We start from the raw sequence: 288,358 nt of genomic DNA on the forward strand, positions 1-288,358 counted from the left end.
AGACCTGGGTTCAGTCCCTGGAACAGGAAGATAACATGGAGAAAGAAATGGCAACACCCTCCAATATTCTTGCCTGGAGAATTCTATGGACAGAGGAGACTGGTGGGCTACAGTCCATGGGGTTGCAAAGAGTTGGACATGATTGAGCAACTAACAAACACACATACAACTGCTTTTCTATTTTTTGTTTTCTTTTCTTCCTTTTCTTTTTTTTTTTCCAGCATGTTTGTTTTGTTTTTTGCTTTATTCTCCAGTTGGCACTCTGGTTCAGTTTTGTTTTCCAGTTTGTGTTTAAATTAGTTTTGTTTTCATTTATTTATTTTAATTGTTTGTAATAACTTTATCTATTTTATTTTATTTTTTTTAATTTTCAAAAATTTTTATTAGAAAACTGAAATTTACAATGTGTTTATATCACTCACTGAGTACATGGCATTTAAAAACAACATCATTACAGAAAGATAACAAAAATACAAAGTCTTAAAACCTATGGGATGTGGAAAACATCCACAGAGGCCTTAAATATAGTAGACTTTACATAAAAAGGAAAAGCAATGAGTATAAAAGTATACAGCCAGTTTAAGTAGTTAGCAAAATAAACAGAATAAGCATAAAGAAAAGAAAGCAACTAATACATACCAGGTATTAATGCAATAAAGATAAAATTGAGAGGCTCAACAGAGTCAAAGCTGACTTTAAAAGCTTCTCTAAAAAGGGAAACATCAGGTAACAATAATCAACAAGAAAAATCTTGCAAATAGACAATACTCAAAATGGGAATTACTCATAGAAGCCTTAAGAATATAAATAATAGAAACAACTTTATGCCTATACATTCGAAGATTAGTTGTCTCGTATACAGGGTTATCGTTACCATCTTTCTAAATTCCATATATATGCGTTAGTATACTGTATTGGTGTTTTTCTTTCTGGCTTATTTCACTCTGTATAATAGGCTCCAGTTTCATCCACTTCATTAGAACTGATTCAAATGTATTCTTTTTAAATGCTGAGTAATACTCCATTGTGTATATGTACCACAGCTTTCTTATCCATTCGTCTGCAGATGGACATCTAGGTTGCTTCCATGTCCTGGCTATTACAAACAGTGCTACGATGAACATTGGAGTACATGCGTCTCTTTCAATTCTGGTTTCTAGTTTTGTTTTTAATTGGTCAGTATAACCTTTGGTTTACTTTGCTGGCCAGATGACTCTTTTGTACTTTCTTTGGCCTGCTGTGGTTCAGTTTGTGTGTATGTGTGTCTGTGTTTGTGTACCATTGTTTTTGTTATTAGTCTATTTGATTTTTTATTTGATTTTGTATTTACCGTTTGTCTGGGTTCACCTTTTGTTTCTTGTTATGTTTTGCTTTTTGTTTTGTGTGTTTATTTTAGCCCCCTTTAATGCCATAACAAATTACTTGTGGAATCTCTGTTCCCTGGCCAGAGATCAGACCTGAGACTTTAGAGTGGGAGCACTGAGTCCAGGACCCTAGATTGCCAGAGAACTCGTATCATCAGGGAGTATTAATTTGTGAGAACTCCTATGAATGCCTCCACCTGTGTATAGGATCTGGCATCACCCAACTGCTGGCAGCACCCAGTGTAGTATGCCTCACCAAAGCAAAGAGTAAGACCAAAACAAAACTCAGTCATCAGTAGAGAGGATTGTCACAAACACCCTAAAATATACCACCTCACATAATCCTGCCCATCAAGAAAGAAAAAAAGATTCACCTCCTCCCACCAGAATGCAGGAACAAGTTACTCCAATCACAAAGCCTACAGAAACCACTTGACCAAACTTATGAACACTGAGGGCATAAACCAAAAGGAAGAAGGAGCATTACCCTATAGTCTGGGAAAGGGAGGTGTCAAACACAGTAAGTTACAAAAAAAAAAATTGAAAAGGCAGAGCAATATTATGAAAATGAAGAACCAGGGTAGAAAATATCAAGACCAATAAACAAAGAGGATATAAGCAAACTACCTGAAAAATAATTCACAGTAATGATAGTAAAGATTATCTGAAAAGCTTGAAAACAGAAGGGAGAAAATGTGAGAATCACCACATTTAACAGTAGAAGTTACAAATAGATACAAGGGATTAGATCTGATAGAGTGCCTGAAGAACTGTGGTTGGAGGTTCGTGACATTGTACAGTGATCAAGAGCAGCCCCAAGAAAAAGAAATGCAAAAGGGCAAAATGGTTGTCTGAGGAGGCCTTACAAATAGCTGAGAAAAGAAGACAAGCGAAAAGCAAAGGAGAAAAAGAAAGATATACCCACCCGAATGCAAAATTCCAAAGAATAGCAAGGAGAGCTAAGAAAGCCTTCCTTAGTGATCACTGCAAAGGAATAGAGGAAAACAACAGAATGGGAAAGACTAGAGATCTCTTCAAGAAAATTATAGATACCAAGGGACCATGTCATGCAAAGATGGACTCGATAAAGGCCAGAAATGGTATGGACCTAACAGAAGCAGGCAATGGCAAGCCACTCCAGTACTCTTGCTTAGAAAATTCCATGGATGGAGAAGCCTGGTAGGCTGCAGTCTGTGGGGTCGCTACGAGTCAGACACAACTGAGCAACTTCACTTTCACTTTCACACATTGGAGAAGGAAATGGCAACCCACTCTAGTGTTCTTGCCTGGAGAATCCCAGGGATGGGGGTGTGATCACTCACCTGGAGCCAGACATCCTGGAATGTGAAGTCAAGTGGGCATCACTATGAACAAAGCTAGTGGAGGTGATGGAATTCCAGCTGAGCTATATCTTTTTAAAATTAATTAATTAATTTTAATTGGAGGCTAATTACAGTGTTGTGGTGGTTTTTGCCATACGTTGACATGAATCAGCCATAGGTGTACATGTGTCCTTCCGTCCTGAACCCCCCCTCCCATTCCAGGATGTCTGGCTCCAGGTGAGTGATCACACCATTGTGATTATCTGGGTTGTGAAGATCTTTTTTGTATAGTTCTTTTGTGTTTTCTTGCCACCTCTTCTTAATATCTTCTGCTTCTGTTGCTGCTGCTGCTGCTGCTGCTAAGTCACTTCAGTCGTGTCCGACTCTGTGTGACCCCATAGATGGCAGCCCACCAGGCTCCCCCACCCCATCTCTCTCGGTGATCCCAGTGCAGCAGCTTTGAGTGCTCTGTTTCATGGATCAAACTTGGACTGGTCATCTGTTTCACATATGGTAATATACACATTTCAGTGCTATTCTCTCAAATCATCACACCCTAGCCTTCTCCTACAGAGTCCAAAATTCTGTTCTTTATATCTATGTCTCCTTTGTTGTCTTGCAAACAGGGTCGTCATTATCAGCTTTCTAAATTCCATATGTATGCATTAATATACTGTACTGTTTTTTTCCTTTCTGACTTACTTCACTCTGTTTAATAGGCTCCAGTTTCATCCACCTCATTAGAACTGACTCAAATGTGTTCTTTTTAATAGCAGAATAATATTCCATTGTGTATACATACCACAACTTTCTTATCCATTTGTCTGCCAGTGGGCATCTAGGTTGCTTTCATGTCCTAGCTACTGTAAACAGTCCAACTGAGCTATTTCATATCCTAAAAGATGATACTGCTAAAGCACTGCACTCAATATGCCAGAAAATTTGGAAAACTCAGCAGTGGCCATAGGACTGGAAAAGGTCAGTTTTCATTCCAATCCCCAAAAAAGGCAACGCCAAAGAATGTTCAAACTACTGCACAATTGCACTCATCTTACAGGCTAGCAAAGTAATGCTCAAAATTCTCCAAGCTCAAGAATTCTCCAGATTCTTCAATAGTATGTGAACCAAGAAATCCCAGATGTTCAATCTGGATTCAGAAAAGGCAGAGAAACCAGAGATCAAATTGCCAACAAATGTTGGATCATAGAAAAAGCAAGAGAGTTCCTGAAAAACATCTACTTCTGCTTCATTGATTATGCCAAAGCCTTTGACTCTGTGGATCACAACAAACTGTGGAAAATTCTTAAAGAGATGGGAATACCAGACCACCTTACCTGCCTTCTGAGAAACCTGTATACAGGTCAGGAAGCAACAGTTAGAACTGGACATGGAATATTGGACTGGTTCCAAATTAGGAAAGGAGAACGACAAGGCTGTATATTGTCACCCTGCTTATTTAACATCTATGCAGAGTACATCATGTGAAATTCTGGGCTAGATGAAGGACAATCTGGAATCAAGATTGCTGGGAGAAATATCAATAACCTCAGATATGCAGATGACACCACCTTATAGCAGAAAGGAAAGAGGAACTAAAGAGCTTCTTGATGAAAGTGAAAGAAGAGAGTGAAAAAGCTGGCTTAAAACTGAACATTCAAAAAACGAAGATCATGGCATCTGGTTCCAGTACTTCATGGCAAATCGATGGGGAAACAGTGGAAACAGTGACAGACTTTATTTTCTGGGGCTGCAAAGTCACTGAAGATGGTGACTGCAGCCCTGAAACTAAAAGATGCTTGCTCCTTGGAAGAAAAGCTATGACCAACCTAGGCAGCATATTAAAAAGCAGAGACATTACTTTGCCAGCAAAGGTCCATATAGTCACACTATGGCTTTTCCAGTAGTCATGTATGGATGTGAGAGTTGGACCATAAAGAAAGCTGAACACCAAAGGATTGATGCTTTTGAACTGTGGTGTTGGAGAAGACTCTTGAGAGTCCTTTGGACTGCAAGCAGATCCAACGAGTCCATCCTAAAGGAAATCAGTCCTGAATATTCATTGGAAGGACTGATGCTGAAACAAGCTCCAATACTTTGGCTATCTGATGCAAAGAACGGACTCATTGGAAAAGACCCTGATGCTGGGAAATATTGAAGACAGGAGGATCAGAGGACAACAGAGGATGAGATGGTTTGATGGCATCACTGACTCAATGGACATGAGTTTGAGCAAGCTCCCGGAGTTGGTGATGGACAGGGAAGCCTGGCGTGTTGAAGTATGTGGGGTTGTAGAGTCGGACACGAGTGATCAACTAAACTAAACTGAACCAAACAAGGACCTAGAAGAAATAAAAATGAACAGAGATGAACAACACAAATGCTGAAATTAAAAATACTTTAGAAGGAAACAATAACAATAACTTAAGTGGGCTGGAAGATGCATGGTTGAAATAACCGCTGAAGATCAGAATAAAGGAAAAAGAATGGAAAGAATAGAGGATAGTCTCAGGTTCCTTTGAGACAATATTAAACGCAGTGAGATTCGAATTATAGGGGTCCCAAAGAGGAAGGGCTTCCAAGGTTCCTCTAGTGGTAAAGAACCCAGCTGTCAATGCTGGAGACATAAGGGACACTGGTTCAATCCCTGGGTCAGGAAGATCCCCTGGAGAAGGGAATGGCAACTCACTCCAATATTCTGGCCTGGAGAATCTCATGGACAGAGGAGCCTGGTAGGCTACAGTCCATGGGGTTGCACAGAGTTGGACCTGAGTGAAAGGACTTAGTACACAAAGAAGAGAAAAAGAAAGGGTCTGAGAAAATTTTTGAAGAGATTATAGTCGAATGTTTTCCCAACTTGGGAAAGGAAGTAGTCAATTTGGAGGAGAGCCAATGGTCTCATTCAAGATAAATCAAAAGAGAAATGCACAGAGACACATACTAATCAAACTAAACAAAGATTAAACACAAAGAAATAATCTTAAAAGCAGCAAGGGAAAAGCAACAAGTAACACACTAGTGAAAACCCATATCATTAACAGGTGATCTTTCAGCAGAAACTCTGCAGTCTAGGAAGGAATGGCAGGACATATTTAAAGTACTGAAAGGAAAATAATGTCCAACCAATATTAGTCTACCCAGCAAGGATGCTTATTCAAAATTGATGGAGAAATACAAAGCTTTACAGAAAAGCAGAAGTTAAGAGAATTTAGCACTACCAAACCAACTTTACAGCAAATGTTAAAGGGACTTCTATAGGCATGAAACAGAAGAAAAGGAGATCTGCAAAAACAAATGGAAAATAATTAAGAAAATGCCAATAGGAACATATATATCAATAATTATTTTAAATATAAATGGATTATGTGCTCCAACCAAAAGACAGAGACTGGCTGAGGAATACAGAAACAAGACCCATATATATGCTGTCTACGAGAGATGCACTTCAGACATAAAGACACATACAGACTGAAAGTGAAAGAGTAGAAAAAGATATTTCAATGCAAATATAAATCAAAAGAAAACTAGAGTGGCAATTCTCATATCAGACAGAATAGACCTTAAAATATAAAATATTACAAGAGATAAAGGATATTCCCTAATGATCAAGGCATCAAACTGAGAAGGTAACAGGCAGGAAGGCTAGGGGTCCCCAAGTGGAGGAAATAGACTGCAAATGTCAGACTTTTTTCTCTCTCTCTCTTAAGCACCCGGAGGAAACAAACTACAAATGTCAGACATTTCCCCCCTTCTCTATACAAAATTAAAAGGAGGTTTCTTTTAAAATTCTGTGTTGCTATGACAACACCTGGTTCCACCTAAACTTAACTTTTCTCAAATCTTGAGCTAACCAATGCATTTTTCTTATGAATATGTTTTCTGTAAGCTATGTTAATGAACTATATTTACCTTAGAATCTACCTTTCTTTAAGTCAGTTCCGCCTAAGACTCAGAACCAATAATGGCTCAACAAACCAGCATGTTTTACTCATGGAAATATTCTCTTAAGCTATGTTTCTAAAACTATGTATTTGCTTGGAAATCTGTCTTTCTTCAAGATTCATGTCAATTGTTTTATGACCCGGGATGACTCACCTTATGCCAAAGCGATCTCAAAATGCATATTGTGGCCGAGAGACCTGGAGCCACTCTCTCAATTTTGAGGCATTTATTTTCTCTAATTAGCAGCTTGCTAATAGGTATGTTCAGTTCAGTTCAGTTGTAACTCCTTGCTAAAAACGAGCAAGGGGATACTCTTTCTGCCCCCTTCTGATGTCTATGTCAAAAGCTTTCTCTATCTCTTTTATACTTAAAAAAAACTTTATTACACAAAAGCTCTGAGCAATCAAGCCTCCTCACTGGCCCCGGATTGAATCCCTCTCCTCAGGAGGCCAAGAATCCCAGCATTGTTCATGGCTCATATTAGCAGCAACCTTTCAAAACCATGAAGAAGACATAATAAATTATAAATATTTATGCACCCAATATAGGAGCTCCTCAATACATATGCAAACACTAACAGATATAAAAGGGGAAAGTGACAGTAACACAATAATAGTAGGGGATATTAACACTCCACTTACACAAATGGACAGATCATCAAAACAGAAAATTAATAAGGAAACACAAGCCTTCAGTGACACATTAGAGAAGATGGACCTAACTTTTATGTTCCAGGTATTCCATCAAAATGCAGAATACACTTTCTTCTCAAGTGCACATGGAACACTCTCCTGGTCTATCATTCTCCAGGATAGACCACATCTTGGGTCACAAATCAAGCCTTATAAAATTTAAGAAAATTGAAATTTTATCAAACATCTTTTCTGACTACAATGCTATGAGACTAGATATCAATCACAGGGAAACAAAACTGTAAGAAACACAAACATTAACATGTTTGCATATACTGTGTGGTCACTAGTCACTCAAATTCACAGAATATTCTTTACATGAACACATTCACAGATTCACTGAGATATAAGAAATGTTCACATACATGCACAACGGACCCAAATTCTTTAATATTGAAGCATATTCACAGACTTAAAAACATATTCACCAATTTTTTCGTTTGTATAGACACAGTCAGGCTTCTCTTGTGGCTCAGATGACAAAGAATCTTTCAGGAGAATCAAGTCAGGAGACCTGGCTTTGATCTCTGGCTTGGGAATATCCCCTGGAGAAGGGAATGACTACCCACTTCAGTATTCTAATCCAGAGAAATCCATGAACAGTGGAGCCTGGCAGGTTCGAGTCCATGGGGTCCAAAGTGTCTGAAATGACTGAGCAACTAACACTTTCATTTTCATAGACACTCATATACAATCGTACACATTCCCTCACACAAAATGCTCACATGCCACTAACACATGAACATGCTTACAAATTCAGATACTCATATATGCTGACAACAATATAGTCAGATGCCCTTATATGTGCATATTAATATGCTCACAAACAGGAACATTTTCACGTATATATGTGAACACAAATTTTCTCACAGGCATCACTAAGCTCATACTTTTACACACACAGGCACTCATATAAACTCACAAGCACATACTCATATCATCTTTACAAAAATGCAATCACACATTAACAAACTTATACTAATGAACAGTTACACACTCACTCATGAAAATATCCTTACATATACATTTCCTCAAACAAACTCACACATTCACTCACACACATTCCCATATAATCCCATCATATACAATTCCCCAGGTACAAGACACTCACAAACAACATCATAATCATATTCTCACAGATGAATATGCTCACATTTACCATGAAGTTCACACATTTATACACAAAGAGATGTCCTAGTACACACACACACACACACACACACACTTGGACAATAACTCATGGAAATATACATTAATTTCACATGCTCACAAACCTGCACATTCACTCTCACACACATGAATATGCTAACATTCATGACCATGGTCATACATTCACTCATCCATATGAAAACTTCCATTCATTTTAACACACAAACTCATATGTTTGAATAGGCTCCCATGATCACTCACACAAATAAATGTCCTTATATACATGTCCAAGGTCACATTCCCTTGCACAAACATGCTCCAACACTCATAATTACTGCTCACACATTCACCTGAATGTGACAACAAATTAAATCATACTAACATCCATACACTCATAGTCACTCACATACACATTAATATGCTCAGAGGTAGGAATGTGATCACACTCACTGAGACACTCTCACATTCACTCACACAAATTCATTCAAATGTACTAATATAGTTGACCCTTGAGTGATGCAGAGGTTAGGTGTGCTGTCCATTCATGTGCATTTGAATATGTTTAACATATAATCTGCTCTCACAATATGATGTTTCTGTCAATCTGGGTTTTGCATCCATTGATTCAAATAATCACATGTCATGTAGTATTGCAGTATTTGCTATTGAACAAATCTGCATATATGTAGACCTGTTTAAACTCCTGTTGTTTAAGAGTCAGATGTGCATTTAAAATATTAGAAGGGGAATTCCTGACAGTCCAGTTGTTAGGATTTTGCATTCTCCCTGCTGTGGCCCCATGTTCAGTACCTGGTCAGGGAACTAAGATCCTGAAACCTGTGCAACATGCCCTCCCCAAAATATCAGACAAATAATCAAGCTTGAATTTACACACACACACACACGCACACCCCAACATGGTAATATCCATTGATATGGTCACTTGTTCACTCATACATATGAACATGCACAAATATTTCCTTAGTCACCAATTTATATTCCTATTAACACACTCACACTTGAAGAGGCTCACCCATTCATTTTTCCACACAAACACTGCGATATAAAGTAACCATAGATTGCCTCACTTTACTTATTCACAGCAGGCTGTAACCCATTAGCTGAAAAGCCAGGCAGTACCGAACTCAGTTTTTACACACCAATTGGTTTAAATATTGGGTTGGTCAGAGTTCGTTCAGATTATTCTTACCATTTTACAGAAAAACCTGAAAAATCTTTTTGGCCAATCCAGTATATTCCAAACAAGCAGATTTTAATCCATTTAGAGTGCTGCTGCTGCTAAGTCACTTCAGTCATGTCCGACTCTGTGCGACCCCATAGACGGCAGCCCACCAGGCTCCGCCATCCCTGGGATTCTCCAGGCAAGAACACTGGAGTGGGTTGCCATTTCCTTCTCCAATGCATGAAAGTGAAAAGTGAAAGTGAAGTCGCTCAGTCGTATCTGACTCTTTGTGACCCCATGGACTACAGCCTACCAGGCTCCTCCATCCATGGGATTTTCCAGACAAGAGTACTGGAGTGGGGTGCCATTGCCTTCTCCCATTTAGAGTACTCCCATGGTAAAGAAATCATTTACTCCCGTGGTAAAGAATCCACCTGCCAGTGCAGGAAACATGAGAGACTCCAGTTTGATCCCAGAGTCAGAAAGATCCCCAGAAAAGGAAATGAGAAGACACTCCAGTAATCTGCTTGGGAAATCCCATTGACAGAGAAGCCAGGAAGATTACAGTCCATGGGATTGCAAAAGAGTGTGACACCACTTGGCGACTAAACAACAACAACAATAAAAATGTGAGGTATTTTTTTCTCTACATGTTGGGGCCAGAATGCTACAGCATTAGAATGGCCTGCTCTCCAGGAGTTAATTGCCCTGAAGATCTGATACACTGACCTTTACCTTCTTTTCCCCTTCTATGATGTCAGCCAAGAACCTTCACTTCATCTTTGTCTCCTTTTGCAATGGGAGTGGGGCACTACTGTAGCCCAATTTCTGTCCTGATGAGGCTCAAGAGCCCTATCACAAAAGGCCTTGGCTGAACCTCTTCCATCCCTTCCCAAGGAGAGGGGAGGCACTCCGGTTCACTGGAAGCCCAAGGGTCTGGAAGTGATCCCCAGTCATCTATCTCTCGATCCGTCAAAGGTGTCCAGATCTTTCAGAATTCAAGCTGGGCAGTCAAATTATCCTTTAACTACACAAAGCAAACTCTTGGGCACAAGCTCTTTCAAGAGAAAAGCAGATTTTGCGTTTTTACAGAGGGTAGGTGCAGGGAGGCGTGCCCCACATTACCAACCCATAGCCCAGTGCTCCAGTTCCTCTGGAGCTGACCCAGGAATGACTATAGGGGCCAGAATGAGCAGAGGGCTGGGTGGTGCCCAAGCCACAGGAGGAGGCAGGATTGGACATCATTTTGAATGGCTGCTGGCATCTGCGGGATTTGCTAAACTGGCAATGCCAGCAGGATGGACGGAACCAGTTGCATGCCAGGCTTCCTGCTCCCTCGCTAGCAGCCAGAAGCATGTCAGACCTAATGCTTTTAGAAGCCAAGGGACTGGTTCACAGTGTGCTTCTGGAGTCAACCTACTGGGCAGCTGCTCTTCACTGCTCTGAGGTTCAGGTTCCCTGATCAAGTTCCACCTTCCCCGTCTCCGTTGCCCACAATGGTCTCACGTGAGAGGCAGCTACTTGCGGAATAACAGGCCCCCAGCCCCATCTCATGGTTAGCCCACCCACCGCCTCCCCTGTCTTCCACCAGCTCTCCAGCGGTCTCCAGTGTTTTCCAATTCAGAGCTATGGTGTCCAGATGAGTGGCAAGTCCCTGTGCCCATATCGCTCACCAGCATCCAGCTCTTGAAGGGTGATGACCACAATCCCAACTGGACATTCAACTTTGACATCTAACCTCTCCTCCTCTGATATTCCTGAAGTCATTCTGGACTTCTTTAATTGAAAAGCAGGGGTTGCTGGGCTGCCAGGCGCTGGGAGGGCAGTGAACGAATATACAACATTTTAGAAGAAGACAGTTTGGGTAGACATTGGCCTGAGCTTTTAAACCTCTGCCCATGCACCCTGCCTACTGGCCAGTCCCTAGAGGAATTGGTGGTAGAGATGGGACGCCGGTTGAGATGGAGCCCCCTTGTTTCAGTGCCTATGTTACTGTGGTAGCTAATAGCGCCCAAATCACAGAGGGTGGGGAACTCAAGACCAAGGATCCACCCATCCATGTCCAAGGATTGAGTTCTCCTCAGCCATGTGTACCATTCGTGTGTGTGAGTGTGTGTGCGTGCGTGCATGCACACACACCCATGTGCTTGTGCAGGGAGTGGCCAGTTGTGGGGTTAGGGCTAAAATTAATAGCTTGTGCTGAGTTAACGTGGTAAAATTGAGAGGATCTTGAATGGCCTAATCCCAAGTTTCTTTCCTCACTCTGCTCCACCAGATAGGGTCCTCTCAGAAACCCTCCTTATTGAATGCACCTGATGCATTCCTGCATATTCTCCCTTAAAAGTGTTTCCTTTTCTGCCAGCAGAATCATTCAAAGAACCCAATCACATCTTGCTCAGGAGTCAGGGGCTACCTCACCCCCTTAATACTGCAAAACCCTCTTGCCACTGACCCTTCTGATTTAGTCTGTTCCAGAATGCTACCCTCATGTGTCCTACATAGCCCTGCAGCAATGTCCTCCTTTCCTGGGCTACCCAAGAGTTGAATCACTGGGCCTCTGAACCTTTCCCCATAACCACCCAGAAGGTCTGGACCACTCATGATTAAATGGAGACAAAATCCAAAGCTGAAAATTTGCATTGTTCAGAAAAAGATTCTGAACAATTTTGTACAGAGAGAAAAGACAAAATGAAAGATTTCCATGCAACCAATGTGGCAGCAACATAGCAGAATATGGTTTCAGTCCAGCCCCGTCTGGTTTGAGGGCCCAGCAATGTTCTGCTGTGCCACTCTGTTACCTTTGTCTCTTTTGCAGTAAAAATCCTGATCATCCTAGTTATAGGGCAAATGACCATGGCACTTTTGTGACACAGTGATGTGATGAAATCAAACCCAACTTAAGCCAGTGTCCTTAAAACTTATTAAGCAACCATTGTCATAGGGGAGGCCCCTAGCCCTAATGAACCTGAGTTGAGGCTCTCTGAAGAAGAAATGAATAAATATGAGCAGAGTAGAGAGGACACCTCCCCATTCACACACACGAAGTATATCCAGTGACAAAGAAGCAAAATGGATGAGAAAGAAATCAGAAAACTTGAATACAGAGGGAGGAAAGAATTTGAATGGCCTACACTTTAATCCAGTTGGAAATCTAGAATTTGCTAAAAGAATTTATACCTTTGTCCTTGACAGACGACTGTCTTCTTACTGTGTGCTCACATGGCGTTTTCTTTGTTTAGTGTGGGGAGGGAGCGAGAGTTCTGTGGTGTCTCCTCTTCTTATAAGGATACTCTCCTGTTGGGTTACAGCTCCATGCTTTTAATCTTAATTACTCATTTAATCTTGTTTAATCTTTATTAAAGATTTAATCTTTAATAAGACCTCATTTAATCTTAATTACTCTTTAAAGGCCATATCTCCAAATACATTGTGGGTTAAGGTTTCACGATACCCATTTTGAGAGAATAGGATTCAGTTCATAACATCTAGACATATTTTGGGTGTGTGTAAGGCAAGTGATTCCCAGAGTTCTTTACCTCAAAGGGGACACCTCTTAGGCAGTGGCCCAAGAGTTTATAAAAATGTACAGATGGGCCCATTTGTTATCCAAGGCATCCAGTAGTAAAATGAAGTTTGGCCAAATGTGCTGACCCATTGGTCCTGTCTTTTATCGTGGGTATTGTCACTGTCATCTGTATTATTGCTTCCCATCACTGCAGGGGATGATAGAGACAATATCATGTGTAATATACAAATACCCAATAGTATCCACTCAATTGATTCCAAGGGCCTCTTCACGTAGCCAAGAGACCTAGGAGAGGGATGGCTTCATCTACCACTGTCTCTTCTGGCAAGGGACTAAGGATAGATGAGACCAGGCATTTTGTGAGAAAGATATCCCAGAAAACTCTCTTGTATCAGGGAGGCCTCAGTAATTGTGCTGAGGTTTTGGAGTGTTGGTTCCATGATCCAAAACATGCTGGGCAATTGGGTACAGAGTGTCACAGGCTCAGGGTCTCTGAGAACCTCTATTTTGAGAGTGGCTCGGTATGTGGCCAATAGTTGCCACTCTAATGGTTTGTAGTACAAGGCCAAGAAGGGCAGTTTCTTGCATCAGTGGACTGTGGGCAACTCATAGCTGTCATGGGTGGTCCAGAGATGCCAGGGGGCATAGGCAGAGGTTACTAAAGCCTCAACAATGAAGGAACCTCTGGAGACACTAATGGGGAGTGTCCATTGATTCAGACTTGGGCAGATTCTAGAATCTTTTTGGAAGGTTTTATTGCTTTGCTAATGTAAGTTATTTTAGTAAGTTCTGGGATTCTAATTGGCTTAAGTTGTAACATTAGACAGAAACAGCAATAGAAGAAGTTTATATATTGACTGATTGATGAAAATGTTGTGACCAGAGGCTCACAGGAACCTAGTCCTTTCATAACCCTGGGAGCAATGTTCTAGTAGTCACTAATTCATTACTTGTTTTGACTTATTTATAGAATATAGATTGAACAGACACAAATAGATTGCAGCAACTGATACCCCTTGGTCATTATAGGATCACAGTGATGCTTAGGGCCTGTTCCCATTCCAATGCCCTTTGGGAGGATACATCTCTCCTGACGGTCCCAGATGTCTTGGGTGAGCACATCAGAAAGCTTTGGATAGACCAGTGCTCTGCAGAGATCAGGATGCGTACTTGCCTATACTCACCCAAGACACCTCTAGTCTGAAAGCACGTGATTAATGAGAGAAATGCCAGCTTCCAGAATGAATGTCATTGAGAAGACACCCTTGAGACCTAAAAAATCTGAAATGATTTTGTTGGGCAAGGACCAGAAGGTTCTCTCTCAGTGTCAAGCCATTTGCTAGCCCTAAAAATTGAGGTATACAAGATAAAGGTTGACATGGATACAACAGCAGAATGTCAGTCCCAGCTCAGATAATGTGACTTTGTGCTGGAGAATGTAGACTGGTTAGCTCAGCTCAGGAGGGCACTGAAGGTGGAAGATTACTTTTCCTGGTGCAATCAGCTGCCCCTGGATGGATGCCCACCAACATGGAGAGCTGTATCCATGCTGATTCCAAGATGGAGCTCTTTGGGGAGGGGGTGAAGTAATGCTTCTCTGAGCTGCCCTCTGTATGCTTCCTCTCCTCACCACTTGCCAAAATGCCTGCCCCCTCTACCCCAGTCCCTCATCCTTCCTGGTGACATGGATCCATGCTTTGTGTCCCATCTGGATAAAAGCTGGGGAGGAGGAGGAGGAGGAGGCTTCCTCACCACGTGCTTCTGGCTGTATCACCATAGGGAGAAAAGTGGGCTGGGTAAAGAATGTATACACTTATGACTATACACATCTACATGTGTGCCAGAGAAGGCATGGCCTTGGAAAGGTGTCAGCTAGGGTGTTCTCTGCTGTTCGTTCTCTGGAAAATGTGACATTTACTGATGACCAGTGACTTCTCTGTTTCAGCAAAAACTGTGCCAATGAAAATGGTTCTGAAGGTTTTAGACAGGGTGCAGAGAGTACATTGTGTCCTTCTGAGTCCATATATTGGAGATAAGCCACTTCTACACACTTGAGGGCTCTTTGGTTGAAGTATAGTGGATTTACAGGGATCATTAGTTGTGGTGTGTGGGATCTTTATTTGTGGTCCATGGGATCTTTTACTTGTGTCACGTGGTTTCTTTGTTGTGGCATGCAGGATCTTTTAATTGTGGCATGTGGGATGTTTGTTGCAGCATGTAGGTCTTTAGTTCTGGCATGGGGAATCCTTTAGTTCTGGCATGTGGGGTATTTGTAAAGGCATTCAGGATCTTTTAGTTGTAGCATGTAGGATCTTTAGTTGTGGCATGTGGGATCTTTGTTGTGGCATGCAGTTTCTTTGTTGTGGCACACAGGATCTTTCAGTTGCATCACGCGGGATCTTTTTTTGTGGAATGTGAGATCTTTAGTTGCAACATGTGGGATTTTTATCTGGGGCATGTGGGATCTTTTTAGTTGTGGCATGAGGGATCTTTTAGTTGAGGTATATGGCATCTTTGTTGCAAACGTGGGATCATTGTTTCAGCATGCAGAATCATTTGTGGTGGGATCCTTTTAGTTGTGGCATGTGGGATCTTTATTTGTGGCATGCGAACCCTGGCTTCTCACTCTGTTGAGTTTGTTAAAAACTGAACACATGATCTGTCTTATCTACCTCACCTACCCCAACCAATTTGCTCACCCCTCTGCCCTCAAGTCTTCAACTCCTACTGGGTTTTATTGGTTCTCCCTCCAGAAAACATCCCACCTCTGTACATATGTCTCCACTGATCATGAGCCACCCCCAGACCAGGTCATAGTCATCTTCCTCCTGGATTACTGCAACAACGTCCTAACTTCTCTCCTCCCTGATATTAGTGTTGGTCCCTCTAGTCCTTTCAGCACACTGCAATCAGCATGATCTTTGTAATTCAAGCCTGATTATGTCAAGAATTTGTGATGACTTTAGCTGTCAAATAAAATCTAGCCTAAATTGAGATTTCTAGAGCAGATATGAGAAATGTCAAAGAACCCAAAACTCAAACCACCACGAAGCCAATGAATCCGTTTCTTCGGGATCAGCAGTGGTTACCTCCATTGTTTTCTTGCTGCCTGAGCTCATCAGAGAAGTCAGTGATGGAATATAGAGCTGAAGTAATCACTGGAAAGATTCAAGCACCTTATCTGGAGGTTTCTTGTCTTTAGTTCTGGTTGTTGTTGTTTAGTCACTAAGTCGTATCCGACTCTTTTGCAACCTATGCACAGTAGCCCACCAGACTCCTCTGTCCATGGGATTTCCAAGGCAAGAATACTCGAGTGGATTGCCATTTCCTCCTCCAGGGAATCCTTCTGACCCAGGGATTGAACCCACATCTCTGGCATTTGCAGTTGGGTCCTTTATCACTGTGCCACCAGGGATGTCCTTAGTTCTGGCTCTCATTAACAAATATCGCATAGACTGAGTGGCAATGACAGATTCTTATTTCCTATACTTGTGGAGGCAGGGAAGTCTAAAACCAATGTGCTGCCCATTTTGGTTCCTGATGAAAGCTCTGTTCCTGGCTTATTGGTGACCGCCTTCTTCCTGTGTGCACTCGTGTCAGAGAGATGGAGAGTGTTCTAGTGTCCTTTCTTCTTCTTGTCAGGGCACTAATCCCTTACATATTCATAAATTTATCCATTTGCATACACACAGATATATAATCATACACATTCACTCACACAAAAGGCTCACATGTCTACTAACACGTGAACATGCTTGCAAATTGCTGCACAGACACTCATATATGCTGGCAACAGATTCCCTTTTAAGTGCATATTAATATGCTCATAAACAGCAATATTTCTGTGTATTCTTGAACACAGATTTTCTCCAAGGCATCACAAAGCTCATACTTTCACACACAGATGTACTCACATAAACTCAAAAGCACATTCTCCTACAGTCTTCACCAAAATACACTCACATATGAACAAACTTACACAAATGAACAGTTACACACTCACTCATGAAAATGTGCTTATACATGCATTCTGTCAAGCCTTCTCATGCATATTCACACACACACACACACACACACACACACACACACACACACTGCTCTGTGCTCCCAGTGACATACTCATACATTTACCCAGGTACAGTATACTCACAAAGAGCATCATACTCACATGTCTACAGATGAATATGCTCACACTTGCCATGAAGTTCACACATTAACACACATGTAGAGATGCTCTAATATACTGATATGCACATACTTGCACATTAAATCACATAAATATATTCTACTTTCACATACTCACACACACATGAATATGCTAACATTCATGCCCATGGGTAAAGATTCACTCATCCAGATGAAAAGTCCCATTCACTTTCAACCTTCAAATTCATATTTGAATAGGCACCCACAGTCACTCTCACATGGGCTTATATACATGTACAAGTTTACATTCACTTGCACAAACATGTTAACACACTCATTCGCTCACATTAATTGCTCAGACATTCACTTGAATGTGCTGGGAAATTCAATCATAGTCATGCTTACATACATACACTCATATTCATTCACATCCACATTAATGTGCTCAGAAGTAGGAATGGGTTCACATTCACCAAACAGCTCACACACTGACTCACATACATTCTCAAAAATTCATTCATTCAAATATTCTAATGTAGTTTACCCTTGAGTGATGCAGGGATTAGGGGTACTGAGCCTCCATGTACCATGTAGAGAGGCAATATCTGCAGGTACACTGAGCCCTTATTGAAACTCAGGTCTTCACTTGAGCAGAGCCAGTTACCCTATAGATTGAGATTCCTGTTGTGCCCTTGGTAATAGCAGAAGCGCCTCCTGTACCATCAGAGGTCTGTATTCAAATAGTACCATATCTACTGGATTGATCTAAACCTGGCCTACTACAGTGTTGCAACTCCATGAGGAATTAGCCACATTCCCTGCCACTGAAGTTAATCGCTATAACCTCCACACCTTTGTTTTATTAATGTTTAATTAATCATGTGTATAATTCTGAAGATTTTATACTTTTAATGTAGTTTTTATGTTATTTATACTTTTCTTGAAGTACCAATGTTGTGTTTGCTTCAGGTGCACAAAGAGATTCATATATATATATATATATATATACACACACACACACACACACACACACATATATATTTATAGATTCAGTTGCATATAAGTGTATATATGTTCTTTTTCAGATTCCTTTTCCTTATAGATTACTATAAAATGTTGAGTATAGTTCACTCTGCTATATAATAGGTCCTTGTTGGTTATCTATTTATATACAGTACTGGAAAATCCTATGGACAGAGGAGCCTGGTGGGCTGCAGTCCATGGGGTCACTAAGAGTCAGACTCGACTGAGCGACTTCACTTTCACTTTTCACTTTCCAATTTCATGCATTGGAGAAGGAAATGGCAACCTACTCCAGTGTTCTTGCCTGGAGAATCCCATGGACCGGGGAGCCTGGTGGGCTGCCGTCTGTGGGGTTGCACAGAGTCAGACATGACTGAAGCGACTTAGCAGCAGCAGCAGCGTGTATATGTTAATTCCAAACTATTTTATTTTTGAATTTTAGAATTCACTGTTTTATATTCCAGTTTTGAATCATTTTGTAAATATATTTTTAACTGGAGGATAATTACCTTACAATGTTGTGTTGGTTTCTGCCACACAACAACATGAATCAGGCATAAATATATATGTATTCTGTCTCTCTTGAGCCTTTCTCCTAACCTTCACCTATCCCACCACTTTAGGTTACCACAGGGCATCAATCTCAGATGGATGAACCTAGAACCTGTTCTACAGAGTGAAGTAAGTAATAAAGAGAAACATAAATACCATCTATTAACACATATATATGAAATCTAGAAAAATGGTAGTGATAAACCTGCTTGCAGGGCAGGAATAGAGATATTGACATAGAGAACAGACTTGTGGGGCAGGAAGGAGAGGGTGAGATGAATTGGGTGTGTAGGGTTGACATATATGTACTAATATGTGTAAAGTAGATAGCTAGTGCAGAGCTGCTGTATAGCACGTGGAGCTCAGCTTGGTGCTCCTGGCCTTCTATGCAAGTCTTCCAATAGTTTATCCATGCAAGGCACCAACTTCCCCTAATGTTATTGACAGGTTAAAAAAATAGCTTTTACAGCCCTTGGGACTACCATACAAGTGATATAGTAAACCCAAGTTCCCACATCACTCTAAAGCACAATAACTAGGGGCATTGCACGAAAACATTGCTTTGGATTTTTATCTGTCCTATCATCCTCCAGTAGCAGGTATCCTCGATAGACATAATGGGCTTTAAATAAAATTAAGGGCTAGTGAGAGAAATTGAAGAGCAGTGGTCTTTCAAGTGGTCAGAAATACAGCCCACGGTTTGCTGCTGCTGCTGCTGCGAATTCGCTTCAGTCGTGTCCAACTCTGTGCAACACCATAGACAGCAGCCCACCAGGCTCTCCCACCCCCAGGATTCTCCAGGCAAGAACACTGGAGTGGGTTGCCATTTCCTTCTCCAATGCATGAAAGTGAAAAGTGAAAGTGAAGGCACTCAGTTGTGTCCAACTCTTCGCGACCCCATGGACTGCAGCCTACCAGGCTCCTCCGTCCATGGGATTTTCCAGGCAAGAGTACTGGAGTGGGTTGCCAGTGCCTTCTCCGAGCCCATGGTTTCAGTTCAGTTCAGTTCAGTTCAGTCGCTCAGTCATGTCCGACTCTTTACGACCCCATGAATCACAGCACGCCAGGCCTCCCTGTCCATCACCAACTCCCGGAGTTCATTCAAACTCATGTCCATCGAGCTGGTGATGCCATCCAGCCATCTCATTCTCTGTCGTCCCCTTCTCCTCCCGCCCCCAATCCCTCCCAGCATCAGAGTCTTCCAGTGAGTCAACTCGTCGCATGAGGTGGCCAAAGTTTTAGATTACATTAAATTCATGTCCCTATGGCAAAACTACACCATACTTAAATTCACAACAAATGAGGAGCCCTCCTACAGAAATATTTCTATCTCTGCTGGTGTACACATCCACACCAGACACAATCCAATTATTGATTTCATAGACATGGAAACCCAGATACTGCTATGCATAGAAAAGAAACATTCACCTGGTACTTTCATCTTTCCTGTCTCCCTCATAGAAAACCCAGAGCTCAGACACCTACTTCTTGATACTGATGAGAGCCTGACATGGACTAATGACTGTGAAACCATCCTGAGCCTGTGTTCATCATCATCCAGTATAAGCCAAGCAAAGTAACTACCACTTTCTGGAGAAAGAGGTAACCTTATCTACCATCTATGTACTTTGGTCTGCTTAAGGCAACATGGATGCCAAGAGAGGGACCTAAATCTCTCCCTGACCAGGTAACACCATGTGAACATTACCTAGGAACAATCAGGTCCCCTACTGCAGGCTACAGGTGACTTTAAGCCATACCCTGTTATCATGCCCCTTGTCACTTGAGAAGTTCCTATCCTTGCCAGTGTTGACTCCATATCTGTTGATGGTTCTTCCAGGGCTAGAAGAACACACTGCTGTTGATAAGGTCTGTCTGGAGACTATACCACGTACACATAACAGAGAGTCTTATCACACAGGTCACATTGGGAACAATGGAAACCATGCTGTTCTTTATTCAGGTTGGTCAGTCCTACTGTCATGATCACAGATACCAACACAGGTTAGTAACCTTCTCCTGTCTCTTCTACTACTAGCAACACTCATTATGGCTAAGTCAAATGCTTTAGATACAGCTTGTGACTCACAGATGCCTTGTAAACCCTTAGGGCCAATTTTGACCTCAGATCAGATGAAACACACTGTTATTAAGTAGTGCTATTAACCACATAGAACTGCTGTCTCTTGAGTCTTATACCAGAGGTAGTATGCACCCAGTATTAAAGCCAGGAGGCTTGTGATCGGTGCAGTCATTTTAAAAGTGCTGTAATACAGAGCCATATTAACAAAGTCTATGGGATTACAGTTAGATAAAGTTGGCTCAGATGGTAAAGAACCTGCCTGCAATACAAGAGACCCAGGTTTAATCCCTGGGTCAGGAAGATCCCCTAGCAAAGGCAATGCAACCCACTCCAGTATTCTTGCCTGGAAACTACTATGGACAGAGGAGCCTGGTGGGCTACAGTCCATGGGGTCACAAAGAGTCAGAGACAACTGAGCGACCAACACTTTCACTTTTATATAGCTCTTACTAATCCCTGGCATAATGATGAATGTAAACCCTGCCAAAATGTATACCTTTACAAGTATTGGTTTTTTTTCTTATCAGTTATAATGATTTTTTTCCTCTCTAGTACAAGTCCCATTTATTGAAGCTTGCACTGGAAAAAATTGCAAGAAGTGAACAAAGACAACTTACCATGAATTCCCTCCCTGTTTCTGAACTTATATTTTAAATCTGTACACTCACAGTATATATACATGGAAAGGAATGTATGCAGCATAATCCCCAAGTCAAGGCATGTCTAAAGAGTCAGGAGCTTCACTGAGTTTGAGAGTTCTTTTCTAAACTGTATTCTATTACCAACTTCCAGGTTACATCACACTCAGTGGGAGTGGGCTTTTCAACAGCTGAAAGGCTTACTGCCTACAGGAAACAATCATAGCTTCGGGTGTGACAGCAAAGACAGTTCTCAGGAAAACATAATTAGTTCCATGGAGAAATCTAACCACTCTGTGTGGGAGTTTCTCCATCCAGATTGACAGCTGAATTGAAGTATCCATCACCCTGTTGTGTCTGACTCTTTGCAACCCTGTGAACTCATATTAACAAAATCACATATGAATTAGCATACACATTTATTCATAACCAGGAGATACTTACACATTCCCTGTCTCACACCAACATGCTCAAACTCATGGACATGTATTTTCACACGTTCAGAAATTCACGGACACACATAAATACAGATACTCAAACTTTCATGTTTACATATATGACAGTGATCACTCACTCATCTGCAAAATATGATCATATATACAGTCATTCACATATTCTCTCATACATTGAGACGCTCACATTCTCACACACACATACTTTAACATAGTCACACACATTGACACATTTGCTCACACACTAGTATACTTGATATTAATGTGCTCACACACTCAACAGTCTCACACACAAACATGCTACAGATTCATTCACATACATAGCTACTCTCATATAACATTATTTTTACACATGTCATTTTCAGTGTTCTATTAACATGCTTATGTATACAAATATGTGCACCATTCACTTACACAGTAAGATACTCAAGAATTCATACAAACAGACTCACATATATGTGCATGTTCACACATCATTCCAGTTGCATGAGTTTTCTCAGATCACTTACACCCTGGCAGATGTGTATTTTCATACATGTACATATCTACATATTCAGTTATTCACATGCACTAACCTACTCACAAACAAAATACATAGTTACATACAAACGTATTTTCATTTTATCAAGCTTCTCACACAATTAACTGTTAATATCTTTAGACATATAGTCACACATAAACACATTTTATCCCTCATACATATGAATATGATCACAGAGTCAGTCACATATTAATACTCTCAGATAAGGACATGCTTGTACAGTTATTCAGTTCTAATATCAAACAAATTTACTCTCACTCATAGACACATATAAACATATGCTGATGTTCCATAGTCACTCATATTAACTTGATCACATATATAGTCATAGTCAATATGTAAATATATTTATATTTTAACTCTCCAGATTACCTAGTCCCACATATAAAGGTATACATTCTCTCCAGAAATTATTATTCTCACATATTACATACTCATACATTCAGTTGCATACGCATTCACTCACATCATCAAATATACCCATACATTACAAAATTATCTCACAAATAATGTTAGTATATTCACTCACAGGCATGAACAAACTTATACGTATACTCTGTGACACTCTATAAAATATGTTCACACATTTATTCACTCTGACACACAAATTCACTTAGAAGAACATGGTTACAATACCACTCATACATAACCCATTCATATGTCATGTGTACACACGTATGCTCTCACATGTATGTAAACACAAACAACAACATTCTTACAGATTCACTTGCAAATCTACATGATTCCAAACACACACATATTCACTCACAGAAATATATTCTTTCATTAAGAATCTCACATGAATAAACACACTTGCAAGATTCACTTATAGACATAAAAATGCTGAAACATCTATTCACTCAGAAAAACATGATCATAAATTTATTCCAACATAAAGTCATACTAGTATATGCTTACTTGCATAGATTCTGCACATACGGATACTCTCAAATCCTTCACACATGCAAATGAACACAACAGGAATACACCCATTCAATTAGAAATAAACATTTTCACACTCATGAAGCTCATAGATATACACACACACGTACAAGTATTTGCTTGCATGTTCACTCGTAAGTTTATTCAAACATTAGCTACCTCATTCAAGCTAGTATACTGACACAGTTCATCCACAATGAACAAACTAACATCCATGTAGAAATTTACAAATTTATTCATAAGCATGAATATGTACAAATATGTATTAAGTGCTTGAATATACTAAAAACAACACACTTATGTATGAATAGGCTCCCATATCAGTTTCTTATATTTATACATATTTAGTCACTGGCATGGTCGTGCTCAGAGGTTTACTCACACTGGTGGATACACTTATGTACTCACATACACATGCTCATTCTCTCACTCAAACAAACAAATATACTTCAACCAACATGGCTACACAGATGGAATGCTCATACATTTATTCACCCAAATATGCTCATATTAACCAAATACTAATTGACTCATACCTATGCTCATATTAACCAAATACTCTTTGACTCATATCTATCAACACATATATTTACTCATGTGTGATATTTAATTTATGTTCACATTCTCATATTCAATTACAAACACAAACACCATTTAAAATTCACTTGAACACAGACATATAATCACTACAACTTATTCACATACCTTGTCACAGATGCATATCAACATATTAAATGTAAAACTTGATTACCATTCATTCATACATATATGTGTGTTCAAACATACAAGTGAACTTATGAATTTACTCAAACACAAAATTGTAATAAACATGCACATTGTCACTAATGATAGCATGCTCACAATTCACTCACTGAAAAGGGCATAGTTATAGATTAACTCATAGGCACACACACAATCTCATATAATTACTCACACAGTTCAGTTCAGTTCAGTCGCTCAGTTGTGTCCGACTTTCCGCGACCCCACGAATCACAGCACACCAGGCCTCCCTGTCCATCACCAACTCCCAGAGTTCACCCAAACTCATGTCCATCGAGTCAGTGATGCCATCCAGCCATCTCATTCTCTGTCGTCCCCTTCTCCTCCCGCCCCCAACCTTTCCCAGCATCAGAGTCTTTTCCAGTGAGTCAACTCGTCGCATGAGGTGGCCAAAGTATTGCAGTTTCAGCTTTAGCATCAGTCCTTCCAATGAACACCCAGGACTGATCTCCTTTAGAATGGACTGGTTGGATCTCCTTGCAGTCCAAGGGACTCTCAAGAGTCTTCTCCAGCACCACAGTTCAAAAGCATCAATTCTTCAGCTATCAGCTTTCTTCACAGTCAAACTCTCACATCCATACATGACCACAGGAAAAACCATAGCCTTGACTAGACAGACCTTTGTTGGCAAAGTAATGTCTCTGCTTTTTAATATACTATCAAGGTTGGTCATCACTTTCCTTCCAAGGAGTAAGCGTCTTTTAATTTCATGGCTGCAATCAGCATCTGCAGTGATTTTGGAGGCCCCCAAAAAATAAAGTCTGACACTGTTTCCACTGTTTCCCCATCTATTTCCCATGAAGTGATGGGACCAGATGCCATGATCTTTGTTTTCTGAATGTTGAGCTTCAAGCCAACCTTTTCACTCTCCTCTTTCACTTTCATCAAGAGGCTTTTGAGTTCCTCTTCACTTTCTCCCATAAGGGTAGTGTCATCAGCATATCTGAGATTATTGATATTTCTCCCGGCAATCTTGATTCCAGCTCGTGCTTCTTCCAGTCCAGTGTTCCTCATGATGTACTCTGCATATAAGTTAAATAAGCAGGGTGACGATATACAACCTTGACATACTCCTTTTCCTATTTGGAACCAGTCTGTTGTTCCATGTACAATTCTGACTGTTGCTTCCTGACCTGCATACAGGTTTCTCAAGAGGCAGGTCAGGTGGTCTGGTATTCCCATCTCTTTCAGAATGTTCCACAGTTTATTGTGATCCACACAGTCAAAGGCTTTGGAATAGTCAATGAAACAGAAATAGATGTTTTTCTGGAACTCTCTTGCTTTCTCCATGATCCAGCGGATGTTGGCAATTTGATCTCTGGTGCCTCTGCCTTTTCTAAAACCTGCCTGAACATCTGGGAGTTCACGGTTCACATATTGCTGAAGCCTGGCTTGGAGAATTTTGAGCACGACTTTACTAGTGTGTGAGATGAGTGCAATTGTGCGGTAGTTTGAGCATTCTTTGGCATTGCCTTTCTTTGGGATTGGAATGAAGACTGACCTTTTCCAGTCCTGTGGCCACTGCTGAGTTTTCCAAATCTGCTGGCATATTGAGTGCAGCACTTTCACAGCATCATCTTTCAAGACTTGAAATAGCTCAACTGGAATTCCATCACCTCCACTAGCTTTGTTTGTAGTGATGCTTTCTAAGGCCCACTTGACTTCACATTCCAAGATGTCTGGCTCTAGGTCAGTGATCACGTTATCGTGACTATCTTGGTCGTGAAGATCTTTTTTGTACAGTTCTTCTGTGTATTCTTGCCAACTCTTCTTAATATCTTCTGCTTCTGTGAGGTCCATACCATCTCTGTCCTTTATCGAGCCCATCTTTGCATGAAATGTTCCCTTGGAATCTCTAATTTTCTTGAAGAGGTCTCTCGTTTTTCCTATTCTGTTGTTTTCCTCTATTTCTTTGCATCACGTGGACCACAGCCGAATGTGGTCCACTGAAGAAGGGAATGGCAAACCATTTCAGTATACTTGCCTTGAGAACCCCATGAACAGTATCAAAGGGCAAAATGACAGGCTACTGAATGAGGAATTCCCCAGGTCGGTAGGTTCCCAGTATGCTACTGGAGCTCAGTGGAGAAATAACTCTAGAAGGAATAAAGGGATGGAGCAAAAGCAAAACCAATACCTAGTTGTGGATGTGACTGGTGATAGAAGCAAGGTCCAGTGCTGTAAAGAGCAATATTGCATAGGAATCTGGAATGTTAGGTCCATGAATCAAGGCAAATTGGAAGTGGTCAAACAGGAGATGGCAAGAGTGAACGTCGACATTCTAGGAATCAGTGAATTAAAATGGACTGGAATGGGTGAATTTAACTCAGATGACCATTATATCTACTACTGTGGGCAGGAATCCCTTAGAAGAAATGGAGTAGCCATCATGGTCAACAAAAGAGTCTGAAATGCAGTACTTGGATGCAATCTTAAAAACGACAGAATGATTTCTGTTCATTTCCAAGGCAAACCATTCAATATTACAGTAATCCAGGCCTATGCCCCAACCAGTAACACTGAAGAAGCCGAAATTGAACGGTTCTATGAAGACCTACAAGACCTTTTAGAACTAACACCCAAAAAATATGTCCTTTTCATTATAGGGCACTGGAATGCAAAAGTAGGAAGTCAAGAAACATCTGGAGTAACAGGCAAATTTGGCCTTGGAGCACGGAATGAAGCAGGGCAAAGGCTAATAGAGTTTTGTCAAGAGAACGCACTGGTCATAGCAAACACCCTCTTCCAACAACACAAGAGAAGACTCTACACATGGACATCACCAGATGGTCAACACCGAAATCAGATTGATTATATTCTTTGCAGCCAAAGATGGAGAAGCTGTATACAGTTAGCAAAAACAAGACCAGGAGCTGACTGTGGCTCAGATCATGAACTCCTTATTGTTAAATTCAGACTTAAATTGAAGGAAGTAGGGAAAACCACTAGACCATTCAGATATGACCTAAATCAAATCCCTTATGATTATACAGTGGAAGTGAGAAATAGATTTAAGGGACTAGATCTGATAGAGTGCCTGATGAACTCTGGTTGGAGGTTCATCACATTGCACAGGAGACAGGGACCAAGACCATCCCCATGGAAAAGAAATGCAAAAAAGCAAAATGGCTGTCTGAGGAGGCCTTACAAATAGTTGTGAAAAGAAGAGAAGCGAAAAGCAAAGGAGAAAAAGAAAGATATAAGCATCTGAATGCAGAGTTCCAAAGAATAGCAAGGAGAGAAAAGAAAGCCTTCCTCAGTGATCAATGCAAAGAAATCACTCACACAAGCATGCTCAAAAATTCACACACATGAGCACGATAATATGTTCATTTACTCACATGAACATACTCACAAAATCAGTAACACACTAGACAGAGTGGTTTGTACATGTACAGACTCAAGATATCAGCTTCCACAAAATAACAACACAAAAGGAGCATGCTCAGGTTTTCACTTGAACATGGACCTGTTCACACTTACAAATGCTTACACAATCACAATATAAATACACTCACATATGAACATGCTTATAAGATGAACCCCCATTCACTCACAACATGCTTACAAATTTGCTAACACAAATAGACACACTTACATCCACATGTTCATACATTCAGTCCCACAGATTGTTCACACATTTATTTGCTCACATGAACATACCCACAAATTCATTCACACACAGAGGACACATTCAAACATGCTCATGTTCGCACATTGACACTTTCTCTTATTAATGTATATAAGACATACAGAGACATTCATTCAGTCACACACATGGGCATCCCCATCTCAACATGATCACACACTCAAATGCTAATACATTCAATACCACACACATATTTATAAAGTCAGTCACATATATACTCTTATGTTTAATGATTTATACAAATCACATGTCTAGTCTTATTCCCATATTTACATACTCATGTACAAACATCTCTATGTTCTCTCACATACACATAGTAGCTGCCACTCATACCCATGCTTACAAATTCACTAAAACAAGTTTATGATCATATGAAGACACATTCACACATTTACTAACAGAAACATCTTCAATTCTCACATACATGTAGATACATATATGCTACCGCAAATGCATATATTCTCTCATTCACATGAATATGTTCACAAAGTTAGTCACATATAAGACACACTCATATGTCTCATATGAACACACACATTCTTGCACATTGACTCCTGAACAGACTAAGACATGCTTTTCATTTCCTTTTCAACATGCTCACACGTATGGACACACTTGCACATTTTTCAGACAAACATGCTGGTACATTCACACAAAGGGTCTAATATACTCACACTCAGTCACACACAAGTAAGCTCACACACTGACATACTTGTATATTCATTGAAACAAATATACTCATATATACACTTGCAAATCACTCAGACGTCAAGTTTACATATTCATATGAATGAACATGCACACATGTACATGTATATAAACTCAGTCACATACAAGAACATGCTTATACACTGGCAGACACAGTGACCTACTCTCACAGTCACTTGCATACTGACACACTCACATACATTCACACTCACACATGTATTCACATATATGAACACTATGATATTCTCTTACACACAAAGACACAGTAAATCATACATTCATTCCCACTTGCACATGAACGTACACCTACAGACGGATAATCACTCCCCAGGAATACACTCATGCATTCAATCACACATAGGAGCACATTCTTACATTCATTCACACAAATGAGCACGATCACATTAACGTGATTAGATGTTCAAGTATGCACACATATTCCTTCACACATATGTACATTCACAACCAATCACAGGATATTCACACAGTCATGTAAACTAAGATGTTAACATTAAACTGGCATGAACATCCTCACATAAAACTGCTTCTATATTCATTCACGCATGAGTGTTCATAATTTAATCCACACATGAATGCCATCACATTTATGTACATGCTCGCACACTAAGATATGAATGAACACACAAATTCATGTATTCACAAATACAAACTAAAACACTAGCAGATGAAAATGCTCAAAACACAAAACATCTCCACACTTTCATTTTCATAGGTTCATGCCCACACACACAAGCATACTCAGACATTCACTCACACATGAACCTACTTAAACATGAACATTCCCAGACACACAAATGTGCTCAGCCATTATGTCACTAACAGCTGTAGACCTCCACTTTCACTCACATTCCCACATAAACATGCACTTTCTCATGGACTTACAAAAATTATACACTCACCCATACTCAGTCCCTACATCCACTCACACACACTGACATAGACATGGTCTCACATTTATTTTTAAAACCACGTGCTAACATAAATAAGTCATGCATGGCAAGTTCACAAACACGAACACTCTGACATACTCACATAGTCTGCATGCTCATAAACACACACACATGTGCATTTACACATTCACGCACAGCCCAAAAACACTCATGCACATACATGGACATGATCACACATTCACATTTAGCCAGGATCATATTCATTCAATCTCTCACAAACAAACACACAAACACACATTCACTCACAGTTGCACATAGACACACTGAAATTATCACTTCCACATAAGGAGCACACATTAGGTCATTCACAAACATAATCACATTCACTCACAGAAAAGAACACATAGTTTACCATGCACCTACACACACAAGCATGCTCATATATTCACTAACACACTCACTGCGGATGCTGATTGCAGCCATGAAATTAAAAGACGCTTACTCCTTGGAAGGAAAGTTATGACCAGCCTAGACAGCATATTAAAGAGCAGAGACATTACTTTGCCAACCAAGGTCCGTCTAGTCAAGGCTATGGTTTTTCCAGTGGTCATGTATGGATGTGAGAGTTGGACTGTGAAGAAAGCTGATCGCCGAAGAATTGATGCTTTTGAACTGTGGTGTTGGAGAAGACTCTTGAGAGTCCCTTGGACTGCAAAGAGGTCCAACCAGTCCATTCTAGAGAATATCAATCCTGGCTGCTCATTGGAAGGACTGATGCTAAAGCTGAAACTGCAATACTTTGGCCACCTCATGCAACGAGTTGACTCACTGGAAAAGACTCTGATGCTGGGACGGATTGGGGGCAGGAGGAGAAGGGGATGACAGAGAATGAGATGGCTGGATGGCATCACCAACTCGATGGACATGAGTTTGAGGGAACTCTGGAAGTTGGTGATGGACAGGGAGGCCTGGCGTGCTGTGATTGATGGGGTCGCAAAGTGTTGGACACGACTGAGCGACTGAACTGAACTGAACACACACATGTGTTCCTAAAATCATTTAAACTTTCATTTCAATAATATACACACATAGTTATGTCTGTGTGTATATTGATAGTCTTGTTTGTACATTTGCTGCTGCTAAGTCGCTTCAGTCGTGTCCAACTCTGCGACCCCATAGACGGCAGCTGACCAGGCTCCGCTGTCCCTGGGATTCTCCAGGCAAGAACACTGGAGTGTGTTGCCATTTCCTTCTCCAATGTGTGAAAGTGGAAAGTGAAAGTGAAGTTGCTCAGTCATGTCTGACTCGTAGCGACCCCATGGACTGCAGCCCACCAGGCTCCTCTGTCCATGCGATTTTCTAGGCAAGAGTACTGGAGTGGCTTGCCATTGCCTTCTCCAAACATTCTACAAAAAATGTTTGTACATTTACTCAAACACAAATGTAGAAAATCACAAATACAAAGGAGACATTCATTCATAGTCATGAACATGCATGATATGCTTACATTTTCATTTGAACACAGGAACACCATCCGATGTATATACTCACATGGTCATTTGCAGACACACAGGAACATGTGCACATATACACACAGTGAACCTGATCACGGACTCACAAGTACACTCTGTAACAGTCATGTACATGTATATGATCACCATTCACACATACATGCATGCATCGATTCATAAATAGATGTACACATTAACAACTCACACAAATCAACATGGTTACACATTCACTCAGAGGTAAACATGCTACCATCATGCACATGCTTGCAAATTGACTCATACACATAAACACACATAAACACACAAAAGCACATTAACACTGACATATGAACAGGCTCAATTCACTCTTATACACAGACATGCTCACATATATCTACAAGTTACACATTCACTCAGATGAACATGCTTACAGATTTACTCCCATTCATAGACACACTGACACATGGACAAATTCATACAAATATTCTCAAATTAAAATAGTTATGAATTCATTCACACACTCGAATATGCCTCATGTACACTGTGTCATTCATAAATTTACTTATATACATAAGCATACTCCTCCTTAAGCTGTTTGCAAGCAAACATGTACATTCAATCACACATACAAATATGGTTACAAACTCCTTCACGCATGTAGACAACCTTACACATAATAAATTGCACACACACACATTATGCTGCCCTCATATCAGGACCCAGTGTTCTCAAAGCGGCCCTCTTTTAGCAGACTGTCACCCACTTACCACATGAACTGTTGTGTGGGCTCCAAAATATTAACAATCCTGACTGACTCTGATTGACACAGGTGCCCACACCTCCCTAATCCAAGGAAGGACTCATATTTTAAAGCAGGCATCCCCTTGTACTTTATGGAGGGAAATTGCCAGCCTCTCAGTGAGGTGTTTGCTCACAGTTGTGATGGTGTGTGACACAGAGTCACGGCCAGATCCAGTGATGAGGATGACATCAATATAGTGCCAAAGCCAAGTATCTATGGGAGTTGCTGGTACAGAGCAGGCACCTAGTTCCAGACAGCAAATCCTATGTACAATCACAGAGCTATTCATGTACCCCATAGGCAACTGAGAAAAGGTGTACTATTGATCCACAGTGGGGAAGGCAAATTGTAGTCGACCATCCTATGACATATTTAGCAAAGGGAACATGCTAGCCCATTCTAGGACTTCAAACCATTCACTAGTATTATTTGAATGTCCTTCACTAAGATATGACATTCATAATGTTAACACCCAGTAGAGGGGCTCTAATACAGGGAGCAGACTTGTTTACCTCTTTGTAGACTATAGACAACATCTGCCCATTAGTAGTGGCTTTAAGCACAGGCCATATCAGGGAACTGAAGATGGGAATTCATATCCTTTCATTAAGTCATCTATGACAGGCCGTAATCCTTCTGATTAGTCAGTACTTCTTACACAGGTAGAGGAAGGTTAACTTATTCCCACTGGCCAATGCTCACCAGCCCCATAAAACCCTTAGGCTTGTTTCATGAGGTTACCTGCTGCCTGAGGAAAATTCTAAAATGGGAAAAGAGATGGTCTTAGAGAGAACAATCAGGGCAGAAGCATCTTTTAGAAAAACTAAGTCAAAGTTTGAAATAAAGTTAAGTTCAGGTGGAACCAAGTGTTGCCATGCCATGGCAACACAGGATTAGAAGAGAAAAGATAAAAAGACATCTGCCAGTTGAACTTTATTTCCTCCCGCAGCTTGGGGACCTCTGGCCTCCTTATTGAGGCTATTAACACTCGTAAACTAGTCCCAGTTTGGTGAAAGGAAAGCGCCTAGTACCCCAACCTCCCACGTTGGTAAGGGAAATCCAACCTTCAATCCTGGCAGACTCTCAAAGGACATTAGCATCCCATCAACCGGGGTTGATGGAATGGGCTTCTCAGACCACAGATGTCATGCAGCGTAGTGATTAGCCAAGTCTTGAGGGGGCTGAATTCAGTCGTGAGATCACCAAGTTGTTTCTTGAGGTGGGGGTCAGCTTCTTTACAGGCAGTGACGTCTAATGCTCAGACAATCCAAAAGGACATAGCTGCCCTGGATTTAATAGAAGCTCATGAATGACAAACTCAGAGTCAAGTGATGCCTGTTAAGTGTACATTCAATACCCTACCTTGCCTAATTCAAAATCACTTTCTATAGAGTGATGGCCCCCTTCCTTGGCAAAATGAACCACTTAACACCAGGTCCCCTTTTAAACATGAACTCTGAAATGAAAAAGAGAAGTTGGTTGTATTGGACCCCAAGGGATAAGGAGCCATGAGATATTAGATGCTCTCTGATAAATCTGTATAGCAATTAATATAGTTACTAAAGTTACAGTCCAACCTGGCCAGGATTTTCCTTCAGTGATAGCCTTACCTTCCATGTCTGGCCTTGACCTCTGCCGGTACCAAGGACCAGACATCACATCAGGACCCAGTGTTCTCAAAGCAGGCCTCTTCTGGCAGGCAGCTGACCTCTTACCATATACACTCTAGTGTTGGCTCAAAAATATTAACAACATTGCTTGGCTCTGATTTACATAGGTGACACATCTTCCGAAACCCAGGGAGCACTCATATTTTAAAGCAGGGGTCCTCAACCTCCAGGTTCTAATGCCTGATGATCTGAGGTGAAGCTGATGTAATAAAAATAGGAATAAAGTACACAATCAATGTAATGCATTTGAATCATCCTAAAATGATCCCTCCTACCACCCCCGTCCGTGGAAAAATTATCTTCCACAAAACCCATCTACGGTGACAAAAAAGCGGGGGACTGGTGCATTAAAGGGATTCCCCCAGGAGACGACTAGCTTGGGAGGAGCATTAATTGAAGGGATAATTCTCTACTGAGCTTTTAAAATTGACTTTATTTTGCTAAACAATGCTTCTGCCCTGGTTGTTCTCTCTGAGTCTCCTTTTCCCATTTTTGAAATGGATTTCCTTAGTCAGCAGATAACCTCATAAAATAAGCCTAATGCGTTTATGCTACTGGTGGGCTCTGGCCAGTGGGAATGAATACTTCCTTTACCCCGTGGGAGAGGTACTGACTAAAAGTAAAGCACCCAAGGATTATGGCCTGTCATAGCCAAGTTAGTAAAAGGATGTGGATTCGCACCTTTCAGTTTCCTGCTATGGCATGTCCTCAAAGCCATTAGTAACAGGTAGGGGCTGTCTATGGACTGCTGCTGCTGCTAAGTCGCTTCAGTTGTGTCTGACTCTGTGCGACCCCATAGACAGCAGCCCACCAGGCTCCCCCTTCCCTGGGAATCTCAAGGCAAGAACACTGGAATAGGTTGCCATTTCCTTCTCCAAAGCATGAAAGTGAAAAGTGAGAGTGACGTCGCTCAGTCATGTCCAACTCTTTGCGACCCCATGGACTGCAGTCCACCAGGCTCCTCCGCCCATGGGATTTGAGCATTCTTTGGCACTGCCTTTCTTTGGGATTGGAATGAAAACTGACCTTTTCCAGTCCTGTGGCCACTGCTGAGTTTTCCATATTTGCTGGCATATTGAGTGCAGCACCTTCACAGCATCATCTTTCAGGATTTGAAATAGCTCAACTGGAATTCCATCACCTCCACTAGCTTTGTTCGTAGTGATGCTTTCTAAGGCCCTCTTGACTTCACATTCCAAGATGTCTGGCTCTAGGTCAGTGATCACGCCATCGTGATTATCTTGGTCGTGAAGATCTTTTATGTACAGTTCTTCTGTGTATTCTTGCCACCTCTTCTTAATATCTTCTGCTTCTGTTAGGTCCATACCATTTCTGTCCTTTATCGAGCCCATCTTTGCATGAAATGTTCCCTTGGAATCTCTAATTTTCTTGAAGAGATCTCTTGTTTTTCCTATTCTGTTGTTTTCCTCTATTTCTTTGCATTGATCATTGAGGAAGGCTTTCTTATCTCTCCTTGCTATTCTTTGGAACTCTGCATTCAGATGCTTATATCTTTCCTTTTCTCCTTTGCTTTTTGCTTCTTTTCTTTTCACAGCTATTTGTAAGGCCTCCTCAGACAGCCATTTTGCTTTTTTGCAATTCTTTTCCATGGGGATGGTCTTGATCCCTGTCTCCTGTACAATGTCACAAACCTCTGTGCATAGTTCATCAGGCACTCTATCTATCAGATCTAGTCCCTTAAATCTATTTCTCACTTCCACTGTATAATCATAAGGGATATGATTTAGGTCATATCTGAATGGTCTAGTGGTTTTCCCTACTTTCTTCAATTTAAGTCTGAATTTAGCAATAAGGAGTTCATGATCTGAGCCACAGTCAGCAAATTCCCACCAGACACAACCCAATTATTGGTTTTCACAGACATGGGAGCCCAGGCATTGCCATGTACAGAAAAGAAACATTCACCTGGTACTTTCATTTTTCCTTTCTCTATCATAGAAGACCCAGAGCTTAGCCACATCCTTCATGATCCTGATGAGAACCTGACATGGACTAATGGTTGTGAAACCATCCTGAACCCGTGTTCATCATCCAGTATAAGCCAAACAAACTATCCACCACTTTCTTGAGACAAAGTTGACCTTATCCACCATCCATGTACTTTGGTCCACTGAAGAGGTGGACCTAAACCTTTCCCAGACCAGGTAACACCATGTGAACAATACCCAGGGACAGTCAGATCCTCTGCTGCTGGCTACAGGTGACCTCACACTTTAAGCCCTATGCTGTTACCATGCCCTTTCTCACCTGAGAAATTTCTACCCTTGCCAGTGTTGACTCTATGTCTGTTGGTGGTCAACCCAGCCCTAGTAATCTACACACAACTTGACATGATCTGTCTGGAAAATATACCACATGGAATTAATAGGGAGTCTTACAACAGAGGTCTGATTGGGGACAATGGGAACCATGATGTTGGCTGTTCACATTTGTCAGTCCTGCTAAATGACCACAGATACCAACACTGAAGCTAGCAACCTTCTTCTGTTTCTTGTACTATTCAGTTCAGTTCAGTTCAGTCACGCAGTCATGTCAGACTCTTGGTGACCCCATGGACTGCAGCATGCCAGGCTTCCCTGTCCACCACCAACTCCCAGAGCTTGCTCAGACTCATGTCTATTGAGTCGGTGATGTTGTCTGTCTTCCCCTTCTCCTCCTGCCTTCAATCTTTCCCAGCATCAGGGTCTTTTCTAATGACTCAGTTCTTCGCTTAAGGTGGCCAAAGTACTAGAGCTTCAACTTTAGCATCAGATCTTCCAGTGAATATTCAGGAATGATTTCCTTTAGGATTGATGGTTAGATCTCCTTGCAGTCCAAGAGACTCTCAAGAGTCTTCTCCAACACCACAGTTCAAAAGCATCAATTCTTCAGCACTCAGCTTTCTTTGCAGAGCAGCTCTCACATCCATACATGACTACTGGAAAAACCAAAGCTCTTGATTTGGGAGAATGGCATTGAAACATGTATATTATCATATGTGAAACGAATCACATGATACAGGATGCTTGGGGCTGGTGCATGGGTATGACCCAGAGGGAGGATAAGGGGAGGAGGGAGGTGGGAGGGGGGTTCAAGAAGGGGAATGCATGTACACCCAGGGCGGATTCATGTCAATGTATGGCAAAACCAACCAATATAATATTGTAAAATAATTAGCCTCCAATAAAAACAAACAAACAAAAGAATAAAATGACCATTTCTAACATGAAAAAAAAAAAACCCCTAAGCTCTGACTAGATGGATCTTTGTTGGCAAAGTAATGTCTCTGCTTTTTAATATGCTGTCTAGGTTGGTCTTCTACTATTAGCAAAACCCATTTTCACTAAGCCAGACTCTTTAGCCTTCTAAAACCTCAGGGCCAACTTCGACCTCAAGTCACATGAGACCCACTGTTTTTAAGTAGTGCCATTAACCACATAGAGCCACTGTGTCTTGAGTCTTATGTAAGGAATGCCCAGAGATAATATGCACCTAATATTAAAATCAGGATACTTGTGATGGTGCGATCATATTAAAAATGCTATAATGCAGAGCCATACCAACAAACTCTATGCAATTACAATTAGAGGTCTTACTAATCCCTGGTATAATGTGGAATGTAAACCCTGCCAGAAATGTTTATCTTTACATCTATTGGTTACTTTTTGTATTAGTTATGTTTTTTTTCCTCTCTCTCTCTCTAGTACAAGTCCCATTTATTGAAGCTTGCTCTAAAAATAGTTCCACTAAGTGACCAAGGGCAACTCACCATGAGTTTCCTCCCTGATTAGGAATTTATATTTTATAGACATACACACACAGTATTTATACAGGGAAAGGAATGTATACAACAAAATACCACAGAAAAGTCATGACTGGAGATTCAGGAAATACATCCAGTTTGGGAATTCTTTCCTAATGTGTCTTCCAATACCAACTTCAAGGTTACATCACACTCAGTGGAAGTAGTCTCTTCAACAACTGTAACACTTACTGCCCACTGGAAACAATCCTAGCTTTTGAGTATTTCAGCAAAAAAAATTCTCATGAAAACATATTTGATCCCATTGAGAAATCTAACCACTCTCTATATGGGAGTTTTTCCATCCAAATTGACAGCTACTTTTTTACAACTATTACAAAATTCATCAGGCTTACCAAGCATCATTAACAAGGATTTGGGAAGAACTTCAGGGAAATTGAAGCCCAATGTTACTCTTCTGGGGGATATTAAATTATAACCATCATGTCTACAGAACAATGATGATAAACCCAGTAGCAAAGTTAACCTTGGAGGAAATCTTTTGGTATAGTCACATGATTACCTCCCAAGCAGCCACCTCTGAGGCTATTAAAGTTACACAAGCAGCTGCCAAAGGAAAATCCCCCCAGAATGGAAGCAATGGAACAGGTAGTCCCACACTGAAATAAAGGAACATTGTGATATACAGGGACATAAATGGGCCAAATATATAATATAGTTGATTTGTATTTTTGAAATAACTTGGCCCTCCTGTCTATTTTTTACTGGTAGTTGGCAGGAAACTGAAGCAGTAATCATACCAATCTGAACAAGAAGGCACATATAATTGCTTACTAAAACAAGCCTGCATCTGGCCTTAGTCACAGTAATAACATAAGATGGCAGATTTAACCACATTCTGGACTTTCTTCTGCCAACCCAATTTTAGAGCCCATAGCATATATCTCTCCCTTCACAAGCTCCCCCATAAATTTCATTTATTAAAATGAGTTTATTCCCCTCACCATCAATATCCAGATGCTAATCTATGTAAGTATGTGGGCACTGGTGGGCTGAGTCTGTAACCAGTTTATCTGACTCAGGTACCTAATGCAAGGTGAATAGCATGCAATCTTGTTTGACTGTAACACCATATGCTTCTGTTCACATCACCTCAAATTGTAGTAAACAGTAAATGCTCCAGCTTTTGTAAAAACAAAACTTTGTTTGCACCAGGACCCAGAGACCCCACGGAGACTGAGCCAGACTTGCCTTTGAGTGTTTGAGCATCTCCTGCAGAGGCATAGGTCAGCAGTGGCCGGCCTCAGGGGAGGGGCTCTGGGAGCAGCAGACCTGGGTCGCATGCCTGCGGCATAAGCCCTTTTGGAGGAGGTCACCATTAACCCCACCTTAGAGCTGCTGAGCAGATGACCTACAAACTGCAGAACAATTATACCAAACAAATTCTCACACTGTTAAGAAAGTTGTATCTCAGACAGTAAAGAATTTGCCTGCCAATGCAACAGACCCAGGTTCTATCCCTGGGTCAGTAATATTCCCTGGAGAAGGAAATGGCAACCCACTCCAGTATTCTTGCCTGGAAAATTCCATAGGCAGAGGACCCTAGTGGGCTATATTCCATGATGTCACAAAGAGTCGGACACGACAGAGCCTGAACAGATGATGATGATGAGGACCCACAACAGATTTCCCAACCTGGGGATCTGGCAAAGGGACTGAGAACCCCCAGAGAATTTGACTTTGGAGGCCGGTGGGATTTGATTACAGAACTTACACAGGACTGGGGAAACAGACTCTTGGAGGGAACACACACACACACACAAAACTTGTGTGCACCAGGACCCAGGAGAAAGGAGCAGTGACCCACAAGAGACTGACCCAGACTTGCTTGTGAGTGTCCAGGAGTCTCTGGCAGAGGCATGGGTCAGTAGTGGCCTGCTGCAAGGTCAGGGGCACTGAATACAACAGTGCGTGCACAAGACCTTTCAAAGGAGGTCGCCATTATCTTCATTACTCCCACCATAGTTTGGTCTTAGGTCAAACAACAGGGAGGGAACACAGCCCTGCCCATCAACAGAAAATTAGATTAAAGATTTACTGAGCATGGCCCTGCCCATCAGAACAAGACCAAGTTTCACCCACAATCAGTCTCTCCCATCAGGAAACTTCCATAAGCCTCTTATCCTTATCCAACAGAGGGCAGACAAAATGAAAATCACAGTCACAATTAGTCAAACTGATCACATGGACCACAGCTTTGTCAAACTCAATGCAACTAGGAGCCATGCAATGTAGGGTCATCCAAGACGGATGGGTCATGGTGGAGAATTCTGACAAAACATGGTCCACTGGAGAAGGGAATGGCAAACCACGTCAGTATTCTTGCCTTGAGAACCCCATGAACAGTATGAAAAGGCAAAAAGATATGATGCTGAAAGATGAACTCCCCAAGTTGGTAGGTGCCCAATATGCTACTGGAAGAGCTCAGAAATAACTCCAGAAAGAATGAAGAGTCAGAGTCAAAGTGAAAACAACGCCCAGTTGCGGAGGTGATTGGTGATGGAAGTAAGTTTGATGCTGTAAAGAACAATATTGCATAGGAATCTGGAATGTTAGGTCCATGAATCAAGGTAAATTGGAAGTGGTCAAACAGGAGATGGCAAGAGTGAACACTGACATTTTAGGAATCAGTGAACTAAAATGGACTGGAATGGGAGAATTCTACTACTGTGGGCAAGAATCCCTTAGAAGAAATGGAGTAGCCCTCATAGTCAATGAAAGAGTCCGAAATGTAGTTCTTGAGTGCAATCTCAAAAATGACAGAATGATCTCTGTTCATTTCCAAGGCAAACCATTCAATATCACAGGAATCCAAGTCTGTCTTTTAGTGTGGCATTCAGCATCTTTTAGTTGGAGCATGTGAGATACTTTTAGTTGCTGAATGTGGGATCTTTGTTGCAGCATATGGGATTTTCTTGTGGCATGTGGGATCTTTAGTTGTACCTTGTGGGATCGTTGTTGCAGCATGTGGGGTAGTTTTAATTGTGGCAGGCAGGCTTTTCATTTTGTCATGTGGGATCTTTTTTGTTGTGATATGTGGGATCTTTGTTGCAAAATGGGATCTTTTAGTTGCAGCATGCAGGATCTTTTAGTCGTAGCATGTGTGACTTTTCTTGTGGCATGTGGAATCTTTGTTGCAGCATGTGGCATCTTTAGTGGTGGCATGCTGATCATTTTAATTGTTGTGTGTAGGATCTTTGTTGTGGCATGTGAGATATCTTTTTATTTGTGGCATGTGGGGTCATTTTGTTGGGGCATGTGAAATCTTTTTAGCTGTAGCATGTGAGTCTTTTAGTTGTGGTGTGTAGGATGTTTGTTGCAGCATGAAGTATCTTTATTTGTGGTGTGTGGGATCCTTGTTGTGGCATGTCGGGTCTTTAGTTGTAGCATGTGAGATCTTTGTTGCATCTTTCAGGGTCTTTTTAATTGTGGCAGGTAGGATCTTCGTTGTGCCATGTGGGATCTTTTTAGTTGTGATATGTGAACTCTTTCTTGTGGTATGTGGGATCTTTGATGGCGACATGCAAAATCTTTTAAATTGTGGCATAGGATCTTTGTTGTGGCATGAAGGATCTTTTTACTTGTGGCATATGAGATCTTTTAGTTGTGCCATGCAAGATCTTCATTGTGACATGCATGATCTTTTAGTTCCAGCCTGCCAGATCTTTATAGTTTTGGCATGCAGGATCTTCAGATGTGGCATGTGGGATCTTTAGTTGCAGCGTCAAGATCTTTTAGTCATTGTATGTGGGATCTTTGTAGTGAGTGTGGATCTTTAGTTGGGGCATGTGGGGTATTTTTTAGTTGCGGCATGCAGGATCTTTAGTTGCAGCATATGGGATCTTGCACTGGGGTAAGTAGGAAATTTATTGCAGTATACGGGGTCTTTGTTGTGGCATGCAGGATCTTTTAGTTGCAGCATGTGAGGTATTTTTGGTTGTGGAATGTGGGATTTTAAACTGGGGCATGAAGGATATTTGTTGCAGCTGAAGGATCTTTTTAATTGTGGCATGTGAGATCGTTGTGGCAGGCAGGATCTTTATTTGCATTATGGGGAATCTTTTTATTTGTGGCACGCAGGATATTTTAGATTCAGAATGTGAGATCTTTTTAGTTGAGGCATGCAGGATCTTTATGCAGTATGCGAGAACTTTAGTTGTGGCATGTAGGATCTTTTGGTTGTGGTATTGGGATATTTGAGCAGTATGTGGGATCTTAGTTGCAGCATGCGGGATCTTTGTTGTGGCATGTGGGGTCTTCACTGTGTCATATGAGATCTTTATAACTGTGGTATATGGGATCTTTGTTGCTGCATGTCGAATCATCACTGCAGCATGTGGAATCTTTAGTCATGGCAAGCTTTTAATTGTCACAGGCAGGATCTTTATTGTGGCATGGAATCTTTTAAAATGGGAATCTTTTTTGCAGCATGAGAGATCTTTTTTTTTCAGCATGTGGGGTCTTTAGATGCGGCATGCAGATCTTATAAATTGTTGCATGTAGGATCTTTGTTGCAGCATGCAAGATCTTTTTATTTCTGGCATGTGGGATGTTTTAGTTGTGGCATGCAGAATCGTTTAGTTGCAGCATGTGGAATCTTTTTAGTTGTGATACATGTGATTTTTATTGTGGTGTGTGGGATATGTGTTGCAGCATAGGTGATCATTTGTTGCAGCAAACAAGATTTTTTTACTTGCAACATTTCAGATCTGTTTAGTTGTGGCATAGGGGATCTTTGTTGTTTCACATGGACTCTTATTTGGGGCTTGTGAAATCTATTTAGTTGTGGTATGTGGGATCTTTTCAATTGTGACATGCAGGATCCCTGTTGCACATGTAGGATCTTTTCTTTCTAGCATTTGGTATCTTTGCTGTGTCGTGTTGGATCTTTTAGTTGTGGCATGCAGGATCTTCAGTTGTGGTGTGTGGAATCTTTTTACTTGTGGCACGCAGAACTTTCACTGTGGCATGTGGGATTTTTACTTACAGCATGCAAGGTCTTTTTAGTTGCAGCACGCAAGATCTTCAGTTGTGGCATGCGGCATCTTTAGTTGTGGGATGTGGGATCTTTTTGGTTGTGGTGTGTAGGATCTTTAGTTGTGGCATGTGGGATCTTTATTTGCAGCATGTGGGACCTTTAGTTGTGGTATACTATTTAATTGTGTCATGTGGGATTTAGTTCCCTGACCAGGGATCGAACCTGGGCCCCCTGCATTGGGAGTGCAGTCTTAGCCAGTGCACCACCAGGGAAGTCATGACACTTAAGAATTTTGTATTAAGTTGCAAAGAGCTGAAATGCAGCAAGCTAGCTGCACCTTACCAGTACACTTACCAGTGGCACTCCCCCCAGGCTGTACATGTTTGCCTCTCGAGAGCCCACCTTTGTGACTTGAAGAGACCTACAGTGGAGTACACCCAGGCTCCCGACACCCAGACATTTTGCTCTCTGACCCTGGAATTTTTCCTACTTTTCTGGCTTCACATGCAAGAGGCCTCTGCTCTCTACAGCCCCTTGAGAAGAACCTATACCTGAAGCACACTCCCTGGTGTGACTGGAGGAGCACTACCCACAGAAGTGGATGTGCAGGCCAGAGGGCTCTATCCTGCTCAAGATAGAATTTTCTGCTCCATCTGCCAGGCTGTATGGGGAGGGCACTTGAGCACACATTCTCTGCATCCTGAGTACTCACCCTACCGAGTTTGTTAAACACTGAGCACACGATCTCTGTCTTGCGGACCTCACCTATCCAGGCTCCAGGTGCTTGCCTCTCTTTTCCCCTGGCCTTCAACTCCTGTTGAGTTTTATTGGTTCTATCTCCAGAAACATCCCAACTCTGTACTTATCTCTCCATCGATCATGAGCCACCCCCAGGTCAGGCCTTGGGCATCTTCCTCCCAAATTACTGCAACAACATTCCAAATTCTCAACTCACTGATATTAGTGTTGGTCCCTCTAGTCCATTCAGCACACTGCCATCAGCATGATCTTTATAAATCAAGCCTGATTATGTCAAGTATGTTTGATGACTTTAGCTGTCAAATAAAATTCAAACTCTTTAGCATAGAATTCAGATTTCTAGAGCAGACATGAGAAATGGCAAAGAAATAAAACCATAAACCACCATGAAGCCAAGGAGTCAGTCTTTCTTTATTACCTCATAGACTTTCCCTTGGAAAGGGAAGGTAGCCTGGGCTGCACTGCTTGAAGTGACAGGAAACCCACCCTGAGCCCACAGAAGAAGAGCGGAATGTGTGCTCAAGTGCCCTCCCCATACAGCCTGGCCCAAAGGCCACCTGAGAACCCTCAACCAATGACAACAAAAGAAAGGATACATTGAATAGAGGTGCTATAGGACGTTGAATTACATATGAACCCTAAATGGTTAATGAATGCTAATAGTTTACATCTGTGGAAGTGAATGGCCATCTTCTGAATTTCCAGAGTCTCTACCCTAGAGAGAACACAGCTATGAGGATTTGGTACATGCGGTAGACCAGTGAGCATGCAACGTTTGCCATGGGAGCTACCTTGAAAACCAAGGGCCCTGAGCTTTGGAGGTGAGTCACTTGACTGTTGCTTTCCTATTGCTATATTGTTCCCTCCAGAATGTGAGGGGATTAGGTGTGGCACACACGTTCCGAGGTGAGTGTGTACCTGTCTAGGGGCTGGGTGGCTGGGTTGGAGAAGGCAGAGGGCAAGCTCCTCCTGTAGCCTTACCACAAGGACAGTGCTTCTAGGTTGACCTCTTAGTGGGGAGACAGGGCGAGAGAGCTGGGTATAGGAGAATTCATGTGTTGGAGCACAGCCAACTCCCCCTTGCATGACAACGATTGGGTCAGTTGGGACAAATGCTGGTGGGTGTCAAGGGATTCGCTACCTCATGAGGGACACTGGTGATACTGGTGGGTGTCACAGGACACCATGACACCATTGGGTGTCATAGGAGTCCCTACCTCTTGAATGGCTACCTCATGTTCTCTTCTATCTCAGCAAAGGCTAACAGCAGCAACTTAAAAACACAGAGAACATTCTCCCATTGTTTTAAGCAATATAGCTTCTCCTCAGGCATCCACGGCCAGAAGGAAGGAAAGTGCCAGACTCATGTCTGGGGCTTGTCAGGTGTGGATGAGTCCACGTTAACGCTTAGGCACCTCACCTCTGTCTTTCAGACTCTGCTCTGTTTGCTGATGCCTAAGGTGAGACAGAGTGGAACATATTATCCTTTTTTGTCATGCAGAGCTGAGATGTGTGAGAAAAAGGAGGTCTGGGGGTTGGTTTGGCCAGTCATTCAATGAAGAGGGGAATGCCAGAACAACTTCAGCCTTTGTTTAGACCGAAAAGGCACAGCAGGTGCTAAATTCTGGGACTGCCACATGTGTGTGTGTGTGTGTGTTTCTGGCCAGGGGTGGGACAGTTGCACTCTGAATGGGGTGTGCGGAGGAGTTGGGAGAAGCAGAGAACAAAGCTGAACACTCTGGTACAGGTGTGTGTCCTGCTGCTGCTGCTGCTGCTAAGTCGCTTCAATCATGTCCGACTCTGCGCGACCCCATTGACTGCAGCACCCCAGGCTTCCCTGTCCATCACCAACTCCCAGAACTTGTTCAGACTCATGCCCATTGAGTCAGTGATGCCATCCAACGATCTCATCCTCTGTCGTCGTCCCTTTCTCCTCCCGCCCTCAATCATTCCCAGCGTCAGGGTCTTTTCAAATGAGTCAGTTCTTCGCATCAGGTGGCCAAGCCAAAGTACTGGAGTTTCAGCTTCAGCATCAGTCCTTCCAATGAATATTCAGGACTGATTTCTTTTAGGATGGACGGGTTTGATCTCCTTGCAGTCCAAGGGACTCTCGAGTCTTCTCCAACACCACAGTTCAAAAGCATCAATTCTTTGGCACTCAGTAGGGTGTTACTGTTGTAGCCACGCGTTCCGGGAAAGAAACTCACTCAGAAGGACAATGCAGATAGTGAAGTGCAGTTTATTACACCGGCGGGCCCAAGGCAGAGTCTCCTCTTAGCCAAGGACCCCGACCAACGTTTGTGAAAATCTTTTATACCCCATGTGTACGTGTCTGAACCCACCACTACAATTTCCTTGAGACTTACATAAACCAAGGAAAATACATCACGTGCTATGTGCTCAAACAGTCAAACAGTTAGCCAATAATCAATAAGCCCGAGGTTACACTCCGATAGATACAGAAAAATTTATGGCCTGTCTGGAGGAAGGGGTGATTAGTGTATGTTTTCTCTTAGGCGGTGAGTAACCTGGATATGATCTTCAAGGTTCCCCTGTCCAGAAGGGTCTTATCCTTCTGTTGTTGGTTTTATAGGCACTAAACACAAAGTTCAGAGTCCATAGGAAAGGTGGCCAAGCATGATCAGCATGAACAGGCCTAAGATGGAGTCCAGGCCCTATGAATTCCTTCTTCATTACCCATCCTCCTTCTTCCCCCACAAGTTCACAAGCAGAAGTCTTAACAACTTTGTAGTGTGCAGATTCAAATAGCAACTTTAATATTTTTTGAGAAGGAAGGGGCAGTGAGAAGAGGAGACAGGGTAAAGCTAGCAAAGCTGCTTCCCTCTGGGTAAGAGACCTGGAAGCTAGAGTGCTGTGAACAGCAGCTGCCTGAGTGCTTTGCCCTGCCCCGCACCTGGCATGACACATGCACCCCGCATATTGTGGAGTGAAGTTATGAATAAATGAGACATTTTTTATTATTCCTTCATCCATCTTTCCTTTGTACACTGAAACTTGATGGACACTATTTTATTTAGAAAACCGTGGCTGAGAAGCAGGAGAAGAGAAACCAGGATCGTCTGAGGAGGCGAGAGGAGAGAGAACGGGAGGAGCGGCTGAGCAGGAGGTGAGCCCGAGGACACCCCACCTATCCTGAGGACAGCCCCCATTCCGAGGACACTCCATGTACCTGGCAGCCTTGCTGTTGCTCGTGACACTTGAGGTCTGCCAGGTACCTGGTGGTCATGAAAAGAAGCAAAAAGATCGGCCCCCCAGAGCAGGATCCACCAGGGATTGGCTCGCGTGGGCCAAGGGCTGAGGGTGGTCGGGTGGGAGCAAGGAGAACGTGAGTGGCTGGGAGGGTCCAGGCCCAGGGAGGGGCAGGGACCAGCTGTGTGCTCTGGGGGCAGAGCTGATAGCATCTGCTAGTGGACGGTGTGAGCTGTGCAGAGCAGGAGTGGAGCTGGCCTGGAGTGGCCGCCGTCAGTGACAGAGGAGGGGAGCCTGGGAGCGGAGTTTTGGGAGAGGAGGTGGTTCTGGCCGTGTTAAGGCTGGGATGCCTGAGAGCAGCCAGGTGGGGCGGGGAAGGTCTGGTCAGAGTTCAGGGTGGTGTCTGAAGCCCAAAGTAGCCAGGCTCTGTACTGGGCATACAGATGCCTGGAGGGATTCCTTTGTGAATACCTTGCTGACTTTTTTGTTTTTCATTATTTTAATTATGTAACATGTTGATTATAAAGAGACTGGAACAGTATAAAGATATTAAGCACAGACATGAGGGTCTTTTCACACAGGTGACCGCCGTCGCAGGCTGGGCTCTGTGCACGGGTACTTGGGCCCTCCCGCAGCTGGTATGCTCTTGAGGCTGCACAGTGCCATTCTGTGATGTTGTCATCACCTGTCTTTCTGTTCTCCCGCCTTTGCCCACCCTCGTTTTCCTACCTCTAGCAACCACCAGTCTGTTCTCTGTAAGTTTGGTTCTTTTCTATTCCACAAATAACTGAACTCATAGAACATTTATCTTTTCCTGTTTGACTTATTTTACTTAATGAACTGCTCTCAGGGTCCATCTGTGTTGTTGCAAATGGCAGAATTCCTTCTTTTTTTGTGACTGAATAACATCCCACTGTATATAAACAACTACGTCATCTTTATCAGTCCATCTATCAATGGACACTTAGATTTTCCTGTGTCTGAGCTATTGTAAATAATGCTGCAGTGACCACGGAGTTGTATCTTCAAAATAGTGATTTAATTTCCATCAAGTGAATATCCAGAATTGGAATTGCTGGATCATACTATAGTTCTGTTTCAATTTTTGAGATGTCTCTACCCTGTGTTTCATAATGGCTGCAGCAGTTTGCGTTCCCACCCGCAGTGCTGTCTTTTCTCCACATCCTCACCAGCACCTGTGTTCCTTATCATTTGGTGACAGCACTCCAGCAGATGTGAGGTGACCACCCATCATGGTTTGATTTGTATTTCCCTGATGAATAATTTGGAGCAATTTTTCATGTGTCTGTTGGCCTTTGTATGTCGTCTTTGGCAAAATGTTTGTTCAGGTACTCTGCCCATTTTTTAATCATTTTTTTCTCCTTTCATTTAGAGTTGTTTGAGTTCTTTTCATATTTTGGATATTTGCCTCTTGTCAGTTACTTGATTTGTAGATATTTTCTCCCATTCAGTTGCTTTTTCATTTCGCTGATGGTTACCTTTATTGTGCAAAAGCTTTTTAGTCTGATGTAGTCCCACTTGTTGACTTTTGCTTTTGTTAACTTTGATGTTTAATTTTAACTTTTGGTGACTTACTATAAAGCTGTTTTTGAATGAGTGCTAGCGTGATCATCCTTGTATGTATTTGAGTATATATAATGTTCCTTAGAATTCCTGGGAGAGGGGAATTTAATATATAAATACTGGTAGGTGTTAAGGAAATTACTTTCCTGGAAGTTTTATCAATCAACCTTCAGCCACATGGTGTGTGAGCAGCATATTTTGTCACTTCCTCCTTCACAGGTTGAAAATTGCTGCTTATAACAGGGTGTGAGAAGTGCATTCTTGTTGTCAAGTGTATTTCTTTTTTTTTTTTTTAATATTTCTTTTGCTTCATCGGATCTTAATTGAGGCACGTAGTGAACAAGTCCGTGGGGTCGCTAAGGTCGGACACGACTGAGCAACTTCACTTTCACTTTCCACTTTCACACATTGGAGAAGGAAATGGCAACCCACTCCAGTGTTCTTGCCTGGAGAATCCCAGGGACGGGGGAGCCTGGCGGGCTTCCGTCTATGGGGTCACACAGAGTCGGACACGACTGAAGTGACTTAGCAGCAGCAGCAGCAGAGAGACAGAGAAAGAGAAGTTGAGCAGTGAAGTTCAAAGAGTAAGGGAAGTGGTTATCTCCACCACTTTTCTTGCTTCCTGAGCTCATCAGAGAGTGCAGTGATGGGACATGGAGCTGAATCATCACTTCAAAGATGGGATTTAGGTACCTTATCTGAAGGTTCCTTATCTTAATTCTGCTATTGCTTTTATTTAGTTGTTAAGTCATGTGACTCTTTGTGATCCCATGGACTATAGCCCTCCAGCCTCCTCTGTCCATGGGATTTCCCAGGCAAGAATACTGGAGTGGGTTACCATTTCCACTCCAGAGAATCTTTGCAAACTAGGAATTGAACCCACATTTCCTGCATTGGCAGTCAGGTTCTTTACCTCTGCACCACCAGGGATGCCCTTAGCTCTGGCTACTATAACAAATACCGCGCAGACTGAGTAGCAAAAACAGACATTTACTTCCTATACTTCAGGGGGCAGGAAGCCCAAAACAAGGTGCTGCCCATTTTGGTTTCCGGTGAGAGCTCTCTTCCTGGCTTGTTGATGACCGCCTTCTTGCTGTGTGCTCACGTGGCAGAGAGAGAGCGCGCTCTGGTGTCTCTTCCTGTTTTTAAAGGGCACTTATCCTATCACTGTATATTGTCACCTTGATTATTTAACTTATATGCAGAGTACATCATGAGGAACGCTGGACTGGAAGAAGCACAAGCTTGAATGAAGATTGCTGGGAAAAATATCAGTAACCTCAGATATGCAGATGACACCACCCTTATGGCAGAAAGTGAAGAACTATAGAGCCTCTTGATGAAAGTGAAAGAGGAGAGTAAAAAAGTTGGCTTGAAGCTCAACATTCAGAAAACAAAGATCATGGCATCTGGTCCCATCACTTCATGGGAAATAGATGGGGAAACAGTGGAAACAGTGTCAGACTTTATTTTTTGGGGCTCCAAAATCGCTGCAGATGCTGATTGAAGCCATGAAATTAAAGATGCTTACTCCTTGAAAGGAAAGTTATGACCAACCTAGATAGCATATTAAAAAGCAGAGACATTACTTTGCAAACCAAGGTCCATCTAGTCAAGGCTATGGTTTTTCCCGTGGTCATGTATGGATGTCTGAGTTGGACTGTGAAGAAAGCTGATCGCTGAAGAATTGATGCTTTTGAACTGTGGTGCTGGAGAAGACTCTTGAGAGTCCCTTGGACTGCAAGGAGATCCAACCAGTCCATTCTAAAGGAGATCAGTCATGGGTGTTCATTGGAAGGACTGATGCTAAAGCTGAAACTGCAATACTTTGGCCACCTCATGCGAAAAGTTGACTCACTGGAAAAGACTCTGATGCTGGGAAGGATTGGGGGCAGGAGGAGAAGGGGACGACAGAGAATGAGATGGCTGGATGGCATCACCGACTCGATGGACATGAGTTTGAGTGAACTCCGGGAGTTGGTGATGGACAGGGAGGCCTAGTGTGCTGTGATTCATGGGGTTGCAAAGAGTTGGACACGACTGAGTGACTGAACTGCCTGAACTGAACTGAATCATATCTGAATGGTCTAGTAGTTTTCCCACTTTCTTCAATTTAAGTCTGAATTTGGCAAAAAGCGGTTTATGATCTGAGCCACAGTCAGCTCCTGGTCTTGTTTTTGCTGACTATGTAGAGCTTCTCCTTCTTTGGCTTCAAAGAATGTAATCAATAGGATTTTGGTGTTGACCATCTGGTGATGTCCATATGTAGAGTCTTCTCTTGTGTTGTTGGAAGAGGGTGTTTGCTATGACCAGTGCCTTCTCTTGGCAAAACTCTATTAGCCCTTGTCCTGCTTCAATCTGTACTCCAAGCCCAAATTTGCCTGTTACTACAGGTATTTCTTGACTTCCTCCTTTTGCAATTCAATCCCCTGTAATGAAAAGTGCATCTCTTTTGTGTGTTCATTCTAAAAGTTCTTGTAGGTCTTCATAGAACCATTCAAGTTCAGTGTTACTGGTCGGGGCATCAGTTCAGTTCAGTTGCTCAGTCGTGTCCAACTATTTGCAACCCCATGAATCACAGCACACCAGGCCTCCCTGTCCATCACCAACTCCCGGAGTTCACTCAAACTCACCTCCCATCGAGTCGGTGATGCCATCCAGACATCTCATACTCTGTCGTCCCCTTCTCTTCCTACCCCCAATCCCTCCCAGCATCAGAGTCTTTTCCAGTGAGTCAACTTTTCGCATGAGGTGGCCAAACTATTGTAGTTTCAGCTTTAGCATCAGTCCTTCCACTGAACGCCCATGACTGATCTCCTTTAGAATGGACTGGTTGGATCTCCTTGCAGTCCAAGGGACTCTCAAGAGTCTTATCCAACACCACAGTTCAAAAGTGTCAATTCTCCGGCAATCAGCTTTCTTTACCGTCTAACTCTCACATCCATACATGACCACTGGAAAAACCATAGCCTTGACTAGACGGACATTTGTTAGCAAAGTAATGTCTCTGCTTTCTAATATGCTATCTAGGTTGGTCATAACTTTCCTTCCAAGGAGCAAGCGTCTTTTAATTTCATGGCTGCAACCACCATCTGCAGTGATTCTGGAGCCCCAAAAAATAAAGTCTGACACTGTTTCCACTATCTCTGCATCTATTTCCCATGAAGTGATGGGACCAGATGCCATGATCTTAGTTTCCTAAATGTTGAGCTTTAAGTAAACTTTTTCACTCTCCTCTTTCACTTTCATCAAGAGGCTTTTGAGTTCCTCTTCACTTTCTGCCATAAGGGTGGTGTCATCTGCATATCTGAGGTTATTGTTATTTCTCCCAGCAATCTTGATTCCAGCTTGTGCTTCTTCCAGCCCAGCGTTCCTCTTGATGTACTCTGCATATAAGTTAAATAAGCAAGGTGACAATATACAGCCTTGACGTACTCCTTTTCCTATTTGGAACCAGTCTGTTGTTCCATGTACAGTTCTGACTGTTGCTTCCTGTCCTGCATACAGGTTTCTCAAGAGGCAGGTCAGGTGGTCTGGTATTCCCATCTCTTTCAGAATTTTCCACAGTTTATTGTGATCCACACAGTCAAAGGCTTTGGCATAGTCAATAAAGCAGAAATAGATGTTTTTCTGGAACTCTCTTGCTTTTTCCATGATCCAGCGGATGTTGGCATTGTGATCTCTGGTTCCTCTGCCTTTTCTAAAACCAGCTTGAACATCTGGAATTTCATGGTTCACGTATTGCCGAAGCCTGGCTTGGAGAATTGTGAGCATGAGTGCAATTGTGCGGTAGTTTGAGCATTCTTTGGCACTGCCTTTCTTTGGGATTGGAATGAAAACTGACCTTTTTCAGTCCTGTGGCCACTGCTGAGTGTTCCAAATTTGCTGGTATATTGAGTGTAGCACTTTCACAGCATCATCTTTCAGGATTTGAAATAGCTCAACTGGAATTCCATCACCTCCACTAGCTTTGTTCGTAGTGATGCTCTCTAAGGCCCACTTGACTTCACATTCCAAGATGTCTGGCTCTAGGTCAGTGATCACACCATCGTGATTATCTGGGTCGTGAATATCTTTTTGTACAGTTCTGTGTATTCTTGCCACTTCTTCTTAATATCTTCTGCTTCTGTTAGGTCCATACCATTTCTGTCCTTTATCGAGTCCGTCTTTGCATGACATGTTCCCTTTGTATCTCTAATTTTCTTGAAGAGGTCTCTAGTCTTTCCTCTTCTGTTGTTTTCCTCTATTTCTTTGCATTGATCACTGAGGAAGGCTTTCTTGTCTCTCCTTGCTATTCTTTGGAACTCTGCATTCAGATGTTTATATCTTTCCTTTTCTCCTTTGCTTTTCGCTTCTCTTCTTTTCACAGCTATTTGTAAGGCCTCCCCACACAGCCATTTTGCTTTTTTGCATTTCTTTTCCATGGGGATGGTCTTGGTCCCTGTCTCCTGTACAATGTCACGAACCTCCATCCATAGTTCATCAGGCACTAAGTAGGGAAAACCACTAGACCATTCAGATATGTGCAAGCTTGCTTATCATGATATTGGAAATACCATCCTTGGTCGCTGTCCATTTGACTAGTGTATCTATACATAGTACTCTGCTCTACTTATTCCCTAATGATGACATTTTTTGGTGTGTGGTAACTGCAGAAAGTCTAAATTAGGCCAGACACAGTGTCCACCCAAACCAAGACATTTAGAACCCTCACTCGGAGGCAAGGGGCCAATACAATCATTTTGCTCTCAGTGACTCACCAGTGGGAAGCTCCAGTGAATGGACTCACGCTCCTTTGGCAGTTGCCTTGGGCCTTGCTTAGAACACACAGCAACTGCATTAACCAAGTCATTTTGTTTCAACGGCGTTCTAGCAACCTTGGCCATATACCATCCCTTTCAAACACTATAGTGGCCACTCTTTCTATGCTGTATCTACTGAAGGGCAGATTGCTAAGGCTTGTACCCGGACTAGGGCATCAGCTTCCTGCAGCCAGGGGAATCATTGCCTCATGATCTGGTACATGGAAATCAGTGACAACTGACTCAGGTTCTGACAAGCAATCCCAAATGTCTTTCTATATTTTCTCACCCCCAAAGGGCTTATTCATAATTATCCAACCATATGCTTCCCACTGTCCCAGCCATAGGGTTAATCCCTTTAGAACAGAAGAATTGTCAGTTAACAGTCAGGACTTATGAGTGATTACCAGTGAAATCACTCTGCATTCATCCCCATGGCTGCCGCAGTTCATTCCTTTTTCTATCCAGATGATGTCAGTGTTGGGCTGAATAGTGACTGCTGTCCCTAAGACCAAATTCCCAGACACCTGGATTAAACCAATCTGTACCCGATATCCTCAACAAATGTATATGTTAGCAAATTGCTCATACCTTAAGAGAAAAGAGAAAACGTTTTCTTAAATCTGGAAAACCAAAACACAAAATAACTAACAATGTTTCAAAGAGAAAGTCAAAATTATGATCATCCTCATCATTTCACTCAGTCCCATGAAATTTATGGAGAAGGACCAACACTAAGAGAACAAAACAAACAAAAAAAAAAACTGCCCTTTTTAACAGATGAAGGAAAATTAAGTTTTAGTTTTACATAAGTGCACTATAGTTACTAAAGCCTGTTTTTCTTTCATATAGAAGTCTTATTGAAGTTCAATCATGTATCCAATCTAGATCATATAAATAACACTACAGTCTCAAGGCATTTTTGACAAGGCTCCTAGTATGGGAACTGTGGGCCACTTGTACATACCAAGGACAGGGGAGATAGCGAGGAGCCTCTCATTGCCTGCGTCCAGCTCACCTGTCAACCAGTGGTCGCATCCCCTCAGTAACCTCTAACACAGATACACTCACCTGGACCCTGACACATTGACTCCTTTACACAAATATGCTCAAATGCTCATAAATTCACTCAGGGACAACAACTGTGTACACTCTGATATTCCCATATACCCCTTCACTTACACATGCACATTAACCTCAAAATAAGAAATCTGCTAACATACACACTCACACACAAGCAACCTCACATCTACCATGAAGCTCAACTATTCACTCATATGTAAATAAACTCACACTCCCATTCACGATCATGTTACACTCATACATTTCTTGCAAGTGAAGCTCACTTTAACTTGTGTGAATCTAGTACACATTCACTGCCTCACATGAACACACTGGTGTTCTCTCGTGTGTTCACAAATTTCAGTCATACCCCTTGAACATAAGCATGTACTGCAATATTCAAATATTATCACACTAACAGACTCTTATGGTGTATAGGATTATGAGGCATGGAGGGAGGATTGCACTTCTCCAGAGGTGGGACCAGCCCTGGAGCACCAGCACTTTTGGGCTGCATCCTTTCCTTGCTGCCAGCACTTCAGCTGCACACTTTCCCCCACCCTCAAGACTCAGTGAACAGACAGGTCCCACAAGATTGCGGAGTAGAAGGATGTACATTCATCTTCTCCCATGAGAACTCCAGAATTGCAAAGAACTGTTGAACAACCATCAACAGGAGAATGTTGGATCCCACTGAAAAAAGATACCTCATGTCCAAGGGCAAAGGAGAAGCCCCAATGAGACAGTAGGAGAGGCAAAATCATGTTTAGAATCAAACCTCATACCCACCAGAGATGCTCAGAGGGCTCAAACAAAACCTTGTGTGCACCAGGACCCAGGGACCCCACAAGAGACTGAGCCACACCTGCCTCTCAGTGTTTGAGTCTCCTCTATGGAGGTACAGGTCAGCAGTGTCCTGCCATGGGAACAGGGGCTCTGACTGCAGCAGACGTGGGAGCCGTGGTGTGTAAGCCCCACCATAGAGCCACCAAGCAGACAACTCACAAACTGGAGAACAATTCAACAATTATACCAAAGAAGTTCTCACACTGTTGTGAAAGTTCTGGGGCCCACAAGAGATTTCCCAACCTAGGGATCTGGCAAAGGGACTGAGAACCCCCAGGGAATTTTATTTTGAAGGCCAGTGGGCTTTGATTACAGAACTTACACAGGACTAGGGAAACAGACTCTTGGAGGGCACACACAAAACCTTGTGTGCACCAGGACTCAGGAGAAAGGAGCAGTGACCCCTCAAGAGACTGAGCCAGACTTGCCTGTGAGTGTACAGGAGATTCCAGTGGAGGCATGGGTTGACAGTGGCTTGCTGTGGGGTCAGTAGCACTGAATCTAACAGTCCTAACATACGTGCTTTTGAAGGACCTCCATTACGCCTATCATAGTTTAGCCTCAGGCCAGACTACAGGGAGGGAACACAGCCCCTCCAATCAACAGAAAATTGGATGAAAGATTTACTGAGCATGGCCCTGCCCATCAGAGCAAGACCCAGATTCCCCCACAGCCAGTCCTTCCCATCAGGAAGCTTCTACAAGCCTCTTATGCTTATCCATCAAAGAGCAGACAGAATGGAAACCACAATACAGAAAACTAACCAAACTAATCACTTGGATCACAGCCCTGTCTAACTCAATGAAACGATGAGCCATGCCATGTAGGGCCGCACAAGATGGATGGGTCATGGTGGAGAGTTCTGACAAAACATGGTTCACTGGAGAAAGAATGGCAAACCACTTCAGTATGCTTGCCTTAAGAACCCTATGAAGAGTATGAAAAGGCAAAAATATATGACACTGAAAGATGAACTCCCCAGGTCAGTAGATGCCCAATACGCTACTGGAGAACAGTTGGAGAAATAGCTCCATGAAGAATGAAGAGGCTGAGGCAAAGCATAAACAGTGCCCAGCTGTGGCTATGACTGGTGATGGAAGTAAAGTCTGATGCTGTAGAGAACAATATTGTATAGGAACCTGGAATGCTAGGTCCATGAATCAAGGTAAATTGGAAGTGGTCAAACAGGAGATTGCAAGAGTGCACATCGACATTTTAGGAATCAGTGAACTAAAATGGACCAGAATGGGAAAATTTAATTCAGTTGACCATTATATCTACTGCTGTGGGCAAGAATCCCTTAGAAGAAACGGACTAGCCCTCATAGTCGACAAAAGAGTCTGAAATGCAGTACTTGGGTGCAATCTGAAAAAAGACAGAATGGCCTCTGTTCATTTCCAAGGCAAAACATTCAATACCACAGTAATCCAAGTCTATGCCCCAACCACTAATGCCAAAGAAGCTGAATTGAATGGTTTTATGAAGACATACAAGACCTTCTAGAACTAACACCGAAAAAATATATCCTTTTCATCATAGGGGACTAGAAAGCAAAAGTAGGAAGTCAAGACACACCTGAAGTAACAGGCAAGTTTGGCCTTGGAGTACAGAATGAAGCAGGGCAAAGGCTGACAGAGTTTTGCCAAGAGAACGCACTAGTCATAGCAAACACCCTCTTCCAACAACACAAGAGGTGACTCTACACATGGACATACCAGATGGTCAACACCGAAATCATATTGATTATATTCTTTGCAGCCAAAGATGGAGAAGCTCTATACAGTCAGCAAAAACAAGACCAGGAGCTGACTGTGGCTCAGATCATGAACTCCTTATTGCCAAATTCAGACTTAAGATGAAGAAAGAAGGGAAAACCACTAGACCATTCAGGTGTGACCTAAATCAAATCCCTTACGATTATACAGTGGAAAATAGATTCAAGGGATTAGATCTTATAGAAAGAGTGCCTGAAGAACTGTGGATGGAGGTTCCTAACATTGTGCAGGAGGCGGTGATCAAAACCATCCCCAACTAGAAGAAACGCAAGCAAGCAAAATGGTTATCTGAGGAGGCCTTAAAAATAGCAGAGAAAAGAAGAGAAGCAAAAGGCAAAGGAGAAAAGGAAAGATATATCCATCTGAATCCAGAGTACCAAAGAATAGCAGGGAGAGATAAGAAAGCCTTCCTCAGTGATCAATGCAAAGAAATAGAGGAAAATAATAGAATGGGAAAGACTAGCGAACTCCTCAAGAAAATTAGAGATACCAAGGGAACATTTCATGCAAAGATGGGCTCAATAAAGGACAGAAACGGTATGGACCTAACAGAAGCAGAAGATATTAAGAAGAGGTGGCAAGAATACACAGAAGACCTATACAAAAAAGATCTTCATGACCCAGATAACCATGATGATGTGATCACTCACATACAGCCAGACATCTTGGAATGCAAAGTCCAGTGGGCCTGGACTTTATTCATCACTATGAATAAAGCTAGTGGAGGTGATGGCATTCCAGCTGAGCTATTTCAAATCCTAAAAGATAATGCTGTGAAAATGCTGCACTCAATATGCCAGCAAATTTGGAAAACTCAGCAGTGGCCACAGGACTGGAAAAGGTCAGTTTTCATTCCAATCCCAAAGAAAGGCAATGCCAAAGAATGTTCAAACTACTTCACAAATGCAGTCATCTCACAGGCTGGCAAAGTAATGCTCAAAATTCTCCAAGCTAGGCTTCAACAATAACATGCTCATACATTTACTTGCACACAAATATGGTCAGAGCAGGAATCTCACAAATTCACTCAGTCACATTACATAACAGTAGCTATGTTCACTCACATGCAAACAGATTTCGTTATTCAAATATTTTCACACATTTATAAGATCACTTGAACAACAAAATCACTGACTCAGTACTCAGAAATATACTAAAATGCATTCACGTGATTGAAAATTTATCTATCCAGATGAGCACACGTAAGTTTATAGTTTAGGTGTGCAAATTTACAGCCAGAAAATTCCTCTTACCCCTGCATAGTCTCACACATAGACTGTTGCACACAGATATCCTGACTTACATACAGATACACATTCACTCACAAAAAAGATCAAATATTCACAAACTCAAACATTCACTCACATTCAAAAAACACATATGCACGTACACATACACTCCTGACACCTTCACTCTTTCACAAAAACATGCTTAAACATGTATTCAACCAAATGACCATTCCAACGAATTCACTCAAACAAATACAAATCCATACAGCCAGATGCTCCCACTCACACCTTCACTTACACATATCATCCACTGTCTTAAAATCCAGAATGTGCTCACACGAGTGCATGAATACAAGCATGCTCACATCCATCTTGGAGCGGAAACACTTGCTCACAGAAGAAAATCCACTCATGCGTCCTTCCATGCACACCCATGGTTTATACTAACGTGCTCACACTACATTAACTAGTTCACAACAGAGAACCTGATACACATTCCCTTACACAAAGATGCTAACATCCAAGCACATGGTCCCATTCCAGACATGCACATTGTGTTTATATGTGCAAACGTGCACATTAATTTGCTCATGCAAACTTTTTGTCAAAAGCATTAACCTGGTCACAAATAGAGTTGCACACAAACATACTCACACTGACTTAGAAGCTCACAGTTTCACCCATCTCTATAAAACTGTTACATTTACTCACACATGGGTATGAAAGACCTTATTCCAATATAGAGTTGACCCTTGCGTGACACGAATTTCAACTGTGGGTCCACTTATATGCAAATTTTTTCAATAAATATACAGTTGGCCCTCTGTGTCTATGGGTCTTGAATTCACAGGTTTAAGCAACCGCATGTCACATTCTATATTGATGATCCACAGCTGGTTGAATCTGAGGATGCAGACTATAGGGACAGAGAGGGCTGACTATGGGACTTGGACACTCAGATTTCGGTATCCTCAGTGGGTCCTAGAATCAGTCTTCCGTGGATAGTGAGTGACCACTGTAATCACGTATTAACAAGGTCACGAGAAAATATACTTTCCCATCCATTATACATGAATATGCCAAGATGATTATCAGACTTGCAAATTCATTTATACAGATGAGCATCCATAAATGTTCACTTTAGGCAAACAGATAAATATATATCCTAGAGACCACTCTCACCCATGAACAGGCTCACGGAAACACTCTCAGACAGACGTGCTCACATACCTACACACGTACCCATTCACTCACTCACAAAACACTTTAACACTCAAACATTCTCAGACTTGCCCACCAGTACATTCCCATTCACACACACATGCATTTACATGTGCATACTGACATTCATTCCTTCACACAAACATGCTCAAACATTCACTCAGTCGCATGACCATGCCCACAGATTCATTCACACAGGGACACAAATGCTTGTATTCAAAAGTTCCCACTCACACATTCCACTTATACATGCACATTTTCACTCAAAATCTATGTTCACATAGATACTCACATACAAATATGTTCACATCCTCTGTGAAGCTCAGATATTCACTCAAGAAAATACACTCACATGCACTTCCACTCATGCTTATGTTTCACTCACACAAATATACTCACCTGTTAACTAGCTCACAATGGTGAACCTGATACACATTCACCTACTCACACAAACGTGCTAACACCCATGCATGTGGCTGCAAATTCAGGGTACACTTGAACACACAAACATTTACAGCAATACCCAAATATTGAAATATGAACACACTCTCAGATATACAAGGTCACATATTTACTCTCACAAATGGACAAACTCATATATATGCACATGCTCATTTGTTCAGGCTTCCCTGGTGGCTCAGATGGTAAAGAATCTGCCTGCAATGCAGGAGACCTGGGTTCGATCCTGGGTCAGGAAGATCCCCTGGAGAAGGGAATGGCAACCCACTCCAGCATTCTAGCTTGGAGAATCCCATGGATAGAGGAGCCTGGCGGGCCACAGACCATGGAATCACAGAGTCGGATACGACTGAGTGACTAGCTTACAAATTAACACATACCGACAAATGTACTCACACATGTACACATACTAACATGCATTCACAGTTAGTGGCTCACAATTCACACACCTGAAGTGGCCCTAGATAATTCATATTATCATAATCATGCACTTAAAAACATATACATGATGACAAATTCACTCCCATTCAAGACACACTCATTTCATTTATACATGCACACACCTATTCACTTACCCATATAAAATATCATTGTCACAAACATGCTTACATATTGAATTGCACAGGAACGTGCTCACAATCAGCAAGAAGCTCACAATTTCATTCATTTATTAAGAAAGAACCATTACATGGGACTTCCTAGTGGCTCCATGGTAAAGAATCCACCTGCCAATGTGAGAGACATGGGTTTGATCCCTGGTCCGAGAGGATCCTACATGCCATGAAGCAACTAAGCCCATGTGCCACAACTATTGAGCCTGTGCTCGAGACCCCTCGAGCCACAACTACGGAGCCCACACGCCACAACCACTGGAGCCTGTGTGCCCTAGAGCCCTTGCTCCGCAACAAGAAGTCTGTGCACCACACCCAAAGAGAAGCAACTAGAGAAACACCCGTGCAGCAGCAGACACAGCACAGTCAAAAATACATAAATTAATAAAATTATTCATGCATATATGTGGAATTTAGAAAGACGATATGGACAATCCTACATGCAGGGCAGCAAAGGAGACATGGACGTCAAGAACAGACTTTTGGACTCAGTGGGAGAAGGCGAGGCTGGGATGATTTGAGAGAATAGCATCAAAGCATATACATTACCACGTGTAAAATAGATGACCAGTGCGAGTTTGATGCAAGAAGCGCGGCACCCAAAGCCGGTTTTCTGGGACAACCTAAAGGGATAGGGTGGGGAGGGAGGTGGGAGGGAGATTCAGAATGAGGGGGGACACATATACGTATGGCCGATTCATGTTGATGTATGGCAAAAACCATCACGATATTGTCAATAATTATCCCCCAATTAACTAATTTAAAAAATAAAAAACCATTGAATGTACTTCCACATATATGCTCACAAATAACCTTACTCAAATGTATTCACACACAAACAAGATCACACAAAAAACACATTTACCCCAACTACTCAGTATTATGCTAATATACACTCACATGCCTACAAATTCATTTATACAGGTGAACACACTTAAATATTCATTTTAAGCACACACATTTACACCGAAGAAAACAGTCTCACCCATGAACATGCTCACACATACAGTGGCACCCAGAGATATGTTGGCATACATACACATTCTTGCACACTAACTAAACACACACTGATTCGCCCTCAAATTCAGAAACACATACATTCACATGTGTGCACCTACACATTTGTTGTTTCACAAAAACATGTTGATGTGTGTGTGTGTGTGTTAGTCGCTCAGTCGTGTCCGACTCTTTGTGACCCCATGGACTGTAACTGTAGCTGCTGGGCTCTTCTGTCCTGGGAATTCGCCAGGCCAGAATGCTGGAGTGGGTTGCTATGCCCCCTCCAGGGGATCTTCCTGACCCAGGTATCGAACCCAGATCTGCCACATTGCAGGTGGATTCTTTACCACCTGAGCCACCAGGGAAGCCCAAGAATCCTGGAGTGGGCAGCCTATCCCTTCTCCAGGGGATCTTCCCAACCCAGGAATCGAACCAGGATCTCCTGCATTGCAGGCGGATTCTTTACCAGCTGAGCTACCAGGGAAGCCTAAATATGCTGATACAGTCAGTCAATTTCATGACCTTGTGAAGTGAAGTCGCTCAGTCGTGTCTGACTCTTTGCGACCCCATGGACTGTAGCCTACCAGGCTTCTCTGTGGGTGGGATTTTCCAGGCAAGAATACTGGAGTGGGTTGCCATTTCCTTCTCCAGGAGATCGTCCTGACACAGGGATTGAACCCAGGTCTCCTGCATTGTAGGCAGATGCTTTACCGTCTGAGCCACCAGGGAAGTCTCAACTCATAAGTTTACTCACAAAGGGATTCCGATAGAAACAGTCAGATGCTTCCGGATGTTCCCACTCACACTTTCACTTACACATTCTTAAAATCCAGAGCATGCTTATATACATGTATCCACAAACATCTTTCCATCCACCATAAGGCTCAGACATTAGCTCACAGAAGGAATTTGCTCACATGTACTCACATTCTCATATTATCTCACATAAGTATGCACATACTAGCTCACAGCTGAGAACCTGACACACATTCTCTCATTCACATGAAAGTAACTCTAATATTGTCAATAGATAATTATGCCACATGGAGTTTAAGGCAAGGAAGGCTTTGTTTAAGGCTACTGTAAAAGGGGACAGAGACTGTTGCAACAGGGAAAATAAACTCGCCTCCATATACACGAGAGACAGGTGAAAACTGATCGCCAACAGGGTGGTTGGAGGAGGTAGTGACTGGGAAATTACTAACAGGAACTTAGGTATTGCGTTGGCTAATTTTAGATGTCAGCTTGCTTGTAAAGCATTTCCTGGTGTGCCTGTAAGCAGGATTCTGGAAGAGATTAGCATATGAATTGGTAGACTGAGTAAAGAAAATTGCCCTCATCAATGCAAGTGGGCATCATCCAATCCCTTGAGGGCCTGAATAGAACAGAAAGGCAGAGGAAGGATGAGTTTGCTCTTTGCCTGAACTGAGGCATCCATTTTACTCTGTTCTAAGCGCAGAGTCGGACACGACTGAAGTGACTTAGCAGCAGCAAGACATCTGTACTCCTCTTCTTAGGCCTTTGCACTTGGACCAGGATTTGCACCATCTGCCCTCTGATTCTCAGGCTTTTAGCCTCGAACTGGATTCAGGGTTTGTCAGGCCTTCTGACTTAGACTGAATTATACCACTGACTTTCTTGCTTTTCCAGCTTGCAGACAGCAGATTGCATGAGTTCTCATCCTCCATAACTGCATGAGCCAATTTCTATAATAAATCTCTTCATGTGTATGTGTGCTTGTGCTCATGCTCAGTTGCTAAGTTGTGTCTGACTCTGCAACCCTATGGACGTGTAACCCTTCAGAATCCTCTGTCCATGGGATTTCCCAGACAAGAATACTGGAGTGCGTTGCCATTACCTCCTCCAGGGGATCTTCCCAACCAAGGGATTGAACCCATGTCTCCTGCGACTCCTGCACTGGCAGGCAGATTCTTTACCACTGAGCCACCTGGGAAGCCATATCTATATCTATATTATATCTATAGGAACATCTATATATAGTAGAGAAATAGAATTTATATATATATATATATATATACACACACACACACACATATATATATATATATACATGTATAGATATTAGGTATCTGATCTAGATATCTATACCTATAACATAGGTGTAGATACTTGATATATAAGATATGTTATATCTATCTGTTTCTTGTTGATCCTGTTTCCGTGGAGAACCCTGACTAACACAGGTATCAAGGGAGGTTGGGAGTGGAACTTGACTAGATATCAAGAGGAGGGATGAAAAACTCAGATATGAAGTATGGGGGGATTCTGATTAAACTGATTCTGATTAGGGAGGTTCTTCGCTAAAATGGGCTCGGCAGCTTGGCAGGTAGGATCAAGCTTCAGGTAGAGTGAAGAAGAGGACTCAGAACGGCCTAAGGTTTGATTTAAGGAGGGAGTTATTTTCCGTTCCTCTCCTTCTTCAAGGGAAGAAGAGGCACTGTTTTTCCTGTGAACAATATAAGTCCATTTCTCACTCAGTCACCTTTTGTTCACTAAGCAACAGCTGAAGCGTCTGCTGATATTTGGCAGTAGAAGATATCTGCTGGATCCTGCAAGGAATCAATCATTTAATGAGGGCGGTTTCTAAGGAAACAAAAAAGAAAGATTAATATTTATAGTGGACTATTAATATTTAGACACAGTTTGAGTCCAGAAGGATAGCCAATTGAAAAGATTTCTAGATGATGGGCTTGAAGCATGTTTAGATGGTGGAGTGAGGAGATGGCAGTGGTAATCTGATAGATTTCCTGGTTGTCAGTGAATGTTTTCTATGAAGCGTAGACAGCAGATAGGTTTTAGTAAGATCATCCACAATCATGATTATTTCCTGGAGCAGAGCATGGGAGATAAAGTGAAGTTTCCTGAGTGGCCCACGTGGCAGCAGTTTCAGGCATGAAGATCATACATAATCTGCTGCAATGATGAGTCCTTTGAAATTCATATCAAGTTGTCTAGCTTCAGCTCATACGACTTCTTTTGATCCTATGAAGACAAAGCATAGACTTCCAATAAGAATCTGGGCAGTCAGCTTTGTGTTCTCAACGATGTCAGATCAAGAGGATTGGAAAAAAAATTGGAAACATTAGCTTGAGGAGTTGCAGCCAGATATGGAAGCAAACTGGAAGAGTTGAGAATTTGGTAAGGACTGACAAAATGTATGATATAGCAGCATCCAGTCCGATTTAGATGTAGGCAACATAACCACGTCCTACTCAGCTCTCATAACCCACTCCAGTACCCTCGCCTGGAAAATCCCATGGACGGAGGAGCCTGGTAGGCTGCAGTCCATGGGGTCGCTAAGAGTCGGACACCACTGAGCGACTTCACTTTCACTTTTCCTTTCATGCATTGGAGAAGGAAATGGCAACCCACTCCAGTGTTCTTGCCTGGAGAATCCCAGGGACGGTGGAGCCTAGTGGGCTGCCGTCTATGGGGTCGCACAGAGTCGGACACGACTGAAGCGACTTAGCAGCAGCAGCAACCTAACCACGTAGTTTAAAACGACGTGCAAAATAGGTCAAAGATAATGAATAGGATCAGAATCTCGTACCTTCCAACGGTGTGTTTTCTTTTGAAAAACAAAATTTCAACGGTCACTTCCTTTTTGGCCAAAGATACTCAGAGTAAGATGATTCTTGTTTATAAAATGTCTGATCTCACTAGATTTGGCTTGCTTATTTGCACAATGTCAGCAAGAATGATAATTGACCACAGAGGCCTTTTTCGTTTACTTTGCTGGGACTTTTCATAAGGAGGCTTAGATTGGACTTTGAAAATCCTCTCAAGGCTAGGAAGCCATGCCAAGAACTCACCACCAGAACTCACATGCAGATTTAGGTAAATTAATCTCTTCTTGAAGTCCTCACAGTATCCTCAGTTTGCTGGGCCTGCCAGGTGGTGACCTCTCCTACTCAGCTCTAAGACTGAGAAAGCTATAGTCCAGGTAGGAGGCCCATTTGCCCGAGAGGACTTTGTAAGCTTTGGCTTCATAAAATCACCTTTAATTTCTTAAAACTATCTGATCATATCTGATTATATGTATTGTTTTCAAATATGATAGTCCACTAAAAGCTAATATAATCCAATCAATACAGAGGAAAGATTCATATTGAACCTATACAATTCATTGTATTACTATGAAAATGAGAATACTTAATAAGAATACTCAAACTCTAGAGTGATCAGGCAGGGAAAAGAAGATAAATACTTCACTTCCATTTACGGAAGTATGATTTACTAAACTATTATGAATCTCAGATAGCTGAAGTTAGAAGAGAAAGTTGTTCTCCAGAGAACAGAACATTAAGGCGTCAGCAGTAGTCCAAACAAAAGCTGTAATCATGCTTAATGTGTTCACTCAGCCCCACGGAATTCTTGTTCTGTTTGATCTTGGGTTGGGCATCTCATGAACATATCAGCTTCTCCAGGAGAATTCAGGAAATCCTGACTCGGTCTAGTGGTGTGGTCTCCAAGTTGTTTAAGCAATGCCATTAGGAGTTCTGTGCCTCAAGAGTACCTGGCAGAGTCCTTTTGGGACTCCAAGATAGTCTCATTTTGTTGAAGATAGGTAGTCTGGCATGTAGCAGATTGCAAGGGTTTCCAGGGAAGCATCAAGGTAAAATAACTATGGATGACAAAAGATGAAAATCATTGGTCTGTATTTCTGCTTTTGTGCCAATACCACACTGTCTTGATGACTGCAGCCTTGTAGTGTGATCTGAAGTCAGGAAGGTGGATTCCTCCAGCTCTATTCTTTTTTTCAAGACTGCTTTGGATATTCGGGGTCTTTTGTGTTTCCATATGAATTGTGAACTTTTTTGTTTTAGTTCTGTGAAAAATGCCATTGGTAACTATTTACAATAGCTAGAACACGGAAGCAACCTAGAGGTCCATCGACAGATGAATGGATAAAGAGGTAGTGGTACATATACACAATGGAATATTACTCGGCCATAAAAAGGAACGCATTTGAGTCAGTTCTAACGAAGTGGATGAACCTGGAACCTATTATACAGAGTGAAGTAAGTCAGAAAGAGAAAGACAAATATCATATTCTAACGCATATATACAGAATCTAGAAAAATGGTACTGAAGAATTTATTTACAGGGCAACAGTGGAGAAACAGACATAGAGAATAGACTTATGGACATGGGGAGAGGGGAGGAGATGGTGAGATGTATGGAAAGAGTAACATGGAAACTTACATTACCAAGTGTAAAATAGATAGCCAATGGGGATTTGCTGTATGTCTCAGGAAACTCAAACAGGGGCTCTGTATCAACCTAGAGGGGTGGGATGGGGAGGGAGATGGGAGGGAGGTTCCAAAGGGAGGGGATGTATGTATACCTATGGCTGATTCATGTTGAGGTTTGACAGAAAAGAGCAAACTTCTGTAAAGCAATTATCCTTCAATAAAAATAAATTAATTTAAAAATAAGATGAAAATCACCATGGTAAAAATGGGATGGATGTTCATTATACAAAGTGATGCAGTTGACAAGGACATTGAGTTGTTTCTGTGGCGTACAGCATTCCAAAATAGTAACTGGAATTGCAACTGATAACATTGTGCCAGTGTTGTCTAATTATAAGGCAAAACAGCACCAAGATACATCATGAACAACAAAGGCATTGACATTTCTAGGAAGTTAATATAATTTCTAAAGTATTTGTATTAACATTGTACCCGTAGAAGTATAAACTAGAAAAGGTTAAGCATCTCTTAGTATTTGAGAATGCTTCCTGTGCAACTCAGCTTATCAAATAAACCTAATGATTGTAACATCTCTCATTTACAAGGTGAAGGAACAGGCTCTTCGTGATTTTCCAGAGGCCTTCTGGGAAATACCAAAGTCAGTTTGAGATCAAGCAGATTTCATTTAGAATTTGATTGTGGAAAGACAGAATTTCACAAGTTGTTAGAAATGTCAAAAGATTTGTACAATTTGCTAAATAGATTCATGGGTCATGGACTTCCCTGGCAGTCGAGTGGTTAAGACTCTGCCTTCTGATTCAGGAGACACGGATTTGAGCCCTGGTCAAAGAACTAGGATCCCACATGTGATGTGGAACAACAGATGATGCTGGAAGACTTGAATGTGTGTGTGTGTGTGTGTGTGTGTGTGTGCGCGCGCGCAGACACGCGCGCATGCATGCTCAGTTGTGTCTGACTCTTGGTGATCCCGTGGACTGTAGCCCGCCCGGCTCTTCTGTGCATGGAATTTTCCAAGTAAGAATACTGGAGTGTGTTGCCATTTCCTCCTCCAGAGGATCTTCCTGACCCAGGGATCAAACCCGCATCTCCTGCATTGGCAGGATTATTCTTTGCCACTTGAGTCTCCTGGGAAGCCCAGAAAACGTGAATACCTCTATGTAAATAAAACAGCAGCAACAACTGATCACACCTTACACCACATACAAAGATCAACTCAAAAAAATGAATCATAGACCTAAATGTAAAACCTGAAAAAAAAAACAGAATTAAAAAAAGAATCATAGGTAACTAAGAAACTGTTTGGCTATCCATTTATCCAGAGTATTGATAAGAAAATTTCAAAAGTAAATATTGAAGGTAATGTGATTGCAAATAGCCTTATCTCTTTTATTTATTTATCTATTAAACATGTAGTTTTAATTTTTATTAAAGAATCCTTGTATAATTTCACTGAAACTAGGGAAATGTGGCAACATAGAGGGGACAAGTTCTTGCTATTGCATCGAGGGCTTCCCTGGTTGCTCAGTGGTAAAGAATCTGCCTGCCAACGCAGGAGACACAGGTCCCATCCCTGATCCCGCATGCCGTGGAGTAACTAAGCCTGTTGCACAACTACTGAGCCTGTGCTCTAGAGCCTGGAAGCCACAACTGCTAGACCCACATGCTGCAACTGCTGAGACTCACAGGCTCTAGAACCCATGCTCTGCAATGAGAAAAGCCACCGCAGTGAGACACCCACGTACTGCAACTAGAGGGAGGCCCCACTCTCCACAACTAGAGAAATGCCTGCCCAGCAACAAAGAATTAGCAAGCCAAAAATAAATACATACATAAATAAAATTAAGTTGCATCTACATGGGCAAACTAAAAGTCATTCCTATGAATCAGTCCTATAAATTAAGGCCAAAACTACAACATTTTTTTCTTTACAACATTAGCTACATGTGTAAGTATGAAAACAATTATCTCTTTTAGAAGCAAGACTGCTCCGTTCTCTTACAAATAAAAGACGCGATGAATCAACAAAGAGCACAGGACATTATTCTGATAAGACAGAATCTGTGCCTTCTAAGGAAATTACTTAGAAGATAAGGAAAAACCTTTTACAATCTCTTATTAGGAGCAAACCTAGGAAAAAGTTTCCTTAGGAACTGTCAAATAAACAATACAGTATTATTAACTATATAGTCGCCATGCTGTACATTATATCCTTATGATGATTTATTTTATAACAGAGTGTGTACCTTTTCTGGCTTCATAACTGTTTCATTTTGTTGTTGTTGTCACTGTTCAGTCACTAAGTTGTGTCTGACTCTGCAACCCCGTGGACTGCAGCACGCCAGGCACCCCTGACCATCACTATCTCCTGGACAATGCTCAAATTCATGTCCGTTGAGTCGGTGTGTGTGCTAAGTCACTTCTGTCGTGTCCGACTCATTCTGACCTATGTACTGTAGCCTGCCAGGCTCCCCTGTCCATGGAATTCTCCAAGCAAGAATACTGGAGTGGGCTGCCATGCCCTCCTCCCGGGGATCTTCCCGACCAAGGGATCGAACCCCCGTCTCTTAGGTCTCCTGATTTGGCACTCGAGTTCTTTACCACTAGCACCACCTGAGAAGCCCTAAAGTAGATTAGGGCTTCCCTCATGACTCAGGGGTAAAGAATTTGCCTGCCAGTTCAGGAGACTTAGGTTCAGTCCCTGACCCCAGAAGATCCCACATGCCCCTGAGCAGCTAAGCCCATGTGCCACAACTTTTGAGCTTTCATTGAGTCCGTGATGCTATCTAACCATCTCATCCTCTGATGTCCCCTTCCCCTCTTGCCCTCAATTTTTCCCAGCATCAGGATCTTGTCCAGTGAGTCAGCTCTTCACGTCAGGTGTCCAAAGTATTGTAGCTTTAGCTTCAGCATTGGTCCTTTCAATGAATATTCAGGGTTGATTTCCTTTTGGATTGACTGGTTTGACCACCTTGCTGTCCACAGGACTGGAAACCATCACAATTTGAAACCATCAGTTCTTCAGTGCTCACCCTACTTTATGGTGCAACTCTCCCATCCGTATGAGACTACTGGAAAAACCATAGCTTTGACTAGACGGACCTTTGTTGGCAAAGTGATATGTCTGATTTTTAATATGCTGTCTAGGTTTCGCACAGCTTTTCTTCCAAGGAGCAAGCGTCTTTTCATTTCATGGCTGCCGTCACCGTCTGCAGTATTTTGGAGCCCAAGAAAATAAACTCTGTCATGGCTTCCACTTTTTTCCCCATCTATTAGCCGTGAGGGGATGGGACCAGATGCCATGATCTTAGTTTTTCTGGGTTTTAAGCCAGCCTTTTCACTCTGCTCTTTCACTTTCATCAAGAGGCTCTTTAGTTCCTCTTCACTTTCTGCCATTAAAGTGGTATCATCTGCATATCTGAGATTGTTGGTGTTCCTCCCGGTGTTCTTGATTCCAGCTTGTGTTATGTCCAGCCTAGCATTTCGCATGATGTACTCTGCATAGAAGTTATAGTAAACCAGGATGACAATATACAGCCTTGTTGTACACCTTTCACAATTTGAACCAGTCCGTTGTTCCTTGTCAGGTTCTAACTGCTGCTTCTTGACCCACATGCAGGTTTCACAGGAGACAGGTAAGGTGGTCTGGTATTCCCATCTCTTTGTAAAAACTTTCCATACCTTATTGTGATCCACACAGTCAAAGGCTTTCATTTTTCAACATATTTTTATTGAAGTGTAATTGATTTACAATGTTATGTTGGTTTTTGTAAATATATACTTTTTCATATTCTTTTCCATTATGGTTTATTACAGAATGTTGACTGTAGTTCCCTGTGCTATACAGTAGGACCTTGTTGGTTATATATTTCATAGTTAGTCGTTTATATCTGCTAATCCCAACCTCTCAATTTATCCCTTCTCTACCCCCTTACCCCTTTGGTAACCGTAAGTTTGTTTTTGATGTCTGTGAGTGTTTCTCTTTTGTAAATATGTTCACTTGTAGCATATTTTGATTCCACACATAAGTGAAATCGTAAGATGTTTGTCTTTGTCTGTCTGACTTACTTCACTTAGTATGATAATCTCTCGGTCCATCCATGTTGCTGATAAATGGCATCATTACACTTCATTCTTTTATGGCCGAGTAGTATTCTGGTGTATATGTGTACCGGATCTTCTTTATCCATTCATCTGTCGATGGACATTTAGGTTGCTTCCTTGTCTTGGCCCTTGTAAATAGTGCTGCTATGAACGTTGGGGGTGCATGTATCTTTTTGAATTAGAGTTTTCTCCAGATATATGCCCAGGAGTGGGATTGATGGGTCATATGGTGCGTTCCTGCTAAGTCACTTCACTTCAATCGTGTCCAATTCTGTGCAGACAACAGTGTTGTGTTGGTTTCTGCCATACGTCAACATGAATTAGCCATAGGGATACATGTGTCACCTCCCTCTTGAAACTCCCTCTCAACACCCACCCCATCTCACCCCTCTAGGTTGTCACAGAGCACAAAGTTGAGCTCCCTTTGTTATACAGCAACTTCACATTAGCTATTATTACATATAATAATGTATATATGTCAATGCTGCTCTTTCAATTCGTCCCACCCTCGCCTGCCCCCGCTGTGTTCATAAGTCTGCTCTCTATATCTGAATTCTATTCCTGCCCTGCAAAGAAGTTCATCAGTACCATTTTTCTAGATTCCATATATATGCGTTAATGAACGGTATTTGTTTTTCTCTTTCTGACTTCCTTCACTCTGTATGTATAAGAAGCTCTAGGTAGGAGGTCTGGTTTGAGAACTCGCACTCTTTAACTGCCACACCTGCCCAAAGACACCAGGTCCTGCCTCTGCAGGGCAGCTCATCCCATGAGTTTAAACACAGGGAATTGGAAAGTGCTTCTGTGTAGAGTGTATGTTTGCAGTTTGCTTAAAGTTCAACTTACACATACACTCACACACACCCACACAGCGCTCCAGATAAGTTTCTGAGTCATAGAAGGTTTGTGTCTCTCCACAGTTTTTATACAGGTTTTATCTTTAGATCTCCCAATTCTTACAAAAGTTTTCAAGGCTATTTTAAAATCTTTCAGGTAGAAAAACTGGCTGACGTAAGAGTGATGTTCCACCTGGTACTCGGGCAAAGGTGTTGAGTGTGCCTGAGGCTGGAATATGAAACAAGTATATGGAGAAGGATGCTTTTTACCTAAACTCTGAGTTTTCTAGGTGGCCATGTGAGAAAGAAGAGGTCGTTATGTGTATGAAATTCTCAATACCAAAATTAGTAAAATATGTAAACTTAATGAAAATATGTCAGCGGTTCCCTATTTACTATATAAACATCAGTAGAGCCCCTAACAAAGGTCTCAATTTTAGTTTTTGTGTTTTTGAAAGTGGTGTAACTGATGTTATTATAGTCATTTCTGTGTTTATTTTGTTACAAAAGGCACAGTGTTTGCATTCTCTCTCAGGGTATATGTGGTATAAGACATAGATGCTAGGTAAGTTAAAGTTGTCTAGATATAAGAGTTCTAAATTCTATATTGTGTTCTATGTTTCTGGTCACTGCCAACCCCATTTTGCCTTTTCAACTGTCTCCCTATTAAGCTCTGCCTGTAGAGATTTCCAGAGAAAGGCAAGAAGTCTGAAGGAAGGAGAATCCACTATGTATTATCACCGCTCCTGCTTCTCCTCTCAGTTTCACCCCCATAAAGGCAAAACTATTTTTTCAAATGAAGTTTTAAGAAGAATTCTACTTTATGCCACCTATGTATTTATGATATATAGTATATTATATTGAACATACACTGTATAAATAATATATTAAATATATATAGTATATTGTGTTATACATATATTTTTTATGTATTATATATATATATATATATATATCGCTGGAGTTGGTTGCCATTTCCTTCTCCAGGGGATAATCCTGACCCTGGGATCAAACCCAGGTCTCCTGCATTGCAGGCAGATTCTTTACCATCTGATCCACCAGGGAAGCCCCATATACATATGCATATATGTATATGAATATTATATACACATAAGCATATATATGCATATAATATTTTCTTTACCCTTTCATCTGCCACAAACACTTAGGTTGTCTTCATTCTTGACTATTGCAAATGATGCTGCAACGAGCATATAAGAGCAGAGCAGGAATCATGTCCTTTGGATCTATTTTCAGGAGTGAGACTGCTGGATGATCTGATAATTCTATTTTTAATTTTTTGAGGAATCTCCGCACTGTTTTTCATAGTGGCTGCACGATTTTCCATTCCCACGAACGGAGCAGAAGGGTTCCCTTTTTACCACAACCTTGCCAACACTTGCTATTTCTTGTCCTTTTGATAATAGCCATTGTAACAGATGTGATGTCTTTGTTCACATTTTATTTTATATTGGAGTATAGTTGATTAACAATGTCATGATAGTTTCAGGTGTACAGTAAAGTGATTCATTATACCTGTATTAATAGATGTAACTATTATTTTTCAAATTTCTTTCCCATTTAGGTTGTTCCATGATATGATCAGAAGATTTCTTTTGGGGGGGCCATGCCACGAGGCTTGTAGGATCTTAGTTCCCTGACCAGGGGTCAAACCCACGCACCCTGCAGCGGAAGTGTGGAGTCCTAACCACTGGACCACCAGGGAAGTCATCCATGTATCATTTTATTGATTGAGAATTTCTCTTTTGCTGTTGAGTTGATTGAGTTCCTTATATACTTTGCATATGAACCCCTTAACAGATCCATGCTTTGCAAATATTTTCCTCTGCTCCATAGGTAAGTTGCCTTTTCATTTTGTTGATTGTTTCCTTTGTTGTGTAGAATCTTTTTAGTTTGATGTAATTCACCTGTTTATTTTTGCTTTCATTGCCTTTGTTTTGGGGTCAATTTAAAAAATTCTTTGTCAAAACCTGTGTTACATTGCTTACCCCAACATTTTCTTCTAGGAGCTTTACAGTTTCAGGCCTTATGTTTAATCTTTATACATTTTGAATTGACTTGGGCATATGGTGTAATAGGCTATCCTTTCCTCGTGGTGTTTTCTTGATTGTTGTTTTCCTTGCTTGCAGGTGGTCTTCCCAACCCAGGGACCCAACACACACCTCCTGCAAGTCTCCTGCATTGCAGGGGAATTCTTTGCTGCTGAGCTACCAGGAAACACTCATTGCATGTTCTTGGAGCTCTTGTCAAATAGGTGAGCATATTTGTGTGGGTTTGGCCTTCCCAGGTGGCACTAGTGCTAAGACACAGGTTGAATCCCTGGGTTGGGAAGATCCCCTGGAGGAGGGCACGGCAGTGCACTCCAATATTCTTGCCTGGAAAATCCCATGGACAGAGGAGCCTGGTGGGCTACTGCCCATAGGGTTGCAAAGAGTTGGACATGACTGAAGTGACTTAGCATGCACGCACGCATGCATGCACATGTGGGTTTATTTCTGGGATCTATATGTTGTTTCAAAGGTCTGTGTATCTGTTCTTATGCCAGAATCATACTGTTTTGATTACTATATCTCTGTGATATAATGAAACCAGGAAGCACGATGCCTCCAGGACTGTAATTTGTGGAGTGGTTCATCACAGGGTAAAAACAATCGGTTATAAGCTAAATAAATTCTAGGGATCTAACATACAGCATGTTGAATATAAATTTAAGACATTGTATGGTATACTGGAGACTTGATGAGGGAGTAGATCTTAGTTTTATCCCATACCCCACCTCCTAAAATCCATTAGCTATGTGAGGTAATATGTGTATGAGTTAGCCTGCGGTAATCATTTAACAATGTATGCGTATATCACATCACATTGTTCAAGTTAAATATACAAATTTTATTTACAAATTATACTGCAATAAAGTAGGAGGGGATGGGAGGAATGCATATCCTGTTCACACTGAAAAATTGATACAGGGACTACCCTTGTGGCTCTGTGGTAAAGAATCTGCCTGCCAGTTCAGAGGACACGGGTTTGATCCCAGGTCCGGGAAGATCCCACATACTGTGGAGCAATTAAACCGGTGTGTCACAACTGCTGAGCCCGAGCCCTAGAGCCCATGTTCTGCAATGATTGAAGCCGTCGTAATGAGAAGCCCTTCCACTGCACCCAGCCCCTGTTCTTCACAACTACAGAAAAGCCTGCGCAGCAAAATAGACCCAGCATCGTTTAAAAAAACAAATGCTAAAAGTAGTCCTTCAGGCTGAAGTGAAACAACAGTGGGCACCTATTTGGAGGAATGTGAAGAAATAAACCACAAAGGCCAAGGTAACTGCACAGATAAATGCAAAAGCCCGTATTCCTGCACTTTGGGTTTGTAACTCCTCTTTTCAAAAAATACTCACTTCTTAATGGCTGCATTGGGTCTTCATTACAACACGATCTTCATTGCATCGTGAGGGCCTCTCTCCAGTTGTGGCACACGGGCTCCAGAGCATGCGGGCTCACGAGTTGTGGCCCCAAGGTTTAGTTGACCCACCACATGTGGCATCTTAGATACGCGTTCAGGGTTTGAACCCACATCCCCTGAATTGGAAGACGGATTCTAAACCACTGGACCACCAGGGAAATCCCTGTAACTTCTATTTATCTTCTCCTCTTTTTGTATTTTGATTTAAAATAAAAATGTATAAAGCAGTAACCATAAATCTATAAATAGGAACCATATGAAAACATGCCATTTATCACAATAAATAGAGGAATGTGGCAGAGCTGGGAGGGAACAGAGTTTAAAATACTATGAAAACTATCTCAGTATTAATACAAACCTGACTTTTTTAAAGGTAAGATAATAATTATAATTCACAGCATAACACCCCCCCAAAAAAAAACCCACAAATTTAAAAACTCCAGACTTAAAAAATATTTAAAAAGTAAAGAAAAAGAGTGATAGTCACTTTGTGCAAGAGAAAATTTCAATTAATCACAGAAAAAGACAGTAATTGAGGAGTGATGGAACAAAAATGGGCTGACATGTGGAAAGTTAGAAAATGTTAGGGAAAATCTTTCCTTGGAAATAATCTCTGCAATGCTGCTGCTGCTAAGTCACTTCAGTCGTGTCCGACTCTGTGCGACCCCATAGACGGCAGCCCACCAGGCTCCTCTGTCCCTGGGATTCTCCAGGCAAGAATACTGGAGTGGCTTGCCATTTCCTTCTCCAATGCATGCATGCATGCTAAGTCGCTTCAGCCGTGTCCGACTCTGTGTGACCCCATGGGCGGCAGCCCACCAGGCTCCTCTGTCCCTGGGATTCTCCAGGCAAGAATACTGGAGTGGGTTGCCATTTCCTTCCCCAAATCTCTGCAGTACCAACAGATAAAACTATTTAATGAAAAGGCAGATTGGCAAAGAGGATTAACAATAAATGTAACCCAGTATATGTTATCTATTAATATAAGAGTCTTGTCTTAGATTCAAAAAGAGTTTGAAAACAAAAGGGTAGAAATGGTATCCATGCAAATTGTCCCAAAGTGGGAGTTGCAGTGGCTATACTGGTATTAGATGAAACAGATTTTAACAGACCCTCTTTTTTTTTCAACAGAATATCAACAGATTTCTATATTAATAAAAAATCAGTACATAAAGGAGATGTATGAGCTATATATCCATAAGGTCCTGCTGGGTCCTCCCAAAATATATGAAACAAAAAGTGACAGAACTGAATGGAGTACATAGTTCTAAATAGTCCTTGGAGACTTCAACACTCCATTTTCAGTGAGGGACAGGCACATAGAAGACCAATAATGAGATCAAGGAACGGAACAGCTAGACCTGACTAACATCTGTAGAGCACACAGCCAAGAAAGCAAATGTGTTTGGAAAGCAACACAGGGAAGCCGCAAGGCTTCCCTTGTGGCTCAGCTGGTAAAGAATCTTCCTGCAGTGCGGGAGACCTGGGTTCGATCCCTGGGTTGGGACGATCCCCTGGAGAAGGGAAAGGCTACCCACTCCAGTATTCTGGCCTGGAGAATTTCAAGGACTGTATAGTCCATGGGGTCGCAAAGAGTTGGACATGACTGAGTGGCTTTCACTTGGAAAGCAACAGCAAAGGAGACGGGAAAGTTTGCTACCCTTGCTTGAAATGGGCACACTTGAGAAGCAACCAGGATGATTGCCCCATGATCCAGCCCCTACTGCACCCCATGATCCATCTTCAGTGACCACCCTACTATACTGGATTTCTTATCCCCAAAGACTCCAGGCCGGCTCCTGGAAAGTGGGAATCAAAAGCGCAACAGTTATGAAGCTGTGTCATCAGCACCCCCTGTCACTATCGGCTGAACACTCCCTAGACTTCCACTCTATGGATTCATTGATGATCCCCAGCCTCAGACTGCATCCTTGGAGGTGCCAGGCAAAGGGGGCAGAACAGCCCACCTCAGGCCAGGATACAGTCAATTCACCATAGTTCCCTCCTCAGGCGCTAGAACAACAAGCTAGGGTGGGAGGAGACGGCCGAGGTCGAGAGGCAACAGAACAGGTACAAGCCAAAGCACAATCCAGGCACGTTTGGCAGCTCCAGCCCAGGTCACCACCACCTTAAACTAACAAAACTTTTAGTTAGCAAAAGAGAAGCGAGTTAAAGCTGTTCAGGCTTCCCAGGTCGTGGCTGGGCCATCCTGTTGTGACACCAAAAGTTCTGTTTATCTCCCATCTACCCTACTCATGAAGGAGGGATCCCCTACCCTAAGAAGTCTGAGATGGCCAAGCACACGACACTGACAGACGGACAGCTGTGAGTCTCAGGTCCTCACAGCCTGGTGGACAACAGGGAATGCCATGCAGGACAATGGGGGAGTGAGGCTCTGGAGTAGAGTTAAGCGGCAGGGACCGTGGGAAATAGATAAAGAGGATGGGGCACACCAGGGTTCCCACACGAGGAGATCGTTGTCCTGTAGGAATCATTGCACTGCCTGGCAGGGAAGTAAAGCTTGGTGGCTGGAAGAATGGGCAGAGTGCAGCGAGTCTGGCTGATAGGAGAGAATCAGCTGGGTGGGGTAGTTTTCCCACAGGGAGGGGGACATTGCAGGTGAGAGCAGGAGAAAGCACAGTTGGGCCAGTGGGGTATTTGAGGCTCAAAGGCATCAAGGCAGCTTAGAAAATTTGAGGTCTTAATATACAGATGGGAAGCCTATGTAAAAAGGTCTACAGATGAAAAGCAATCCTTTTCAAAATGCCAGTGACCTATTTTGCAGAAAAAAAAAAGCTGGTCCTAGAATTTATGTGGAATTGCAAGAGACCAGGAATAGCTAAGACAATCTTGAAAGAGAAAGTTGGAGTAGTCCACTACCCTGTATCAGAACTTGCCATGGGAACAGTAATCAAGACAGTGTGGTACTGAGATAATGATAGACACACAGATCAATGGAATGGAACAGCGTGGCCAGAAATAAACCCAGATACCTCCCCTCAATTGATTTTCTGCAGGGATGTCAGATCATTAATTGGTGAGAAGTGCAAGTCTTGTCCCCAGAGTGGTACGAGGACAGCAGGGTATCCACATGCAATAGAATGAAGTTGGACTCCTACATTGCACCAAACACAGACATTAAAGTGACCCTCTGTACAGCACATAGCGTTCAGCCACAAAAAGGAATGAGGTCCCAAATGAAACTCAGAATCATCATGCCAAGTGAGAGAGGCCAGGCAAAAAAGGTCACATACTGTACAATTTCATTTGTAGCAACTATCCAGGAAAGGTAAGTCCGTAGAGACAGAGAGCAGATTATTGGTTTTCAGAGCTTGGTTGCAGTGAGGGGGAAATGGAGAAGGACTGATTACTTACTGGGCATGGGGTTTCCTTTTGGAGTGATAATTTATTTGGACACAACAGAGGGGATGGCTGAACTACATTGTGAATGGACTAAATGCCTGTGAAGTATACCCTTTAAAAAGGTGACATTTACCACAATAGCATACTAATGTTTTTTAAAGATAACAAGTGCTTATTGGCTTAGACTTCTACAAATAGATTGGGAATTGACTTCAACATCTGCTAAAATGCGTCCTTCAGGAAAGTTTTTTGACCTTAATACTGGGGCACGAAATAGAGGAAACTTGAGGATAACACTAAATTTTTAAAAGATGTCCCTACAGTGTTAAGGGAGCTACTGAAGTTAGCCAATAGGTATATTTTCCTTAACCATCTTATCACTGCGGTGTTTCAGTTCTCCAGACCATAGCAGCCATTGTCATTAAATATCCTACAGTGGGCATAGGCGCTCTGACATATAGCTCATAAAGTTAAATTGAGTCTTTGCCACTTATAAATGGGCTTGACAACATGGGACCAGATGGACTATCCTCACTGAAAACATTGTTTATGAGTGAAGGTAAAATAAAACAAGGCTGATATAAAGCAAGAAACCCATATTACATATGTTCTCTGTAGGGAAGGGGTAATTATCCCCACTGTTTTTCGATTCACTTCTCCAATATGCCCAGTTCTCGAGCCATGGAAAACGAATGGCACCTCTGGATGGATTATCCCAGCCCTTTTTTCTTAATATATATGTATTTCTTGAAGTCCAGTTGACTTACAGTGTTTTAGGTGCAGAGCAAGCTGATTCAGTTACACACATATATTATTTTTCAAATTATTTTCTTTTATAGGTTATACTAGACATTGACTATAGTTCCCTGTGCTTTATATAGTAAACCTTTGTTGCATATCTATTTTTTAAAATTAGAAATCTATCGTTGTATTCATGCTAAGTGAAACAAATGGAATCAAAATATAACAAATTTTTTAGTTAGGCAAACACTCGTAAGTTTTCTAAAATAGATATACATACTATGTATATGTGTATACACACACACAAAAGCTTTTCTACTATGCTTGCTAAAGGCTTGAGAAAGAGCATCAGAAAGAGAGATGGAAAAATTGGAAAACATAAACTAAATGAAATGGGGGCACTGAATACGAAATAGAAAAAGTGAAACAAACTAGATAAAAGTAAAAGATCATCCTATAGTCTAGTTGTTTTTAAACATGTAGCTCATTAGAAACATATCTGTAGCTTTGGATAAAAAAAGCTATTGCCTGGGCATTTGTATTTTTCAAAAAAAATCCCAGAAAATTCTGGATTTGAAACAGTGATTACAGGTTTTTCTATTAAATGGTAGTGTTTGTGATATCAGTTCAGTTCAGTTGAGTTCAGTCGCTCAGTCCTGTCCACCTCTTTGCCACCCCATGGACTGCAGCACCCCAGGCTTCCCTGTCCATCACCAACTCCCTGAGCCTGCTCAAACTCATGTCCATCGAGTCGGTGATGCCATCCAACCATCTCATCCTCTGTCGTCCCCTTCTCCCCCTGCCTTCAATTTTTCCCAGCATCAGGGTCTTTTCCAATTAGTCGACTCTTTGCATCAGGTAGCCAAAGTATTGGAGTTTCAGCTTCAGCATCAGTCCTTCCAGTGAATATTCAGGACTGATTCCCTTTAGGACTGACTGGTTGGATCTCCTTGCCGTCCAAGGGACTCTCAAGAGTCTTCTCCAACACCACAGTTCAAAAGCATCAGTTCTTTGGCGCTCAGCTTTCTTTATGGTCCAACTCTCACATCCGTATATGATTACTGGAAGGACCATAGCTTTGACTAGACGGACCTTTGTCGGCAAAGGCATGTCTGCTTTTTAATATGCTGTCTAGGTTGGGCACAGCGTTTCTTCCAAGGAGCAAGCGTCTTTTAATTTCATGGCTGCAGCCACCATCTGCAGTGATCTTGGAGCCCAAGAAAATAAAGTCTGTCACTGTTTCCATTGCTTCCCCATCTATTTGCCATGAAGTGATGGGACCGGATGCCATCATCTTTGTTTTCTGAATGTTGAGTTTCAAGCCAACTTTTTCACTCTCTTCTTTCACTTTCATCAAGCACCTCTTTTGTTCTTCTTCACTTTCTGACACAAGGGTGATGTCATCTGTGTATCTGAGGTTATTGATATTTCTCCCAGCAATCTTGCTTACAGCTTGTGCTTCATCCAGCCCGGCATTTCGCATGATGTACTCTGCTTCCCTCAGTGGCTCAGTGGTAAAGAATCCGCCTGCCAGTGCAGGAGATGCAAGAGACCTGGGTTCAGTCCCTGGGTCGGGAAGATCCCCTGGAGAAAGAAATGGCAACCCACTCCGATATTCTTGCCTGGGAAAATCCCATGGACAGAGGAGCCTGGCAGGCTACAGTCCACGGGGTCACAAATGAGTCGGGCACGACTTAGTGACTAAACAACAACAACAACTCTGCATATCAGTTAAATAAGCAGGGTGACAATATATAGCCTTGACGTACTCCTTTCCCAATGTGGAACCAGTCTGTTGTTCCACGTCCGGTTCTAACTGTTGCTTCTTGACCTGCACACAGATTTCTCAGGAGGCAGATAAGGTGGTCTGGTATTCCCATCTCTTGAAGAATTTTCCACAGATTGTTGGGATCCACACAGCCAAAGGCTTTGGCGTGGTCAATAAAGCAGATTTTTTTTAGGAACTCTCTTGCTTTTTCTCGGATCCCACGGATGTTGGCAATTTGATCTCTGGTTCCTCTTGCCTTTTTTTGGTGACACAGAATTCTATTATTTTTCTGTTGACCAATCATGACACAATGGTATTAAGTGAATAATAGTTACATACTCACAATAGTAAAAGATGTTTATCAGGTTTCACAATCAATAGCCAGACAAAAAATAAAAGGAAATTACAGTTGCAAGCCATAATGGGAGCACGATTAATCTAACAATATAAAATGATTACGTACAATTTGGGGGCTAAGCAGACTGATGGGGTAAGTGGAAGTGCATGCACGCATGTTTTCATCCACCCAGCCAGTCTATGTCTTTTGGTTGGTGCATTTTACCCGTTTACACTTAAGGTAATTATCGACATATGTGATCCTATTACTATTTTCTTAGTTGCTTTGGGTTTATTTTCTGTAGGTCTTTTCATTCTCTTAGCTTTTGCTTGTGCAGAAAGCTTTTGATTTCTCCATCAAATCTGAATGAGGATCTTGGCAGGGTAGAGTATTCTTGGTTGGAGTTTCTTCCTTTCCATCACTTTAAATATGTCATGCCAGTCCCTTCTGACTTGCAGAGTTTCTGTTGAGAAATCATCTAATAACCTGATGGGGGTTCCCTCGTGTGTTATTTGTCATTTTCCCCTTGTGCTTTTAATATTTTATCTTTGGTCTTTAATTTTTGTCAGTTTGATTACTAGGTGTATTGGTGGATACAGTCACCAATATACCTTCTTGGGTTTATCCTCCTTGAATAAACCTCCTTGGGTTTATCCTGCCTGGGGCTCTCTGCCCTTCCTGGACTCGGCTGACTCTTTCCTTTCCCATGTTAGGGAAGTTTTCAGCTATTATCTCCTCAAGTATTTTCTTGAGTCCTTTCTGTCTCTCTCTTCTCCTTCTGGGACCCCTTTGGTGCATTTAATATTGTCCCAGAAGTTTCTTACGCTGTCTTCATTTTTTTTTTTTGCATTATTTTTCTATATTCTGTTTCGCAGCCGTGATTTCCACCATTCTGTCCTCCAGGTCCCTTATCCATTCTTCTGCCTCAGTTATTCTGCTATTGATTTCTTCTAGTGTTTTGTTCATCTCAGTTTGTTCTTTACTTCTTCTAGGTCTCTGGTAAAGTATTCTTGCATCTTCTCCATTGTTTATCTTCTCGCTTCTTCTGCATGCCCTCTGGTGGATGAGGCTAAGAGGCTTCCGTAAGCTTTCTGATGGGAAGGACAGGGTGGGGAAAACTGGGTCTCGTTTTGGTGGGCAGGGCCTTGGTCAGTAAATCTTTAATTCAGTTGTCTGCAAATGGGTGGGGTTATACTCCCTTCTTGTTAGTGTCTTGGCCTGAGGCATCCCACCAGGGCTGGGATCTATGGGCTCTGTGGTACGGTTAATGGCAAGTCCAAGAGGACTTACTCAACGGGGACCTTCCAGGACTGCTGCTGCCAGTGTCCCCGTCCCTGCCATGAGCCCTTGCTGACCCAGGCCTCCACAGGTGACCCTCCAACAGTAGCACGTAGCTTTGCATCAGTCTCCTCTGGGGTCACTGCTCCTTTCCCTTGGGTCGTGGTGCGTGCAAGATTCCGTTTGTGCCCTCCACGAGTGGAGTCTCTGTTTCCTCTAGTCCTGTGCAAGTGCTATAATCAAAGCCCGCTGGCCTTCAAGGTCAGATTCCCTGGGGATTCCCAGCCCCTTTATCAAATTCCCAGGTTGGGAAGCCTGATGTGGGGCTCAGAACTTTCGCAACAGTGAGAGAACTTCTTGAGTATCATTGTTCTCCAGTTTGTGGGTTGCCCAGCCGGTGGGTACGGGATTTGATTTTATCGTGATTGCACCCTTCCTACCATCTCACTGGAGCTTCTCCTTTGTCTTTGGACGTGGGGTATCTCTTTTTGGAAGTTTCCAGCATCCTCCTGTCGATGGTTGTTCAGCAGGTAGTTGCAATTCTGGTGCTCTCACGGGAGGAGATGAGCACATATCCTTCTACTCGCCCATCATCTGGGGTGTGAGGTGGCTAAGCAGTTCAAAATATGAATTTGGGAGGGGTGTGTGTAACTGTTTAGTGCAGAGCAGGTGCTTAGTGCAGTCTTGAAATAAGTCACTCTCTCTTCATGTCATGGAGCCTTGAAGTGAATTGGGGGAGCCCTGATGAAACAGGGTTCAGTCCAATTTTTACTGCTTCTTCCACTCTCCATTCTCATCGGCATCCATGTCAACGTTGTATGCTCTTACTAAGTAGCTTTAGTAACATTAAAACTACCAAATTCTCTTTCTGTCTCTCACAGGAGGTTTTAAACAGTTGCTGATATTTGATCTATACACCTTCGCTTTTTCTCTCTTTTTTGAAAAACTGTATCTCTGCTGGTGTGAGTTGTCCCAGCGGGGCAACTGGGCACCACATCCAGGTTCCCATACACCAGGGCACGCCCGCTCCCCCATATGGACACTGTAATTTTGCTTTTGCAATGATGGAATGAAAAGGAAGGGACTCCTGTGGGCTTACAGTGTGACCTGGGCCTGTCAGGCCTCCAGGGAAGCTGAGGGCCTTGACCACTCACTGGATGGCGATCATGCCAATCCTTCAGTTCAGTTCAGTTCAGTCGCTCAGTCGTGTCCGACTCTCCGCGACCCCATGAATCACAGCACGCCAGGCCTCCCTGTCCATCACCTTGACCCCTGGCAAATGAGCTTAGAGCTGGCTCTGGAGGAAGTGGTCCCCGGTTGACCCTTCAAGCTCCACCTACCGTCGCCAGCCCTTCAGGGTCTTTCCCGCCTGTCCGCCACCATCTCAGCCTCGATCTTGGTGGGCGGGTCTGCGGGCCGCCCCCTTGCCATTCCTGTAGCGGGGTGTACACCAGCACCTTCACAGACTCCTGTTCCCTGTGCAGCTGACATCTCTGCCGCCCCCGCCCCGCCCAGCTCCTGCCCGCCCCACCCTCCCCGCCCCGCCCCACCCTCCCCGCCCCGCCCCGCCCTCCCCGCCCCGCCCCGCCCTCCCCGCCCCGCCCCGCCCCGCCCTCCCCGCCCCGCCCCGCCCCGCCCTCCCCGCCCCGCCCCGCCCCGCCCTCCCCTCCCCTCCCCGCCCCGCCCCACCCTCCCCGCCCCGCCCCGTCCCGCCCCACCCTCCCGCCCAACCCCGCCCCACCCTCCCGCCCCGCCCCGCCCAGCTCCTCCCCTCCCCACCCTCCCCTCCCCGCCCCCGCCGCTCCCCTCCCCACCCCGCCCCGCCCCCACCCTTTCCACCCCTCCCCCACCCTGAGGTCAGCGTTGCCAATGGCAACTCCTCGTGACTCTCATCCCGGCGGCCGCCATCTTCCCTGTGGACATCACTGCGGGCCCATCACGGTCTGGCACGTCTCTCTTGCCATGTCTGCCACAGAGGAGCACGACTGGATCCCGGGTGGCCTGGACAGGGCTGGTGGCAGGCCGGGCCGTGACCCCAGTCCCCTTGGGGTCCCGGCACCGTCTTGGGAGGGGACGGATGGGGTCGAGGAGGCCGCAGCCCTTCTGCCCTCCCCGGGGGTGTCAGGAGCCCTTCGCAGGGGGCACGGTGGGCCACAGGCCACAGTGGAAGAGGAGAGGGATATCGAGCCATTAGAGGAGGAGGAAGAGGAGGAGGAGGAGTCTGAGTTCGAGCTGGAGTACCTGGAGGAGGAGGAGCACCTGTTGGAAGAGGTCGAGGAGGAGAAGGATGCAGAAGAGGATGACGAGAGTGAGCAGGAAGTCGCAGCAATGCTTGAAGGCCACGGGGACCCCTTGGAGCAGTGTGGGCCTGTGTTCTGGGGTCTGGTCCAGTGCCTTCTACACAGTTTCTCCTACGATGACCATGCCCTGGTCTGGCCCCCTGGCGCCAGCCCGATGGTCAGGCACAGCTTCCAGCCTCCCTCAGGCCCTGGAGAGGGTCCCGCGCCTCCGCAGGAGCAGGAAGATCTGGGAGAGGGAGGCGCGGCCTCACAGGGTGAGTACCAAGCAGAGGGCGCCCCACCCTGGGAGCCTCAGGGTCCCAGGGTCCAGGGGGCTGCATCCCAGAAGTCAGAGGAATCCGCGATGCAGGCTGAGCTCTGGGAGGGTGGCGCCCTGGCTGTTGCCTCTGAGTCCTGGGAGGCTGAGGCCTGTGGTCCCGGCAGGGCCGAGGTGGGCAAGTGGCGGCCGGGCCCTCAGGCCCTTGTGGACCCTGTGGGGGCGTCAGGCTCAAAGGCAGGCCGCGCTCAGCACTGGCCTCTCATGGTTAAGCAGCGGGTCAAAGCTCTCAAAAACCTCCACGCATAATTTGCACAAGTGGAAGCCCAATTCTATAAAGACCTTTACGGTCTTGGCGAAAAGTATGCTGCCTTCTGCCAGCCTCTGTTTGATAAGAGAGCTGACATCATCAGTGCAATTCATGAGCCCACAGAAGGTGAATGTTAGTGGCCAGTACCTGTTCCAGAAGGAGCCTGGGAGGAGACGGAAAGAGAGCCTGAAGGGAAAGGGAAACAAAGGGCATCCCTCACTTTTGGTTGATGGCATTTAAAAACCTAAAGGTTCTCGGTAGCATGATCCGGGAAAATGATGAACTTGTACTGGAGCCCCTGAAAGATGTAAAAATAAAACTTCTCAGGGGTCCAGGAACCAATGAGCTTCGCAGGAGAATTTCTTTGTAAGGGAAAGGAGTACTTTTTCAACAAAGTTCTGACAAAAACATACAAATGCGGTCAGACCCAGATGATTCTGATCCCTTCTTCTCCAAAGGGCCAGAAATAATCAGCAGCACAGGGTGTGAGATCTACTGGAAAGGTGGTAAAGACCTCACCCTGAAAACCCTGAAGCTGCAGAAATGTGAGGGCCCTGAAGGTGTCGCACCAACCTCTAGGAAGGTGCCCAGCTATTCTTTCTTCACCTACTTCTCTCCTCCCTGGGGGTAGAGTACTGGATGTGGCTACTGATTATAAATTGGGTTATTTTTTTCCGTGAAGTTCCGGTCCCAAATTCTGTATTAGACTTTACAAAAGAAGCGAGTGATTATCAGTGTGAAGAGTCTGATGAGGTCCAAGAAGCTGAAGGTGAAGAGGAGGACAGCGATGAAAAACCAGAAGAAGGACCTGAAAAGGACCTGAACCCAGCAGAGGACAGCCGCGGAGAACCCAGGTATCTGTGTGCAGCTCTGAGTATCACCCAGCCACCATTCCTGAAATACATTTTAAAATTTTCTCCCCAAGATAATTAAAACTTGGTTAAAGTCTAGTTTCAAAACAGCTTAATGTTAGTAATACTTTGTGTGCTAGATAATATAGAACGCAGCATGTTCTGAAATGTACTTCATTCACAGCTACAGATCCTTTGAGCTGTAGCTGTAAGGCTTCCCCACGTGGGAAGTTTTTGAGACCTGGTAGCAGAGACCACCGGAGAAGGCAATGGCAAGCCACTCCAGTACTCTTGCCTAGAAAATCCCATGGATGGAGGAGCCTGGTAGGCTGCAGTCCATGGGGTCGCTAGGGGTCGGACAGACTGAGCGACTTCACTTTCTCTTTTCACTTTCACACATTGGAGAAGGAAATGGCAACCCACTCCAGTGTTCTTGCCTGGAGAATCCCAGGGACGGGGGAGCCTGGTGGGCTTCCGTCTATGGGGTCACACAGAGTCGGACACGACTGAAGTGACTTAGCAGCAGCAGCAGCAGCAGCAGCAGCAGAGACCACGGAGAAGGAAATGGCAGCCCACTCCAGTATTCTTGCCTGGAGAATCCCAGGGACAGAGGAGCCTGTTGGGCTGCCGTCTATGGGGTCGCACAGAGTCGGACATGACTGACGTGACTTAGCAGCAGCAGCAGCAGAGACCACTGTTTGTCTGGAACGCAGTTAATCGGATCAGGCGACTAAAGGTGACTGGAATGTGCACTAGCTGGGCCTTCGGCACTGAGCTGCAGAAATACGGTCTTTTGTCCTAACCGGGAGAAAGCAAAAAATGCCTTTGAGAATGTGACTATTGACAAAGGTGTAGTAAGTGAAAAATTTTCAAGGGGGAGCACATTTAATGACTGATACCTGTTTCTTCAGTTGTAAGTTTTTCTAGTTCATGGGACAGTCAAAAGAAAAGCAAATTAGTCATGGTGAGATTGTTGTTCATCGCTGAATTGGTCATTAAGGCAACTTATATCTTACCTATCCCTTCCTCTCTTTCTTGCTTTGCTTTTTCCTGTCTTTCATCTCTTCCTTTTATGGATATGGAAACTGAGAGTCTGGGAGTTTAAGAGTGTGATTGATGGAGAGAGCACAGGCTTGTAAGGTGGAAAGACTTATCAGATAAGTCTCTCTCGAGAAAAACCAACAACAACAAAGCAGGCATTTTGGTGTTTGGCGAGTGGGAGAGGACGTTGGTGTGAGGGGTGAGTGATTGACGACGTATCCAAAGCTCTGTGTTGCGAGAGGTAAATGTGGTAATTTCTCTTTTGACTTAGCAGGCATACGTTGGACTGACTGTTTTCTTAGATTTAGAAAGTCACTGTTGCATGTTACTGGTTTACAATTTTTCAAAATTAATTTATATATTTTAATTGGAGGCCAATTACTTTACAGTATCGTGGTGGTGTTTGCCATACATCAACATGAATCAGCCATGGGTGTACATGTGTCCCACCATCCTGAACCCCGCTCCCACCTCCCTCCGCACCCCATCCCTCTAAGTTGTCCCAGAGCACCAGCTTTGGGTGCCCTGCTTCATGCATCAAACTTGCCCTGGTCATCTGTTTTACATATAGTAATATACATGTTTCAATGCTATTCTCTCATATCGTCCCACCCGCGCCTTCTCCTACATAGTCCAAAAGTCTGTTCTTTACATCGGTGTCTCTTTGCTGTCTTGCATATAGGGTTGCCATTACCATCTTTCTAAATTCCATATATATGCGTTAATATACTGTATTGCTGTTTTCTCTTTCTGACCTAACTTCACTCTGTATAATAGGCTCCGGATTCACCCACCTCATTAGAACTGACTGAAATGCATTCTTTTTTTTTAATAGCTGAGTAATAGTCGGTTGTGTATATGTACCACAACTTTCTTATCCATTCATCTGCTGATGGACATCTAGGTTGCTTCCGTGTCCTGGCTATTGTAAACAGTGTTGCAATGAACATTGGGGTACATGTGTCTCTTTCAACTCTGGTTTCCTCAGTGTGTATGCCCAGCAGCGGGATTGCTGGGTCGTATGGCTGATCTATTTCTAGTTTCTTTAAGGAATCTCCACAGTGTTCTCCATAGTGGCTGTACTAGTTTGCATTCCCACCAACAGTGTAAGAGGGTTCCCTTCTTCTCCACACTCTCTCCAGCATTTATTGTTTGTAGACTTTTTGATGGCAGCCGTTCTGACTGGCATGAGATGGTACCTCATTGTGGCTTTGATTTGCATTTCTCTGATAATGAGTGATGTTGAGCATCTTTTCATGTGTTTGTTAGCCATCTGTATGTCTTCTTTGGAGAAATGACTGTTTAGTTCCTTGGGTCGTTTTTTGATTTTTTGATCGGGTCTTTTATTTTTCTGGAATTGAGCAGCATGAGCTGCTTGTATATTTTGGAGATTAATTCTTTGTCAGTGGCTTCGTTTGCTATTATTTTCTCCCATTCTGAGGGCTCCCTTTTCACCCTGCTTACAGTTTCCTTCGTTGTGCAAAAGCTTCTAAGTTTAATTAGGTCCCATTTGTTTATTTTTGCTTTTATTTCCATTACTCTGGGAGGAGGGTCATAGAGGATCTTGCTGTGATTTATGTCAGAGAGTGTTCTGCCTATGTTTTTCTCTAAGAGTTTTATAGTTTTTGGTCTTAGGTTTAGGTCTTTAATCCATTTTGAGTTTATTTTGGTGTGTGGTGTTAAAAAGTGTTCTAGTTTCATTCTTTTACAGGTGGTTGACCAGTTTTCCCACACCACTTTTTAAAGAGATTGTCTTTTCTCCATTGTATAGTTTTGCCTCCTTTCTCAATGATAAGGTGTCCGTAGGTGTGTGGGTTTGTCTCTGGGCTTTCTATTTTGTTCCATTGATCTATATTTCTGTCTCTGTGCCAGAACCATACTGTCTTTTTTTTAATTTATTTATTTTAGTTGGAGGCTAATTACATTATTTTTTTTAATTGGAGGCAAATTACATTCATATATTGGTTGGTTTTGCCATACATTGACATGAATCTGCCCCGGGTGTACATGTGTTCCCCCTCTTGAACCCCCCTCCCACCTCCCTCTTCCCCATATCCTCCCTCCAGGTCATCCCCGTGCACATTGGTTTGTCTTGATGACTGTAGCTTTGTAGTGTAGTCTGAAGTCAGGCAGGTTGATTCCTCCAGTTCCATTCTTCTCTCTCAAGATTGCTTTGGCTATTCGAGGTTTTTTGTGTTTCCATACAAATTGTGAAATTATTTGTTCTAGTTCTGTGAAAAATACCGTTGGTAGCTTGAGAGGGATTGCTTTGGGTAGTGTACTCCTTTTCGCTATAGTGACTCTTCCAATCCACGAACATGGTATATTTCTCCATCTATTTGTGTCATCTTTGATTTCTTTCATCAGTGTTTCATAAAGTCTTTTGTTTCTCTAGGTAAATTTATTCCTAAGTATTTTATTCTTTTTGTTGCAGTGGTGAATGGGATTGTTTCCTTAGTTTCTCTTTCTGTTTTCTTAGTGTATAGGAATGCAAGGGATTTCTCTCTGTTAATTTTATATCCTGCAACTTTACTATATTCATGGATTAGCTCTAGTAACTTTCTGGTGCTGTCTTTAGGGTTTTCTACGTAGAGGATCATGACATCTGCAAACAGGGAGGGTTTTGTTTCTTCTTTTCCAATCCGGATTCCTTTTATTTCTTTTTCTTCTCTGATTGCTGTGGCTAGGACTTCCAGAACTATGCTGAATAGTAGTGGTGAGAGTGGGCACCCTTGTCTTGTTCCTGATTTTGGAGGAAATGCTTTCAGTTTTTCCCCATTGAGGATGATGTTTGCTGTGGGCTTGTCGTATATGGCTTTTATTATGTTGAGGTATGTTCCTTCTATGCCTGCTTTCTGGAGAGTTTTTATCATAAATGGGTGCTGAATTTTGTCAAAGGCTTTCTCTGCATCTGTTGAGATAACCATATGTTTTTTATCGTTCAATTTGTTCATATGGTGTATCACATTGATTGATTTGTGAATATTGAAGAATCCTTGCATCCCTGGGATAAAGCCCACTTGGTCATGATGTGTGATCTTTTTAATATGTTGTTGGATTTGGTTTGCTAGAATTTTGTTGAGGATTTTTGCATCTCTGTTCATCAGTGATAAATTGTCCTGTAGTTTTCTTTCTTTGTGGCATCTTTGTCTGGTTTTGGTATTAGGGTGATGGTGGCCTCATAGAATGAGTTTGGCAGTTTACCTTCCTCTGCAATTTTCTGGAAGAGTTTGAGTAGGATAGGTGTTAGCTCTTCTCTATGTTTTTGATAGAATTCACCTGTGGAGCCACCTGGTCCTGGGCTTTTGTTTGTTGAAAGGTTTTTTTTTTTTTTTATTTTTATTACAGCTTCAATTTCCGTGCTTGTGATGGGCCTCTTAAGATTTTCTATTTCTTCCTGGTTCAGTTTTGGAAAGTTATACTTTTCTAAGAATTTGTCCATTCCTTCCAAGTTGTCCATTTTGTTGGCATGTAACTACTCATAGTAGTCTCTCATGACCTTTTGTATTTCTGGGTTGTCTGTTGTGATTCTCCATTTTCGTTTCTAATTTTATTGATTTGATTCTTCTCCCGTTTTTTCCTGATGAGTCTGGCTAATGGCTTGTCTATTTTATTTATCTTCTCCAAGAACCAGCTTTTAGTTTTGTTGATTTTTGCTACAGTCTCCTTTGTTTCTTTTTCAGTTATTTCTGCTTTCAGTTTTATGATTTCTTTCCTTCTACTAACTTTGGGGTGGTTCTTTTCTTCTTTTTCTACTTGCTTTAAAGTTGGGTTGTTTATTTGATGTCTCTCTTGGTTCTTGAGGTAGGCTTGTATTGCTATGAATCTCCCTCTTAGTACTGCTTTTACTGAATCCCATAGGTTTTGGGTTGTCGTGTTTTCATTTTCAATTGTTTCTTTGTATATTTTTATTTCCCTTTTGATTTCTTCCATGATCTGTTTGGTTATTCAGAATTGTGTTGGCTAGCCTCCATATGTTTGTATTTTTAACAGTTTTTTTTTTCCCCCTGTACTTGACACCTAATCTTACCGCCTTGTGATCGGAAAAGATGCTTGAAATGATTTCAATTTTATTTTAAAATTTTACCAAGGCTTATATTTATGACCCCGGATGTGATCTATCCTGGAGAATGTTCTGTGTACACTTGAGAAAAAGGTGAATTCCATTGTTTTGGGGTGAAATGCCCTATAGATATCAATTAGGTGTAACTGGTCCATTGTATCATTTAGCGCTTGTGTTTCCTTGCTAATTTTCTGTTTGGTTGATCTATCCATAAGTGTGTGGGGGGTATTAAAGTCCCCCACTATTGTTGTGTTACTCTTAATTTCCCCTTTCATACTCGTTAGCATTTGCCTTCTGTATTGAGGTGCTCCTATGTTGGGTGCATATGTATTTATAATTGTTATATCTTCTTGTTGGATTGATCCTTTGATTGTTATGTAGTGTCCTTCTTTGTCTCTTATCATGGTCTTTATTTCAAAGTCTATTTTATTTGATATGAGTATTGCTACTCCTGCTTTCTTTTGGCCCCCATTTGCATGAAATATATTTTTCCAGCAGCCTTTCACTTTCAGTCTGTATGTGTCCCTAGGTTTGAGGTGAGTCTCTTGTAGACAGTTTATATAGGGGTCATGTTTTTTTATCCAGTTGGCCAGTCTTTTTGGTTGGAGCATTTAACCCGTTTACATTTAAGGTAATTATTGATAAGTACATGGCAACCCACTCCAGTGTTCTTGCCTGGAGAATCCCAGGGACGGGGGAGCCTGGTGGGCTTCCGTCTATGGGGTCACACGGAGTCGGACACGACTGAAGTGACTTAGCAGACGATCCTGTTGCCATTTACATTTGCGGGGGCTGGTTCGATTTTATAAACATTTACTGTGTTTCCTGGCTAGAGAAGATCCTTTAGCATTTGTTGAAGAGCTGGTTTGGTGGTGCTGATGGTGCTGAATTCTCTCAGCTTTTGCTTGTCTATAAAGCTTTTGATTTCTCCTGAATATCTGAATGAGATCCTTCCTGGGTAGAGTAATTTTGGTTGTAGGTTTTTCTCTTTCATCACTTTAAGTATGTCCTGCCATTCCTTTCTGGCCTGGAGAGTTTCTATGGAAAGATCAGCTGTTATCCTTATGGGGATCCCCTTGTGTGCTTTTTGTTGCTTTTCTCTTGCTGCTTTAAATGCTTGATCTTTGTTAGTCTGATTAATTTGTGTCTTGGGGTGTTTTGCCTTGAGTTTATCCCGCTTGGGACTCTCTGGGTTTCTTGGACGTGGGTGGCTGTTTCCTCCCCCATATTAGGGAAGTTTTCGACTGTTATCTCCTGAAGTATTTTCTCATGCACTTTCGTTTTGTCTTCTTCTTCTGGGACACCTATGATTCGAATGTTGGGGCTTTTTAACTTTGTCCCAGAGGTCTCTGAGGTTGTTCTCATTTGTTTTAATTCTTTTTTTTCCCTTGTGCCTCATTTACTTCCACCATTCTGTCTTCCACCTCACCTATCCTCTACTCTGCCTCACTTATTCTACTGCTGGTTCCCTCCAGAGGGCTTTTGATCTCAGTTACTGCATTATTCATTATTGGTTGATTCTTCTTTATTTCTTCTAGGTCCTTAATTAAACATTTCTTGCATTTTCTCGATCCTTGCCTCTAGTCTATTTATCTGTAGCTCCATTTTGTTTTCAAGATTTTGGGTCATCTTTACTGTCATTATTCTGAATACTTTTTCAAGTATCTCCTCCTCTTTGGTTTGGTTTGGTGGGTTTTTAGCATGTTCCTTCACCTGCTGAATATTTCTCTGCCTTTTCATTTTGTTTAGATTGCTGTTTGGGGTGCCCTTTCTGCAGGCTGGAAGTTCGTGGTTCCTCTTAATTGTGGAGTCTTCTCCCTGTGGGTGGGGTTGGACTAATGGCTTGTCAAGGTATCCTGGTTGGGGGAGCTTGTGTCTGTGTTCTGGTGGGTGGAACTGGATGTCTTCTCTCTGGAGTGTAATAAAGTGTCCAGTAGTGAGTTTTGGGGTGTCTGTGGGTTTAGTGTGGCTTTGGGCAGCCCGTCTTTTAAAGTTCAAGGTTGGGTTCCTGTTTTGCTGGAGAATTATTGTGGTGTCTCTTGCACTGGATCTTGGTAGCTCTTGGGTGGAGCTTGGTTTCAGTGTAGGTGTGGAGACTTTTGGGTGAGCTCTTGCCTATTAATGTTCTCTGGAGTCAGGAGTTCTCTGATGTTCTAAAGTTTTGGAGTTAAGCCTCCTGCCTCTGGCTTTCGGTCCCTGTCTCACAGTAGCCTCAAGACTTCTCCATCCACACAGCATAGAAGATAAAACCCCTAGGTTTATTGGTGAAACAGTTCTCCACAGCCAGAAACACCCACAGAGATTCACAGAGTTATATAGAGAAGAGAAGAGGGAGGAGGGAGATAGAGGTGACCAGGAGGAGAAAAGGGAGAGTCAAAAGGGGAGAGAACAGTCTAGCCATTAATCTAATCCCTAAGTGCTCTCCACAGCCTGGAACACCCAGAGAGATTCACAGAGTTATCTACAGAAGAGAAGAGGGAGGGAGGAAGGCGATAGAGGTGACCTGGAGGAGAAAAGGGAGAGAGCAGTCAAGCCAGTAATCAAATCCTTAAGTGAAAATGGATACTGAAGATTAGACTCTTAGAGGTACAAAATTGATAACAAATATCAAAAAGCAAAGGTTAGAAACCTGGCAGAGAGGTTAGACTCTCAAAAGTAAAATATAAAAAATACAAAACATAATCAATCACAGTAATCAAAAACTATGGAATTTGTTTTCTAAAAAATAGGGGTTTGGGGGGAAACGTAATAGGAGGCTATAAAAACGCAAGTTAAAGGAGTAATAAAGAACTAAATTAACAAAAAATTAAAAAGTGATAACAGTAAACATATATCTAGGAATTTCTCTGGGCATTGTGGGGACTGTTCAGTGTCAGATCATCCCTTGTTCTGGCTTGTACTTGTTCTCAAGGTCCATAGGTGCCCCTCAAATGTCTCCAGTATTAAATGCAGGGTTTCAATCTGCTGTACCTGTTACTTCCAAAGCGGTCCCCCTTCTTTGTTTATTTTGGCTTCCTCTGCAAGTCTCTTCAGTGTTTAATTTCCACCGTGACGCAAGGGGGCGAAGGTGGCCGCTTATTTAGGCTCACTTGTTCAGTTGTGTTGTGGAGAGGGAGGGACACTGCAGACAAATACCGCTGGCGGGTGTGGGGAGTGCTCGCAGTGGATGGACCACACTGGGTTTGCCACAGTCCGAGGCAGCATGTGCTTCCCGGGTCTAGACTGATCAGTCTCCAGGGTGCTCTGCAAGGGCACTGTCCCAAGTGCCAAGTGGGCCCTGCGTTTCGTGCACTTCCCAGGTCTAAGCCGCTCAGGTTCTCAGGTGCTCCACAAGGGCACAGACCCGGATAGGCTGTGCGTTTTGTGCCCTTCCCAGGTCCAAGCAGCTCAGGCGACTGGGTGCTTGGTGAGCGCACTGTCCCAGGTGGGCCCTGCGTCTTACTCACCTGCCTGGTCCCCGCCACTCAGTTTCCTGGGTGTGCCACGAGAGCACAGTTCCAGGTGTGCCGTGTGTCCCCTCTGGGGAGCTGATCTCAGGCTGTGACACTCCTGGCAGATGTCAGCCATCTAGGATCCCAAGAAGACGAGGTCAGCAACTGGGAGCCTGCGCACAGTTTGGTGGAAGATGTGATCTCCGGGGCCAAGATTGCAGCAGCCCCTTGCCTTCCGGCTCTGGCTATCTCTCGCCTGCCTCCCTGCCTCCAGGGAGGGAGGGCCCTATATGGCAGCTGGCTTGCTCTCCTTTGGTATTTGCTCAATCCTTTGTTCTGTGAGCGTGCCAGGGGTGACGATAGAGCCTTTTGTGAGAAAGGTCTTTTTGTGTGTCTCTCTGGCGATCCCACGGTTTGGGTTGCTGTCTCACGTTAGCTCCCTCAGATTGTCCTCAGGGCATTCAGGCCCGGTGCTTACCATAAGGACCAGTTATGCAGCCTGCGCCTCCCTGCCCAGCCCCCACTCACTGGTGGTGGACCCCAGTGTCTGGGCCACTTCTCCACTGGCAGTTGTGGTTAGGCGCGTATTCTGTGGGTTTTTTTTTTTTTTCCTCCTGGTTATGTTGCCCTCCGTGTGGAGACTTCTCCTCTTTCCTGACTCCCTAGCCAGGATGGGTCTCCGCCCCTAACTCTTTTGTCTCAGTTTTTGCCTTTTATATTTTGTCCTACCTCATTTTGAAGAGATCGGGCTGCCTTTCTGGGTGCCTGGTGTCCTCCGCCAGCATTCAGAAGTTGTTTTGTGGAAGTTGCTCAGCATTCAAATGATCTTTTGATGAATTTGTGGGGGGAGAAAATGGTCTCCCCGTCCTATTCCTCTGCCATCTTGGGACTGCCGCCTGGTTTTCAATTGTTAATTGACTCTTAGTTCATCCCACAGCTGTCAAGCATAGAAAGACATGATGGAGGAAGAAACAATGAACTTGCCCCTCACGAATTTGAGATTTTCGGCTTCTTGGTAGCCAGTGGGAATTCTATCAACACTGGTTTTGTTCCAGATTTCATCATGTGAAATGTCTCATCCACTGACATCTGACTTTTTTCCTTACATTTGTCAGATACATTTGACTGTGTTTGCTCATGTTAAAAATAAAAATTTGCTAGCCGTGAATAAGCCGCAGATTTTTTAGATGTGTAACACTGATGCGAATCTTGTATCTTTTTGTTTTGGTCCCCTTTACTGTCATTGAAACCATTTTCTTTAGTTTTCTTGCATTGCAGGTGGATTCTTTACCAACCAAGTTATCAGGAAGCCCTTTATTGCAGCCACAGGTTAGTTAATATATCAATTGACAAACAATTTATGTAAAGAGAGAGATGGAGGTCTAGCCCCTACTTCATTTTAGTGAGAGGAACCAGTGGGTGACCACGCTGATCTGGAGACCAGATAGAGCTACTGAGCTGCCACAGACCAGCGGCACCAGCATCACCTGGGAATTTGTTAGAAGTGCAGCTTCTCAGGCCCCACTCCAGATTTACTGGATCATTATTCTGAAGGTGGCCCAGCTGTCAGAGCTTTACATGTCCTCCAGGTGGCTCTGAAGAATCTCAAAGGTTCAGCATCACATCGTAGAGCAATGATGGGCATGGGGCGGTGGACGGATGTTGTGAGGGACTGAGTTTCTCCTGTGGTGAGACCATCGTTTGTTCAGTGACTTGGTACAATTTTGGGTAAGCTGAATGGGACAGTAAAGGCCGGAATGGGCACGAGACTAGAATTCTCAAGGCCCTGAGATACAGAAAACCTCCTGGCAGGGCAGGGATTGGATGGTGGCAGTGAAGAAAACATGGATGAGGGAACAAACTAGGTTCAGAAGGATAGAACCATTATGATATCATGAATATGAGGTTTAAAAACATGCAAAACAATCACTGATTATAGATACATATATGTAGTGAAAGGTACGCGTGGAAGGAATGCATGCATATGTAACGTGTAGAAAGGCATGTATGAGGATGATAAACACCTGCTTAGGACAGTGGAGAGGGAGAGAGGAGAATTCAACTGGGAAGGGTTACTCTTACCTTCCTAGGGCTGCCGTAACAAATTACCACAACGGAGGTGGCTTAAAACAACATAAAATTTATTTTGTCACCAGTTCTAGAGGTCAGAAGTCTGAAAGCGAGCGGCTCTGGGGGAGAATCCTCCTTGCCACCTCCAGTTTCTGGTGGCTTCTGGCACTTCTTGGCTTGTGACAAAATAACTCCAGTCTTCACATGACCTTCTTCCCTGTGTCTGTGTATCTCTAATCTCACTCTTTCTGTTATAAGGATACCACCCAGTCCATTTAGGGCCCATCCCAAATCCAGGGTGACTTCACTAAATTAGATCCTAATGTAATTACAACTGCAAAGACCCTGTTTCCAAATAAGGTCACATTCACAGGTACCAGGGACCTGGACTTGGGCATGTCTTTCTGGAGGACACAGGTATGTACCGGGCTTCAACTGTACCTGTAGGGTAACATTTCTGAAGTTGGGTGATGGGTCCATGGATGTAGTATTCTTTATACCATTATGTAGGTCTGAAACATTTCCTGACCTTCCCCCCACCAAAAAGATGGAAAGAAGAAAATGGGCCTAAGAAATGGAAGCTATTTAAGGGGGGTGGGGTGGGGGAATGAAGTTGTAATTGACCAGAATACAGGATCAGAGAAGGAGAAAGGCCAGGGGGTTGACGGTAGAGGATTTCCTTTAGGCATTTTTTGGTAAGGCAGTGTAGGTGCCTTCTAGGTCTCATTGGTGACCGCCCCCCCCCTCCTTCTTTCATATTCTATGGTAGCATGTCTCATATCCTAATATATTTTCACATTTTTACATATTTGTGTCTACTTCCATCTCCCAACCCCTAGGATATGAGCCTCTGAATGATTGGGATCTTAAAGGGATTTATTTCTCTCTGTCCCTCCCAGAGCACCTATCAATAGTACTGTGTTTTCTTCTTAGTAGGTGCTCCATAAATGAGCACTAAAATAAAGGTAATGCAACACCATCCTCTTTTCTGTCATCGCTGTTAACATTTTGAAAGTGCATTACCACACAGTAACATGCAGTTTTCCTTATGGAGTGGCACAGGGCTTTGTCTCCCCCCACTCAGTATTTAATTTCATTAAATGAGTTAATACATATAAAGCACTCAGAAGAGCACGTGGCACTTAAGTGTCATGTAAGTGCTTGCTCTTAGCCTTACCATTTTAATCTAATTTTCATAGTGTTACTATTATCACTGAGAAGTTGAAACGCACAAGAGTCCCATAGCAAGTGCAGGTACCACTTTATAAATAAATAAAGCCAAGAGAATGTAACCAATTTAATAATAATAATACCTCTGAGACTAGAAATCTTGTGTCCTCACTCCCAGACTTTAGCAGTAAAAGTCTGACTACATTAGATAGCTGACAAACTACATTAAAACATTTATTTTCATCGATTTATAATTTATCCCTTATGTACATTCAGAGAGAAATTGAGACACCTTACAGTAAAAATACATAAACAATAGCCACACTGTTCACAGTAGCCAAGACATGGAAAAAACCTGAATGTCCATCAACAGATGAGTGGATAAAGAAGATGTGGTACCTTACTCAGAATGAAATAATGCCATTTGCAGCAACATGGAGTAACATCGATGGACCTAGAGATGACCATACTAAGTAAAGTGAGTCAGAAAGAGAAAGGCAAGTACCATATGGTAGCACTGACACGTGGAATCTAAAACATGACACGAGTAAACTTATCTGTGAAACAGGAACAGACTCTCAGACATAGAGAACAGACATGTGATTGCCAAGCGGGAGGAGTGTGGGGGGAGGGAGGGATTGGGAGTTTGGGGTTAGCAGATGCAAACTACTGTATATACAATGGATAAATAACGAAGTCCTACTGTATAGGACAGGGAACTGTATTCGATATCCTATAATAAGCCACACTGGAAAAAGGATATGAAAAAGTATATATATGCATGTATAACTGAATCACTCTGCTGTACAGCAGCAATTAGCACAACATTGTAAATCAACTATACTTCAATAAAATAAACTTTAAAAAATACAAAAGGGCAGTCCAAGTAGGAATTTATCCACGTGATGTCATTTGAAGGGCCTCATGTTGTTTCTGATTGGTTTGTGCTGTGCTTTCTCCTATCTTTCTGCTAAAATATAAAAAGGGATCCTTTCCTCCAGTTTCCAAAGCACTTTCCCTATTTCCCTTTCACTGGCAGCCTCCACAATTGCCCTCAACCGGGCTTCTGATAAGGTGCTCTTCAAAGCATCTTTGACTACCACTATACACTCTCAAAGTCCTTTCTTTGTTTCGTTCCTGTTGTTTACCATGAAACCCTACTCTCAATGCCAGCACGTATTTTACTTTTCTATTGCTGTGCAACAAATGGCTGGTCACATTGTTGTTCAGTTGCTAAATCGTGTCTGACTCTGTGTCCCCATGGACTGCAGCACATCAGGCTTCCCTGTCCTTCACGATCTCCTGGAGTTTGTTCACACGCATATCCACTGAGTCGGTCATGCCGTCCAACCATCTCATCCTCTGTCGCCCTCTTCTCCTCCTGCCCTCAATCTTTCCCAGCATCAGGGTCTTTTGGTCATCTTTATTAAATGAGATAAGGCTCTACACTAGAGCATGAACACCAGGAGGCAAGGATCTTTGGGGGCATTCTTAGAGGCTGGCTGTCACAGTGCCTGTGCTGAACCGGTTGTTGATCATAGTACTGCTATGAGATCCGGGTTAGAGGGGCTTGTAATAGGCCCCATGCTTTAGAGGTTCCACTCCTACCCTCTTCCAGCCTCATCTCTCTGCAAATAGCCAAGGGCAATCGAGGGGATGTGCACACTGAGAACCCACCTGCCTGCCTCCAAACTTGTTTCATGTATCAGTTCAGTCACTCAGTCACGGCCGACTCTTTGCGACCCCATGAACCGCAGCATGCCAGGCCTCCCTGTCCATCACCAACTCCCAGAGTCCACCCAAACCCATGTCCATCGAGTCGGTGATGCCACCCAACCATCTCATCCTCTGTCGTCCCCTTCTCCTCCTGCCCTCAATCTTTCCCAGCATCAGGGACTTTTCAAATGACTCAGGGCTTCGCATCACGTGGCCAAAGTATTGGAGTTTCAGCTTCAACATCAGTCCTTCCAGTGAACACCCAGGAGTGATCTCCTTTAGGATGGACTGGTTGGATCTCCTTGCAGTCCAAGGGACTCTCAAGAGTCTTCTCCAACACCACAGTTCAAAAGCATCGATTCTTTGGCGCTCAGCTTTCTTTATAGTCCAACTCTCACATCCATACATGACCACTGGGAAAACCATAGCCTTGACTAGACAGACATTTGTTGGCAAAGTAATGTCTCTGCTTTTTAATATGCTATCTAGGTTGGTCATAACTTTCCTTCCAAGGAGTAAGCGCTTTTAATTTCATGGCTGCAGTGATTTTGGAGCCCAGAAAAATAAAGTCAGCCACTGTTTCCACTGTTTCCCCATCTATTTCCCATGAAGTGATGGGACCGGATGCCATGATCTTAGTTTTCTGAATGTTGAGCTTTAAGACCAACTTTCTCACTCTCCTCTTTCACTTTCATCAAGAGGCTCTTTAGTTCTTCTTCACTTTCTGCCATCAGGGTGGTGTCATCTGCATATCTGAGGATATTGATATTTCTCCCAGCAATCTTGTATCAGAGGCCCTGAATTTGGTGCCCAAGGGACCCCAAGCTCCGAGAAGCCTGCGTGCTCCTCATCACTGAATTTGTGCTTCTGAGGGCTGGATGGCACTTCCAGTGTTATAGTCCCAGGACTGGGAGGTAACAGAGAGGTGGTGGCTGTATTTGGGGAACAGGAGACAACTGTGCTTCAGTATCCATATATGGCATGTGAAGCCTCTGGAGGTGAGGAATGAAGCTCAGAGTGAGTAGAGAGGGGAAGAGGTTGTGTCCAGGGCCCGGGATGTGGACCAAGTGGCCTGTGTTGGGGGCCGAGCTCTCCCCACTTTGCTGGAACAGAACTTTGAGGAGTCCAGGTACTGTGCACAGACCCTAAGTGACCCTCAACCTCTGTGTTATTCACACTCTCATATGTCTCCTTCCCTTAAGTTGGGCTGAAGCTGTGACTTCCTCCTAACCATCAGAATATGGAAAAGTCAATGGGATGGTACTCTCTTGACTATATTAGTATGTTACTGAAGTTTGATCTTTGTACTATTTACGTGGTAATTTGATTTTCCTATTTCACAACGGAAAACTAATGCACCTGGCCTAGGAGAGGACAGCCCTGGAAACTCCAGTTCTCCTAGTATGTTTTCAGTTTCACCAAACTATCCCTAACATATTCCAGTTATAGATAGCTTTGTGTTTTTAAATTAACTAGATAAAAGAAAAAGAGACTGAAACATGCCAAGTAACTGAAATTTGAACTTCACTGAAGGAGGGATTTCTTTTAAACAAATAGGAGACAGAACCTGCTACTTTGAAAATCCCCAGCCTCTCCTGGATAGCAAATGATGTGAAAGTTAAGAGAAAGCTTCTGGGCAAAGGTCAAATCCAGAAGTCTTCTGGGAAAATATGGTGTAGAGATGAAGTCAAGGGTGTGACTATATTCTGTTTAGGCCTCAGGAAGATCTGGGCCAATAACCCAGAGATCCTTAAAGTTTAAAAAAAAAAAAGCCCTTGTAAGAAGTTGAAGGGTGTTATCCAAGAAGTCTCAGCAGAAACCCAAGGCCCAAATGGATTACCTGAAAGTGAGTCATGTATGTGCCTTCTGCCTACTGGAGTGAACCCCAGTAAGATTACCTAGAAGGCCACGTAGGGCCTTTAAAAGACAAAATTTTAGCAGAAAGATAGACAGCACAGCACAAACTGATCAGAAATAATATGATGCCCTTCAAATGACATTCAGTTCAGTTCAGTTCAGTCGCTCAGTCGTGTCCGACTCTCCGCGACCCCATGAATCACAGCACGCCAGGCCTCCCTGTCCATCACCAACTCCCGGAGTTCACTCAAACTCATGTCCACAGAGTCCGTGATGCCATCCAGCCATCTCATTCTCCGTCGTCCCCTTCTCCTCCCGCCCCCAACCTTTCCCAGCATCAGAGTCTTTTCCAGTGAGTCAACTCGTCGCATGAGGTGGCCAAAGTATTGCAGTTTCAGCTTTAGCATCAGTCCCTCCAATGAACATCCAGGATTGATCTCCTCCAGAATGGACTGGTTGGATCTCCTTGCAGTATAAGGGACTCTCAAGAGTCTTCTCCAACACCACAGTTCAAAAGCATCGATTCTTCGGCGGTCAGCCTTCTTCACAGTCCAACTCTCACATCCATACATGACCACGGGAAAAACCATTGCCTTGACTAGACGGACCTTGGTTGGCAAAGTAATGTCTCTGCTTTTTAATATACTATCAAGGTTGGTCATAACTTTCCTTCCAAGGAGCAAGCGTCCTACTTGGACTGCCCTTTTGTTTTACATAACGGTGACAAAGCCCTGTGCCACTCCATAAGGTATACTGCATGTTACTCTGTGGTAATACACTTTTAAAATGCTAACACCAATGACAAAACAGAGGATAGCATTGCATTTACTTTAGTGCTCATTTATGGACATGGTGAAGGACAGGGAAGCCTGGCGTGCTGCAGTCCGTGGGGTCGCAGAGTCGGACACAACTGAGCGACTGAAGGACAACAAGTTGCTGTAGAAGACAGTCTGGCAGCTCCTGAAAAAAGTTAAAAAGCCTATGGTTGTCTCATCAACTCAACTATTAGCTATACATGCCCAAGAGTTGAAAGTATTTATTCAAACAAAAAGTTCTATCCCCATGTTTGTAGCGGCCTTATTAACCATAACCCAATGGGAGACATCCCAAGTATCCATCAGCCTGTCCTCACCTTGTTTCATATTCATAAACAAAAGTGACCCTCTGTACAAAGGCATAGCGTTCAGCCGTAAAAAGGAATGAGAGAGGCCAGACACAAAAGGTCACATGTTGTAGGATTTCATTTCTGTCAACTCTCTAGAAAGGGTAAGTCCACAGAGGTAAAGAGCAGATTAGTGGTTATCAGAGCCTGGTTGCAGTGAGGGGGAAATGGAGAAGGATTGATTACTGGCATGGGGTTTCCTTTACGAGTGATAATTTACTTGGGGACAACAGAGAGAATGGCTGAACAGCATTGTGAATGTACTAAATGCCTGTGAAGTATACCCTTTAAAAAGGTGACATTTACCACAATGGCGCAGTAATACTTTTTAAAGATAAAAAGTGATTATTGGCTTAAGACTTCTACAAATAGATTTGGAATTGATTTCAACATCTGCTAAACTGCATCACGTAGGAAAACATTTTTGAACAATACTGGGGCACAAAATAGAGGAATTCTTGAAGATACCACTAAGTTTTTAAAAGATGCCCCTATAGTGTTAAGGGAGCTACTGAAGAGAGCCAATAGATTTATTTGCCTTAAGCATTTTATTATTGCGGTGTTTCAGTGCTCCAGATCACAGCAGCCACTGTCCTAAAATATCCTGTAGCGGGCATAGGCACTCTGACATATGGCTCATAAAGTTAAATTGAGTCTTTGTCACTTAGAAATGGGCTTGATAACATGGGACCCAATGGACTATCCCCACTGAAAATATCGATTATGAGTTAGGTAAAACAAAGCAAGGCCGATATAAGGGGTGAAACCCATAATGCATAAGTTCTACGTAGGGAAGAGGTGATTATCCTCACTGTGTCTCCTATCAAAGGCACTAACTCCCAAATACCACTACCTGGGGGTGGGGTGGAGTGGGTAAGGGTTTCAACATACGAATTTGGGAGGAGTGGAGTGTCCCACTTTAGTGCAGAGCAAGTGCTTAGCCCAGTCATGAAGTCTCTCTTCATTTCTTGGAATTTTGAACTAATTGGGGAGCCCTGATGAATCCCTTTTCAGCTCCTAGGTTTATTCCTTCCACTCTCCATTCTCACTGCATCCATGTCAACGTGTATGTTCTTTTCTAAGTACCTTTAATAACATTAAAACCTCCAAATTCTCTTTCTGTCTCTCACAGGAGGTTTCAGCAGTTGCTCCTATGTGATCTAAACACGTTCTCGGGTTTTTTTTTTTCTTCTTCTTTATATATTCTTTTTACTGAAGGATAGTTGACTTACAATGTTCCAGGTGCACAGCAAGGTGATTCAGTTATACATATAGTCATATATTATTTTTCAGATTATTTTCCATTATAGGTATTTCAAGAGACTGACAAAGGAACTACAGTTCCCTGTGCTATACAGTAAACCTTTGTTGCTTGTTGCACACCTTTTTTAAAAATTAGAAATCTATCATTCTATTCATACTAAGTCAAACAAGAGGCATCAAAATGTCATAAATTTTTTAGTTAGGCAAACAATACGTTTTCTAAAGTATATATATTATACATACTGGTGAGTATGCAACTATGACTCACTTAATACCATTGTAACATGATTGGTCAACAGAAAAGTAATAGAATTCTATATCACCAAAATTACCATTTAATGGAAAAATCTGTAATCACTTTTTGAAATCCTGACACATATCAGGATTATCTTGGAATTTTTTTTATTTTTTATTTATTTATTTTTTTTGAACAGAGGAAAATTTATGCGTCGAACCTGGACTGGTCACTTATGATAATATACATGCTACAATTCCATTCTCTCCAATCATTCCACCTTCACCCTCTCCCACAGAGTCCCAAAGACTGTTCTAAATGCCTATGTCTCTTTTGCAGTCTCTTATACAGGTTCAGAATTTTTTGAAACATGCCACGGTATTGCTTTTATTCTCCAAACCTACGGACGTGTTTCTAATGAGCAGCCATGCTTAAAAACAACCGGACTATATGATGATCTTTAACTTTTTATCTAGCTTGTTTCACTTTTTCTATTTCATATTCAGTGCTCCCGTTTAATTCAGGTTATGTTTTCCAATTTCTCCATCTCTTTCTTGTGATGTTCTTTCTCAAGGCTTTAGCGAGCCTTTATTAGCTTTTAAAAATGAGCGTATCCCTGATGGCCTGAGCTGTCACAGGGTGGCAACTGGGCACCACACCCAGCTTCCCATACCCCAGAGTGCCGCCCTGTAGGGACATTGCCATTTTGTTTTTGCAATGGTGCAATGTAAAGGAAGGGACTCTTGTGGGCTCAAAGTATGACCTGGGGCTGGAAGGCTTCCATGCAGTCTGAAAGCCTTGATCACTCATTGGACGGCGGTCATGCCAATCCTTGCCTCCCGGCAATGAGCTTAGAGCTGGCGCTGGAGGAAGTGGTCCCCGGTTGACCCTTCCAGCCCCACCTACCGTCGCCAGCCCATCAGGGTCTTTCCCGCCTGCCCGCCGCCATCTCAGCCTCGCTAACCCTTGCCGCTCCTGTCGCGGGGGCGCCCACACCAGCACCTTCGCAGACTCCTGTTCCGTGCGCAGCCGTCGTCTCTGCTGCCCCCACCCCCACCCTAAGGTCCAACTGCCAACAGCGTCTCCTCGGCGCGACACTCAGCCCGGCGGCCGCCATCTTCCCCACAGACGTCACTGCAGGCTCCCAGTCTCCTTGGGGTCCAGGCATCCGCTTGGGAGGGGATGGAAGGAGTTGCGGAGGCCACGGCTCTTCTGGCTTCCTTGGAGGTCTCCAGAGCCCTTCCGGGGGAGCAGGGTTGGCCACAGGCCGCAGTGGAAGAGGAACGTGGTAGAGAGCCGTTAGAGGAGGAGGGGATGGAGGAAGATGTAGAGCAGATGGAGGAAGATGGAGAGGAGATGGAGGAGGATGAGGAAGAGGGTGAGATTGATTTCGAGTTGGAGGACGTGGAGGAGGAGGAGCACCTGTCTGGAGAGAGCGAGGAGGAGGAGGACACAGAAGAGGACGACGAGAATGAGCGGGAGGGTGCGGCAGTTTGTACCGGCCTTGGGTTCTCTGTGGAGAAGTTTGAGCCCATGTTCTGGAGTCAGGTCGACTCCTTCCTACGCAATTTCCATAACAACAAATATGTCCTGTTCCGGCCGCGCACTGACCGCCTGATGGCCAGGGGCTGCTCCCAAGCACCCTCGGACCCTGGAGAAGGTCCGGTGCCTCCTCAGGAGCAGGAAGCCCTGGGAGAGGGAGGCAGAGTCTTGCAGGGTGAGTACCCGGCGCGGGGGGGGGGGGGGGCGGCGCTCCACCCTGGGAGCTGCGGGATCCTGCGGAGGGGGTTGCATCCTAGAAGGCTGAGGAACCGGCGGTGGAGGCCGAGTTCTGGGCGAGCGAGGTCCTGACTGCTGCCTCTGAGTACTGGGAGGCCGAGGCCTGTGGTCCCGGAGGGGCTGAGGCGGGCAAGCGGTGGCTGAGCCTTTAGGCCCTTGCGGCCCCTGTGGGGCCATCCAGCTCAAAGGCAGGTCTCTAGCGGTTAAGCAGCGGGTCAGAGCTCTCGAAAACCTCCAGGCACAATTAGAAGGCAGCACAAGTGGAAGCCCAATTCTATAGACCTTTATGGTCTCAAGAAAAAGCATGCTGCCTTCTACCAGCCTAGGGGCAAACAAACGGCATCCCTCCCTTTTGGTCGACGGCTTTAAAAAATGTGAAGATTCTCGGTAGGAGGATCTGAGAAAATGATGACATAGCACAGGGCTACTTTTCAGCAGTTGAGGAATCCGTGAGCTTCCCCATGGAATTTGTCTTTAAATCAAACGAACATTTTCCATTGGATTCTGACAGACACATGCAAAATGGTATCAGTATCAGATGATTCAGATCCCTTCTCCAAAGGGGCCAGAAATAATCAGAAGCATAGGAAATGGCAACCCACTCCAGTGTTCTTGCCTGGAGAATCCCAGGGACGGGGGAGCCTGGTGGGCTGCCGTCTATGGGGTCACACAGAGTCGGACACGACTGAAGTGACTTAGCAGCAGCAGCAGCATAGCTGTGTGAGACCTACTGGAAAGAGGGGGAAAACCTTTGTGAAAATTGTCAGGCAACAGAAATGGGGTGGGGGGCTAGAAGTGTATCAACCGGTAGAAACATGTCCAGCTATTATTTGTTTTTTCTTTCTTTAAACATATTTCTCGTCTCTCAGGCCTAGACTCTGCTGCTGATTTTAAGTTGGGATATTTTCCCCGCCAACTTTTGACCCCAGAGTCTGCATCATTCTGCCCTAATGACGAGGGTGACTATCAGTATGAAAACACTGATGAAGAGGAAGAGGATGGAAGTGAAAAACCTGGAGAAGGACTCTAAATGGATGTGGTCGCAGCAAAGGGCAGCTCTGGATAATACAGGTATTATTGTATAGGCTTTAGTATGACGTAACCATTCCTGACACATACCTGTTACTAACAGCTTTATATTTTTAATTTTTCTTCTGTAAAATAAATAAGAAAGTTGTTGAAATTTAATTTTGGAAAAACAGCTTATTGTTAATAATGTATTCTAGATAATGTAGGCGGCAGTATGTTCTGAAATGTATTTCATTTATAGCCACGAGTCCTTTGTCCTGTAGCTTTAGGCCTACTACAGATGGGAAATTTATCAGACCTGGAAATAGAGACCAATGCTTCTTTAGAGAATCGTCACCAGAAGCAGCAGCTAAAGTGACTAGGTCGTGCACTAGCTGTATCATCATCGCCTGGCCACAGAATTGTAGTCTCTGGTACTGACGATGACTTTGAGAAAGTGATTCCTCACAAAGTAGTAAGACGTTAAGGGTGTCAAGAGCACTGCATCTCAGGATTAATTCACAAATATTAGTTCAATTTAGATTTGTTATTCAAAAGAAAAGAAAATCAGTCATAGTAATATTATTGGTTATCAATCACAGAGTGGCCTTTCATGAAAACAAACAAGCATTTATAGTGGTGGGCAAGAGGGAGATCAGGTTGGTGTGACAAAATGATGTGCACCCTGATCACCAAGGGTCTGGGTTACAAGAAGAAAGCATTTTGTTTTCTCCTCATTGAGAAAGTAGATGTACATAGTACTGACTCCTATTTAGAAAGTCACTGGTGCACGTTATTGGGGTACACTTGTTAATTGGCTCTTATTCATCCTACAGTGGGAAGAAGCAGACAGCAAAAGAAAAGATGCATTTGTTCTTCACGGATATTCTTGTTTTCATTAGCCCAAAATACTAATTTTGTTTCAAAGTTTCAACGCCCCAAAGTGATATTAACTACTGACATCTGACTTTACAGATAATTTGATAGTATTGTTCACATTGGAAATAAAAGCTTGTTTGAACTTAATAAGCTGCAGTGTTTTGTTTTCGCATAAATAACACTGACTCAAATCTATCATTGTTCTGTTTATTTTGGCCCACCTTACTGTCACTGAAAGGGATTTCTTTCAGCTATTTGTCAAGCCTGTTTTAAATCCTTTATTGCAGCCCCAAATAAATTAACATATAAGGTTGTAAATAATTTGTGTGATGGTGCCCTAGCCTCTACTATATTTTATTGAAAGAAAATGACCTAGCTTGCCTGGACCAGCAGCATCAGCATCACCTGGGATCTTGTTTGCAATGCACATTCTCAGACCCTGCTCCAGACCTACTGAGTTGGAAATTCTGAAGGTAGGCTGCTAGCCATCAGGGTTTTACAGTCCTCCAGGTGCTACTGAAGCACACTGAAGTTTCAGAACCACTGCTTTAGAGCAGTGGGGGAAAGGTTTACTACACCCACTGCAGGATCATCCTTAATTCACTGACTTGGTACTGTTGCAGGTAAACTAAACAGGGTGGTAAGATCCGGACTTAGGAAGACCCTGGAATTCTCAGGGGCTTGAGACACAAAGAGGGGTGTGTTAGTGTCCTAAGGTTACCATAACAAATTGCCACAAAGCAGATGGCTTAAAACAACAGAAATACATTATCTCACAGTTCTGGAGGCCAGAAGTCTGAGGTCAAGGTATCGGCAAGGGTGGAGCCTTCCAGAGGCTCTGAGGGAGAATCTGTTTCACGCCTCTCTCCTAATTTCTGGTGGTTGCTGTCAATCGTTGGCATCACTTGCCTTGTAAGTATGTGATTCCAATCTCCATCGTCACATAGCATTTTCCCGTCTCTTTCTGTGTCCTTTCTCTTCTCATAAGAATACCAGTCATACTGAATTAAGGGCCCACCCTAATCCAGTATGACCTCATCTTAACTTTATTATACCTGCAAATACCCTACTTCCAAATAAGATCACATGTACAGGTTCAAGGGGTTAAAAAAAAAAAAACAGCATACGTTTTCAGGGGGACAAAATTCAGCTTATAACAAGGGGCAAAGATTCAGGGGTGGAAGTGACAAGTGGATAAAAACCTACTTCCGAAAGGGTAAAGCATCATGATACCATGCATATATGAAGTTTAAAAACATGCAACAATTCTATTGATTAGAGGTTCATATATTTGTAGTAAAAGTATACATAGGAGTACAGGCAACACCAGAAATAAACAAAATTCACCATTAGTGTGCTGATGAACTCAAGGTGATCCAGTATTTATTTATCATTATTAAAGTATTTATTGAGAGAGCACCATGCCAGCCACTGTGCCATGTACAGCCACACATACATCGACTCCTGGGGAAATGACTGTGTAGTAGAAATACAGATGATGAAACAGGGAATTCCCAAACACATGATATGGTGATATACATCAGAGGGGCTCCTGAACCAGGCTTGAGGGTTTGCTAAGACAGCTGGATGTCTAGGACAGGAGTGAAAGGAAGTATTAATCCTCAGACTTTTTATCTTTTCCTCAACCCTGCCATAATGTACCGGAGAAGGCAATGGCAAGCCAGTCCAGTACTCTTGCCTAGAAAATCCCATGGATGGAGGAGCCTGGTAGGCTGCAGTCCATGGGGTCGCTATGGGTTGGACACGACTGAGCGACTTCACTTTCACTTTTCACTTTCCATTTTCACACATTGGAGAAGGAAATGGCAACCCACTCCAGTGTTCTTGCCTGGAGAATCCCAGGGACGGGGGAGCCTGGTGGGCTTCCGTCTATGGGGTCGCACAGAGTCGAACACGACTGAAGTGACTTAGCAGCAGCCATAATGTACAGGCAAGTCCTGTTTTCTGAGTAAAATGTAAATCCAACCACTTCCTAACACCTTTGCTTTTGTCACCCTGATCCAAGATACCATCATCTCTCAGGTGGACTACTACAATAGCCTCCTAACTGGCATCTCCACCTTCAGTTTTACATCCTGTGGCAAATGTCATAGATCAGCTCACCTGACTCCATCCCAATCCCAATTACACCAAGTAAAGCTTGATAGAGGTTGGAAATCAAGTCTACATTTCCTGAACTCTTGCCTCCAATGGCCTGGATTCCACGAATAGAAGCCTCTGCCAAGCAGGTAAGAAACACCCATGAGACTTGGAAGGAGAAGCGAGGTGTAGTCCATGCTTCTTCTGTGGTTTCTGTTTTCTGTTAGTGAGCATGGACTCATAAAATTTCACTTCTTTTGCATCAGTGATAATAGAGGTCCCAGGGTACAGTTCCTAGCTTTGTGGGTATCAAAAGGCAAGGCACGAGACATGTACTTTGACTGTATAGATGGAGTCAGTGTGGTCTCGCAGCCAAAATCTGTGATGGTCTCAGTAGAAACAGGGTAGTCCAGTGGCTTCCTCGCTTCCCACCCTCCTGATTATGCCAGTTATGTGGTATCATTCAGGAAAATAGTTCTGTAAATTATAACTACCTGAGTTAAATAAAAATGACCACCCCCAAAGTCTCTCATTATTTTTCTCATACCCCCAATTGTATTGTATATTCTTATCATCTATTTATGCACGCCTGTTTCTTAATTTTGTAAATGCTCCAGGCAAGAATACTGGAGTGAGGTTTCCATTTCCTTCTGCAGAGGATCTGCCTGATGCAGAGATCGAACCTGGGTCTCTTGCATTGCACGCAGATTCTTTACCATCTAAGCCACCAGGAAGGCCCTTAAAAATGGCCTCATATAGTATACATTGTTGGGACTTCCGTGGTGGTCAATGGTTAAGAACCCACCTTGCAATGCAGGGGAAGCAGGTTTGGTCACTGGTCAGGAAAATAAGGGGCTTCCTGACGGCTAGCAGGTAAAGAAAGAATCCTCCATTCCCTCCTCCAGGGGATCTTCCCAACCCAGGGATTGAACCCAGGTCTCCTGTATTGCAGGCGGATTCTTTATCATCTGAGCCAGCACGGAAGCCCAGTATATATTGCTGAGACTGCCCTGGTGGTCAATGGTCAAGAACCCCCCTTGCAATGCAGGCAACGCGGGTTTGGTCACTGGTCAGGGAACTAAGGAGCTTCCCCGACAGCTAGCTGGTAAAGAAAGAATCCTTCTGCAGTGCAGGAGGCACAGGAGACACAAGTTCGATTCCTGAGTCAGGAAGATCCCCTGGAGGAGGGTGTGGCAACCCACTCCAGTAGTCTTGGCTGGGAAACCCCATGGTCAGTGGAGCCTTGTGGGCTACAGTCCATGGGGTCACAAAAGAGTCGGACACGACTTAGCACCTAAACAACAAGTACAGTTGAACTGTTACTGAGCCCAAGTTTGCTCTGCTCCCTGCATGATGAGCCAATGAATCAGAGATAAGGTGTTGATGCAAGGAATACAATTTTATTCGGAAAGCCATCTGACTTATCAGATGGCAGACTAATGTCTTGAAATAACCATCTTATCTTGGTCTGGATGCCAGGTTCCTTTATAGATCATCTGGTAGGAGGTGAGGAAACAAAGTGAAAAACCCATAAATCTTGTAAATATCTTTTAGAATGGCAAGCCGTAGGCGGGGGATGTTTAACTTCTTCCTTCCTGTCATTCACAGGTGAACAGGGTCCTGAAAAAGGCACTTTAGTTTAACAGTTAGGCAGAGGAGCAGGAGTCTCAGAGGCAGCCATTATGTGTGATTATAATAAATAAAAGCAATGAAAAGCAAGTCAAAGTAACAGTTCCAACATGGGGCCAGAATTGGCTTTTCCCTGAAACAGAACTTGGACACACACTACGATCCAGGACTTTCATGTCTAGGCATGTACTCGAGATCAGGGCTTCTCAACATTTCGGAACAGATCATTTTGCATTGTGGAGGACTGTCCTGTGCATTGTAGGATGTTTAGCAGTGTCCCTGGCCTCTACTCACTAGATGCCAGGAGCACATCCTCAGTTATGACAACCAAAAATGTTTCCAGGCATTATCAAATGTAGCCCTGTTTGGGGGGCGGCGTGGTGTAGAAAGTTGCCCTCAACTGAGAATCTAGAGAAACTCTCATGGATGGGCATCAGGGGATATGAATGAGAAAGTTCACTGCACAATAATTTGCAAAAAGATAAAAACGAAAAGAACCCATATGTCCGTAAACAGGAAATAGACACATTGTGGGATTTTCATATGATGGGTAACTGTACAGCATTGAAAACTGATTACTACAGTTGTACATATAAATATGGATAAATCTCACAAACACGGGGTGGTAGGGGAGGGGAGAAAGAGAAGTAATAAATCTAGTTACATTTACATATAGTCTGAAATGGACAAGAAATAACATAATTTAAAGGGACATTTCCATGCAGTGAATGTATAAATAAGTGAATTATTAATAAAGTTCAGGATAGCTGTTACCTCTGGGAAGGAATGAGAAGGTGAATCAGGGAGGACACAGGTAGGATTCAAAAGCATTGGCTATGTTCTAATTTTCAAGCTTTGTGGTGGATATACAGGTATAGGAGCCTGACAGTGACCACGAGAGAGAATGGTTAAGGAAGCAGAGATGTGCTTGCAAACAAGACTCTCTGCTTGGGCAGAGCATGCTTGCAAACAGGATGTTCTGCCAAGAAGCCTGCACACAATATCCAAGGTTAATGATCCGCTCGCATACGAGGGAACGTGCCCTCCTTAAAAATAAGGAAGAGGCTGGAGTTCTGGGCAGGCTTCTTAGTAAACATGCTGTGGTCACTGCCTCCCTTTGTTCCTCCCGTCCTTGAAATGCGCTTGGCTTTTTGTCCTTGTTTGGTAAAAGAATGCATTGCTTAGATTTTGGTATGTGTCCAGCTACCGGGGTATAAAAATAAACCGCAAGGGGGCTTGCGCAGAATTTTTCCTCTGGCCGGAGTTGTGTCTTTGTCTGTCTTTTGTGTGTCTTGTCTTTGTGTCATTTCGCTCGCAACATACAGGTTTTTATATTATTATGATATACCTTACATATATGCTGTATTATCTTTTGTATATACGAAATAGTTCATAATTTATAAGGAATTGATGGGGTCTAAAATAAGGTGGGAAAAATGAAAGAAAGGCACCAGAGTAAATATATTGGATAAGAGGGAGAGAAAAAGAGCCAAACTTTAGGTGCCTCTTTAGTTCAGTTCAGTTCAGTCACTCAGTCGTGTCTGACTCTTTGAGACCCCATGAATCACAGCACACCAGGCCTCCCTGTCCATCTCCAACTCCTGGAGTTCATTCAAACTCATGTCCATTGAGTCGGTGATGCCATCCAGCCATCTCATTCTCTGTCGTCCCCTTCTCCTCCTGCCCCCAATCCCTCCCAGCATCAGTCTTTTCCAGTGAGTCAACTCGTCACATGAGGTGGCCAAAGTATTGGAGTTTCAGCTTTAGCATCAGTCCTTCCAATGAACACCCAGGACTGATCTCCTTTAGAATGGACTCGTTGGATCTCCTTGCAGTCCAAGGGACTCTCAAGAGTCTTCTCCAACACCACAGTTCAAATGCCATCAATTTTTCGGCAATCAGCTTTCTTCACAGTCCAAATCTCACATCCATACATGACCACTGGAAAAACCATAGCCTTGACTAGATGGACCTTTGTTGGCAAAGTAATGTCTCTGCTTTTTAATATACTATCTAGGTTGGTCATAACTTTCCTTTCAAGGAGTAAGCGTCTTTTAATTTCATGGCTGCAATCAGCATCCGCAGTGATTTTGGAGCCCAAAAAAATAAAGTCTGACACTGTTTCCCCATTTATTTCCCAAGAAATACATAGAATACACAGAAGAACTGTACAAAAAAGATCTTCACGACCAAGATAATCACGATGGCATGATCACTCACCTGGAGCCAGACATCTCGGAATGTGAAGTCAAGTGGGTCTTAGAAAGCATCACTATGAACAAAGCTAGTGGAGGTGATGGAATTCCAGTTGAGCTATTTCAAATCCTGAAAGATGATGCTGTGAAAGTGCTGCACTCAATAAGCCAGCAAATTTGGAACACTCAGCAGTGGCCACAGGACTGGAAAAGGTCAGTCTTCATTCCAATCCCAAAGAAAGGCAATGCCAAAGAATGCTCAAACTACTGCACAATTGCACTCATCTCACACGCTAGTAAAATCATGCTCAAAATTCTCCAAGCCAGGCTTCAGCAATACATGAACCGTGAACTTCCAGATGTTCAAGCAGGTTTTAGGAAAGACAGAGGCACCAGAGATCAAATTGCCAACATCCGCTGGATCATGGAGAAAGCAAGAGAGTTCCAGAAAAACATCTATTTCTGCTTCATTGACTATGCCAAAGCCTTTGACTGTGGGGATCACAGTAAACTGTGGAAAATTCTGAAAGAGATGGAAATACCAGACCACCTGACCTGCCTCTTGAGAAACCTGTATGCAGGTCAGGAAGCTACAGTTAGAACTGGACATGGAACAACAGACTGGAATAGGAAAAGGAGTGTGTCAAGGTTGTATATCGTCACCCTGCTGATTTAACTTATATGCAGAGTACATCATGAGGAATGCTGGGCTGGAAGAAGCACAAGCTGGAATCAAGATTGCCGGGAGAAATATCAATAATCTCAGATATGCTGATGACACTACCCTTATGGGAGAAAGTGAAGAGGAACTCAAAGGCCTCTTGATGAAAGTGAAAGAGGAGAGTGAAAAGGTTGGCTTGAAGCTCAACATTCAGAAAACAAAGATCACGGCATCTGGTCCCATCACTTCATAGATGCCTCTTAGAATAGTTTTAAACTCATGGATTTGGTGGTGAAATCAATTCCTCGTCTCTAAACACACATAATCCATTGCTTAGACTTCTAAGAAATGTAAATTTCATGCCTCAAAACCTATGCTACAATATGATGTGACTCACATCACAGAGGACTTGATAATATCACATTTCACAAAACATCATTATCTTAGAATCCTGCCACATTAGAGTTGTGAACGTGTACTCAGTTGTATTGCTTGGAGTTATAAGCATCTGAAAATAGTGGGCTTAGAGTACAAGTGATTCTTCATCACTGACTTTAGTATCATTGGAATATCCCTAAGTGTTACAGAAAACTGTTTACTCTGGCACCCACCCTACCCCTTTGTTTCTCTCCCAATGGTCATCTCCCATGTAGTGGAATAAAAGGAGAGTGTTGGATCACATCCTTTCAGAAGATGGAGCCAAAGCCAAGGAAAATATCAAAACATCCTAACTTTTTCTGGGTGAGACAGAGAAGTACAAGATAGGTCTTTTCCTAAAGAAGCCCAAAATTTTCATGGTTGAGGGACTCAGTGAGAACATATTTGACACATGTGAAAATAGGGGAACCCACAAACATCCAGAGTAACAGAAAATGCAGGATTTGTCCCTGACCTGATTTAGGGACCATCTCTCAGAGACCCAGAGAAGCCCGATATGTTAGAGCTTCAGCAACCTTCAGTGAAGCAAGGCTGAGCTTCCTACCTCACCATGAGAGGCGTCATGTACATCTATGTGGATAATGTGGCCCACCTGTCCTGTTGCCTGTATACAAAGCCACCACCTCTTAGATTCCTCTCAGTCCTAATAGTATAGCACTAACAGTGCCGCTCAACCCTTAGAGGCACAGACTCAATGAAGAGGAGCACACATACATTTTGGGGCTGGGGACATGGGACCACTTGGGGAGTAAATTCAGGGTCCTAGGTACCTGGACCATAATGAGAGGCAGGGACATGGACTCAGAGCATGCACCAAGAAAGGCTTATCTCAAAAAGAGGTGTTTTTTGTTTAAAGTGAACCTCCAGAAATTCTTAAGCCCGCATAAGGGCCTTTCATATTAACTACAGTTATACATGGATGGCTCAGTGTTAAACAATTGCCTGCAGTGCAGGAGACCTGTGAGACACGGGTTCAATCTCTGGGTCGGGAAGATCCCCTGGAAGAGGAAATACCAACTCCTTCCAGTATTCTTACTGGGACAGTGAGACACTCCTATGGACAGAGTAGCCTGGATGCCTACAGTCCACAGGGGCAAAGAGTTGGACACGATTGAATTACATTAACTATATTAACACAGAAATACAAATGCGTGCACACACACACACACAGAAATACAAACACGTGCACACACACACACACAGAAATACAAATGCACACACACACACACACTCCTAGCATGGCATGAACCAAACAACCAATACCAATCTGAAGCCTTTCAAGTGACACTACATGGATAAATTTCTACTCGGACTGTTCTTTCATTAAACAACAGTGACAAAAGGCCTTGTGCCTTTTTTCTTTGCTCCAGCCATAAGGAATACTCTGTGTTACTATGTGATAATACATTTTTAAATGTCAAAACCAGAAACACGGAAAAGGGTTGTGGATACCTTATACTAACTTCACTTTGCTGCTGCTGCTAAGTCGCTTCAGTCATGTCTATGTGCGACCCCATAGATGGCAGCCCACCAGGCTCCACTGTCCCTGGGATTCTCCAGGCAAGAGTACTGGAGTGGGTTGCTATTACCTTCTCTGAACTTCACTTTAACAAACCTTTATCAAGCACCTATGAAGAAACCACAATGCTTTAGAAGAGATGAATAGAAGCCTTAAGTTCTCAACTATTCAGAAGCTCACACTTTGGGGTAGATACACTCATAAATAAATAATGTTAATATACTTGAGGATATGAAATGAACTAGCACAGAAATTAGGAAAAGGTGTTGCTACTAACTAGCGAGGATTCAAGTGGACTTAACTAAATACAGAAATAAGGCCTTCTACCCTCAAACTCCTGGTACTCTCCTCTGATCCTCTACTCTGCTCATATAGCACTTTACATTTTTCCTTCAGTAAGTTCCAGATATTAGGTCCATTTTTTCTTTCAAATTTCTTTAAAGGAGGACATATTTCAGACCTAGACAAAGGTACAGAAATTACAACACCCAGGCAAGCATCACCCATTTTAAGAAAAAAAAGATCACAAATAAAATTTAAACCAAATATACCTCTCCCCAGTTGAATTCTCCCTCTCTTCCATGAGATTTAACCACTGTCTTAGAGAGTTTATTGTTTTCATACACAACTTTCTGCATGCTACATATGCATGCATCACTCCTATGTATACCTTTTACTACAAATATATGAACCTATAATCAATAGAATTGTTGCATGTTTTTAAACTTCATATATGCATGGTATCAGAGTCTTTTCCAGTGAGTCAAATCATCGCATGAGGTGGCCAAAGTATTGGAGTTTCAGCTTTAGCATCAGTCCTTCCAATGAACACCCAGGATTGACCTCCTTTAGAGTGGACTGGTTGAATCTCCTTGCAGTCCGAGGGAATCTCAAGAGTCTTCTCCAGCACCACAGTTCAAAAGCATCAATTCTTTGGTGCTCAGCTTTCATCACAGTCTGATCCTAGGAGGGATTGGGGGCGGGAGGAGAAGGGAAGACAGAGAATGAGATGGCTGGATGGCATCACCGACTCAATGGACATGAGTTTGAGTGAACTCCAGAAGTTGGTGATGGCAGGGAGGCCTGGCGTGCTGTGATTCATGGGATCACAAAGAGTCGGACACGACTGAGCGACTGAACTGAACTGATGCATGGTATCATGATGACTTTATCCTTTCGGAAGTAGGTTTTTATCCACTTGTCACTTCCACCCCTGAATCTTTGCCCCTTGTTATAAGCTGAATTTTGTCCCCCTGAAAACGTATGCTGTTTTTTTTTTTTTAACCCCTTGAACCTGTACATGTGATCTTATTTGGAAGTAGGGTATTTGCAGGTATAATAAAGTTAAGATGAGGTCATACTGGATTAGGGTGGGCCCTTAATTCAGTATGACTGGTATTCTTATGAGAAGAGAAAGGACACAGAAAGAGACGGGAAAATGCTATGTGACGATGGAGATTGGAATCACATACTTACAAGGCAAGTGATGCCAACGATTGACAGCAACCACCAGAAATTAGGAGAGAGGCGTGAAACAGATTCTCCCTCAGAGCCTCTGGAAGGCTCCACCCTTGCCGATACCTTGACCTCAGACTTCTGGCCTCCAGAACTGTGAGATAATGTATTTCTGTTGTTTTAAGCCATCTGCTTTGTGGCAATTTGTTATGGTAACCTTAGGACACTAACACACCCCTCTTTGTGTCTCAAGCCCCTGAGAATTCCAGGGTCTTCCTAAGTCCGGATCTTACCACCCTGTTTAGTTTACCTGCAACAGTACCAAGTCAGTGAATTAAGGATGATCCTGCAGTGGGTGTAGTAAACCTTTCCCCCACTGCTCTAAAGCAGTGGTTCTGAAACTTCAGTGTGCTTCAGTAGCACCTGGAGGACTGTAAAACCCTGATGGCTAGCAGCCTACCTTCAGAATTTCCAACTCAGTAGGTCTGGAGCAGGGTCTGAGAATGTGCATTGCAAACAAGATCCCAGGTGATGCTGATGCTGCTGGTCCAGGCAAGCTAGGTCATTTTCTTTCAATAAAATATAGTAGAGGCTAGGGCACCATCACACAAATTATTTACAACCTTATATGTTAATTTATTTGGGGCTGCAATAAAGGATTTAAAACAGGCTTGACAAATAGCTGAAAGAAATCCCTTTCAGTGACAGTAAGGTGGGCCAAAATAAACAGAACAATGATAGATTTGAGTCAGTGTTATTTATGCGAAAACAAAACACTGCAGCTTATTAAGTTCAAACAAGCTTTTATTTCCAATGTGAACAATACTATCAAATTATCTGTAAAGTCAGATGTCAGTAGTTAATATCACTTTGGGGCGTTGAAACTTTGAAACAAAATTAGTATTTTGGGCTAATGAAAACAAGAATATCCGTGAAGAACAAATGCATCTTTTCTTTTGCTGTCTGCTTCTTCCCACTGTAGGATGAATAAGAGCCAATTAACAAGTGTACCCCAATAACGTGCACCAGTGACTTTCTAAATAGGAGTCAGTACTATGTACATCTACTTTCTCAATGAGGAGAAAACAAAATGCTTTCTTCTTGTAACCCAGACCCTTGGTGATCAGGGTGCACATCATTTTGTCACACCAACCTGATCTCCCTCTTGCCCACCACTATAAATGCTTGTTTGTTTTCATGAAAGGCCACTCTGTGATTGATAACCAATAATATTACTATGACTGATTTTCTTTTCTTTTGAATAACAAATCTAAATTGAACTAATATTTGTGAATTAATCCTGAGATGCAGTGCTCTTGACACCCTTAACGTCTTACTACTTTGTGAGGAATCACTTTCTCAAAGTCATCGTCAGTACCAGAGACTACAATTCTGTGGCCAGGCGATGATGATACAGCTAGTGCACGACCTAGTCACTTTAGCTGCTGCTTCTGGTGACGATTCTCTAAAGAAGCATTGGTCTCTATTTCCAGGTCTGATAAATTTCCCATCTGTAGTAGGCCTAAAGCTACAGGACAAAGGACTCGTGGCTATAAATGAAATACATTTCAGAACATACTGCCGCCTACATTATCTAGAATACATTATTAACAATAAGCTGTTTTTCCAAAATTAAATTTCAACAACTTTCTTATTTATTTTACAGAAGAAAAATTAAAAATATAAAGCTGTTAGTAACAGGTATGTGTCAGGAATGGTTACGTCATACTAAAGCCTATACAATAATACCTGTATTATCCAGAGCTGCCCTTTGCTGCGACCACATCCATTTAGAGTCCTTCTCCAGGTTTTTCACTTCCATCCTCTTCCTCTTCATCAGTGTTTTCATACTGATAGTCACCCTCGTCATTAGGGCAGAATGATGCAGACTCTGGGGTCAAAAGTTGGCGGGGAAAATATCCCAACTTAAAATCAGCAGCAGAGTCTAGGCCTGAGAGACGAGAAATATGTTTAAAGAAAGAAAAAACAAATAATAGCTGGACATGTTTCTACCGGTTGATACACTTCTAGCCCCCCACCCCATTTCTGTTGCCTGACAATTTTCACAAAGGTTTTCCCCCTCTTTCCAGTAGGTCTCACACAGCTATGCTGCTGCTGCTGCTAAGTCACTTCAGTCGTGTCCGACTCTGTGTGACCCCATAGACGGCAGCCCACCAGGCTCCCCCGTCCCTGGGATTCTCCAGGCAAGAACACTGGAGTGGGTTGCCATTTCCTATGCTTCTGATTATTTCTGGCCCCTTTGGAGAAGGGATCTGAATCATCTGATACTGATACCATTTTGCATGTGTCTGTCAGAATCCAATGGAAAATGTTCGTTTGATTTAAAGACAAATTCCATGGGGAAGCTCACGGATTCCTCAACTGCTGAAAAGTAGCCCTGTGCTATGTCATCATTTTCTCAGATCCTCCTACCGAGAATCTTCACATTTTTTAAAGCCGTCGACCAAAAGGGAGGGATGCCGTTTGTTTGCCCCTAGGCTGGTAGAAGGCAGCATGCTTTTTCTTGAGACCATAAAGGTCTATAGAATTGGGCTTCCACTTGTGCTGCCTTCTAATTGTGCCTGGAGGTTTTCGAGAGCTCTGACCCGCTGCTTAACCGCTAGAGACCTGCCTTTGAGCTGGATGGCCCCACAGGGGCCGCAAGGGCCTAAAGGCTCAGCCACCGCTTGCCCGCCTCAGCCCCTCCGGGACCACAGGCCTCGGCCTCCCAGTACTCAGAGGCAGCAGTCAGGACCTCGCTCGCCCAGAACTCGGCCTCCACCGCCGGTTCCTCAGCCTTCTAGGATGCAACCCCCTCCGCAGGATCCCGCAGCTCCCAGGGTGGAGCGCCGCCCCCCCCCCCCGCGCCGGGTACTCACCCTGCAAGACTCTGCCTCCCTCTCCCAGGGCTTCCTGCTCCTGAGGAGGCACCGGACCTTCTCCAGGGTCCGAGGGTGCTTGGGAGCAGCCCCTGGCCATCAGGCGGTCAGTGCGCGGCCGGAACAGGACATATTTGTTGTTATGGAAATTGCGTAGGAAGGAGTCGACCTGACTCCAGAACATGGGCTCAAACTTCTCCACAGAGAACCCAAGGCCGGTACAAACTGCCGCACCCTCCCGCTCATTCTCGTCGTCCTCTTCTGTGTCCTCCTCCTCCTCGCTCTCTCCAGACAGGTGCTCCTCCTCCTCCACGTCCTCCAACTCGAAATCAATCTCACCCTCTTCCTCATCCTCCTCCATCTCCTCTCCATCTTCCTCCATCTGCTCTACATCTTCCTCCATCCCCTCCTCCTCTAACGGCTCTCTACCACGTTCCTCTTCCACTGCGGCCTGTGGCCAACCCTGCTCCCCCGGAAGGGCTCTGGAGACCTCCAAGGAAGCCAGAAGAGCCGTGGCCTCCGCAACTCCTTCCATCCCCTCCCAAGCGGATGCCTGGACCCCAAGGAGACTGGGAGCCTGCAGTGACGTCTGTGGGGAAGATGGCGGCCGCCGGGCTGAGTGTCGCGCCGAGGAGACGCTGTTGGCAGTTGGACCTTAGGGTGGGGGTGGGGGCAGCAGAGACGACGGCTGCGCACGGAACAGGAGTCTGCGAAGGTGCTGGTGTGGGCGCCCCCGCGACAGGAGCGGCAAGGGTTAGCGAGGCTGAGATGGCGGCGGGCAGGCGGGAAAGACCCTGATGGGCTGGCGACGGTAGGTGGGGCTGGAAGGGTCAACCGGGGACCACTTCCTCCAGCGCCAGCTCTAAGCTCATTGCCGGGAGGCAAGGATTGGCATGACCGCCGTCCAATGAGTGATCAAGGCTTTCAGACTGCATGGAAGCCTTCCAGCCCCAGGTCATACTTTGAGCCCACAAGAGTCCCTTCCTTTACATTGCACCATTGCAAAAACAAAATGGCAATGTCCCTACAGGGCGGCACTCTGGGGTATGGGAAGCTGGGTGTGGTGCCCAGTTGCCACCCTGTGACAGCTCAGGCCATCAGGGATACGCTCATTTTTAAAAGCTAATAAAGGCTCGCTAAAGCCTTGAGAAAGAACATCACAAGAAAGAGATGGAGAAATTGGAAAACATAACCTGAATTAAACGGGAGCACTGAATATGAAATAGAAAAAGTGAAACAAGCTAGATAAAAAGTTAAAGATCATCATATAGTCCGGTTGTTTTTAAGCATGGCTGCTCATTAGAAACACGTCCGTAGGTTTGGAGAATAAAAGCAATACCGTGGCATGTTTCAAAAAATTCTGAACCTGTATAAGAGACTGCAAAAGAGACATAGGCATTTAGAACAGTCTTTGGGACTCTGTGGGAGAGGGTGAAGGTGGAATGATTGGAGAGAATGGAATTGTAGCATGTATATTATCATAAGTGACCAGTCCAGGTTCGACGCATAAATTTTCCTCTGTTCAAAAAAAATAAATAAATAAAAAATAAAAAAAATTCCAAGATAATCCTGATATGTGTCAGGATTTCAAAAAGTGATTACAGATTTTTCCATTAAATGGTAATTTTGGTGATATAGAATTCTATTACTTTTCTGTTGACCAATCATGTTACAATGGTATTAAGTGAGTCATAGTTGCATACTCACCAGTATGTATAATATATATACTTTAGAAAACGTATTGTTTGCCTAACTAAAAAATTTATGACATTTTGATGCCTCTTGTTTGACTTAGTATGAATAGAATGATAGATTTCTAATTTTTAAAAAAGGTGTGCAACAAGCAACAAAGGTTTACTGTATAGCACAGGGAACTGTAGTTCCTTTGTCAGTCTCTTGAAATACCTATAATGGAAAATAATCTGAAAAATAATATATGACTATATGTATAACTGAATCACCTTGCTGTGCACCTGGAACATTGTAAGTCAACTATCCTTCAGTAAAAAGAATATATAAAGAAGAAGAAAAAAAAAAACCCGAGAACGTGTTTAGATCACATAGGAGCAACTGCTGAAACCTCCTGTGAGAGACAGAAAGAGAATTTGGAGGTTTTAATGTTATTAAAGGTACTTAGAAAAGAACATACACGTTGACATGGATGCAGTGAGAATGGAGAGTGGAAGGAATAAACCTAGGAGCTGAAAAGGGATTCATCAGGGCTCCCCAATTAGTTCAAAATTCCAAGAAATGAAGAGAGACTTCATGACTGGGCTAAGCACTTGCTCTGCACTAAAGTGGGACACTCCACTCCTCCCAAATTCGTATGTTGAAACCCTTACCCACTCCACCCCACCCCCAGGTAGTGGTATTTGGGAGTTAGTGCCTTTGATAGGAGACACAGTGAGGATAATCACCTCTTCCCTACGTAGAACTTATGCATTATGGGTTTCACCCCTTATATCGGCCTTGCTTTGTTTTACCTAACTCATAATCGATATTTTCAGTGGGGATAGTCCATTGGGTCCCATGTTATCAAGCCCATTTCTAAGTGACAAAGACTCAATTTAACTTTATGAGCCATATGTCAGAGTGCCTATGCCCGCTACAGGATATTTTAGGACAGTGGCTGCTGTGATCTGGAGCACTGAAACACCGCAATAATAAAATGCTTAAGGCAAATAAATCTATTGGCTCTCTTCAGTAGCTCCCTTAACACTATAGGGGCATCTTTTAAAAACTTAGTGGTATCTTCAAGAATTCCTCTATTTTGTGCCCCAGTATTGTTCAAAAATGTTTTCCTACGTGATGCAGTTTAGCAGATGTTGAAATCAATTCCAAATCTATTTGTAGAAGTCTTAAGCCAATAATCACTTTTTATCTTTAAAAAGTATTACTGCGCCATTGTGGTAAATGTCACCTTTTTAAAGGGTATACTTCACAGGCATTTAGTACATTCACAATGCTGTTCAGCCATTCTCTCTGTTGTCCCCAAGTAAATTATCACTCGTAAAGGAAACCCCATGCCAGTAATCAATCCTTCTCCATTTCCCCCTCACTGCAACCAGGCTCTGATAACCACTAATCTGCTCTTTACCTCTGTGGACTTACCCTTTCTAGAGAGTTGACAGAAATGAAATCCTACAACATGTGACCTTTTGTGTCTGGCCTCTCTCATTCCTTTTTACGGCTGAACGCTATGCCTTTGTACAGAGGGTCACTTTTGTTTATGAATATGAAACAAGGTGAGGACAGGCTGATGGATACTTGGGATGTCTCCCATTGGGTTATGGTTAATAAGGCCGCTACAAACATGGGGATAGAACTTTTTGTTTGAATAAATACTTTCAACTCTTGGGCATGTATAGCTAATAGTTGAGTTGATGAGACAACCATAGGCTTTTTAACTTTTTTCAGGAGCTGCCAGACTGTCTTCTACAGCAACTTGTTGTCCTTCAGTCGCTCAGTTGTGTCCGACTCTGCGACCCCACGGACTGCAGCACGCCAGGCTTCCCTGTCCTTCACCATGTCCATAAATGAGCACTAAAGTAAATGCAATGCTATCCTCTGTTTTGTCATTGGTGTTAGCATTTTAAAAGTGTATTACCACAGAGTAACATGCAGTATACCTTATGGAGTGGCACAGGGCTTTGTCACCGTTATGTAAAACAAAAGGGCAGTCCAAGTAGGACGCTTGCTCCTTGGAAGGAAAGTTATGACCAACCTTGATAGTATATTAAAAAGCAGAGACATTACTTTGCCAACCAAGGTCCGTCTAGTCAAGGCAATGGTTTTTCCCGTGGTCATGTATGGATGTGAGAGTTGGACTGTGAAGAAGGCTGACCGCCGAAGAATCGATGCTTTTGAACTGTGGTGTTGGAGAAGACTCTTGAGAGTCCCTTATACTGCAAGGAGATCCAACCAGTCCATTCTGGAGGAGATCAATCCTGGATGTTCATTGGAGGGACTGATGCTAAAGCTGAAACTGCAATACTTTGGCCACCTCATGCGACGAGTTGACTCACTGGAAAAGACTCTGATGCTGGGAAAGGTTGGGGGCGGGAGGAGAAGGGGACGACGGAGAATGAGATGGCTGGATGGCATCACGGACTCTGTGGACATGAGTTTGAGTGAACTCCGGGAGTTGGTGATGGACAGGGAGGCCTGGCGTGCTGTGATTCATGGGGTCGCGGAGAGTCGGACACGACTGAGCGACTGAACTGAACTGAACTGAATGTCATTTGAAGGGCATCATATTATTTCTGATCAGTTTGTGCTGTGCTGTCTATCTTTCTGCTAAAATTTTGTCTTTTAAAGGCCCTATGTGGCCTTCTAGGTAATCTTACTGGGGTTCACTCCAGTAGGCAGAAGGCACATACATGACTCACTTTCAGGTAATCCATTTGGGCCTTGGGTTTCTGCTGAGACTTCTTGGATAACACCCTTCAACTTCTTACAAGGGCTTTTTTTTTTTTAAACTTTAAGGATCTCTGGGTTATTGGCCCAGATCTTCCTGAGGCCTAAACAGAATATAGTCACACCCTTGACTTCATCTCTACACCATATTTTCCCAGAAGACTTCTGGATTTGACCTTTGCCCAGAAGCTTTCTCTTAACTTTCACATCATTTGCTATCCAGGAGAGGCTGGGGATTTTCAAAGTAGCAGGTTCTGTCTCCTATTTGTTTAAAAGAAATCCCTCCTTCAGTGAAGTTCAAATTTCAGTTACTTGGCATGTTTCAGTCTCTTTTTCTTTTATCTAGTTAATTTAAAAACACAAAGCTATCTATAACTGGAATATGTTAGGGATAGTTTGGTGAAACTGAAAACATACTAGGAGAACTGGAGTTTCCAGGGCTGTCCTCTCCTAGGCCAGGTGCATTAGTTTTCCGTTGTGAAATAGGAAAATCAAATTACCACGTAAATAGTACAAAGATCAAACTTCAGTAACATACTAATATAGTCAAGAGAGTACCATCCCATTGACTTTTCCATATTCTGATGGTTAGGAGGAAGTCACAGCTTCAGCCCAACTTAAGGGAAGGAGACATATGAGAGTGTGAATAACACAGAGGTTGAGGGTCACTTAGGGTCTGTGCACAGTACCTGGACTCCTCAAAGTTCTGTTCCAGCAAAGTGGGGAGAGCTCGGCCCCCAACACAGGCCACTTGGTCCACATCCCGGGCCCTGGACACAACCTCTTCCCCTCTCTACTCACTCTGAGCTTCATTCCTCACCTCCAGAGGCTTCACATGCCATATATGGATACTGAAGCACAGTTGTCTCCTGTTCCCCAAATACAGCCACCACCTCTCTGTTACCTCCCAGTCCTGGGACTATAACACTGGAAGTGCCATCCAGCCCTCAGAAGCACAAATTCAGTGATGAGGAGCACGCAGGCTTCTCGGAGCTTGGGGTCCCTTGGGCACCAAATTCAGGGCCTCTGATACAAGATTGCTGGGAGAAATATCAATATCCTCAGATATGCAGATGACACCACCCTGATGGCAGAAAGTGAAGAAGAACTAAAGAGCCTCTTGATGAAAGTGAAAGAGGAGAGTGAGAAAGTTGGTCTTAAAGCTCAACATTCAGAAAACTAAGATCATGGCATCCGGTCCCATCACTTCATGGGAAATAGATGGGGAAACAGTGGAAACAGTGGCTGACTTTATTTTTCTGGGCTCCAAAATCACTGCAGCCATGAAATTAAAAGCGCTTACTCCTTGGAAGGAAAGTTATGACCAACCTAGATAGCATATTAAAAAGCAGAGACATTACTTTGCCAACAAATGTCTGTCTAGTCAAGGCTATGGTTTTCCCAGTGGTCATGTATGGATGTGAGAGTTGGACTATAAAGAAAGCTGAGCGCCAAAGAATCGATGCTTTTGAACTGTGGTGTTGGAGAAGACTCTTGAGAGTCCCTTGGACTGCAAGGAGATCCAACCAGTCCATCCTAAAGGAGATCACTCCTGGGTGTTCACTGGAAGGACTGATGTTGAAGCTGAAACTCCAATACTTTGGCCACGTGATGCGAAGCCCTGAGTCATTTGAAAAGTCCCTGATGCTGGGAAAGATTGAGGGCAGGAGGAGAAGGGGACGACAGAGGATGAGATGGTTGGGTGGCATCACCGACTCGATGGACATGGGTTTGGGTGGACTCTGGGAGTTGGTGATGGACAGGGAGGCCTGGCATGCTGCGGTTCATGGGGTCGCAAAGAGTCGGCCGTGACTGAGTGACTGAACTGATACATGAAACAAGTTTGGAGGCAGGCAGGTGGGTTCTCAGTGTGCACATCCCCTCGATTGCCCTTGGCTATTTGCAGAGAGATGAGGCTGGAAGAGGGTAGGAGTGGAACCTCTAAAGCATGGGGCCTATTACAAGCCCCTCTAACCCGGATCTCATAGCAGTACTATGATCAACAACCGGTTCAGCACAGGCACTGTGACAGCCAGCCTCTAAGAATGCCCCCAAAGATCCTTGCCTCCTGGTGTTCATGCTCTAGTGTAGAGCCTTATCTCATTTAATAAAGATGACCAAAAGACCCTGATGCTGGGAAAGATTGAGGGCAGGAGGAGAAGAGGGCGACAGAGGATGAGATGGTTGGACGGCATGACCGACTCAGTGGATATGCGTGTGAACAAACTCCAGGAGATCGTGAAGGACAGGGAAGCCTGATGTGCTGCAGTCCATGGGGACACAGAGTCAGACACGATTTAGCAACTGAACAACAATGTGACCAGCCATTTGTTGCACAGCAATAGAAAAGTAAAATACGTGCTGGCATTGAGAGTAGGGTTTCATGGTAAACAACAGGAACGAAACAAAGAAAGGACTTTGAGAGTGTATAGTGGTAGTCAAAGATGCTTTGAAGAGCACCTTATCAGAAGCCCGGTTGAGGGCAATTGTGGAGGCTGCCAGTGAAAGGGAAATAGGGAAAGTGCTTTGGAAACTGGAGGAAAGGATCCCTTTTTATATTTTAGCAGAAAGATAGGAGAAAGCACAGCACAAACCAATCAGAAACAACATGAGGCCCTTCAAATGACATCACGTGGATAAATTCCTACTTGGACTGCCCTTTTGTATTTTTTAAAGTTTATTTTATTGAAGTATAGTTGATTTACAATGTTGTGCTAATTGCTGCTGTACAGCAGAGTGATTCAGTTATACATGCATATATATACTTTTTCATATCCTTTTTCCAGTGTGGCTTATTATAGGATATCGAATACAGTTCCCTGTCCTATACAGTAGGACTTCGTTATTTATCCATTGTATATACAGTAGTTTGCATCTGCTAACCCCAAACTCCCAATCCCTCCCTCCCCCCACACTCCTCCCGCTTGGCAATCACATGTCTGTTCTCTATGTCTGAGAGTCTGTTCCTGTTTCACAGATAAGTTTACTCGTGTCATGTTTTAGATTCCACGTGTCAGTGCTACCATATGGTACTTGCCTTTCTCTTTCTGACTCACTTTACTTAGTATGGTCATCTCTAGGTCCATCGATGTTACTCCATGTTGCTGCAAATGGCATTATTTCATTCTGAGTAAGGTACCACATCTTCTTTATCCACTCATCTGTTGATGGACATTCAGGTTTTTTCCATGTCTTGGCTACTGTGAACAGTGTGGCTATTGTTTATGTATTTTTACTGTAAGGTGTCTCAATTTCTCTCTGAATGTACATAAGGGATAAATTATAAATCGATGAAAATAAATGTTTTAATGTAGTTTGTCAGCTATCTAATGTAGTCAGACTTTTACTGCTAAAGTCTGGGAGTGAGGACACAAGATTTCTAGTCTCAGAGGTATTATTATTATTAAATTGGTTACATTCTCTTGGCTTTATTTATTTATAAAGTGGTACCTGCACTTGCTATGGGACTCTTGTGCGTTTCAACTTCTCAGTGATAATAGTAACACTATGAAAATTAGATTAAAATGGTAAGGCTAAGAGCAAGCACTTACATGACACTTAAGTGCCACGTGCTCTTCTGAGTGCTTTATATGTATTAACTCATTTAATGAAATTAAATACTGAGTGGGGGGAGACAAAGCCCTGTGCCACTCCATAAGGAAAACTGCATGTTACTGTGTGGTAATGCACTTTCAAAATGTTAACAGCGATGACAGAAAAGAGGATGGTGTTGCATTACCTTTATTTTAGTGCTCATTTATGGAGCACCTACTAAGAAGAAAACACAGTACTATTGATAGGTGCTCTGGGAGGGACAGAGAGAAATAAATCCCTTTAAGATCCCAATCATTCAGAGGCTCATATCCTAGGGGTTGGGAGATGGAAGTAGACACAAATATGTAAAAATGTGAAAATATATTAGGATATGAGACATGCTACCATAGAATATGAAAGAAGGAGGGGGGGGGCGGTCACCAATGAGACCTAGAAGGCACCTACACTGCCTTACCAAAAAATGCCTAAAGGAAATCCTCTACCGTCAACCCCCTGGCCTTTCTCCTTCTCTGATCCTGTATTCTGGTCAATTACAACTTCATTCCCCCACCCCACCCCCCTTAAATAGCTTCCATTTCTTAGGCCCATTTTCTTCTTTCCATCTTTTTGGTGGGGGGAAGGTCAGGAAATGTTTCAGACCTACATAATGGTATAAAGAATACTACATCCATGGACCCATCACCCAACTTCAGAAATGTTACCCTACAGGTACAGTTGAAGCCCGGTACATACCTGTGTCCTCCAGAAAGACATGCCCAAGTCCAGGTCCCTGGTACCTGTGAATGTGACCTTATTTGGAAACAGGGTCTTTGCAGTTGTAATTACATTAGGATCTAATTTAGTGAAGTCACCCTGGATTTGGGATGGGCCCTAAATGGACTGGGTGGTATCCTTATAACAGAAAGAGTGAGATTAGAGATACACAGACACAGGGAAGAAGGTCATGTGAAGACTGGAGTTATTTTGTCACAAGCCAAGAAGTGCCAGAAGCCACCAGAAACTGGAGGTGGCAAGGAGGATTCTCCCCCAGAGCCGCTCGCTTTCAGACTTCTGACCTCTAGAACTGGTGACAAAATAAATTTTATGTTGTTTTAAGCCACCTCCGTTGTGGTAATTTGTTACGGCAGCCCTAGGAAGGTAAGAGTAACCCTTCCCAGTTGAATTCTCCTCTCTCCCTCTCCACTGTCCTAAGCAGGTGTTTATCATCCTCATACATGCCTTTCTACACGTTACATATGCATGCATTCCTTCCACGCGTACCTTTCACTACATATATGTATCTATAATCAGTGATTGTTTTGCATGTTTTTAAACCTCATATTCATGATATCATAATGGTTCTATCCTTCTGAACCTAGTTTGTTCCCTCATCCATGTTTTCTTCACTGCCACCATCCAATCCCTGCCCTGCCAGGAGGTTTTCTGTATCTCAGGGCCTTGAGAATTCTAGTCTCGTGCCCATTCCGGCCTTTACTGTCCCATTCAGCTTACCCAAAATTGTACCAAGTCACTGAACAAACGATGGTCTCACCACAGGAGAAACTCAGTCCCTCACAACATCCGTCCACCGCCCCATGCCCATCATTGCTCTACGATGTGATGCTGAACCTTTGAGATTCTTCAGAGCCACCTGGAGGACATGTAAAGCTCTGACAGCTGGGCCACCTTCAGAATAATGATCCAGTAAATCTGGAGTGGGGCCTGAGAAGCTGCACTTCTAACAAATTCCCAGGTGATGCTGGTGCCGCTGGTCTGTGGCAGCTCAGTAGCTCTATCTGGTCTCCAGATCAGCGTGGTCACCCACTGGTTCCTCTCACTAAAATGAAGTAGGGGCTAGACCTCCATCTCTCTCTTTACATAAATTGTTTGTCAATTGATATATTAACTAACCTGTGGCTGCAATAAAGGGCTTCCTGATAACTTGGTTGGTAAAGAATCCACCTGCAATGCAAGAAAACTAAAGAAAATGGTTTCAATGACAGTAAAGGGGACCAAAACAAAAAGATACAAGATTCGCATCAGTGTTACACATCTAAAAAATCTGCGGCTTATTCACGGCTAGCAAATTTTTATTTTTAACATGAGCAAACACAGTCAAATGTATCTGACAAATGTAAGGAAAAAAGTCAGATGTCAGTGGATGAGACATTTCACATGATGAAATCTGGAACAAAACCAGTGTTGATAGAATTCCCACTGGCTACCAAGAAGCCGAAAATCTCAAATTCGTGAGGGGCAAGTTCATTGTTTCTTCCTCCATCATGTCTTTCTATGCTTGACAGCTGTGGGATGAACTAAGAGTCAATTAACAATTGAAAACCAGGCGGCAGTCCCAAGATGGCAGAGGAATAGGACGGGGAGACCATTTTCTCCCCCCACAAATTCATCAAAAGATCATTTGAATGCTGAGCAACTTCCACAAAACAACTTCTGAATGCTGGCGGAGGACACCAGGCACCCAGAAAGGCAGCCCGATCTCTTCAAAATGAGGTAGGACAAAATATAAAAGGCAAAAACTGAGACAAAAGAGTTAGGGGCGGAGACCCATCCTGGCTAGGGAGTCAGGAAAGAGGAGAAGTCTCCACACGGAGGGCAACATAACCAGGAGGAAAAAAAAAAAAAACCCACAGAATACGCGCCTAACCACAACTGCCAGTGGAGAAGTGGCCCAGACACTGGGGTCCACCACCAGTGAGTGGGGGCTGGGCAGGGAGGCGCAGGCTGCATAACTGGTCCTTATGGTAAGCACCGGGCCTGAATGCCCTGAGGACAATCTGAGGGAGCTAACGTGAGACAGCAACCCAAACCGTGGGATCGCCAGAGAGACACACAAAAAGACCTTTCTCACAAAAGGCTCTATCGTCACCCCTGGCACGCTCACAGAACAAAGGATTGAGCAAATACCAAAGGAGAGCAAGCCAGCTGCCATATAGGGCCCTCCCTCCCTGGAGGCAGGGAGGCAGGCGAGAGATAGCCAGAGCCGGAAGGCAAGGGGCTGCTGCAATCTTGGCCCCGGAGATCACATCTTCCACCAAACTGTGCGCAGGCTCCCAGTTGCTGACCTCGTCTTCTTGGGATCCTAGATGGCTGACATCTGCCAGGAGTGTCACAGCCTGAGATCAGCTCCCCAGAGGGGACACACGGCACACCTGGAACTGTGCTCTCGTGGCACACCCAGGAAACTGAGTGGCGGGGACCAGGCAGGTGAGTAAGACGCAGGGCCCACCTGGGACAGTGCGCTCACCAAGCACCCAGTCGCCTGAGCTGCTTGGACCTGGGAAGGGCACAAAACGCACAGCCTATCCGGGTCTGTGCCCTTGTGGAGCACCTGAGAACCTGAGCGGCTTAGACCTGGGAAGTGCACGAAACGCAGGGCCCACTTGGCACTTGGGACAGTGCCCTTGCAGAGCACCCTGGAGACTGATCAGTCTAGACCCGGGAAGCACATGCTGCCTCGGACTGTGGCAAACCCAGTGTGGTCCATCCACTGCGAGCACTCCCCACACCCGCCAGCGGTATTTGTCTGCAGTGTCCCTCCCTCTCCACAACACAACTGAACAAGTGAGCCTAAATAAGCGGCCACCTTCGCCCCCTTGCGTCACGGTGGAAATTAAACACTGAAGAGACTTGCAGAGGAAGCCAAAATAAACAAAGAAGGGGGACCGCTTTGGAAGTAACAGGTACAGCAGATTGAAACCCTGCATTTAATACTGGAGACATTTGAGGGGCACCTATGGACCTTGAGAACAAGTACAAGCCAGAACAAGGGATGATCTGACACTGAACAGTCCCCACAATGCCCAGAGAAATTCCTAGATATATGTTTACTGTTATCACTTTTTAATTTTTTGTTAATTTAGTTCTTTATTACTCCTTTAACTTGCGTTTTTATAGCCTCCTATTACGTTTCCCCCCAAACCCCTATTTTTTAGAAAACAAATTCCATAGTTTTTGATTACTGTGATTGATTATGTTTTGTATTTTTTATATTTTACTTTTGAGAGTCTAACCTCTCTGCCAGGTTTCTAACCTTTGCTTTTTGATATTTGTTATCAATTTTGTACCTCTAAGAGTCTAATCTTCAGTATCCATTTTCACTTAAGGATTTGATTACTGGCTTGACTGCTCTCTCCCTTTTCTCCTCCAGGTCACCTCTATCGCCTTCCTCCCTCCCTCTTCTCTTCTGTAGATAACTCTGTGAATCTCTCTGGGTGTTCCAGGCTGTGGAGAGCACTTAGGGATTAGATTAATGGCTAGACTGTTCTCTCCCCTTTTGACTCTCCCTTTTCTCCTCCTGGTCACCTCTATCTCCCTCCTCCCTCTTCTCTTCTCTATATAACTCTGTGAATCTCTGTGGGTGTTTCTGGCTGTGGAGAACTGTTTCACCAATAAACCTAGGGGTTTTATCTTCTATGCTGTGTGGATGGAGAAGTCTTGAGGCTACTGTGAGACAGGGACCGAAAGCCAGAGGCAGGAGGCTTAACTCCAAAACTTTAGAACATCAGAGAACTCCTGACTCCAGAGAACATTAATAGGCAAGAGCTCACCCAAAAGTCTCCACACCTACACTGAAACCAAGCTCCACCCAAGAGCTACCAAGATCCAGTGCAAGAGACACCACAATAATTCTCCAGCAAAACAGGAACCCAACCTTGAACTTTAAAAGACGGGCTGCCCAAAGCCACACTAAACCCACAGACACCCCAAAACTCACTACTGGACACTTTATTACACTCCAGAGAGAAGACATCCAGTTCCACCCACCAGAACACAGACACAAGCTCCCCCAACCAGGATACCTTGACAAGCCATTAGTCCAACCCCACCCACAGGGAGAAGACTCCACAATTAAGAGGAACCACGAACTTCCAGCCTGCAGAAAGGGCACCCCAAACAGCAATCTAAACAAAATGAAAAGGCAGAGAAATATTCAGCAGGTGAAGGAACATGCTAAAAACCCACCAAACCAAACCAAAGAGGAGGAGATACTTGAAAAAGTATTCAGAATAATGACAGTAAAGATGACCCAAAATCTTGAAAACAAAATGGAGCTACAGATAAATAGACTAGAGGCAAGGATCGAGAAAATGCAAGAAATGTTTAATTAAGGACCTAGAAGAAATAAAGAAGAATCAACCAATAATGAATAATGCAGTAACTGAGATCAAAAGCCCTCTGGAGGGAACCAGCAGTAGAATAAGTGAGGCAGAGTAGAGGATAGGTGAGGTGGAAGACAGAATGGTGGAAGTAAATGAGGCACAAGGGAAAAAAAAGAATTAAAACAAATGAGAACAACCTCAGAGACCTCTGGGACAAAGTTAAAAAGCCCCAACATTCGAATCATAGGTGTCCCAGAAGAAGAAGACAAAACGAAAGTGCATGAGAAAATACTTCAGGAGATAACAGTCGAAAACTTCCCTAATATGGGGGAGGAAACAGCCACCCACGTCCAAGAAACCCAGAGAGTCCCAAGCGGGATAAACTCAAGGCAAAACACCCCAAGACACAAATTAATCAGACTAACAAAGATCAAGCATTTAAAGCAGCAAGAGAAAAGCAACAAAAAGCACACAAGGGGATCCCCATAAGGATAACAGCTGATCTTTCCATAGAAACTCTCCAGGCCAGAAAGGAATGGCAGGACATACTTAAAGTGATGAAAGAGAAAAACCTACAACCAAAATTACTCTACCCAGGAAGGATCTCATTCAGATATTCAGGAGAAATCAAAAGCTTTATAGACAAGCAAAAGCTGAGAGAATTCAGCACCATCAGCACCACCAAACCAGCTCTTCAACAAATGCTAAAGGATCTTCTCTAGCCAGGAAACACAGTAAATGTTTATAAAATCGAACCAGCCCCCGCAAATGTAAATGGCAACAGGATCGTCTGCTAAGTCACTTCAGTCGTGTCCGACTCCGTGTGACCCCATAGACGGAAGCCCACCAGGCTCCCCCGTCCCTGGGATTCTCCAGGCAAGAACACTGGAGTGGGTTGCCATGTACTTATCAATAATTACCTTAAATGTAAACGGGTTAAATGCTCCAACCAAAAAGACTGGCCAACTGGATAAAAAAACATGACCCCTATATAAACTGTCTACAAGAGACTCACCTCAAACCTAGGGACACATACAGACTGAAAGTGAAAGGCTGCTGGAAAAATATATTTCATGCAAATGGGGGCCAAAAGAAAGCAGGAGTAGCAATACTCATATCAAATAAAATAGACTTTGAAATAAAGACCATGATAAGAGACAAAGAAGGACACTACATAACAATCAAAGGATCAATCCAACAAGAAGATATAACAATTATAAATACATATGCACCCAACATAGGAGCACCTCAATACAGAAGGCAAATGCTAACGAGTATGAAAGGGGAAATTAAGAGTAACACAACAATAGTGGGGGACTTTAATACCCCCCACACACTTATGGATAGATCAACCAAACAGAAAATTAGCAAGGAAACACAAGCGCTAAATGATACAATGGACCAGTTACACCTAATTGATATCTATAGGGCATTTCACCCCAAAACAATGGAATTCACCTTTTTCTCAAGTGTACACAGAACATTCTCCAGGATAGATCACATCCGGGGTCATAAATATAAGCCTTGGTAAAATTTTAAAATAAAATTGAAATCATTTCAAGCATCTTTTCCGATCACAAGGCGGTAAGATTAGGTGTCAAGTACAGGGGGAAAAAAAAAACTGTTAAAAATACAAACATATGGAGGCTAGCCAACACAATTCTGAATAACCAAACAGATCATGGAAGAAATCAAAAGGGAAATAAAAATATACAAAGAAACAATTGAAAATGAAAACACGACAACCCAAAACCTATGGGATTCAGTAAAAGCAGTACTAAGAGGGAGATTCATAGCAATACAAGCCTACCTCAAGAACCAAGAGAGACATCAAATAAACAACCCAACTTTAAAGCAAGTAGAAAAAGAAGAAAAGAACCACCCCAAAGTTAGTAGAAGGAAAGAAATCATAAAACTGAAAGCAGAAATAACTGAAAAAGAAACAAAGGAGACTGTAGCAAAAATCAACAAAACTAAAAGCTGGTTCTTGGAGAAGATAAATAAAATAGACAAGCCATTAGCCAGACTCATCAGGAAAAAACGGGAGAAGAATCAAATCAATAAAATTAGAAACGAAAATGGAGAATCACAACAGACAACCCAGAAATACAAAAGGTCATGAGAGACTACTATGAGTAGTTACATGCCAACAAAATGGACAACTTGGAAGGAATGGACAAATTCTTAGAAAAGTATAACTTTCCAAAACTGAACCAGGAAGAAATAGAAAATCTTAAGAGGCCCATCACAAGCACGGAAATTGAAGCTGTAATAAAAATAAAAAAAAAAAAAAACCTTTCAACAAACAAAAGCCCAGGACCAGGTGGCTCCACAGGTGAATTCTATCAAAAACATAGAGAAGAGCTAACACCTATCCTACTCAAACTCTTCCAGAAAATTGCAGAGGAAGGTAAACTGCCAAACTCATTCTATGAGGCCACCATCACCCTAATACCAAAACCAGACAAAGATGCCACAAAGAAAGAAAACTACAGGACAATTTATCACTGATGAACAGAGATGCAAAAATCCTCAACAAAATTCTAGCAAACCAAATCCAACAACATATTAAAAAGATCACACATCATGACCAAGTGGGCTTTATCCCAGGGATGCAAGGATTCTTCAATATTCACAAATCAATCAATGTGATACACCATATGAACAAATTGAACGATAAAAAACATATGGTTATCTCAACAGATGCAGAGAAAGCCTTTGACAAAATTCAGCACCCATTTATGATAAAAACTCTCCAGAAAGCAGGCATAGAAGGAACATACCTCAACATAATAAAAGCCATATACGACAAGCCCACAGCAAACATCATCCTCAATGGGGAAAAACTGAAAGCATTTCCTCCAAAATCAGGAACAAGACAAGGGTGCCCACTCTCACCACTACTATTCAGCATAGTTCTGGAAGTCCTAGCCACAGCAATCAGAGAAGAAAAAGAAATAAAAGGAATCCGGATTGGAAAAGAAGAAACAAAACCCTCCCTGTTTGCAGATGTCATGATCCTCTACGTAGAAAACCCTAAAGACAGCACCAGAAAGTTACTAGAGCTAATCCATGAATATAGTAAAGTTGCAGGATATAAAATTAACAGAGAGAAATCCCTTGCATTCCTATACACTAAGAAAACAGAAAGAGAAACTAAGGAAACAATCCCATTCACCACTGCAACAAAAAGAATAAAATACTTAGGAATAAATTTACCTAGAGAAACAAAAGACTTTATGAAACACTGATGAAAGAAATCAAAGATGACACAAATAGATGGAGAAATATACCATGTTCGTGGATTGGAAGAGTCACTATAGCGAAAAGGAGTACACTACCCAAAGCAATCCCTCTCAAGCTACCAACGGTATTTTTCACAGAACTAGAACAAATAATTTCACAATTTGTATGGAAACACAAAAAACCTCGAATAGCCAAAGCAATCTTGAGAGAGAAGAATGGAACTGGAGGAATCAACCTGCCTGACTTCAGACTACACTACAAAGCTACAGTCATCAAGACAAACCAATGTGCACGGGGATGACCTGGAGGGAGGATATGGGGAAGAGGGAGGTGGGAGGGGGGTTCAAGAGGGGGAACACATGTACACCCGGGGCAGATTCATGTCAATGTATGGCAAAACCAACCAATATATGAATGTAATTTGCCTCCAATTAAAAAAAATAATGTAATTAGCCTCCAACTAAAATAAATAAATTAAAAAAAAGACAGTATGGTTCTGGCACAGAGACAGAAATATAGATCAATGGAACAAAATAGAAAGCCCAGAGACAAACCCACACACCTACGGACACCTTATCATTGAGAAAGGAGGCAAAACTATACAATGGAGAAAAGACAATCTCTTTAAAAAGTGGTGTGGGAAAACTGGTCAACCACCTGTAAAAGAATGAAACTAGAACACTTTTTAACACCACACACCAAAATAAACTCAAAATGGATTAAAGACCTAAACCTAAGACCAAAAACTATAAAACTCTTAGAGAAAAACATAGGCAGAACACTCTCTGACATAAATCACAGCAAGATCCTCTATGACCCTCCTCCCAGAGTAATGGAAATAAAAGCAAAAATAAACAAATGGGACCTAATTAAACTTAGAAGCTTTTGCACAACGAAGGAAACTGTAAGCAGGGTGAAAAGGGAGCCCTCAGAATGGGAGAAAATAATAGCAAACGAAGCCACTGACAAAGAATTAATCTCCAAAATATACAAGCAGCTCATGCTGCTCAATTCCAGAAAAATAAAAGACCCGATCAAAAAATCAAAAAACGACCCAAGGAACTAAACAGTCATTTCTCCAAAGAAGACATACAGATGGCTAACAAACACATGAAAAGATGCTCAACATCACTCATTATCAGAGAAATGCAAATCAAAGCCACAATGAGGTACCATCTCATGCCAGTCAGAACGGCTGCCATCAAAAAGTCTACAAACAATAAATGCTGGAGAGAGTGTGGAGAAGAAGGGAACCCTCTTACACTGTTGGTGGGAATGCAAACTAGTACAGCCACTATGGAGAACACTGTGGAGATTCCTTAAAGAAACTAGAAATAGATCAGCCATACGACCCAGCAATCCCGCTGCTGGGCATACACACTGAGGAAACCAGAGTTGAAAGAGACACATGTACCCCAATGTTCATTGCAACACTGTTTACAATAGCCAGGACACGGAAGCAACCTAGATGTCCATCAGCAGATGAATGGATAAGAAAGTTGTGGTACATATACACAACCGACTATTACTCAGCTATTAAAAAAAAAGAATGCATTTCAGTCAGTTCTAATGAGGTGGGTGAATCCGGAGCCTATTATACAGAGTGAAGTTAGGTCAGAAAGAGAAAACAGCAATACAGTATATTAACGCATATATATGGAATTTAGAAAGATGGTAATGGCAACCCTATATGCAAGACAGCAAAGAGACACCGATGTAAAGAACAGACTTTTGGACTATGTAGGAGAAGGCGCGGGTGGGACGATATGAGAGAATAGCATTGAAACATGTATATTACTATATGTAAAACAGATGACCAGGGCAAGTTTGATGCATGAAGCAGGGCACCCAAAGCTGGTGCTCTGGGACAACTTAGAGGGATGGGGTGCGGAGGGAGGTGGGAGCGGGGTTCAGGATGGTGGGACACATGTACACCCATGGCTGATTCATGTTGATGTATGGCAAACACCACCACGATACTGTAAAGTAATTGGCCTCCAATTAAAATATATAAATTAATTTTGAAAAATTGTAAACCAGTAACATGCAACAGTGACTTTCTAAATCTAAGAAAACAGTCAGTCCAACGTATGCCTGCTAAGTCAAAAGAGAAATTACCACATTTACCTCTCGCAACACAGAGCTTTGGATACGTCGTCAATCACTCACCCCTCACACCAACGTCCTCTCCCACTCGCCAAACACCAAAATGCCTGCTTTGTTGTTGTTGGTTTTTCTCGAGAGAGACTTATCTGATAAGTCTTTCCACCTTACAAGCCTGTGCTCTCTCCATCAATCACACTCTTAAACTCCCAGACTCTCAGTTTCCATATCCATAAAAGGAAGAGATGAAAGACAGGAAAAAGCAAAGCAAGAAAGAGAGGAAGGGATAGGTAAGATATAAGTTGCCTTAATGACCAATTCAGCGATGAACAACAATCTCACCATGACTAATTTGCTTTTCTTTTGACTGTCCCATGAACTAGAAAAACTTACAACTGAAGAAACAGGTATCAGTCATTAAATGTGCTCCCCCTTGAAAATTTTTCACTTACTACACCTTTGTCAATAGTCACATTCTCAAAGGCATTTTTTGCTTTCTCCCGGTTAGGACAAAAGACCGTATTTCTGCAGCTCAGTGCCGAAGGCCCAGCTAGTGCACATTCCAGTCACCTTTAGTCGCCTGATCCGATTAACTGCGTTCCAGACAAACAGTGGTCTCTGCTGCTGCTGCTGCTAAGTCACGTCAGTCATGTCCGACTCTGTGCGACCCCATAGACGGCAGCCCAACAGGCTCCTCTGTCCCTGGGATTCTCCAGGCAAGAATACTGGAGTGGGCTGCCATTTCCTTCTCCGTGGTCTCTGCTGCTGCTGCTGCTGCTGCTGCTGCTAAGTCACTTCAGTCGTGTCCGACTCTGTGTGACCCCATAGACGGAAGCCCACCAGGCTCCCCCGTCCCTGGGATTCTCCAGGCAAGAACACTGGAGTGGGTTGCCATTTCCTTCTCCAATGTGTGAAAGTGAAAAGAGAAAGTGAAGTCGCTCAGTCTGTCCGACCCCTAGCGACCCCATGGACTGCAGCCTACCAGGCTCCTCCATCCATGGGATTTTCTAGGCAAGAGTACTGGAGTGGCTTGCCATTGCCTTCTCCGGTGGTCTCTGCTACCAGGTCTCAAAAACTTCCCACGTGGGGAAGCCTTACAGCTACAGCTCAAAGGATCTGTAGCTGTGAATGAAGTACATTTCAGAACATGCTGCGTTCTATATTATCTAGCACACAAAGTATTACTAACATTAAGCTGTTTTGAAACTAGACTTTAACCAAGTTTTAATTATCTTGGGGAGAAAATTTTAAAATGTATTTCAGGAATGGTGGCTGGGTGATACTCAGAGCTGCACACAGATACCTGGGTTCTCCGCGGCTGTCCTCTGCTGGGTTCAGGTCCTTTTCAGGTCCTTCTTCTGGTTTTTCATCGCTGTCCTCCTCTTCACCTTCAGCTTCTTGGACCTCATCAGACTCTTCACACTGATAATCACTCGCTTCTTTTGTAAAGTCTAATACAGAATTTGGGACCGGAACTTCACGGAAAAAAATAACCCAATTTATAATCAGTAGCCACATCCAGTACTCTACCCCCAGGGAGGAGAGAAGTAGGTGAAGAAAGAATAGCTGGGCACCTTCCTAGAGGTTGGTGCGACACCTTCAGGGCCCTCACATTTCTGCAGCTTCAGGGTTTTCAGGGTGAGGTCTTTACCACCTTTCCAGTAGATCTCACACCCTGTGCTGCTGATTATTTCTGGCCCTTTGGAGAAGAAGGGATCAGAATCATCTGGGTCTGACCGCATTTGTATGTTTTTGTCAGAACTTTGTTGAAAAAGTACTCCTTTCCCTTACAAAGAAATTCTCCTGCGAAGCTCATTGGTTCCTGGACCCCTGAGAAGTTTTATTTTTACATCTTTCAGGGGCTCCAGTACAAGTTCATCATTTTCCCGGATCATGCTACCGAGAACCTTTAGGTTTTTAAATGCCATCAACCAAAAGTGAGGGATGCCCTTTGTTTCCCTTTCCCTTCAGGCTCTCTTTCCGTCTCCTCCCAGGCTCCTTCTGGAACAGGTACTGGCCACTAACATTCACCTTCTGTGGGCTCATGAATTGCACTGATGATGTCAGCTCTCTTATCAAACAGAGGCTGGCAGAAGGCAGCATACTTTTCGCCAAGACCGTAAAGGTCTTTATAGAATTGGGCTTCCACTTGTGCAAATTATGCGTGGAGGTTTTTGAGAGCTTTGACCCGCTGCTTAACCATGAGAGGCCAGTGCTGAGCGCGGCCTGCCTTTGAGCCTGACGCCCCCACAGGGTCCACAAGGGCCTGAGGGCCCGGCCGCCACTTGCCCACCTCGGCCCTGCCGGGACCACAGGCCTCAGCCTCCCAGGACTCAGAGGCAACAGCCAGGGCGCCACCCTCCCAGAGCTCAGCCTGCATCGCGGATTCCTCTGACTTCTGGGATGCAGCCCCCTGGACCCTGGGACCCTGAGGCTCCCAGGGTGGGGCGCCCTCTGCTTGGTACTCACCCTGTGAGGCCGCGCCTCCCTCTCCCAGATCTTCCTGCTCCTGCGGAGGCGCGGGACCCTCTCCAGGGCCTGAGGGAGGCTGGAAGCTGTGCCTGACCATCGGGCTGGCGCCAGGGGGCCAGACCAGGGCATGGTCATCGTAGGAGAAACTGTGTAGAAGGCACTGGACCAGACCCCAGAACACAGGCCCACACTGCTCCAAGGGGTCCCCGTGGCCTTCAAGCATTGCTGCGACTTCCTGCTCACTCTCGTCATCCTCTTCTGCATCCTTCTCCTCCTCGACCTCTTCCAACAGGTGCTCCTCCTCCTCCAGGTACTCCAGCTCGAACTCAGACTCCTCCTCCTCCTCTTCCTCCTCCTCTAATGGCTCGATATCCCTCTCCTCTTCCACTGTGGCCTGTGGCCCACCGTGCCCCCTGCGAAGGGCTCCTGACACCCCCGGGGAGGGCAGAAGGGCTGCGGCCTCCTCGACCCCATCCGTCCCCTCCCAAGACGGTGCCGGGACCCCAAGGGGACTGGGGTCACGGCCCGGCCTGCCACCAGCCCTGTCCAGGCCACCCGGGATCCAGTCGTGCTCCTCTGTGGCAGACATGGCAAGAGAGACGTGCCAGACCGTGATGGGCCCGCAGTGATGTCCACAGGGAAGATGGCGGCCGCCGGGATGAGAGTCACGAGGAGTTGCCATTGGCAACGCTGACCTCAGGGTGGGGGAGGGGTGGAAAGGGTGGGGGCGGGGCGGGGTGGGGAGGGGAGCGGCGGGGGCGGGGAGGGGAGGGTGGGGAGGGGAGGAGCTGGGCGGGGCGGGGCGGGAGGGTGGGGCGGGGTTGGGCGGGAGGGTGGGGCGGGACGGGGCGGGGCGGGGAGGGTGGGGCGGGGCGGGGAGGGGAGGGGAGGGCGGGGCGGGGCGGGGCGGGGAGGGCGGGGCGGGGCGGGGCGGGGAGGGCGGGGCGGGGCGGGGCGGGGAGGGCGGGGCGGGGCGGGGAGGGCGGGGCGGGGCGGGGAGGGTGGGGCGGGGCGGGGAGGGTGGGGCGGGCAGGAGCTGGGCGGGGCGGGGGCGGCAGAGATGTCAGCTGCACAGGGAACAGGAGTCTGTGAAGGTGCTGGTGTACACCCCGCTACAGGAATGGCAAGGGGGCGGCCCGCAGACCCGCCCACCAAGATCGAGGCTGAGATGGTGGCGGACAGGCGGGAAAGACCCTGAAGGGCTGGCGACGGTAGGTGGAGCTTGAAGGGTCAACCGGGGACCACTTCCTCCAGAGCCAGCTCTAAGCTCATTTGCCAGGGGTCAAGGTGATGGACAGGGAGGCCTGGCGTGCTGTGATTCATGGGGTCGCGGAGAGTCGGACACGACTGAGCGACTGAACTGAACTGAACTGAAGGATTGGCATGATCGCCATCCAGTGAGTGGTCAAGGCCCTCAGCTTCCCTGGAGGCCTGACAGGCCCAGGTCACACTGTAAGCCCACAGGAGTCCCTTCCTTTTCATTCCATCATTGCAAAAGCAAAATTACAGTGTCCATATGGGGGAGCGGGCGTGCCCTGGTGTATGGGAACCTGGATGTGGTGCCCAGTTGCCCCGCTGGGACAACTCACACCAGCAGAGATACAGTTTTTCAAAAAAGAGAGAAAAAGCGAAGGTGTATAGATCAAATATCAGCAACTGTTTAAAACCTCCTGTGAGAGACAGAAAGAGAATTTGGTAGTTTTAATGTTACTAAAGCTACTTAGTAAGAGCATACAACGTTGACATGGATGCCGATGAGAATGGAGAGTGGAAGAAGCAGTAAAAATTGGACTGAACCCTGTTTCATCAGGGCTCCCCCAATTCACTTCAAGGCTCCATGACATGAAGAGAGAGTGACTTATTTCAAGACTGCACTAAGCACCTGCTCTGCACTAAACAGTTACACACACCCCTCCCAAATTCATATTTTGAACTGCTTAGCCACCTCACACCCCAGATGATGGGCGAGTAGAAGGATATGTGCTCATCTCCTCCCGTGAGAGCACCAGAATTGCAACTACCTGCTGAACAACCATCGACAGGAGGATGCTGGAAACTTCCAAAAAGAGATACCCCACGTCCAAAGACAAAGGAGAAGCTCCAGTGAGATGGTAGGAAGGGTGCAATCACGATAAAATCAAATCCCGTACCCACCGGCTGGGCAACCCACAAACTGGAGAACAATGATACTCAAGAAGTTCTCTCACTGTTGCGAAAGTTCTGAGCCCCACATCAGGCTTCCCAACCTGGGAATTTGATAAAGGGGCTGGGAATCCCCAGGGAATCTGACCTTGAAGGCCAGCGGGCTTTGATTATAGCACTTGCACAGGACTAGAGGAAACAGAGACTCCACTCGTGGAGGGCACAAACGGAATCTTGCACGCACCACGACCCAAGGGAAAGGAGCAGTGACCCCAGAGGAGACTGATGCAAAGCTACGTGCTACTGTTGGAGGGTCACCTGTGGAGGCCTGGGTCAGCAAGGGCTCATGGCAGGGACGGGGACACTGGCAGCAGCAGTCCTGGAAGGTCCCCGTTGAGTAAGTCCTCTTGGACTTGCCATTAACCGTACCACAGAGCCCATAGATCCCAGCCCTGGTGGGATGCCTCAGGCCAAGACACTAACAAGAAGGGAGTATAACCCCACCCATTTGCAGACAACTGAATTAAAGATTTACTGACCAAGGCCCTGCCCACCAAAACGAGACCCAGTTTTCCCCACCCTGTCCTTCCCATCAGAAAGCTTACGGAAGCCTCTTAGCCTCATCCACCAGAGGGCATGCAGAAGAAGCGAGAAGATAAACAATGGAGAAGATGCAAGAATACTTTACCAGAGACCTAGAAGAAGTAAAGAACAAACTGAGATGAACAAAACACTAGAAGAAATCAATAGCAGAATAACTGAGGCAGAAGAATGGATAAGGGACCTGGAGGACAGAATGGTGGAAATCACGGCTGCGAAACAGAATATAGAAAAATAATGCAAAAAAAAAAAATGAAGACAGCGTAAGAAACTTCTGGGACAATATTAAATGCACCAAAGGGGTCCCAGAAGGAGAAGAGAGAGACAGAAAGGACTCAAGAAAATACTTGAGGAGATAATAGCTGAAAACTTCCCTAACATGGGAAAGGAAAGAGTCAGCCGAGTCCAGGAAGGGCAGAGAGCCCCAGGCAGGATAAACCCAAGGAGGTTTATTCAAGGAGGATAAACCCAAGAAGGTATATTGGTGACTGTATCCACCAATACACCTAGTAATCAAACTGACAAAAATTAAAGACCAAAGATAAAATATTAAAAGCACAAGGGGAAAATGACAAATAACACACGAGGGAACCCCCATCAGGTTATTAGATGATTTCTCAACAGAAACTCTGCAAGTCAGAAGGGACTGGCATGACATATTTAAAGTGATGGAAAGGAAGAAACTCCAACCAAGAATACTCTACCCTGCCAAGATCCTCATTCAGATTTGATGGAGAAATCAAAAGCTTTCTGCACAAGCAAAAGCTAAGAGAATGAAAAGACCTACAGAAAATAAACCCAAAGCAACTAAGAAAATAGTAATAGGATCACATATGTCGATAATTACCTTAAGTGTAAACGGGTAAAATGCACCAACCAAAAGACATAGACTGGCTGGGTGGATGAAAACATGCGTGCATGCACTTCCACTTACCCCATCAGTCTGCTTAGCCCCCAAATTGTACGTAATCATTTTATATTGTTAGATTAATCGTGCTCCCATTATGGCTTGCAACTGTAATTTCCTTTTATTTTTTGTCTGGCTATTGATTGTGAAACCTGATAAACATCTTTTACTATTGTGAGTATGTAACTATTATTCACTTAATACCATTGTGTCATGATTGGTCAACAGAAAAATAATAGAATTCTGTGTCACCAAAAAAAGGCAAGAGGAACCAGAGATCAAATTGCCAACATCCGTGGGATCCGAGAAAAAGCAAGAGAGTTCCTAAAAAAAATCTGCTTTATTGACCACGCCAAAGCCTTTGGCTGTGTGGATCCCAACAATCTGTGGAAAATTCTTCAAGAGATGGGAATACCAGACCACCTTATCTGCCTCCTGAGAAATCTGTGTGCAGGTCAAGAAGCAACAGTTAGAACCGGACGTGGAACAACAGACTGGTTCCACATTGGGAAAGGAGTACGTCAAGGCTATATATTGTCACCCTGCTTATTTAACTGATATGCAGAGTTGTTGTTGTTGTTTAGTCACTAAGTCGTGCCCGACTCATTTGTGACCCCGTGGACTGTAGCCTGCCAGGCTCCTCTGTCCATGGGATTTTCCCAGGCAAGAATATCGGAGTGGGTTGCCATTTCTTTCTCCAGGGGATCTTCCCGACCCAGGGACTGAACCCAGGTCTCTTGCATCTCCTGCACTGGCAGGCGGATTCTTTACCACTGAGCCACTGAGGGAAGCAGAGTACATCATGCGAAATGCCGGGCTGGATGAAGCACAAGCTGTAAGCAAGATTGCTGGGAGAAATATCAATAACCTCAGATACACAGATGACATCACCCTTGTGTCAGAAAGTGAAGAAGAACAAAAGAGGTGCTTGATGAAAGTGAAAGAAGAGAGTGAAAAAGTTGGCTTGAAACTCAACATTCAGAAAACAAAGATGATGGCATCCGGTCCCATCACTTCATGGCAAATAGATGGGGAAGCAATGGAAACAGTGACAGACTTTATTTTCTTGGGCTCCAAGATCACTGCAGATGGTGGCTGCAGCCATGAAATTAAAAGACGCTTGCTCCTTGGAAGAAACGCTGTGCCCAACCTAGACAGCATATTAAAAAGCAGACATGCCTTTGCCGACAAAGGTCCGTCTAGTCAAAGCTATGGTCCTTCCAGTAATCATATACGGATGTGAGAGTTGGACCATAAAGAAAGCTGAGCGCCAAAGAACTGATGCTTTTGAACTGTGGTGTTGGAGAAGACTCTTGAGAGTCCCTTGGACGGCAAGGAGATCCAACCAGTCAGTCCTAAAGGGAATCAGTCCTGAATATTCACTGGAAGGACTGATGCTGAAGCTGAAACTCCAATACTTTGGCTACCTGATGCAAAGAGTCGACTAATTGGAAAAGACCCTGATGCTGGGAAAAATTGAAGGCAGGGGGAGAAGGGGACGACAGAGGATGAGATGGTTGGATGGCATCACCGACTCGATGGACATGAGTTTGAGCAGGCTCAGGGAGTTGGTGATGGACAGGGAAGCCTGGGGTGCTGCAGTCCATGGGGTGGCAAAGAGGTGGACAGGACTGAGCGACTGAACTCAACTGAACTGAACTGATATCACAAACACTACCATTTAATAGAAAAACCTGTAATCACTGTTTCAAATCCAGAATTTTCTGGGATTTTTTTTGAAAAATACAAATGCCCAGGCAATAGCTTTTTTTATCCAAAGCTACAGATATGTTTCTAATGAGCTACATGTTTAAAAACAACTAGACTATAGGATGATCTTTTACTTTTATCTAGTTTGTTTCACTTTTTCTATTTCGTATTCAGTGCCCCCATTTCATTTAGTTTATGTTTTCCAATTTTTCCATCTCTCTTTCTGATGCTCTTTCTCAAGCCTTTAGCAAGCATAGTAGAAAAGCTTTTGTGTGTGTGTATACACATATACATAGTATGTATATCTATTTTAGAAAACTTACGAGTGTTTGCCTAACTAAAAAATTTGTTATATTTTGATTCCATTTGTTTCACTTAGCATGAATACAACGATAGATTTCTAATTTTAAAAAATAGATATGCAACAAAGGTTTACTATATAAAGCACAGGGAACTATAGTCAATGTCTAGTATAACCTATAAAAGAAAATAATTTGAAAAATAATATATGTGTGTAACTGAATCAGCTTGCTCTGCACCTAAAACACTGTAAGTCAACTGGACTTCAAGAAATACATATATATTAAGAAAAAAGGGCTGGGATAATCCATCCAGAGGTGCCATTCGTTTTCCATGGCTCGAGAACTGGGCATATTGGAGAAGTGAATCGAAAAACAGTGGGGATAATTACCCCTTCCCTACAGAGAACATATGTAATATGGGTTTCTTGCTTTATATCAGCCTTGTTTTATTTTACCTTCACTCATAAACAATGTTTTCAGTGAGGATAGTCCATCTGGTCCCATGTTGTCAAGCCCATTTATAAGTGGCAAAGACTCAATTTAACTTTATGAGCTATATGTCAGAGCGCCTATGCCCACTGTAGGATATTTAATGACAATGGCTGCTATGGTCTGGAGAACTGAAACACCGCAGTGATAAGATGGTTAAGGAAAATATACCTATTGGCTAACTTCAGTAGCTCCCTTAACACTGTAGGGACATCTTTTAAAAATTTAGTGTTATCCTCAAGTTTCCTCTATTTCGTGCCCCAGTATTAAGGTCAAAAAACTTTCCTGAAGGACGCATTTTAGCAGATGTTGAAGTCAATTCCCAATCTATTTGTAGAAGTCTAAGCCAATAAGCACTTGTTATCTTTAAAAAACATTAGTATGCTATTGTGGTAAATGTCACCTTTTTAAAGGGTATACTTCACAGGCATTTAGTCCATTCACAATGTAGTTCAGCCATCCCCTCTGTTGTGTCCAAATAAATTATCACTCCAAAAGGAAACCCCATGCCCAGTAAGTAATCAGTCCTTCTCCATTTCCCCCTCACTGCAACCAAGCTCTGAAAACCAATAATCTGCTCTCTGTCTCTACGGACTTACCTTTCCTGGATAGTTGCTACAAATGAAATTGTACAGTATGTGACCTTTTTTGCCTGGCCTCTCTCACTTGGCATGATGATTCTGAGTTTCATTTGGGACCTCATTCCTTTTTGTGGCTGAACGCTATGTGCTGTACAGAGGGTCACTTTAATGTCTGTGTTTGGTGCAATGTAGGAGTCCAACTTCATTCTATTGCATGTGGATACCCTGCTGTCCTCGTACCACTCTGGGGACAAGACTTGCACTTCTCACCAATTAATGATCTGACATCCCTGCAGAAAATCAATTGAGGGGAGGTATCTGGGTTTATTTCTGGCCACGCTGTTCCATTCCATTGATCTGTGTGTCTATCATTATCTCAGTACCACACTGTCTTGATTACTGTTCCCATGGCAAGTTCTGATACAGGGTAGTGGACTACTCCAACTTTCTCTTTCAAGATTGTCTTAGCTATTCCTGGTCTCTTGCAATTCCACATAAATTCTAGGACCAGCTTTTTTTTTTCTGCAAAATAGGTCACTGGCATTTTGAAAAGGATTGCTTTTCATCTGTAGACCTTTTTACATAGGCTTCCCATCTGTATATTAAGACCTCAAATTTTCTAAGCTGCCTTGATGCCTTTGAGCCTCAAATACCCCACTGGCCCAACTGTGCTTTCTCCTGCTCTCACCTGCAATGTCCCCCTCCCTGTGGGAAAACTACCCCACCCAGCTGATTCTCTCCTATCAGCCAGACTCGCTGCACTCTGCCCATTCTTCCAGCCACCAAGCTTTACTTCCCTGCCAGGCAGTGCAATGATTCCTACAGGACAACGATCTCCTCGTGTGGGAACCCTGGTGTGCCCCATCCTCTTTATCTATTTCCCACGGTCCCTGCCGCTTAACTCTACTCCAGAGCCTCACTCCCCCATTGTCCTGCATGGCATTCCCTGTTGTCCACCAGGCTGTGAGGACCTGAGACTCACAGCTGTCCGTCTGTCAGTGTCGTGTGCTTGGCCATCTCAGACTTCTTAGGGTAGGGGATCCCTCCTTCATGAGTAGGGTAGATGGGAGATAAACAGAACTTTTGGTGTCACAACAGGATGGCCCAGCCACGACCTGGGAAGCCTGAACAGCTTTAACTCGCTTCTCTTTTGCTAACTAAAAGTTTTGTTAGTTTAAGGTGGTGGTGACCTGGGCTGGAGCTGCCAAACGTGCCTGGATTGTGCTTTGGCTTGTACCTGTTCTGTTGCCTCTCGACCTCGGCCGTCTCCTCCCACCCTAGCTTGTTGTTCTAGCGCCTGAGGAGGGAACTATGGTGAATTGACTGTATCCTGGCCTGAGGTGGGCTGTTCTGCCCCCTTTGCCTGGCACCTCCAAGGATGCAGTCTGAGGCTGGGGATCATCAATGAATCCATAGAGTGGAAGTCTAGGGAGTGTTCAGCCGATAGTGACAGGGGGTGCTGATGACACAGCTTCATAACTGTTGCGCTTTTGATTCCCACTTTCCAGGAGCCGGCCTGGAGTCTTTGGGGATAAGAAATCCAGTATAGTAGGGTGGTCACTGAAGATGGATCATGGGGTGCAGTAGGGGCTGGATCATGGGGCAATCATCCTGGTTGCTTCTCAAGTGTGCCCATTTCAAGCAAGGGTAGCAAACTTTCCCGTCTCCTTTGCTGTTGCTTTCCAAGTGAAAGCCACTCAGTCATGTCCAACTCTTTGCGACCCCATGGACTATACAGTCCTTGAAATTCTCCAGGCCAGAATACTGGAGTGGGTAGCCTTTCCCTTCTCCAGGGGATCGTCCCAACCCAGGGATCGAACCCAGGTCTCCCGCACTGCAGGAAGATTCTTTACCAGCTGAGCCACAAGGGAAGCCTTGCGGCTTCCCTGTGTTGCTTTCCAAACACATTTGCTTTCTTGGCTGTGTGCTCTACAGATGTTAGTCAGGTCTAGCTGTTCCGTTCCTTGATCTCATTATTGGTCTTCTATGTGCCTGTCCCTCACTGAAAATGGAGTGTTGAAGTCTCCAAGGACTATTTAGAACTATGTACTCCATTCAGTTCTGTCACTTTTTGTTTCATATATTTTGGGAGGACCCAGCAGGACCTTATGGATATATAGCTCATACATCTCCTTTATGTACTGATTTTTTATTAATATAGAAATCTGTTGATATTCTGTTGAAAAAAAAAGAGGGTCTGTTAAAATCTGTTTCATCTAATACCAGTATAGCCACTGCAACTCCCACTTTGGGACAATTTGCATGGATACCATTTCTACCCTTTTGTTTTCAAACTCTTTTTGAATCTAAGACAAGACTCTTATATTAATAGATAACATATACTGGGTTACATTTATTGTTAATCCTCTTTGCCAATCTGCCTTTTCATTAAATAGTTTTATCTGTTGGTACTGCAGAGATTTGGGGAAGGAAATGGCAACCCACTCCAGTATTCTTGCCTGGAGAATCCCAGGGACAGAGGAGCCTGGTGGGCTGCCGCCCATGGGGTCACACAGAGTCGGACACGGCTGAAGCGACTTAGCATGCATGCATGCATTGGAGAAGGAAATGGCAAGCCACTCCAGTATTCTTGCCTGGAGAATCCCAGGGACAGAGGAGCCTGGTGGGCTGCCGTCTATGGGGTCGCACAGAGTCGGACACGACTGAAGTGACTTAGCAGCAGCAGCATTGCAGAGATTATTTCCAAGGAAAGATTTTCCCTAACATTTTCTAACTTTCCACATGTCAGCCCATTTTTGTTCCATCACTCCTCAATTACTGTCTTTTTCTGTGATTAATTGAAATTTTCTCTTGCACAAAGTGACTATCACTCTTTTTCTTTACTTTTTAAATATTTTTTAAGTCTGGAGTTTTTAAATTTGTGGGTTTTTTTTTGGGGGGGTGTTATGCTGTGAATTATAATTATTATCTTACCTTTAAAAAAGTCAGGTTTGTATTAATACTGAGATAGTTTTCATAGTATTTTAAACTCTGTTCCCTCCCAGCTCTGCCACATTCCTCTATTTATTGTGATAAATGGCATGTTTTCATATGGTTCCTATTTATAGATTTATGGTTACTGCTTTATACATTTTTATTTTAAATCAAAATACAAAAAGAGGAGAAGATAAATAGAAGTTACAGGGATTTCCCTGGTGGTCCAGTGGTTTAGAATCCGTCTTCCAATTCAGGGGATGTGGGTTCAAACCCTGAACGCGTATCTAAGATGCCACATGTGGTGGGTCAACTAAACCTTGGGGCCACAACTCGTGAGCCCGCATGCTCTGGAGCCCGTGTGCCACAACTGGAGAGAGGCCCTCACGATGCAATGAAGATCGTGTTGTAATGAAGACCCAATGCAGCCATTAAGAAGTGAGTATTTTTTGAAAAGAGGAGTTACAAACCCAAAGTGCAGGAATACGGGCTTTTGCATTTATCTGTGCAGTTACCTTGGCCTTTGTGGTTTATTTCTTCACATTCCTCCAAATAGGTGCCCACTGTTGTTTCACTTCAGCCTGAAGGACTACTTTTAGCATTTGTTTTTTTAAACGATGCTGGGTCTATTTTGCTGCGCAGGCTTTTCTGTAGTTGTGAAGAACAGGGGCTGGGTGCAGTGGAAGGGCTTCTCATTACGACGGCTTCAATCATTGCAGAACATGGGCTCTAGGGCTCGGGCTCAGCAGTTGTGACACACCGGTTTAATTGCTCCACAGTATGTGGGATCTTCCCGGACCTGGGATCAAACCCGTGTCCTCTGAACTGGCAGGCAGATTCTTTACCACAGAGCCACAAGGGTAGTCCCTGTATCAATTTTTCAGTGTGAACAGGATATGCATTCCTCCCATCCCCTCCTACTTTATTGCAGTATAATTTGTAAATAAAATTTGTATATTTAACTTGAACAATGTGATGTGATATACGCATACATTGTTAAATGATTACCGCAGGCTAACTCATACACATATTACCTCACATAGCTAATGGATTTTAGGAGGTGGGGTATGGGATAAAACTAAGATCTACTCCCTCATCAAGTCTCCAGTATACCATACAATGTCTTAAATTTATATTCAACATGCTGTATGTTAGATCCCTAGAATTTATTTAGCTTATAACCGATTGTTTTTACCCTGTGATGAACCACTCCACAAATTACAGTCCTGGAGGCATCGTGCTTCCTGGTTTCATTATATCACAGAGATATAGTAATCAAAACAGTATGATTCTGGCATAAGAACAGATACACAGACCTTTGAAACAACATATAGATCCCAGAAATAAACCCACATGTGCATGCATGCGTGCGTGCATGCTAAGTCACTTCAGTCATGTCCAACTCTTTGCAACCCTATGGGCAGTAGCCCACCAGGCTCCTCTGTCCATGGGATTTTCCAGGCAAGAATATTGGAGTGCACTGCCGTGCCCTCCTCCAGGGGATCTTCCCAACCCAGGGATTCAACCTGTGTCTTAGCACTAGTGCCACCTGGGAAGGCCAAACCCACACAAATATGCTCACCTATTTGACAAGAGCTCCAAGAACATGCAATGAGTGTTTCCTGGTAGCTCAGCAGCAAAGAATTCCCCTGCAATGCAGGAGACTTGCAGGAGGTGTGTGTTGGGTCCCTGGGTTGGGAAGACCACCTGCAAGCAAGGAAAACAACAATCAAGAAAACACCACGAGGAAAGGATAGCCTATTACACCATATGCCCAAGTCAATTCAAAATGTATAAAGATTAAACATAAGGCCTGAAACTGTAAAGCTCCTAGAAGAAAATGTTGGGGTAAGCAATGTAACACAGGTTTTGACAAAGAATTTTTTAAATTGACCCCAAAACAAAGGCAATGAAAGCAAAAATAAACAGGTGAATTACATCAAACTAAAAAGATTCTACACAACAAAGGAAACAATCAACAAAATGAAAAGGCAACTTACCTATGGAGCAGAGGAAAATATTTGCAAAGCATGGATCTGTTAAGGGGTTCATATGCAAAGTATATAAGGAACTCAATCAACTCAACAGCAAAAGAGAAATTCTCAATCAATAAAATGATACATGGATGACTTCCCTGGTGGTCCAGTGGTTAGGACTCCACACTTCCGCTGCAGGGTGCGTGGGTTTGACCCCTGGTCAGGGAACTAAGATCCTACAAGCCTCGTGGCATGGCCCCCCCAAAAGAAATCTTCTGATCATATCATGGAACAACCTAAATGGGAAAGAAATTTGAAAAATAATAGTTACATCTATTAATACAGGTATAATGAATCACTTTACTGTACACCTGAAACTATCATGACATTGTTAATCAACTATACTCCAATATAAAATAAAATGTGAACAAAGACATCACATCTGTTACAATGGCTATTATCAAAAGGACAAGAAATAGCAAGTGTTGGCAAGGTTGTGGTAAAAAGGGAACCCTTCTGCTCCGTTCGTGGGAATGGAAAATCGTGCAGCCACTATGAAAAACAGTGCGGAGATTCCTCAAAAAATTAAAAATAGAATTATCAGATCATCCAGCAGTCTCACTCCTGAAAATAGATCCAAAGGACATGATTCCTGCTCTGCTCTTATATGCTCGTTGCAGCATCATTTGCAATAGTCAAGAATGAAGACAACCTAAGTGTTTGTGGCAGATGAAAGGGTAAAGAAAATATTATATGCATATATATGCTTATGTGTATATAATATTCATATACATATATGCATATGTATATGGGGCTTCCCTGGTGGATCAGATGGTAAAGAATCTGCCTGCAATGCAGGAGACCTGGGTTTGATCCCAGGGTCAGGATTATCCCCTGGAGAAGGAAATGGCAACCAACTCCAGCGATATATATATATATATATATATAATACATAAAAAATATATGTATAACACAATATACTATATATATTTAATATATTATTTATACAGTGTATGTTCAATATAATATACTATATATCATAAATACATAGGTGGCATAAAGTAGAATTCTTCTTAAAACTTCATTTGAAAAAATAGTTTTGCCTTTATGGGGGTGAAACTGAGAGGAGAAGCAGGAGCGGTGATAATACATAGTGGATTCTCCTTCCTTCAGACTTCTTGCCTTTCTCTGGAAATCTCTACAGGCAGAGCTTAATAGGGAGACAGTTGAAAAGGCAAAATGGGGTTGGCAGTGACCAGAAACATAGAACACAATATAGAATTTAGAACTCTTATATCTAGACAACTTTAACTTACCTAGCATCTATGTCTTATACCACATATACCCTGAGAGAGAATGCAAACACTGTGCCTTTTGTAACAAAATAAACACAGAAATGACTATAATAACATCAGTTACACCACTTTCAAAAACACAAAAACTAAAATTGAGACCTTTGTTAGGGGCTCTACTGATGTTTATATAGTAAATAGGGAACCGCTGACATATTTTCATTAAGTTTACATATTTTACTAATTTTGGTATTGAGAATTTCATACACATAACGACCTCTTCTTTCTCACATGGCCACCTAGAAAACTCAGAGTTTAGGTAAAAAGCATCCTTCTCCATATACTTGTTTCATATTCCAGCCTCAGGCACACTCAACACCTTTGCCCGAGTACCAGGTGGAACATCACTCTTACGTCAGCCAGTTTTTCTACCTGAAAGATTTTAAAATAGCCTTGAAAACTTTTGTAAGAATTGGGAGATCTAAAGATAAAACCTGTATAAAAACTGTGGAGAGACACAAACCTTCTATGACTCAGAAACTTATCTGGAGCGCTGTGTGGGTGTGTGTGAGTGTATGTGTAAGTTGAACTTTAAGCAAACTGCAAACATACACTCTACACAGAAGCACTTTCCAATTCCCTGTGTTTAAACTCATGGGATGAGCTGCCCTGCAGAGGCAGGACCTGGTGTCTTTGGGCAGGTGTGGCAGTTAAAGAGTGCGAGTTCTCAAACCAGACCTCCTACCTAGAGCTTCTTATACATACAGAGTGAAGGAAGTCAGAAAGAGAAAAACAAATACCGTTCATTAACGCATATATATGGAATCTAGAAAAATGGTACTGATGAACTTCTTTGCAGGGCAGGAATAGAATTCAGATATAGAGAGCAGACTTATGAACACAGCGGGGGCAGGCGAGGGTGGGACGAATTGAAAGAGCAGCATTGACATATATACATTATTATATGTAATAATAGCTAATGTGAAGTTGCTGTATAACAAAGGGAGCTCAACTTTGTGCTCTGTGACAACCTAGAGGGGTGAGATGGGGTGGGTGTTGAGAGGGAGTTTCAAGAGGGAGGTGACACATGTATCCCTATGGCTAATTCATGTTGACGTATGGCAGAAACCAACACAACACTGTTGTCTGCACAGAATTGGACACGATTGAAGTGAAGTGACTTAGCAGGAACGCACCATATGACCCATCAATCCCACTCCTGGGCATATATCTGGAGAAAACTCTAATTCAAAAAGATACATGCACCCCCAACGTTCATAGCAGCACTATTTACAAGGGCCAAGACAAGGAAGCAACCTAAATGTCCATCGACAGATGAATGGATAAAGAAGATCCGGTACACATATACACCAGAATACTACTCGGCCATAAAAGAATGAAGTGTAATGATGCCATTTATCAGCAACATGGATGGACCGAGAGATTATCATACTAAGTGAAGTAAGTCAGACAGACAAAGACAAACATCTTACGATTTCACTTATGTGTGGAATCAAAATATGCTACAAGTGAACATATTTACAAAAGAGAAACACTCACAGACATCAAAAACAAACTTACGGTTACCAAAGGGGTAAGGGGGTAGAGAAGGGATAAATTGAGAGGTTGGGATTAGCAGATATAAACGACTAACTATGAAATATATAACCAACAAGGTCCTACTGTATAGCACAGGGAACTACAGTCAACATTCTGTAATAAACCATAATGGAAAAGAATATGAAAAAGTATATATTTACAAAAACCAACATAACATTGTAAATCAATTACACTTCAATAAAAATATGTTGAAAAATGAAAGCCTTTGACTGTGTGGATCACAATAAGGTATGGAAAGTTTTTACAAAGAGATGGGAATACCAGACCACCTTACCTGTCTCCTGTGAAACCTGCATGTGGGTCAAGAAGCAGCAGTTAGAACCTGACAAGGAACAACGGACTGGTTCAAATTGTGAAAGGTGTACAACAAGGCTGTATATTGTCATCCTGGTTTACTATAACTTCTATGCAGAGTACATCATGCGAAATGCTAGGCTGGACATAACACAAGCTGGAATCAAGAACACCGGGAGGAACACCAACAATCTCAGATATGCAGATGATACCACTTTAATGGCAGAAAGTGAAGAGGAACTAAAGAGCCTCTTGATGAAAGTGAAAGAGCAGAGTGAAAAGGCTGGCTTAAAACCCAGAAAAACTAAGATCATGGCATCTGGTCCCATCCCCTCACGGCTAATAGATGGGGAAAAAAGTGGAAGCCATGACAGAGTTTATTTTCTTGGGCTCCAAAATACTGCAGACGGTGACGGCAGCCATGAAATGAAAAGACGCTTGCTCCTTGGAAGAAAAGCTGTGCGAAACCTAGACAGCATATTAAAAATCAGACATATCACTTTGCCAACAAAGGTCCGTCTAGTCAAAGCTATGGTTTTTCCAGTAGTCTCATACGGATGGGAGAGTTGCACCATAAAGTAGGGTGAGCACTGAAGAACTGATGGTTTCAAATTGTGATGGTTTCCAGTCCTGTGGACAGCAAGGTGGTCAAACCAGTCAATCCAAAAGGAAATCAACCCTGAATATTCATTGAAAGGACCAATGCTGAAGCTAAAGCTACAATACTTTGGACACCTGACGTGAAGAGCTGACTCACTGGACAAGATCCTGATGCTGGGAAAAATTGAGGGCAAGAGGGGAAGGGGACATCAGAGGATGAGATGGTTAGATAGCATCACGGACTCAATGAAAGCTCAAAAGTTGTGGCACATGGGCTTAGCTGCTCAGGGGCATGTGGGATCTTCTGGGGTCAGGGACTGAACCTAAGTCTCCTGAACTGGCAGGCAAATTCTTTACCCCTGAGTCATGAGGGAAGCCCTAATCTACTTTAGGGCTTCTCAGGTGGTGCTAGTGGTAAAGAACTCGAGTGCCAAATCAGGAGACCTAAGAGACGGGGGTTCGATCCCTTGGTCGGGAAGATCCCCGGGAGGAGGGCATGGCAGCCCACTCCAGTATTCTTGCTTGGAGAATTCCATGGACAGGGGAGCCTGGCAGGCTACAGTACATAGGTCAGAATGAGTCGGACACGACAGAAGTGACTTAGCACACACACCGACTCAACGGACATGAATTTGAGCATTGTCCAGGAGATAGTGATGGTCAGGGGTGCCTGGCGTGCTGCAGTCCACGGGGTTGCAGAGTCAGACACAACTTAGTGACTGAACAGTGACAACAACAACAAAATGAAACAGTTATGAAGCCAGAAAAGGTACACACTCTGTTATAAAATAAATCATCATAAGGATATAATGTACAGCATGGCGACTATATAGTTAATAATACTGTATTGTTTATTTGACAGTTCCTAAGGAAACTTTTTCCTAGGTTTGCTCCTAATAAGAGATTGTAAAAGGTTTTTCCTTATCTTCTAAGTAATTTCCTTAGAAGGCACAGATTCTGTCTTATCAGAATAATGTCCTGTGCTCTTTGTTGATTCATCGCGTCTTTTATTTGTAAGAGAACGGAGCAGTCTTGCTTCTAAAAGAGATAATTGTTTTCATACTTACACATGTAGCTAATGTTGTAAAGAAAAAAATGTTGTAGTTTTGGCCTTAATTTATAGGACTGATTCATAGGAATGACTTTTAGTTTGCCCATGTAGATGCAACTTAATTTTATTTATGTATGTATTTATTTTTGGCTTGCTAATTCTTTGTTGCTGGGCAGGCATTTCTCTAGTTGTGGAGAGTGGGGCCTCCCTCTAGTTGCAGTACGTGGGTGTCTCACTGCGGTGGCTTTTCTCATTGCAGAGCATGGGTTCTAGAGCCTGTGAGTCTCAGCAGTTGCAGCATGTGGGTCTAGCAGTTGTGGCTTCCAGGCTCTAGAGCACAGGCTCAGTAGTTGTGCAACAGGCTTAGTTACTCCACGGCATGCGGGATCAGGGATGGGACCTGTGTCTCCTGCGTTGGCAGGCAGATTCTTTACCACTGAGCAACCAGGGAAGCCCTCGATGCAATAGCAAGAACTTGTCCCCTCTATGTTGCCACATTTCCCTAGTTTCAGTGAAATTATACAAGGATTCTTTAATAAAAATTAAAACTACATGTTTAATAGATAAATAAATAAAAGAGATAAGGCTATTTGCAATCACATTACCTTCAATATTTACTTTTGAAATTTTCTTATCAATACTCTGGATAAATGGATAGCCAAACAGTTTCTTAGTTACCTATGATTCTTTTTTTAATTCTGTTTTTTTTTTCAGGTTTTACATTTAGGTCTATGATTCATTTTTTTGAGTTGATCTTTGTATGTGGTGTAAGGTGTGATCAGTTGTTGCTGCTGTTTTATTTACATAGAGGTATTCACGTTTTCTGGGCTTCCCAGGAGACTCAAGTGGCAAAGAATAATCCTGCCAATGCAGGAGATGCGGGTTTGATCCCTGGGTCAGGAAGATCCTCTGGAGGAGGAAATGGCAACACACTCCAGTATTCTTACTTGGAAAATTCCATGCACAGAAGAGCCGGGCGGGCTACAGTCCACGGGATCACCAAGAGTCAGACACAACTGAGCATGCATGCGCGCGTGTCTGCGCGCGCGCACACACACACACACACACACACACACACATTCAAGTCTTCCAGCATCATCTGTTGTTCCACATCACATGTGGGATCCTAGTTCTTTGACCAGGGCTCAAATCCGTGTCTCCTGAATCAGAAGGCAGAGTCTTAACCACTCGACTGCCAGGGAAGTCCATGACCCATGAATCTATTTAGCAAATTGTACAAATCTTTTGACATTTCTAACAACTTGTGAAATTCTGTCTTTCCACAATCAAATTCTAAATGAAATCTGCTTGATCTCAAACTGACTTTGGTATTTCCCAGAAGGCCTCTGGAAAATCACGAAGAGCCTGTTCCTTCACCTTGTAAATGAGAGATGTTACAATCATTAGGTTTATTTGATAAGCTGAGTTGCACAGGAAGCATTCTCAAATACTAAGAGATGCTTAACCTTTTCTAGTTTATACTTCTACGGGTACAATGTTAATACAAATACTTTAGAAATTATATTAACTTCCTAGAAATGTCAATGCCTTTGTTGTTCATGATGTATCTTGGTGCTGTTTTGCCTTATAATTAGACAACACTGGCACAATGTTATCAGTTGCAATTCCAGTTACTATTTTGGAATGCTGTACGCCACAGAAACAACTCAATGTCCTTGTCAACTGCATCACTTTGTATAATGAACATCCATCCCATTTTTACCATGGTGATTTTCATCTTATTTTTAAATTAATTTATTTTTATTGAAGGATAATTGCTTTACAGAAGTTTGCTCTTTTCTGTCAAACCTCAACATGAATCAGCCATAGGTATACATACATCCCCTCCCTTTGGAACCTCCCTCCCATCTCCCTCCCCATCCCACCCCTCTAGGTTGATACAGAGCCCCTGTTTGAGTTTCCTGAGACATACAGCAAATCCCCATTGGCTATCTATTTTACACTTGGTAATGTAAGTTTCCATGTTACTCTTTCCATACATCTCACCATCTCCTCCCCTCTCCCCATGTCCATAAGTCTATTCTCTATGTCTGTTTCTCCACTGTTGCCCTGTAAATAAATTCTTCAGTACCATTTTTCTAGATTCTGTATATATGCGTTAGAATATGATATTTGTCTTTCTCTTTCTGACTTACTTCACTCTGTATAATAGGTTCCAGGTTCATCCACTTCGTTAGAACTGACTCAAATGCGTTCCTTTTTATGGCCGAGTAATATTCCATTGTGTATATGTACCACTACCTCTTTATCCATTCATCTGTCGATGGACCTCTAGGTTGCTTCCGTGTTCTAGCTATTGTAAATAGTTACCAATGGCATTTTTCACAGAACTAAAACAAAAAAGTTCACAATTCATATGGAAACACAAAAGACCCCGAATATCCAAAGCAGTCTTGAAAAAAAGAATAGAGCTGGAGGAATCCACCTTCCTGACTTCAGATCACACTACAAGGCTGCAGTCATCAAGACAGTGTGGTATTGGCACAAAAGCAGAAATACAGACCAATGATTTTCATCTTTTGTCATCCATAGTTATTTTACCTTGATGCTTCCCTGGAAACCCTTGCAATCTGCTACATGCCAGACTACCTATCTTCAACAAAATGAGACTATCTTGGAGTCCCAAAAGGACTCTGCCAGGTACTCTTGAGGCACAGAACTCCTAATGGCATTGCTTAAACAACTTGGAGACCACACCACTAGACCGAGTCAGGATTTCCTGAATTCTCCTGGAGAAGCTGATATGTTCATGAGATGCCCAACCCAAGATCAAACAGAACAAGAATTCCGTGGGGCTGAGTGAACACATTAAGCATGATTACAGCTTTTGTTTGGACTACTGCTGACGCCTTAATGTTCTGTTCTCTGGAGAACAACTTTCTCTTCTAACTTCAGCTATCTGAGATTCATAATAGTTTAGTAAATCATACTTCCGTAAATGGAAGTGAAGTATTTATCTTCTTTTCCCTGCCTGATCACTCTAGAGTTTGAGTATTCTTATTAAGTATTCTCATTTTCATAGTAATACAATGAATTGTATAGGTTCAATATGAATCTTTCCTCTGTATTGATTGGATTATATTAGCTTTTAGTGGACTATCATATTTGAAAACAATACATATAATCAGATATGATCAGATAGTTTTAAGAAATTAAAGGTGATTTTATGAAGCCAAAGCTTACAAAGTCCTCTCGGGCAAATGGGCCTCCTACCTGGACTATAGCTTTCTCAGTCTTAGAGCTGAGTAGGAGAGGTCACCACCTGGCAGGCCCAGCAAACTGAGGATACTGTGAGGACTTCAAGAAGAGATTAATTTACCTAAATCTGCATGTGAGTTCTGGTGGTGAGTTCTTGGCATGGCTTCCTAGCCTTGAGAGGATTTTCAAAGTCCAATCTAAGCCTCCTTATGAAAAGTCCCAGCAAAGTAAACGAAAAAGGCCTCTGTGGTCAATTATCATTCTTGCTGACATTGTGCAAATAAGCAAGCCAAATCTAGTGAGATCAGACATTTTATAAACAAGAATCATCTTACTCTGAGTATCTTTGGCCAAAAAGGAAGTGACCGTTGAAATTTTGTTTTTCAAAAGAAAACACACCGTTGGAAGGTACGAGATTCTGATCCTATTCATTATCTTTGACCTATTTTGCACGTCGTTTTAAACTACGTGGTTAGGTTGCTGCTGCTGCTAAGTCGCTTCAGTCGTGTCCGACTCTGTGCGACCCCATAGACGGCAGCCCACTAGGCTCCACCGTCCCTGGGATTCTCCAGGCAAGAACACTGGAGTGGGTTGCCATTTCCTTCTCCAATGCATGAAAGGAAAAGTGAAAGTGAAGTCGCTCAGTGGTGTCCGACTCTTAGCGACCCCATGGACTGCAGCCTACCAGGCTCCTCCGTCCATGGGATTTTCCAGGCGAGGGTACTGGAGTGGGTTATGAGAGCTGAGTAGGACGTGGTTATGTTGCCTACATCTAAATCGGACTGGATGCTGCTATATCATACATTTTGTCAGTCCTTACCAAATTCTCAACTCTTCCAGTTTGCTTCCATATCTGGCTGCAACTCCTCAAGCTAATGTTTCCAATTTTTTTTCCAATCCTCTTGATCTGACATCGTTGAGAACACAAAGCTGACTGCCCAGATTCTTATTGGAAGTCTATGCTTTGTCTTCATAGGATCAAAAGAAGTCGTATGAGCTGAAGCTAGACAACTTGATATGAATTTCAAAGGACTCATCATTGCAGCAGATTATGTATGATCTTCATGCCTGAAACTGCTGCCACGTGGGCCACTCAGGAAACTTCACTTTATCTCCCATGCTCTGCTCCAGGAAATAATCATGATTGTGGATGATCTTACTAAAACCTATCTGCTGTCTACGCTTCATAGAAAACATTCACTGACAACCAGGAAATCTATCAGATTACCACTGCCATCTCCTCACTCCACCATCTAAACATGCTTCAAGCCCATCATCTAGAAATCTTTTCAATTGGCTATCCTTCTGGACTCAAACTGTGTCTAAATATTAATAGTCCACTATAAATATTAATCTTTCTTTTTTGTTTCCTTAGAAACCGCCCTCATTAAATGATTGATTCCTTGCAGGATCCAGCAGATATCTTCTACTGCCAAATATCAGCAGACGCTTCAGCTGTTGCTTAGTGAACAAAAGGTGACTGAGTGAGAAATGGACTTATATTGTTCACAGGAAAAACAGTGCCTCTTCTTCCCTTGAAGAAGGAGAGGAACGGAAAATAACTCCCTCCTTAAATCAAACCTTAGGCCGTTCTGAGTCCTCTTCTTCACTCTACCTGAAGCTTGATCCTACCTGCCAAGCTGCCGAGCCCATTTTAGCGAAGAACCTCCCTAATCAGAATCAGTTTAATCAGAATCCCCCCATACTTCATATCTGAGTTTTTCATCCCTCCTCTTGATATCTAGTCAAGTTCCACTCCCAACCTCCCTTGATACCTGTGTTAGTCAGGGTTCTCCACGGAAACAGGATCAACAAGAAACAGATAGATATAACATATCTTATATATCAAGTATCTACACCTATGTTATAGGTATAGATATCTAGATCAGATACCTAATATCTATACATGTATATATATATATATATGTGTGTGTGTGTGTGTATATATATATATATATATATAAATTCTATTTCTCTACTATATATAGATGTTCCTATAGATATAATATAGATATAGATATGGCTTCCCAGGTGGCTCAGTGGTAAAGAATCTGCCTGCCAGTGCAGGAGTCGCAGGAGACATGGGTTCAATCCCTTGGTTGGGAAGATCCCCTGGAGGAGGTAATGGCAACGCACTCCAGTATTCTTGTCTGGGAAATCCCATGGACAGAGGATTCTGAAGGGTTACACGTCCATAGGGTTGCAGAGTCAGACACAACTTAGCAACTGAGCATGAGCACAAGCACACATACACATGAAGAGATTTATTATAGAAATTGGCTCATGCAGTTATGGAGGATGAGAACTCATGCAATCTGCTGTCTGCAAGCTGGAAAAGCAAGAAAGTCAGTGGTATAATTCAGTCTAAGTCAGAAGGCCTGACAAACCCTGAATCCAGTTCGAGGCTAAAAGCCTGAGAATCAGAGGGCAGATGGTGCAAATCCTGGTCCAAGTGCAAAGGCCTAAGAAGAGGAGTACAGATGTCTTGCTGCTGCTAAGTCACTTCAGTCGTGTCCGACTCTGCGCTTAGAACAGAGTAAAATGGATGCCTCAGTTCAGGCAAAGAGCAAACTCATCCTTCCTCTGCCTTTCTGTTCTATTCAGGCCCTCAAGGGATTGGATGATGCCCACTTGCATTGATGAGGGCAATTTTCTTTACTCAGTCTACCAATTCATATGCTAATCTCTTCCAGAATCCTGCTTACAGGCACACCAGGAAATGCTTTACAAGCAAGCTGACATCTAAAATTAGCCAACGCAATACCTAAGTTCCTGTTAGTAATTTCCCAGTCACTACCTCCTCCAACCACCCTGTTGGCGATCAGTTTTCACCTGTCTCTCGTGTATATGGAGGCGAGTTTATTTTCCCTGTTGCAACAGTCTCTGTCCCCTTTTACAGTAGCCTTAAACAAAGCCTTCCTTGCCTTAAACTCCATGTGGCATAATTATCTATTGACAATATTAGAGTTACTTTCATGTGAATGAGAGAATGTGTGTCAGGTTCTCAGCTGTGAGCTAGTATGTGCATACTTATGTGAGATAATATGAGAATGTGAGTACATGTGAGCAAATTCCTTCTGTGAGCTAATGTCTGAGCCTTATGGTGGATGGAAAGATGTTTGTGGATACATGTATATAAGCATGCTCTGGATTTTAAGAATGTGTAAGTGAAAGTGTGAGTGGGAACATCCGGAAGCATCTGACTGTTTCTATCGGAATCCCTTTGTGAGTAAACTTATGAGTTGAGACTTCCCTGGTGGCTCAGACGGTAAAGCATCTGCCTACAATGCAGGAGACCTGGGTTCAATCCCTGTGTCAGGACGATCTCCTGGAGAAGGAAATGGCAACCCACTCCAGTATTCTTGCCTGGAAAATCCCACCCACAGAGAAGCCTGGTAGGCTACAGTCCATGGGGTCGCAAAGAGTCAGACACGACTGAGCGACTTCACTTCACAAGGTCATGAAATTGACTGACTGTATCAGCATATTTAGGCTTCCCTGGTAGCTCAGCTGGTAAAGAATCCGCCTGCAATGCAGGAGATCCTGGTTCGATTCCTGGGTTGGGAAGATCCCCTGGAGAAGGGATAGGCTGCCCACTCCAGGATTCTTGGGCTTCCCTGGTGGCTCAGGTGGTAAAGAATCCACCTGCAATGTGGCAGATCTGGGTTCGATACCTGGGTCAGGAAGATCCCCTGGAGGGGGCATAGCAACCCACTCCAGCATTCTGGCCTGGCGAATTCCCAGGACAGAAGAGCCCAGCAGCTACAGTTACAGTCCATGGGGTCACAAAGAGTCGGACACGACTGAGCGACTAACACACACACACACACATCAACATGTTTTTGTGAAACAACAAATGTGTAGGTGCACACATGTGAATGTATGTGTTTCTGAATTTGAGGGCGAATCAGTGTGTGTTTAGTTAGTGTGCAAGAATGTGTATGTATGCCAACATATCTCTGGGTGCCACTGTATGTGTGAGCATGTTCATGGGTGAGACTGTTTTCTTCGGTGTAAATGTGTGTGCTTAAAATGAATATTTAAGTGTGTTCACCTGTATAAATGAATTTGTAGGCATGTGAGTGTATATTAGCATAATACTGAGTAGTTGGGGTAAATGTGTTTTTTGTGTGATCTTGTTTGTGTGTGAATACATTTGAGTAAGGTTATTTGTGAGCATATATGTGGAAGTACATTCAATGGTTTTTTATTTTTTAAATTAGTTAATTGGGGGATAATTATTGACAATATCGTGATGGTTTTTGCCATACATCAACATGAATCGGCCATACGTATATGTGTCCCCCCTCATTCTGAATCTCCCTCCCACCTCCCTCCCCACCCTATCCCTTTAGGTTGTCCCAGAAAACCGGCTTTGGGTGCCGCGCTTCTTGCATCAAACTCGCACTGGTCATCTATTTTACACGTGGTAATGTATATGCTTTGATGCTATTCTCTCAAATCATCCCAGCCTCGCCTTCTCCCACTGAGTCCAAAAGTCTGTTCTTGACGTCCATGTCTCCTTTGCTGCCCTGCATGTAGGATTGTCCATATCGTCTTTCTAAATTCCACATATATGCATGAATAATTTTATTAATTTATGTATTTTTGACTGTGCTGTGTCTGCTGCTGCACGGGTGTTTCTCTAGTTGCTTCTCTTTGGGTGTGGTGCACAGACTTCTTGTTGCGGAGCAAGGGCTCTAGGGCACACAGGCTCCAGTGGTTGTGGCGTGTGGGCTCCGTAGTTGTGGCTCGAGGGGTCTCGAGCACAGGCTCAATAGTTGTGGCACATGGGCTTAGTTGCTTCATGGCATGTAGGATCCTCTCGGACCAGGGATCAAACCCATGTCTCTCACATTGGCAGGTGGATTCTTTACCATGGAGCCACTAGGAAGTCCCATGTAATGGTTCTTTCTTAATAAATGAATGAAATTGTGAGCTTCTTGCTGATTGTGAGCACGTTCCTGTGCAATTCAATATGTAAGCATGTTTGTGACAATGATATTTTATATGGGTAAGTGAATAGGTGTGTGCATGTATAAATGAAATGAGTGTGTCTTGAATGGGAGTGAATTTGTCATCATGTATATGTTTTTAAGTGCATGATTATGATAATATGAATTATCTAGGGCCACTTCAGGTGTGTGAATTGTGAGCCACTAACTGTGAATGCATGTTAGTATGTGTACATGTGTGAGTACATTTGTCGGTATGTGTTAATTTGTAAGCTAGTCACTCAGTCGTATCCGACTCTGTGATTCCATGGTCTGTGGCCCGCCAGGCTCCTCTATCCATGGGATTCTCCAAGCTAGAATGCTGGAGTGGGTTGCCATTCCCTTCTCCAGGGGATCTTCCTGACCCAGGATCGAACCCAGGTCTCCTGCATTGCAGGCAGATTCTTTACCATCTGAGCCACCAGGGAAGCCTGAACAAATGAGCATGTGCATATATATGAGTTTGTCCATTTGTGAGAGTAAATATGTGACCTTGTATATCTGAGAGTGTGTTCATATTTCAATATTTGGGTATTGCTGTAAATGTTTGTGTGTTCAAGTGTACCCTGAATTTGCAGCCACATGCATGGGTGTTAGCACGTTTGTGTGAGTAGGTGAATGTGTATCAGGTTCACCATTGTGAGCTAGTTAACAGGTGAGTATATTTGTGTGAGTGAAACATAAGCATGAGTGGAAGTGCATGTGAGTGTATTTTCTTGAGTGAATATCTGAGCTTCACAGAGGATGTGAACATATTTGTATGTGAGTATCTATGTGAACATAGATTTTGAGTGAAAATGTGCATGTATAAGTGGAATGTGTGAGTGGGAACTTTTGAATACAAGCATTTGTGTCCCTGTGTGAATGAATCTGTGGGCATGGTCATGCGACTGAGTGAATGTTTGAGCATGTTTGTGTGAAGGAATGAATGTCAGTATGCACATGTAAATGCATGTGTGTGTGAATGGGAATGTACTGGTGGGCAAGTCTGAGAATGTTTGAGTGTTAAAGTGTTTTGTGAGTGAGTGAATGGGTACGTGTGTAGGTATGTGAGCACGTCTGTCTGAGAGTGTTTCCGTGAGCCTGTTCATGGGTGAGAGTGGTCTCTAGGATATATATTTATCTGTTTGCCTAAAGTGAACATTTATGGATGCTCATCTGTATAAATGAATTTGCAAGTCTGATAATCATCTTGGCATATTCATGTATAATGGATGGGAAAGTATATTTTCTCGTGACCTTGTTAATACGTGATTACAGTGGTCACTCACTATCCACGGAAGACTGATTCTAGGACCCACTGAGGATACCGAAATCTGAGTGTCCAAGTCCCATAGTCAGCCCTCTCTGTCCCTATAGTCTGCATCCTCAGATTCAACCAGCTGTGGATCATCAATATAGAATGTGACATGCGGTTGCTTAAACCTGTGAATTCAAGACCCATAGACACAGAGGGCCAACTGTATATTTATTGAAAAAATTTGCATATAAGTGGACCCACAGTTGAAATTCGTGTCACGCAAGGGTCAACTCTATATTGGAATAAGGTCTTTCATACCCATGTGTGAGTAAATGTAACAGTTTTATAGAGATGGGTGAAACTGTGAGCTTCTAAGTCAGTGTGAGTATGTTTGTGTGCAACTCTATTTGTGACCAGGTTAATGCTTTTGACAAAAAGTTTGCATGAGCAAATTAATGTGCACGTTTGCACATATAAACACAATGTGCATGTCTGGAATGGGACCATGTGCTTGGATGTTAGCATCTTTGTGTAAGGGAATGTGTATCAGGTTCTCTGTTGTGAACTAGTTAATGTAGTGTGAGCACGTTAGTATAAACCATGGGTGTGCATGGAAGGACGCATGAGTGGATTTTCTTCTGTGAGCAAGTGTTTCCGCTCCAAGATGGATGTGAGCATGCTTGTATTCATGCACTCGTGTGAGCACATTCTGGATTTTAAGACAGTGGATGATATGTGTAAGTGAAGGTGTGAGTGGGAGCATCTGGCTGTATGGATTTGTATTTGTTTGAGTGAATTCGTTGGAATGGTCATTTGGTTGAATACATGTTTAAGCATGTTTTTGTGAAAGAGTGAAGGTGTCAGGAGTGTATGTGTACGTGCATATGTGTTTTTTGAATGTGAGTGAATGTTTGAGTTTGTGAATATTTGATCTTTTTTGTGAGTGAATGTGTATCTGTATGTAAGTCAGGATATCTGTGTGCAACAGTCTATGTGTGAGACTATGCAGGGGTAAGAGGAATTTTCTGGCTGTAAATTTGCACACCTAAACTATAAACTTACGTGTGCTCATCTGGATAGATAAATTTTCAATCACGTGAATGCATTTTAGTATATTTCTGAGTACTGAGTCAGTGATTTTGTTGTTCAAGTGATCTTATAAATGTGTGAAAATATTTGAATAACGAAATCTGTTTGCATGTGAGTGAACATAGCTACTGTTATGTAATGTGACTGAGTGAATTTGTGAGATTCCTGCTCTGACCATATTTGTGTGCAAGTAAATGTATGAGCATGTTATTGTTGAAGCCTAGCTTGGAGAATTTTGAGCATTACTTTGCCAGCCTGTGAGATGACTGCATTTGTGAAGTAGTTTGAACATTCTTTGGCATTGCCTTTCTTTGGGATTGGAATGAAAACTGACCTTTTCCAGTCCTGTGGCCACTGCTGAGTTTTCCAAATTTGCTGGCATATTGAGTGCAGCATTTTCACAGCATTATCTTTTAGGATTTGAAATAGCTCAGCTGGAATGCCATCACCTCCACTAGCTTTATTCATAGTGATGAATAAAGTCCAGGCCCACTGGACTTTGCATTCCAAGATGTCTGGCTGTATGTGAGTGATCACATCATCATGGTTATCTGGGTCATGAAGATCTTTTTTGTATAGGTCTTCTGTGTATTCTTGCCACCTCTTCTTAATATCTTCTGCTTCTGTTAGGTCCATACCGTTTCTGTCCTTTATTGAGCCCATCTTTGCATGAAATGTTCCCTTGGTATCTCTAATTTTCTTGAGGAGTTCGCTAGTCTTTCCCATTCTATTATTTTCCTCTATTTCTTTGCATTGATCACTGAGGAAGGCTTTCTTATCTCTCCCTGCTATTCTTTGGTACTCTGGATTCAGATGGATATATCTTTCCTTTTCTCCTTTGCCTTTTGCTTCTCTTCTTTTCTCTGCTATTTTTAAGGCCTCCTCAGATAACCATTTTGCTTGCTTGCGTTTCTTCTAGTTGGGGATGGTTTTGATCACCGCCTCCTGCACAATGTTAGGAACCTCCATCCACAGTTCTTCAGGCACTCTTTCTATAAGATCTAATCCCTTGAATCTATTTTCCACTGTATAATCGTAAGGGATTTGATTTAGGTCACACCTGAATGGTCTAGTGGTTTTCCCTTCTTTCTTCATCTTAAGTCTGAATTTGGCAATAAGGAGTTCATGATCTGAGCCACAGTCAGCTCCTGGTCTTGTTTTTGCTGACTGTATAGAGCTTCTCCATCTTTGGCTGCAAAGAATATAATCAATATGATTTCGGTGTTGACCATCTGGTATGTCCATGTGTAGAGTCACCTCTTGTGTTGTTGGAAGAGGGTGTTTGCTATGACTAGTGCGTTCTCTTGGCAAAACTCTGTCAGCCTTTGCCCTGCTTCATTCTGTACTCCAAGGCCAAACTTGCCTGTTACTTCAGGTGTGTCTTGACTTCCTACTTTTGCTTTCTAGTCCCCTATGATGAAAAGGATATATTTTTTCGGTGTTAGTTCTAGAAGGTCTTGTATGTCTTCATAAAACCATTCAATTCAGCTTCTTTGGCATTAGTGGTTGGGGCATAGACTTGGATTACTGTGGTATTGAATGTTTTGCCTTGGAAATGAACAGAGGCCATTCTGTCTTTTTTCAGATTGCACCCAAGTACTGCATTTCAGACTCTTTTGTCGACTATGAGGGCTAGTCCGTTTCTTCTAAGGGATTCTTGCCCACAGCAGTAGATATAATGGTCAACTGAATTAAATTTTCCCATTCTGGTCCATTTTAGTTCACTGATTCCTAAAATGTCGATGTGCACTCTTGCAATCTCCTGTTTGACCACTTCCAATTTACCTTGATTCATGGACCTAGCATTCCAGGTTCCTATACAATATTGTTCTCTACAGCATCAGACTTTACTTCCATCACCAGTCATAGCCACAGCTGGGCACTGTTTATGCTTTGCCTCAGCCTCTTCATTCTTCATGGAGCTATTTCTCCAACTGTTCTCCAGTAGCGTATTGGGCATCTACTGACCTGGGGAGTTCATCTTTCAGTGTCATATATTTTTGCCTTTTCATACTCTTCATAGGGTTCTTAAGGCAAGCATACTGAAGTGGTTTGCCATTCTTTCTCCAGTGAACCATGTTTTGTCAGAACTCTCCACCATGACCCATCCATCTTGTGCGGCCCTACATGGCATGGCTCATCGTTTCATTGAGTTAGACAGGGCTGTGATCCAAGTGATTAGTTTGGTTAGTTTTCTGTATTGTGGTTTCCATTCTGTCTGCTCTTTGATGGATAAGCATAAGAGGCTTGTAGAAGCTTCCTGATGGGAAGGACTGGCTGTGGGGGAATCTGGGTCTTGCTCTGATGGGCAGGGCCATGCTCAGTAAATCTTTCATCCAATTTTCTGTTGATTGGAGGGGCTGTGTTCCCTCCCTGTAGTCTGGCCTGAGGCTAAACTATGATAGGCGTAATGGAGGTCCTTCAAAAGCACGTATGTTAGGACTGTTAGATTCAGTGCTACTGACCCCACAGCAAGCCACTGTCAACCCATGCCTCCACTGGAATCTCCTGTACACTCACAGGCAAGTCTGGCTCAGTCTCTTGAGGGGTCACTGCTCCTTTCTCCTGAGTCCTGGTGCACACAAGGTTTTGTGTGTGCCCTCCAAGAGTCTGTTTCCCTAGTCCTGTGTAAGTTCTGTAATCAAAGCCCACTGGCCTTCAAAATAAAATTCCCTGGGGGTTCTCAGTCCCTTTGCCAGATCCCTAGGTTGGGAAATCTCTTGTGGGCCCCAGAACTTTCACAACAGTGTGAGAACTTCTTTGGTATAATTGTTGAATTGTTCTCCAGTTTGTGAGTTGTCTGCTTGGTGGCTCTATGGTGGGGCTTACACACCACGGCTCCCACGTCTGCTGCAGTCAGAGCCCCTGTTCCCATGGCAGGACACTGCTGACCTGTACCTCCATAGAGGAGACTCAAACACTGAGAGGCAGGTGTGGCTCAGTCTCTTGTGGGGTCCCTGGGTCCTGGTGCACACAAGGTTTTGTTTGAGCCCTCTGAGCATCTCTGGTGGGTATGAGGTTTGATTCTAAACATGATTTTGCCTCTCCTACTGTCTCATTGGGGCTTCTCCTTTGCCCTTGGACATGAGGTATCTTTTTTCAGTGGGATCCAACATTCTCCTGTTGATGGTTGTTCAACAGTTCTTTGCAATTCTGGAGTTCTCATGGGAGAAGATGAATGTACATCCTTCTACTCCGCAATCTTGTGGGACCTGTCTGTTCACTGAGTCTTGAGGGTGGGGGAAAGTGTGCAGCTGAAGTGCTGGCAGCAAGGAAAGGATGCAGCCCAAAAGTGCTGGTGCTCCAGGGCTGGTCCCACCTCTGGAGAAGTGCAATCCTCCCTCCATGCCTCATAATCCTATACACCATAAGAGTCTGTTAGTGTGATAATATTTGAATATTGCAGTACATGCTTATGTTCAAGGGGTATGACTGAAATTTGTGAACACACGAGAGAACACCAGTGTGTTCATGTGAGGCAGTGAATGTGTACTAGATTCACACAAGTTAAAGTGAGCTTCACTTGCAAGAAATGTATGAGTGTAACATGATCGTGAATGGGAGTGTGAGTTTATTTACATATGAGTGAATAGTTGAGCTTCATGGTAGATGTGAGGTTGCTTGTGTGTGAGTGTGTATGTTAGCAGATTTCTTATTTTGAGGTTAATGTGCATGTGTAAGTGAAGGGGTATATGGGAATATCAGAGTGTACACAGTTGTTGTCCCTGAGTGAATTTATGAGCATTTGAGCATATTTGTGTAAAGGAGTCAATGTGTCAGGGTCCAGGTGAGTGTATCTGTGTTAGAGGTTACTGAGGGGATGCGACCACTGGTTGACAGGTGAGCTGGACGCAGGCAATGAGAGGCTCCTCGCTATCTCCCCTGTCCTTGGTATGTACAAGTGGCCCACAGTTCCCATACTAGGAGCCTTGTCAAAAATGCCTTGAGACTGTAGTGTTATTTATATGATCTAGATTGGATACATGATTGAACTTCAATAAGACTTCTATATGAAAGAAAAACAGGCTTTAGTAACTATAGTGCACTTATGTAAAACTAAAACTTAATTTTCCTTCATCTGTTAAAAAGGGCAGTTTTTTTTTTTGTTTGTTTTGTTCTCTTAGTGTTGGTCCTTCTCCATAAATTTCATGGGACTGAGTGAAATGATGAGGATGATCATAATTTTGACTTTCTCTTTGAAACATTGTTAGTTATTTTGTGTTTTGGTTTTCCAGATTTAAGAAAACGTTTTCTCTTTTCTCTTAAGGTATGAGCAATTTGCTAACATATACATTTGTTGAGGATATCGGGTACAGATTGGTTTAATCCAGGTGTCTGGGAATTTGGTCTTAGGGACAGCAGTCACTATTCAGCCCAACACTGACATCATCTGGATAGAAAAAGGAATGAACTGCGGCAGCCATGGGGATGAATGCAGAGTGATTTCACTGGTAATCACTCATAAGTCCTGACTGTTAACTGACAATTCTTCTGTTCTAAAGGGATTAACCCTATGGCTGGGACAGTGGGAAGCATATGGTTGGATAATTATGAATAAGCCCTTTGGGGGTGAGAAAATATAGAAAGACATTTGGGATTGCTTGTCAGAACCTGAGTCAGTTGTCACTGATTTCCATGTACCAGATCATGAGGCAATGATTCCCCTGGCTGCAGGAAGCTGATGCCCTAGTCCGGGTACAAGCCTTAGCAATCTGCCCTTCAGTAGATACAGCATAGAAAGAGTGGCCACTATAGTGTTTGAAAGGGATGGTATATGGCCAAGGTTGCTAGAACGCCGTTGAAACAAAATGACTTGGTTAATGCAGTTGCTGTGTGTTCTAAGCAAGGCCCAAGGCAACTGCCAAAGGAGCGTGAGTCCATTCACTGGAGCTTCCCACTGGTGAGTCACTGAGAGCAAAATGATTGTATTGGCCCCTTGCCTCCGAGTGAGGGTTCTAAATGTCTTGGTTTGGGTGGACACTGTGTCTGGCCTAATTTAGACTTTCTGCAGTTACCACACACCAAAAAATGTCATCATTAGGGAATAAGTAGAGCAGAGTACTATGTATAGATACACTAGTCAAATGGACAGCGACCAAGGATGGTATTTCCAATATCATGATAAGCAAGCTTGCACATATCTGAATGGTCTAGTGGTTTTCCCTACTTAGTGCCTGATGAACTATGGATGGAGGTTCGTGACATTGTACAGGAGACAGGGACCAAGACCATCCCCATGGAAAAGAAATGCAAAAAAGCAAAATGGCTGTGTGGGGAGGCCTTACAAATAGCTGTGAAAAGAAGAGAAGCGAAAAGCAAAGGAGAAAAGGAAAGATATAAACATCTGAATGCAGAGTTCCAAAGAATAGCAAGGAGAGACAAGAAAGCCTTCCTCAGTGATCAATGCAAAGAAATAGAGGAAAACAACAGAAGAGGAAAGACTAGAGACCTCTTCAAGAAAATTAGAGATACAAAGGGAACATGTCATGCAAAGACGGACTCGATAAAGGACAGAAATGGTATGGACCTAACAGAAGCAGAAGATATTAAGAAGAAGTGGCAAGAATACACAGAACTGTACAAAAAGATATTCACGACCCAGATAATCACGATGGTGTGATCACTGACCTAGAGCCAGACATCTTGGAATGTGAAGTCAAGTGGGCCTTAGAGAGCATCACTACGAACAAAGCTAGTGGAGGTGATGGAATTCCAGTTGAGCTATTTCAAATCCTGAAAGATGATGCTGTGAAAGTGCTACACTCAATATACCAGCAAATTTGGAACACTCAGCAGTGGCCACAGGACTGAAAAAGGTCAGTTTTCATTCCAATCCCAAAGAAAGGCAGTGCCAAAGAATGCTCAAACTACCGCACAATTGCACTCATGCTCACAATTCTCCAAGCCAGGCTTCGGCAATACGTGAACCATGAAATTCCAGATGTTCAAGCTGGTTTTAGAAAAGGCAGAGGAACCAGAGATCACAATGCCAACATCCGCTGGATCATGGAAAAAGCAAGAGAGTTCCAGAAAAACATCTATTTCTGCTTTATTGACTATGCCAAAGCCTTTGACTGTGTGGATCACAATAAACTGTGGAAAATTCTGAAAGAGATGGGAATACCAGACCACCTGACCTGCCTCTTGAGAAACCTGTATGCAGGACAGGAAGCAACAGTCAGAACTGTACATGGAACAACAGACTGGTTCCAAATAGGAAAAGGAGTACGTCAAGGCTGTATATTGTCACCTTGCTTATTTAACTTATATGCAGAGTACATCAAGAGGAACGCTGGGCTGGAAGAAGCACAAGCTGGAATCAAGATTGCTGGGAGAAATAACAATAACCTCAGATATGCAGATGACACCACCCTTATGGCAGAAAGTGAAGAGGAACTCAAAAGCCTCTTGATGAAAGTGAAAGAGGAGAGTGAAAAAGTTTACTTAAAGCTCAACATTTAGGAAACTAAGATCATGGCATCTGGTCCCATCACTTCATGGGAAATAGATGCAGAGATAGTGGAAACAGTGTCAGACTTTATTTTTTGGGGCTCCAGAATCACTGCAGATGGTGGTTGCAGCCATGAAATTAAAAGACGCTTGCTCCTTGGAAGGAAAGTTATGACCAACCTAGATAGCATATTAGAAAGCAGAGACATTACTTTGCTAACAAATGTCCGTCTAGTCAAGGCTATGGTTTTTCCAGTGGTCATGTATGGATGTGAGAGTTAGACGGTAAAGAAAGCTGATTGCCGGAGAATTGACACTTTTGAACTGTGGTGTTGGATAAGACTCTTGAGAGTCCCTTGGACTGCAAGGAGATCCAACCAGTCCATTCTAAAGGAGATCAGTCATGGGCGTTCAGTGGAAGGACTGATGCTAAAGCTGAAACTACAATAGTTTGGCCACCTCATGCGAAAAGTTGACTCACTGGAAAAGACTCTGATGCTGGGAGGGATTGGGGGTAGGAAGAGAAGGGGACGACAGAGTATGAGATGTCTGGATGGCATCACCGACTCGATGGGAGGTGAGTTTGAGTGAACTCCGGGAGTTGGTGATGGACAGGGAGGCCTGGTGTGCTGTGATTCATGGGGTTGCAAATAGTTGGACACGACTGAGCAACTGAACTGAACTGATGCCCCGACCAGTAACACTGAACTTGAATGGTTCTATGAAGACCTACAAGAACTTTTAGAATGAACACACAAAAGAGATGCACTTTTCATTACAGGGGATTGAATTGCAAAAGGAGGAAGTCAAGAAATACCTGTAGTAACAGGCAAATTTGGGCTTGGAGTACAGATTGAAGCAGGACAAGGGCTAATAGAGTTTTGCCAAGAGAAGGCACTGGTCATAGCAAACACCCTCTTCCAACAACACAAGAGAAGACTCTACATATGGACATCACCAGATGGTCAACACCAAAATCCTATTGATTACATTCTTTGAAGCCAAAGAAGGAGAAGCTCTACATAGTCAGCAAAAACAAGACCAGGAGCTGACTGTGGCTCAGATCATAAACCGCTTTTTGCCAAATTCAGACTTAAATTGAAGAAAGTGGGAAAACTACTAGACCATTCAGATATGATTCAGTTCAGTTCAGGCAGTTCAGTCACTCAGTCGTGTCCAACTCTTTGCAACCCCATGAATCACAGCACACTAGGCCTCCCTGTCCATCACCAACTCCCGGAGTTCACTCAAACTCATGTCCATCGAGTCGGTGATGCCATCCAGCCATCTCATTCTCTGTCGTCCCCTTCTCCTCCTGCCCCCAATCCTTCCCAGCATCAGAGTCTTTTCCAGTGAGTCAACTTTTCGCATGAGGTGGCCAAAGTATTGCAGTTTCAGCTTTAGCATCAGTCCTTCCAATGAACACCCATGACTGATCTCCTTTAGAATGGACTGGTTGGATCTCCTTGCAGTCCAAGGGACTCTCAAGAGTCTTCTCCAGCACCACAGTTCAAAAGCATCAATTCTTCAGCGATCAGCTTTCTTCACAGTCCAACTCAGACATCCATACATGACCACGGGAAAAACCATAGCCTTGACTAGATGGACCTTGGTTTGCAAAGTAATGTCTCTGCTTTTTAATATGCTATCTAGGTTGGTCATAACTTTCCTTTCAAGGAGTAAGCATCTTTAATTTCATGGCTTCAATCAGCATCTGCAGCGATTTTGGAGCCCCAAAAAATAAAGTCTGACACTGTTTCCACTGTTTCCCCATCTATTTCCCATGAAGTGATGGGACCAGATGCCATGATCTTTGTTTTCTGAATGTTGAGCTTCAAGCCAACTTTTTTACTCTCCTCTTTCACTTTCATCAAGAGGCTCTATAGTTCTTCACTTTCTGCCATAAGGGTGGTGTCATCTGCATATCTGAGGTTACTGATATTTTTCCCAGCAATCTTCATTCAAGCTTGTGCTTCTTCCAGTCCAGCGTTCCTCATGATGTACTCTGCATATAAGTTAAATAATCAAGGTGACAATATACAGTGATAGGATAAGTGCCCTTTAAAAACAGGAAGAGACACCAGAGCGCGCTCTCTCTCTGCCACGTGAGCACACAGCAAGAAGGCGGTCATCAACAAGCCAGGAAGAGAGCTCTCACCGGAAACCAAAATGGGCAGCACCTTGTTTTGGGCTTCCTGCCCCCTGAAGTATAGGAAGTAAATGTCTGTTTTTGCTACTCAGTCTGCGCGGTATTTGTTATAGTAGCCAGAGCTAAGGGCATCCCTGGTGGTGCAGAGGTAAAGAACCTGACTGCCAATGCAGGAAATGTGGGTTCAATTCCTAGTTTGCAAAGATTCTCTGGAGTGGAAATGGTAACCCACTCCAGTATTCTTGCCTGGGAAATCCCATGGACAGAGGAGGCTGGAGGGCTATAGTCCATGGGATCACAAAGAGTCACATGACTTAACAACTAAATAAAAGCAATAGCAGAATTAAGATAAGGAACCTTCAGATAAGGTACCTAAATCCCATCTTTGAAGTGATGATTCAGCTCCATGTCCCATCACTGCACTCTCTGATGAGCTCAGGAAGCAAGAAAAGTGGTGGAGATAACCACTTCCCTTACTCTTTGAACTTCACTGCTCAACTTCTCTTTCTCTGTCTCTCTGCTGCTGCTGCTGCTAAGTCACTTCAGTCGTGTCCGACTCTGTGTGACCCCATAGACGGAAGCCCGCCAGGCTCCCCCGTCCCTGGGATTCTCCAGGCAAGAACACTGGAGTGGGTTGCCATTTCCTTCTCCAATGTGTGAAAGTGGAAAGTGAAAGTGAAGTTGCTCAGTCGTGTCCGACCTTAGCGACCCCACGGACTTGTTCACTACGTGCCTCAATTAAGATCCGATGAAGCAAAAGAAATATTAAAAAAAAAAAAAAGAAATACACTTGACAACAAGAATGCACTTCTCACACCCTGTTATAAGCAGCAATTTTCAACCTGTGAAGGAGGAAGTGACAAAATATGCTGCTCACACACCATGTGGCTGAAGGTTGATTGATAAAACTTCCAGGAAAGTAATTTCCTTAACACCTACCAGTATTTATATATTAAATTCCCCTCTCCCAGGAATTCTAAGGAACATTATATATACTCAAATACATACAAGGATGATCACGCTAGCACTCATTCAAAAACAGCTTTATAGTAAGTCACCAAAAGTTAAAATTAAACATCAAAGTTAACAAAAGCAAAAGTCAACAAGTGGGACTACATCAGACTAAAAAGCTTTTGCACAATAAAGGTAACCATCAGCGAAATGAAAAAGCAACTGAATGGGAGAAAATATCTACAAATCAAGTAACTGACAAGAGGCAAATATCCAAAATATGAAAAGAACTCAAACAACTCTAAATGAAAGGAGAAAAAAATGATTAAAAAATGGGCAGAGTACCTGAACAAACATTTTGCCAAAGACGACATACAAAGGCCAACAGACACATGAAAAATTGCTCCAAATTATTCATCAGGGAAATACAAATCAAACCATGATGGGTGGTCACCTCACATCTGCTGGAGTGCTGTCACCAAATGATAAGGAACACAGGTGCTGGTGAGGATGTGGAGAAAAGACAGCACTGCGGGTGGGAACGCAAACTGCTGCAGCCATTATGAAACACAGGGTAGAGACATCTCAAAAATTGAAACAGAACTATAGTATGATCCAGCAATTCCAATTCTGGATATTCACTTGATGGAAATTAAATCACTATTTTGAAGATACAACTCCGTGGTCACTGCAGCATTATTTACAATAGCTCAGACACAGGAAAATCTAAGTGTCCATTGATAGATGGACTGATAAAGATGACGTAGTTGTTTATATACAGTGGGATGTTATTCAGTCACAAAAAAAGAAGGAATTCTGCCATTTGCAACAACACAGATGGACCCTGAGAGCAGTTCATTAAGTAAAATAAGTCAAACAGGAAAAGATAAATGTTCTATGAGTTCAGTTATTTGTGGAATAGAAAAGAACCAAACTTACAGAGAACAGACTGGTGGTTGCTAGAGGTAGGAAAACGAGGGTGGGCAAAGGCGGGAGAACAGAAAGACAGGTGATGACAACATCACAGAATGGCACTGTGCAGCCTCAAGAGCATACCAGCTGCGGGAGGGCCCAAGTACCCGTGCACAGAGCCCAGCCTGCGACGGCGGTCACCTGTGTGAAAAGACCCTCATGTCTGTGCTTAATATCTTTATACTGTTCCAGTCTCTTTATAATCAACATGTTACATAATTAAAATAATGAAAAACAAAAAAGTCAGCAAGGTATTCACAAAGGAATCCCTCCAGGCATCTGTATGCCCAGTACAGAGCCTGGCTACTTTGGGCTTCAGACACCACCCTGAACTCTGACCAGACCTTCCCCGCCCCACCTGGCTGCTCTCAGGCATCCCAGCCTTAACACGGCCAGAACCACCTCCTCTCCCAAAACTCCGCTCCCAGGCTCCCCTCCTCTGTCACTGACGGCGGCCACTCCAGGCCAGCTCCACTCCTGCTCTGCACAGCTCACACCGTCCACTAGCAGATGCTATCAGCTCTGCCCCCAGAGCACACAGCTGGTCCCTGCCCCTCCCTGGGCCTGGACCCTCCCAGCCACTCACGTTCTCCTTGCTCCCACCCGACCACCCTCAGCCCTTGGCCCACGCGAGCCAATCCCTGGTGGATCCTGCTCTGGGGGGCCGATCTTTTTGCTTCTTTTCATGACCACCAGGTACCTGGCAGACCTCAAGTGTCACGAGCAACAGCAAGGCTGCCAGGTACATGGAGTGTCCTCGGAATGGGGGCTGTCCTCAGGATAGGTGGGGTGTCCTCGGGCTCACCTCCTGCTCAGCCGCTCCTCCCGTTCTCTCTCCTCTCGCCTCCTCAGACGATCCTGGTTTCTCTTCTCCTGCTTCTCAGCCACGGTTTTCTAAATAAAATAGTGTCCATCAAGTTTCAGTGTACAAAGGAAAGATGGATGAAGGAATAATAAAAAATGTCTCATTTATTCATAACTTCACTCCACAATATGCGGGGTGCATGTGTCATGCCAGGTGCGGGGCAGGGCAAAGCACTCAGGCAGCTGCTGTTCACAGCACTCTAGCTTCCAGGTCTCTTACCCAGAGGGAAGCAGCTTTGCTAGCTTTACCCTGTCTCCTCTTCTCACTGCCCCTTCCTTCTCAAAAAATATTAAAGTTGCTATTTGAATCTGCACACTACAAAGTTGTTAAGACTTCTGCTTGTGAACTTGTGGGGGAAGAAGGAGGATGGGTAATGAAGAAGGAATTCATAGGGCCTGGACTCCATCTTAGGCCTGTTCATGCTGATCATGCTTGGCCACCTTTCCTATGGACTCTGAACTTTGTGTTTAGTGCCTATAAAACCAACAACAGAAGGATAAGACCCTTCTGGACAGGGGAACCTTGAAGATCATATCCAGGTTACTCACCGCCTAAGAGAAAACATACACTAATCACCCCTTCCTCCAGACAGGCCATAAATTTTTCTGTATCTATCGGAGTGTAACCTCGGGCTTATTGATTATTGGCTGTTTGACTGTTTGAGCACATAGCACGTGATGTATTTTCCTTGGTTTATGTAAGTCTCAAGGAAATTGTAGTGGTGGGTTCAGACACGTACACATGGGGTATAAAAGATTTTCACAAACGTTGGTCGGGGTCCTTGGCTAAGAGGAGACTCTGCCTTGGGCCCGCCGGTGTAATAAACTGCACTTCACTATCTGCATTGTCCTTCTGAGTGAGTTTGTTTCCCGGAACGCGTGGCTACAACAGTAACACCCTACTGAGTGCCAAAGAATTGATGCTTTTGAACTGTGGTGTTGGAGAAGACTCGAGAGTCCCTTGGACTGCAAGGAGATCAAACCAGTCCATCCTAAAAGAAATCAGTCCTGAATATTCATTGGAAGGACTGATGCTGAAGCTGAAATTCCAATACTTTGGCCACCTGATGCGAAGAACTGACTCATTTGAAAAGACCCTGACGCTGGGATTGATTGAGGGGGAGGAGAAGGGGACGACAGAGGATGAGATGGTTGGATGGCATCACCGACTCGATGGGCATGAGTTTGAGCAAGCTCTGGGAGTTGGTGATGGATAGGGAAGCCTGGGGTGCTGCAGTCAATGGGGTTGCAAAGAGTCGGACACAACTGAGCAACTGAACTGAACTGAACTGAAATGAGATGCTACTCTACTTCAGACACAAAGAGAGATTCAACTCAGTCTGGTGTGAGACCACACAGGGAGATCTAGGAATCCCCAAACTCTGAGGCCATTGGTGCATTTTCCCTGAAGCCCTGCCTGAAGATGGGGGACTCTCATGGGATCATGCTTGCCACTGATAACCTCACAGACCAGGGGATGGTTTGGGTTCACCTTGCCTGTGGAGCAGGCAATGGTCTGAATGGATTTTATGTGCTCTTGATACATCAACTAACACTTATCTGGGCAGTTTTATCCTCTCATCCTTACTGTTATTCTTTACCCACATCCCTCATTCTCTCTGTCCTGAATTCTCTACTCATCTCTGTGCGGTGTTGGTTCTCATTCTCCTGCTGCCTTTCTTGCTTCAATTAAATGCAGTTTAAAATATAATCTGGTGATGTTCATTCCTTGATTCCTAGAATCTTACTCTCATCCAGAATCAAGTTGCAAGTCTCTTTCCAGGCCCACTTTTCTCCCAGCATGACACCCCAGCAACTTTAAACTAGCCCCTGCTGTACTTATGGACCTCTGGCAGGTGCTCACCATCCTCTTCTCCTGCTCCCCTGGACTGAACACCCTTCCTCTCCAGAGCATGCTGCAGTTGGAGTCCAGGCAGAAAAACTACCTCCCAGGACACACACCTGTACCAGAGTGTACAGCCTTGTTCTCTGCTTCTCCCAACTCTGCCACACACCCCATTCAGAGTGCAACTGCCCCACCTTCTGGCCACAAACACACACACACACACACACACACGTGTGGCAGTCCCAGAATTTAGCACCTGCTGTGCCCTTTTCTAACAACACAAGAGAAGACTCTATACATGGACATCACCAGATGGTCAACACCAAAATCAGACTGATTATATTCTTTGCAGCCAAAGATGGAGAAGCTCTATACAGTTAGCAACAACAAGACCAGGAGCTGACTGTGGCTCAGATCATGAACTCCTTATTGCCAAATTCAGACTTAAATCAAAGAAAGTAGGGAAAACTACTAGACCATTCAGGTATGACCTAAATCAAATCCCTTATGATTATACAGTGGAAGTGAGAAATAGATTTAAGGGACTAGATCTGATAGATAAGAGTGCCTGATGAACTCTGGACGGAGGTTCGTGACATTGTACAGGAGACAGAGACCAAGACCAACCCCATGGAAAAGAAATGCAAAAAGCAAGATGGCTGTCTGAGGAGGCCTTACAAATAGCTGTGAAAAGAAGAGAAGCGAAAAGCAAAGGAGAAAAGGAAAGATATAAGCATCTGAATGCAGAGTTCAAAAGAATAGCAAGGAGAGATAAGAAAGCTTTCTTCAGTGATCAATGCAAAGAAACAGAGGAAAGCAACAGAATAGGAAAGACAAGAGATCTCTTCAAGAAAATTAGAGATTCCAAGGGAACATTTCATGCAAAGATGGGCTCGATAAAGGACAGAAATGGTATGGACCTAACAGAAGCAGAAGATATTAAGAAGAGGTGGCAAGAATACACAGAAGAACTGTACAAAAAAGATCTTCACGACCAAGATAATCATGATGGTGTGATCACTGACTTAGAGCTGGACATCTTGGAATGTGAAGTCAAGTGGGCCTTAGAAAGAATCACTACGAACAAAGCTAGTGGAGGTGATGGAATTCCAGTTGAGCTATTTCAAATCCTGAAAGATGATGCTGTGAAAGTGTTTCACTCAATACGCCAGCAAATTTGGAAAACTCAGCAGTGGTCACAGGACTGGAAAAGGTCAGTCTTCATTCCAATCCTAAAGAAAGGCAATGCCAAAGAATGCTCAACCTACCGCACAATTGCACTCATCTCACATGCGAGTAAAATCATGCTCAAAATTCTCCAAGCCAGGCTTCAGCAATATGTGAACTGTGAACTTCCAGATGTTCAAGCAGGTTTTAGAAAAGGCAGAAGCATCAGAGATCAAATTGCCAACATCCGCTGGATCATGGAGAAAGCAAGAGAGTTCCAGAAAAACATCTATTTCTGCTTCATTGACTATGCCAAAGCCTTTGACTGTGTGGATCACAATAAACTGTGGAAAATTCTGAAAGAGATGGGAATACCAGACCACCTGACCTGCCTCTTGAGAAACCTGTATGCAGGTCAGGAAGCTACACTTAGAACTGGACATGGAACAACAGACTGGTTCCAAATAGGAAAAGGAATACGTCAAGGTTGTATATTGTCTCCCTGCTTATTTAACTTATATGCAGAGTACATCATGAGGAACGCTGGGCTGGAAAAAGCACAAGCTGGAATCAAGATTGCCGGGAGAAATATCAATAACCTCAGATATGCAGATGACACCACCCTTATGGCAGAAAGTGAAGAGGAACTCAAAAGCCTCTTGATGAAAGTGAAAGAGGAGAGTGATAAGTTGGCTTGAAGCTCAACATTTAGAAAACAAAGATCAAGGCATCTGGTCCCATCACTTCATGGGAAATAGATGGGGAAACAGTGGAAACAGTGTCAGACTTTGTTTTTTTGGGCTCCAAAATCACTGCAGATGGTGATTGCAGCCATGAAATTAAAAGACACTTACTCCTTGGAAGGAAAGTTATAACCAATCTAGATAGTATATTAAAAAGCAGAGACATTACTTTGCCAACCAAGGTCCGTCAAGTCAAGGCAATGTTTTTTTCTGTGGTTATGTATGGATGTGAGAGTTGGACTGTGAAGAAAGCTGATCGCCGAAGAATTGATGCTTTTGAACTGTGGTGCTGGAGAAGACTCTTGAGAGTCCCTTGGTCTGCAAGGAGATCCAACCAGTCCATTCTAAAGGAGATCAGTCCTGGGTGTTCATTGGAAGGACTGATGCTAAAGCTGAAACGCCAATACTTTGGCCACCTCATGCGACGAGTTGACTCACTGGAAAAGTGTCTGATGCTTGGAGGGATTGGGGGTAGGAGGAGACGGGGACGACAGAGAATGAGATGGCTGGATGGCATCACCGACTCGATGAACATGAGTTTGAGTGAACTCTGGGAGTTGGTGATGGACAGGGAGGCCTGGCATGCTGTGATTCATGGGGTCGCGAAGAGTCGGTCACGACTGAGCGACTGAACTGAACTGAACTGAAGTGTGCCCTTTTCGGTCTAAACAAAGGCTGAAGTTGTTCTGGCATTCCCCTCTTCATTGAATGATTGGCCAAACCAACCCCCAGACCTCCTTTTTCTCACACATCTCAGCTCTGCATGACAAAAAAGGATAATATGTTCCACCCTGTCCCACCTTAGGCATCAGGTGCAAACAGAGCAGAGTCTGAAAGACAGAGGTGAGGTGCCTAAGCGTTAACGTGGACTCATCCACACCTGACACACCCCAGACGTGAGTCTGGCACTTTCCTTCCTTCTGGCCTTGGATGCCTGAGGAGAAGCTATATTGCTTAAAACAATGGGAGAATGTTCTCTGTGTTTTTAAATTGCTGCTGTTAGCCTTTGCTGAGATAGAAGAGAACATGAGGTAGCCATTCAAGAGGTAGGGACTCCTATGACACCCAATGGTGTCATGGTGTCCTGTGACACCCACCAGCGTCACCAGTGTCCCTCATGAGGTAGCGAATCCCTTGACACCCACCAGCATTTGTCCCAACTGACCCAATCGTTGTCATGCAAGGGGGAGTTGGCTGTGCTCCAACACATGAATTCTCCTACACCCAGCTCTCTTGCCCTGTCTCCCCACTAAGAGGCCAACCTAGAAGCACTGTCCTTGTGGTAAGGCTACAAGAGGAGCTTGCCCTCTGCCTTCTCCAACCCAGCCACCCAGCCCCTAGACAGGTACACACTCACCTCGGAACGTGTGTGCCACACCTACTCCCCTCACATTCTGGAGGGAACAATACAGCAAAAGGAAAGCAACAGTCAAGCGATTCACCTCCAAAGCTCAAGGTCCAGGGTAATGGCCTTGGTTTTCAAGGTAACTCCCATGGCAAATGTGGCACGCTTACTGGTCTACCCCTATGTACCAAATCCTCACAGCTGTGTTTTCTCTAGGGTAGAGACTCTGGAAATTCAGAAGACGTCCATTCACTTCTACAGATGTAAACTATTAGCATTCATTAATCATTTAGGGTTCATATTTAATTCAACGTCCTATAGCACCTCTATTCAATGTATCCTTTCTTTTGTCTGTCACTGGTTGAGGGTTCTCAGGTGGCCTTTGGGCCAGGCTGTATGGGGAGGGCACTTGAGCACACATTCCGCTCTTCTTCTGTGGGCTCAGGGTGGGTTTCCTGTCACTTCAAGCAGTGCAGCCCAGGCTACCTTCCCTTTCCAAGGGAAAGTCTATGAGGTAATAAAGAAAGACTGACTCCTTGGCTTCATGGTGGTTTATGGTTTTATTTCTTTGCCATTTCTCATGTCTGCTCTAGAAATCTGAATTCTATGCTAAAGAGTTTGAATTTTATTTGACAGCTAAAGTCATCAAACATACTTGACATAATCAGGCTTGATTTATAAAGATCATGCTGATGGCAGTGTGCTGAATGGACTAGAGGGACCAACACTAATATCAGTGAGTTGAGAATTTGGAATGTTGTTGCAGTAATTTGGGAGGAAGATGCCCAAGGCCTGACCTGGGGGTGGCTCATGATCGATGGAGAGATAAGTACAGAGTTGGGATGTTTCTGGAGATAGAACCAATAAAACTCAACAGGAGTTGAAGGCCAGGGGAAAAGAGAGGCAAGCACCTGGAGCCTGGATAGGTGAGGTCCGCAAGACAGAGATCGTGTGCTCAGTGTTTAACAAACTCGGTAGGGTGAGTACTCAGGATGCAGAGAATGTGTGCTCAAGTGCCCTCCCCATACAGCCTGGCAGATGGAGCAGAAAATTCTATCTTGAGCAGGATAGAGTCCTCTGGCCTGCACATCCACTTCTGTGGGTAGTGCTCCTCCAGTCACACCAGGGAGTGTGCTTCAGGTATAGGTCCTTCTCAAGGGGCTGTAGAGAGCAGAGGCCTCTTGCATGTGAAACTAGAAAAGTAAGAAAAATTCCAGGATCAAAGCAAAATGTCTGGGTGTCGGGAGCCTGGGTGTACTCCACTGTAGGTCTCTTCAAGTCACAAAGGTGGGCTCTCGAGAGGCAAACATGTACAGCCTGGGGGGAGTGCCACTGGTAAGTGCACTGGTAAGGTGCAGCTAGCTTGCTGCATTTCAGCTCTTTCCAACTTAACATAGTGCACTGGCTAAGACTGCACTCCCAATGCAGGGGGCTGACGTTTGATCCCTGGTCTGGGAACTAAATCCCACATGCCACAATTAAATAGTATACCACAACTAAAGGTCCCACATGCTACAAATAAAGATCCAACATGCCACAACTAAAGATCCTGCACACCACAACTAAAGATGCCACATGCCACAACTGAGCATCCTGCATGCTGCAACTAAAAAGACCTTGCATGCTGTAAGTAAAAGATCCCACATGCCACAGTGAAAGTTCTGCATGCCACAAGTAAAAAGATTCCACATACTGCAACTGAAGATCCTGCATGCCACAACTAAAAGATCCCACACGACACAACAAAGATCCCAAATGCTATAAAGAAAAGATCCTACATGTGCAACAGGGATCCTGCATATCACAATTGAAAAGATCCCACATACCACAACTAAATAGATGTCACAAGCCCCAAGTAAAAGAGCCCATGTGAAACAACAATGATCCCCTATGCCACAACTAAACAGATCTGAAATGCTGCGAGTAAAAAAATCTTGTTTGCTGCAACAAATGATCACCTATGCTGCAAAACATATCCCACACACCACAATAAAAATCACATGTATCACAACTAAAAGGATCCCACATGCTGCAACTAAAAGATTCCGCATGCCACAACTAAAACATCCTGCATGCCAGAAATTAAAAGATCTTGCATCCTGGAACACAGATCCTACATGCGACAATTTATAAGATCTGCATGCCGCAACTAAAGACCACACATGCTGCCAAAAAAAAAAAAGATCTCTCATGCTGCAAAAAAGATCCCACATACCACAATTTAAAAGATTCCATGCCACAATAAAGATCCTGCCTGTGACAATTAAAAAGATCCAGCTTGCCACAACTAATGATTCCACATGCTGCAGGGATGATTCTACATGAAGCAACAAAGATCCCATATACCACAATTATAAAGATCTCATGTGACACAGTGCAGATCCCACATTCCACAGCAAAGATCCCACATGCTGCAACTAAGATTCCACATACTGCTCAAATATCCCAATACCACAACCAAAAGATCCTAAATGCCACAACTAAAAAAATCTCACATTCTGAAACTAAAATATCCTGCATGCCACAAATAAAAAGATTCCCCATAATGCAAATAAAGATCCTGCCTGCCACAACAAAAAGATCCACATGCCACAATGATCTCAATGCCACAATTAAAAAGATCCCTCAGCTGCAACAAATATCCTTCATGCCCCAGTTTAAAAGATCCCACATTCCACAACCAAAAATATCTCACATGCTGCAACTAAAAGATCCTGCATGCCACAACAAAGATCCTGTATACTGTAATAAATTTCCTACTTACCCCAATGAAAGATCCCATATGCTGCAACTAAAGATCCTGCATGCCACAACTAAAAAGTATCCCACATGCCCCAACTAAAGATCCACATGCACTACAAAGATCCCACATACCATGACTAAAAGATCCTGATGCTGCAGCTAAAGATCCCACATGCCACATCTGAAGATCCTGCATGCTAAAACTATAAAGATCTGGCAGGCTGGAACTAAAAGATCATGCATGTCACAATGAAGATCTTGCATGCCACAAATAAAAGATCTCATATGCCACAAATAAAAAGATCCTTCATGCCACAACAAAGATCCTATGCCACAATTTGAAAGATTCTGCATGTTGCCATCAAAGATCCCACATACCACAAGAAAGAGTTCACATATCACAACTAAAAAGATCCCACATGGCACAACGAAGATCCTACCTGCCACAATCAAAAAGACCCTGAAAGATGCAACAAAGATCTCACATGCTACAACTAAAGATCCGACATGCCACAACAAGGATCCCACACACCACAAATAAAGATACTTCATGCTGCAACAAACATCCTGCATGCCACAACTAAAAGACTCACATGCTGCAACTAAAAAGATTTCACGTGCCCCAATAAAATGATCCCACATGCCACAAATAAAAATATATCCCACATGCCACAACAAAGATCCTACACACAACAATTAAAATGATCACACATGCCACCACTAAAGATGCCACATGCTGCAACAAAGATTCCACATGCCACAAGAAAAATCACACATGCTATGACTAAAAGATCCTGCATGCTGCAACTAAAAGATCCCATGTTGCAACAAAGATCCCACATATCACAACAAAAAAGATCGATCCCACATGACAAAATGAAGAGCCTGCCTGTCACAATTAAAACTACCCCACATGCTGCAACAACAATCCCACATGGTACAACTAAAGATCCCACATGCCACAAGAAAATCCCATATGCTGCAACAAAGATCCCAAAATTATCTCACATGCTCCAATTAAAGATGCTGAATGCCACACTAAAAGTTCCCACATGCCACAAGAAAGTTACTACATGCCGCAACTTAAGGATACCACAACTAAATGGTCCCACATCCTACAACTAAGATCCCACATGCTGTAAGAAAGATCCTAATACTACAACCAAAAGATCCAGCATGCCAAAACTAAAGGTCCTACATGCTACAAGAAAGATGCCACATTACACAACAAAGATCACACAACTAAAAATAGTCTCAGTTCAGTTCAGTTCATTTGCTCAATTGTGTCACCTTCATGCCACAAATTAAAGATCTTACATGCCACCAGCTAAAGGATCCAACATGATATAACAAAGATCCCAGATATCACAACAAAGATCCGATAAATCACAAATAAAAAAGATTGCACATAGCACAATGATGACCCTGTCTGTTGCAATTAAAAAGACTCCACATGCTACAACAACGATATCAACTAAAACAACTAAAGATCCATATGCTGCAATAAGGATCCCACATGCTACAACTAAAGATCCCATATGCTGCGACATATTCCCACGTGCTGCAATGGAGATCCCACATTCTATAACTAAAACTATCTTGCATGCCCCAACTAAAAGATGTCACATAATGCAACTAAAGATCTCACATACCACACTAAAATAACCCACATGCCAAAACTAAGATCCTAATACCAAAACTAAAATATCTCGCATGCTGCAACAAAGATCCCACATACCAAAAGTCTTTAAAAGATACTGTATGCCACATTTAAAGATATCCCATAACACAACTAAAGATCCTACATACTACAACAAAGATATCATATAATAGAACTATAAAGATTCCACATACCACAACAAAGACCCTGTCTGCCACAATTAAAAAAAAAACAAACATGCTGAAAACAAAGATCCCACATTCCACAACAAAGATCCCACATACCACAACAGAAAGATCTCACATGCTGCAACAAAATCCCACAGGCGGCAATGAAGAACAAGCATGACCTAACTAAAAGGATCTTACATGCCACAACTAAAAGATCCAACATGCTAGAACGAATAGATTCAACGTGTAGCAACAAAGATCCCACATGCCCCAACAAAGATCCCACATGCCAAACTAAAAGATCCTGCATACCACAACTAAAAGATCTTACATGCCACAAAAAAGATCCTTCATGGCAGAACAAAGATCCCACATATGAAGACTAAAAGATCCTGCATGCCACAACTAAAAGAGCCCACATGCAGCAACTATAAAGATTCCTCATGCCACAACAAAAAGATTCTGAATGCTGCAACTAAAGGTCTTGCATGTCAAAACTAAAGATTTCACATGCTGCAACAGATATTCCATGTGCCACAACAAATATCACAAAAATCACAACTAAAAAGATTTCACATGGCACAATGAAGATCTTGCCCACCACAATTAAAAAGACCCTGCATGCCACAACAAAGATCCCCACTACCATAACTACATATCCACATGCTGCAGCAAAAATCCCTCATGCTACAACTAAAGATCCCACATGCGGCAACGAAATCCTACATGCTAAAAAGACCCTGCATTCTGCATCTAAAAATACCTCGCATGCTCCAACTAAAGGATGCCACAACAAAATGATCCCACATGCCACAACTAAAATATCCTGCATACTACAACAAAATGTCACAACAAAGGTCCAGGCTACCACAACTAAAGATCCGCATATTGCAACATGATACAATTGAAGATCCCATATACCATGCCGCAACAAAATCTCACCTGCTGCAAATAAGATACCACAGTATAAAACTAAAAATATCTCACATCCTCCAACTAAAAGATGCCATGTACCCCAACTAAGAAATCCCACATACGACAACAAAATGACCCCACATATCACAACTAAGATCCCATGTGATACAACCAAATGACCCTGCATGCCACAAGAAAGATCTCACAGTTGCAACTAATAGATCTCAATAACCACAACTGAAAGATCCCACATGCCACAACTAAAATATCCTGCATGCCACAATGAAGATCCTGCATGCCACAAAATAAAGATACCCCATTCTGCAACTAAAGTTTCTGCATGCCACAACTAAAAGATCCTGCATGTCACAATTAAAAAAATCCCACATACCACAACTATAAATATCTCACATGCTGCAACTAAAAAGACCTCGCATGTCCCAACTAAACTATCCCACAGGTCACAATTAAAAAGATCTGTCATGCTGCAAAAAAAAAAATAAAATCCAACATGCTGCAAGAAAGATTCCACATACCACAACAAAGATTCCACATATCACAACTAAAAACACCCCATATGGCACAATGAAGATCCTTCCTGCCACAATTAAAGACTCCAGAGGCCTTGACAAAGATCCAAAATGCTACGAATAAAGATCCCACATGCCACAACAAAATCGCATATGCTGCAAAGAAGATCCTGCATTCAGCAACTAAAAATATCTCACATGATCCAACTAAAAGATGCCACATGCCACAACTAAAAAAGTCCACATGCCACAAGAAAGACTCCACATGCTGCAACTAAAAGGATCCAATAACCACAACTAAAGATCCTCCATGCCACAAATACAAAGATTCTGCATGCTGTAACAAAGATCCTGCATGCCACAATTTAAAAGGTCCCACATAACACAACTAAATAGTTCTCACATGCTGCGACTAAAAATATCTTGCATGCCCCAACTAAAAGATCCCACATGCCACAAATAAAAAGATATCCTACATGCCACAACAAAGATTCCACATGCCACAATTAAAAAGAACCCACAATCTACATCTAATGATCCCACATGCTGCAAGAAGTATTCCACATGCCACAACAAAGATCACACATACCACAACTAAAAAGATCCTACATGCTACAACTAAAAGATCCAATGTGCTGCAACTAAAAGATCCCACATTCTGCAACGAAGATCCCACATACCACAACAAAAAAAGACCCCACATGGAACAACGAATATCCTGCCTGCCACAAATAAAAAGACCCTGAAAGCCACAAGAAAGATCCAAATGCTACAACTAAAGATCCCACATGCCTCAACAAAATTCCATATGCCACAACAAAGATCCCACATGCTACAAATCAAGATCCCATATGCCACAACAAAATCATGCTGAAAGAAGATCCCTCTTTCTGCAACTAAAAATATCTCGCATGCTCCAACTAAAAGATGCTGTATGCCACAACAAAGAACCCATATGCTACAAATAAAGATCTCATATGCTGCAACAAAATCTGAGAAGCTGCAATGAAGATCCTACATTCTGCAATTAAAAATACCTCGCATGCTCCAACTAAAAGATCCCACATGCAGCAACAAAGATCCCACATATTAAAACTAAAAAGATCCCACATGGCACAGCAAAGATCCTGCCTACCCCAATTAAAAAGACCCTGAATGCTTCAACAAAGATCTCACATGCTACAGCTAATGTCCCACATGCCTCAACAGTATTCCACATGCTGCAACAAAGGTCCTGCATTCTGGAACTACAAATATCTCACATGCTCTGACTAAAAGATGCTTCAAGCCACAACTAGAAGATCCCACATGCTGTGACAAAGATCCCACATACCAAAACTAAAACATCCTGTATGTTGTAACTTAAGATCCCCCATGCCACAATTAAATTCCTGCTTGCTGTAACTAAAAAGATCCCACATGCCCCAACTAAAGATCCCACATACCACCACTAAAAGATCCTACATGCCACAACTAAAGATCCCACATGCTGCCACCAAATAGTCTGCATGTCACAACTAAAAATCTCACATGCTGCAACCAAAGATCCTGCATGCCACAACTAAAATATCCCACGTGCTACAAATAAAAAGATCCTGCATGCTGCAACAAAGATTCTGCATACCACAATTAAAAAGATCCCACGTACCAAGATCTCACATGTGGCAACTAAAAAACCTTGCATCTCTCAACTAAAATGTCCCACATGTCACAAATAAAAAGCTAACTCAGATGCCACAACAAAGATCCTACATGCTACAACTAAAAAGATCTAGCATGCCACAACTAAAAGACCTCACAGGCTGCAACAAAGATCCAACATGCCACAACAAAATCTGACATGTTGCAACAAAGATCTCACATTCTCACACTAAAAATATCTTCCATATTCCAACTAAATGATCCAACAAGCCAGAACTAAGATATTTCACATGCTGAAACTAAGATCCCATGTACTGCAACAAATATCCCAATACCGCAACTAAAAGATCCCACATGCCACAACAAAGATCCCATGGGCCACAACAAAGATCCCACATACCAAAACTAAAAGATCCCATATGTCACAACTAAAAATCCCCCATGCTGCAACAAAGATCCCATATACCACAACTATAAATATCTCACACGCCACAATGAAGATTTTGCCTGCCACCATTAAAATGATCCTGTGTGCTGCAACAAAGATCCCATATACTGCAGGTAAAGATCTCATGTGCTACAACAAAATCCTATATGCTGCAATGAAGATCATGCATGTTGCAACTAGAAGTATCTTGCATTTCCCAACTGATAGATGCCGCATGCTGTGACTAAAAAATCCCACATACCGCAAGTAATAGATTCTGCATGGTGCAACTAAGATCCTACATATCACAAAATATCCCAATACCACAATTAAAAGATCCTGCATGTTGCAACAAAGATCCTGCATACCAAACCTAAAAGATTCTGTATGTAGCAACTAAAGATGCTTCATGTCACAACTAAAGATCTTGCTTACTGCAAGTAAAAAGATCCCACATGTCACAACTAAAAGTTCCTATGTGACACAACAAAGATCCCACATATCGCAACCAATATCCCCATAATACAAGTAAAAGATCTCATAAGCTGCAACTAAAAATATTCCTCATTCTGCAACTAAAAGATCCTATATGCAACAACTAAAAGATCACATATGCTGTAACTAAAGATCTACATGCAATTACAAAGATCCCACACACTACAACTAAAAGATCCCCCATGCCACAACTAAAGATCCTGCATGCCACAACAAAATCCCACATACCAAAACTAAAAGATCCCGTAGGCCACAACTAAACAACCCGCAAACTAAATATCCCACATGCCCTAACTTAAGAGATGCTGCGTATAAGCAATGAAGATCCCATATGCCACAACTAAGACCCAACATAGACTAATAAGTTAAATAAATATTTTTTAAGATTACAATTAAAAAGTCATTAAAAATACCCTCAACTGTCTACAAATGAACTTATCTATGAAACAGAAACAGACTAGCAGACATAGAGAACAGACTTGTGGTTGCATAGCCTGGGGTGGGGGGAGGTTGTAGGGGAGGAATGGATTGGGAGTTTGGGTCTAGCAGATGGAAACTATTATACATAGAATGGATAAACAACAAGGTCCTACTGTATAGCACAAGGAACTGTATTCAATATCCTGTGATAAACCACAATGAAAAATAATATATAAAAGAATGTCTATATATGTAAAACTGAGTCACTCTGTTGTGCACCTGAAATTAACACTGTAAATCAACTATACTTCAATTAAAAAAAAAACCTCAAGTGCCTAGAAGCAGGCTTCCTCTTATATGTGGACTAAGATGGACACAATATCCTGTCAGCACCCTGTCAAAAATCTAAGCCAGCTTCATTTGCAATGCTTTTGCTGAAACAGAGAAGTCACTGGTTATCAGTAAATATCACAATGTTTCCCAGAGAACAAATAGCAGAGATTACCCCAGCTGTCACCTTTTGAGGGCCATGCCTTCTCCGGCAGACATACAGATGTATGTAGTCGTATGTATGCACATTCTTTCCCCTGCTCCCTTCTCTTCATGTGGCGAGTGAGCCAGAAGCATGCACTGAGGCAGCCTCTTCCTCTTCTCCTCTCCAGCTTTTATCCAGAGGATGGGGCACAAAGACTGGGTCAATGTCACCAGGCAGGATGAGGGGCTGCGATAGAGTGCAGGCATTCTGGCAAGTGGAGAGGACAGGAAGCAGGCAGAGGGCAGCCTACGGAAAAAAAGAATTACTTCAACTCCCTAAAGAGCACCATCTTCGAGTCAGCATGAACACAGCTCTTCATGTTAGTGGGGATCCATCCAGGGGCATTGATTGCCCCAGGAAACGTAATCTTCCCCACTCAGTCCCCTCTTGAGCTGAGCTAACAAGTCTACGTTCTCCTGCACAAAGTCACATTATCTGAGCTGGGAATGACATTTTGTTGTCACAACCATGTTAACTTTTCTCTTGTATACCTCTGTTTTTAGAACTGGGAATGTGGCTTGACACAAAGAGAGGACCTTCTGGCTATACCCAAAAAATTCATTTCAGATTCTTAGGCCTTAAGGCTCTCTTCTCAAAGACATTCATTCTGGAAACTGGCATTTCTCTCATTAATCATGTGCTTCCAGCCTGGAGGTGTCTTGGATGAGTATACTCAAGTACCCAACCTGAGCCCTACACGTATCTATCCAAAGCCCTACCTATCCAAAGCTTTCTGATGTGTCAACCAAGATACCTGAGAATTTTAGTAGGTAGGTTTTCTTCCCAAGGGCATGATGGGAATAGGACCAGGCCCTGAGCATAACTGTGATCCTAACATACTTTCACATGCTGATCAAGGAACATCAGTCCCTGCAACATGTAAGTGTGTGTTTACTTTATATCCTATCAAATCACTACAAGTAATGAATTAGTGACCACTAAACCATTGCTCCCAGTGGGTATATAGGGTTAGGTTCCTATGTACCTCGTTAATCAATATATAAACTTGTTTTATGGTTGCTTCTGTCTAAAGTTACAATTTAATCCAACTAGAAACCCAGAATTTACTAAAAGAATTTATATTAACAAAATGATAAAAGCTTCTTCCAACAAAAGACTCTAGAATCTGTCCAAGTCTAAAACAATGGACACTCCCAGTAGTGTCTCGAATGAAGCCTCTTCATTGTTGAGGCTCTAGTAACCTTTGTTCATGCTCCCTGGCATCTCTGGACCACCCATGATGGCTATAAGTTGCCCACAGGCTACTGATGGAAGAAACTGCCCTTCTTGGCTTTGTACTACAAACCATTAGAGTGGCAAGTATCAGCCACATAATGAGCAATCCTCAAAATAGAGGTTCTCAGAGTCCCTGAGCCAGTGACGCCCTGTACTCAGTTGCCCAGCATGCCTTGGATCAAGGAACCAGCACCCCAAAACCTCAGCATGGTTACTGAGGCTTCCCCGATATAAGACAGTTTCTGGCATATCTTTCTTGCAAGAGGGAAGATGAGATAGTGGTAGAAGAAGCCATTTCTCTTCCAGACCTCTTGGCTACCTGGGGAGCCCCTTGGAATCAATTGTGTGGAAAATATTGAATGTTTATATACTACATATGGTATTGTCACCATCATCCCCTGGAGGGATGGAAAGCAATAATACTGATTGATAGTGACAATACCCATGATAAAGGACAGGACCAATGGGTCAGCACAGTTGGCCCATCCTCATTTTAGTACTGGATGCCCTGGCTAGCAAATGGGCCCATCTATACATTTTTTATAAACTCTTGGGCCATTGCCTAAAAGTTGTCCCAGTTGAGGTAAAGAACTCTGGGAATCACTGGCTTCACAGACACACAAAATATATATCAAGATGTTATGGACTGAATCCTATTCTCTCAAAATGTATATGCTGAAGCATTAACTCCTATTTGACTATGTTTGGTGACATGGATATCATAAGCATGGAGCTCTAATCCAATAGGGGGGTATCCTTATAAGAAGAGGAAGAGATACCACAGAGTTCTCTTTCTCCCCCAACACTAAACAAAGAAAAGGCCATGTAAGGACACAGTGAGAAGACAGTTGTCTGCCAAGGACAAAGATCTCACCGGGGTACAAATTCTTTTAACAAATTCTAGATTTCCAACCAGATTAAACTGTGGGTCTTTGCATCAATTTAAATTCCTTCCTCCCTCTGTATTCAAGTTTTCTGATTTGTTTCTCTCTGATCCTTTGTGCTTGTTTGTCACTGGATATACTTTCTGTGTGTGATGGAGGTGGTGTCCTCTTTACTCTGCTCACATTTATACATTTCTCCCTTCAGAGAGCCTCAAATCAGTTTCATTAGGACTAGGGACCTCCTCTATGACAATGGTTGCTTAATAAATTTTAAAGTCTCTGGCTTGAGTTGGGTTTGAATTCATTTCATCACTGTGTCACAAAAGTGCTATGGTCATTTTTCCCTGTATCTAGGATGATCAGGACTTTTACTGCATCAGAGACAAAGGTAACAGAGTGGCACAGCAGAAGATTGCTGGGCCCCCAAGCCAGAGGGGTACAGACTGAAACCATCTTCTGCTATGTGCTGCCACTTCAGTTGCAGGGAATTTTTTAATTTTTTGGTCTTTTCTCTCTGTACAAATCCCCTCAGAATATTTCACATTCCTAACAGTGCAAATTTACAGCTTTGGATTTTTATTTCGTCTAATCATGAGTGGTCCAGACCTTCTGGGTGGTTACAGGGATAGTTTAGAGACACAGTGACTCACCTCTTAGGCAGCCCAGGAAAGGTGAACACCACAGGCCCATGTGGGACATATAGGAGTTACATTCTGGAACACAGTGAAGCAGAAGGGTCTGTGGGAAGTGGGATTTGCAGTATTTGGAGGGTGAGGTAGCCCCTGGTTCCTGAGCAAGGATGTGATTGGTTTCTTTGAGTAATTCTGCTGGCTGACAAGGAAACACTATACAGCGCATCTGGTGCATTCAATATGGAGGTTTGTTGCTACAGGACCCTACAGGACCCTTCTGGAGCAGAGTGGGGAGAGAAACTTGAGAGTAGGCTATTCAAGGCTCTCTCAAATATACCACAGGTCAACTGAGTGCAAAATATTATTTTTAGCCATCATCCCACAACTGGGCCCTCCCTGCTTACATGCACAAACACAAACACACATACACACATAAACACAGAGGCCAGTACACATGACTGAGGAGAACTCAGTCCCTGGACATGGATGGGCAGACCCTGGGATGGCAGTTCCCCAACCCCCGCGACTGGGGCGCTGTTAACTACCACAATATCATAGGCACTAGAACAAGGGGACTCCATCTAAACTGCACGTCCCCATCTTCATCACCAGCTCCTTTAGGAACTGACCAGTAAGCAGGGTGCATGGGCAAGGGTTTAAAAGCCCAGGGCCACATCTCCCCCAGCCATCTCCTAAAGTTTGTCCATTCATCCACCGCACTCTGGCAGCCTGGCGACCTCCGCTTACCAATTAAAGAAGTCCAGAATGACGCCAGGAACATCAGAGGAGGCTTGGTTGGACGTCAAATTGGAGTTTCCAGGTGGTATTGCAGTTGTTGCCCTTCAAGGGCAGGATCCTGTTGAGCAGTAAGAGCGCAACGACTCGCAGCACCTCTGGACGCCATAGTTGCTAGTTGGAGAACACTGCAGACAGCTGTGGACCTGGGGGAAGACAGAGGACAGGGCGAGCCTACAAACTATGAGGTGGAGGGAGTGGAGGGGGTGGGTGCGTGCGGGGGAGTAGAGCTTGTTTTTCCTCTAAGAGCCAGCCTTTAGGGTGAGACCATCTTACCTTAGGGAAGGTGGGGATGGACCAGTGACCCTGAGCCTGAGAGCTGCAAGAAGATCAGCAGCCCAGCAGCTCCCCTCCACGAAGCACGCCAAGGACGAATCCCTCTGCTTTGGAGTGCATAGCCTCTGAAGCACTTTTGGCTGCCAGGGAGCCTTCAGGAAGCCTGGCACGCAGCCGGCTCCCCCACCCCGAAGGCATCGCGAGGTTAGCAAATCCCGCCGATGCCAGGAGCCATTCAAAAAGACACGCGGTCCTGCCGGCTATTATGACTTGGGCACCACCTAGCCCTCTGCTCATTCTGGCCACTGTGGTCATTCCTGGGTCAGCTCCAGCTCCCTGGCAGCTGGAGAACTGGGCTGCGTGTTCGCGGTGGTGGGGCACCCCACCCTGCACCTTCCCTCTGCAAAAATGCAAAATCTGCTTTTCTCTTCAAACAGCGTGTGCCCAAGAGTTTGCTTTTCATTGTGAAAGGAGTAAATTGACTGTCCATGTTGAATTCTGAAAGATCTAGACAACTTTGAGGGATCAGAAGATAGTTGACTGGGGATTGTTCTGAGATCCCTGGGCTTCCAGGGAACCCAAGTGCCTCTCTTCTGGAAAGGGTATAAGAGGTTCAGTCAATGTGTTTTATGATAGGGCTCTGGAGGGTCATCAGGACGGAAATTTGGCTCCTGGAGTACCCCCTCCCATAGCTAAGGGGTGCAAAGTTGATGTGAGGCTTCTTGGCTGGCATCATAGAAGGGGAAAAGAAGGCAAAGGTCAGTGTATCAGATCTTCAAGGCAGTTAGCCCCTGGAGAGCAGGCCACTCTAATGCTCCAGCATCCTGGCCCGAATATGTAGACAGAAAAGCCTCACAGTTTTACTGTTTTAGTTTACTTACTAAGCTCTTGGGACCCCACTGTAGTCCACCAGGCTTCTCTGTCCCTAAGATTTCCCAGCAAAATACTGGAGTGGGATGCCATTTCCTTCTTCAGGGGATCTTTCCAGCCCAGGGATCAAACCCATGTCTGCTCCATTGGCAGGTGGGTTCTTTACCACTGGGCCACCAAGGAAGCCTCCCTTGTGACTATGGAAATTACCAAAAGCTTGATGGCAAAAACGAATTTATTTCCAGAGCTTACATCCAAGATACCTATGAGAAAGATTCCAAAAGACAGTAAGGAATATGAGAAAATCACTATGCACTTTTTGAGTTTTTGTCTTGGTCATTTATTAGAATATACATAGATATCTAGATTGAATGGACTTAAACATGAATATGGTATTATGACAAACATGAATATGGTATTATGAGGTAGAGGAAATATCACTGACCTAGGAGTTAGCCCATCTGTTATCTGACCCAGCTCTGTCACATGACAAAGAGTATTTCAGTTTTGCTAAAGTATAAGGTGGATTGGGAGGTAAGACAAGAGGTAAATGAAGTAAGAAGCAAAAGAATAGGTAGCATCTGGCCTAGTGAGGGCCACACATTCAGTGCACAGAAAATACCTACTCAGTGAATAAATGAAGCTAAGAAAGAATGTTTTATTTATAAACAGCAAACATTTATTTTTCATAGTCCTAGAAGCTGGTTTATCCAAGATCAAGGCATCAGCAGATTTGGTGTCTCCTGAAGTCCATTTCCTGGATCTTAAATGGCAACTTTTCAATATGCCAACTTTTCACTTGGCAGAAGGGGCAGAGTATCTCTCTGGACCCTCTTAAATAAGGTGCTAATCACATTCATGAGGACTCCACCTTTATGACCTAGGCACCTCCCATACACTCTACCTTCTAATATCATTATCTTGGGAATTAAGATTTCAACATATAGATTTGGGGGGAATGCAGACTTTCCATTTATGACACTTACACAATTTCTATACTGCCAATAAAGTGCCGTGTCTAAACCCAAATAAAATCACATCATTTTCTTACTTTAAAATTTTCAGACTTCTCATTAACTGGCAGAGAACTTTTCTTCATGTTTTCTCTCCATAATCTACTCCACACACTCCACTTCCCATCCACATCTCTTCTTTTATTTTTAAGTTAATTTTTATTGGAGTATAGTTGCTTTACAATGTTATATCTGCTTCTGCTGTATAGCAATGTGAATCAATTATCCCATCTATTTTAGAATTCCTTTCCATTTAGGTCACCACAGTGTATTGAGTAGAGTTCCCTGCGCTATACAGTACTTTCTCAGAAAGAGTATTTTAGATCTGATTGTCCAAACTGAGGAATTTGATTTCTAATTTATATCTAGCAGCAAGCTTTTGGAGGATTTGTGCAGGAAAATAAAACCATCAGGAAGAAACTTTCAGTTACTTTCTAGAGGAGAAACTGGAAGAAAGAGAGATTGGTGACAAGGAGAGAAGTTAGGAGGGTGGTGAATACCTTTGCTTACGGTAATGGCAGGCTTAGTAATTTGGACTAACCATCCCAATGAGGACAATTAAAAATTACTGGATGAAATGTATAAAGAAAGTATCTTTGTTAAGCACTAAGAAACTATGAGACTAAAATCTTGAAGAAGACAAGAACCCAAATAAGAAAGCCCAGCACTCAGAGTCAGTTTTTCCTGAGGGCATTAGCTGAATCTAGAAGAAAGAATTATGGAACTGATCTGTGGTTTTGGTGTCCTCATGGGAAAAGAAAGTGAAAGTCGAATCCCACAGCTCCAGTGAGTAGGTCTGATGAGCTCTGCCACCACTTTAAGCTGACAATAAGTGACTACCCCTTTCAGGTAATAGCGAACCACAAGTAACAAGTGCTGGAATAAATTGCAGCCTAGATATACATCACTGCAGTGATCCAAGGAACTTCAAGCCCTGTACCTTATGTAGGCACATAAGGAAAAAAAATATATTGTAAGTGACAGCCAGAATGAAAAGTAGACTATAATCACTATGGAGTTTATTTTAAAAAATTAAAAAGTATGTTTTAAAATATCTGTGGGTACTGATGGACAATTCATCTTGTAAACAGATGTTAACTTATGGTATCAATTAATACAGCACTGTAAATGCATTTTCCTTATGACTTTCATAATAACATTTTTTCTCTAGCTTACTTTATGATAAGAATATAGTATATTATATATATATGGCATAAAAATATATGTTAATTGACTGTTTATGTTAGCAGTACCATTTCTGGTCAACAGTTGGCTATTAGTAAAGCTTTAGGGAATCAAACGGAGAAGGCAATGGCAAGCCACTCCAGTACTCTTGCCTGGAAAATCCAATGGATGGAGGAGCCTGGTGGGCTGCAGTCCGTGGGGTCGCTAAGGGTTGGACACGACTGAGCGACTTCACTTTCACTTTTCACTTTCACACATTGAAGAAGGAAATGGTAACCCACTCCAGTATTCTTTCCTGGAGAATCCCAGGGACAGGGGAGCCTGGTGGGCTTCCATCTATGGGGTCACACAGAGTCGGACACGACCGAAGTGACTTAGCAGCAGCAGCAGCAGGGTATTATAAACAGTGCTGCAATGAACATTGGAGTACATGTGTCTCTTTCAGTTCTGGTTTCCTCGGTTTATAATAGCCAGGACATGGAAGCAACCTAGATGTCCATCTGCAGATGAATGGATAAGAAAGCTTTGGTACATATACACAATGGAGTATTTTTCAGCCATCAAAAAGAACGCACTGGAATCAGTTTTAATGAGGTGGATGAAGTTGGAGCCTATTATACAGAGTGAAGTAAGCCAGAAAGGAAAACATCAATACAGTATACTAATGCATATATATGGAATTTAGAAAGATGGTAACCTTAACCCTGTATACGAGACTGCAAAAGAGACATAGGTATATAGAACAGTCTTTGGGACTTGTGGGAGAGGGTGAAGGTGGGATGATTGGGGAGAACGGCATTGTAGCATGTATATTATCATAAGTGACCAGTCCAGGTTCGACGCATGATACAGGATGCTTGGGGCTGGTGCACGGGGATGACCTGGAGGGAGGATATGGGGAAGAGGGAGGTGGGAGGGGGGTTCAAGAAAGGGAACACATGTACACCCGGGGCGGATTCAGGTCAATGTATGGAAAACCAACCAATATATTAATGTAAGGTAATTTGCCTCCAATAAAATAAATTAAAAATAAATAAAATAAAATAAACTTCAAATCAAAACAAAAATAAATAAATAAATAAAATATCTTCAGGGAACAGAAAATCATAAAAAGCATCAGAGAGTGAATTCTCTTGGTCTCCAGCCATTAGGACTCATGCTTTCACTGTGCACTGCAGTGGCTTGGTTTTAATCCCTGGTCGAGGAAGGAAGATCCCACAAGCCACGAAGCCCAGCAAAAAATAAATAAATAAATAAAAATTGGCATAACCATTGAGTTCGGTTCAGTTCAACTCAGTCGCTCAGTCGTGTCCGACTCTCGGCGACCCCATGAATCACAGCACACCAGGCCTCCCTGTCCATCACCAACTCCCGGAGTTCACTCAACCTCATGTCCATCAAGTCGGTGATGCCATCTAGCCATTTCATTGTCTGTCATCCCCTTCTCCTCCTGCCCCCAATCCCTCCTAGCATCAGACTCTTTTCCAGTGAGTCAACTCGTTGCATGAGGTGGCCAAAGTATTGGAGTTTCAGCTTTAGCATCAGTCCTTCCAATGAACACCCAGGACTGATCTCCTTTAGAATGGACTGCTTGGATCTCCTTGCTGTCCAAGGGACTCTCAGGAGTCTTCTCCAGCACCACAGTTCAAAAGCATCAATTCTTCGGCGATCAGCTTTCTTCACAGTCCAACTCTCACATCCATACATGACCACTGTAAAAACCATAGCCTTGACTAGACGGACCTTGGTTGGCTAAGTAATGTCTCTGCTTTTTAATGTGCTATCTAGGTTGGTCATAACTTTCCTTCCAATGAGTAAGTGTCTTTTAATTTCACGGCTGCAATCAGCATCTGCAGTGATTTTGGAACCCAAAAAATAAAGTCTGACACTGTTTCCACTGTTTCCCATGAAGTGATGGGACCAGATGCCATGCTCTTAGTTGATAAATGCAATCAAGAAAAATAAACCTAAGACAATTATTGAACTGGAAGATAGATTAGAAGAAATCATCCAGAATTCTGCCTGGAGAAATAAATTAATATGAAAAAAAGTAAGATAAGAGACACAAAGAGTAGAGTGAGGAGGTCTAATATATGTTTAATTCAAATCCCAGAAAGACAGGAGAGAGAAATGGGGAAGAAAATGATGGCCAAAGATTTTTCAGAGCAAGTGAAATGCACAGATTCTAAAAGTCCAGTGAGTTCTAGGCAGGATAAAAAACAAAAATTCACTCCTAGACACATCATAGTGAAAGTGCAGAAAGCCAGAGAGAATGAGGCTGTTAATGATCCAAGTTAGAGTTAATCAATCTTGACCTTGGGCAGGAGCTGAATAAATTGAGACAAAGAGATGGGCCTCTAGACACTGGCCTTTAGAATACATTTTTCTCAAACTTATCATGAAAGACTATTTTATAAACATGTTGTCCATTTCATTCTTAATTAAGAAAATACATTTGTTAACAAATCTGTTTGTTAGAGCAACCTGACACCTAGGAGCTGTTCAAATTTTCTTATACGTGGAAGGTCATCATCCTGTAAGTATGTCATCTCATGGGCGATGTACAGGGTGAGTATTCTCCACAGGAATTATGATGGTTAATTTTACATGTCAAGTTGACTGGGCTAAAGGAAAATTTCATGTGTTTTGCTCAAAATTTCCTGTTTCTCCAACCTACCCACCTGACTTGTTCCTCTCTGCCCTTCCTGTCGTGGACACTCAGTTCCAACCTAATGAAGCTACTGGCCTTTCACTGAGCAAGGCTGTCTTGCAGATACTTAGTTTTTCTTCCTTTGCCAAAATCCCATCCTTTTGAAAAAGCCAATGCCTTATGCTCCTCTCCCCAAAGCAAACTATGAGGGCTCTAACTGCATGTGCTGTGTGGTTCTGTTTATGCCCTGGTTACATAGTACCTTTTATTAAAATCTGTATGTGTGTCTTATTTCACTTGAAAGTATGTAAGTTCACTTTTTTGCATCAGTAACTGCATAATCCTCACATTTCTTCTCATTAAAAAAATTCTTGGGGCTTTCCTCATGGCTCAGTGGTAAAGGATCCACCTGCCAGTGCAGGAGACACAGGTTTGATCCCTGATCTGGGAAGATCCCACATGCCTTGAAGCAACTAAACCCATGTGCCACAACTACTGAGGCTGTGTTCTAGAGCCCAGGAGTGGCAACTGCTGAGCCCACATGATGCAACTAACGAAGCCCAAGCGCCCTAGAGCCCATGCTCTTCAACAAGAGAAGACACTGCAATGAGAAGCCCACAAACCACAACTACAGGGTAGCCCCCGCTTGCTGCACCTAAAGAAAAAGCACACGCAGCAACAATGACCCAGCCCAGCCAAAAATAGATAAATATATGAAATTATTTTTAAAAATAAAATAAAAATAAACTCTTTTTGCCCACAATGATTTATTCTCTGAATCCCTACACCTCTTTAACAAATAAATATAATCATGGTTTGTGTAAGTTATACTAAAAAGCAATTTTAACACCTTACATCCTAGAAGACAAATTAGAGAAGTCATTTTAGGTAATTTGCATTGAAGAAGTGGGAGAAAATCGGGTTACAGTTAACCAATTCCAATGAATGTTGCCTAGGTGTTCTTAATCAGTGAGAAGCCACCTTTGCTTCCTTGGTGGACCTTTCTCCTTTTTAGAAATGTCAAACCCAAGAGAGAATGTTGTTTGAGAAATTCACTATCACTGAGCTGATGAACTCAAGGTGATCCAGTATTCTTTCATTCATCATTATAACAGTATTTATTGAGAGAGCACCATGCCAGCCACTGTGCCATGCACAGCCACACATACATCGACCCCTGGGGAAATGACTGTGTAGTAGAAATACAGATGATGAAACAGGGAATTCCCAAACACATGATATGGTGATATACATCAGAGGGGCTCCTGAACCAGGCTTGAGGGTTTGCAAAGAAAACTGGATGTCTAGGACAGGAGTGAAAGGAAGTATTAATCCTCAGATGTTTATATCTTTCCCTCAACCCTGTCATAATGTACAGGCAAGTCCTGTTTTCTGAGTAAAATGTAAATCCAACCACTTCCTAACACCTTTGCTTTTGTCACCCTGATCTAAGACACCATCATATCTCAGGTGGACTACTACAATAGCCTCCTAACTGGCATCTCCACCTTCAGTTTTACATCCTGTGGCAAATGTTATAGATCAGCTCACCTGACTCCATCCCAATCCCAATTACACCAGGTAAGGCTTGCTGCAATACTTTGGCCACCTCATGCGACGAGTTAACTCACTGGAAAAGACTCTGATGCTGGGAAAGGTTGGGGGCGGGAGGAGAAGGGGACGACGGAGAATGAGATGGCTGGATGGCATCACCGATTCTGTGGACATGAGTTTGAGTGTACTCCGGGAGTTGGTGTTGGACAGGGAGGCCTGGCGTGCTGTGATTCATGGGGTCGCGGAGAGTCGGACACGACTGAGCGACTGAACTGAACTGAAGGCTTGATAGAGGTTGGAAACCAAGTCTATCTTTCCTGAACTCCTGCCTGGATGGCCTGGATTCCACGAATAGAAGCTTCTTCCAAGTAGATAAGAAACACCCATGAGACTCGGAAGAAGCGAGATGTAGTTTATGCTTCTTCTGGGGTTTCTGTTTTCTGTTAGTGAGCGTGGGCTCATAAAATTTCACTTCTTTTGCATCAGTGACAATAGAGGTCCCAGGGTACAGTTCCTAGCTTTGTGGGTATCAAAAGGCAAGGCATGAGACATCTACTTTGATTGTATAGATGGAGAAGGAGTCAGTGTGGTCTCACAGCCAAAATCTGTGACGGTCTCAGCAGAAACAGGGTAGTCCAGTGGCTTCCTCGCTTCCCACCCTTCTGATTATGCCATTTATGTGGTATTATTCAGGAAAATAGTTCTTTAAATTGTAAATACCTGAGCTAAATAAAAATGACCACCTCCCAAAAATATCTCATTCTTTTTCTTCATATCCCCATTTGCTTTGTATACTCTTATCATCTATTTATGCATGTCTGTTTTTAAATTTTGTAAATTCTCCAGGCAAGAATACTGGAGTGAGGTTGCCATTCCCTTCTCCGGTGGTTCTTCCTGACCCAGGGACCAAACCCAGATCTCCTGCATTGCAGGCATATTCTTTACCATCTGAGCCACCAAGGAAGCCCCAAGAATGCTGGAATGGGTAGCCATTCCCTTCTCCAGAGGACAGCCTGACACAGAGATTGAACCCAGGTCTCCTGCACTGCAAGCAGAATTTTTACCATGTAAGCCACCAGGGAGGCCCTTAAAAATGGCCTCATACAGTATATATTGTTGGGACTTCCCTGGTTGTTGATGGTTAAGAACCTGCCTGGCAATGAAGGAAAAGCAAGTTTGGTCACCAGTCAGGGAACTAAGGGGCTTTCCCGACAGCTAGTGAGTGGGTAAAAAAAAATCCTCCTTCAATGCAGGAGACACAGGAGATATAGCTTCGATTCCTGGGTCAAGAAGATCTCCTGGAGGAGGGCATGGCAACCCACCCCAGTGTTCTCACTGGGATAATCCTATGGACAGTGGATCCTGGTGGCCTGCAGTCCACAGGGTTGCAAAGAGTTGGACACGATTGAATTACATTAACTATATTAACACAGAAATACACACGCACACACACACACACACACACAGACACGCTCCTAGCATGGCATGAACCAAACAACCAATCTGAAGCCTTTCAAGTGACACTACAAGGATAAATTTCTACTCGGACTGTTCTTTCATTAAACAGCAGTGACAAAAGGCCTTGTTCCTTTCTTCTTTGTTCCAGCCATAAGGAATACTCTGTGTTACTATGTGATAATACATTTTTAAATAACAAAACCAGAGTCATGGAAAAGGGTTGTGGATACCCTATACTAACTTCACTTTAACAAACTTTTATCAAGCACCTATGAAGAAGAAAACACAATGCTTTAGGATAGATGAATAGAAGCCTTAACTTATCAACTATTCAGAAGCACACACTTTAGGGAGTCGGGGAGAAACATTAATAAATAATGTTAATACACTCAAGGATATGAGATGAACTAGCACAGAAAATAGGAAAAGGTATTGCTGCTAAGGTAATGCTAGCGAGCATTCAAGTGGCCTTAACTAAATATAGAAATAAGGCCTTCTACCCTCAAACCCCTGGTACTCGCCTCTGATCCTTTACTCTGTTCAAATAGCACTTTACATTTTTCCTTCAATAAGTTCCAGATATTAGGCTCATTTCTTCTTTCAATTTTCATAGATGAGGAGATATTTCAGACCTAGACAAAGGTACAGAGATTACTACATCCATGCAACCATCGCTCATCCTAAATACAAAAGATTATAAATAAAATTTAAACCCATTATACGTCTCCCCAGTTGAATTCTCCCTCTATTGAATAAGATTTAACCACTGTCCTAAATGTTTGTTTTCATACATACCTTTCTGAATGCTACATATGTATGCATCACTCCTATGTATACCTTTTACTACAAATATATGAACCTATAATCAATAGAATTGTTGCATGTTTTTAAATTTCATATATGCATAGTATCATAATCCCTTTATCCTTTCAGAAATAGGTTTTATCTGTCACTTCCACCCCTGAATCTTTGCCCCTTGTTATAAGCTTTATTTTGTCCCCCTAAAAAGATATGTTGAAATTTTACCCCTTGAGTCTGTAAATGTGACTTTATTTGAAACTAGGATATTTGCAGGTATAATAGTTAAGATGAGGTCATACTGGATTAGGGTGGATCCTGTTCAGTATGACTGGTATCTTTATGAGAAGAGAAAGCACACAGAAACAGACAGGGGAAAATGCTATGTGACGATGGAGATTGGAATCATGCATTTACAAGGCAAGTGATGCCAACGATTGACAGCAACCACCAGAAACTAGGAGAGGCATGAAACAAATTCTCCTTCAAAGCCTCTGGAAGGGACCACCCTTTCCTATATATTGACCTCAGATTTCTGGCTTCCAGAACTGTGAGAGAATTTATTTCTGTTGTTTTAAGCCATCTGGTTTGTGGTAATTTGTTATGGCAACCTTAGGATACGAACACACCCCTTCAAGAGTACTGTCCGTCTCAAACCCCTGAGAATTCTAGTGTCTTCCTAAGTCCAGATCTTACCACCCTGTTTAGTTTACCTGCAACAGTACCAAGTCAGTGAATTAAGGATGATCCTGCAGTGGGTGTAGTAAACCTTTCCCCCACTGCTCTAAAGCAGTGGTTCTGAAACTTCAGTGTGCTTCAGTAGCACCTGGAGGGCTGTAAAACCCTGATGGTTAGCAGCCTACCGGAGCAGGGTCTGAGAATGTGCATTGCAAACCAGTTCCCAGGTGATGCTGATGCTGCTGGTCCAGGGAAGCTAAGTCATCCATCAGTTTCTTTCAATAAAATATAGTAGTGGCTAGGGCGCCATCACGGAGAAGGCAATGGCACCCCATTCCAGTACTCTTGCCTGGAAAATCCCATGGATGGAGGAGCCTGGGGGGCTGCAGTCCATGGGGTCGCTAAGAGTCGGACACGACTGAGCGACTTCACTTTCACTTTTCACTTTTATGCATTGGAGAAGGAAATGGCAACCCACTCCAGTGTTCTTGCCTGGAGAATCCCAGGGATGGGGGAGCCTGATTGGCTGCCGTCTATGGGGTCACACAGAGTCAGACACGACTGAAATGACGCAGCAGCAGCAGCAGGGCACGATCATACATATTATTTACAACCTTATATTTTATTTGGGGTTGCAATAAAAAGATTTAAAACAGACTTGACAAATAGCTGAAAGAAATCCCTTTCAGTGATAGTAAGGGGGGCCAAAATAAATAGAACAATGATAGATTTGAGTCAGTGTTATTTATGTGAAAAAAAGCAACACTACAGCTTATTAATTTCAAACAAGCTTTTATTTCCAATGTGAACAATACTATCAAATTATCCATAAAAGGTAAGAGTAAAGTCAGATGTCAGTAGTTAATATAATTTTGGGGTGTTGAAACTTTGAAACAAAATTACTATTTCAAGCTAATGAAAACAAGAATATCCATGAAGAAGAAATGCATCTTTTCTTTTGCTGTCTGCTTCTTTCTATGCCTTCCCACTGTAGGATGAAATAAGAGCCAGTTAACAATTGTACCTCAATAACATGCACCAGTGACTTTCTAAATATGAGTCAATACTATGTATATCTACTTTCTCAATGAGGAGAAAACAAAATGTTTTCTTCTTGTAACCCAGACCCTTGGTGATCAGGGTGCACATCATTTCTTATGCAAAATTTATCTCCCTCTTGCCCACCACTATAAATGCTTGCTTATTTCTTAAAAGGCCACACTGTGATATAAATAAGTCATTCCACCTTAAAAACTGGTGTTCCCTTACACAAATCATAAATCCCTTATATTTCCAGACCTTTAGTTTCCACATGTGTAAAATGAGAATGAGGCTCTATCAAAAATCCACATGCATGAAAACTAAGAAAGAGTGAGAGAGTGAGTGAGACAGACTAAAAGATGAATGGAGGAAATAGAAGCAAAGATTTAATCACTAACTCAGTGATAACCAATAATATTATTAAGACTAGTTTTCTTTTCTTTTGATTCCGTTCCGTTCCGTCACTCAGTCGTGTCCGACTCTATGCGACCCCGTGGACTGTAGCCTACCAGGCTTCTCCGTCCATGGGACTCTCCAGGCAAGAATACTGGAGTGGGTTACCGTTTCCTTCTCCAGGGGATCTTCCCGACCCAGGGATCGAACCCGGGTCTCCCGCATTGGGGGCAGACGCTTTAACCTCTGAGCCACCAGGGAAGCCCCTTCTTTTGATTAAAAAAATCTAAATTGAACCAATATTTGTGAATTAATCCTGAAATTCAGTTCTCCTGATACCCTTAACATCTTACTACTTTGTGAGGAATCACGTTCTCAAAGTCATTGTCAGTACAAGAAACTACAATTTTGTGGCCAGGTGATGATGACACAGCTAATGCATGGCCTAGTCACTTTAGCTACTGCTTCTGGTGACTATTTTCTAAAGAAGCACTAGTCTCCATTTCCAGGTCTGATAAATTTCCCATCTGTAGATAGACTTAAAGCTACAAGACAAAGGACTCGTGGCTATAAATGAAATACATTTCAGAGCATACTGCCTCCTACATTATCTAGAATACATTATTAACAATAAACTGTTTTCCCAAAGTTAAATTTCAACAATTTTCTTACTTTACAGAAGAAAAATTAAAAATATAAAGCTGTTAGTAACAGGTATGTGTCAGGAATGGTTACGTCATACTAAAGCCTATACAATAATACCTGTATTATCCAGAGCTGCCCTTTGCTGCGACCACATCCATTTAGAGTCCGTCAGGTTTTTCATTTCCATCCTCTTCCTCTTCATCAGCGTTTTCATACTGATAGTCACCCTCATCATTAGGGCAGAATGATGCAGACTTTGGGGTCAAAAGTTGGCAGGGAAAGTATCCCAACTTAAAATCAGCAGCAGAGTCTAGGCCTGAGAGAAGAGAAATAATAATAAAAGAAAAAAACAAATAACAGCTGGGCATGTTTCTACAGTTGGATACATTTCTAGCCCCTCACTATGTCTGCTGCTTGACAATTTTCACAAACGTTTTCCCCCTCTTTCCAGTAGATCTCACACAGATCTCTGATTATTTCTGGCCCCTTTGGAGAAAGGATCCGAATCATTTGATACTGACACAATTTTGTATGTGTTTGTCGGAACCTCAATGGAAAAAATGTTCGTTTGATTTAAAGACAAATTCTATAGGGACGGTCACAGATTCCTCAATTGCTGAAAAGGGCCCCTGTGCTATGTCATCATTTTCTCAGATCCTCCTACCGAGAATCTTCACACTTTTTAAAGACATTGACCAAAAGGGAGGGATGCCACTTGTTTGCCTCTAGGTTGGTAGAAGGCAGCATGCTTTTTCTCGACACCATGAAGGTCTATAGAATTGGGCTGCCACTTGTGCAAATTGTGCCCGGAGGTTTTTAAGAGTTTTGACCCACTGCGTGACTGCTAGAGACCTGCCTTTGAGCTCAATGGCCCCACAAGTGTTTGAAGGCTCAGCCACCACTTGCCCGCCTCAGCCCCTCCAGGACCACAGGCCTCAACCTCCCAGTCTCAGAGGCAGCAGTCCGGACTTCCTCGCCCAGAACTCGGCCTCTACCACCGGTTCCCTTGCCTTCTAGGATGCAACTCCCTCCACAGGATCCCGCAGCTCCCAGGGTGGAGTGCCCTCCACTGGGTACTCACCCTGCAAGACTCTGCCTCCTTCTCCCAGGCCTTCCTGCTCCTGAGGAGGCACCGGACCTTCTCCGGGGTCCGAGGGTGGCTGGAAGCTGCCCCTGGACATCAGGCGGTCAGTGCGAGGCCGGAACAGGACATGTTTGTTGTTATATAAATTATGTAGAAAGGAGTCGACCTGACTCCAGAACATGGGCCCAAACTTCTCCACAGAGAACCCAAGGCCGGTAACCACTGCTGCACCCTTCTGCTCATTCTCGTCCTCCTCTTCTGTGTTCTCCTCCTCCTCCACGTCCTCCAACTCGAAATCAATCTCACCCTCTTCCTCGTCCTCCTCCATCTGCTCTACATCTTCCTCCATCCCCTCCTCCTCTAACGGCTCTCTACCACGTTCCTCTTCCACTGCGGCCTGTGGCCAACCCTGCTCCCCCGGAAGGGTTCTGGAGACCTCCAAGGAAGCCAGAAGAGCCGTGGCCTCCGCAACTCCTTCCATCCCCTCCCAAGCAAATGCTTGGACCCCAAGGAGACTGGGGTCATGGCCCGCCCCGCCACCAGCTCTGTCCTGGCCACCTGGGATCCAGTCGTGCCCCTCTTTGGCAGACATGGCAGGAGAGTCGTGTCAGTTCTGGGACTGCAGTGATGTCTGTGTGGAAGATGGCGGCCGCTGGGCTGAGTGTGGCGCGGAGGAGATGCCGTTGGCAGTACAAACCGCCGGGTCGGGGTGGGAGCCGTAGAGATGTCGGCTACACAGGGAACAGGAGTCTGCGAGTTGCTGGTGTGGGCACCACAACAGGAATGGCAAGGGGGCGGCCCACAGACCAGCCCACCAAGACCGAGGCTGAGACAGCGGCGGGCAGGCGGGAAAGACCCTGATGGGGTGGCGATGGTAGGTGGAGCTGGAAGGGTCAACCGCGCAGTCAACCACTTCCTCCAGAGTCAGCTCTAAGCTCATTTGCCAGGAGACAAGGATTGGCATGACCGCCATCCAATGAGTGATCAAGGCTTTCAAACTGCATGGAAGCCTTCCAGCCCCCGGTCATACTTTGAGCCCACAGGAGTCCCTCCCTTTGCATTGCACCATTGCAAAAACAAAACGGCAATGTCCCTATAGGGCGGCACCCTGGAGTATGGGAAGCTGGGTGTGGTCCCCAGTTGCCACCTTGTGTCAGCTCAGGTCATCAGAGATACATTTATTTTTAAAAGTTAATAAAGGCTTGAGAAAGAAAATCAAAAGTAAGAGATGGAGAAATTGGAAAACATAAAATAAATTAAACAGGAGCACCAAATATAAAACAGAAAAAATTAAACAAACTAGATAAAACTAAAAGATCATCATTATGGTCCAGTTGATTTTAAGCATGGCTGCTCATTAGCAACATATCTGTAGCTTTGGAGAATAAAAGCAATACCTTTGCATTTTTCAAAAAATTCTAAGATAATTCTGACATGTGTCAGGATTTTACAAAGTGATTAAAGGTTTTTCTATTAAATGGTAGCTTTGGCGATATAGAATTCTATTACTTTTCTGTCGACCAATCATGGTACAATGGTATTAAGTGAATAATAGTTACTCACTAGCATGTATAATATATATTTTAGAAAACTTATTAATGTTTGCCTGAATAAAAAATTTATGACATTTTGATTTCACTTGTTTGACTTAGTATGAATAGAATGCTAGATTTCTAATTTAAAAAAAAGATGTGCAAAAACCAAAAAAGTTTTACTATATAGCAATGGGAACTGTAGTTCCTTTGTCAATCTTTTGAAATACCTATAATGGAAAATAAACTAAAAAATAATATATGTGTTTATGTATAACTGAATCACCTTGCTGTGCACCTGGAACATTGTAAGTCAACTATACATCAATTATATATATATATATATATATATATTAAGAAAAAAAGGTAAAGTGTATAGATCACATATGAGCAACTGTTTAAACCTCCTGTGAGAGACAGAAGGAGAATTTGGAGGTTTTAATGTTGCTGAAGTTACTTAGAAAAGAACATACAAGTTGACGTGGATGCCTCGAGAATGGAGAGTGGAAGGAGTAAAAATAGGAGCTGAAAAGGGATTTATCAGGGCTCCCCAATTCACTTCAAGGCTCCAAGAAATGAAGAGAGATTTCTTTTCATGACTGGGTTAATCACCTGCTCTACACTAAACAGTGACACCCCCTGCCAAATTCATATATTTAAATGTTTACCCACTCCATCCCCCAGGTGATGGTATTTGGGAGTTATGGCCTTTAGTAGGAGACACAGTGAAGATAATCAACCTTTCCCTATATAGAACTTATGCATTATAGATTTCACCCCTTATATCAGCCTTGTTTTCTTTTACCTAACTCATACTCAATATTTTCAATGGGGATAGTCCATTGGGTCCCAAGCTGTCAAGCCCATTTCTAAGTGACAAAGATTCAATTTAACTTTATGAGCCATATGTCCTAATGCCTATGCCCACTACGGGATATTTTAGGAGAATGACTGCTATGATCTGGAGCACTGAAACACCACAATAATAAAATTCTTTAAGGCAAATGTATTTATTGGCTATCTTTAGTAGTTCCATTTACATTGTAGGGGCATCTTTTAAAAATTTAGTGATATCTTCAAGTATTCCTCTATTTTGTTCCCCGGTGTTATGTTCAAAAAGTTTTCCTAAAGGATGCATTTTAGCATTTGTTGAAAAGTGGTCATGTACGGATGTGAGAGTTGGACTGTGAAGAAAGCTGATCGCCGAAGAATTGATGCTTTTGAACTGTGGTGTTGGGGAAGACTCTTGACAGTCCCTTGGACTGCAAGGAGATCCAACCAGTCCATTCTAAAGGAGATCAATCCTGGGTGTTCATTGGAAGGACTGATGCTAAAGCTGAAACTCCAATACTCTGGTCACCTCGTGAGACGAGTTGACTCACTGGAAAAGACTCTGATGCTGGGAAAGTTTGGGGGCTGGAGGAGAAGGGGACGACAGGGAATGAGATGGCTGGATGGCATCACCGACTTGATGGACATGAGTTTGAGTGAACTCCGGGAGATGGTGATGGACAGGGAGGCCTGGCATGCTGTGATTCATGGGGTCGTGGAGAGTCGGACACGACTGAACGACTGAACTTTACTGAAAAGCGAAAGTCAGTCAGTTGTGTCCGACTGTTCGCGACCCCACGGACTACACAGTCCATGGAATTCTCCAAGCTAGAATACTGGAGTTGGTAGCCATTCCCTTCTCCAGTTCAGTCATTCAGTCGTGTCCGACTCTTTGCGACCCCATGAATCACAGCACGCCAGGCCTCCCTGTCCATCACCAACTCCCGGAGTTCACTCAAACCCACCTCCATTGTGTTGGTGATGCCATCCAGCCATCTCATTCTCTGTCGCCCCCTTCTCCTCCTGCCCCCAATCCCTCCTAGCATCAGACTCTTTTCCAGTGATTCAACTCATCGCATGAGGTAGCCAAAGTATTGCAGTTTCAGCTTTAGCATCAGTCCTTCCAATGAACACCCAGGACCGATCTACTTTAGGATGGACTGGTTGGATCTCCTTGCAGTCCAAGGGACTCTCAAGAGTCTTCTCCAGCACCATAGTTCAAAAGCATCAATTCTTCGGCGATCAGCTTTCTTCACAGTCCAACTCTCACATCCATACATGACCACTGGAAAAACCATAGCCTTGACTAGACGGACCTTTGTTGGCAAAGTAATGTCTCTGCTTTTTAATATGCTATCTAGGTTGGTCATAACTTTCCTTCCAAGGAGTTAGCATCTTTTAATTTCATGGCTGCAATCAGCATCCGCAGTGATTTTGGAGCCCCCCAAAATAAAGTCTGACATTGTTGCCACTGTTTCCCATCTAGACGCCGGGCTCCGAGCGCGCAGACGCGACGCCGGGCTCCGAGCGCGCAGACGCGACGCCGGGCTCCGAGCGCGCAGACGCGACGCCGGGCTCCGAGCGCGCAGACGCGACGCCGGGCTCCGAGCGCGCAGACGCGACGCCGGGCTCCGAGCGCGCAGACGCGACGCCGGGCTCCGAGCGCGCAGACGCGACGCCGGGCTCCGAGCGCGCAGACGCGACGCCGGGCTCCGAGCGCGCAGACGCGACGCCGGGCTCCGAGCGCGCAGACGCGACGCCGGGCTCCGAGCGCGCAGACGCGACCGACTACAGGCAGCAGCATTGCCGAGAAGAGCTACGCCTCGCCTGAGGCCAGAGGCGGCGGCCGAGAGGAGCTACCCCACGTCCACGGTAAGGTGCAGTGGCTGCACTTTGCTGGAGTAGCCGTGAAGAGATACCCCACGACCAAGGTAAGAGAAACCCTTCTCTAGTGGATCTTCCAAATCCAGGGATCAAACCCAGATCTCCCGCATTGCGGGCAGATTCTTTAGTAGCTGAGCCACAAAGGAAGCCTGGAACTTGTTGAAGTCAATTCCCAATCTATTTGCAGAAGTCTTACGCCAGTAAGCACTTTTTATGTTTAAAAAATATTGTTGCATTATTGTGGTGAATGTCACAGGCATTTAGTACATTCACAATGCTTTTCAGCCATTCTCTCTGTTGTCCCCAAATAAATCATCACTCCTAAAGGAAACCCCATGCCAGTAATCAATCCTTTTCCATTTCCCCCTCACTGCAACCAGGCTCTGATAACTACTAATCTTCTGTTTACCTCTATGAACTTACCTTTTCTAGATAGCTGAGAGAAATAAAATCCTACAATATGTGACCTTTTGTGTCTGGCCTCTCTCACTCCTTTGTGTGGCTGAATGCTGTGCCCATGTACAGAGGGTCACTTTTGTTTATGAATGTGAAACAAGTTGAGGACAAGTTGATGGATCCTTGGGATGTTTCCCATTTGGGTTCCAATTTCAGTTAGGGCTGCTATGAACATGGGGATAGAACTTTTTGTTACCTTTTGTTTGAACAAATACTTCTAATTCTTTGGCTTATATAGCTAGTAGTGGAATTGATGAGACAGCCATAAGGCTTTTAACTTTTTCAGGAGCTTTCAGACTCTTTTTTACAACTACTTGCTGTTGTTCAGTTGTTCTGCTGCTCAGTTGTGTCTGACTTTTTGCAATCTCATGGACTGCAGCACGCCAGGCTTGCCTTTCCTTCACCATCTCTCAGAGTTTGCTCAAACTCTTGTCCGTAGAGTTGGTGATGCCATCCAACCATGTCTTCCCCTTCTCCTCCTGCCTTCTATCTTTCCCAGCATCAGCGTCTATTCCAGTGAGTTGGCTCTTCGCATCAGGTAGCCAAAGTATTGGAGATTCAGTTTCCGCATCAGTCCTTCCAGTGAATATTCAGGGTTGATTTTCTTTAGCATTGACTGGTTTGATCTCCTTGCAGTCCAAGGGGCTCTCAAGAGTCTGCTCCAACACCACAGTTCAAATGCATCAATTCTTTGGCGTTCAGCTTTTTTTATGGTCCAACTTTCACATCCATACATGACTACTGGAAAAACTTTGACTATATGGACTTTTGTCATCAAAGTAATGTCTCACTTTTTAATTCACTGTCTAGGTTTGTCATAGTTTTTCTTCCAAGGAGCAAGCATCTTTTAATTTCATGGCTGCAGTCACTGTCTGCAGTGATTTTGGAGCCCAAGAAAATAAATCTTTCACTGTTTCCATTGTTTCCCTATCTATTTGCCATTAAGTGATGGGACCAAATGCCACGATCTTAGTTTTTTGAATGTTGAGTTTTTAATCAGCTTTTTCACTCTCGTCTTTCACCTTCATCAAGAGGCTCTTTAATCCCCCTTTGCTTTCTGCCATAAAGTTGGTGTCATCTGCATATCTGAGGTTATTGATATTTCTCTCTGCAGTCTTGATTCCAGCTTGTCCTTCATCCAGCCCAGCATTTCCCGTGATGTATTCTGCATATAAGTTACATAAGCAGGGTGACAATATACGGCTTTGACGTACTCCTTTCCCAATTTGGAACCAGTCAGTTATTCCATGTCTGAGTCTAACTGTTGCTTCTTGACCTGCATATAGGTTTTTCAGGAGGCAAGTAAGATGGTCTGGTATTTCTGTCTCTTTAAGAATTTTCCATAGTTTCTTGTGATTCACACAAGGAAAGGCTTTAGCATAGTCAATGAAGCATAAGTAGATGTTTTTCTGGAATTCTTTCTATGATCCAAGGGATGTTGGCAGTTTAATCTCTGATTCCTCTGCCTTTTCTAAATCCAACTTGTAAATCTGGAAGTTCTCGTTTCGCATACTGTTGAAACCTAGCTTGAAGGATTTTGACCATTACCTTGCTAGCATGTGAAATTAATGCAATTGTGTGGTAGTTTGAACATTCTTTGGTATTTCCCAACAGTTACGTACATGGATCCCAATGCCTCTACATCCTTGTAAATGTGTTTTATTTTTCACTTAAAAAAATTCTACTTACTCATCTTTTTTAATGTACTGTGACATTATGTGGTGGCTTTTCCTTGTATTTCGCTAATGACTAATGATGTTAAGGTTATTTTCACATCCTTATGGCACATTTATATATCTTGTTTGGAAAAATTTGTATTCACATTCTATGCTCATTTCTCATTCAGATTCCTTGGCTACTTGTTGAGTTGTAAATGTTTTTCATGTGTTCTGGATACTAGACCTTTATTAGATATATGCATGCCACAAGATTCTTATCCTGTTTTCTAGGTTGTGCTTTCACTGTCTTGTTAATGTTCTTTGATATAGAAATATTTTTGATTTTTATTCAAATTCAATGTATCTGTTTCTTCTTTTGTTACTGATGCTTTTATCATCATATTTATGACTCCATTGCCAAACGAAGATTATGAAGATTTATCCCTTCTGATGACTGAATTATGGACCCCCCATATTCCCACATGTTTAATGCTTAAGCCCCGTTATCTCAAAATGTGGTTGTTTTTGGTGACAGGACCTTAAGGTCAGCAGAGGTCATATGGTTAGACCCTAATGAGTCTGACTGGTATCCTGGACAAAAGTATACTTGGTGACAGGAAGACACACTAGAGATGTGTATACATTAGAGGAACGATCATGTAAGGATGCAGGGAGAAGCTTGCCATCTGCAAGCCAGGAGAGCCCTCACAAGAATCCAAACCTGCTCACACCTTGTTCTTGGACTTCTAGTTTCCAAAGCTGTCAGCAAATAAATTTGTGCTGTTTAGGCCATCAATCTGTGGTATTTTGTGATAGCAGCCCAGCAATCTAATATGCCCTTGCATTTGTTCTAAGAGTTTTATTGTTTTAGATTTTACAGCTAATTCTTTATCCATTTAATGTCTGTATTTGGCATAATGTAAGAGTCCAACTTTATTCTACTGCATATGTATATCCTGCTGTCCTCATACCATTTTGGGAAAAAGATTCCCACTTATGACCACTTAATGATCTAATATCCCAATGGAAAATCAATTGAGGGTAGATATCTGGGTTTATTTCCAGACTCCCTGTTCTATTCCATTGATCTGTATGTCTTTCATTATCTCAGTATCACACAGTCTTGATTACTGTTGCCATGGTACATTCTGACACAGGGTAGTGGAGTCTTCCAATTTTATTTTTCAAGATCGTCTTAGCTATTTCTAGTCTTTTGTAATTGCACATGAATTCTAGGACCAGCTTTTTTTTTCTGCAAAAAAGGTCACTGTCATTTTGAAAGGGATTGCTTATCATCTGTAGACCTCTTTATATAAGATTCCAATCTGTATATTAAGACCTCAGATTTTCAATGCTGCCTTAATTGCCTTTGAGACTCATATTACCCTACTGGCCCAACTGTGCTTTCTCCTGCTCTCACCTGCAATGTCCCCTTCCTTGTGGGAAGACTATCCCACTCAGCTGATTCTCTCCTATCAGCCAGACTAGCTGCACACCCATTCCCCCAGCCACTAAGTTTTACTTCCCTGCCAGCCAGTGCAATATTCCAGTAGGGCAATCATCTCCTTGTGTGGGAACGTGGGTGTGCCCCATCCTCTTGTTACTACAACATTTATTTCCCATGGTCCCTACAGGTTAACTCTCCTCTTAAGTCCCAAACCCTCATTGCCCTGCTTGGCATTCCCTGTTGCCACCCCCTCCCCACCCCCGGCCAGCTGTTAGTCCATGAGACTCACAAAAAGCTGGCTGTCCATCTGTCCAGTGTTGCGTGCTTGGCCATCTCACACTACTTAGGGTAGGGGATCCCTCCTTCATTAGTGGGGTGGATGGTAGATAAACAGAACTTTAGTTGTCACAACAGGATGGTCCAACCGTGACCCTGGACAGCTTTAACTCACTTCTCCTTTGCTAACTGAATGTTTTTTAGTTTAAGGTGAAGGCAACCTGGGATGAAACTGTCAAAGGTGCCTGGATTGTGCTTTGGCTTGTGCCTATTCTGTTGTCTCTCTCAACCTTGGCCATCTCTTCCCACTCTAACTTATTATTCTAGCATCTGAGGAGGGAACTATGGTCAATTGACTGTATCCTGGCCTGAGTTGCACTGGGTTGCCCCTGGTGCCTCGCCCCTCACAGCATGCACTCTGAGGCTGGGGATCATCAATTAATCCATAAAGTGGGTTGATTCCCACTTTCTGGGGGGCAGCCTAGAGCCTTTGGAGACAAGAATTCCAGTGTAGTGTGTGTAGGCTGGTCACTGCAGATGAACCATGGAATGCAGTAGCAGGTAGATCATGGGACAATCATCCAGAAAGGAACCCACAGGGCAGGTTTGGGTTGACTTTCTAAAGAGTGTGGAAAAGCATAGCTCCAGGCCACCCACAATAGAAGAACTGTGAATAATGCTTCCTGGTTGCTTCTCACGTATATCTGTTTCAAGCAAGGGTAACAAACGTTCCTTCTCCTTTGCTGTAGCTTCCCCAACACATGTGATTTTCTGGGCTGTGTGATCTACAGATGTTAATTAGTTCTAGCTGTTCCTTCCTTAATTTCATTATTGGTCTTCTGTCTGTCTGCCTATCCCTCATTGAAAATAGAGTAGTGAAGTGTCCAGGAATTATTTAGAACTATGTACTCCGTTCAGTTCTGTCATTTATTGTTTTATATATTCTGGGAGTCTGTTAGGACTATATGGATAAATAACTGTTACATTTCCTTACTGATCCTTTTATTAACACAGAAATCTGTTTTTGACACTTTGTAAAAAAAAACTTCTGTTAAAATCTATTTTATCTGATATCAGTATAGCCACTGCATCTATCACTTTAGGATGATTTGCATGGGATACCATTCTCTGTCCTTTTGTTTTCAAACTATCTGTCTTTGGATATAAGGCAAGGCTCTTGTAGATAACATACAGTGGATGACATTTGTTGTTAATCCCCTTTGCCAATCTGTCTTTTCATTAAAAAGTTTTATATATTGGTATTGTACTGATTGCTTCCAAGGAAAGATTTTTCCTGACATTTTCTTACTTTCCACGTGCCATACCTTTTTTGTTCCTTCATTTCTTAATTACTGCCTTTTTTCTGTGATTAACTGAATTTTTCTAGTGTACAAAGTGACTATCACTCTTTCTTTACTTTAAAAAATTTTTTTAAGTTTGGAGACTTTAAATTTTTTTCATTTTTTTGTGTTTTTTTGGGGGGAGGCTGGGTGGTTATGCTGTGAATTATACTTAGTATCTTAATTTTAGGATAATCAAGTGTGTATTATAGTGAGATAGTTTTCATAGTATTCTAAACTCTGCTTCTTCCCAGCTGTGCTATGTTCCCTTATTTAGTCATTGTGACAAATATCATGTTTGTACATGGTTTCCATTAACAGTTTTTGTTTTTATTATTATAATTTTTTATTGGAGGCTAATTACTTTACAATATTATATTGGTTGGTTTTGCCATACATTGACATGAAGCCTGGCCTGGTGTACATGTGTTCCCCCTCCTGAACCCCCCTCCCACGTCACTCCTCCCCTTATCCTCCCTGCTGGTCATCCCCGTGCCCCAGCCCTGAGCATCCTGTATCATGCGTCGAACCTGGACTGGTGATTCATTTCACATATGATAATATACACGTTTCAATGCCATTCTCCCAAATCATCCCACCCTCACCTCTCCCACAGAGTCCAAAAGACTGTTCTATACATCTGTGTCTCTTTTGCGGTCTTGTATACAGGGTTCTCATTACCATCTTTCTAAAATCCATGTATATGCGTTAGTATACTGTATCGGTGTTTTTCTTTCTGATTTACTTCACTCTGTATAATAGGCTCTAGTTTCAGCCACCTCATTAGAACTGATTCAAGTGTATTCTTTTTAATGGCTGAGTAATACTCCGTTGAAGAGAGTGAAAAAGTTGGCTTTAAGCTCAACATTCAGAAAACAAAGATCATGGCATCTGGTCCCATCACTTCATGGGAAATAGATGGGGAAACAGTGGAAACAGTGTCAGACTTTATTTTGGGGGGCTCCAAAATCACTGCAGATGCTGATTGCAGCCATGAAATTAAAAGACGCTTGCTGCTTGGAAGGAAAGTTATGACCAACCTAGATAGCATATAAAAAGCAGAGACATTACTTTGCCAACCAAGGTCTATCTAGTCAAGGCTATGGTTTTTTTCCGTGGTCATGTATGGATGTGAGAGTTGGACTGTGAAGAAAGCTGATCGCCGAAGAATTGATGCTTTTGAACTGGGGTGCTGGAGAAGACTCTTGAGCATCCCTTGGGCTGCAAGGAGATCCAACCAGTCCATCCTAAAGGAGATCAGTCCTGGGTGTACATTGGAAGGACTGATGCTAAAACTGAAACTCCAATACTTTGGCCACCTCATGCGAAGAGTTGACTCACTGGAAAAGACTCTGATGCTGGGCGGGATTGGGGGTGGGAGGAGACGGGGACAACAGAGAATGAGATGGCTGGATGGCATCACCGACTCGATAGACATGAGTTTGAGTGAACTCCGGGAGTTGGTGATGGACAGGGAGGCCTGACGTGCTGTGATTCATAGGGTCGCAAAGAGTCGGACACGACTGAGTGACTGAACTGAACTGAACTGAATACTCCATTGTGTATATGTACCAAAGCTTTCTTATCCATTCATCTGCAGATGGACGTCTAGGTTGCTTCCATGTCCTCGCTATTATAAACAGTGCTGCGATGGACATTGGAGTACATGTGTCTCTTTCAATTCTGGTTTCCTTGGTGTGTAGGCCCAGGAGTGTGATTGCTGGATCATATGGCAGTTCTATTTCCAGGTTTTTAAGGAATCTCCACACTGTTCTCCATAGAGGCCGTACTAGTTTGCATTCCCATCAACAGTGTAAGAGGGTTCCCTTTTTTCCACACCCTCTCCAGCATTTATTGCTTGTAGACTTTTGGATAGCAGCCATTCTGACTGGTGTGAAATGGTATCTCATTGTGGTTTTGATTTTCATTTCTCTGATTATGAGGGATATTGAGCATTTTTTCATGTGTTTGTTCGCCATCTGTATGTCTTCTTTGGAGAAATGTCTGTTTAGTTCTTTGGCCCATTTTTTGATTGGGTGGTTTATTTTTCTGGAATTGAGCTGCAAGGGTTGCTTGTATATTTTGGAGATTAATTCTTTGTCAGTTGTTTCATTTGCTATTATTTTCTCCCATTCTGAAGGCTGTCTTTTCACCTTGCTTATAGTTTCCTTTGCTGTGCAGAAGCTTTTGGTTTTAATTAGGTCCCATTTGTTTATTTTGGTTTTATTTCCAATATTCTGGAAGGTGGGTCTTGGAGGACCCTGCTGTGATTTATGTCGGAGAATGTTTTGCCTACGTTCTCCTCTAGGAGTTTTATAGAATCTGGTCTTACATTTAACTCTCTAATCCATTTTGAGTTTATTTTTGTGTATGGTGTTAGGAAGTGTTCTAGTTTCATTCTTTTACAAGTGGCTGACCAGTTTTCCCAGCACCACTTGTTAAAGAGACTGTCTTTTCTCCATTTTATATTCTTGCCTCCTTTGTCAAAGATAAGGTGTCCATAGGTGCGTGGATTTATCTCTGGGCTTTCTATTTTGTTCCATTGATCTGTATTTCTGTCTTTATGCCAGTACCATACTGTCTTGATGACTGTGGCTTTGTAGTAGAGCCTGAAGTCCGGCAGGTTAATTCCTCCAGTTCCATTCTTCTTCTTCAAGGTTGCTTTGGCTATTCGAGGTTTTTTGTATTTCCATACAAATTGTGAGATTATTTGTTCTAGTTCTGTGAAAAATACCGTTAGTACCTTGATAGGGATTGCATTGAATGCATAAATTATTTTGGGTAGTATACTCATTTTCACTATATTTATTCTTCCAATCCACAAACACGGTGTATTTCTCCATCTATTACTGTCCTCTTTGATTTCTTTCACCAGTGTTTTATAGTTTTCTATATATAAGTCTTTTGTTTCTTTAGGTAGATATATCCCTAAGTATTTTATTCTTTTTGTTGCGACAGTGAATGGAATAGTTTCCTCAATTTCTCTATTTTCTCATTATTAGTGTATAGGAATGCAAAGGATTTCTGTGTGTTGATTTTATATCCTGAAACTTTACTGTATTCATTGATTAGCTCTAGTAGTTTTCTGGTAGAGTCTTTAGGGTTTTCTGTGTAGAGGATCATATCATCGGCAAACAGTGAGAGTTTTACTTCATCTTTTCCAATTTGGATTCCCTTTATGTCTTTTTATGCTCTGATTGCTGTGGCCAAAACTTGCATAACTATGTTGAATAGTCGTGGTGAGAGTGGGCACCCTTGTCTTGTTCCTGCTTTTGGAGGAAATGCTTTTAATTTTTCACCATTGAGGATAATGTTTGCTGTGGGTTTGTCATATATAGCTTTTATTATGTTGAGGTATATTCCTTCTATTCCCACCTTCTGGAGGGTTTTTATCATAAATGGATGTTAAATTTTGTCGAAGGCTTTCTCTGCATCTATTGAGATAATCATATGGTTTTTATTTTTCAGTTAGTTTATGTGGTGTATTACATTGATTGATTTGCGGATGTTGAAGAATCCTTGCATTCCTAGGATAAAACCCACTTGGTCATGATGTATGATCTTCTTAATGTGTTGTTGGATTCTGATTGCTAGAATTTTGTTAAGGATTTTTGCATCTATGTTCATCAGTGATATTGGCCTGTAGTTTTCTTTTTTTGTGGGATCTTTGCCAGGTTTTGGGATTAGGGTGATGGTGGCCTCATAGAGTGAGTTTGGAAGTTTCCCTTCCTCAGCAATTTTCTGGAAGGGTTTGAGTAGGATAGGTGTTCAGTTCAGTTCAGTTCAGTCACTCAGTCATGTCCAACTCTTTCCGATCCCATGAACCACAGCATGCCAGGCCTCCCTGTCCATCTCCAACTCCCGGAGTTCACTCAAACTCATGTCCACAGAGTCGGTGATGCCATCCAGCCATCTCATTCTCTGTCGTCCCCGTCTCCTCCCACCCCCAATCCCTCCCAGCATCAGACTCTTTTCCAGTGAGTCAACTCATCGCATGAGGTGGCCAAAGGATTGGAGTTTCAGCTTTAGCATCAGTCCTTCCAATGAACACCCAGTATTGATCTCCTTTAGAATGGACTGGTTGGATCTCCTTGCAGTATAAGGGACTCTCAAGAGTCTTCTCCAGCACCATAGTTCAAAAGCATCAATTCTTCGGCGATCAGCTTTCTTCACAGTCCAACTCTCACATCCATACATGACCACGGGAAAAACCATAGCCTTGACTAGACGGACCTTGGTTGGCAAAGTAATGTCTCTGCTTTTTAATATGCCATCTAGGTTGGTCATAACTTTCCTTCCAAGAAGTAAGCGTCTTTTAATTTCCTGGCTCAATCAGCATCTGCAGTGATTTTGGAGCCCCCCAAAAATAAAATCTGACACTGTTTCCACTGTTTCCCCATCTATTTCCCATGAAGTGGTGGGACCAGGTGCCATGATCTTCGTTTTCTGAATGTTGAGCTTCAAGCCAAACTTTTCACTCTCCTCTTTCACTTTCATCAAGGTGTTAGCTCTTCTCTAAATTTTTGTAGAATTCAGCTGTGAAGCCGTTGGGACCTGGGCTTTTGTTTGTGGAAGATTTCTGATTACAGCTTCTATTTCTGTGCTTGTGATGCGTCTGTTAAGATTTTCTATTTCTTCCTGGTTCAATTTTGGAAAGTTGTACTTTTCTAAGAATTTGTCCATTTCTTCCAAGTTGTCCGTTTTATTGCCATATAATTGCTGATAGTATGCTCTAATGATCCTTTGTATTTCTGTGTTGTCAGTTGTGATTTCTCCATTTTCATTTCTAATTTTATTGATCTGGTTCTTCTCCCTTTGTTTCTTGATGAGTCTGGCTAGTGGTTTTTCAATTTTATATACCCTCTCAAAGAACCAGCTTTTGGCTTTGTTGATTTTTGCTATAGTCTCTTTTGTTTCCTTTGCATTTATTTCTGCCCTAATTTTTAAGATTTCTTTCCTTCTATGAACCCTGGATTTTTTCATTTCTTCTTTTTCTAGTTGCTTTAGGTGTAGAGTTAGGTTATTTAGTTGACTTTTTTCTTGTTTCTTGAGGTATGCCTGTATTGCTATGAACCTTACTGTTAGCACTGCTTTTACAGTGTCCCAGAGGTTTTGGGTTGTTGTGTTTACATTTTCATTCATTTCTATGCATATTTTTATTTCTTTTTTGATTTCTTCTATGATTTGTTCGTTATTCAGTAGAGTGTTGTTCAGCCTCCATATGTTGGCATTTTTAATAGTTTTTCTCCTGTAATTGAGCTCTAATCTTACTGCATTGTGGTCAGAAAAGATGCTTGGAATGATTTCAATTTTTGTGAATTTACCAAGGCTAGATTTATGGCCCAGGATGTGATCTATCCTGGAAAAGGTTCTGTGTGCACTTGAGATAAAGGTTAAATTCTTTGTTTTGGGATGAAATGTCCTATAGATATCTATTAGGTCTAACTGGTCTATTGTATTGTTTAAAGTTTGTGTTTCCTTGTTAATTTTCTTTTTGGTTGATCTATCCATAGGAGTGAGTGGGGTATTAAAGTCTCCCACTATTATTGTGTTGTTGTTAATTTCCCCTTTCATACTTGTTAGTAATGGTTTTACATATTGCAGTGCTCCTATGTTGGGTGCATAATTATTTATAATTGTTATATTTTCTTCTTGGATTGATCCTTTGATCACTATGTAGTGTCCTTCTTTGTCTCTTTTCACAGTCTTTGTTTTAATGTCTATTTTATGTCGTATGAGTATTGCTACCCTGCTTTTTTTTGGCCTCTATATGCGTGGAATATCTTTTTCCAGCCCTTCACTTTCTGTCTGTATGTGTCTCTCGTTTTGAGGTGGTTCTCTTGCAGACAACTTATATAGGGGTCTTGTTTTTATATCCATTCAGCCAGTTTTTGTCTTTTGGTTGGGGCATTCAACCCATTTACATTTAAGATAATTATTGATAAGTTTGATCCCGCTGCCATTTTCTTTATTGTTTTGGGTTTGAGTTTATATACCCTTTCTGTGTTTCCTGTCTAGAGAAGATCCTTTGCCATTTGTTGAAGAGCTGGTTTGGTGATGCTGAAGTTTCTCAGCTTTTGCTTGTCTGTAAAGCTTTTGATTTCTCCTTCATATTTGAATGAGATCCTTGCTGGGCACAGTAATCTGGGCTGTAGGCTATTTTCTTTCATCACTTTAAGTATGTCTTTCCATTCCCTTCTGGCCTGAAGAGTTTCTGTTGAAAGATCAGCTGTTATCCTTATGGGAATCCCCTTGTGTGTTATTTGTTGCTTTTGCCTTGCTGCTTTTAATATTTGTTCTCTGTGTTCGATCTTTGTTAATTTGATTAATATGTGTCTTGGAGTATTTTGCCTTGGGTTTATCCTGTTGGGGACTCTCTGGGTTTCTTGGACTTGGGTGATTATTTCCTTCCCCATTTTAGGGAAGTTTTCAGCTATTATCTCCACAAGTATTCTCTCATGGCCTTTCTTTTTGTCTTCTTCTTCTGGGACTTCTATGATTTGAATGCTGGGGTGTTTAACATTGTCCCAGAGGTCTCTGAGATTGTCCTCATTTTTTTAAATTTGTTTTTCTTTTTTCTTCTCTGTTTGATTTATTTCTACAATTCTATATTCTAGCTCGCTTATCCTGTCTTCTGCCTCCGTTATTCCACTGTTTGTTCCCTCCAGAGTGTTTCTGATCTCATTTATTGCATTATTCATTGTATATTGACTCTTTTTTATTTCCTCTAAGTCCTTATTAAACCTTTCTTGGATATTCTCTATCCTTGTCTCCAGGTTATTTATCTGTAACCCCAGTTTGTTTTCAAGATTTTGAATCATTTTCACTATCAATAATCAAAATTCTTTATCAGGTAGATTCCCTATATCTTCCTCTTTTGTTTGGGTTGGTGGGCATTTATCTTGTTCCTTTACCTGCTGTGTATTTCCCTGCCTCTTCATCTTGCTTATATTGCTATGTTCGGGGTGGCCTTTCTCTCTTCTTGCAGTTTGTGGAGTTCTGTTTATTGTATAGTTTCCTCTGTGTGTGTGGGGTTGGACGGGTGGCTTGTCAAGGTTCCCTGGTTAGGGAATCTTGTGTCGGTGTTCTGGTGGGTGGAGCTGGATTTCTTCTTTCTGGAGTGCAATGAAGTGTCCCGTAATGAGTTATGAGATGTTAGTGGGTTTGGAGTGGCTTTGGGCAGCCTGCATGTTGAGGCTCAGGTCTATTCTCCCATGTTGCTGGGAAATTTGCGTGCTATGTCTTTGTCTGAAACTTGTTGATCCTTGGGTGGTGCCTGGTTTCAGTGTAGGTATGGAGGCAATTGATGAGCTCCTATTGATTAATGTTCCCTAGAACGGGAGTTCTCTGGTGTTCTCAGGATTTGGACTTAAGCCTCTGCCTCTGGTTTTCAGTCTTATTCTTGCTGTAGGCTCAAGACTTCTCCATCTGTCACTTCCAAGGCAGTTCCTTCTGTTTAAGCTCTTCTGTTTGCTGGTCTTTTCAGTGTCTAATTCCCGTCCTGACCCAAGGGAGCAGTGGTGGACACTTTTTTTAGGCTCACTTGTTCAGCCGTGATGTGGGGAGGGAGGAATGCTGCTAACCAATATCACTTGCGTCTGTGGGGAGTGCTCGCAGTGTCTCGGCTATGCTGGGATTGCCCCTGCTCACCGCGTGTGTGCTTTCCCTGTTTATGCTGCTCAGGCTCTAGGTTACTCTGCCGGGAACTGTCTGAGGCAGGCCCTGGGTTGTATGCACTTCCTAGGTCTGAGCTGCTCAGGTTCAGGTACTCGGGTACTCCACAAAGGCGCAGACTTGGTTGGGCCTGCGTTTTGTGCCCTTCCTCGGTCCAAGCAGTTCAGGTGACCAGGTGTTTGGTGAGTGTGGTCTCTGTGACTTATTGCCTCCCTGGTCCCTGCCACTCAGTTTTCTGGGTGTACAACTGGTCCACCTTCTCAGGCGGATACTGAACGGCCAGAACCCAAGAAGTCCTGGCCAGCAACGAAGCCTGCTTGCAGATTGGTATCGGATGCCTCTCTGGGGCCGCGATTGCCCGCTTTTGGCTGTGGCTGCCCTCCCCTGCCTGTCTCCGCGGTGGATGGGCCATCCGCAGCCGGCTAGCTCTGTTCAGTCCTTTGTTCTGTGAGTGGGTCTGGCTGTGTCTTAGGTTGGGGCTTTTTGTCTTTTTGCGGGGTAACTATCCCACAGTCTGCTTAACTATCATTAAGTTAGTGCCCTCAGATTGCCCTCGGGGCATTCAGACCCGGTCCTTACTCTAAGCGATGCTGCCTGCGCCTCCCTGCCCAGCCCCCACTTGCTAGTGGAGGGTGCCAGCGGTTACCCCGCTTCTCCACTGAGAGTTACCGCTGGGCACTTAGTCTGTGGGTTTTAATTATTTATTTATTTTTCCTCCCATTTATGTTGCCCTCTGAGGTTCCCAGTTTTGCCACAGACTCGCCGGTGAGTGTTTCCAGGTGTTTGGAAACTTCTCTCTTTTTTAAGCTTCCCTTCCTGGGAGGGATCTCTGTCCCTCCCTCTTTGGTGTCTCCTTTTCTCTTTTATATTATTTCCTACCTCCTTTTGAAGACAATGGGCTGCTTTTCTGGGTGCCTGATGTCCTCTGCCGGCATTCAGAAGTTGTTTTTTGGATTTACTCAGCGTTCAGATGTTCTTTTGATGAATTTGTGGGGGAGAAAATGGTCTCCTCATCTTATTTCTCCTCCATCTTCCTATCTCCCCTCTGCATTAACAGTTTTATGGTTACTGCTTTATATATATTTTAAATCAAAATACAAAGAGGATCGCAGAAAGAAAAGTTACAGGGATTTCCCTGGTGATCCAGTGTTTGGAATCCGCCTTCCAGTGCAGGAAATGAGAGTTCAATCCTTGGTCCAGGAACTAAAATGTCACATGTGTTGGAGCAACTAAGCCAGTGGGCCACAACTCCTGAGTCTACATGGTCTGGAGTCCGTGTGTCACAACTAGAGAGAAGCACTCATGATGCAACAAAGATCCTGCTGCAACTAAGACCCAGTGAGACCATTAAAATAATAAATGAATATTTTTTTTAAAAAAGAAGAGTCAGAAGGAAACCCAAAATGTAGTAATACTGGCTTTTGCACATAATCTGTGAAGTTACCTTGGCCTTTGTGGTTTATTTCTTCAGTTCAGTTCAGTTCAGTTCAGTCGCTCAGTCGTGTCCGACTCTTTGCAACCCCATGAATCACAGCACGCCAGGCCTCCCTGTCCGTCACCAACTCCCGGAGTTCACTCAAACTCATGTCCATCGAGTCGGTGATGCCATCCATCCATCTCATTCTCTGTCGTCCCCTTCTCTTCCCATCCCCAATCCTTCCCAGTGGCAGAGTCTTTTCCAGTGAGTCAACTCGTCACATGAGGTGGCCAGAGTATTGGAGTTTCAGCTTTAGCATCAGTCCTTCCAATGAACACCCAGGATTGATCTCCTTTAGAATGGACTGGTTGGATCTCTTTGCAGTTCAGGGGACTCTCAAGAGTCTTCTCCAGCACCACAGTTCAAAAGCATCAGTTCTTCGGCGATCAGCCTTCTTCACAGTCCAACTCTCACATCCATACATGACCACGGGAAAAACCATAACCTTGACTAGACGGACTTTTGTTGGCAAAGTAATGTCTCTGCTTTTTAATATACTATCTAGGTTGGTCATAACTTTCCTTCGAAGGAGTAAGTGTCTTTTAATTTCATGGCGGCAATCAGCATCCACAGTGATTTTGGAGCCCAAAAAAATAAAGTCTGACACTGTTTCCACTGTTTCCCCATCTATTTCCCATGAAGTGATGGGACCAGATGCCATGATCTTAGTTTTCTGAATGTTGAGCTTCAAGCCAACCTTTTCACTCTCCTCTTCTACTTTCATCAAGAGGCTTTTGAGTTCCTCGTCACTTTCTGTCATAAGGGTGGTGTCATCTGCATCTCTGAGGTTATTGATATTTCTCCCGGCAATCTTGATTCCAGCTTGTGCTTCTTCCGACACAGCGTTCCTCATGATGTACTCTGCATATAAGTTAAATAAGCAGGGTGACAATATACAACCTTGACGTACTCCTTTTCCTATTTGGAACCAGTCTGTTGTTCCATGTCCAGTTCTAACTGTTGCTTCCTGACCTGCATACAAGTTTCTCAAGAGGCAGGTCAGGTGGTCCTGGATTCCCATCTCTTTCAGAATTTTCCGCATTCCTCCAAATAGGTGCTCAGTGTGTGTCACTTCACCCTGAAGGACTACTTTTATTATTTTTTGTCCAGCAGGCTTACTAGGTATGTATTCCTTCAGTTTTTGTTTCTCTTGGAATGAATTTATCTACCTTCCATTTCCCCCATATATAGAATTTTTTGTTGAAAGAATTTTTCATTTGTTCATTGTCTGTTTTTTAATATATCATTCCAGTGTTACCTGTCCTCTATGGTTTCTGTAGAGAAATTGGCCCAAATATTACTGAGGATTACTTGTACTGTGAAGAGTTGTTTCTATTGCTGCCAGTAACCATATACCATGAATTGTGTTATTCCATTTATAGTAAAAGTCCAGAATAGACAAATATATAAAAAAAGCAACTAGTGCATTCCTGTGTCTCAGGGGGTGGAAAATTGAGAGTGTCTGCTAATGGATAAAGAAATTACTGGAGGAAATGAAATGTTCTGGAATTAGATAGTAGTGTTGATTGCATAATTCTATAAATAGTATAAATAACCACTGACTTGTACACTTTAAATGGTATAATTATGATAGACTAATTATTTCTCAATAAATTATTATAAAATGTTGTTGATACAGTACAATCATCCATTTAATAGCAATAAATTTGACAATTTAGATAGATCAAAAAATTCTAAACTTAAGAATAATGCAACCTTAACCCTAGAATTGATAAAAGCTGAAATAAAAAGCCTCTTTTTATTAAAAATTTGAACAACTCTTCACAAACCTCCAAATACCCCTCTATTTCCATATATTCATATAGGTGAATTCTATCACATGATCAAAAAAAAATAGCATCCATTCTTTAGAAATTTTCAGCAAATGATGCTGGCATGGGAGGTGATTACTACCCAAGTTGTTTATGAAGTTTATTGAAATCTGAAAAGGGCAGTTTTTAAAACCTCAAAATTACACTCAAATGTCATTCTTGAATATAGTCACAAAAATCAACATGGCGATACATAAAAAGATAGTACATTATGGCAGCAGAGATAATCCCAAGATTGGTTTCATGTTTTTAAGAAATCAGTCAATGGCAGGCTTCAAATCCTGTTCCACATATGAGGAGATTAGATGTTGCCACTCCATCGTAACTGCAAGTTAAAAGTTGAATACACTGAAAAGTCAGAAACTCATCTTAGATTCATAGAGAAGAGAGATCATAGGCCAAACTGTTCCCTGAACATTGGAGTGACAGGTGAATACAGAGAATCCTAACTTACGAAAGCAAAAATTCAAGATCAGAAACCTCTGAAGGAACCAGTGGTGGGGCAGAAAATCCTGAAATCTAATTGGTACACTGCTAAAGTGGGAAAAGTCTGTGAGTTAAAAACCCCAGGATGACCCACTTATAGGAGTTCTCCACACTTTTGTTTTACCTCTAGGAACTTAGCCAGGTTCTCACAGTACAATAAATATGTCATTGTAAAAACTCCTCATGCTTCCAGCAGGAGAGGGAAAGAGGGGAAATGGAATCATTTTTAAATGTACCAGGGCACTCTGTTCTTCTTAACAATGTTTGCCCTCATTCTTAGAGCCCAATGTAACCATGTAAAATTGTGTATAAAGCTCTTGACTCAAGAAAAGACTGCATACACTTGGATCTCAAGCTGAGAACAATATCAAATAATTTGAGAACTGATCAAACAAGTAAACTACTGTCCAGATCCCATTTTCCTCACCGGGTGGCACATATTTGGGCCAGATATGAATAGCACTGCAAAGACTTTGAAATTTTAACTGAGACTGCAACAACAAAATTAGGATAAGAATTTGTGGTCTGAACCTAAAACAAAACTAAGCAAACAAACAAAAAATAAACACACTCCATAGTATTAAGTCAGATACCATGTCTAACAGTATAATACTAAAATGTCTAGGATATACTTAAAATTAATTGGTATATGAAGAACCAGGAAAAAGTTAAAAAAGTTACAAGCTAAAATTCAAACAAGAGCGACAAATTCAGGATGATGCAAGTATTGGAATCACCAGAAAAATATATTAACGCAACTATTATAACCATACCACCTGAAGTAATGACTATTGCTTACAAACTAAACCAAAAATTAAATATCAATCTTTGGGACTTCCCTGGTGGCTCAGTGGTAAAGAATCCACCTGGTAACGCAGGAAACACAGACTAAATCCCTGATCTGGGAAGATCACATATGCCTCAGAGCAACTAAGACCATGGGTTACAACTATTTAGCCTGTGCTCTTGAGTCCAGGAACCACAACTACTGAATCCCATGTGCCCTAGAACCTGTGCTTGGCAACAAGAGAAGACACTGCAATGAGAAGCCCACGCCACTGCAACTAGAGAGTAGCCCCTACTTGTGCTAACTAGAGAAAGCCCCCGTAGCAACAAAGATCCAACACAGCCAAAAATAAATAGCTAAATAAATAGATACCATTCTCTGATCTCTCAATCTCTATACATACATACATGAACAAACACACAAATATGGCATGCATGTATAAAAATACAAATGTATGCATATAAGTACATGTAAACACATATGTGAATATACACACATATACAAAGAGTTATACATACATATATATATATATAAATATCCACAAAGATGTATATATAAATATAGATGCAAATGTACGACACACACACACATTAGAGATCAGTATCAAAGCAAAAACTTCAGCATGCATTTCAGTATGGCATTGAAACCATTATCAGTCACATTCAGCCACAACGTATGTATGAAGCTTTTCTGAGTATTCAGAAAGTTCCACCAAACTTAGTAGAGATAAGTAAAAAGGACATATACAAATGTCATTTTTTCTATATGATGATCTTTTACTTTTATCTAGTTTGTTTCACTTTTTCTATTTCGTATGCAGTGCTCCCATTTCAGTTAGTTTATGCTTTCCAATTTCTCCCTTTCTTCTCTTGTTTGATGTTCTTTCTCAAGCCTTTATCAAGTGTAGTAGAAAAGCTTTTGCATACATATATATAAATAGTATGTATAATACATATATATAATAAAACAAGAATTTTTGCCTAACTAAAATTTTTGACATTTTGATTCCACTTGTTTGACTTAGTATGAATAGAATGCTAGATTTCCAGTTTTTTAAAAAATGTATGCAACAAGCAACAAAGGTTTAGGTAGCTCAGATGGTAAAGAATCTGCCTGCAATGTAGGAGACCCAGGTTCGATCCCTGGGTTGGAAAGATTCCCTGGAGAAGGGAATGGCAACCCACTCCAGTATTCTTGCGTGGAAAATCCCATGGACAGAGGAACCTGGCGAGCTACAGTCCATGGGGTCGCAGAGTCAGACAGTACTTAGCGACTAACACTTTCACAGGGAACTATAATCAATGACTTGTAATAATCTATAATAGAAAATAATCTGAAAAGTAATATATGTGTATATGTATAACTGAATCACCTTGCTGTGTACCTGAAACATTGTAAGTCAGCTATACTTCAATAATATATATATATATTAAGAAAAAACCCCAAATGTAGTCTTTTTTTAAAAATCAGTTTCACTGTGGGTTTTTTCCCTCAAAATGGGATTGTTCAATGAAAGCCATTCTATAATTTGCCATCATTATACAACTTGATATCATCTCATACTTCTTTCTCCAAAGGAATGTGAACGAATAGTTACATTCCGTTCAACCTCATCTTCTTAACATCTGTATTAGTGTTCTGTTGTTTAGAAAACATATTTTGTATGAATGAAAAACTTTAAAGTTTACTAAGGCTTATTTTTTGATCTAATATAAGGTCTGTCCTGGAGAATTTGAGAAGAATGTGTATTCTGCTGCTGAGTAAAGTCTTTTATAGATGTCTGTTAGATCTAACTAATTAATAGTGTTCAAGTCTTCTACGCTCTAGTTGCTCTTCTGCCCAGCTGTTCTATTCATTTGTGAAAGTGGGTTGTTGAAGATTTCAATTATTATTGTTGAATTATGTACTTCACCTTTAAATTGTGTCAGTTTTTCTTTCATGGATTTTGGCACTCTCTTGTTAGGTGCATTTATATTTATAATTGTTTTGTCTTTTCTATGAATTGGCCCTTTAATCATTATTAATGTTTATTTTTCTATCCTTTAACTTTTAACCTATTTTGAAACTAAGGGGTGTCACTTGTAGACAGCATGTCATTGGATTATTGCCTTTTAATTTTTTTCTACAAATACCTAACTTTTCATTGGAAGATTTAGTACATTTATATTAAAAATAATTAATGATATGATAAGATTTATGTTTACCATTTTGTTCTTTTTTAAAATTATTTTTTATTGGAGTGTAGTTGCTTTACAGTGTTGCATTAGTTTCTGCTTTTCAGCAAAGTGAATCAGTTATACGTATACATGTGTTCCCTCTTTTTTATGTTTCCTTCCCATTTATGTCACCACAGAGCACTGAGTAGAGCTCCCTTTGCTATACAGTATATGTTACTGTGCTATACATTTGTTGTCTATTTTATTTATAATAGTGTATATATGTCAATCCCAATCTCCCAGTTCATTCTACCCTTCTTCTGCCTTGGTATCCATAAGTTTGTTCTCTACATCTGTCTCTATTTCTGCTTTGCAAATAAGTTCATCAGTATCATTTTTTTTGCATTCCATATATAAGTGATTTGATACAATATTTGTTTTTGTCTTTCTAACTTACTTCACTCTATATGACAGTCTCTAAATCTATCCATGTGTCTGCAAATGGCACTATTTAATTCCTTTTTATGGCTGAGTAATATTCCGTTATATATATGCACCACTTCTTCTTTATCCATTCCTCTGTTGATGGACATTTAGGTTGCTTCCATGTCCTGGCTATTGTAAATAGTGCTGCAGTGAACATTGAGGTGCATGTATCTTTTTGAATTATGATTTTCTCTGGGTAGATGCCCAGGGTGAAATTACTGGGTCCTACGGTAGTTCTATTTTAGTTTTTTTAGGAAACTCTGTATTGTTCTCCTTAGTGGCTGCACCAAGTTTTTCCCTATATTTTATGTATTTTGTTCCTTTATCCATTTATTTCCTTTTTTGGTAAGCAGATATTTTTATTATACAACTTAATTGCCTTATTGTCAATTTTACTACACTTTTAGTTAGCTTTTTAAAAAATGCTGTGGAGTATTTTAAAAATAATTTATTGTAGTATAGTTGCTTTAAATGTTAGTTTCAGGTGTATAGCAAAGTGAATCAGTTATATATATATCCGCTTTTTTTAGATTCTTTTCCCACATAGGCCATTACAGGGTATTGAATAGAGTCCCCTGTGCTATACAGTAGGTCCTTATTAGTTATCTATTGTATATATGGTACTGTGTACATGTCAATCCAATCTCCCAATTTATCCCTTCCCTCTTATCCTCCTGTTATTTTCTTAATGGTTGCCCTAGGTATCATAATTAATATTTTAGCTAAAGCATTCTAAGATGGAGTAATACCAACATAATTTCGATGGCAAACAGAAACTTTGTAACTACTAGCATTTTCTCTTTCCTTAAGGGTACTATTGTCATATAAATTACATCTGTACATATTAGAAACTCATCAATGCAGTTTCATGATTACTTTCTCCTATAGGAAATCATATGAGAAAATGAATCATATGAGAATCACTGAATCATATGAGAAAACAAAAATCTCCATATCTTCTGTCTTTAAATTACTTATCTAGTTACATTTCTTGGTGCTTCTTAGCTCTTCATGCAAATTTGGGTTATTTTCTAGTATCCTTTCATTTCATCTTGAAAGAGTCCCTTTAATATTGCTTGTGGGACAGGTCTACTAGTGAATCTCTAAGTGTTTATCTCTGAAAGTCCTAATTCTTCAGTTTTGAAGGATAGTTTTTCTAGATATAGATTTCTTAATTCACAATCTTTTTCTTTCAATACATCATTACGCTACTTCTGAGTCTTCCTGGATCTTGCTGAGAAGGAAGTATCTCTTATGGGTTATGAGTTGCTTTTTTCTTGTTGCTTTCAAGATCTTCTTCTCTTGGTCTTGGGCTTTGAAAGTTTGATTATACCATGCCTAGCTGTGTCTTTCTCAGGGTGTATCCTACTTGGATGCGACTGAATTTCTTGAGTGTATATATTAATTTTTTAAACTATTTTAGTAAGTTTAGTGACAATTTCTTCATATATTCTTTCTGCCCATCCCTCTATCTCTTTTATTTCTGAGGCTACCATTATGTGTATGTTGATATGCTTGATTCTTGTCCCATAGGTCTGACTCTGTTCTGTTTTCTTCACTTGCTTTTCCTTTTATGTTCCTCAATTTGTATAATGTTAGTAGACCTACCCTAAATCTGCTATTGAGCTCCAATGGGAAGTTTTTCATTTCAATTTCTGTAATCTCAATTTCAGAATTTCTATTTTCTTCTTATTCTTTTTAAAAATATATTCCTGTTGATATTCTATATTTGGTGAGATATATTTCTCAAATTTAACTTTTATTATGTAGACATACTTCCCTGTACTTATAAGAGTTGATTTAAAGTCTTTATTTGGTAAGTTCAATGTCTAGGCTTTATCAAGAATGGTTTATATGACTTTTTTTTCTGTTTTCATGAGTCATTCTTGTTTTTTTCATGTTTTATATAGTTCTATTGTTTTGATTGTTGTTTTTTCCAGTTAGATATTTAAAATAATAACATTGTGGGACTTTTCTGGTGGTTCAGTGGTCCACCTGCCAATGCAAAGTACATGGGTTTAATCCCTGGTCCAGGAAGATTACACACGCTGCAGGGCAACTGAAGAAGCCATGTACAGCAACTGCTAGAGCCCACCAAGCTGCAACTACTGAGGCCGTGTGACATAGATACTGAAGCCTGAACATGGTAGACCCTGTGTTATGCAACAAAAAGAATCCACTGCAATGAGAAGCTCATGAACTGCAGTTAGAGAGTATCCCACACTTGCCACAGCTAGAGAAAGCCTGTGAGTAGCAATGAAGACTCAGCGTAGCCAAAAATAAAAATCAGTTCAGTTCAGTCGCTCAGTCGTGTCCGACTCTTTGCGACGCCATGAATCACAGCACACCAGGCCTCCCTGTCCATCACCAACTCCCGGAGTTCACTCAAACTCATGTCCATTGAGTCGGTGATGCCATCCAGCCATCTCATTCTCTGTCGTCCCCATCTCCTCCCACCCCCAATCACTCCCAGCATCAGAGACTTTTCCAGTGAGTCAACTCGTCACATGAGGTGGCCAAAGTATTGGAGTTTCAGCTTTAGCATCAGTCCTTCCAATGAACACCCAGGATTGATCTCCTTTAGAATGGACTGGTTGGATCTCCTTGCAGTCCAAGGGACGCTCAAGAGTCTTCTCCAGCACCACAGTTCAAAAGCAACAGTTCTTCGGCGATCAGCTTTCTTCCCAGTCCAAATCTCACATCCATACATGACCACTGGAAAAACCATAGCCTTGACTAGATGGACCTTTGTTGGCAAAGTAATGTCTCTGCTTTTTAATATACTGTCTAGGTTGGTCATAACTTTCCTTCCAAGGAGTGAGCGTCTTTTAATTTCATGGCTGAAGTCAGCATCTGCAGTGATTTTGGAGTCCAAAAAAATAAATTCTGACACTGTTTCCACTGTTTCCCCATCTATTTCCCATGAAGTGATTGGGCCAGATGCCATGATCTTTGTTTTCTGAATGTTGAGCTTCAAGCCAACCTTTTCACTCTGCTCTTTCACTTTCATCAAGAGGCTTTTGAGTTCCTCTTCACTTTCTGCCATAAGGGTGTTGTCATCTGCATATCTGAGGTTATTCATATTTCTCCTGGCAATCTTGATTCCAGCTTGTGCTTCTTCCGACACAGCGTTCCTCATGATGTACTCTGCATATAAGTTAAATAAGCAGGGTGACAATATACAACCTTGACGTACTCCTTTTCCTATTTGGAACCAGTCTGTTGTTCCATGTCCAGTTCCAACTGTTGCTTACTGACCTGCATACAGGTTTCTCAAGAGGCAGGTCAGGTGGTCTGGTATTCCCATCTCTTTCAGAATGTTCCACAGTTTATTGTGATCCACACAGTCAAAGGCTTTGGCATAGTCAATGAAGCAGAAATAGATGTTTTTCTGGAACTCTCTTGCTTTCTCCATGATCCAGCGGATGTTGGCAATTTGATCTCTGGTGCCTCTGCCTTTTCTAAAACCTGCTTGAACATCTGGGAGTTCACGGTTCACGTATTGCTGAAGCCTGACTTGGAGAATTTTGAGCATGACTTTACTAGCATGTGAGATGAGTGTAATTGTGCAGTAGTTTGAGCATTCTTTGGCATTGCCTTTCTTTGGGATTGAAATGAAGACTGACCTTTTCCAGTCTTGTGGCCACTGCTGAGTTTTCCAGATTTGCTGGCATATTGAGTGCAGCACTTTTACAGCATCATCTTTCAAGATTTGAAATAGCTCAACTGGAATTCCATCACCTCCACTAGCTTTGTTCATAACGATGCTTTCTAAGGCCCACTTGACTTCGCATTCCAAGATGACTGGCTCTAGGTCAGTGATCACGTTATCATGATTATCTTGGTTGTGAAGATCTTTTTTGTACAGTTTTCTGTGTATTGTTGCCACCTGTTCTTAATATCTTCTGCTTCTGTTAGGTCCATACCATTTCTGTCCTTTATCAAGCCCATCTTTGCATGAAATGTTCCCTTGGAATCTCTAATTTTCTTGAAGAGATCTCTTGTTTTTCCTATTCTGTTGTTTTCCTCTATTTCTTTGCATTGATCACTGAGGAAGGCTTTCTTATCTCTCCTTGCTATTCATTGGAACTCTGCATTCAGATGCTTCTATCTTTCCTTTTCTCCTTTGCTTTTCGCTTCTCTTCTTTACACAGCTATTTGTAAGGCCTCCTCAGACAGCCATTTTGCTTTTTTGCATTTCTTTTCCATGGGGATGGTCTTGGTCCCTGTGTCCTGTACAGTGTCACGAACTTCTGTCCAGAGTTCATCAGGCACTCTATCAATCAGATCTAGTCCCTTAAATCTATTTCTCACTTCCACTGTATAATCATAAGGGATTTGATTTAGGTCATATTTGAATGGTCTAGTGGTTTTCCCTACTTTCTTCAATTTAAATCTGAATTTGGCAATAAGGAGTTCATGATCTGAGCCACAGTCAGCTCCTGGTCTTGTTGTTGCTAACTGTATAGAGCGTCTCCATCTTTGGCTGCAAAAAATATAATCAATCTGATTTCGGTGTCGACCATCTGGTGACGTCCATGTAATAATAAATTTAAAAAGCATTATGGAAACTCCATCAAAAAATGGGCCAAAGAACTAAACAGATATTTCTCCAAAGAAGACACACAGATGGCTAACAAACACATGAAAAGATGCTCAACATCACTCATTATCAGAAAAATGCAAATCAAAATCACAATGAGGTACCATCTCATGCCAGTCAGAATGGCTGCCATCAAAAATTCTACAAACAATAAATGCTGGAGAGGGTATGGAGAAAAGGGAACCCTTTTACACTGTTGGTGGGAATGCAAAGTAGTACAGCCACTATGGAGAACAATGTGGAGATTTCTTAAAAAACTGGAAATAGAACTGCCATATGACCCAGCAATCGTACTCCTGGGCATACACACAGAGGGAACCAGAATTGAAAGAGACACATGTACCCCAATGTTCATTGCAGCACTGTTTACAATATCTAGGACATGGAAGCAACCTAGATGTCCATCGGCAGATGAATGGATAAGAAAGTTGTGGTTTATATACATAATATGTGTATATACACATAATACACAGCTATTAAAAAGAACACATTTGAATTAGTTCTAATGAGGTGGATGAAACTGGAGCCTGTTATACAGATGAAGTAAGTGAGAAAGAAAAACACCAATATAGTATATTAATGCATATATATGGAATTTAGAAAGATGATAATGACAACCCAATGTTCAAGACAGCAAAAAATACACAGATATAAAGAACAGACTTTTGGACTCTGTGGGAGAAGGCGAGGGTGGGATGATTTGAGAGAATAGCACTGAAACATGTATATTACCATATGTGAAATAGATGACCAGTCCAGTTCTATGCATGAAACAGGTCACTCAAAGCTGGTGCACTGTGATGATCCAGAGGGATGGGATGGGGAGGGAGGTGGGAGGGGGATTTGGGACTGGGGGATACGTGTACACCTATGGCTGATTCATATCAATGTATGGCAAAAACTACCACAATACTGTAAAGTAATTAGCCTCCAATTAAAATACATAAATAAAAATAAATTAAATAAATAAGTAAATAACCTTATAAACATCTCCTTATGATAAAGGGACACTGTGTGTATTGTGCACCAGTGAGGACTCTGAATAAGAGATGAGACAATTACACACCTACTTTACTCACTTGGAAGTCGTAATGGAGATCTTAACTTTGGCAAAGGATGAAATGATCCATGTGTTTTAGTAAAAAATATCCTTTATTAATTCCTTATAGTAATAGGGATTTGGGAATTCTTGTACATAGCAGAGTATGAAGGTAGGAATCCATAATAATAAGATGAGAGACATTCATCAAGATGGTGGAGAAAGAAGTTGTGGAGGTCACCTCTCCCCATGAACATACTGGATACATCTACATGTGGGACAGTTCTCACTGAAAACTAATTGGAAACTGGCAGAAACACTCCTGTATAAGCCAGGCTATAAGAATGATACATAATCAGATAGAAAAGGAAGAGAAGTGATTGGGTCCAGACATATGCCTCTGGGAAGAGACTCAGAGGAAAAGGATGATTACGTGGGCAGACACCCGCCCTGGGGAGTGAGTGATTTGAGCCAGAGACTGGGTGCTTCAGTCCTGGAGTTCTACATGGAGGATACAAACCCCTTTTACTGGTTTGAGGACTGCTGCAACAGATAGAAGGGCTGTGGAAGCCTGGACTCTGCTGGTGAAGAGTGCACGTGTACTGACTTGCCCCCAGGCAGGGTGCAAAGTGTTCTGCCCTAGCTGCTGCCAGCTATTGGGTGACTACCTAGCCACAAGCCCCAGCCTTGCAAATGCTCTGCTCACTCCACATCACAGTTTGGCACTGGATCTGGGGCAGACATGACTGGGCACAAGACTGGATCATGGAATGCAGAGGCAATGGAGTCCCTGGGTGGAGCATGAGTTGCACCATAGGGGCTATTGTTAGCACTTACTCAAAGAGTGCCTCAGAAGCAGCCCAGATCTTTGATAGCAGCCGCTTTACCACAACTTGCCCCTGATACATGCTAAAATTTCATTCAGGCACTGCCTGCTCTGACCAGTGGGTCCACCACGGGTTGGGGTATGAGTTGGGGCAGAGGCTGGGAGTGGTAGTTGGCTATGAAGGAATAAATAAGGGTGGGAACATGCACTCAAGGCTGCCTCTGAGTAGAGTCATGGGAACCTGCACAGGCAGTGCATTGGACTTTCCTCTGGTAGAGGCCCTGCTTGCTTGAGCACTAACTTCCTCTGGGACAGGGGTTCCAGTGCAGGAAGAGGGAAAAATAAATACACACTTAAAGGGAACAGAGTCAATTTGGACTCTGTTCCCAATGAAATTCCCACCAAAAAAGTATTAGAACTAATAAATGAATTAAGTTACAGAATACAACTGTGCTCCAATAAAAAAATAAAAATAATAGAGTGAATCGATGACCAATGTTTTATTATTTCAAAAAAAGTGCTACATTTATTTAGATTGGCCAAGGGAAAAACTGAGATTTTATTTTAAAATATCAGGAATGAAAGAGGTGACATAACAATTGTTAAAAACAAGACAATAGGTCCAAAATGGAGTCATTTATGCTAAGCTTCTGGTCATCAAGCAGAGACTTAATTTCATTACAGTTTCAACTCTCCCAAAAGTATAATCTTAAACAAGTCAGTCAGAAATCAACTTATCAGCAGTAGTTAAACAATCTTCTTTATAGACCTAGGCTATCCTCTATAGGAAAGTGACCTTGCCACAACCTTTCTGCTCTTTGCTAGCATAACCTCTTAATTCCTGTTTCCTTTTGCCTATAAAAGTCTTTTACTTTGTAAAGCTCCTTGGAACTCCTTTCTGTCCACTAGATTGGATGCTGCCCAGTTCATGAATCATTGAATAAAGCCAATAAGATCTTTAAATTTACTCAGCTGAATTTTATTTTTTAACACTACCAATGCTGTAACATTAAAAGGATTACAAGGGAGTACTAGGAAAAATTGTATGCCAACAAGTTAGATAACCTATGTGAAACGTAAAAATTACTGGAAGGATACAAAACAATAAAACTGACTCAATGCCCCGCAATCAGACACCGAGGAAAACAGAATTGAAAGAGACACACGTACTCCAAAGTTCATCGCAGCACTGTTTATAATAGCCAGGACATGGAAGCAACCTAGATGTCCATCTGCAGACGAATGGATGAGAAAGCTGTGGTACATATACACAATGGAGTATTAGTCAGCAATTAAAAAGAATGCATTTGAATCAGTTCTAATGAGGTGGATGAAACTGGAGCCTATTACACAGAGTGAAGTAAGTCAGAAAGAAAAACACCAATACAGTACATTAATGCATATATATGGAATTTAGAAAGATGGTAACAATGACCCTATATACGAGACAGCAAAAGAGACACAGATGTAAAGAACAGACTTTTGGACTCTTTGGGAGAAGGCGAGGGTGGGAAGATTTGAGAGAATAGCATTGAAACATGTATATTATCATATGTGAAATAGATCGCCAGTCCAGGTTCAATGCATGAGACAGGGTGCTCAGGGCTGATGCACTGGGATAACCTTGAGGGATGGGATGGGGAGGGAGGTGGCAGGGGTTTTCAGGATGGGGAACACATGTACATCCATGGCTGATTCATGTCAATGTGTGGCAAAAACCACTACAATATTGTAAAGTAATTCACTTCCAATTAAAATTAATTAATTAATTTAAAAAAAAAACACTTCCAAAAACTAGATAAGAAATACTTCCTAACCCATACTTTGAAGCTAATATTGCCCAGACACTAAAGACAAAATTTATAACAAGAATAAAGATACAAAAATACACACAGAAATTACCAATGAAATATTAATAATATTAATCCAGCAACATACACAAATGGCTGTGTACCAGAACTAATTTCAAACATATCCCAGGAAGGAAGCATAAATTAAAACATGAAAATCGGTCAATACATTTGCTGGGAAAGGCAGTTGTGCGCATTCTGTTGACTCCTGATCTGCTCCATAAGAATTGACCTTGGGCATATATTTCCTCACTGGGAGATAATGGGCTCACCCAACCTGCACTAGCTTATCACCTTGTGAAGAAATATTTTTCCCTGTTTTGGGCTTGATGTATACTTCTTTGTTCCACTTATGCACTGCGTCAATGGCCCTCAGTCAAGGTCTGGCTTTCTTTATTTCAGACCCTACAATGGAGGGTTTCTTTCCACTATGGCATAAAGTGAGATGCATGCAGTCACACTGCCCATGTTGGCTGCAAAATGGCTCCAATGGCCATGAGGGACTGATTTATTACAAGGAGCTGTATCTTCTGTATACTCTCTCATCTTGCTGTGAGTAAGCATTATATTGCTTGAGCATGATATGCATGCTGTCTGTTCCTAGTGATCTTTAATCATGCACTGGTTTCTTCCCCAGGTGGCACTTACTTGCCTTTTAACCTTAGCCACACTTATATTCTATTTTGCAACAACAGCCTAACCTCTCAGTGAAAAGTAAAATGGTTATATACTACATTGATAAAGAATAGAAATCACACAATTATCTCAACAGATGGAGAACAAATATTTGACAAAATCCAGCATCTTTTTATAATAAATACACTCAACAAGTTAGGAATAAAAGGGAATTTTCTTTTCTGGTAAAAGCATCTGTGAAAATCCCATAGTTATTATCACGCTTAAATGTGACAGACTGAAAGCTTTCCCCCTAAGTTCAGGAACAATGATATCTGCTCTTAACAACTTAACTCAGCATTGTACTGGAGAGTAGCCAAGGCAATTAAGGAAAAGAAAAAAAAATGGCAATTTAAATTTGAAAATAAAGAGTAAAATCATTTCTATTTGCTAAAGTCATAATCTTATATGTAGCATTACCCAAAGAATCCACACACAACAATGATAATAGTAAATCATCTCTCTGGGTGTCATTGAATGAGGCTAGAGCTATAGCCAAAGCCATACCTGATAGACCGTGACAAGGATAGCTGAGTCTCTTTGCTCTTCTCTGAGATGTAACTTTGAAATGTCTGTGCATATGACATCATTGAGGACCCTAACCCATGACTTGGAGAGAAGAAAATGAAAGAAAGTTATACTAATAAACTGATTCAGGAAAGTACATGAGGTACTATTTCAGTATAATATTGAAAAGGCAACATCCTTGTCTTATACCTAATCTTACTGGAGAAGCTTCTAGTTTCTCACTATTAAGTGTGATGTTGGACAGAGGCAAGATGGTGTAATAGTAGACGTGAACTCACCCCTTCCTATGGAAACAACAAGATCACAACTAACTGTTGAACAACCACCAACAAAAAAATGCTGGAACCTACCAAAAAAGATATCTATATCCAAAGACAAAGAAGAAGCCACAATGAGATATTAGAAGGGGCACAATCATGATAAAATCAAATCCCGTACACACTGGGTAGCAATCCACAAATATGGAATATGGAAAATAATTATACCACATAAATTTTTCCACAAGAGTGAAAGTTCTGGGCCTCTCTGGTGGCTCAGTAGTAAAGAATCTTCTGGCCAGTGCAGGAGACATGGATTCGATCCCTGGTCCAGGAAGATCCCACATGCTGTGGAGCAACTAAGCCCATGCACCACAACTATTGAGCCTGTGCTATAGAGCCTGGGAGCCACACCTACTGAGCCCACATGCCACAATTGCTAAAGCCTGCACTACTTAGAGTCAGTGATCTGCAACGAGAAGCGACTGCAATGAGAAGCCTGCACACCAGCACATCACAACTAGAGAGTAGCCCATATTTTCCAGAACTAGAGAGAAAAACATGCAGCAATAAATATCCAGCATAGCCAAAAAAAGAGTGAAAGTTCTGAGCCCCAGTTGGGCCTCCCAGCCTGGGGGTCTGGCAATATGAGGAGGAGCCCCCAGAGTCTGGCTTTGAAGGTCAGTGAGGTTTGGACCACAGAAATTTCACAGGACTGGGGGAAACAGAAACTCCACTCTTGCAGGGCTTACAAGGGTCTAATACACACCAGGACTCAGGAGAAAAAGTGATGAACCCATAAGAAACTGGGCCAGACTTATTTGCCTAGTTTTGGAGGGTCTCTTGTGGAGGCTGGGGTGGCTGACTTATTGTGGGAACAGGGACACTGGCAGCAGTGGCTCTGGTGAATGATTATTGGTGTGAGCACTCTAGGAGGCTACCAATTTCTCAGCAAGACCTGACCCCACCCAGAAGCCTACAGGTTCCAGTGATGGAATGCCTCAGGTCATACAGGGCAAGAACACAATACCACCCATCAGCACACAGGCTGCTTAAAGTCTTCCTGAATAAATAGCTCCCCAATAATAAACACCTTCAGACATGGCTCTGCTTAGCAGAAGGACAAGACCCAACTCCACCCACCAGTGAAGAGGTACCAGTTCCTCCCACCGGGAAGCCTGCACAAACCTCTTAGACAGCCTCATCCACTGAAAAGACAAACAGCAGAAATAAGAACTATAACCCTGCAGCCTGTGGAATGGGAATCACAATCACAGAAAGTTACACAAAATGAGACAGCAGAGGAATATGTCCCCAAAGGAATAACAAGATGAAACCCTAGGAGAACAATTAAGTGAAGTGGGGATAGGTGATCTACCTGAAAAAGAATTCAGAGTAATTATAGTAAAGGTGATCCAAGATCCCAGAAAAAGAATAGAGGCAGAGATTGAGAAGATACAAGAAATGTTTAACAAAAGCCTAGAAAAACAAAGATGAAAAATACAATAATTGAAATGAAAAATACACTGGAAAGAATTAATAGCAGAAATAACTGGGACAGAAGAGCAGATAAGTGATCTGGAAGACAGAATGATGGAAATCAGTGCTGTGGAACAGAATAAAGAAAAAAGACTGAAAAGAAATGAGGACAATCTAAGAGACCTCTGGGACAACATTAAATGTGCCAACATTTGCATTATAGTAGTCCCAGAAGAAGAAGAGAAAGAGAACAGATCTGAGAAAATATTTGAAGAGATAAGAGCTGAAAAATTCCCCAACATGGGAAACAGTCCAAGAATTGCAGAGTTCCAGGCAGGATAAACCCAAGGAGGAACACACTGAGATCAGATCAGATCAGATCAGTCACTCAGTCGTGACCGACTCTCCGCGACCCCATGAATCACAGCACGCCAGGCCTCCCTGTCCATCACCAACTCCCGGAGTACACTCAAACTTAATAAAGTTAACAAAAATTAAAGACAGACAAGAAAAAGAAGAAATATTAAAAGAAAGAAGAAATATGAACAGCAACAAGGGAAAAGCAGCAAATAAACAACAAGGGAAAAGCAGTAAATAACAAGGGAACTCCTATGAGGTTATCAGCTGATTTCTCAGCAGAAATTCTGCAGGCCAGAAGGAAGTGGCAGGATATATTTAAAATGATGAAAAAGAAGAGTACTCTACCCAGCAACACTTTCATTCAGATTTGACAGAGAAATGAAAAATTTTACAGACAAGCAAAAGCTAAGAGATTTTAGCACCACCAGACCAGTTTTGCAACAGATGCTAAAGGAACTTCTCTAGGTGGAAGAGAAAGGTCACAACTAGAAATGGAAAAATTATGAATTGAAAAGCTCACTGGTAAAGGCAAACACAGTAAAAGTAGGAAATCATGTGCACACAAATATGAAATCAAAATCAACAATTGAGAGAAGAGGAGAGCACAAAGGCAGGCTATTGAAAATACATTTGAAATGAAAAGGCCAGAAATTTTAAACAATCTTGTTTATATATAGACTGCTATATCAAAACTTCATGGTAACCACAAGGTGAAAATATACAATAAACATACACAAAAAGAAAAAGGAATCCAAGCACAACTCTAACATTAGTCATAAAATCACAAGAGAACAAAAGAGAAAAGGAAGAAAAACATCTACAAAAACAAATCTAAAATAATTAGCAAAAGCTATAAGAATGTATATATCTATGATTACTGCTCTAACCAAAAGACATAGACTGGCTGAACGGTTACAAGACCTGTATATATGCTATCCACAAGAGACTCACTTCAGATCAAAGAATACATACAGACTGAAATTGAGGGGATTGAAAAATGTTATTCCATGCAAATGGAAATCAAAAGAAAGCTAAAGTAGCAATGCTCATATCAGACAAAATAGACTTTAAAATAAATACTGCTACAAGAGATAAAGAAGGACACTACATAATGATCAAGGAGTCAGTCCATGAAGATATAACAATTGTTAATACATATGCACCCAGCATAGGAGCGCCTGAATATATAAGGCACATGCTAGCAACCTTAAAGGGGAAATCAAAGTAATGCGGTAACAGTGGTGGACTTTAACACCCCACTTTTATCAATAGAAAGATCATCCAGACAGAAAATCAATAAGGAAACTCAGGCCTTAGATGACACACTAGACCAGATAGACTTAATTGGTATCTACAGAACATTTCATCCAAAAGCAGGATAATATACATTCTTCTCAAGTGCACATGGAACATTCTCTAGGATTGATCACATGCTAGGCCACAAAGTGAGCCTCAGTAAATTTAAGAAAACTGAACTCATATCAGTCATCTTTTCTGACCACAATGCTGAGATTAGACATCAACTATAAGGAAAAAAATACATAAAAAACACAAACATGTGGAGGCTAAACAATATGCTGCTAAACAACCAATGGATCACTGAAGAAATCAAACAAGAAATTAAAAAAATAGTGAGAGACCAATGAAAATGAAAGCATGACAAGCCAAAACCTATGGGGCTTGGCAAAAGCAATTTTACAAGGAAAGTTTATACAGCCTTACCTCAAGAAAGAAGAAAATCTTAAATAAACAACCTAACATCGCATGTAAAGCAACTAGGGGAAGAACAAGCAAAACCAAAAGTTTGTAGAAGAAAGGAAATCACAAAGATCAGAGCAGAAATACATGAAATAGAAATGGAAAGAGCAATAGAAAATATTAATGAAACTAAAAGTTGGTTCTTTGAAAAGATACACAAAATTGATAAACCTTTAGCCAGACTCACCATGAAGAAGAGGTTGAAGACTCAGATCAATAAAATTTTAAATGGAAAAGAAGAAGTTACAACAAATCCCACAGAAGTGAAAAGGATCATAAGAGACTACTACAAGCAACAACTACACCAATAAAATGTACAACTCAGAAGAAATGGACAAATTCTTAGAAAGTTACAGTCTCCCAAGACTGAACCAGGAAGAAATAGAAAACATGAACATATCAATCATAAGTACTGAAATTTAAACTGTGATTTAAAAAAAAAACTTCAAACAAACAAAAGTCCAGGCCCAGATGGCTTCACAGGTGAATTCTATGAAATATTTAGAAAAGAATGCCTATTCTTCTGAAACTCTTCCAAAAAATCTCAGAGGAAGGAACACTCTTAAACTCATTTTATGAGGCCACTATCACCCAAACTAGAGAAAGATACCACAAAAAAAAAAAAGAAAATTGCAGGCAAATATCATTGAGGAACATAGAAGCAAAAATCCTCAACAAAATACTAGCAAACAAAATCCAACAATACATTAAAAGGATCACACACCATGATCAAGTGGGATTTATCCCAAGGATGCAAAGGATTTTCAATATCTGCAAATCAATCAGCGTGATATACCACATTAATAAATTGAAGGATAAAAATCATATGATCATCTCAATAGATGTAGAAAAAGTTTTTGACAAAATCCAACACTCATTTATGATTGAAAACTCTTCAGAAATTGGGCATAGAGGGAACCTACTTCAACATAATAAAGGCCATATATGACAAACCCAAAGCTAACATCATACTCAATGGTGAAAAGCTGAAAGCATTTCCTCTAAGATCAGGAAAAATATAAATATGTCCACACTCACTACTTTTATTTTAACATAATTTTGGAAGTCCTAGATATGGCAATCAGAGAAGAAAAAGAAATAAAGGAAATCCAAATTAGGAAAGAAGTAAAACTGTCAGATGATATGATACTATACATAGAAAAATCCTAAATATGCTACCAGAAAGCTACTAGTGCTCATCAATGAATTTGGTCAAGTCAGACAAAGAAAGACAAATATCATATGATATTGCTTATATGTGAAATCTAAAATAAAATAATGATATAAATGAGTTTATTTATAAAACAGAAACAGATTCACAGACTTAGAGAATGAACTTATGGTTACCAGGCAGAAGGATAGGGGAAGGGATAGATTGGGAGCTTGCAATATACATGTACACATTGCAATATTAAAACTGGTAACCATCAAGGACATACTATGTAGCACAGGGAGCTTTGCTCAGTATTCTGTAATAACCTAAATGGGAAAACAATTTGAAAAAGGATAGATATATGTGATGTATAATCACATCACTTTCCGGAACACCTGAAACTAACACAACATTGTTAATCAACTCTACTCGCATATAAAATGAAGTTTAAAAAAATCAGCAAGATTGCAAGATACAAGATCTATATATAAAAATCAATTGTTTCTTTACATTAGCAATGAACAATACGATAATGAAATTGAGATAAATTATATGTACAATAACATAAGGTACTTAAGAATAAATTTGACAACCCAGTGTTTATCAACTGATGGATGGATAAAGAAAATGTCATTTATTTGTGTAGTAGAATATTATTCAGTGATGAAAAGAAGGTAGTACTGACAAATGAATGCTTTAATATGGGTGAACTTTGGAAATGTTATTCTTAGTGAAAGACACTAGTCACAAAATGTTGTGTATTGTGCGTTTTAATTTATATGATATATCCCAAAAGCAAATCCATGGAGACAAAAAACACTAGTGGTTGCCTAGGTTTCAGTCAGGAGTTGGGAGTGGGAATTGCCTCAAATGGGAACAGAGGATTTTCTGAAGTATCAGAGAAATTCTAAAACAGAATAGAATGTATAGGTTGTGGTGATGTTGCATAACTATGTAACTTTGATAAAAGTCATTAAATTATACATTTAAAACAAATTAATAGTTGCTGTATTAAATATACTTCAATGCTGCTGCTTCTGCGAAGTCGCTTCAGTCGTGTCCGACTCTGTGCGACCCCATCAACGGCAGCCCACCAGGCTCCTCCGTCCCTGGGATTCTCCAGGCAAGAACACTGGAGTGGGTTGCCATTTCCTTCTCCAATGCGTGAAAGTGAAAAGTGAAAGTGAGGTCGCTCAGTCGTGTCCTACTTAGTGACCCCATGGACTGCAGCCTACCAGGCTCCTCCATTCATGGGATTTTCTAGGCAAAAGTACTGGAGTGGCTTGCCATTGCCTTCTCCGAAATTTACCTCAATAAATATGTTAAAATCATATATTCACTAATGGTGCTTTTTATGCTATTTTTTGGAAGAAGTAGTCTATAAGAGTTGAATGGAAATCTTAATAGAAGGAAAATTTCACTTTTCCATATTACTTTGACTCTGATTCCTTATTAAAGTCATCTCAGTGTTCACATCCTAACATATTTTGCTCTCATTCATTCAATCATCCACCTATTCATTAAGTTTTAGAATTGTGAGTCAAGTGTGCACCATGTAACTGTGGTGCAAGGCTATGATTTTGATGGTAAATTTAAGGTGCCATGAAAAGAATGCATTAATCTTATTTTCCAAGTCAACTGAAGCTATTGAGTACTTGCACTGGATTTGGGGATATATGGAATTTGAGATCCAGTTCAGCACAAGCACCTGTTAGTTCACATTCTAAGATAGTCCTGAGCAGAGATTGAAACAGATCTTGTTTATCTGATGAGAAAGCTAGAATGGTTATCTTTTTTGTCCACTTGAACCCACTGTATTAAAATATTTTTTCACTCCAATTGTTATTGTGTGATAATTGCTTTATAACAACTAATATTTTATTCATTTATTCTTTTATTTTATTGACTCTGGGGATGGATTAATATGCTTCAATTTCCATAGAAAGTTAATGTCAAGTTGCTTATTATACTGATATTCTTGTTTAATCAACTGGGAAAGCTTAACAAATGGATGTAGAAAGACTTTGAGGGGATACTCACAGGCAGAAAAGGAATATACCGATATCCATAGGAGCCCAATGGAGGGGGTCTACCATCACTGTGACTGTGTATGTCTGTGTGTTTGCATATGTTAGGGAAGTGGCATAATATATTGAATAAACTATGTCTCAGACTTCTGTCACTTGGGATAAATTGTTAGGTCCTCATGAGAAGAGCTGGAAGTAACTGAGTCACCAGTTATTCATTCACTTTCCTTGATTCTGTATCCTAAAATAGCCTGACAGCTGTGTAGGGAAAGCCTAGCCAGGGCTTGATACTTTGAATTGGATTCCGTTAATGATTGGACATAGACTAAAATTTGGAAGATCAGAAAGAAAGCTAAAGTTTTCCATTCTTTTAAGAAATCTGATGTTAATTTTATGCATTTAAAAATTTTATATTTTTAACTTTCAGCTCAGTTCAGTTCAGTCGCTCAGTCGTGACCGACACTTTGCGACCCCATGAATCACAGCACAACAGGCCTCCCTGTCCATCACCAACTCCCGGAGTTCACTCAAACTCACCTCCATCGAGTCGGTGATGCCATCCAGCCATCTCATTCTCCGTCGTCCCCTTCTTCTCCTGCCCCCAATCCCCCCCCCCCCCCAGCATCAGAGTCTTTTCCAGTGAGTCAACTCTTCACATGAGGTGACCTAAGTATTGGAGTTTCAGCTTCAGCATCAGTCCTTCCAGTGAACACCCAGGACTGATCTCCTTTAGGATGGACTGGTTGGATCTCCTTGAAGCCCAAGGGACTCTCAAGAGTCTTCTCTAGCACCACAGTTCAAAAGCATCAATTCTTCGGCGATCAGCTTTCTTCACAGTCCAACTCTCACATCCATACATGACCACTGGAAAAACCATAGCCTTGACTAGATGGACCTTTGTTGGCAAAGTAATGTCTCTGCTTTTTAATATGCTATCCAGGTTGGTCATAACTTTCCTTCCAAGGAGCAAGTGTCTTTTAATTTCATGGCTGCAATCAGCATCCGCAGTGTTTTTGGAGCCCCAAAAAATAAAGTCTGACACTGTTTCCACTGTTTCCCCATCTATTTCCCATGAAGTGATGGGACCAGATGCCATGATCTTAGTTTTCTGAATGTTGAGCTTCAAGCCAACTTTTTCACTCTCCTCTTTCCCTTTCATCAAGAGGCTCATTTGTTCTTCACTTTCTGCCATAAGGGTGGTATCATCTGCATATCTGAGGTTATTGATATTTCTCCCGGCAATCTTGATTCCAGCCTGTGCTTCTTCCAGCCCAGCGTTCCTCATGATGTACTCTGCATATAAATTAAATAAGCAGGGTGACAATATACAACCTTGACGTACTCCTTTTCCTATTTGGAACCAGTGTGTTGTTCCATGTCCAGTTCTAACTGTTGCTTCCTGACCTGCATACAGGTTTCTCGAGAGGCAGGTCAGGTGGTCTGGTATTCCCATATCTTTCAGAATTTTCTACAGTTTGTTGTGATCCACACAGTCAAAGGCTTTGGCATAGTCAATGAAGCAGAAATAGATGTTTTTCTGGAACTCTCTTGCTTTTGCCATGTTTCAGCAGATGTTGGCAATTTGATCTTTGGTTCCTCTGCCTTTTCTAAAACCAGCTTGAATGTATGGAAGTTCACGGTTCACGTATTGCTGAAGCCTGGCTTGGAGAATTTTGAGCATGACTTTACTAGCATGTGAGATGAGTGCAATTGTGCGGTAGTTTGAGCATTCTTTGGCATTGCCTTTCTTTGGGATTGGAATAAAGACTGACCTTTTCCAGTCCTGTGGCCACTGCTGAGTGTTCCAAATTTGCTGGCATATTGAGTGCAGCACTTTTACAGCATCATCTTTCAGGATTTGAAACAGCTCAACTGGAATTCCATCACCTCCACTAGCTTTGTTAATAGGGATGCTTTCTAAGGCCCACTTGTCTTCACATTCCAAGATGTCTGGTTCTAGTTCAGTGATCACACCGTCGTGAATATCTTGGTCTTGAAGATCTTTTTTGTACAGTTCTGTGTATTCTTGCCACCTCTTCTTAATATCTTCTGCTTCTGTTAGGTCCATACCATTTCTGTCGAGCCCATCTTTGCATGAAATGTTCCCTTGGTATCTCTAATTTTCTTGAAGAGATCTCTAGTCTTTCCTACTCTGTTGTTTTCCTCTAGTTCTTTGCATTTTTAACTTTGACATATATTAAAAAATCCCCTACAAAATTGATGTTACTTATTAGGAGAAATAAAGTGAAACTTTAGTGAAGAATTTAAAGCTCTCTAAATTGTTCTATATTTTGAATACACAATTATCAAGAAATTTTAGTACCTAAAGAAGGAAATTCTAATATTCATATAGTGTTGGTAAGGTGCCAAAGTAGCATCAATACTTTCATTATACAGGGCCATTATGGGCTCTACTTTTGTTGTAATTTTAAAAGAAGTTTCCTTTCTGTTTATTGTTCAGAAATTTTAAATGCCTTTTAATTTCCACAAGCTACATCATACAAGAAGCTCCAAGGTAACAGCTTGAAATTGCAATAGGCTCTTTGGGATAAAAATGAGAAAAAACAAAATTTTCCATGTAACTTAATGTTCTTGGGAGTCATGTTAAGGACATGCTTTAATTAATTAATTTTTATTTATTTATTTTTGCCTCACTGTGCAGTGTGTGGGATCTTAATTCCACAAACAGGGATTGAACCCACACCTCCTGTGTTGGAAGCACAGAGCCTTAACCACTGGACCACCAGGGAAGTCCCCAACATGCTCTCATTTAGAGAGAACTCCATACCTGGTATTTCTTTTTTGTTAGCTATATGTTAACTAACCACCTGGATAGGGATTATTATCATAGAGATTTCAAGTTATTACTTTTACAGGGCATGCCTATTTATTGGATAATGAAAAACTTGTCATTGTTCAGTAGCTAAGTCACGTCCAACTGTTTGAGACCCCATAGACTGCAGCATGTCAGGTTTCCTTATCCTTCACTGTCTCCTGGAATTTGCTCAAATTCATATCCATTGAGTCAGTGATGCTATCAAACCATCTCATCCTCAGCTACTCTCTTCTTTTTCTTTCAGTCTTTCCCAGCATCAGGGTCCATTCCAATAAATGGGCTCTTCGAGTCAGGTGGCTAAAATGTTGGAGCTCCAGCTTCACCATCAAACCTTCCAGTGAACATTCAGGGTTGATTTCCTTTAGGGTTGACTGGTTTGATCTCCTTGCTCTCCAAGGGCCTCTCAAGAGTCTTCGCCAGAACCACAGTTTGAAAGCATCAATTCTTTGACTCTCAGCCTTCCTTATGGGCCAGATCTCACATCTGTATACCACTACTGGAAAAAAACATAGCTTTGACTAGACTGATCTTTGTCAGCAAAGTACTGTCTCTGCTTTTTAATATGCAAACCTCTCTAGGTTTGTCATATCTTTTCTTCCAAGGAGCAAGCATCTTTTAATTTCATGGCTGCAGTCATCATCTGCAGTGATTTTGGAGCCTGAGAAAATAAAATCTGTCACTGTTTCCGCTTCTTCCCTTTCTATTTGCCTTGAAGTGATGGGACCAGATACCATGATCTTAGTTTTTTGAATGTTGAGTTTTAAGCCAGCTTCTTCACTCTCTTCATTCACCCTCATCAAGAAGCTCTTTAGTTCCTCTTCTCTTTCTTGTATCAGAGTGGTATCATGTGCCTACCTGAGGCTGTTGATATTTCTCCCTACAATATTGATTCCAACTTGTGATTCATCCAGCTCAGCATTTTGCATGATATACTCTGCATAGAAGTTAAACAGGATGACAACATATAGCCTTGTCATACTCCTTTCCCAATTTTGAATCAGTCATAAGATTCTAACTGTTGCTGCTTGACCTGCATACAGATTTCTCAGGAGACAGGTAGGGTGGTCTGGTATTCCTGTATCTTTAAGCATTTCCCACGGTTTGTTGTGATCCACACAGACAAAGACTTCTGCATAGCCAATGAAGCAGAAGTAGATTTTTTTCTGGAATTCATTTGCTTTTTTTCTATGATCTGATGCATGTTGGCAATTTGATCTATGGTTCCCCTGCCTTTTCTAAACCCAGCTTGTATGTCGAAAGTTCTTGGTTCACATACTGCTGAAGCCTAGCTTGAAGGAGTTTTAGCATAACCTTACTAACATGGGAAATGAAGGCAATTGTATAGTAGTTTTAACATTCTTTGGAATTGCCCTTCTTTGGGATTGGAATGAAAACTGACTTTTTCCTGTCCTATGGCCACTGCTGAGCTTTCCAAATTTGCTGACATATGAGTGCAGTACTTTAACAGCATCATCTTTTAGGATTTAAAATAGCTCAGTTGGAATTCCATCACCTCCACTAGCTTTGTTTGTATTAATACTGCTTAAGACCCAGTTGACTTCACACTCCAGGATATCTGGCTCTAGGTGAGTGACCACACCATCATGGTTATCTAGGTCATTAAGACCTTTTTTGTACAGTTCTTCTGTGTATTCTTGCCACCTCTTCCTAATCTCTTCTGCTTCTGTTAGGTCCTTGCTGTTTCTGTCTTTTATCATGCCCATCCTTGATCTCTCCAATTTACTTGAAGAAATCTCATTTCTTCCCCATTCTATTGGACAACTATATTTTGTTTAATGATTTTGTTTTCAGCCTAAGGGAAATGGAAATCATTCCACCAAATGGTGGAAAATGAATCATTATTTTTGTTAAAACAATGGGAATGAAAAACTCATTTGGACATTTTATTCTGTGATGGCCCTTAGAAAATTTTTAATTTATTAGGCATGAATTTGGAAAGATTAATTTTTGTTACTTACATTAACTTTATTGTGGGCAGGAAAGGGTCACCTCGGCAAACCTTGGTGGTCCAACCATGCACATTTCAAAGAAGGACCTGTGTTCTGACTTTCCCTTGACTTGTTCCTGGGAATAACTTCTGAGCCCTTGGTATATTCAACCTGATAAGTTTTTGCTTTTATATGTCTGAGTCCTTGGGCCATGCTGTATATATTTGACCAAATAAGTTTGCCCCAACAATGTGATTCACTGTGAATGCCGGTTTTTGCTCTGGAGGATGGACTAGAATTAGAGTAGCTGTGATCAGCTACTTTATCTTTAATAAAAGCCTCCAAGGATCAAGTGAGATTCTGTTATTGGCACACATAATTTCTGGTAGGATTAGACGTGTCCACATGTGACGCTTCTGGAAAGGGACATTTGGAAGCTTGTACCTACTCACTCCTACACTTTTTTTCGTATGCCTTTTCCCTTTGCTGATTTTAATCTGTTCTTTCACTATAAAAAACCATAACCATGAGTGGAAGCATTTTTATGAGTTCTTTGAATCCTTCGAGCAAATCATGAAGTTGGGGGGTGGTCTTGGTGGTGCCCAGAAGAGTTGGAATTAGAAGTAGAATGACCTTAACTCACTGAAACATGGTAATCACGTTACTTGGAAAAAGAAAGAATGGATGACAAATCTTTGATGCTTGAAGGGATACTGAGTCACCTATTATATGAGACAGCAGCTGTGCTTCAGTCAGTCCCTAAATACACAAGGCAATGAAAACTAATGAGAAACAAACTAAATATAAAATTCTTTGGTTAATTTAATCTGTAATGGATAAAATGAAAGTAGAGTGCTGGGGTGGATCCTAGCACTAAGCTCAGAGACCAGCCAGTCTGAGATACAATTACTAGCTTAGAGCTGCTACCAAAGGGAAGAATTGTACTGAAACAACAGATTTCACGTCTTTGACCTCTAGTCAAAAGGAAGATATTACAGGTAGCAGGGAGAAGCAAACATGAGAAACTACTGAGACAAGTGGGTAGGGTATTAAAGAGTTTTCTCCTTCTGTGGATCAATATCATTAGCTTCCTGAAAAATGGGTTGTGAGTTACTGATGTAGGAACAGTCTCCTTGGTGCTGAATGTTGCAGAATGGAGGAGTATGCTTGGATTGATTCAGGGCCCACTGCTTCCTATTGAACAAATGGCTCTACACCATCCAAACATTCAGCAGTTTCTTCCTGAGGGGATAGCTAGCCTGTGGACTGAATAGAAGCCACTATAAAGTTTGGTTACTTTGAGAAAGGGAATGCTTTTCTTTTAAAAGCAAAATGGAGTTCTTAGGGTGAAGTAGTTGATATGCTGCATATGCACTCTATGCTGAATTGGCTTTACAGTGATCAGGAGGTTCAACCACTTAATACATCTCTTACCCAGGTCATGGTAAATGCTTTGATTTAGGGAGACTCTTTTGCATCGTTACCACATGTAATATTGTTACACAATCAAGCAATGATCCAAGAAGCTGTATCAGATTTATCTCAGCTTCCCCCTATGGGTCTCACAGATGCTAAGGAAATTGGTGTTTCACACAAGAACAGAGAAAGAAAAGGGGGATAGACAAGGGACTTGCTCCATCAAAGTAGAAATGTTTAAATAGTTATTAAGGAACGGCATGGGGGCTTCCCAGGTGGTGCTGGTTGTAAAGTATCCGCCTGCCAGTGAAAGAGATAGAAGAAATGCGGGTTTGATCCCTGGGTTGGGAAGATCCCCTGGAGTAGGAAATGGCAGTCCACTCCAGTATTCTTGCCTAGGAAATTCCATGGACAGAGGAACCAGGTGGGCTACAGTTCATGAGGCCACAAAGAGTCAGACACAACTGAGCACATATAAGGAATGGGATGAATAAAGTAGCATTGATGAGATTCAGAGTGTTATAATGGGAGGATATGAGGATACAATGGTTGATAGAATTAAGGTCAGTATTTGAATGAAAACTAAATGTTTGAATGGCCTTTAGGTAAAGTGTCTGCGTTTCCTTTTCCTGCCTGTATGACTGAGGATGTATGTCTGCTGGGGAACATGTTATCTTCTTGTATGGGAATAGAAGGAATGTAAATTCACCCTTTGGCCAGTATTAATTGGATGTGTTAAATGCTATCCTACAGAATTTCCTAAGTCCACCCAGGTTGTTAATTTGAAACAGTGTAGACTGAGTGAATTCACTTTCACTTTTCACTTTCATCCATTGGAGGAGGAAATGGTAACCCACTCCAGTATTCTTGCCTGGAGAATCCCAGGGACGGGGGAGCCTGGTGGGCTGCCGTCTATGGGGTCGCACAGAGTCGGACACGACTGAAGCGACTGAGCAGCAGCAGCAGAATATTTGGTGGAAAAAAATAGACTACCACTTTAATTAATTACATGTTAGAATCTGGAGTACTACAACCAACAAATTCTCTCTAAATAGCCCTGTGTAGCCAATGAACAGACAGATGACACCTGGAGACAAATATAGAACTATTAAGGTTTGAATAGTGTATCTCATTTAGCATCATCAGTCCAAAAAAGTGAAAACTGCAAGTTAAAAAGGTGATTCCTCAGTGACTGATTTTGAAAATACATCTTTTTCTTGGTGCTAATCATGGAAATGAGTCAGTTACAATTTTTCTTTATGTGTAAAGGATCTCAAATTACAATTTATTGTATTGCCACATGATTATCTGAAATCACTGGCTTAGTGTCATAATTTGATTAACTGGGTTTTGGACTTGATGCACGTATACAGTGCAATGGCAATGACATATCGCATTGAGTATGCCATGTTAATATCAGAAATTGAAGAGCAAGATACAACTCACTCAAATGCAATGGTGACACAAACAACTAACAAAGACTAGTTGATAAATCCAGCAAATCTAAGGGACTTTCTTAATGATGAATTTCTTATGAATAACATGTGAAAGAGCTGTTAAGGGAGCCAGTGTGGCTTGTGAAAATCCACAGAAGTTTTAACAAGGGAAGAAAAGAAAGTTTTCATTCACGTGCCAAGTGAGGAAAGGGATCAGACGCATAGACTGATGTTGGCACTGAAGGGTGGAGGTTTGAGTCTTTTATTGAGTTTAAGGGGCAAGGTGAAGGAAAGGGGGAGTGGTTCACAGTTGTATCTGGGCTGGCTATGCTTCTGTCAGTTCAGTTCAGTTCAGTCACTCAGTCGTGTCCGACTCTTTGCGACCCCAAGGACTGCAGCACACCAGGCCTCTCTGTCCGTCAGCAACTACCGGAGTCCACACAAACCCATGTCCATCGAGTCAGTGATGCCATCCAACCATCTCATCCTCTATCGTTACTTGCTCCTCCTCCCCTTAATCTTTCACAGCATCGGGGTCTTTTCAAGTGAGTCAGCTCTTCGCATCAGGTGGCCAAAGTATTGGAGTTTCAGCTTCAACATCACTCCTTCCTATGAACACCCAGGACTGATCTCCTTTAGGATGGACTGGTTGGATCTCCTTGCAGTCCAAGGGACTCTCAAGAGTCTTCTCCAGCACCACAGTTCAAAAGTATCAATTCTTCGGTGCTCAGTTTTCTTTATAGTCCAACTCTCACATCCATACATGAACATGGGAAAACAATATCCTTAACTACACGGACCTTTGTTGACAAAGTAATGTCTCTGCTTTTCAATATGCTGTCTAGGTTAGTCATAACTTTCTTTCTAAAGAGCAAGCTTCTTTTAATTTCATGGCTGCAATCACCATCTGCAGTGATTTTGGAGTCCCCCAAAATAAAGTCAGCCACTGTTACCACTGTTTCCCCATCTATTTGCCATGACGTGATAGAACCGGATGCCATGATCTTAGTTTTCTGAATGTTGAGTTTTAAGCCAACTTTTTCACTCTCCTCTTTCACTTTCATCAAGAGGCTCTTTAGTTCTTCTTCACTTTCTGCCATAAGGATGGTGTCATCTGCATATCTGAAGTTATTGATATTTCTCCTGGCAATCTTGATTCCAGTTTGTGCTTTCTCCAGTCCAGCGTTTCTCATTATGTACTCTGCATATAAGTTAAATAAGTAGGGTGACATTATACAGCCTAGATGTACTCCTTTTCCTATTTGGAACCAGTCTGTTGTTCCATGTCCAGTTCTAACTGTTGCTTCCTGACCTGCATACAGGTTTCTCAAGAGGCAGGTCAGGTGGTCTGGGATTCCCATCTCTTTCAGAATGTTCCACAGTTTATTGTGATCCACACAGTCAAAGGCTTTGGAATAGTCAGTAAAGCAGAAATAGAAGATTTTCTGGAAATTTCTTGCTTTTTCCATGATCCAGCGGATGTTGGCAATTTGATCTCTGGTTCCTCTGCCTTTTCTAAAACTAGCTTGACTATCTGGAAGTTCATAGTTCACGTATGACTGAAGCCTGGCTTGGAGAATTTTGAGCATGACTTTACTAGCATGTGAGATGAGTGCAATTGTGTGGTAATTTGAGCATTCTTTGGTATTGTCTTTCTTTGGGATTGGAATAAAAACTTACCTTTTCCAGTCCTGTAGCCACTGATGAGTTTTCCAAATTTGCTGACATATTGAGTGCAGCACTTTTACAGCATCATCTTTCAGGATTTGAAATAGCTCAACTGGCATTCCATCACCTCCACTAGCTTTGTTCGTAGTGATGCTTCTTAAGGCCCACTTGACTTCACATTCCAAGATGTCTGGCTCCAGCTGAGTGTGAGTGATCACACCATAGTGATTATCTAGGTTGTGAAAATCTTCTTTGTACAGTTCTGTGTATTGTTGCCACCTGTTCTTAATATCTTCTGCTTCTGTTAGGTCCATACCATTTCTGTCTTTTATTGAGCCCCTCTTTGCATGAAATGTTCCCTTGGTATCTCTGATTTTCTTGAAGAGATCTCTAGTCTTTCCCATTCTATTGTTTTCCTCTGTTTCTTTGCATTGATTGCTGAGGAAGGCTTTTTTATCTCTCCTTGCTATTATTTGGAACTCTGCATTCAAATGGGTATATCCTTCCTTTTCTCCTTTGCTTTTTCGCTTCTCTTCTTTTTACAGCTATTTGTATGGCCTCCTCAGACAGCCATTTTGCTTTCTTGCATTTCTTTTTCTTGGGGATGGCCTAGGATGTGTGTTTTCTGAGAATCTGTAACTTCATGTCGTCAGTAATTTTCCAGTCCTTGGATGTCTGAAAGTGACTTGATATTGTCCTTTGACAGGTGCTACTTTATTTTGAACAAAGATATATGGGTTTATAGGATTCGCTGAGACATTCCATAGCTAACTAAAAGTAAAATGCTCTCATAGTCTTTCTCTGGAAATAAGAAAGAAATGCAGCACCTGGTTGGGTCTTTTGAATTTTGAATATTCCACCTTTGGGAATACTGCTAGCTGCAATCCCATAAAACCATCTGTAAGAAGATCATGTTTGAATGCTGCTGCTGCTGCTGCTAAGTCACTTCAGTCGTGTCCGACTCTGTGTGACCCCACAGACGGCAGTGCACCAGGCCCTCCCGTCCCTGGGATTCTCCAGGCAAGAACACTGGAGTGGATTGCCATTTCCTTCTCCAATGTGTGAAAGTGAAAAGTGAAAGTGAAGTCGCTCAGTCATGTCTGACTTGTAGCGACTCCATGGACTGCAGCCCACCAGGCTCCTCCGTCCATGGGATTTTTCTAGGCAAGAGTACTGGAGTGGCTTGCCATTGCCTTCTCCACATGTTTGAATCAGTTCAGTTCAGTTCAGTCGCTCAGTCGTGTCCGACTCTCCGCGACCCCATGAATCACAGCACGCCAGGCCTCCCTGTCCATCACCAACTCCCGGAGTACACTCAAACTCATGTCCACAGAGTCGGTGATGCCATCCAGCCATCTCATTCTCCGTCGTCCCCTTCTCCTCCCGCCCCCAACCTTTCCCAGCATCAGAGTCTTTTCCAGTGAGTCAACTCGTCTCATGAGGTGGCCAAAGTATTGGAGTTTCAGCTTTAGCATCAGTCCCTCCAATGAACATCCAGGATTGATCTCCTTTAGAATGGACTGGTTGGATCTCCTTGCAGTATAAGGGACTCTCAAGAGTCTTCTCCAACACCACAGTTCAAAAGCATCGATTCTTCGGCGATCAGCTTTCTTCACAGTCCAACTCTCACATCCATACATGACCACGGGAAAAACCATTGCCTTGACTAGACGGACCTTGGTCGGCAAAGTAATGTCTCTGCTTTTTAATATACTATCAAGGTTGGTCATAACTTTCCTTCCAAGGAGCAAGCGTCTTTTAATTTCATGGCTGCAATCAGCATCTGCAGTGATTTTGGAGCCCAAAAAAAAAAAGTCTGACACTGTTTCCACTGTTTTTCCATCTATTTCCCATGAAGTGATGGGACCAGATGCCATGATCTTTGTTTTCTGAATGTTGAGCTTCAAGCCAACCTTTTCACTCTCCTCTTTCACTTTCATCAAGAGGCTTTTGAGTTCCTCTTCACTTTCTGCCATAAGGGTAGTGTCATCTGCATATCTGAGGTTATTGATATTTCTCCCAGCAATCTTGATTCCAGCTTGTGCTTCTTCCAGACCAGCATTCCTCATGATGTACTCTGCATATAAGTTAAATAAGCAAGGTGACAATATACAACCTTGACGCACTCCTTTTCCTATTTGGAACCAGTCTGTTGTTCCATGACCGGTTCTAACTGTTGCTTCCTGACCTGCATACAGGTTTCTCAAGAGGCAGGTCAGGTGGTCTGGGATTCCCATCTCTTTCAGAATGTTCCACAGTTTATTGTGATCCACACAGTCAAAGGCTTTGGCATAGTCAATGAAGCAGAAATAGATGTTTTTCTGAAACTCTCTTGCTTTCTCCATGATCCAGCGGATGTTGGCAATTTGATCTCTGGTGCCTCTGCCTTTTCTAAAACCTGCTTGAACATCTGGGAGTTCACGGTTTACATACTGCTGAAGCCTGGCTTGGAGAATTTTGAGCATGACTTTACTAGCGTGTGAGATGAGTGCAATTGTGCGGTAGTTTGAGCATTCTTTGGCATTGCCTTTCTTTGGGATTGGAATGAAGACTGACCTCTTCCAGTCCTGTGGCCACTGCTGAGTTTTCCAAATCTGCTGGCATATTGAGTGCAGCACTTTCACAGCATCATCTTTCAAGACTTGAAATAGCTCAACTGGAATTCCATCACCACCACTAGCTTTGTTCGTAGTGATGCTTTCTAAGGCCCACTTGACTTCACATTCCAAGATGTCTGGCTCTAGGTCAGTGATCACATTATCGTGACTATCTTGGTCGTGATGATCTTTTTTGTACAGTTCTTCTGTGTATTCCTGCCACCTCTTCTTAATATCTTCTGCTTCTGTTAGGTCCATACCATTTCTGTCCTTTATCGAGCTCATCTTTGCATGAAAAGTTCCCTTGGAATCTCTAATTTTCTTGAAGAGGTCTCTTGTTTTTCCTTTTCTGTTGTTTTCCTCTATTTCTTTGCATTGATCACTGAGGAAGGCTTTCTTATCTCTCCTTGCTATTCTTTGGAACTCTGCATTCAGATGCTTATATCTTTCCTTTTCTCCTTTGCTTTTCGCCTCTCTTCTTTTTACAGCTATTTGTAAGGCCTCCTCAGACAGCCATTTCGCTCTTTTGCATTTCTTTTCCATGGGGATGGTCTTGGTCCCTGTCTCCTGTACAATGTCACGAACCTCCGTCCAGAGTTCATCAGGCACTCTATCAATCAGATCCAGTCCCTTAAATCTATTTCTCACTTCCACTGCATAATCATAAGGGATTTGATTGAGGTCATATCTGAATGGTCTAGTGGTTTTCCCTACTTTCTTCAATTTAAGTCTGAACTTCGCAATAAGGAGTTCATGATCCGAGCCACAGTCAGCTCCTGGTCTTGTTTTCGCTAACTGTATACAGCTTCTCCATCTTTGGTTGCAAAGAATATAATCAATCTGATTTCGGTGTTGACCATCTGGTGATGTCCATGTGTAGAGTCTTCTCTTGTGTTGTTGGAAGAGGGTGTTTGCTATGACCAGTGCATTCTCTTGACAAAACTCTATTAGCCTTTGCCCTGCTTCATTCCGTGCTCCAAGGCCAAATTTGCCAGTTACTCCAGGTGTTTCTTGACTTCCTACTTTTGCATTCCAGTCCCCTATAATGAAAAGGACATCTTTTTTGGGTGTTAGTTCTAAAAGGTCTTGTAGGTCTTCATAGAACCGATTAACTTCGGCTTCTTCAGAATTACTGGTTGGGGCATAGGCCTGGATTACTGTAATATTGAATGGTTTGCCTTGGAAACAAACAGAAATCATCCTGTCATTTTTAAGATTGCATCCAAGTACTGCATTTCGGACTCTTTTGTTTACCATGATGGCTACTCCATTTCTTCTAAGGGATTCCTGCCCACAGTAGTAGATATAATGGTCATCCGAGTTAAATTCACCCATTCCAGTCCATTTTAGTTCACTGATTCCTAGAATGTCGACATTCACTCTTGCCATCTCCTGTTTGACCACTTCCAATTTGCCTTGATTCATGGACCTAACATTCCAGGTTCCTATGCAATATTGCTCTTTACAGCACCGGACCTTGTTTCTATCATTGGTCACATCCACAACTGGGTATTGGTTTTGCTTTTGCTCCATCCCTTTATTCCTTCTATAGTTATTTCTCCACTGAGCTCCAGTAGCATACTGGGCACCTACCGACCTGGGGAATTCCTCATTCAGTATCCTATCATTTTGCCCTTTGTTACCGTTCACGGGGTTCTCAAGGCAAGTATACTGAAGTGGTTTGCCATTCCCTTCTCCAGGGGACCACATTCGGCTGTGGTCCATGTGATTAGATCAGCTAGTTTCCTGTGATCATGATTTCAGTTTGTCTGCCCTCTGGTGCCCCCTAGTAATACCTACCGTCTTATTTCGGTTTCTCTTACCTTGGTCGTGGAAAATCTCTTCACAGCCGCTCCAGCAAAGTGCAGCTGCTGTACCTTACCTTGGACGAGGGGTATCTCCTCAAGGCCCCCCCTCCTGACCTTGAACGCGGAGTAGCTCCTCTCGGCCCTCCTGCGCCCGCGCAGCCACCGCCTGTTGGACGTGGGGTAGCTCCTCTCGGCCGCCGGCCCTGGCCTCAGGCGTGGGGTAGCTCCTCACGGCCGCACCTCTTTGCGTGGCTCGTTGCGCCCGGGCCGGAATAGGGACCTAATAAACACCAGGCTATATCTGAAATGGATAAAAAGCTGAATCAGTTACTTTGAGCCCTTATGATAGACACTCAGATATGATTTTAGAAATATCTGCAACTTGCACTTATGCAGATTAAAGCTTATGGCAAAGCCCATGAGAGCTGCCCAGCAGTGACTGCTGGAAATTTAGACCAGAAAGTTTCCCAACATGGAAATATACTACACACTGTTTGAGAGACAATTATTGATTTACTAATTGGCACTTACCCTGTTATCTCATGGGTGGTACCCCATGCATAGCTTTCAATTGATCAACACATAGCTGGTTGGTTTATGGTTGTCAGTTACAAGGTGGATGGGAAGCATCTTCAGAAGGCTGCTCCTGTGTAATGTACTGATGGAAAAGCTCTGATTTAAGAAGATAAAAATAAATCAGCACAATGGGCAGAATCCATGATCTTTCCTCTGCTGTGATAGAAGAATTGAATAGCAATAAAATTGCAAAAGTTTGGGTTTATTCTGAGACAGTGGTGGGATAGATGGAATAGGGAGGTGGCCAATGGCTTGGCTATATGGTCAGGAAGTTGGGTAATGAACAATTGGACTCAAATGATTCCTGTATGCCTCACACGTGGGGGTGCTCAGTCACTCAGTCGTGTCTGATTCTTTGTGATCCCACGGACTGCCCCCTCCAGGCCCCTCTGTCCATGGAGTTTTCCAGGCAAGAATACTGGAGTGAATTGCCATTTCCTTCTCCAAGGAATCTTCCCAACCTAGGGGTGGAACTCATGTCTCCTGAACTGGCAGGCAGATTCTTTAGCACTGAGCCACCTGGAAATCCCAATATGTCACAGCCATATGGAAATCATTATAGGAATTTAAGAGGCACACTGAAGAATTTCCTTCTCAAATCATAAGGTGACTCTCACGCCGATCAGAATGGCTTTCATCAAAATGTCTACAAATAATAAATGCTGGAGAGGGTGTGGAGAAAAGGGAGCCCTCTTACACTATTGGTGGGAATGCAAACTAGTACAGCCACTATGGAGAACAGTGTGGAGATTCCTTAAAAAACTGGAAATAGAACACCCATACAACCCAGCAATCCCACTGCTGGGCATACACACCGGGGAAACCAGAATTGAAAGAGACACATATACCCCAGTGTTCATTGCCACAGTGTTTACAATAGCCAGGACATGGAACGGAGAAAGCAGTGGCAACCCACTCCAGTACTCTTGCCTGGAAAATCCCATGGATGGAGGAGCCTGGTAGGCTGCAGTCCATGGGGTCGCGAAGAGTCGGACAAGACTGAGAGACTTCACTTTAACTTTTCACTTTCACGCATTGGAGAAGGAAATGGCAACCCACTCCAGTGTTCTTGCCTGGAGAATCCCAGGGACGGGGGAGCCTGGTGGGCTGCCGTCTATGGGGTCGCACAGAGTCGGACACCACTGAAGTGACTTAGCAGCAGCAGGACATGGAAGCAACCTAGATGTTCATCGGCAGATGAATGGGTAAAGAGGTTGTGGTACATATACACAATGGAATATTACTCAGCTATAAAAAAAGAACACATTTGAGTCGTTTTAATGAGGTGGATGAAACTGGAGCCTATTATACAGACTGAAGTAAGTCAGAAAGAGAAAAACTAATACAGTATGTTAACACACATATATGGAATTTAGAAAGATGGTAACAATGACCCTATATGTAAAAGAGAAAAAGAGACACAGATGTAAATAACAGACTTTTGAACTGTGTGGGAGAAGACAAGGGTGGGATGATCTGAGAGTATAGCATTGCAACGTGTACATTACCATATGTAAAATAGATGACAAGTGCAAGTTTAATGCATGAAGCAGGACACTCAAAACCAGTGCTCTAGGAGAATGCAGAGGACTGGGGTGGGGAGGGAGATGGGAGGGGGTTTCAGAATGGGGGGGTGACACATGTATACCCGTGGCTGATTCATGTCGATGTATGGCAAAAATCACCACGATATTGTAATTAACCTCCAATTAAAATAAGTTTTTAAAAAAATCATAAAGTGATTGGAATCAGCAAAAGCACATTCTGATGCCCATGTTTGAGGCGGCCACCTGGGTCCATAAAATGAGTGGACATAGGGTAGCTGCAGCAATGCAGAGATAGCTGATCATTAATACATCCTACTTGCATATTCTGAGGTACAAAATGCCAGCAAGAACTATCCCATCTTCCAGAGAGGGAAAATCTACAGATGAAAATGGAGCAAGTTCCCTGGAAGGGGGGCGGGGAAGGCCCTACATAGCTGGCATCTACACTACATCAGACTACTACTGGTAGCCTTGTGCTCAGTTTCTCAGTCATGTCTGACTCTTTGCAACCCCATGGTGTAGCCTGGCAAGCTATCCTCTGTCCATGCAATTTTCCAGGCAAGAAAGGGTTGCCATTTCCCACTCCTGAGGATCTTCCCAACCTAGGGATCAAATCCTCATCTCTTGCATTTCCTGCATTGGCAGGTGGATTCTTTACCACTAGTGCCACCTGGGAAGTCCACTGGTAGCCTTAAAATAGTCTTAAATAGGTCCTGACAGATGGTAGATACAAATTTTTAAAACTCTATAAAGGATTGAAACAGAAGATATTATACCAATTAAGACCATCAAGTTACATTTCTTCAGCCAAGAATCATTTTATAGTTGATAGGGTTCAACAGTGATTAAACAGACATTATATCAAGTGGTCATATCATACTGTATATCATCCTCAGAATAGTGATTTGGTAGAAAATTGGAACAGTTAATTAAAACAGCAGTTGTCTAAAATGAGTGGAGGTAAAGGCATGAAAGGGCTTCCTTGGTGGCTCAGTGGTAAAGAATCCACCTGCCAATGCAAGAGTTTCAGGTTTGGTGCCTGGGTTGGGAAGATACCCTGGAGAAGGAAATGGCAATCCACTCCAGTATTCTTGTCTGGAGAATCCCATGGACAAAGGAGCCTTGAGGGCTACAGTCCATGGGGTTGCAAAGAGTTGGACATGACTTAGTGACTAAACAATAACAACAACAAAAAGCATGATAGCTCAGTTTTACACACCTTCATGCATGTGAGTTCACATTCAGTGGGAGAAGGGGCAAGATATGATTCTCATTTGATAGATTCTTACGTTTTTTTGGGGGGAATTTGCAGGAAAGGGATATAGAGGAGGGTGCTGGAACAACTATACAATGCTTCCCCCAGTTATTGCAACTTTCTTTTTTCCTATCTGATTCAGTGATCCTGTAACTAGGGCTGCAGGTGCCAGATGCAGAAATGATCCCTAAGTAAGAAACTGTAACTATATCTTTAAACCTTTATTTATATCTTTAAGCCAGTATTACTGTCTGATGAGATGGACTGTGATAGGGTCCCATGGCATCTCACTGATAAGATGGTTGTCGACCTCGCAAACAAGGAATAAATCACAGTGATCCTTGAGATTGATCAGATTGCCCAAATGGCATCCTGTTAACTCACTGGCGCCTATCTTCTCAAAGCTGCAAGACCACCAGATTCCAGACCTCCAGCTATGTGACCTTCCCTTCAGAGAATTTTTCATTGGTGGGGTATAAGAAAGGGAGGACACTGGTTCTCCTTAAGGGCCAGTCACCCTCTCTTTTCCCTCTAATACATTTCCCTTTTCTTGCCTGACTGCCTGGCGTGTTCTCTTTTTCTCTGTACTCGCCTTTCATTTTGGTGCTGAAACCCGGGAGGGAAGATCCACCACAACTGTGGCTCCTCTCACAAGCCCACCTCCAGTGTTCCCCTTCCTTGGATCTTGCCGAGAAACTAAGATGAGCTCCAAGATGGGATTCTCCACTTGCCTTGCTGGACTGACATCCACACACTGGCCCACATTTCATCCACTGTTACTACTCTCTGAGAAAGTCCTGAGAATGGGGACGCCTTTTCTCTTGGACCTTTCTCCTTGCGTTTTCTCGCCCTCGTCTAACTTCCCTATTCGGCCACAATGGGAAATTCTCAATCCAAACCCTCAAAATCTACTCCTCTAGAATGCCTTCTCTGAAACCTAAAAGCTGTGGGCTTCCAAGGGGAAATAAGACCAAAAAGACTTATTTACTATTCTAACACTGGCTGCAATACAGACTTGATAACAGCTCCCACTGGCCTGAAAATGGAACTCTTGATTATAATACTCTACGGAACCTCGATAACTTCTGCCACTGAATGGCAAGTGGTTAGAAATCCCTTAAGTTCAGGTTTTCTTTGCTCTCTGCTCTCTACTCTCTCTCTCTGAATCCTGTTCTATTTCTCAAATACTCTTAGCCCATTCTGGGTCACATTCTCCTAATACAATGTTTCCTGATGCCTGTTCAGATTTTTCTTCTTCTTCCTTCGACCCCTCCTACTGCATCCCACCCCCTTTCCCTCCCAATCCCCTTGCAACCACTCCAGATACAGTTCCACAACCTCAGCCTTACATCCCCTCCTCCCTCCCTCCTTCTCAAGCACAGTTCAGTTCAGTTCAGTTCAGTTCAGTCGCACAGTCGTGTCCGACTCTCTGCGACCCCATGAATCACAGCACGCCAGGCCTCCCTGTCCATCACCAACTCCCGGAGTACACTCAAACTCATGTCCACAGAGTCGGTGATGCTATCCAGCCATCTCATTCTCCGTCATCCCCTTCTCCTCCCGCCCCCAACCTTTCCCAGCATCAGAGTCTTTTCCAGTGAGTCAACTCGTCGCATGAGGTGGCCAAAGTATTGCAGTTTCAGCTTTAGCATCAGTCCCTCCAATGAACATCCAGGATTGATCTCCTTAAGAATCTCATAGAACACACTAAAGATAGTATCAGAAAATTACCAGAGCTAATCAGTGAATTTAGTAAAGTTGCAGGATACAACATCAATACACAGAAATCACTTGCATTTCTATATACTAACAATGAAAAATCAGAAAGAGAAATTAAGGAATCAGTCCCATTTACCACTACAACAAAAAGAATTAAATATCTAGGAATAAACCTATCTAAGGCAACAAAAGTACTGAACACAGAAAATTATAAGACACTAATTAAAGTAATCAAAGATGGCATAAACATATGGGGAGATATTCCATGTTCTTGGGTAGGAAGAATCAATATTGTGAAAATGATGATACTACCAAATGCAATCTACCAATTTAATGCAATTCCTATCAAATTACCAATGGCATTTCTCACAGAACTAGAACAAAAAATTCCACTAATTCATATGGAAAGAAAAAAGAACCTGAATAGCCAAAACGGTCTTGAGAATGAAGAATGGAGCTGGAGGAATCAAGCTTCCTGGCTTCAGGTTATACTACGAAGCTACAGTCATCAAGACAATATGGTACTGGCACAAAAACAGAAATATAGACCAATGGAACAAGATAGAAAGGTCAGAAATAAACCCATGCACTATGGGTACCTTATTTTTGACAAAGGAGGCAAGAATATACAATGGGGCAAAGACAGTCTCTTAAATAAGTGGTGCTGGGGAAAACTGGACAGCTACATTTAAAAAAATGAAATGAGAACAATTCCTAACCACAAAGATAAACTCAAAATGGATTAAAGACCTAAATGTACGATCAGAAACGATCAAACTTTTAGAGGAAAACATAGGCAGAACACTCGATAACATAAATCTAAGCAAGATCCTCTATGACCCACCTCCTAGAGTAATGGAAATAAAAACAAAAATAAACAACTGGGAACTGATGAAACTTTAAAGCTTTTGCACAGCAAAGGAAACTATAAGCAAGGTGAAAAGACAACCCTCAGAATGGGAGAAAATAATAGCAAATGAAACCACTGTCAGAGGATTGATTTCAAAATATACATGCAGCTCATATAACTCAATACCAGAAAGACAAACAACCCAATCAAAAGTGGGATAAAGACCTAAACAGACATTTCTCCAAAGAAGACATACAGATGGCTAACACATGAAAAGATGCTCAACATCCCTCACTATTAGAGAAACGCAAATCAAAACTACAATGAGATATCACTTCACACCTTTCTCAAGCACAGGGGACTCCAAAGTTCCCAATCCCCCTCCCCAGCCAGTGCCTGAGGTAAGCTCTGAGACCTCAGCCCCACCCTATACCCTGAGGGTCCCAAGGCTTTATCCCGACCTCCCTAGATCCTCTCCCCATACCTGGTCCCAAAGAAATTTAAAATAGGAAACTTCACCGCAGGACCCCACTCCTTCCATGCTCCACTCCTCCCTTTAGGGGAAGTAGCTGGAACAGGAGGCATTGTTTGGGTTCATGTCCCATTCTCCCTCACTGATCTATTTCAGATTGAAAAGTATTTTGGCTTCTTCTCTACAGGCCCTGATAATTATCTAAAAGAATTCAAGTATCTTACCCAGTCTTACGACTTAACCTGGCATGATGTTTACATCATACTTTCCTCCACTCTTCTCTTAGAAGAGAAGGAACAAGTATGGCAGAACTCTCAGGCGGATGCTGATGAGATACAGAGGACAGACAACACTAAGCCTGTAGGGGCGACAGCTGTTCCCTAATATGATCCCAACTGGGATTATCAGGCAGGGAGACCTGGATCAGTTCAGTTCAGTTCAGTCGCTCAGTCGTGTCCGACTCTCCGCGACCCCATGAATCACAGCACGCCAGGCCTCCCTGTCCATCACCAACTCCCGGAGTACACTCAAACTCATGTCCACAGAGTCGGTGATGCCATCCAGCCATCTCATTCTCCGTCGTCCCCTTCTCCTCCCACCCCCAACCTTTCCCAGCATCAGAGTCTTTTCCAGTGAGTCAACTCGTCGCATGAGGTGGCCAAAGTATTGCAGTTTCAGCTTTAGCATCAGTCCCTCCAATGAACATCCAGGATTGATCTCCTTTAGAATGGACTGGTTGGATCTCCTTGCAGTATAAGGGACTCTCAAGAGTCTTCTCCAACACCACAGTTCAAAAGCATCAATACTTCGGCGATCAGCCTTCTTCACAGTCCAACTCTCACAACCATACATGACCACGGGAAAAACCATTGCCTTGACTAGACGGACCTTGGTTGGCAAAGTAATGTCTCTGCTTTTAGCAGTCCATAATCATATGATTGTTTGCCTCATTGTGGGCCTTCAAAAGGCGGGGCATAAAGCCGTCAACTTTGATAAGCTCTGGGAAATAACTCGAAGACTAGACGAAAACCAGGCACAATGTCTAGTCAGGTTAACAGAAGTGCTACAAAAATATATAAAATTAGACCCCACTTCAGCAGAGGGTACCCTTGTCCTTAAAATGTATTTTATCTCCCAGTTGTCCCCAGATACCCAAAATAAACAAAAAAGGCAAAAGAAGGCCCTCAAACCCCTCAACGAGACCTTTTAAATTTAGCCTTTGAGATTTTCAATAACCAGGAAGAACAGACAAAGCTAGAGAAGGTCCAACAAGATCAGGCCAAATACCACCTTTTAGCCACTGGCCGACATGGCTCCAAGTCTCCATCAACCAATAAAGAAAGGAAGCCATCTGGTCCTGCTTCAAAGGCGGCAAAGAAGGCCACTGGGCCAGCTCATGCCTAAAGCCAAGGCCCCCTCCAGGTCCATGCACCAGCTGTGCCATAAAGGGACTTTGAAAGGTCAACTGCCCAAATCTCCCTCCAGGGATCCGGACATCCCCTCCTGGTCCTGAGCAGGAGTCCTCTGACCCAGATCTGCCCAGCCTCCTCAGACTCGCTGCTGAAGACTGAAGGTGCCCAGGGCCCCAGGCCCCGACTCTCATCACCTGTATGGAGCCCAGTTCAGTTCAGTTCAGTTCAGTCGCTCAGTCGTGTCCGACTCTTTGCGACCCCATGAATCACAGCATGCCAGGCCTCCCTGTCCATCACCAACTCCCGGAGTTCACTCAAACCCACCTCCATTGTGTCGGTGATGCCATCCAGCCATCTCATTCTCTGTCGTCCCCGATTCCTCCCACCCCCAATCCTGCCCAGCATCAGACTCTTTTCCAGTGAGTCAACTCGTCGCATGAGGTGGCCAAAGTATTGGAGTTTCAGCTTTAGCATCAGTCCTTCCAGTGAACACCCAGGATTGATCTCCTTTAGAATGGACTGGTTGGATCTCCTTGCAGTCTAAGGGACTCTAAGGAGTCTTCTCCAGCACCGTAGTTCAAAAGCATCAATTCTTCGGCAATCAGCTTTCTTCACAGTCCAACTCTCACATCCATACATGATCACGGGAAAAACCATAGCCTTGACTAGACGGACCTTTGTTGGCAAAGTAATGTCTCTGCTTTTTAATATGCTATCTAGGTCGGTCATAACTTTCCTTCCAAGGAGTAAGCGTCTTTGTTCGTAGTGATGCTCTCTAAGGCCCACTTGACTTCACATTCCAAGATATCTGGTTCCAGGTGAGTGATCACGCCATCGTAATTATCTTCGTCGTGAAGATCTTTTTTGTACAGTTCTTCTGTGTATTCTTGCCACCTCTTCTTAATATCTTCTGCTTCTGTTAGGTCCATACCATTTCTGTCCTTTATTGAGCCCATCTTTGCATGAAATGTTCCCTTGATATCTCTAATTTTCTTGAAAAGATCTCTTGTTTATCCTATTCTGTTGTTTTCCTCTATTTCTTTGCATTGATCGCTGAGGAAGGCTTTCTTATCTCTCCTTGCTGTTCTTTGGAACTCTGCATTCAGGTGCTTATATCTTTCCTTTTCTCCTTTGCTTTTCGCTTCTCTTCTTTTCACAGCTATTTGTAAGGCCTCCCCAGACAGCCATTTTGCTTTTTTGCATTTCTTTTCCATGGGGATGGTCTTGGTCCCTGTGTCCTGTACAATGTCACGAACTTCTGTCCAGAGTTCATCAGGCACTCTATCAATCAGATCTAGTCCCTTAAATCTATTTCTCACTTCCACTGTATAATCATAAGGGATTTGATTTAGGTCATATCTGAATGGTCTAGTGGTTTGCCCTACAAAGCTAGTGGAGGTGATGGAATTCCAATTGAGCTATTTCAAATCCTGAAAAATGATGCTGTAAAAGTGCTGCACTCAATATGCCAGCAAATTTGGAAAACTCAGCAATGGCCACAGGACTGGAAAAGGTCAGTCTTCATTCCAATCCAAAAGAAAGGCAATGCCAAAGAATGCTCAAACTACCGCACAGTTGGACTCATCTCACACGCTAGTAAAGTCATGCTCAAAATTCTCCAAGCCAGGCTTCAGCAATATGTGAACTGTGAACTTCCAGATGTTCAAGCTGGTTTTAGAAAAGGCAGAGGAACCAGAGATTAAATTGCCAACATCTGATGGATCATGGAGAAAGCAAGAGAGTTCCAGAAAAACATCTATTTCTGCTTCATTGACTATGCCAAAGCCTTTGACTGTGTGGATCACAATAAACTGTGGAACATTCTGAAAGAGATGGGAATACCAGAAGACCTGACCTGCCTCTTGAGAAACCTGCTCAGAACTCCTCGCTACACCAGCACTGTTCTGGGACTCACCAGGCTTGGTTCGAATTCCAGAAAAAACAGAACAGCCAAAAGCAAATATTGATAAGTAAAACAAAAACAGTTACTAATTGGTTACTAATTGGAATGGAATTTCCCTTACCCTATTCACAATACTTTGCCAACAAAGGTCTGTCTAGTCAAGGCTGTGGTTTTTCCCGTGGTCATGTATGGATGTGAGAGTTGGACTGTGAAGAAAGCTGATTGCCGAAGAATCGATGCTTTTGAACTGTGGTGTTGGAGAAGACTCTTGAGAGTCCCTTGGACTGCAAGGAGACCCAACCAGTCCATTCTAAGGGAGATCAATCCTGGGTGTTCATTGGAAGGAATGATGCTAAAGCTGAAACTGCAATACTTTGGCCACCTCATGTGACAAGTTGACTCACTGGAAAAGACTCTGATGCTGGGAAAGGTTGGGGGCGGGAGGAGAACGGGACGACAGAGAATGAGATGGCTGGATGGCATCACCGACTCTGTGGACATGAGTTTGAGTGAACTCTGGGAGTTGGTGATGGCCAGGGAGGCCTGGCATGCTGTGATTCATGGGGTCGTGGAGAGTCGGACACGACTGAGCGACTGAACTGAACTGAACTAATTCACAATAGGAGTTTACTCTGTGTCTCCCCCTGAGTGGACTATCATTCAAAAGCTTTCCCTCTGTTTTACTTACTTCTCCATAGTTCTTGTTTTTATGGGCGTGGCCCTCCTCTTACTGTGATCAACCTAGATGAATTCATTATCCACTTTCCTTCACATAGTAACACAAGCCCTTACCTTTCCTGGAAACACCACTGTTAGTGATCTCCCCTTACTCCTTGACTTTATAACCGATCTTTGGCTACAGAGAGATTTCATAGAGTTCACACCAACCCGAATTGGTTTCTACACCTGGATTCTTATTTTTATCATTTTCACCCCTTAGTCATGAGACGTCACATCATTATTTTACTCCCTCTTCTTTTACGGTCCAAACTTCACGTGAATACCCTTCGTATAACTCACCCTGCCCCAAACCTTGCCTACCTATTCAGAACTCTAAATCTGACCCATCATTGACTCAACCATTTCCACAGATAAATGAAGTCACAAAAACACTTACCTTTATTACACATATAGAGGAGAATCTCTCTTTTTATCATATATATGCTGCTGCTGTTTATATTCAATTGATCAAATTCACAATCCTGACAAGATACTGACATTCTTCCTTACAGATATCACTTCTACTCATAAAGGACCAGGGACAGAATAGGAAAAACAAGAGATCTCTTCAAGAAAATTAGAGATACCAAGGGAACATTTCATGCAAAGATGGGCTCGATAAAGGACAGAAATGGTATGGACCTAACAGAAGCAGAAAATATTAAGAAGAGTTGGCAAGAATACACAGAACTGTACAGAAAAGATCTTCACGACCAAGATAATCATGATGGCGTGTTCACTCATCTAGAGCCAGACATCTTGGAATGTGAAGTCAAGTGGGCCTTAGCATCACCACGAACAAAGCTAGTGGAGGTGATGGAATTCAAGTTGAGCTATTTCAAATCCTGAAAGATGATTCTGTGAAAGTGTTGCACTCAGAATGCCAGCAAATTTGGAAAACTCAGCAGTGGCCACAGGACTGGAAAAGATCAGTCTTCAGTCCAATCCCTAATAAAGGCAATGACAAAGAATGCTCAAAACCGCACAATTGCACTCATCTCACATGCTGGTAAAGTCATGCTCAAAATTCTCCAAGCCAGGCTTCAGCAATACGTGAACCATGAACTTCTAGATGTTCAAGCTGGTTTTAGAAGAGACAGAGGAACCAGAGATCAAATTGACAACATCTGCTGGATCATAAAAGCAACAGAGTTCCAGAAAAACATTTATTTCTGTTTATTGACTATCCCAAAGCCTTTGACTGTGTGGATCACAATAAACTGTGGAACATTCTGAAAGAGATGGGAATACCAGACCACCTGACTTGCCTCTTGGGAAACCTGTATGCAGGTCAGGAAGCAACAGTTAGAACTGGACATGGAACAACAGACTGGTTCCAAATAGGAAAAGGAGTACGTCAAGGCTGTATATTGTCACCCTGCTTATTTAACTTATATGCAGAGCACATCATGAGGAACGCTGGGCTGGAAGAAGCACAAGCTGGATTCAAGATTGCCAGGAGAAATATCAATAACCTCAGAGATGCAGATGATACCACCCTTATGGTAGAGAGTGAAGAGGAACTAAAAAGCCTCTTGATGAATGTGAAAGAGAAGAGTGAAAAAGTTGGCTTGGAGCTCAACGTTCCGAAAACTAAGATAATGGCATCTGGTCCCATCACTTTATGGGAAATAGATGGGGAAACAGTGTCAGACTTTATCTTTTTGGGCTCCAAAATCACTGCGGATGCTGATTACAGCCATGAAATTAAAAGACGGTTACTCCTTCGAAGGAAGGTTATGACCAACCTAGATAGCATGTTCGGAGAAGGCAATGGTAAGCCACTCCAGTACTCTTGCCTAGAAAATCCCATGGATAGAGGAGCCTGGTAGGCTGCAGTCCATGGAGTCGCTACGAGTCAGACATGATTGAGCGACATCACTTTCACACATTGGAGAAGGAAATGGCAACCCACTCCAGTGTTCTTGCCTGGAGAATCCCAGGGACAGAGGAGCCTGGTGGGCTGCCGTCTATGGGTTCACACAGAGTCGGACACGACTGAAGTGACTTAGTAGTAGCAGCAGCAGATAGCATGTTAAAAAGCTGAGACGTTACTTTGCCAACAAAGGTCCATTTAGCCAAGGCTATGGTTTTTCCCGTGGTCATGTATGGATGTGAGAGTTGGACTGTGAAGAAAGCTGATCGCTGAAGAATTGATGATTTTGAACTGTGGTGTTGGAGAAGACTCTTGAGAGTCCCTTGGACTGCAAGGAGATCCAACCAGTCCACTCTAAAGGAGATCAGTCCTGGGTGTTCGTTGCAAAGACTGATGCTAAAGCTGAAACTCCAGTACTTTGGCCACCTCATGCGACGTGTTGACTCACTGGAAAAGACTCTGATGCTGGGAGGGATTGGGGGCAGGAGGAGAAGGGGACGACAGAGAATGATATGGCTGGATGGCAACACCGACTAAATGGACATGAGTTTGAGTGAACTCCGGGAGTTGGTGATGGACAGGGAGGCCTGGCGTGCTGTGATTCATGGGGTCGCAAAGAGTCGGACACGACTGAGCCACTGAACTGAACTGAACTGAAAGTTACTCTGTACTCCATCTGTGGAAGCCTATCACCCCCACTGCAACCACTGATCTTTTTACTGTCTGTTTACATGGCTGAGTGAACTGAACTGAACTGATTGCCTAATGGTCCTGAAAGCCCATTAGTTCTGTATTTATGTCACCTTGTCTTACATGGATGAGAACCCATGATCTGGACCAACATAATGGCTAAACATATAATTTCTTTCAAAGATAGAAAAGTCAGTGTGAAAATCAATGAAAAATAAAGAAGAGGAACAATAGTAGTTGAGGTTAAAAGAATGACTAAATGGGTTATGGAATAATGGAAATTCAATATTGATGTCTCTAGAGAGTTTCAGAGGAAGAAAAAGTTATCATCTCTTAGCACGACTAGACCCTAATGCTCAAAAGGATGAAGTCACATGTTTTCCAAGACCACCCCTGTTTTTTGAACCAGATAGTGTCAAATAGAAACCTGGAAACCCAGTTGGCATTACTCTTGGAGGGACTTTGGTCATTCAATATGATGAAACTTCCTTGTGCGCTAACTGTACAACTCTGTGGGACCCTATGGACTGTAGTCCGCTAGGGTCCTCTGTCCATGGGATTCTCCAGGCAAGAATCCTGGAGTGGATTGCCGTGCCCTTCTCCAGGGAATCTTCCTGACCCAGGGATTGAACCTGCGTCTCTTACATCTCCTACATTGGTAGGCAGGTTCTTTACCACTTGCACCACCTGGGAAGCCTATGATGAAACCTGCCCTATAGTTAATGACTGAGGTCGGGAAGATGCTCCACTGGAATAGGAAATGGCAACCTGCTCCAGTATTCTTCTCTGGGAGATTCCATGGACAGAGGAGCTTGGTGGGTTACAGTCCATAGAGTCACAAGGAATAGGACATGACTGAGTGACTGAGCATGAGTGGAACACTAGCAATGTTCCAGTATCTTTTGACTCTTATTTTTCAGATTATATCTAGTACAAAGGGCATCATTTGGGAAGGCATTTGCAGAAACTACTCCCTACTGAGCAGTTGGTCCACGGAATATATAGCTCCTGGAAGACTCATTAATTTGTTATAAAAAACTAGAAAGGTCCCTGGTTATAATGAATGACAGGTACCAGCAGCCTTCCCACCATGCCACAATATATTGTGCACAGAAATATATTACTCTTGTTTTTGTGGATGGAATATAAAAAGATTCCTAGTGAGAGTAAAGCAGTGGACATCACATCCAATTCCCCTAGGGAATGATCCCATCTTGAGCAGCTACCTTAAATAAATGTCATATTACAATACTGATACTGACGAGCCAATGTATTAGTAGATTGGGTGAAAGCCTTCTCAGTGTATAACACTGATAGAAAATGACTGGCCTAGGATGGGCTGGATTTAGCTAACCATTAGCTATAGAGTATGTTAAATAGTGCTGCACAAATTTATCACAAGGTACAAATAATAGTAGATTAAGAAGGGAAATAAAATAGTATAAAATATGAAAATATTTTCCTTGGTAGGATGGATTAGTCATTTTATTAAGTCTGTCCCTTCCCTATGGTGGCTTTCCCGACTCTTAGTCATATTTATGATTATACTATTACTATATTTGTTATATAAATGCTATACCAAATGTAGATGCACAGAAAAACATAATAATTTTTCTACAAGAGGGTTTACATCAAGTGTCAGGGAAGCTAACTGGGCAGGAAAAGATTAAGATAGCCTGGGTTCCTCAATTCCTGCATTTTCTAAAGAAAGTTCTCTCTTCAAAACCAGCCTTTGACTAACTCCTGGGAAATGGTCTCAGTATGCTGGAATAGTGTACCTGACCAGTTTGATTTTGTATGTCAATAAGTTTATAATTTGTGCTGAAGGCCCGTTTTGGCTTGGGAATGGGAAGAGGGGCAAAGGCTCTTTAGGTGAGGTCAGTCACACGCATGTGTGATTGACTGCCCCAGAATCCCTAGCCACCAAAGCTCAGGTGAGCTTCCTTGGTTGGCAGTGCTTCACATGAGTTGTCAACACATTGTTTCTGGAGAAATTTAAGCATATCTTTGCGTAAATCCACTGGCAGGGGTCACCTGAAAGCTTGAGACTGGTTTCTCCTGAATGTCATCTCATGCACCTTTTCCCTTTCATATTTTGACCCATTTGACCTGAATTTTCACTGTAATAAACTGTAACTGTAGACATGACAGCTTTAAAAATTTACTTGAGTCTTTAGAGCAAATGAATGAGCATGAGTGTGAAACAACTTGTGTATTTAAAGATAGGCCACGTGGAAGAAAATTTAAGTCAAGATAAATCAACCAAGTTCAGAATGTTCCTTAATGTGATTTTGTTCATTCATTATTTGGAGTGGTAGAGATTAGAGTGGTTGACCTCTCAACTATGAATCTGACCCTCAGAATGAACATATGTATCACAGTTTCCACACAATGCTACACTGATGTAGGAGGTATGGTAACATTTTGGTTTTATGAGCATCTTTGTTATTATTTTAGACTGAGATCATACAGAATTATAGGCAGAGAAGGTGGAAAACCTGCATCATTTACAGGCCTATTCAAAGTCTATCATCATAGTGTGTTTGTATGTGTCTTGTTTTTGTGGGTTTGCTGCTGCTAAGTCACTTCAGTCGTGTCTGACTCTGTGTGACCCCATAGACGGAAGCCCACCAGGCTCCCCTGTCCCTGGGATTCTCCAGGCAAGAACACTGGAGTGGGTTGCCATTTCCTTCTCCAATGTGTGAAAGTGAAAAGTGAAAGTGAAGTCGCTCAGTCGTGTCCGACCCTTAGCGACCCCATGGACTGCAGCCTACCAGGCTCCTCCATCCATGGGATTTTCCAGGCAAGAGTACTGGAGTGGCTTGCCATTGTCTTCTCCGTTTGTGGGTTTAGGTATATATATTTGGGGTTGAGGATGCTTTATTCATTCTTTATTGTGGAAGACATACTGGCAGCTCTTGTTAAAAGAATCCTGGAGAGGATGCATCACCTGCCTCTTAGTTGATTCTATGAACTAAGATGATAGGGTGCCTATGCTAGATGGGGCAATTTGATATTTCATAAAACAGAGATCTCTCTACTTTTCTAAGCAAACTTACTTGTTTTAGAAACTTTCTTTATAGTGCCTTAATGATGTGTCATATGCCATTACATATCTGCATAGACTAATAATAATTTTTGCACTTTAAGAAACACACACAAATTAGGCTATAAGACAGGAGTTGACATTTCTTTTTAGTGAATTGTCAGATATTAGATACCCTATATTTTGGAGGTCATACAAATCTCTGTCCTAATTACTCAACTCTGCCATTGTAACAGGAAAACAGCTGCAGACATCAAGATAATAAAGGGGGAGAGTAACTGTTCAAATATGATACTTTTTTTTTAAAGGCAATGGGCCAGGTATAGTCCCCAGGATTTAATTTGCTGACCTCTGTTATAAAGGATTAGATTTTAAATGTTTGGGAAAACCTAATATTATTTTGGGGGACTCCAATTCATCATCACCTTGCTTACAACTACTCACGTAGCTGAGCATCATTTTGAAAACCAGTTCTCTAAAGGAATATTTGTTTTTTCCCACCAGTCATTTAAATCTCAACATGGCTTCCCTTCACCTGTAGCATAAAGCACAAGACTCTTAACAAAGACTGTTTTATGTCAGTTTGAGTGCCAGCTGGTAGATATTGTTGATGATGCAGTAAGTAATTTATTCTATTAATTATTTTTTGAGAAAAAAGTATAGTCTTTTCAGTATACATTGCTTACTTTCTTGCATGAAAGAGGAAGCAGATGGTAGGTGAGGGATATCTGAATCTCTTAATCACCATTCTTTAGAGTGTGCATGGGTGCTGTGGCCAGGACTGTGATAATCATGTTTGTCCTTTACCACCTGCCTCCCATTTGGATCTGATATTTGAGAATACCACAGGGAGGCAGGAAATCAAGGGGAGAGAGAATCAGGTTTCATTTCCTTTCTTCTTCCTTTTGGTCTCAGTGTCGTCCCAACAAAGGCCCTTCACACAGCAGTGGTTTCAGTAGGAGCACTAAGGACAGCTTTGATATTTCTTCTCATTACAAGGACATTGGAAATCACACCCCTTCAGAAAATTCAGCAGCATCAGGAAGCCAGTTACCTCTGTCAACTTAAAAAAATGTACAACATGAGAGTTGTGAGTTAAGTTTTATGAAGACTATAGCCTGGGAGACAGCGTTTCAGATAGCTCTGAGAAACTGCTCCCAAAAGGTAAGAGGGAAAGGTCAGTATATATGTGATTTGCTGAAGGGGGAGTTCATGAAATCAAGCATGTATTTTGAAGAAGGTTTCTGCTAGTCACAAGGAACAGATGTTATCATGAAAGCATTTACTGCTTTTCTAGATACAAGGAGATGCAAGAATTAATTGGGCCCATAAAATCAGTTTCTGAAAATATCTTATCTGAGGATCTGTTCTGCCAGATTTTCCAGAGCACAGAGGGCCTCATTTCTGGCCTCCACCTTGAACTCCCTTCAGGAGGTGTTGAAGGTCAGCAGCTGTAGCAGCACATGTGATTTAATCCTTGTAGAGGTAGATGTTGTTGTTCAGTCACTAAGTATTGTCTGACTCTCTGTGACCCCGTGGACTGCAGCATGCCAGGCTTTCTTATCCTTCACTGTCTCCCTGAGTTTGCTCAAACTCATGTCCATTGAGTCAGCAATGCCATCCAACCATCTCATCCTCTGTTGTCCCCTCCTTCCTGCCCTCAGTCTTTCCCGTCATCAGGTTATTTTCCAATGAATCAGCTCTTCACATCAGGTGGCCAAAGTACTGGAGTTACAGCTTCAGGTGCCAGTTTGTAGTTGACACCTCTTTCTCCTTTACGTCTGAGTTCTAGCACTCAAGAAACCTCCTCTGAGATCCAAAGGTTCGGCACCAACCAAGCTTCTCTCCTTCCTCAGAGATAAATTCTTGAGCTTGTGGGGTCACTTCTTAGAGTCCCTTTAAGAATTACCATTAGTTGTCTATCCCCCTTTCCTCAGAAGTCTGGGTTCCAGCAGTTAGGGTCCTGTCTTCCCTCTGTTTTGGTATTCATATCCCGTTGGTTTGCCCTACCCTAGGAGTGGTAATTCCTTCTTGTTCTTTCTATCGCTGTATAGCATTAGTCTTCCTATTTGTCTAAAAGAAATGCAAAAAGGCAAAATGGTTGTCTGAGGAGGCCTTACAAATATCTGAGAAAGAAAGAGAAACAAAAGGCAAAGGAGAAAAGGAAAGATATACCCAGTGGCTTCCCTGGTGGCTGAGAGGTTAAAGCGTCTGCCTCCAATGCAGGAGACCTGGGTTCGATCCCTGGGTTGGGAAGATCCCTGGAGAAGGAAATGGCAACCCACTCCAGTACTCTTGCCTGGAGAATCCCATGGAAGGAGGAGCCTGATAGGCTACAGTCCATGGGGTCGCAAAGAGTCGGACACGACTGAGTGACTTCACTTCACTTCCAAAGAATAGCAAGGAGAAATAAGCAAGACTTCCTCAGTGATCAGTGCAAAGAAATAGAGGAAAACAGAAAAATGGGAAAGACTAGAGATCCCTTCAGAGAAGTGAAGTGAAGTGAAAAGGATGCTTAAGATTCACTATGGAGCAAATTCCAAATACATATAAATCCATACATGCATTGGAATAATATTGCTAATTTACAAAGCAAGGTGGAACACTATGCAGTGATGTGGAATAAGTTGCATGACAAATGAAAATTCTAGAATGCCATCATTTATTGAAAAAAATTTGAGGGGGCAAAATGCCTCTGAAATAAGGTGTACAGACTCTCATGTCTCCTTAACTAAGGAGGACAGATCCTATGAGCCTTTACATAGGTTAAGCAGAGACATGAGGGATATTGTAGACCTGATCTTACCACTTTGCAGTACAGGTGACATTTTGCATTCTGGATGTTGTGCTGTACTTTTTGGAGACAAACGGCGAGAGTTTGATGTTTTGAAAGTCAGCTCATGACACTGTATGAAGCAGATTTACAGCTGCCTTCCTGAATTCTACAAAACAGCTTTCTCAAACTTTTTGTTCTGAAGACCCCCAAAAGCTTTTTTTAGGTGGCTTATATTTTCCAGTATTTGAAAACAAGAAAATAATACTGAGCACTTTTAATGTATTTATTCACTTAAAGTAGCAATGCTAAACCCATTTCATGCTTGAATAAAAAGCATACACTTTTGGAAAAGTAAGTATATTTTCTAAAACAAAAATATTCTATTTTCTTTAGTGACCTCTGATCAAACTTTTAAAGATAAGAGACATTATCACTTTATTTCACCAAAGTGGAGGATAAAGAACAGAGTGGTTAAGTGGCATTGGGAAAGTCACACCGGGGGATGAATGACAGATTTGAGACTCAAATCCTCCTCTTTTTTTCTGAAATTAAAATGAGTGACCACACCTCACTATTTGCTCTCCCTGAGAAACTAGATAGGCTCGCTAGTCTTAATAATCCTGATAACCACCTCCATTTCCTGTATGTTAAGAACATTTTGAAAACCTTTATGTAGTTTGCACACTGGTGTATCTCTAATCCATCAGGGCCCTTCTCCTGTGGCTCCCACACAGTGGGGGATGATCTTGTTTTGCTCTGAAGTGGGTAGATCCAGTGGTGGGCTGGAGCTTGCTCAGACCAGCACAAGAAAGCTGGTTCTCTGCATCACTTGCTAACGCAGTTCTCATTGACATCAACTCAGTGGCTGAAAATAGCAGGTCACAGTGTGTGTGAGTGGAGGAGGTGAGTAAAGGGGTTAAACCAGGGAACCTGGAACTGCTGGAAACCAGACTGCACCGCCTCCTCCCCTGGGGGCCTATTACATGCTCATTATTGCTCATGACCAATCACATAGGCATTGCCTCTAGGTTTATTATAGGAGAAAGTGTTGCATTGCTCTGCTGCTTTGTCCAGTGTGAATGACTGTGAGACAAAACTTGTGCGTGCTTGTGCAACCTGATGACTTTGTACAGTCCTTATCAATCTTACTAGATTAAAAAAAAAAAGGTGGTTGTAACAAACCTACCTCTAAAATTATCCCCTGACAGTGTGGTTTCAGCATTACCTGGGTAAAGCAGATTGCAAATGTGAGATACTTCAATTTATCTCCCTGCTGCTCCAGGGCCCTGGCCACTTCGTGGTTGTTTCTCCTGGAGTTGTGACTCTTCTCAGGAACCATTTTCTCCTCGAAGCCCTGATAATACACACTTGTCAAAATGTAGGCACAACTTCCTTTGACCCTGGCAAAAACCTGATTTTCTAGTTTGCCTTTGTCTGGCATCCAGATACTTTGCTCTGTGGGTCATTTTACAGTGACCAGCAACCCACAGGCTTCCACCTGCACAAGTGCACCCGGAGTCTTGTATTTTGGCAGACCAAAAGGTGGTTTGTAACAGAAACTGGAACATGAGTCTGTCTCTAACAGGGGCCCATACTGCTTTACCCCTCTTTACTTCCTTGCTAATCCCTTGTGTAAAAATCTTGCCTTCTCTAAATGCCTCTACCATGGCAAATGTTGTCTCCAGTATTGCCTTCATTAGATTGGGATGGCATAAGTGACTAAGATCAAGTATAATGCTATGATTCTGAGAATGTGCATTCATTTCCTGGTTTACTTAAAAAGCTAACATGAACAAGAGCATTTTGATGACATTCTGGTTTCTATGACAACTGGGATATGCCATTTTATCCTGCAGGCAGGAACATTTAACAAGGATGGTACAGGCTGGATGGACTAGCAGCAAAAATCTGCAGCCTAGTATGTGATTACTATCACTGTGAGATAGTGTATGTGTGCATGCTTGTGTATGTGTGCTTTGGGAAGGTAAGGTGTTTAGTTGGGGATTAGGGACTTTAAGCTCTCCTGTTTTATTGAAGAAATTGGAAATTCCCACTAAAGAGAATCTGAGGTGATGAGTCACCTTTTTATGCTTTTCTGTGTCCTAAGATGACTCCTTTTCTGTGAGGGCATTGCGATCTGAGTTTTTTGAAGCAGAGACCTCCAAATATGTCTGATCTTACATCTTTGTTTAAAAAAGGTTTTTGCTTAAACTCTTAAAGATGTATTTTGTTCATTTTATATCTCTACTAAGAAATTATTATGTGTGTCAGGGGAGTGTATTCTCCTCGGTTCCATCTCATCTCAACAAAAATTTGAAACGACGGACATTAGAGCCCTCGGGGTGTCATAGCTCTCAGACAGACTGTCTTATAGCTCTCAGGTCTTGGACAGACCGTGTTATAGCTCTCAGGTCTCTAACAGACCGTGTTATGGCTCTTAGACAGATCAGTGTTACAGCTCCATGTTACAGCTCTATTTTATTTAAAAAATAGCAGGAAAATCCATCCTTGAGGCGTGAGGGCATATCAATCCAAAGACGTGAAGAGAAGAGAGTGGAGGAGCACGCCAGCGTGCAGGAGAGAGAGAGACCCCCGGCCCTTTGGTTTCTTTTTTTAATATGTTTTTTCCTCCCCCAGGGCCTGCCCTATGTAAATCGGGCTAGCCAGGAGTGCTGTTTGTTCTACTTGAGGTCTTCATTCCGGTCCTCGGACCTTCCTTCGTTCTATTTTCACAGGCTTTTCCCCTCCTTGTCTTTTAGCCACCGCCATTCTGGACTCCTGTTTCCTATTCTAACTATCTAACATGTGTATGTTATGGGAGAGAAAATGTGAAGTCAAGATATAATGAGATAAATGAGCAGGATTAGAAAATCTAATGTAACTGTGTGTAACTTCGGAGTTGAAAACTGTGCACCTTGAGCAGTTGACACATAGATTAAGAAAGATCTTCTCTTTATAAAACAAACTTGCTGTTATCACAACACTAATTAAAATCTGTAAATGGCTCCCCATTTATCACGTAAGCATAGGTACAAACTCCTAAACAAAGGTTCTGAATTCTGTTTTTGTGGTTTAGGAAGTAGCTGTTGCTGGTGTTGTAATTATTTCTGTATTCATTATGTTTTAAAAGAAAGTTGTGGCATCTACAGGAACTGCTGTTGTTGTTCAGTCATGTTTGACTCTTTGTGACCCCAAGGACTGCAGCAACCTGGGCTTCCCTGTCCTTCACTGTCTCCCGGAATTTGCTCAAACTTATGTCCATTGAGTTGATGATGCCATCCAACTATCTTATCCTCGGTGTCTCCTCCTCCTGTCCTTAATCTTTCCCAGAATTATGGTCTTTTCCAATGAATTGGCTCTTCACATCAGGTGGTCAAAGCATTGGCACTTCAGCTAAAGGAATTATTGTTACATTTGTTGTCAGGATATGAGCTTTAGAAAGACATAAGTAC

At 42.6% G+C, this 288,358-nt stretch overlaps 5 protein-coding genes, 1 long non-coding RNA gene and 2 pseudogenes across 9 annotated transcripts; 4 read left to right on the forward strand and 4 right to left on the reverse strand.

Moving 5' to 3' along the window:
* Positions 1-18,977: 18,977 nt before the first annotated feature.
* Positions 18,978-72,947, forward strand: LOC129535073 (uncharacterized). Of its 2 annotated transcripts, XR_016036962.1 has the most exons (5): positions 18,978-19,025; positions 20,358-20,498; positions 43,828-43,943; positions 46,161-46,249; positions 72,680-72,947. It is a non-coding gene; the product is annotated as an uncharacterized LOC129535073 (long non-coding RNA). The 2 variants fall into 2 exon arrangements; XR_008681533.2 differs by lacking the exon at positions 72,680-72,947 and having other exon boundaries at positions 46,161-46,376.
* Positions 72,948-83,927: 10,980 nt separating this feature from the next.
* Positions 83,928-98,206, forward strand: LOC129564461 (uncharacterized). 2 transcript variants are annotated; one of them, XM_088833680.1, is made up of 3 exons: positions 83,928-84,619; positions 85,614-85,785; positions 96,761-98,206. In XM_088833680.1, exons 1-3 carry the CDS (start codon positions 83,935-83,937, stop codon positions 96,837-96,839), a joined length of 936 nt encoding a protein of 311 aa, XP_088689806.1. In that variant the 5' UTR covers positions 83,928-83,934; the 3' UTR covers positions 96,840-98,206. The 2 variants fall into 2 exon arrangements, with proteins under 2 accessions (XP_088689806.1, XP_055294444.2); XM_055438469.2 differs by lacking the exon at positions 96,761-98,206 and adding an exon at positions 95,255-96,741.
* A 13-nt stretch (positions 98,207-98,219) lies between these two features.
* On the forward strand, positions 98,220-107,583 carry LOC148773379 (uncharacterized). Its single transcript, XM_088833681.1, has 3 exons — positions 98,220-105,507; positions 106,439-106,640; positions 107,414-107,583. The coding sequence occupies exons 1-2, from the start codon at positions 104,973-104,975 to the stop codon at positions 106,597-106,599; spliced, it is 696 nt and encodes a 231-aa protein (XP_088689807.1). The 5' UTR covers positions 98,220-104,972; the 3' UTR covers positions 106,600-106,640; positions 107,414-107,583.
* On the forward strand, positions 105,605-106,581 carry LOC148773380 (nucleosome assembly protein 1-like 1; annotated as a pseudogene).
* A 10,676-nt stretch (positions 107,584-118,259) lies between the features above and the next one.
* Positions 118,260-124,591, reverse strand: LOC148773381 (uncharacterized). Its single transcript, XM_088833928.1, has 3 exons — positions 120,333-124,591; positions 119,203-119,404; positions 118,260-118,429 (listed from the first exon to the last, which is right to left on the reverse strand). The coding sequence occupies exons 1-2, from the start codon at positions 120,865-120,867 to the stop codon at positions 119,244-119,246; spliced, it is 696 nt and encodes a 231-aa protein (XP_088690054.1). The 5' UTR covers positions 120,868-124,591; the 3' UTR covers positions 118,260-118,429; positions 119,203-119,243.
* On the reverse strand, positions 119,267-120,238 carry LOC148773382 (nucleosome assembly protein 1-like 1; annotated as a pseudogene).
* Positions 124,592-127,633: 3,042 nt separating the features above from the next.
* On the reverse strand, positions 127,634-141,912 carry LOC148773383 (uncharacterized). Of its 2 annotated transcripts, none has more exons than XM_088833750.1 (3): positions 141,221-141,912; positions 140,055-140,226; positions 127,634-129,079 (listed from the first exon to the last, which is right to left on the reverse strand). In XM_088833750.1, exons 1-3 carry the CDS (start codon positions 141,903-141,905, stop codon positions 129,001-129,003), a joined length of 936 nt encoding a protein of 311 aa, XP_088689876.1. In that variant the 5' UTR covers positions 141,906-141,912; the 3' UTR covers positions 127,634-129,000. The 2 variants fall into 2 exon arrangements, with proteins under 2 accessions (XP_088689876.1, XP_088689877.1); XM_088833751.1 differs by lacking the exon at positions 127,634-129,079 and adding an exon at positions 129,099-130,585.
* A 68,639-nt stretch (positions 141,913-210,551) lies between these two features.
* LOC148773384 (uncharacterized) lies at positions 210,552-212,069 on the reverse strand. Its single transcript, XM_088834145.1, has 2 exons — positions 211,475-212,069; positions 210,552-210,709 (listed from the first exon to the last, which is right to left on the reverse strand). Exons 1-2 carry the CDS (start codon positions 212,067-212,069, stop codon positions 210,552-210,554), a joined length of 753 nt encoding a protein of 250 aa, XP_088690271.1.
* Positions 212,070-288,358: the final 76,289 nt, after the last annotated feature.

This window comes from Moschus berezovskii, chromosome X (assembly GCF_049115385.1).
Source record: "Moschus berezovskii isolate FMDL1 chromosome X, NW_MosBer_1.0, whole genome shotgun sequence".
Classification (NCBI taxonomy): domain Eukaryota; kingdom Metazoa; phylum Chordata; class Mammalia; order Artiodactyla; family Moschidae; genus Moschus; species Moschus berezovskii.

Excerpts from the sequence above, each read along its gene's own strand:
- LOC148773384 (XM_088834145.1), bottom strand. The coding sequence starts at position 212,069 with ATGTCTGCCAAAGAGGGGCACGACTGGATCCCAGGTGGCCAGGACAGA. Across the intron at positions 210,710-211,474 it reads AGGAGGCAGAGTCTTGCAGG|GCCTAGACTCTGCTGCTGAT; the intron begins GTGAGTACCCAG and ends CTCTTCTCTCAG.
- LOC148773383 (XM_088833750.1), bottom strand. The coding sequence starts at position 141,905 with ATGGCAACTCCTCGTGACTCTCATCCCGGCGGCCGCCATCTTCCCTGT. Across the intron at positions 140,227-141,220 it reads GGGAGGCGCGGCCTCACAGG|TTCCGGTCCCAAATTCTGTA; the intron begins GTGAGTACCAAG and ends TTTTCCGTGAAG. Across the intron at positions 129,080-140,054 it reads GACAGCCGCGGAGAACCCAG|GTACCAGGGACCTGGACTTG; the intron begins GTATCTGTGTGC and ends TCACATTCACAG.
- LOC129564461 (XM_088833680.1), top strand. The coding sequence starts at position 83,935 with ATGGCAACTCCTCGTGACTCTCATCCCGGCGGCCGCCATCTTCCCTGT. Across the intron at positions 84,620-85,613 it reads GGGAGGCGCGGCCTCACAGG|TTCCGGTCCCAAATTCTGTA; the intron begins GTGAGTACCAAG and ends TTTTCCGTGAAG. Across the intron at positions 85,786-96,760 it reads GACAGCCGCGGAGAACCCAG|GTACCAGGGACCTGGACTTG; the intron begins GTATCTGTGTGC and ends TCACATTCACAG.
- LOC148773381 (XM_088833928.1), bottom strand. The coding sequence starts at position 120,867 with ATGGAAGGAGTTGCGGAGGCCACGGCTCTTCTGGCTTCCTTGGAGGTC. Across the intron at positions 119,405-120,332 it reads GGGAGGCAGAGTCTTGCAGG|GCCTAGACTCTGCTGCTGAT; the intron begins GTGAGTACCCGG and ends CTCGTCTCTCAG.
- LOC148773379 (XM_088833681.1), top strand. The coding sequence starts at position 104,973 with ATGGAAGGAGTTGCGGAGGCCACGGCTCTTCTGGCTTCCTTGGAGGTC. Across the intron at positions 105,508-106,438 it reads GGGAGGCAGAGTCTTGCAGG|GCCTAGACTCTGCTGCTGAT; the intron begins GTGAGTACCCGG and ends CTCGTCTCTCAG.